This window comes from Megalops cyprinoides, chromosome 23 (genome assembly GCF_013368585.1).
Source record: "Megalops cyprinoides isolate fMegCyp1 chromosome 23, fMegCyp1.pri, whole genome shotgun sequence".
NCBI lineage: Eukaryota > Metazoa > Chordata > Actinopteri > Elopiformes > Megalopidae > Megalops > Megalops cyprinoides.
Window position 1 is genome coordinate 19,121,826 of NC_050605.1, and position 288,358 is coordinate 19,410,183.

The 288,358-nt window shown below is 44.9% G+C and overlaps 8 protein-coding genes and 1 non-coding gene across 14 annotated transcripts in view; 3 read left to right on the plus strand and 6 right to left on the minus strand.

Annotated features, from left to right (window-relative positions):
- Positions 1-8,624: 8,624 nt before the first annotated feature.
- Positions 8,625-27,663, minus strand: LOC118770733 (caprin-2-like). Its single transcript, XM_036518498.1, has 13 exons — positions 27,557-27,663; positions 26,155-26,438; positions 19,307-19,369; positions 18,547-18,633; positions 16,926-17,370; positions 14,619-14,689; positions 13,560-13,673; positions 11,968-12,084; positions 11,191-11,344; positions 10,726-10,899; positions 9,793-9,890; positions 9,632-9,698; positions 8,625-9,315 (listed from the first exon to the last, which is right to left on the minus strand). Exons 2-13 carry the CDS (start codon positions 26,404-26,406, stop codon positions 8,747-8,749), a joined length of 2,211 nt encoding a protein of 736 aa, XP_036374391.1. The 5' UTR covers positions 26,407-26,438; positions 27,557-27,663; the 3' UTR covers positions 8,625-8,746.
- Positions 27,664-31,334: 3,671 nt separating this feature from the next.
- On the minus strand, positions 31,335-38,217 carry LOC118770499 (SIN3-HDAC complex-associated factor-like). The gene is made up of 6 exons (XM_036518217.1): positions 38,115-38,217; positions 35,594-35,725; positions 33,354-33,453; positions 32,759-32,882; positions 32,140-32,290; positions 31,335-31,638 (listed from the first exon to the last, which is right to left on the minus strand). The coding sequence occupies exons 1-6, from the start codon at positions 38,120-38,122 to the stop codon at positions 31,392-31,394; spliced, it is 762 nt and encodes a 253-aa protein (XP_036374110.1). The 5' UTR covers positions 38,123-38,217; the 3' UTR covers positions 31,335-31,391.
- Positions 38,218-41,432: 3,215 nt separating this feature from the next.
- Positions 41,433-123,575, minus strand: LOC118770487 (DENN domain-containing protein 5B-like). Of its 4 annotated transcripts, none has more exons than XM_036518198.1 (22): positions 123,270-123,575; positions 76,331-76,440; positions 74,280-74,988; positions 66,731-66,918; positions 62,183-62,695; positions 60,116-60,347; positions 57,035-57,185; positions 56,126-56,216; positions 55,596-55,706; positions 54,245-54,376; positions 53,366-53,518; positions 53,022-53,100; positions 52,537-52,618; positions 50,348-50,476; positions 49,789-49,910; positions 48,349-48,494; positions 47,636-47,754; positions 46,770-46,957; positions 46,242-46,324; positions 45,078-45,204; positions 43,768-43,942; positions 41,433-42,274 (listed from the first exon to the last, which is right to left on the minus strand). In XM_036518198.1, exons 1-22 carry the CDS (start codon positions 123,376-123,378, stop codon positions 42,091-42,093), a joined length of 3,933 nt encoding a protein of 1,310 aa, XP_036374091.1. In that variant the 5' UTR covers positions 123,379-123,575; the 3' UTR covers positions 41,433-42,090. The 4 variants fall into 4 exon arrangements, with proteins under 4 accessions (XP_036374091.1, XP_036374090.1, XP_036374093.1 ...); XM_036518197.1 differs by having other exon boundaries at positions 56,126-56,219; XM_036518200.1 differs by lacking the exon at positions 55,596-55,706.
- A 3,775-nt stretch (positions 123,576-127,350) lies between these two features.
- On the minus strand, positions 127,351-138,249 carry LOC118770491 (patatin-like phospholipase domain-containing protein 2). The gene is made up of 9 exons (XM_036518207.1): positions 137,948-138,249; positions 135,815-136,047; positions 135,354-135,419; positions 131,774-131,983; positions 130,398-130,458; positions 129,729-129,959; positions 129,273-129,405; positions 128,341-128,448; positions 127,351-127,863 (listed from the first exon to the last, which is right to left on the minus strand). Exons 1-9 carry the CDS (start codon positions 138,132-138,134, stop codon positions 127,623-127,625), a joined length of 1,470 nt encoding a protein of 489 aa, XP_036374100.1. The 5' UTR covers positions 138,135-138,249; the 3' UTR covers positions 127,351-127,622.
- Positions 128,789-128,860, plus strand: trnaa-ugc. Its single transcript has one exon. It is a non-coding gene; the product is annotated as a tRNA-Ala (tRNA).
- Positions 138,250-139,126: 877 nt separating the features above from the next.
- On the plus strand, positions 139,127-152,444 carry LOC118770498 (sulfotransferase 4A1). Its single transcript, XM_036518216.1, has 7 exons — positions 139,127-139,494; positions 145,324-145,454; positions 146,082-146,162; positions 147,363-147,489; positions 148,126-148,220; positions 149,654-149,792; positions 151,451-152,444. The coding sequence occupies exons 1-7, from the start codon at positions 139,326-139,328 to the stop codon at positions 151,561-151,563; spliced, it is 855 nt and encodes a 284-aa protein (XP_036374109.1). The 5' UTR covers positions 139,127-139,325; the 3' UTR covers positions 151,564-152,444.
- A 220-nt stretch (positions 152,445-152,664) lies between these two features.
- On the plus strand, positions 152,665-185,253 carry efcab6 (EF-hand calcium binding domain 6). Its single transcript, XM_036518499.1, has 29 exons — positions 152,665-152,680; positions 155,345-155,565; positions 159,503-159,582; positions 160,164-160,230; positions 164,676-164,812; positions 165,853-165,974; positions 166,224-166,351; positions 167,280-167,420; positions 167,588-167,631; positions 167,827-167,947; positions 170,001-170,174; positions 171,090-171,250; positions 171,680-171,802; positions 172,334-172,508; positions 172,970-173,084; positions 173,839-173,972; positions 174,833-175,062; positions 176,678-176,765; positions 177,266-177,384; positions 177,651-177,836; positions 178,106-178,261; positions 178,665-178,851; positions 179,275-179,469; positions 179,855-180,082; positions 180,602-180,817; positions 181,304-181,493; positions 182,671-182,855; positions 184,419-184,568; positions 185,131-185,253. Exons 1-29 carry the CDS (start codon positions 152,665-152,667, stop codon positions 185,251-185,253), a joined length of 4,212 nt encoding a protein of 1,403 aa, XP_036374392.1.
- A 4,260-nt stretch (positions 185,254-189,513) lies between these two features.
- LOC118770496 (metallophosphoesterase domain-containing protein 1-like) lies at positions 189,514-226,614 on the minus strand. The gene is made up of 7 exons (XM_036518214.1): positions 226,464-226,614; positions 222,042-222,380; positions 220,429-220,610; positions 210,381-210,606; positions 193,357-193,472; positions 191,006-191,119; positions 189,514-190,121 (listed from the first exon to the last, which is right to left on the minus strand). The coding sequence occupies exons 2-7, from the start codon at positions 222,203-222,205 to the stop codon at positions 190,003-190,005; spliced, it is 921 nt and encodes a 306-aa protein (XP_036374107.1). The 5' UTR covers positions 222,206-222,380; positions 226,464-226,614; the 3' UTR covers positions 189,514-190,002.
- A 6,657-nt stretch (positions 226,615-233,271) lies between these two features.
- Positions 233,272-288,358, minus strand: part of LOC118770489 (signal peptide, CUB and EGF-like domain-containing protein 1) — a 92,283-nt gene continuing 37,196 nt past the window's right edge. The window contains exons 5-23 of one of the 3 annotated variants that reach the window (XM_036518204.1): positions 285,232-285,357; positions 283,673-283,789; positions 278,836-278,925; positions 269,539-269,655; positions 258,267-258,389; positions 247,168-247,284; positions 245,482-245,604; positions 244,596-244,715; positions 242,762-242,806; positions 239,949-240,068; positions 239,342-239,500; positions 238,911-239,114; positions 237,981-238,142; positions 236,507-236,674; positions 235,955-236,116; positions 235,073-235,270; positions 233,919-234,071; positions 233,688-233,767; positions 233,272-233,415 (exon numbers count right to left, since the gene is read on the minus strand). In XM_036518204.1, the coding sequence (XP_036374097.1) occupies positions 233,272-233,415; positions 233,688-233,767; positions 233,919-234,071; positions 235,073-235,270; positions 235,955-236,116; positions 236,507-236,674; positions 237,981-238,142; positions 238,911-239,114; positions 239,342-239,500; positions 239,949-240,068; positions 242,762-242,806; positions 244,596-244,715; positions 245,482-245,604; positions 247,168-247,284; positions 258,267-258,389; positions 269,539-269,655; positions 278,836-278,925; positions 283,673-283,789; positions 285,232-285,357 (2,528 nt within the window). Of the gene's footprint in view, positions 233,416-233,687; positions 233,768-233,918; positions 234,072-235,072; positions 235,271-235,954; positions 236,117-236,506; positions 236,675-237,980; positions 238,143-238,910; positions 239,115-239,341; positions 239,501-239,948; positions 240,069-242,707; positions 242,807-244,595; positions 244,716-245,481; positions 245,605-247,167; positions 247,285-258,266; positions 258,390-269,538; positions 269,656-278,835; positions 278,926-283,672; positions 283,790-285,231; positions 285,358-288,358 lie in introns of all 3 variants that reach the window. The other 2 variants (XM_036518203.1, XM_036518205.1) reach the window with 2 other exon arrangements.

The window sequence follows — 288,358 nt, forward strand, 5'->3', positions numbered from 1 at the left end:
TTCCTCTGAGTCAGTCCCAGGGCCTTCAAGTTTGTGCGTGAAGAATACGTAATAGTATAATGTTCGATTTAAATGACCCCTCAATCGACGTCACATGGCAGCCTTTTAAATTTCACTTTTTGTTTGTGTATTGCTGTTTTTAAATGACACCTATATTACATCAAAACTACTGTAAAATACATTCAAAAAGTGAAATGGTCTTTCATTATGATTTTTTTTGTTTGCATCAAGCATGCATTTGTTTTGTTTTGTGTAGTGCTTGCTAAATTCAAGGGAATGTCAGCACAAGTTGCGTGACATAGTGGTTGTGATCTTTGACACACTGAGGCAATTTGTATTTGTTCTCATGTTGCCTGTTTTATCCATTTCTTCATGTTGTCCTATCTTTTTTTTCTTGCAGTAAAGCAGATACAACCAGCGCTGCGACTCCAGTGCCACGAGCTTGCCCTCCCCGGCCACGAGCTTGCCCTCCGCCGCCACGAGCTTGCCCTCCGCCGCCACGAGCTTGCCCTCCGCCGCCACGAGCTTGCCCTCCCCGGCAACGAGCTTGCCCTCCCCGGCAACGAGCTTGCCCTCCCCGGCAACGAGCTTGCCCTCCGCCGCCACGAGCTTGCCCTCCCCGGCCACGAGCTTGCCCTCCCCGGCAACGAGCTTGCCCTCCCCGGCCACGAGCTTGCCCTCCCCGGCCACGAGCTTGCCCTCCGCCGCCACGAGCTTGCCCTCCGCCGCCACGAGCTTGCCCTCCGCCGCCACGAGCTTGCCCTCCCCGGCCACGAGCTTGCCCTCCCCGGCCACGAGCTTGCCCTCCCCCGCCACGAGCTTGCCCTCCCCGGCCACGAGCTTGCCCTCCCCCGCCACGAGCTTGCCCTCCCCGGCAACGAGCTTGCCCTCCGCCGCCACGAGCTTGCCCTCCGCCGCCACGAGCTTGCCCTCCGCCGCCACGAGCTTGCCCTCCCCCGCCACGAGCTTTCCCTCCGCCGCCACGAGCTTTCCCTCCGCCGCCACGAGCTTTCCCTCCGCCGCCACGAGCTTGCCCTCCCCCGCCACGAGCTTGCCCTCCCCGGCCACCAGCTTGCCCGGCGAGGAAGAACCTCTTGTCCAATATCATCGCGGAGTTGTTGAGGAAGAAGCTGAATGCGGACAGTGACGGATCTATGGCTGCTAGCATGGACTCTGCAGCATTTGTGCATGGAGCTAATGTAGTCCTCGGCACGTAAGTAGTCTACATGCATCTGAATTCACGTTTGAGCGTGAAAGAATGCATAATACTATAATGTTCGATTTAAATGACCCCTCAATCGCAGCCATTTAAATTTCACTTATTTTATTTGTGTAGTGCTGTTTTTAAATGACGCATATATTACATCAAAACTATTGTAAAATACATTCAAAAAGTGAAATGGTCTTTCATTATGATTGTTTTGTTTGCAAAAGCATGCATTTGTTTTGTTTTGTGTAGTGCTTGCTAAATTCAATCAAGGGAATGTCAGCACAAGTTGCATGACATGGCGGTTGTGATCTTTGACACACTGAGGCAATTTGTATTTGTTCTCATGTTGTCCTATCTTTGGATTGCAGTAAAGCCGATCCAACCAGCTCTGCGACTCCCCTGCCACCAGCTTCCGCTCCGCCGCCACCAGCTTCCGCTCCGCCGCCACCAGCTTCCTCTCCGCCGCCACCAGCTTCCCCTCCGCCGCCACCAGCTTCCGCTCCGCCGCCACCAGCTTCCGCTCCGCCGCCACCAGCTTCCTCTCCGCCGCCACCAGCTTCCTCTCCGCCGCCACCAGCTTCCCCTCTGCCGCCACTAGCTTCCCCTACCCCACACGGCATCTCCCTCACTTCCTCTGAGTCAGTCCCAGGGCCTTCAAGTGCTACCCTTCCCCCATCTGTGGACACCCTTCACACCTCTGCTGGAGGACAGTCTAGTGCCAGAGGCATATCAAGGCAAATTCCAGCAAAGAGAAGAGCACACACATCACCACAAAGGCGAAGTCGAGCAAAGAGAAGAGCACACACATCACCACAAAGGCGAAGTCGAGCAAAGAGAAGAGCACCCACACCACACACATCACCACCAAGGCGAACTCCAGCAAAGAGAAGAGCATCCACACCATCACCAAAGCGAACTCCAGCAAAGAGAAGAGCACCCACACCACACACATCACCACCAAGGCGAACTCCAGCAAAGAGAAGAGCATCCACACCATCACCAAAGCGAACTCCAGCAAAGAGAAGAGCACCCACACCACCCACACCATCACCAAGGCGAACTCCAGCAAAGAAAAGAGCACCCACACCATCACCAAGGCGAACTCCAGCAAAGAAAAGAGCACCCACACCACCCACACCACCCACACCATCACCAAGGCGAACTCCAGCAAAGAAAAGAGCACCCACACCACCACCTAGAAGCTCTTTGCACTTCTCACCTGGGCGGCACTCCAGTGCCAGAGGCAGCCCGCACAGAGCAAGGCCAGCTCCAGCGGAGATGAGCGCAGCAGAGCCACCTGCAGCACTGGAGGATAGATGGCGTAACCCCTCGGAGGAAGATGAGCAACCTCCTACATTTCAGTTTCGCCCCAAGAGGACCCCGGGAGTTCAGCTGGATTTTCAGGTGGAGTACAGCCCCGCTGAAATATTCAAGCTGTTCTTCAGTAAAGACGCGATCCGCACCCTGTGCTGCAACACCAACAAATATGCGGCACGGAGGGCTGCAGAGGGGCTGCAGAGGCAGTGGACAGATATAGATGCTGAGGAAATGTTCAGGTTTATCAGCATCGTTATCTACCTCGGCCTGGTGAAGTCTTCAGCTACCCGCGACATGTGGAGGAAGGATCGCCTGCACAACCACCCGTTTCCTGCTTCTGTGATGCCTGGGTACCGGTATGAGGCCATCAATGCCTACCTGCACATGAGTGACCCAGCGGCGGACGCCGTGAATGACCAGCTCCGAGGTCAGCCTGGGTATGATGGTCTCTTCCGCCTCAAGCCGCTCCAGGAGCAGATCCTGACTGCCTGCAGGGCCTACTACCACCCGCACCAGAACCTCTCGATAGATGAACGCATGGTAGCCAGCAAAGCGAGGATCGGGATGAAGCAGTACATGAAGGACAAGCCTACCAAATGGGGGTTCAAGCTCTTCGTCCTGGCCGACAGCACCAGTGGCTACACATGTGACTTCAATGTCTATGAGGGGAAGGCAAAGAGTCCATCAGGAAACGGCCTGGGCTTTGATGCGGTTGTCAATCTGCTCCATGTGCCCTCTCTGGGCACGGGATACACGGTGTATGTTGACAACTTTTACACCAGCTCGCAGCTTTTCCGTCACCTGCACAGAATTAGTTTTGGGGCCTGTGGAACCATCCGTGAGAACAGGATAGGAACAGACTTCCCAGTGGCGACCATCAATGCCCTGCCAAAAAAAGCAGACCGTGGGGACATGCGATGGATCAGAGATGGCCCATTGCTGTTTGTGAAGTGGAGGGACACAAGAGACGTCACGCTGTGCTCCACTGTCCACAAGGCCTATAGCGGGGACTCTGTGCAGCGTCGGATCAGAGATCCAGACGGCATCTGGGTTACCCGACAGTACCCTGTGCCAGATCCTGTGAGGGCGTACAACAAGTTCATGGGGGGAGTTGACTTGTCTGACGCCCTCATAAAGTACTTCTCCGTATCGAAGAAGAGCAGCCGGTGGTATTTTAAGCTGTTTCTCCACTTTATTGACATCGCGGTAGTGAACAGCTTCATCATCCACAAGGAGATGGCATTGGCAAGGCAGCAGAAGCCCCTCACGCAGAAGCGCTTCAGGGAGCTGCTGTGCATGGAGCTGGCACCCACATCTGGACAGGCCGCCAGCAAGGCACCCACATCTGGACAGGCCGCCAGTAAGGCACCCACATCTGGACAGGCCGCCAGCAAGGCACCCACATCTGGACAGGCCGCCAGCAAGGCACCCACATCTGGACAGGCCGCCAGCAAGGCACCCACATCTGGACAGGCCGCCAGTAAGGCACCCACATCTGGACAGGCCGCCAGCAAGGCACCCACATCTGGACAGGCCGCCAGCAAGGCACCCACATCTGGAGAGGCCGCCAGCAAGGCACCCACATCTGGAGAGGCCGCCAGCAAGGCACCCACATCTGGAGAGGCTGCCAGCAAGGCACCCACATCTGGACAGGCCGCCAGTAAGGCACCCTCCTCATCTCTGCCTCAGGGTCCGGAGCAGAGGCCAAAGAGATGCTTCCCTGTTCCAGTTTGTGAGGTGTCCACTGACCCTTGCATGAAAGCCAGTCAGGGGAGGAGGAAATGTGTACACTGCAAGATGAAGACAATGTACAAGTGCAGATCTTGCGATGTGGCACTCTGCATAGTTGTGGACCGGCTGTGCTTTACAGACTGGCATGATCTGCAGAGCGGATAGGCACACAGACTTCTATTTAAATACATTTCTATTTAATAAGCTACATTCATTATTTTAAAACAGTTTTTATTCTAATAAAGTTTAAAAAAATGTCTTGTGTTATTTGTTTTAATGAAAAATGGCAGAATATATTTTAAATATATTCATATTAAATAATATATTAAATATATTTTAGAATCATGGTTTTGCTGCCATTTTACCTGATCACAGTGAAGTTGTCTTAAAGGGGGACATCTGACATTTAAATAGCTCTGAGACTAAACTGTTTCATTTTTACTACATATTTTCAACATAGAATGATAGGGTAGACTGGACTTACAAGTTGTACATTAGGTGAATGGGTGTTTTGTTGGTGTTGTTATAGACAATTTTACAAAAAATTACATGACTTCCGTACATTTTGTAATTTAGCATACATTCTCATGAAAATGTGACCAAAAAAGTTGCATCCAAAAAAAGCTAGGTTAGTTCGGGAATGTTTGCAACCGATAGTAGGAGTCATTATACAGTATAAGCATTCTGTTAAGTGCCATAATGGGTGTAAGAGGGGGTTTGAGGATGTAATGCTTTAGCTTAGCAAATATACATGTGAATGATCCATATGCATAGTGTATATTCAAGAAAATTCTTTAAAAATGAAGGACTCCGACGACATGTCAGTGGAACTCTCAATCCTCTGACGTTTCTGAACCCAGAGAGTGTTGTAGTGGTGTGCAGTTCGCGAACGAGTCGTTCGTACCGGTTCACCAGTGAAACTCGTTCTTTTTTTCTGATTCAGCTGCTCCCAGTCAACTGTATTCAATCGGTCGGAAAACTTTGGTAGCACTACGAAGATGTGAAATTTCACTCGGAAGTGAAATTTCCCATTCATTTTAGTCATGGGCATTTTTTAAAACGCACTTTTAAAGTACTTCTAGTGATTTATGGCCATCGATTTCCGGATTATATATTGTGGTCCCAACTTGCGATTTATTTAGTTTCGAGATAAATTTTACGTATTTTTTTTTTTTTATCTTATATGCTAGTACAACCACGGGCTACACGTCCCATGAAACCACGGAGCTTTCTCATTCCCGCTCTCCGGCCTTGCTAGCTTGTGGCTAATCATCGCTATCAGCTGTTGCTATAGCAGCTAACTTGCAAGCAGTCATCGCTACCAGCAATAGCAAGCCCATCGTTAGCAGCAATGGTGTCGCTTAGCCATATTCTCCTTTTCTTTAAGGATAAGACCCGATGTTTTCACCATCATAAATCAGGGCATATGGAGGAATTGCACTGAGGGCCATATCACCGGTTTGGTCAAGGCGAGCATGAGGGACAAGACCTACAAGGTGTCGATGAGTGTAGGCCAGTGTAACATTAGGTAGCATAGCTAACCACCTAGCTAGCTAGCAAAGTCAGGTTACCACATCATCACCCATCGAGCTTGCTAAGTGGACTGATTGTTAGCCCACGATTTTGAATGATGAAAACGCCCGAAGCCTTTAAGTAATAGTCAGCAACACCTTGATGTTTAAGCAAAAAGACAATTCTGCTTACACGTGTAGATTTGGGCACACGACTTGAGTGAAAATGCACATTGTTAGGTACATCTGACAGACGTCTCTCTGATGGTGTGCTTACAAAGATAACCTTCACGGTTTCCATGAAGTAAAACTATGCCTTGGGGCATTTTGGAAACCTTAAAATTTGCAGTCGTTCACATATGTACGGTGGCTGCAGTCTGGGACAAAGCACTGAACCATTTTATAACGATTACGGTTGTTTGTTAGCTAACTATCTACTAACTCTCGTCGTCTTTGCTACTGTGTCTACCCCTAGCCAACCTAGCCGGGTTGAGAGCCAACGGTTTTCTAAACCGAAGATCCCAGAATTCCCGGATGAGATGGTGGTGTCTGATTTGTCAGGACGTTCCCCCCGCATTGCTCTTTTGGATATGTCGTTCGAAAAGTGGACTACAAAACGAACTACAAGTCTGAAATCTTAACATTTTCGGAAAATATCGAAACATTTGGCGAGTCCAAATATATCCTCACACCGAACGGGTTAATTCAGGAAATTCCCAGCTCCTGAAATTAATCCAAACTTGAGTAAAGATGGATAGTGTGCGAGGCCCATTGTAGTTTTCCATAGGGAAAATTTACTTCCGACACCAGCGAAGAACCAGTGATGATGTACCCACCTCGGTACTCTGTTAAGTCGGGTTACGCCCCCCCCCCCCCCCCCGCAAAGAACCGGTGGAGGAGCGACAGGCCTAGAGCCTAGCAGGAAGAACACCTACCTGGACGAATTTATTAAAACATTAACATGTTTTGGGTTTTATTGTCCCACCAGGTAAATAATTGTTTGGACTCATTAATAAGTGTTGCTATTTCAGCTACTTAAGTCAATGTTTATAACCATCGCATTGTTTCAAATCGCGATTTTGATTTGAAATCGATTAATCGTTCAGCCTGTCATCTTAAAATGTTAAGTTTGACAGTTTCAAAACTTTAACAATTACACAGTTAAAATGACTAGAATGTAGGGCTGAACGATTAATCGATTTCAAATCAAAATCGCGATTTGAAACAATGCGATTAGCAATCTCCGACACACTGACCATCTCCTGTCTGCCCTGCTTCCTGCTTCCTATGCAGGCTGGATCGGGCCGGAACCGGGCCTGGGCTGCGAGGTCTTCATCAGCCGGATCCCACAGGACATTTACAAGTACCGGCTCGTCCCGCTGTTCCAAAGTGCGGGCCTGCTCCGGGTGATGACGAACCTCAGTATCGAACAGTACAGCAGTATCAGTATAACGGTATCGAAACATGATTAACCTATGAATGGACAACATTTCAATATGAATTCACATCACACTAACACATACAGGCTACACAAACTGTTAGCCAGCTGGTGGACACTTAATTAGTTAATATTTAATCCGTTTAGTGAGCTAAGAGAGCTAGCTAGGCAACGTCACCCAGATGACTGTGAGGTGCGAGATCAAGGTAATGTTAGCAAGCTAGATAACAGTAGCAACACATGATTTACGTATGAATGGACAACATTTCACCAAGAATGACCATCAAACTAACACATACAGGGTACACAAACTGTGGGCAAGGTGTGCCCTTTTGCCTTTGGGCACAATCAGTAGGTTTTGTGTCCATCTTTCACATGCCATATGCAGCTATTGTCAAATTACCTTGAGGGGGGGGCCTGTTGTTTACCCAACCAAGCCTCGTTTTCATTTTCAATATGGCCACAAGGTGAAAAAGGCTAATAGGCTTTATGGCAGTCCTTTCTTAAGTACGAGTTGTCCGTAAGTCGGATGTCCTTAACCCAGGGACTTACTGTACACAAGACATACAAGACATGATTTTACACACCACCGATATTGTTTAACCCCTCCCCTTTGCACGATCCCATCCAATAAGGCGATTTGATTTTCAAGTGATGTTTGTCGTCTCACAAACTCTCTCTTTTATAAATGACCCTGATCGTCCAGCATCACTCATTTCTATAAGTGCAATTATCAGTTGGTGAAAAAACACAAAGGCAAAAAAGGTACTGCATTTTCTTTTTTATTGAGGCAAATGAGGCACCATTTAGTAGGTCCTCTGCATTTTGATCGTCTACATTTTGCAGCATGAGCAGCTAGACGGATACATGACTGTTAGTCACAGTGCAGCCTGCGCTCCCTTCCCTCACTTTCAGTTGATTGGCAAGGCAACACTGAGTGTAATCTAAAGTGCTTGCCTAAATTCAAGTAATTTCAGGTAACGTCCTCCTCACTCATTCGGCAATACTCTAGTAAAATGATCAGTCACTCCGAAATCAAGGCACCAATTCCATACACTCCAAGGCAGAGCCAAAGCTCCAGACCTAAAGCAGGACATCGCTCTAGTCAGTCAGCAGAATTTGGCATAAAGTCTACAGCAGTTACAGAGCCCATTCAGTCCACGAATTTTTTACAGAGTGTTATCAGCCATATGCAGTTAAGATCTTAGGGATCTTATGGATATGGGGGAGAAGAATCAATGACACTTGTGTGATGTTATGTGACTACTATGTCATACAGGATATAACCTCTGGCAGTAGTGGTCCCATGACCTCAAATTTAGAGAAAAGTAACTGATTCTCCTCCTTTCTATCCAAGCCCAGCTTTGACCACCCCCCCAAAAACTGAACCTGAGCACTGACATCAAGGATGGGGCGGGGCAGGCCAAGAACCGGAACCTGGGCCATGCAAGCTCACCACACGGAGCAGTAGTTTTTAAGTGCAGAGTGGCAGAGTCCTGATTTCTCCAGCTCCCTCCCTCACAGCGAGGATGCGGATCTTCAGTCCTGGTACAGGAGGTAGCCCGAGAAGGTGCTGTACTTCCAGCTGCTGCCATAGATGGCGCCGCGGTGCAGCCGGAGCCAGACGCGGTCGCCCTGGCGCAGCTGCAGCACGGCGTGGTTGCTGGCCGTCTCGTGGTCGGGCGCGCCATCGTTGGCGTAGGCCGACACCATCACCTCCTCGTTGCGCATCAGGTTGACGTAGAGGGGCACATTGACGGCCAGCTTGAGGATGTGGAAGATGAAGACATAGGTGCCATCGGCCGGGCAAGTGAAGCGGCCAAGGTGGGCATCGAACGCGTCGCCCAGGTTGCTGTGGAGCAGGTCGAAGGTGATGGTCTGGTCCAGGGCGCCGGGGGCGAAGTTGACGGTGCGGGCGGCGGAGAAGGCCACGCGCATCTGCTGGGCTAGCTGGAACACGTGCACGGGCGTGAGGGCGGAGCCCTGGGTGGCAGCGGGCGCGTCGATGGGGGTGATGCAGCGCGAGTCACCGTGTCCCGAATCCACGCTCGCGAAGGTTTCGCTGTCCGTCTCCGAGCTGCTCACCTGGGACATGTCATTCCAAGCAACTGGAAAAGCCAACAGAACCCAGAAACTAGTCCAGAGAGGAAAATTCCAGTGAATCTTCACATGAAAGTCTCAAAAGGTAAGGTTTGGTCCTGGTCCAAAATAAATCTGACAAACGTAAAACAGACCCTGTGCTCATCCAGAGCTTATCTGGAAACTAGTCCTGACTAATCCATATATACATATATGTATGTATGAGACAGTTTGAGATATATGGATATGTATATACATCTCTCACACACACCAGTTGCAGTACAGTTGGTACAATCCCCCCATTTATGGGAAGTGAGCAGCAGTTTCATATACATCCTTCCTTACCTCTCGAGCTGTTTCTCTGTCCACCAGTACCACTACCACGCTTGTAGCTGTGCTGGTAGCCAGTCTCCTTCCAATGGAAAAAGGGTTGCATTTAAAAACAGAAAATCCCAAAACCAAACGTCTGACCAAACAACTGGGACAATCCAGCAGTGCTCCCCTACCCGAAATCCATACAGGACTGGGGTGATCTCCCTTGAGGAGTGGGGGACGGAACTGCCCCCCAAAGACCGCAGGCCAGTCCTGTACCCCTCCAATCCCCCTGCAGATAAAGATGGAAAATGTGAGCTGGGGATTGGTGGTGGTTTAGGCAAATGACCTCTTTCATTCTAAAGTACTCTGGAGTACTTTGTGATGAAAAGTACAGTATAAACTAAATGTATAATAATTATTATGCACACTTTATTATTGTGTTATTTTGTCCTTGGTTGACCCACCTAATTAACCAAGATGGCAGATTGCAGGAAATTTTATTCAGATAGAGGGTTATGGCAACAGATCTAAAGAAAAAATGGTAGTCTGGGGAGAACTCAAGTTCTCTTAAGGAGCAACAGTGTAGCACAGTGGTACAGAGCAAGGCTCATAACCAAAACGTTCCTGGATTGATTCCCCACTGGGACATTGCTGCTGTGCCCTTGGGCAAGGGACTCAACCCAGAATTGCCTCAGTAAATATCCAGCTGTATATATGGACATGTTAAAACTGTAACTTGTTAAAGTCCCTCTGGATAAGAGCATCCGCTAAATGACAATAATGTAATATCATGTAAGTTTCCTTGCACTTTCCCATGAATAGTGGGGTATTTTTTGGTTTATGTATGACCTGTGAACAAGTGGGCACTTTTTGCAATAAACTCAATTGAGTGGCATTTTTTGCTGGCATGTGACTTTTTTTGTATTATATTTTGTTACAATTTCGTATCACGCTCATTGTCAATTTGATCATTTTTTTCACAAAGTAGTTTGAACTACATTTTCTAAGTAGCTTTAGTTAACCAAACTAGATTTCTCTCTAGGGTGGCAACCTCTTCAAGTGTGAAATAATTGGTAGCTTGCAAAGCTATGCTTTCAAAGTAGCTTCCCCAATACTGACAGTACCTTTGTAGCCGCCGGGCGAGCGGGACAGTCCCCTGCTGCCCCGCGCGGTACCCCTGATGGCACCGCGGCCGTAGTACGGCTGGCTGGAACGGAGATGCACGCCAGACGGCTGGCATGGGGAGAGGTACACCTGGTAGCTGTTACCGACTGGACACTCCGACTGGTAAGAGGTCACTGAGCGAGAGTAAGAGGAAAGCTGGGGTTATGTAAGGACTGCTGACTCAACCCACCCCCTGCCAGCCACCAGAGGGCAACGTACACTCATTACATGTTGATTGCACACACCTGTATCCAATCTGTTGCATTCCATATTAACTGTGCACACGTGTACCCAGCCTGTTGTCCTGATTGATTTTATACCATTTTACACCATTCCCACTATTATGTGACTCCTGTGCTAGCTACCCTACTCCCCACCCTGGTTTCCACAGCAACAGCACACCTGTCTCCATCTCTGAGCAGTACCTGGCTGTAGGTTGGCCTGGTCCAGCAGGCTGGCTTCGGGTGGGGTCTGCGTGCTGGCTGTGGAAACACTCAGACTGTAGGAGTCTGAAAGTGCGCTTGCGTCAGGTTTCTGGTCCAACTCACTTCTGGGCGGTAGAGGGGTATTGGCCAACACCTTTCAAAATAGGACACAAGGACAATTTGGTGTTCCAAACCTTCTAAAGGATTACGCTTAATCTCGCAAAACACCCCCCCCCCCCCCCAAAAAAAAAATATTGTATTACTTTATTAATTTGCTAAATAAATTTCCTTAGGCAATGCCTTGACATACATGGCTATTCCGGTAACTAACCCTTCCTTTATCATGACAACAGTGCCACCAAGATGAGTTATTCTGGATGCATCCTATACAGCAGTTCACAATGTCTCAACTGTTAAATATCAGTGTGGCACTGTGGTAAGGAGCAGGGCCCATAGGGTTTCTGCCCACTGCTGTTGAATAAATATCAGCTGTAAGTGGATAACATATGAAAACTGTCTTAGGAGACAATCATATGTGACTTATTTTACAATGTAAAATAAACCCAATTTTACAATCCATGTACTGTTAGCTCAGCACACATACATAAATTCATCACTACAGTCTTTACTGAGCATTCCCCAGACCACACAGTCTTGGGCAGGCAGAGAGGAAGTGAATGGCAGTCTGTCTGTGCAGAGGAGGGGGCCTCCCAGTGGAGCTGGAGGGAGACAGACCAAGACGCCGAATGGAATGGAATCACGGAGATGAAGACTCACGATGTGCGTGTCCTGCAAGGGCGTGGCAGCGGCCATGCTGGCGGTGGGGCTGATGGGAGCGGAGGAGACGGGCTGTGCTGGGAGAGGCGGGGCGGGGCCTGCGTCGTCAGGTGGTGGCTGAGAGACCAGGCCAGGGAAGGGGGGGATTGGGGAGGAAGTGGGGCGGAAGAGGGGCGGAAGAGGGGCAGAAGAGGGGAGGGCGGAGGGGGGGGGGGGGGGGACGTGATCATTGATCTCATCTGACCCATTCCCGGAGCCAGAGCCAGGCATGCACAGCTCATCAGCACTTTCCTGATAGACTGGAAGCCAGACAGTGCATAAGCACAGAATAGCTTCTGCTTACAGTCCCAAATATCACTGTGCACTCTCAGCAGCTGGGATGCACTGGCCAATGCTGTCCCCCACCCCCAATGGCCGGTCAGTGAACGACTGTGCTGGAAACACAACTATGCATTCACACCCACAAACAAAAAAGTTTTTTTTTTTTTTTTTGGGAGGGTTAAACATCTTTATCAGGTTTAAATGAACCAATAATTCACAGTTCACAAAAGTTCCACCTATTCCTCCCAAGTTTTTCATGAGCCCTCACTCACCCTTCACTATACATTACAGGTTATAGCACCACACCTACAAATGCATTAATTACGTCTACAGAAACCCATCCTATATTCCTCACTGCATTGCCTATAATTCTGAATTTCCTGGTTTAGGTTTCACCTCCATTCCAATGGTGGTCTCCATGGATACGGAAACCACAGGTGTGTTGCAGGTATGCAGACCCTCACCTGCTCTTGCTCTGGGGTTTGCTCTGCAGATGACATTGAAAGAATGGACTCCCCCTGATTCAGTGGAGGGGACCCAAAGCCCTCATCCCCTGACAGCTGAATATTACCCTGGAGAAACAGATGGACAAGTAAACACATTTACATTACATTACATTACATTACTGGCATTTAGCAGACACTCATATCCAGAGCAACTTACATCAATTACAGCTTTTTTTTACAATGTTATCCATTTATACAGCTGGATATTTACTGACGTGATTGTGGGTTAAGTACCTTGCCCAAGGGTACAGCAACAGTGCCCCAGCAGGGAATCGAACCGGCAACCTTTCAGAGTCCTGCTCCTTAACCGCTATGCTACACTAGCACCCTGTATGTAACATTACACTGTTCTCTTACACTGATTCCTCAAGGTGCACAGCAGCATATGTTTCTCACTGTAAAACATATAAATAACTCTTGCACAGAAAGTCACAAAAGTCTATCAAACAATTTATAAAACCGCAGTTTATTTAATTCAGCACCTGGGTACACAGTGCATCACTCTGGCATAACAGGCGTCTGCAGTGACTTTATCAAACATGGCAGGGGTTGCTGTGTGCAGTACCAGTGACCAAACTGGAGCAGACCAGCAGGCACTAGAAGGTTTGGGTTTGAATCTGAGGTGGGACACAGCCGTTGTACCTCTGAATGAGGCATTTCATTATACAGTCAAATTCAAAGTGCATGAATAGTTGACATGTGATAAATAAGCAGTGGAAGGGTATTGACCAAAAAAAATATCTACAGAGTTTAAAGATGCGTTACATCAGACACTTGGTCCACGGCGACACTCGGGTCAGGGTTGACCGGGGGCTGCCCCTCGTTGGTCACATTGGTTGTGCTGTCAGTGGAGAGGAGCCTGACTGGAAGAGGGGTAGACTGAAACAAGAGGCCAAGATCATCACCAGTTACCAAGATGTGTCACTGCTCCAGTGCATGGTCTTCTCATCAAGGAGGTATCTTAAGCGGAAAGGGAGTGCAGCTTACGTGCAAAACTTTGGGAAGGCAGTTTGCTTGGCTTGTCTTTGGTTCCCTTTGTTCTGTTGAGTGAAGCAAAAGATCGCATCGTTCAAATCTGCCCAGCAATTTGAGATGACCACTACATGGGCTGCTTTTAATGCCAGCTGAATCACCGAATCAATGAAACGATTTTGGCAATTTTGGGAATAAATTATCACATAGGTATTTGTATGTACTGGAATACAAAGCTTTTCAATTCATTTACCTGTGGGATTAGAGGATCCAGGTGTAGGCTGTGACAGCTCAGAGCATCCATTTGTTGGAGTGCCATCTCTGTCCAGAACAGAATCCTGGGGGGTGGGGGAGGACGTTGGTGAAAAATAAGGAGTATTCCTGACCGACACATCCAGAATCAGGGCACAAAGGAGAGTGTTTGTAGTTTCAGAATGACCCAAAATGGCAGCGACTAGAAAAACAGTCATCCTGCTGTATAGAGGTTGGGCAGTTAGAGGTTAGTACAGTTTTCATCAGAAAACAATAGGATTACTCAAGTATCTGTTGCACATGGGAACTAAAATATCCAGAGACCACTGAGCAGCATCCACGATGTCTAGTCTTTATTTCATCTACAATTTTGAAATGTGAATGCTCTAGCAGCAATCTGGCTGATACTGCAGTTTTACCTTGTTAAGACAGTTATTAAATATATGTAGAAATATTCACCACAATCTGTTGTTCATCACTTTAAGGCTGCTTCTGGTGATGCCAAGAGGAGACCTATACCCTCCGTCCACACCCTCCTGTCCAAACACCCCCCCAACCCCCCCTCACCTCCCCACCCCCGCCGGCAGCGGTGCACCGTACCTGCATGAAGCTGAAGGAGCCCTGAATCTGTTCCATCAAGTCCTGCAGCTGCTGTTTCCTCAGGGTGGGGTCTTCAGGTAAGGAGGAGGGGGGATGGGACATCTCGACAGGAGCTTCTCCTTTCAGAGTCTGTGTGAAATGAACGAAAAAAAAGAGCTATATATCTGGAATATGAGCTTGAGGATTGAAGTTGAAAAGCTCCACCCTGATGTAAGGAGGTCTGCTTGCAAGGGTCTACTCACTGACTTGGGGTCTTGCAGCACTCCAGACGTCTTCTCTCGTCTCTGAGGAAACAAACCAAACAAGTGAACGAGGGATCTCAGTGGCTGTGGGGGTTGAATGAAAAAAAAAAGGTGTCAAGGCCTGTGACGGAGCGGCCCTCATCTGTCTTTTCACGGTCACCTGTCCTTTAGGGAGAAACGTTGCTTCTCTCCAGTTTTGGGCATTTGGCTCAGGGCAAGCTAGCTTTTCGGTGAACTTCATATCCCATGATTCACAGGGTTCCTGCTGCTTAAGCTCCATCAGTTCTGATTTCCAGCTCCGATTCGAGGCCTGAATGTTTTGGGGCTGTCCCCGGCCACAGATGTCCATTTCAGGCATATAGCACCTATTAAGAAACTACATCATCCAAGAGTAAACAGCAAGTTCCAGGCCCATAGATTTCATCACAGTAGTATTTCTATGAGTGTACATTTTTTAGAAATAAAATGGGACGTGCCAAAACAAACCAAAAGTCTAGATGCATTACAATGATTCCTACCTCTATGGTTGGCACTTCATTGGTTGTGGTGATTTTGGATGGATCTGAAACATAAGAGCACCGTCCATTCAATTAAATCCGTTTTCTCATCTGTACTGATGAGCTGATACTTGAATGATGAACAGCGGCATGGCAGAATCACAGGTTTGTGCAGTTGCAGAGGTAACCTGGTTACCTGAAATGCCCATCGGTGGATTTCCTGGCCGCTCGCCTCTCCTGGTCTCCAGTACCTCGGCTTCCCCTAAGCTCTCACTGCGTGGAGCTGGCGCTTGATCAAAGTACCCACAATCCATCAGTCTTACCAGCTGCTCCTTCATGTGCTTGTCTGTGTTTAATTCAAATTCAAAGCAATGCCAGTCAGCTGCATGATGAGCAAAGACTTTCCTGTTTAGAGCTCTGTTACTCATTAGTGTATCAGATATTAGATTATAGTTACAGAGATCCCAAGTTTTTTCTCACATGGTGTCAATCATAATATTTTCAATCCACAAATTTATACATAAATTCCATTGATTTCCATTTCAGCGGCTTAGCTCTATTAGATTTCACGGTACTTGCTTCACATTTTTTACAGCAATCAGTCATTGTTTACTTATATAGCATGATGTGCCTGGTGGTACGTCCATGACAACATTCATCCCCTCCCTTCAAAGAACAGTAGAATTAAACCTCCATGCTTGTGGCTGAAGAGAAAAGATGACAGCTCTCTTGGACACACCACTCTGCACATCATGCTGATTAGACAGTGATGAATTGAACCCTAATGCAAGAATCAAATTGAACTAATTGCATGGCTGAAATTCCAAGCAATTGATCAACTGACCAATTTGTGAATTAAAAAAAAAACTTTTGTCTTGATCAGCACCGCATGAATGAAAGATAAAAACTCAACGGTGAAAAAGACATGATGACGCACAGTGATTGGCGGTGACACCAGCCTCACAACTCAGACACAGTACTCTCTGCATCCAAACTGGATTTTGGCAACACTAATTGAGAAATGGGCTTTGCACCCAAAACCAAATTCGAAAGAAACAATAACACAGGCTCCTAGTTCCAAGAACAGCTCCACTGAAATACTATAATTTGCCCTCACACTTCAGGCAACAAGGTTAGTCAGTGATGGTGGTGATTGTTCCTTTGCTGCCTTCACCTCTCCAACTTACAGGTGCTGCCTGCAATCGGTTTGTCTCTTCCATCTAGCAGGTCTCGGTAGATAAAGGATGCCTTCTCCATCTGATCCCCCAAACTAAGAAGACAAAAGCCAGGCTCATGTCAGGTGAAGAAGAGGCAAACCAGGCAAGCCTGCTCCTCACACACAAAGCCATTCACCCCCAATTACATCACAAAACTGTAATGTTTTCCTACAGCTGTTAATATGATTTTGTGACTGTAAAGAAGACAGAATGGATAGCTTCATACATACCAGAGAGCATGTTTTCCAATCTGCATGATTGATTAGATGTGATGATCAGTTCACCACACGTTCCACCTGAGAGGGTATTATTTGCACTGGTGGAGGATCTGGTGAGGCTGTTATGGCCCACATCCACCACAGGACCATAACTGCTCTGGTTTCAAGGGTGTCGCTTTGCAAGGAGCCAGTTTAAACACAGAATCACTGCTTATTTCATTAACCATTACATTAAGCCAGTTCTGACAGAGAATGAAACCCAGGACCATAACTGTCACTGCTGTGGGATACCCCCCCAAGGGACACTCCCCCCGAAACACAGGGCATGTGGCCTGGTACCTCATAGTCTCCTCTCTCTTGCAGCCCACCAGGGCGGCGAGGTCGAGCAGGTGCTCGATCTCGCCGGGCCCCAGGAAGGGGGCGTGGTCCTGGCCGCTGCGGAGGTCCCTCCTCACGTGCTCCTGCTGCAGGGTCAGCAGGACGTGGCGGACGTGCAGCACGCTGCCCAGACGCTTCTTCTCCGCCTCCGCCCTCACCGCCTGCTCCCTCCTCACCACCTTCCGCTGGGTCTTCAACAGCTGGAACGCAGCGCGACAGCACTGGGGTAGAGCGGTCGCAACCAGAGGATCGGGGGTTCGAAACCTGGACACGGATGCCTTACTGGGTTCTCACTTTACCCAGTCGGCAGCAGAAAATTATGACTGTACGCGTTCAAATATTTCATCCACGTTAATGTAAGTAAAAATTCAGTGTAGAATTTACCCTGCATAAGGGCTTCCGTTCAGCAAATATTGTAAGAGAGCAAAATGCTACTGCAGCATCCCAACAGGCAGAAAGGGTGTTCAATGCTGCCTACCTTCTATATCTTCTCTAACCACATTCTGGGCAGAAGCATAACATCATCCATAGAGTACACCATTGATTTACATGACTCAGCTCATTTCTCCGCCGCCGACAGCGGACGGGCCTGAAACCTTGGGCTGTTCAGCATGACATCAGCACATTCCCAGCCAAAAGCATTGTCACAATGCTGCTATAATGTCGTGGCAACGCGGCCCTGTTGCTACAGCAGAGAGGTTGTGAGAACTGAACCCGTTGCCCGAGTTGTCCCCCCTGCCTTACCCTCAACTCACACACACCCAGTAAACTCTGGGCCTACTTTTCACACAAAATGGGCGTTTGCAAAGTTGTTCACGCACAGAATCAGACTCACTGGGAACACAAGGCTTACTGTACACATCTCACACTGCATGACAGCAACACAGTGAGGAGAACATACTTTAAGAAGACTGCAGCAGGTAAATAGGTAAATACCCTCAGTATGCTACTCCAACATAACACTCGTTCAGCTGGATTTTTCAATGAACTATCCACACTTTGGCATGCTTAACTATTTCTGATGGAATGTATACCCTACATCTCAATATCAACACACTGTAATACAGTTGTAGTGTTCATGGGTGGGGTTCATGGGCATGGGTTCAATCCACCACAGTGCTCATCCTCACAGGAAGCAGAATGAAAAGCCCAGCAATTTTTCTAGGTTACCAAACTCCACAGGGTCCTGTTAGCTGGCACGCGCAACTCAACTTGGCTGGCATCAAATGCCACTTGTGTCTCTGACACCACTGTGGAGCAGAGCTTTTTTTCAGAGGAGTGACAGTTCTTCCCATCTGAACCCACATTTCAGCTGATCGCCCTGTCACATCTGAGCATCAGAACCCTGACAATCTTCCCACAACTGCTATGTGTACCTCCTGGCTGAGGGCACCCAGGGACTTCTGGAGGTCTTTGGCAAACATCAGGTTTTGGACGACTTCTTCATACTTGTCAACGGCATCCTTGTTTAGACATAGCACAAAAAAGGAAAAAAAAATGTAGTAAAAGACAGAAGAGCTTCCATGTTGTACACATTAAAGACCCGAGCCAATCATGTAACGAGTGTGGTCCGAGCAGGTATCTAACCTGCAACCTTTGCAGCCACACAGCTGGTATATTACATCACAGCTGCTTTGTGGATGCTCTTATCTAGAGTGCATTATGTCACTTCCGATTTTTACCCGTTATCCATTCATACAGATACCCCAAATTGCATCAGCAAGCATCTACGTATCTTGCCCAGGGGTACAATGCAGGTTACTCACCTGGGAATTGAACCAGCAGCCTTTGTGTTACAAGCCCTGTTCCATAACCACTATGTCACACTGCTGTCCCTAGATAAGACATATGATTGGCTCACAGAACAAAAAAACCCTATCCCCCTCAGATGGACCCAATAAAGGCAAATACTCAGACAGACAACACCGGTTTCTTCAGTAAAGTGTGGCAGATTAATAATAATTTGTAGATCCTAAATTGACACAACACAAGAATAGAAAAGAAGAAAAGATACCAGCATGTTCACTGGCAAAGTGTTGAAAATCCTGCAATAAAAATGTCACCAAGATACCAATGATAAGGCCTCATCTCACACAAAGCCTGACCATCTGCCAGTTACTGTACTACACAACGCACCATTTGGTCTCGATTGAGTTTTTCGCCATCCTTTAAACGCTTTCTGTAGTCATCAAGTTTCAGCTGTGGAAACAACAGAACAGAGGACACAAACAGGTGAACGAATTCCGTGGGAATGACGACAAAGAAAGAATACACTTTCCAAAATCGCCACCTTCTGAAATTCCACGGCTATCTGAATGTCCCTGGTGAAGAATAGTGGTGATTATTTAGTGCTCATTATATTGGTAGACTGATTAGTTTGGTAGAATTAGTATGCACAGTGTATAATGTGACTGTGTAGTTTTTAGGCCGCTCACGGAGTTGTGACCTGTGGCCTACTTTCCAAGAGATGCTGCTATGTTGAACTAATCATGCACACAAGGCACACTGAAAGTGTGTACGTGGCACAAGGCCGTCCCAACGGTGAGGCCTATGATTTCGAGCACTCATATAGCTGTAGAAATCACTCATGTAGCTGTAGTTCAGTATTAGGTTAGTCATGACATGTTTAACCATTTGGGATGATCAGCACAACCAAGGTACCTCAGTTCCTAGAAGCTTCTTTTATAATAAAGGTTTTGTTCTTAGGTGATATAGGGGTTCTCTACCCGGCTGAACTTTCTCCCACTCTGCCTCCCTTGTCAGTGTCTGTGACAAAGAGGAGTTGGGTCAGAGTGTACTCCTTATCAATCTAGAGATACCTTCAGAAGCAATGTTTTTCCAATTAGGCGCCAGACTCTAGGCGATGCAAGGACAGTTATAATTAACCACTCTGGACAGCTCAGGGATGGTATAAGATGTTCTTTGTTCTTTGTTTAGTACAGAAGCAACGCAACAACAGCGTGGCACGGACCAGAGTCGTGTACATATATCTAGGTGTGGGTGCGAGAATTACCTAGCCGCACTAGAGACAGACTGAGCGTGAGGACGAGTGTGCAAGGCTTAAGACTCTAAGTGAGACTTAGTGCGTGTAGTACCTGAAGCCGACCTTCATGTATGAAGTCTTGCTGTATTGAAGACCATCAATAAAACCTGTTTCTACCTCATCTTCGACCACGCTCCAGACTGAAGTTCTTTGTGTAACAGTTTATTAGTTAGCTTGCGAGAACATCAATTCACCAAGAGCCAACAACTTGGTGCCGTGACTCGGATCCACGAGGAAAAGGAGAGATCCTGCCAGAAAGTGAAGAGAAGACACTTGCGCGCTTTCAACATCTGTTGATCTTCTCTAACAATTGGTGAGCCCCTTTCCTTACCTTGCTGGGTTCCAGAAAGAACCGAGACATTTACAGAGTACATGTAACACTATAAGTAAAGGCTAACAGTTAGACAAAGAACTGTGAAGATACGTGCCTACAATGAGGGAGCTGTAATCATTGTATGTTTGATGTGTACACGAGGGTGAAAGAAAATTTGCAAACTGCAAAGTGTGTGGTGCACCTTGACTGCAGAGAAAAAGAGTCTGTAGTGACCGGTTAAATGCATAGCTCCTTTGGGAGAGCGCTATAGCGGATATCCTACGAGTAAGGGTACACTGGGGGAAAATTGGCATTTGTATGTGTACGCTTGAATTCGTGGATGCACGTGCCTTGTCACGGAAGATCGCGATATTCCTACAGTTTGAAATAGATCTGTAGAAGCCCGTCAGGGAACGGAAGAGCTGTCTAGACGTTGATGTGTTTTATTTGTTTTATGTGTTTTTGTACTGTCGACAGTGAGCGAGTGAGTGTGTGTGTATATATCTTGTGGTTTACGGTGTTTGGATAAAGAGCTCTATTCAAACAACCGACGGAGTGAAACTCTCCGGGAGGAGGAGAGTAGTGTGTAAAAGACATCTGAGTTTTCCTAGTGAGAGAACTAGCACTGGTGTGACAACAGCCTGAGATTAATGATAATGGCGGGTGCTCAGGGAAACTCTGAACCTGGTGCTGACAAAACGGAGCAGATTCCTACTACTGAGAAGGGTGGGAGAGCTGCGCCCGATGTTGATTTTGAGACAATGGTGGCAATGAGTACGGCGTATTTGCGGTCCACTTTTAAATTGGAACAAGTTGAAAAAGAGATTGAGCAAAAGTATGGGATTGAGCTTGAATCTGGTGGTGTGTGGCCAATTGATGATGTTAAGAAAGCTTGGGGAAAGTCGCAACGTGTGCCTGAAAAAGAAAGAGTGCCATTAACTTTGGTGGTGTTGGGTCAATTGCGGAAAAGATACGAAAAGCAAGTAATTTCGGAGTCTGAGAGGCAATTGAGTCACGAGAAAGAAAATGTCAGGGCGTTGGCTGAGGAGATAAGAGAAAAGAATGTGAAATGCAAGAGGCTAGAAGAGGAGCTGTCGGAGCTCAGAGGCAGACTGAGAGAAAATGGGAAGGAGCAGGAGCCCTACTGCAGGGGCGGAGCTACAGTTGAAAGGGGAGCTCACGCCTGCCCCACTGCTCCTCCCTACAGTGTCTACCCGTATGCGGAAATGGAGGAAGCAGTTCAGTTTGAAAGACGATATGCATTCAGAGCAATGGCAATGGGCGCCTCTAGTGATGATGACGAGGAAAGCACGGTTGTTGCAGATGATTCTGAGCCCAACAGTGAAAGGCGCTTAAGGCCCCTAGTGGTGAAAAGGCACGGGGATCAGATGATCTACGCTCACAAAGCATGCAAGCCAGAAGAAATTGATAAGTGGTCCAAAGGCCTGCAGCATCCACGCAAGGCAGGGATGGAGACTTGGACAACAATTGAGCGTTTGCGTCACATCTATCGCCTGCATCCCAGTGATGGCCTTCAGTTACTGTGTACAGTGCTTAACACTGCTGAAATCGCTAGAGTGACTCATGAAGTTGAAACAGCATTGGGAGATGATAGACAGAATTTGGGTAATGCCTGGGAAGCAATTCGTCTGTGGATCCAACGAGCTACAAGAGCAACAACAGATTGGGGAAAAATTGCTGCCTGCATCCAGAAAGCCGGAGAAGCAATTGATGACTACTCAGACCGGTTTTCCAAGCTGTTCCTGAGACATTCTGGAATAGAAGGCCTCAATGAACGGAACATCGGAGGGAATGCGAATGGCCCACTGAAGGCAACATTCATGCAAGGCCTGTTACCTGAAGTGCGGAAGGCGGTCAAGTTGAGCACGCCTGGATGGGAAGATAACCGCACAACATTTGAAGACCTGGTGACAGCAGCAAGAAGAGTGGAAACAGATCTTGAATGCAAGATCCGCAATGTGGCTGCACAGAAGCAGAAGAATCAGAAGGGCAAGACAGGAGCCTGCAGGAAGTGTGGGAAGTACGGACATTGGGCTAGAGAATGCCGCACGGGAAACCGAAAAGGCAACGGTCCACAACGTAAGGATGCTGAAGACAACTTGGTTCGGGAATTCAAGAACCTGAGTGAAGAGAAGCAGAGGGAACTCTTGGAGTTGTTTCTGGGACACGAGTAGTCCCCTCCATGCAACCCCTCGCAGCGGCAATTGAACAACGGAACGACGGACCTTACGTATGTGCGCCAATGAATTGACGAATTGGAATTGATTTCTTATTGCACTGAATTGACTGAAGCAGTTCGAACAGCTGCCCAGCAGGTGGTGGAGGCGTGGAAACAGCCACCTGACGGGGGACATTCTTTAGTACCTGGTCAATGGGTCATGGTTCACAAGCCCCAAAGGTTACCATTGGAAGCGAAATGGGAGGGACCCTATCAGGTGTTATTGGTGACAGACGCTGCAGTCAAGGTGCAGGGGAAGCAGAAATGGATTCATGCAAGTCATTGTAAATTAGCTGAGCCCCCAAAAGAATAGGGAGAGTACAACAGCAGCGCTATGGGAAGAGTCGGAGGGTAGAACTGGAGGCAGTATGTTCCAGGGGTTACCTAAAGACGAAGAAAACATGAAATGACATGTTTCATGCTGTTTCATGTTAATACTTCTCATTGTGTTACGACCCTGCTGGAGGGCCAGACGGGGGAAAGTAGTGGAATTACTGGAATTGACAGTTAGTTAGGACGCTTAAAATGTCATTACGGCTATGATGTGTTGGTCGTTTTCCTGTGTGTTTGTGTGTTTGTGTATCTTTCAGGGTTCTGAGTCCTGGGCAGTCAGAGGTTACAGGAGCTGGCCTGGATCAACCTGTGGATCGAGTGACCCTCCTCCTGAGCTGCGACATCGCCTCGTTTGTCATCGAGAGTGCCTGAGGGACGACGACAGAATCTTTGGGAACATCGTTCAAGATCATCTATGAACTGATATATTGACATTCTGTGTGATAACATCTATGATGAATATGTGGTTTGTTGTGGTGTTTGTGTTGTTTTTGAAAGTTCAAGCACATTATGACAGTCATCATGATACGCACAGGGATAACACATTTCTAGCCATGGCACACAGCTATGCTAGGGCAAAGGGACAAGATTCATGTTGGGTGTGTGGGTTATTGCCAACATCTTCTAACACATATCCATACGTATCAGTTCCATTCACATTAGCCGACGATGCTACAGCATATAATGACACACAAAGCCCCTTCTTTGAGGGAAACGTGACCTTCTATACACGACCAATTCCATCAAGCCCCCCAGAGCGAGTGAAATTGAGTTATGCGCCTGAGGGTATGTTATGTTGGGAAAACAATGGTACGGGTATGTTTTTGGGACGAAGTTCATGTAACTATAGTCTTTCTACTTTAAGACCATGGGAAGCGATGCATTGGCATGGACATTTTGCTGTAATATCCTTGTTCGTTTTAATGCCAAATTTAGGAGCTGAAGACAAAGCCGCTCCAAATGGGACAATGTATGTTTGTGGGAAGCATGCTTATTCATATTTGCCTGCTGAATGGTCAGGATCGTGCTATACGGCATATGTAGTACCAGCTATGCGTATGGTTAACATCAAGCATAGAGGTAAGAGGGACGTGTTCCACAGCACAGAAACTGTTGCTACCCCAACTCAACGTTTCTTTGCTTCATTAGTTCCAACTTATGGTATTACTGTCGCATTAGATGAGATTAGGCAGATGGCTTTTGCCTTAGACAAAATTGCTAATGATACAGCAGGAGCATTGACACTGATAAATCAGGAGCTACATTCAGTGCGTCAAATGACGTTGCAAAACCGCATAGCCTTAGACATTATTCTGGCAGATAAAGGCGGAACATGTGCAGTTTTGAAACAAGAATGTTGCACGTATGTACCAGATGCGTTTGTTAATGTCACCACATATGTACAAGACATTTACGAGCAAGTGGCCCACTTAAAAGCATCTCAGAAGTGGAGCTGGGAGACATGGTTAGGATCTTGGGCGGGAGAATTGTTACCCCAGATCATTCAGATTGTGACACCTTTTATTGTTTTGATTTTGGGCATATGTTTGTTTTTTAAGGGTGTAACCTGCTTGGTCAGCAGAGCTATGACACCTGCACGTGTGGCCCAGATGACAACGACGTTGAACTTGACTGAGACTTCGTTTTTCTATTAGCTTTCCTTTCCTTTTATTAATGCTAGAAACGCAAGATGCCTATGCTCTTGAGAGTATAAGATTCGCTTCGCTTATATATATATAATCACTTTATCTATCACATATAATCACTTTCCTTTTTTGTGATCATTGATGAGTTTGGGAATGATCAGACGGGGGACTGAAGAATAGTGGTGATTATTTAGTGCTCATTATATTGGTAGACTGATTAGTTTGGTAGAATTAGTATGCACAGTGTATAATGTGACTGTGTAGTTTTTAGGCCGCTCACGGAGTTGTGACCTGTGGCCTACTTTCCAAGAGATGCTGCTATGTTGAACTAATCATGCACACAAGGCACACTGAAAGTGTGTACGTGGCACAAGGCCGTCCCAACGGTGAGGCCTATGATTTCGAGCACTCATATAGCTGTAGAAATCACTCATGTAGCTGTAGTTCAGTATTAGGTTAGTCATGACATGTTTAACCATTTGGGATGATCAGCACAACCAAGGTACCTCAGTTCCTAGAAGCTTCTTTTATAATAAAGGTTTTGTTCTTAGGTGATATAGGGGTTCTCTACCCGGCTGAACTTTCTCCCACTCTGCCTCCCTTGTCAGTGTCTGTGACAAAGAGGAGTTGGGTCAGAGTGTACTCCTTATCAATCTAGAGATACCTTCAGAAGCAATGTTTTTCCAATTAGGCGCCAGACTCTAGGCGATGCAAGGACAGTTATAATTAACCACTCTGGACAGCTCAGGGATGGTATAAGATGTTCTTTGTTCTTTGTTTAGTACAGAAGCAACGCAACAACAGCGTGGCACGGACCAGAGTCGTGTACATATATCTAGGTGTGGGTGCGAGAATTACCTAGCCGCACTAGAGACAGACTGAGCGTGAGGACGAGTGTGCAAGGCTTAAGACTCTAAGTGAGACTTAGTGCGTGTAGTACCTGAAGCCGACCTTCATGTATGAAGTCTTGCTGTATTGAAGACCATCAATAAAACCTGTTTCTACCTCATCTTCGACCACGCTCCAGACTGAAGTTCTTTGTGTAACAGTTTATTAGTTAGCTTGCGAGAACATCAATTCACCAAGAGCCAACACTGGGCTGAGCAGAAACACAGCTATGGTGGGGAAACCCGGATTACATTACATGCATAACATTATTGTCATGTATCAGATGATTTTATATAGAGTGGCTCACATAGGTTACAGTTTTTACATGCTATCCATTTGGGTAGCAGATGGGTATTTACTGAGGCAATTGTGGGTTAAAGGGTACAGCAGCAGTGCCCCAGCAGGGAATCGAACCAGAAACCTTTCAGTTACGAGCCCTGCTCCTTACCACTATGCTACACTGCTGCCCATTGTTTGGGTTCAGCAGGTGTGAGCCGGCGCCATGGAGCCATTTTCCCTTACCCTCTTCTTCTCAATGTTGCGGATCTTGTGCTTGAGGAGCAGGAGGCCTTCCTCGAGGTAGCCCTCGCAGGGCTGGCTGGGGGTTGGGGAGGAGGAGGAGGAGGAGGAGGCGGCGGCAGCCAGACCTTGCTGCAGGGCACTGACAGTGCGGGGCGAGTCTGCTTGGGGGCGCCGCCGTTTCCCCTTCACCTCCTCCGGGCGCTCTGGGAGGGGTGACACGTCCAGCACGGGGGACAGAGACAGCCGCACCATCTCTCAGCAGCAACAGACCGGACCAGTCTCCACTGCAATTTCAGAACACCCCAGACGGACCTCAGTGCACCCCCAGTTGTATAGCATTTATTATGTGAAGATATGACTTTTTTGTGCCCCCGCCCCGTGTTTGGCAGCTGCACCCCTACGTATTTTCTCCTGGTGCCAGACCTGCTTACTTAACAGAGGGAAAAACGGCAATGATTTGAAAAGCAGCACGCTATAGTGGGTGGAGGCACAGGTTTTGAAATATATAGATAAAATAATTAAATCCCGAAACACATTTTTTTTCTAGGTTGTTTTTTTTTTCTCTGCTGAGAATATTGGTCAGCCACAATGAAAGTGCATTTGTGCTGTAGACGAGCTTGGAGAACACTGCTCTTTACATTACCTTTCAACGTTTTTCCAGAGCAAAGCAATGTACTCTCACCATGCGAACAGAGATATTGAAAGGTATAATTAATATGAATTAATTGGTTTGATCAAATGGTGATCAAAAGACAAACTCAAACAGCTGATTTAACTTGGTTTGTAAGCTGGTGAAAACTTTGTGCAAGAAGATACGCAGCAGTCTGGAGGAAGTCCGGGCGAAGTTAGCACAAACGACGACACCTAGCAATTCTACCGGCCACAAACCTTCAAGCATGGATTTTTTTTCTGTATTATTTTTAGAACGGACCATATCTGTTAAATCTCTTGCAACGAAGCCAGCTCAGGGAAGGTAAATCATTTTAAGGTAGAGTGATAGTGTCATTCGTGCTTACAGCAAACATTTGCGTATTGGTACTGGAAATCTGCCAGTAAATACTGCTGAATTTAGATGCAAGGAAAACGGGTTACGAGAAAAAAAATCCACGCTGACACTAAGAAGTGAAATGACTTAGCAGTTTTTAAATGTCGTCCCAGCATCCACCCAGACCGAGCATGGAGACCGTAAACGATGCCAGCGTCTGTTTCTCCCAAACAAATTTGTAGGACATAAACACTGGTTAAAAACCCTGACCTGGTTTAAAAAAAGACAACCAGACAATCTGTCCTGACTATCGACTATCAAATCTCATACGCTATTGCTGACAATCGACACATAGCATAACTTTGTATTTATATGTATATGAAGTGTTGCAGAACACAGACCTCAATAGGCACCAACCTTGCTCCTCTAAATGAACGAGAGACACGATAAAGGGATGCTGACGCTGAAGCGATTGCAACTGTCTTGACAAGCAGTTCGCCCTCGGCAGCCTCTTCCGTAAACGCGTGGACCGTTTTCAGCAGGGACAGCGGTCCTCTTCCTGACATCTCTTTATACACTGACATGACGTCACCGTGATGCAGAGCACACACACGCATATACACAGACACGAGCATCTCCAGCTCGCCATTAAAATTGTACCACTGTACATCACTAATTGTATATGGGTATAAACTAAAACGAGTTCAAGTCGTCACACTGGATTGGCTTACCAACTAAGAAATTGCTCATATCCTAAATTCATACATTTTTATCAAGGCAGAAGTGCCAGGTGAACTTGTCATACAGTATCTGAACCAAATACCACACTTACCTTAGAAGGGGTTTAAACCCCCAAACTTTATACATCTGAACACTACTAGTACTCGCATGGTTGCTCCTCTCCTAGGTTAGGAACAAATGCTTTTGTTTCTCCACACTGAAGTGGTCCTACATTCTAAACTCAAATTTAAACTGAGTGCATTGCATCTTGAGTGAAAACATTACATTTAGGTAATTTGGCAGATGCTTTTATCCAAAGTGACTTACAAGTGAGGAAGCACAGCAAGCAAGCTTCGGTAGTGTAGGAGACCTTGTAAGTAAGCTTTAAGTGCAACCTAAACAACTAAACTCAGCTAAGTAAGTCAAGAAAAGTAGAAAACAAAGGTAAACAAGGTGAAAACACAAGGATAGACAGGCAGAGGAGACGAACAAGTAGTGACAGGAGAAAGAAGTGCGAGGCAGAAAGTGCGCGGAGATGGAATTGTGTTAAGAGTTGTTAGAAGTTGTTAGGAGAGGAGGTGCTCTCGGAAGAGCTGGGTCTTCAGGAGGTTCTTGAAGATAGAGAGGGACGCCCCTGCTCTGATAGCATAAGGTAGCTCGTTACACCAGCGGGGAACTACATGTGAGATTAGTCTGGACCAAGATTGCCTTGTGTGTCGGGACGGCAATGCTAGACGACGTTCCTGGGAGGAACGTAACAGCTGAGAAGGAGAGTAAGCCTGTATGATTGAGCTCAGGTATGTCGGAGCAGACCCAGAGGGCACTGTGTAGGCAAACATGAGAGACTTGAATTTGATACGGGCAGCCACGAGTAGCCAATGGAGCTCAATGAGCAATGGGGTGACATGGGCCCTCTTGGGCTGATCGAAAACCAGACGCGCCGCCGCGTTCTGAACCATTTGTAGTGGTTTCACCACACATGCTGTGAGGCCAGCTAGGAGAGCATTGCAATAGTCGAGGCGGGAGATAACCATGGCCTGTACCAGAAGCTGGGTAGCATATCGAGTCAGGTAGGGCCGGATTTTGCAGATATTGTAAAGTGCAAAGAGGCACGACCGAGACACTGAGGCAACGTCAGTAACATGTCAGAAAACGTCAGTAAATATCAGAAAACTATGACCTATAAATACACACACAGGAAACCTGAAACTACGTTTATTGAACTAGTAAAAAAGTACAGTATGTATAAAAATACAAAACTTGCATCATATTTCTCTAACTTGAAAATAAGACAAAGAGGTGCAGAACTACCATGCATGCATGTAGGACTGTAGCTAGTCCATACATCAAGTGGGAGGAGAGTAACGCCATGTGGCACTTGACTGATTTTGCTGAAAAGACCTTAAAAAAAACTAAACAGAAACACCCAAAAGACCCAGTTGGTATGTCATTTAACTATCCATGAAAATGGTGGGTATCACAATGAAACATTCCACCGCTACAATTTACGGTTGAGTGTAGTAGCACCCAACATCAATATAATTGATCTATAGCACACACAGATTTTGTGAGTTTTTTCCCCCCTTTCTCAACTCCCACGCGACTTCAAAAAATATTCACATTAAATGTTGAAGGTTCAGTTGGCAGAGGAAAAAAAGTGACAAAAATAAATACAAATAAATAAGATGAAGAAAGGTCCAGTTTGAACTATCAAATGTGTACATACAACCCTTCCATAAATGAGGGAAAAACACAAATGGTACCACTGTAGTGTACAAAGGCAGTGCTCCTTCATACAAACAATAAACATAAATGATAAATGGGCTGAACTGTCTTACAATATAGCTGGAATATTCCTTAATAAAATGCATACAATATTCACTGAAAATATTCAAAAACAGCTGCCAACATTGAAATGAATAGTCTTAAACTAGGATTGCACCATATGTTATTGGCAAAACAACCAGCTGTGACACTTATTAAAGACAGGGCCACACTTAATGGTAACAGTTCAGAAGGGTGTGAAAATTTGGTACAAACTTGCATATTGACAAACACTGAACCCAGTCAGTTAATGCAACACACAGCTTCAACAACCAGGAGACATATGCTTCCTGTCATATTGAGTCTAACAGAAAACCACCGCAAAATGCCTGCCTGCCGTTACAGTCACGGCGTGCTAAACGTCCAACATAACCACGCTAAGCTTCATTGTTTAAACAACAACGCTTTCACATACTAACCACAGGGCAAGGTCTCTTTAGATGAACAGTTGATTTTACTACAAGAGTAAAGTCACATCTTCACATGTCCCTCTGATACTCAAACTGTTATTGGAAGAACAGCAACAGAAGAGAGTGCAGCGCCACCCTCTGGTCAGATATGACACAGTCCCATGCTGCTCTGGGTAAATATACAGATTATACAGAGCACGGGAAACAAGAATCAGTGACAGTGTACATTACATACCTAAACTAAACCCAGCATGTTTAGTTAAACACGATGACGGGTACACCATTAGTGCAACAGGAACACAAAAAGGTGTGACACAAACCTCTCGCCCCAACGGAAAGTATGATATTTAAGAACTCTTAAGTGCTGAAAATAAGGTCATAAGAAGTTCAATACAGAGAAATGCAGAGAGAACTGCGTGTAACAGCTGTTACTGTGGCTGTTTTTAATACCATGTATTCTCCCTTTTTAAAGAGCTGCACACAAAATCTCAGTTTTGTTTAGCGTTTTCCCCCTTTCAAAGGCCATGCAATATCCTAAACTCATGCAAATGCTACATTATCGGGAGAAAACCCTACTTTGCCTTCATGCAGAATTTAGTCAAGGCCCTTTTCATTATAAAGTCTTTTCAAGGCCTTAGTAATACAGTAGTACTGGGGTTTTATTTGTTGACTCCTTTAATACTTCTATTCTTAAGAGAAAAACCCCCAAAGTAGTATGCTGGTGTGTTTTCAATGTATCCCATATGTCCTGACAGAATGCTACATACTGGGATGTAGGAAAGGCAAACTTCAGTGAGAGGCTTATAGCTGTGTCCTGGAGATCAGAAGCTGTGTCTCAGTGTGTCTGTTCTGCTATTTCTACATGACCACACAAAGCACTGATAGCTAGCAGCTCAGTCCCGAGTTCCAGAGTTTCATATTTCAAAGAAATTAAAAAAAAAAAAAAAAAAAAAAAAGTCTTGTGGACCCCAACATGGAGCTGTAAAGAACACAATATACAACATATTCTATATATTATATAAAACATAGTAGGAAACAGGCTCAGTTCAAGGAAGCGAGTAGGAGCCATTAGGCAAATACAAACTATAGACAAAACACAAAAGGTACAGGGACCGAAAAAAAGAGGTCCAGCTGCTCCTAAAAAGAAGGCAATCTCTTCTGTGTTAAGTGCTTCACTAAAATAAAGAAAAGCCTCCATATCTCCATGACTCCCACAGAATTCTGGGTAAGTTCTTTGTGTGTGTGTGCGCGCTTGTATGCATTTGTGTGTACCTGTGTACACATGCAAGAATGTGAGGTCACAACTCAACTTCCACCTCTTCTTCTTTCTGGTCCTCTTTGGCATGAGGGGGTGACTGTGTGCCCTGAGACTGAAGACCCCTGCTGCTCTCCTGGCCTTCCTCCTCCTCCTCTTCCTCAGTCTCCACTTCCTCCTGCTGCTGCTGCTGCTGCTGCTGCTTCTGAGAGCAGGGCTTGAAGAGGTGGAGGTCAATGAGGACCTCGCCGAAGCGGCCCAGGTAGATGATCCCACAGCACACCTTTTGCCTGGAAACAGCAGGAAATGTGTATGAACATTACACTGCATTCCATTACTTCATTTAGCAGATGCTCTTACCCAGAGTGACTTCCAAATAAGTGCATCACAATGCTAAGAGTATCAAAGTATTACAACCGCGAAGTATTACAAGCATATGTCAATCCTAAACAAAATCCAAGAGGATAATGACAAAATCAGTCCCATGTCACATGCAATGACTCAGTTATGTCCTTCCTGCTACATACTACATTATATTAGTGTCATTTACCAGATGCTCTTATCCACAGCAACTTACATAGGTTACAATTTTATCCATTTACACAGCTGAATATTTAGGCAATTGTGGTTTAAGTACCTCTCCGAAGGGTACAACAGCAGTGTCCCTGCGGGGAATTAATGCAGCAACCGTTTGGTTAGTATCCCTGCTCCTTACCACTACATCACACTGTTGCCCAATAAGAAAATAAGGTTCTTTGATATTACAAACAGGGGAGTGTGTTTGGATCTACCTCTTCCAGTAGGTAAGGTCCAGGAAGGAGAAGACGGGCAGTTGGCTAGAGCCCGAGGTATGCTCGCTGTCAGAGCCCTCATCTGATTGGTTACTGTAGCTGGAAGACTGGGAAGGGGAGGTGCTGGGTGTGATGCTGTCAGTATCCAAGTCTGGTGAAAGATCCGAGCGGATTAGCGCCTCATTGTCAAAGCTTTCTGTTAAAGCAGGTGCTTCAGGATTACGTCAGAACAACCCAGAACAAATGAACAATGTCCTGCAAGGCGGCCATCGCCTAACCCACTACATTACGTTATGACATTACCATCACTAAGCAGACGCTCCTATCCGGACAAACTTACACAGGTTACAGTTTTTACATGTAATCCATTTATACAGCTGGGTATTTACTGAGGCAATTATGGGTTAAGTACCTGCCCAAGGATACACCAGCAGTGCTGTGGGGGGGGGGGGGGGGGGGGGGCATCGAACCTGTGATCTTGTGGTTAAAAGCTCTGCTCCTTACCACTATGCTACACTGCCACCCCTTTAGAATTAACACCAGAGAGCGACACACAACTGAACTCGTGTTATGAATTCACGCTCACTTTTCCACACGCGTAAATAAGCGAACGTCATACCTTCTATCCTGAGCTCCGTCGACTTTCGACGGATCTGGTTTGGCGTCACCCTTCTGGACAGTGACGTCATCTTCTTCAGCCCTACTGCAATCTTTTGGTTTGTGCCAACCTTTGCATCCACCCTCTGTATCCAGAGAGAGTCCGTTTCAAAGTCAGTTTCCCTAATGTAATATATTGCACAAACATGCCAACGAGTACAAAAGGCAGCTTGAAAGATACCATTACCATTACTTACCATTAATGCACACAGTACTGCATCAAACAAAAATTAACATAGCTCAGCTCAACTGCCAACAAAAATCAATTTAAAAGTCTGGACAACCATCTGGATAACTCTGACTGACATTCTTTCCTCTACTGACCTCATGTGGCATCCATATCCCTATCCCGACAGCTTGTTTTATCATGAAAATCATATATAATGCAGCAGTCTATTAGCTAAAGATACCACGGTGAGTGGTGGCCGTTTTGCTGCATTTATGAGAGCACACTGCTTGGCACCTTAAAGCACACACTGCTTTTTTGGAAGCTCGATATCCAACCACTCCGCGTTTGGTCGTTCCAGCGGGGGGGTAAGTACTGGGATAGCCCTTACATGACTCCAATTCTTCTTGGACCCCACCGGGAGTTTTTTCCATCGCTTCACCGAAAGGACGCAGGCGTTGCAGATGTCCTCCGATCGAGTTTCACACAACCTGCAGGAAGCCGTAACACCTTTAGCCTGATAAACTGAAGGAACACTCCCTAAGAAACACATTCATTCTTAAAAAAAAAAAATTCTGTCCTGTACTTCAGAGGTGCTTTATTACATGTTAAGGCACAGAGTTTTGCCCTTGTGGAATTGTCCCATCATTAGAAACATTACAAATGTCGGCGTCTTTAAGACAGAATTTGATTCACTGGTTTCTTGCACTTAATCGTTTAAATTAAAGTTGATTTTCTTTTGTAATTTAACTGTTTTGAAAGATATACTCAAACTATGGGGCGGAGAACAGTAGAAATGATGTGCTGGGTGCAGTGCATTTCACAAAATCTAAATTTAAACATCACCTCATGCAGAACGCTAGAATGACTCCATTCCTTTTTCTGGAATGTCGGCATCACAGAGCTTGCCCAACATTGACATTACCCACAGTGAGGAAAACAAGGCACTGGCATCACGGCCCACTAAGAATAGTACAGGGCACAAGGCTCAACGTTAATGTTTGCCCAAGGAAACTAAATAACACAGATAAGACAGAGGTTCTCACTACCATTTTGTGTTGCCAGATTTCCCATTTTGTTGAGGAAAAAAAAAAAAAATTCACATTTGCAAGTCACTGTGGACTGGAATTCATGAATTCATTCTGTTGTGACAGAATTAGCACCTGCCCGTATGAGGCGCTGTCGTTATTTCAATAGATGAAATGCACTTTAGGGTATATAAGACTAAATATTAAAATATAAATTTAAACCGTGACTCTAAGCATACTCTAGCACCAAAACATGTTGGCTAATTACACACAATATTAAAACATCGGTTTACTGAAATTAATTGAACACCTTCAAATAAAAAGCCACCGATGTCAAAACATGAATGTCAAAATTCACCCAATGTCCCAAATCAGCTTTCAATCAAGCAGTGAATGAATACCCCCCCCCAAGGTGGTCCTGTGGCTGGTGGACTTTCTCCTGTTCTGCTGCTCCACCAGCACCTCCTCTTCGGTCAGCCCCTGGGTCACCGTGGGGGCAGCTTGTTCTGGCTGTGGCCACAACTGCAAGTAACCCCTGTCTTACAACACCAGGGAGAGACTCTCTGGCATAATGCCCCCGGAGGCCACAAGGGGGAGCGCCAATGAAGCAGTGTGGTGTGGCAGGCTGGCTGGCACTGAGGGTCGCCTCCCGCTGCTCGGCTAAGCGGTTCTCTGAGGCTTCTGGGATACGTGAAGCAGACCCACTGCCTGAGTGGCATCGGCCGCAGGCCATGAGAAAACACGTCCAGTGCCAGGCTTTCTCAAACACCACTGGAGTGTTGTTGGTAGGCTAGCTGGACCAGCTGCTGCACTAATTTGCAAATGTGCTTAAAGTCTCCCCAAGAGAGATGGTGGCAGAAAATCAGTTCAATTAGTGTTTAGGTCTGCACAGTGAGAAAGTCAACTCACGCCTGCTAACCTGGTTTAATGTCTAGCTGGCTGTCTACTTGGTTGAGGCATCATTAAGATTTCATAAACCTGTATATATTTATGAGAATCAAATGACATCTCAGACAGGGAAAGTACTACACACAATTATTCTGCGTTTAGAGCAATTGCCATCTTGTGTGGCCTTAATTTCTAATGTAAAGAAGAGACAGGAACTTGAGAGAAATCTATAAGCTTCCCATCTTCTTTCCCCAAAAAGTCTCATGATGACAGGATGCAATCATTTTCATATTAGCTTCTAAAGTGTTAGTAGCCCGAAGACAACCCAAACTTTGGATGTACTTAATACTGTAATAAAAATGGACAATAAAAAGTGAACCTGACTGTCTCGCTGAAACAAATTCAGGTGATCTTTCTCTTGTCAAAGATTTACCACAGGGGTTACAATGTACAGTGCTGAAACACAAACCCCACATTGTCCATGAAGGCAACCAAAAACCGATGACACATTTCAAAATATGTGACCAGCCCTGTGATGGTTTTAGAGTGACTTCACACAAATCACTGACACCCTTTAACATATTTATATATCTTACATGAAAAATGTATGCCTATGTGCTAAAACAAAACAAAACAAACAAAACACAGCATTAAGCACAGGAAGGGGATCGCTTTCTTGGTGACCCGCGGCAGACGCTGAGCGGACCTCGCTTACCCGAAGCAGCTCTGGAAGGCCGTCTCGTAGCGCCTGCTGTCCACGAAACGCGAGCTGGAGGACTTCGCACGGCAGATGCAGCAGCCATCTAAACTCCGGAACTTCTTCGGCTTCAGGAAACCAAACATTTTTCTTCGAGAGAAAAAAAAAACAACAACAGTACATAAACCTAATCGATGCTTTCAAATAAAAATCATTAAAAAGCAGGCGCGTTACAAGCTGTGTCAGACAGATATAAGGTCAGAACATGGCGACGCGTCAGTTAATTAATGCCGAAAGGCTCACCTCTAGCGAGAGCCCATGCCGTGCAATACTCCGAAACACGTGCAATGCGCAAACCTCGAACCTTTCCCAATCAGAGACTGATGTTAGCAGTTAACCTTAAATATGACCAGAGTGCGTAAGATCAAATGACCCAAGAGCTCCGCTTGTTGTAGATATCGCAATTATAGGATGTTTGTATCCTATATGTTTATACATTTATTTTCGAATGTTAAATAGCGAATGTTCGAATTTCTAATGTTGTAGTAGTACACGCAATAATTTTATAAACACTGGCTGAAATTACACGATTCTTTGCACGTGGTGAGGACCTCCAGACATGACAAACCATTACGTCGCAGACGTAAGAGAGCATTTTGCCTGCCCCGACGCACATGTAAACAAGTAGGTCAGCAGTCGTAGCGTCAGACGGATATCAAGGCTGAAGGGCTTAGATTTCCATAACACATACAGTGATTAATATAAATATATTATGTAACTGTATTATTTCGAAAGTTGACATAGACCCCGTACACAGCAACTTTTCATCTTTTTACCTTCCAAAAAAAAAACATTAAAGGAACCTGTTACAGCAACGAAATGTTGCGTAAATCCTTGAAATGCACTATCAATAAAAGGTTTATCGCGATTCATACGTCAAATCTGCAGTGTACGGACAAATTCCCATACAATCATCATTGCAGGAAATTACAAAAGGCATGGTCCTAAAAATAATCTGGAAGAGTCTCGTCTATGCAAGACTACATGTCTCTTGACGGTGGCAAAACTGCCTTTATAATTCAGATCCTGACGTAATTCAAACATGGCAACACTTCAAAGGGAAAGGGGCGGATTAGCTGTCCTGTTAAGACATGTATTTGCGGAAACATCAGAAAATAAACCGACTTCGTTTGAAAGTCGAATCTAATAAACGCTTAGTTGGTTGAGTCTGATTCGTTAATATTGGGGAGCAGATGTGGACATTTCAAACGATAATTCTGAATGCGCCAACGGCTTCCCACGTGAAAAGAAGGTAAACTGATATGACCCCGCCCACTACTTTCCCGAGGAAGCATGGCTCACGGACTGCACCATGCGCACCCATTTTACAGCCGAGTCGACCTTCCTGCATTTTCAACTTTCTTCTCGCTATCCAAGTCTGTATATCGACAAAAATAGTATTGACCAAACAAGTGGAAATATGACAATGAACCAAGATACAACTAACCTGTACAATAACGTACGTTAACATGAGCATGCCTGAACCACGACGATTCAGTGTGTGCGCAGTACCTTCAGGTTCGAAGTGCAAACATGCGCGCACAAACTCAAGCTCCATGGTGGAAATTCTCATACGAGTACAGCTAGCTTTCGATAACAATCATACACTGAGGTTTTTTAAACGAGAGTCATGTTTTGCAAAGCACCGCAAAATGAGACGTGACAATTAAATACGCAGATCCTAGCATCCTCAAATGTAGAGACGCATCCGATGTACGTTAGCCCAAGGGTTGTACTGTACTTAGTACTAGTCTTATTTCGTATAGGAACGTCTCTGGTATGTCGATTTTTTAAACGTAGAAGTAAGAATAACAGGATCTCCCTTCATAATTGAATGCATCCCACTGAAAACAGCGTGCAACAGCACGGCGAACTTCTGCACGGAGCCCTTGCACCCAGAGAAGACGATCATTCACGTATTAGATGATACAGTAATTGTTTGAAATGTCCAGTAACATATGGGCAGATGGCAGCAACGACAAGAATCAATTCGCACAGGAAGCATGCAAAACAACGTAGCGATTATACAATACGTTACATATTCACTGGTTAAGTGGCACACACTTAAACGACTGTATGGTATACCATTGGTGTATACTGCAATCACGTTTTTATACAGTGCTGCACTTGACGTCGGCGGACAATTTAAAATGGCTCGTATCACAACATTCGCCGAACATTTTCACTTATCTGCCTAAAAACGTGCGCGTCCCATACGGGCAGACATTCTATTTGTCAACATCTACAACGTACCTACTTTGAGAGTCTCATTCACAGACGCTCTACTACACCAACCGTTGTTCTACAGCAGATGAACACACATGTTCTACAAGAAATGTTATCAGAACGATAATGCCTTAAAATAACTTCTTTTAAATTACACTGTCTAGCTCGACTAACCAGCACAACCTGCCGTGCTGGATGCAATTTTAAAACCATCGCAAGCCGGCCAACTGGCTGTCATATTGTATTTTCTTACCTTCGCATAATGCAGAAGCGGAAAACACAATTGCAAAATACCCGTCAACAGAGTTGTAACTCATTTACGAGTCAGCCGGGGCAACCCGAGCACTTCACGCTTGTTGACGTCTCCACTCTTATCTGAGAAATAGTACTGTAAATCGGTTCGCTCCGCGCATGCGCTTTGCCCACGCACCGTTTCCCGATTTTCCCCGATCAGATGAATTTCGCTGCGCTCCTGACGTTTATCTGCGCCTGCATTCTGTTGGCCGCACGGGGAGGACGGGAATGCTGCGCGGGAAAAGAGGGCCGATCCTGTTGCCATGGTGCACCCATCTGCGTTGAACGTAAGCAAAAAGGCGGAGCCGAACGCACTACTACGGATACGTTGACGGTTAGTTTCAAGGCGAAGTGCAGTTTGTTGTAACAAGCACGTTACTTGAGATTGGCAATCGCGTCTTCACAGCAGCACGCTTTTAAGCGTAGCTACAGTAAACATGCACTTGAAACGCGGAAGTCTGTATTTACAGTTGCGTGGCAGCGGTTACAGTGCAGCAGTGTGCGAGCAGACTCAGAACTCAGAGGTCGCTGGTGAGGTGTGCTGGTGTGGCACTGCCGCTCTATACCTGGGCAAGCCCACACAGCCTCAGTAAATATTTAGATGTTTAAATGGGCAATATGCAAAAACTATTAAGCTATGAAAGTTGCTGGGTCCCTATTGAGTAAAATGCAATGCTAAATCTAATTTTATGGTGGTAGCCAAGATGTTATAGCACTGAAGAGAACTCATCACTAGTCCCATTGCCTGTGAAGAGGAAAAATGTATATGTACTACACTGGTGCACCACAGCAGTGTAGCATAATGCTAAGGAGCAGGGCTTTTAACTGAGAGGTTGCTGGTTCAGTTCCCAACACATTCACAACATTCACACATACGTACATGCACATACGTCAAAGGTCATGTTTTAGTATAAAGTACATCTTTTCAATAAGTTACAAGTTTTTGGTGTGAATGTTTCACATTGTCTGATGTTGTCTTAATATGTATTGGTTCTCCATTTTACATATTAATAGAATAGGAAAGTTTCTTCTCAGTGAGATAGGTGTTTTGATATGTGATGTCAGTGTGGAAGGCTATTAAACTGACCATTAAAAGAGGCAACTGTCTCACGAACAGTTCAATAATTACAATTCTGTTTTTGAAATCAATCAACATGGCCTTTCTATCAACAACTAAAAAATATCCAAGTTTTTCTGAACAACTGAGAGGACCAAACACTGAAACTGAAATGGATGTACAGGACATTTTTAATGACAGATTTCATCAGTGTAACAGAACAAGGATATGTATGGATTATTTACCCTTGCAGACATAAGAATCCATTCACTTTAAATAAAGATCTTTGAATCCATTTTTGCTGAGTCAGAGAAATGTACTGGGGAGAAATATGAGCTTAGCACAGAGGCTTCACCACACGCTTTCAGAGATTGCATTTTCCCCAAACATCATGAACATGTCTGAAAAATAAAGATAAAACTAACTTAAACAGATATTACTAAGCAGTGCAGTGGAACCTGGGAAATTATTAGGACCCTGTTTACAATTCATTAAGTGTATCAGACTTCCTTTAATCTGAAGCAAGACACAATAAATATTTCAATTCCAACAAACAAATGACAGAAAACATCCACATTCCAGTGGTTAAAGGATAAAGCTATGTGAAAACCCGGGATTTGATAATACACTTAGACAACAATGACTTCACAAATAACATTTTCAAGTTATCATAAGGGATACAAGTAAGCATCTGTCAGTGTTTAAGAAGCACACATTTTATTCTTTAATTGTCCACACCCTTATAATGCACAGCAATGCTCAAAAAGGCATGTTGACTGAGTATGTACTCTGTGGACACTACACAAGAGACAATTAATACTGCCAGGACCTCTGCCAAATTGTAGGAGATTTCAAAGGCCTCTTACCAAACATCCTGTTACCATATTCTGCAGATACAAGAGTATTAGAAAATACCAAAATAAAAACAGCAAGAAATATGTAACCAATGCCTTATGTGACGAAACAACATAAAAGGAGCCGTCTCTTAAAACCGGTGGTGGTGCACTTGCATTTTGAGAGGTGCATTCCACTGTAAATGTTCACCAGTAAACATAACACCTAACACAACAGATGTAACACTGGAAAAGGGAGGATCATGCACAACATAGAGCTTTATCTGGTTCTGGTTTCCAGGAAAAAGTGGCGGTTTTCCTAGAAATATTTTCAAAGCGTCTCTAAAGCACAATGAGAAAGGAGCACTACTAATACCATCGCCATCTGTCTGTCAAAGAGAGCAACAAGCACACAGTTTAGTTATATCTAGCCGATGTAACTGCACATTTACTGCAACCTTCTCCACGAAATGTGTCCAGTATTTTGACAGTAGTGCTTGGCACAGAATCTACTGAAACATGAGCCAGCAAATGGGTCCTGAACAAATGTGTTCACCGTTACTTTTTCCCATTTAAAAATAATGTTTAATCATCCACATGTTGGTTAACTATATTGGGGTTTGAATGAACCTAGAATGTCTTGCAGTCTTGAACAAAATGCATTAAAGGACAAAAAAAACAGCACAAGACAATACCTAATAAGGAGGTTGTTATTGCTGTCAATGCGTAATCCAGTATACTTCACATTTGACTTCCCAGGTTAAGGACGTTAACAGTTTCAAAACCGTAAGATTATATTTGAAATTACTGAGAAAACACACAATAACATCCTGGAGATATCTTTAGGAGATTAATGGGAATTCATAAGACACAAATATACAATATATACAAGAAAATCCACCTGTAACGAACATGAACCGGGTGACACATTTGAGAGGAACAGTCCAGGACTATGATGGCATCACGTGCACATGACAACAATGGTGTATTGACCTCACGACTGTTTCCAGCTTCAGGTATGAAAATAACCAGGTGAGCACAGGCAAATCCACAGTGGGGGGAGGGGAAAGAGAGGGGAAGGGGAACGTGGACATTCCCATGGTGCCGTTCAGCTAGAACGTCCATGCTGCCCGAGGTTAGGTTCCGTCACTCCCCCTTCAAGCACAGGAATGGCCTTAAACTCTTCAGCCCTGGCAGCATGTCCTCTCTAGGCCAGTACAGGGGTGGCAGCGTAGCTTAGTGGTTAAGGAGCTGGACTCGTAATCAAAAGGTTGCCGGTTCGATTCCCTGCTGGGGCACTTGCTACTGTACCCTTGGACAAGGTACTTAACCCACGATTGCTTCAGTAAGTATCCAGCTGTATAAATGGATAACATTGTAAAAACACTGTAACGGATGTAAGTTGCTCTGGATAAGAGTGTCTGCTAAATGACTGTAATGTAATGTACAGAGCAGTGATGCCCATCATCATTAGGAGGGGAAGGGGAGTGGATGACACAAAACACAGTGATCCTGGGCAGAGATTAGAGAGACAAGGAGGTGTCCAACCAGGATTACAGTTCATTACAACACAACACAAACACGTCCTTCTTCTTTTGGGTCTATTACGGACCCAAAGCACCCCAGTACTAACTCGAGACGGTAGGGATTTATCTGCATTTCACTATATCGGTAAAATGACGCAGCACAAGCACAAGGTTTTTCCGGAGGTACCAGGAGACTAAATAATCTCAGCATAACAATTTTACACTACAGGGATCAGGGTAAAGATGCTCACACACATCCACATCCACCACAAGGAAAATATCCTATTTTGTAAATTTAACCTCGAGCTCTAAATAAAAAGCTTTATAATACTGCCCCCCATCCTTGCATAGAGCTCTCAGATTTTGTACTTATGCAATATCTTCCACGCTTGGGACTGATCTAGTCTTGAATCGCTCTTGCCATCTCCTTTAGCTGTCCCGTCATCCCTGTGCTGGCCCTCCACCAGCATTGTGTATGAGTCTTATGGTGTCGGTGTGGTTTCCCAGAATCCCTAGCGGCTATAGGTCAATGCCCTTGATGAGGGAGGACTCGAGGGTGATGTCGAAGTCGTGGAGTGTCTGCAGGACGTTGATGAGGGAGTTGACGGTTGTGCGGTCCCGCAGCATGGCATTCTCGTCGTACATGCGTGTGATCAGCGGACACTCCACCAGCAGGGGGATCCACTCAGGCAACAAGCGGTCTCTGCAAAGACCCAAAGGGGGGTGAAAGGTCACTCATCCATTCCGTAATACTGTATCACACATAAGACCGCTGTAAAGTAACCCTCTGTCAATGCATCGGACAAATGTAAAAAAGTCGGTTAATTCCTTCACCAATCTCTAAGAATCGCATTCAACAAATGTGATATCACGTGTTTGTTTTCTTTAGGGGATTTTCTTTCCAGTTTGTAGCGGTCTGATCCGAAGATTTCGTTTATGAGCCGTTGATTCTTTTATGACATGAATGTGGATGCCCCATTCTGCATTTCATTTTCTGGTATTAAAAAATTGTGTAGTTTTTCAGAAAATAAAAAGATCAGCAAATTTAGTGAGGGAGGACTGACCACTGCCAACACCAGTAATGAGGACTGTTGTTATATTCCAGGGCTGTAAATAGCTTAGCTTTTTTTTTTTTTTGAGCTCTGCATACCACTGCAGTGACGCAGACTGCTATACAGACACAGTTTGAACGAGGACAATACGGCAGCCCTGTCTGTCTGATTACTTTCCACTGCCTCGCAGAGACTCACGTGTGTCCGGGGTGCGATCAGTACACAAGCACAGCCAACCGCATAACAGCAAGTCCCAGTGCTGCTGTAACGTCAGGCAAGGTAGTGACACTGCTGTGGCATCACAGGAAGACGGGGATGGGGAGGGAGGGGGGGCCCTTACAGAGTCGCGGTGAGTCATTAGCACTGCAGTTTATTGGCTTCACATTATCATTCATAAACGCATATATTAGCACCAAGCTGCCAAAGGCACCGATCTGTTTCAGCAGCACAGAGCAGGCAATGAGCTAGAACTCGTGATGTGTACATTTTTTACCTGAAAACATTCGTGATCGTCAGGCAAAATTCATGGCAGCCAAAAAAGGAAATAAAAGACATGTGCCTTGGATCTGTGGGTCCAATTACAGAAATAAATGAGGATTTGAAGAATCTTGTTTCATATGTATATGCTGCCCTGTTCTGTTATTATTTTTCATAGCCAGGAAATGCAGTATGCATCCTTTGCTGTACTGCATAAGAAAAATTTTACGTTATGATGTGGGCAGCAGTGTGGTGTAGTGGTAAGGAGCAAGGCTTGAAACCAAAATGTTTCTGGGTCAGTATTCCCTGCTGGGGCACTGCTGTTGTACCCTTGGGCAAAGTACTTAACCCACAATTGCCTCCGTAAATATCCAACTGTATAAATGGATAACATGTAAGAAGTATAACCCATGTAAATCGCTCCGGATAAGAGCGTCTGCTAAATGAAAATAATGTAAAGTAATGATAATAATGGCAAAATTTTTGAAAAATGTACCTGTACATCTGGGCTTACAGCTCATTTAGATGCCCCATAATCTCCCTGAATAATCCGTGAGAGCCAACGGTTTGATCACATTTGTGTTCCTGATGAGCGTGCTGTAGCTGTGTGGGGAACGGGCGGGGCGGGTGTGGGACAGGCGTGGAACGGCTGGTGTGGGCATCTCACCTGGCGCCCAGGCACACCAGCAGCTGGAACTTTCCGTCCTTCCCGATGCTCCGCGGCGTGCAGTTGATGGCGTTGACGTAGCGGCAGAAGGTCTCGCAGGTCAGGCCGAGCGGCTCGGGAGCCTCCTGCAGATCGCCCATCTGGTCAGCCGTGTCCAGGTAGGCCATGGCCTTCTCTATGAGGACAACAGCGGCAGTCTGTCACCGTGGCAACCCCGCATGAGCCGCACCAGTGTGGAGTTTTTTTCAGATGGGGCGCTGCTGCTGTGCCCATGAGTCTGGTAATTTATGTAACCTCAGCCTGGCAAAAAACCCTTACGTACACATGACTTGCAGAGCAGGTAGCTGTGTTTCATGTACTTGACCGTTTTTGTGCCACGATGACGTTTCATTTAATGATTGTGTAGTCTGTCTGCGCTTTCATCAAAGACAGCTGTGGATCGATGTAAGTACCACAATAAGGCTTTAAAACACTTTGGGAATGAATTTAAATTCCACAGTAAAACTGCATATTGCTTATCAGCAGTGTAAGATACCATGCCTTGTGGTCTTCTGAGTTACACACATGATCAAAATCAAGGTAAAAATGGCAAAGGGTCTTTCAAAGAAAGAGGAGGGTAACTGATGGTAACAGTGAACTCAATTATATCCACATTAGATACACAGGTGGACCCCTCATTTCCACAGGCAATATTAAACGTTAAGTCCCATAACTGACACTTCACGTAGACTCAATCCCATAATGCATTTCAGTGAATGCAAATCAATTTCATGCAATCACATAAAATTGAACTCCAGGGATCCGCCTGCTGTTGGTTTTTAATTATTGACAGCTGGGCAGAGCATTATGAATTTCAAATTTTTTGATCATATACACAAAAATTCATCAAGGAAAAAAACGATCAATACAGTGGGCGGGAGTATAAACAGGCTTATTCATGAAATTGCATTTTGCTGCAGCATGCACATCTGGCAAGATGAACAGTGGTTCACAGAATATTGTGTGTTATATATATGCCCTCCACTAGAGGGAGCCAATTCAAATAAAATGGATCAATGACGAACTGAAATGCAATTTTGATGCTGTTACAGAGAAATTACAGAACACTGAATACACAGGAATGACAACAAACAGTTTACTAACTAACAAGAACATTATATTTCCCCAAACCAAACAAGCATCCATGAAAGGATTACTTTGGTAACTAGTCTGAGCAAAGAGGTGAGGATCACACCTGTGCTAATCCCAGAACCCCCCCACCCCCCCACGCCGAAACTCAGCCCAGTCCCTGGTGCTGAAAGAGCCCTTACCCACGAAGTCCCACACAAAGATGTTCTTCTGGAACAGGCGCGTAGACTTGAAGCCGTGGTGGAAGAACTGCTCCAGGGCACAGACCAAACCGTTCTCACCGCATAGGAGGATGGTCAGATTCCCTCTCTGCAAGGGCAAGGGGTGCGGGAAGGAACAGGAAGGGGCGAGGGACACAGGGGTGGAGGCACAGGAGGGGACACACCGGGATGGAGGTGCAGGAGAGGAGACGCAGGGGTGGAGGTGCAGGAGAGGAGACGCAGGGGTGGAGGTGCAGGACAGGAGACACCGCAATAGAGGTACAGGAGTGAAGAGTGACACAGGAGGGGAGGGAAGGGAGGAGAAGACAGAGAAGAGGAGGGAGAGGTACAGGAAAGGAGTTACAGAAGAGGAGGAGGAGGTGCAGCGAGGGGCGAGGGGTGGCAGCGGAGAGGACAGGAGCAGAGACACCAGCGTAAGGGCACACAACACCCTCTGTGCAGCTGTGAAAGGTCATCAGCGCTACATTACTCAGTGTGCGTAGCAGGTGCTGAGGTTACACAGACCAATGCAGGCCACGTGTCAGGGAAAGCACAGAGTGTTCATTTCCATCAGAGCCTGTCTCAAGGGCGGTTAAAAATCCTCTCCATTCGCATTTCACCTTCTGGGAGTGGCTGTTTCAAACACACTAAACCAAATTCAATCAACTCTAATCCCCCCGGTTAACCTGACTCATTTTTCCCCACAAACATCAATGCAACTTCATTACTAAATGCCCTCCAGCTTTGTCGCTGAACCTTTTCGGGTGAAGCACTAATGTAGACCGAGGTTTCAGGTGCATTTTTCCCCCTCTGTTAATGTTGACAGCTGGCTCTCGAGGACCGCTTGTTTCATCCTATCGATTTTCAGATTAAGTTAATCTGTTGTGTCCTGTGCAATCGATATGAATGCCATTAAGGGGTTCATGAGACCATAAAATAAAATTAAACAGTCTTCTATAAGGCAGCAGTATCTTCACCACCCAACACCAGAGCATTAAGAGAAACACTACAATAACCTAACTAGCCGTGCAACACTGTAGTGAAGGGCGAGAGCAGTCACCCCACCTGGCCTTGAACCCGGGTCTACGGGGGTACCAAACTGCAGCTTTGACCGCGATGCCAAAGAGCCAGGCTGGAGACACAAACCTCTTTCTCTGACTTGTGGAAGTGTTTCACAATGTTGTTCACTGCCTCCCCAATGGCCTCCTGGATCTGACCCCCGTTGGGCTCTGAGAGGAACACAAGCAGGAGGAAGCTGTTTAACTGAAGGACAGGTCATCTCCAGCACTAAACTTGTGGGCAATACATGAGGTTTTCTTTAGAATATACATATACGTTTATGGGTGACAGTGTAGTACAGTGGTAAGGGGCAGGGCTTATATCAAATAGGTTGCTGGTTTGATTCCCCACTCTTGCCCTGGTACATGGCTGTTAAATGGATAAAAGTGAACATAAAACATAAGTGTCTCCATTCAAGTTAAAACACTGGGCTTATAGTCTTATGTGGTGAGGGTAAAACAAGTATAAATGTGAATGTGTTAGTTCAGCCTATTAAAACTGATATCTCTGACTTGGCTGGATATAGAATCCCCAGGACTGGGAGCTGGAGGTGGAAGGGAAAGGTAGGCCCCGGCTGCATCCTGGAGCTCTAGTGGGAGGTGCGGCTTCACTCACTGCTGCTCCGGCTGGTCAGGGAGGTGATGCTGATGCGCCTGATCTGGGAGGGTGAGCGCTGAAGGGGCGGAGTCCGGCACTGCTTCGCCGCGTCCTCCTCTCCGCTCGGGACGACCAGTTCACCAATCAGGATCCTCTCCAGACTGCCGTCATCCACGCCCTTTCCCAGCCAACGACCGCAAGGGAACCTGGGAAGTAGGAGACAGAGAGGGACACAGAACTCAGCAAAGAGACAGCTACAGATGTTCCATATATGGACTATATATTCTGCTGTTCCCTGTTCTTCTTATTTAAAGTTCTGTCACTGCCATAGTTCAGCCTGTAAGTGTTCTGATTTTCTGGCTTGATATGAGTATTCTTGAAGGAATGCAGTCTAAATCTGAACATCCATAGCTAGCATAGGAACCCCCTCATCACCAGAACTTCCTGTCCCCTAATGGAACCTCCTGGATAAGAAATTAAAGGGGACAGAAGGCGCACAGGAGCTGAATATCTGGTCATTGTATAGAATATCTGTGGCTAGCGCACCTGAAGACTCTGAGCGCTGAGAGAAGAAGTGCATGCTGGGTAAGAGAACACTGAGGGACACTGCATTACATTATAACAGCATTTATGGTGGAAAAGTTTGGGGTGTGCATGAGTGCATTGTGCTAATGCTAGTTAGCTAGCCAGTTAGTTTTTACCATATAAAGCAAAGGTACCTTACATGCCATACAAAAAGAAGTGGCTTTGAAAATTTTTTTTAACAAATTTAAAAATGTTCTTCCCTCTCAAAATAGTTAAAAAAAGAAGACATACTGTACCACAATGAAACAACCGACTAAACGGCATATTCAGAGAGCTGGGCACTGGGAGAGGGCTCTTACTTGTAGGTGTGTCCGGTAATCTCATTGCGCACCACGACGCAGTCCACCAGCCACTTGGCCAGCAGCCCGGAGTTGTCGTGACCCAGCTGCACGGTGGTGAGCTTGCCCAGGTTCTGACACTGAAACGCATAGAGATCACACTGAGCTGAGAGGGGAGGGGAGAGGATATGTGTGTGTGTGTGTGTGTGTGTGCGTGTGTGTGCGTGTGTGTGTGTGTGTCAGGGAGGCAATCACATCACTCTGTAGCTTCTTTTCCATTACATTACATTACATTTCAGGCGTTTTAGCAGATTTTCTTATCCACAGCAACTTACATCAGTTACAGTGTTTTTACAATGTTATCCATTTACAGCTGGATATTTACTGAGGCAGCTGTGGGTTAAGTACCTTGTTCAAGGAATCAAACCAGCAACCTTCCTGTTACAAGTCCTACTCCTTAACCACTAAGCTACACTGCTACCCCCTGCAACTGCATGCAAGAATGTAGAAATGATCTTCATAAAGCGTCATCTACTTGTCTTTAATTTGTTCTACAAGCAACTATTAACCCTTTTGTACATGACTTATTTTATGCTATGTAGCGCAGAGCTATCTATATCTAATATTATATGATGTCTTGAGAACATTCCTCTGATGTTATAGCCACATTAAACCATTGCTAAAGTAGCACAGAAGCCGTACGCGAGATGGGCTGTAGCCACTGAGACACTTACATCGAAAGTCATCTCCAGGACATTCTTGGGAATCTGCATGACGCCCAAGTCACCCAGCTCGCCCGAGACGCACACCCAGGGGTTGGAGGTGGTCATGGCGTTGCTCAGGTTTTTGATGGGAATGATGACAACGTGGTAGGGAATCACTGCAGGGACAAAACAGTGAGGTCATCACAAACAAGATCCCCGCAATGTTACTGTTGCAGATGCTGTTGCTGTAGCTGGAACTGGCATTTGAGAGAAGATTAAGTTTCCATATTCTCTCATTTTGCCAGTTGGTAGTGCCTAATGCAAGACACTGGAAGACACCCAAAGCTTGCTCCTCAATGAGGAGTGCAAATGGGTGATGGCATTCCAAAGATCACACTCTGTCCAATAGCACCATACCTTAGACTTGGGCAACATGTGTTTTTGTTCAGGAACCCCGTATAACTGTTTTCCGCAGAGACATGGTGGTTTTTGGAATCCAGCCAGGCATCAGTGTTAAGAGATCAAAACAGCCCGCGAACTCCAGGGTGGCCGAACTGGTCCAGCTGGACCTTCTAAAACACTAAGGTGGCAGGAGCCGCTCTACCGCGCCGCCTCGTCCTCCGCCGCTCTGAAACCCCACCTTCCTGGGGAGGCGGCCTACTTCCTGTTTCCTTCACCACAGGCGTCATCCCGTGTGGGGGATCACAATGAAACAGATTGGAGAGAGTTTTGGAATAGACGATGCAGAGTCCTCTCCCTGAACTGAATTAATTTGCGCTGGTAATAGGCAAGTAAGCAAGTTTTCTGGCACCACTTCAATGCAACTGCATGCTTAATAATTTAGCCCTCTCTTCGATAAATCAAAGGCTGGGCCCTGCTTTATTAATAAACAAGCCTCCTCTGTGACTGGATATATTGCTTAATCTATGTTAACTTGCATCACAGACAAAAATATCAAACCAATAACCTCTTAATGCCTCACTAACATCCAGACAGAATATTTTACAAAGTAGGAAAAGTGGTCCTCACTTCTGCTCAACTCAAGATTCTTAGTCCCTTCTGTTGCAATGTTTCATGATTTATCACGGAAGTATAATCAAAAATATAAGTAAAATCTAATAAATGTATGTCAGAATCCCTATACATTGGATTTCAATGGTGGATTCTCATGGTTGTTCTGTGTGGGGGGCACTGGACCTATGGATCTTAATTGGACAGAATCATGCACAAAGTGTTGCACAAGTGTTGCATGAAGATTTGTGTCCTAAATAAAAGATGGGACATGGCTCTCACAGCTTTCACAGCTATCATTTTTGACCCTTCAGAACGCATAATGAAGCCTCTCTAGAGTCAGGTGTCAGGTAATATTGTAGGGGTGATTGTAATGCCGGTGTGTGTAAGACAGGTGTGGTCTTTCATAGTGGGTGTGGTGCGTGTGAGTTTTCAGAACAGGTGTGGCTGCAGACTCACTGATGGTGGTGAAGACACTGGTGAAGCAGAAGTAGTCCACAGCGTTGAGAGAAAGGAGGTGGTACAGGAACTGTTCCTTCTCTTCCTCACAGCGTAGGAATGCATACCGCTTGTACAGTTTCCTGCAAGAGCAAACACACACACACGCGCGCGCGCGCGCGCACACACACACACACACACGCACACACACACACACACACACACACACACACACACACACATACACACACACACACACACACACACACACAGATACAGACACCACAGACACACACAAAACAGGTCACATACATCTCTGGGGTACACTCTCAACCTTCTGTGAGCAGTCTCTGAGAAAATTGTTTCATTTGTTTTCAAACCCATGGGCTGTGATTTATGTTGTAAAAACTTCACAATGGTTCTGCTGAGGAACCAGAGGAAGTCTTTAAGCTTTTGGAGGTATAAGACCACAACTGAAGTCCATGTCCATGTGTTGTTTTTTTAAACTGTATGTGTTACAGGGCCTTTGTGTGTGTGTGTGTGTGTGTGTGTGTGTGTGTATGTATGTGCTGTCACTTACTTGGTTAAGGCCTGGTTGCACAGCAGCTGTTTGAGATGTTGAGAGAGCAGTTTCTTCTCCAAGGACAGACGGATCCAGGCCCGAGCTCGGCCCACTTCTGTCTTTATCTCACTCATGTTCTGAATGTGCCTGAGAGGAAGAGAGGAGAGGAGAGGAGGGGGAGAAGGAGAAGCGAGAACACAGGAGAGAAGAGGAAAGGAGGAGGGGAGAAGGAGAAGCGAGAACACAGGAGAGAAGAGGAAAGGAGGAGGGGAGAAGGACAACAGAGGAGGAGAGCGAAGAGGAGAGAAAAGAGGAAAGGAAAGAAGATGAGAGGAGAAGACAAGAGAGAAAGAGGGAATAGAAGAAAGGAGAGGAGGGAGAGAGAGAGAGAATTAATCACCACAGAAAAACACATCTGTGGGTGTGCTGGCTCACGATGGATAACCTCTGTTTTCTCCATCCATTATAGAAGCCGAGGCTTGTCAGAAGCACAGAGTGGTGTAATCTCCCTCAACCAGAGCGTGTGAATTGATGATGGACACCAACTGTGCAGGAATCACAGCGAAAACAAATCAGCCACAGAGGCAAAGCCATTTTTCCTCAGAAGAAGAGCGAGCGGCGCAGCCCCACGCTGGGATCAGAATGAATTCTGGACCTGCCCTCTGTCAGAGCTGACAGAGAGTCCCGGAGAAGAGGATCAGTGTGGGGGAGACACTGTGGTCCATCCCTGCCTCTGCCTGGCTCCACAACACACACACATTGCGTTATTATACCACATTACTGCCATGTAGCACACGCTGTTCTGCAGAGTGACTTACATGTTACCATTTTTACATGTTATTCATTCATACAGCTGGATAATTGTGTAATTGTGGGTTAAGTGCCTTTCCCAGGGGTACAGCAGCAGTGCCCCAGAGGGGAATAGAACCAGCGACCTTTCGGTTACAAGACCTGCTCCTTACCACTATGCTACGCTGCCACCCCACTACCACACACACTGACCAACATCAGTCAACCTGGGAAAGAAGCTGCTTGCTATCTCACTCAGGTACATGGTTCTGTATGCTCCTGTGTGACTGACCCCCATCACCTCTCTTAGAGGTGAGAGCCCTCACAGAATACCAACACCTGCATTTAGGCAGCCTGCGAGACCTACTCCAGCTACAATTTGTCACTGTCGTTTGGGAAGTGATAAACGTCTCTGTGTCCGAGGACAACTTTTACACCAAGGTGATCTGAGTGAATAATGCTTCCCCCAGCTAAGCTTCCTTACTGAGAGTCGCTAAAGCAACAAGGACAGGGAGAGGGCTACGCTCTGAGGATGTGAGAACAGAGAGGTTTAGCTTTCAGGAGCTACAGAGCCGGCCCCGGTGTAAAGCGCTAATGAGGTGTGTGTGGCGGGGAAAGTTACGTAAGACTGAGTGCGAACTTGGCTCCGTCTTCCAGAGGAAATCCTCAGAGATGCCATTAATTATGGGAGCGATCCATCACACCACGCAGCAGCGTAGCCTCCCTCGCAGTAGAGGGAGACCTTAACGTGCTGTTTAACAGGGGAGAGTGCAAATTAGGGACCCCTGGAGGGCAGGCCTTGTGCCAGCCCACCCTGGGCACGGGCCTGCTCCTCCATCCGGGCCTACAGAGTGCCCCTGCCCTTGGGGTGCAGCCAGACCCTCAGGGCCCCTGGGAACCTCAATGGGGTCACATGAAATAAATGTAACGTAATACCACCTAAAGCAATTTCTTGTGTCCTAAACTTTGTTGCCCTTATAAAATAAAAAAAATTCAGATTTAATGGCTTAATGCACTCGTATCTCTACCAGCTAGCTTGTACCTTGTTACATTACATTGGCATTTAGCAGATGCTCTTCTCCAGAGTGAGTTACAAACATTACAGGTTTTTACAATGTTATCTATTTATACAGCTAGATATTGTGGGTTAAGGACCTTACCCAAGGATACAGCAGCAGAATCCCCATAGGGAATTGAACCAGCAACCTCTTGGTTATGAGGCCTGCTCCTTAACCACTATGCTACACTGCTGCCCTGTTAACTGACCAACTACTGAAACTTGTTCATGCAGCACTTCTAATATTGTTGACTCCTTATATGGCTTTTTCCTGTGTTGTACTCTGCCTCACTTTGCATAAAAGTGTCTGCCAAATGGATTAATGTAAATGTAAACACAAGGAGAAGGGGTGAGTGCAAACCTCATGTCCTGTATGAGAGACACCTGCAGGAGCGGTAGGCCCATCCCCGTCTCCGACTTCCGCCTCTCCAGTCCGTTAGAAACTGCCGGAAAGAACAGCAGAACGGGGACACGTGAGCACAGTCTCAGACACATACTCAGCCCAAGATGACCTCTAAACACCAGCACACTCAAAGGTAATACGTTTCACATCAGACTCAAATACCCAAGAGATGGTGTTACTGGTAAAAAAAAAATATATATATGTATATTACTGCTGAATAGTAATCGCTGTGTAAATGGTGTAATCAATATAAAAAAGCTGACTCCTGTATTGAAATATTCAGGTGTATAATACCGCATGTCATTATCAGTGAATGATTAGCTAGCAATAGCAATAGTAGATGAGGAGCAGGGGTCTATGTAGAAATGAATGGATTTGTGCAGTGGTCTGGGTGGGGGTATGGTAGGGTCTGTGTTTCTCTATGTCCTGTAAAAGTCTCTCACCAGGGGATTCAGCCTGTTGCTCTGGTTTATCCTCCTGGGCTTGGTACTGCAAGAGGTGAGACCACAGGGCCGACTTCCCCTGTACAAAAGGAAAATGGATAAAACTGTGACAGAAATTTGGACATGCAAGAAGAACACAGACACAGGAGGCAAGAAGAAACCCAGATGACCCAGGCTGTACGGATTCACTGATCTTTACGTCATCTGCACGGCTCACTCCGCTCACTGTGCCCGCCACGCCAGCCTATCCACGCGCTATAAAGATCAGCGAATCCCTGAAGTTGGCAGAGTTCACAGTGTTCCTCCTGCAGGGAGCCGGCAGCAGGCTGCAGGTATGCGTTTACCTGTTTGACCTGCAGGCCGTGGCTCCAGATCCTCTCCAGCAGGTCGCAGAGGCTGGCGATGAGGGTGTTCTCCTCCAGGCCCGTGATGTTGGCCTCGCCGTGGCCCAGCTCCACCGCCTCCCGGCCCATCTTCTCCACCAGCATGCGCTTGGTCTGCAACAGGGGGGGACACAGCGCCAACTGTCACCCTGTCCCAAACGCCTCCACTGCTGGGATCACCCTGTCCCACAATGCTGATCTCACTGCTGGGATCACCCTGTCCCAAACGCCTCCACTGCTGGATTCACCCTGTCCCAAACGCCTCCACTGCTGGGATCACCCTGTCCCACAATGCTGATCTCACTGCTGGGATCACCCTGTCCCAAACGCCTCCACTGCTGGGATCACCCTGTCCCAAACGCCTCCACTGCTGGGATCACCCTGTCCCACAATGCTGATCTCACTGCTGGGATCAACATATCCCACAATGCTGATCTCACTGCTGGGATCACCATATCCCACAATGCTGACCTCACTGCTGGTATCACCATATCCCACAATGCTGATCTCACTGCTGGGATCATCATAGCCCACAATGCTAATCTTACTGCTGGGATCATCACCACACCCACGATGCTGATCTCACTGCTGGGATCATCATAACCCACACTGCTTATCTCACTGCTGGGATCATCACCACCCATGATGCTGATCTCACTGCTGGGATCATCATAACCCACACTGCTTATCTCACTGCTGGGATCATCACCACTCATGATGCTGATCTCACTGCTGGGATCACCACACTCCATGCTGCTGATCTCATAGGGAGATTCATCGTAGTCCATTAAGCATAGTCCATTTGGAGGGGGGGGGGGTGTGTTAAATGGGACACCTCACCTTCATGCGACACTCCTTGAGTAGACCCTCCACAAACTTCCAGTTGGTCTGGGCGATGACGGCGGGGGAGAGGTCAGACAGTTTCGGCTGCCGCAGGTTCTTCCCCAGACTGCGTGCCTCCTGCATGTACTTCTATTGGAGGAGCCCAGAGATGGACAGATGTTAACCCCACCCACTGTAGCAGGCCACACCCATCCCGCACAGGCTTAAGGCAAGTGATTCAGAATAAATCTCACCCTCACACTCCTGAAACAAGGATTAGTAACACCACTGAAAACATGTGGGAGGTGTGCTCCCGCATCAGGTATGAGTAAAGGAGAAAAACTAACGGAAGAAACCTAATGCCACATACCAGGGATAGCAGTTATTGTGCTAAAAATAGCTATGTGATATATCGTGACGGCTATATTGCCCAGCCCTATATTTGTGTTATAATTCCTATGTAATGTATACTGTATATTGTAGATGTCTGTATAAATGAGTGTAAGATGAGAAATGTGACAGGGAATATGGGCTGGCCTGGATACAGTACAAATCCTTAACTTCTTTTTTCCATATAGGGAAGAAAAACCTGATTAAGTCTTGAATTACAATCCTCATCAGACTAAGCACAAATTGATGCTTTTTGGACATCAGTCTTGAATTTTGAGAATTCAAGTTATTGTCTTAAAAGATATGCATCAATTTATGTTTCAGTATCTTGAGACAAAAACTAATCTCCACCAATCATGGGCACCTTATTCCTTTTCAATGCATTTCACTGAATTACCACCACTGTCCTCCACGCTTTCAATATCTGGTAGTCTAGCAATCTATTCTAAATCATATATTCTCAGCAACAAAGGCTGGTCAAATCAAATGGACACAGAACACAGATGCCCCCCAAATCAATTTCTGTGTCAGTATCTCAGGCAATCTTGGCCATGCCAGACTACATTAATCTGTGCATGAGGCTGGAGCCGATTCCCTCATTCCCTGCTTGACCTCTGCCAGCCTTTATCGGCCATGATTGTCTCGTATATTTTTGCAGGTCTGCATTCCCTTCAGAAAGCCATTCCTCAAGTTGAATATAGCTGTCCATACTGTGTAGCTGAAAATATTTGTCTGAGGAGTTTTATCAAGATTTTGTTGGTTACATCAGAGTGGAGATAATGAGAATTCCCTGCCTTGAATAAAGCATTAACATCATTTGTTGCTTTATATTACCACATCTTATAGAATTTTTTTTTTCTGTGGTTTATTGTGATAGTGGCTTGTTCATGTCTGCAGCAGTGTGAGGTGGGGGGGGGGGTGTAATTTTGAGGGAAGGGGTAGTGTGGGTGTTTGTGTTTTATCACACTCTTTCACATACCAGGCAGCATGCTGAGAGGGACTTTTTGGGAGGTTTAACAGGTAGGGGTGATGCCCTGTCCCACTCCCAGAAAGGCACGGAGCTCTGTTGGACCAGACACCCCTTTACCTGCTGCACGGTGGGCCGAACCCCCACCATGCCCGACACAGAAACGAGACACAAACAGGAAGAGAAGAAAAGAAAAAAAGAAAACAGTAACATGCAGCATGCAGATGAATGCACAGAAACGTTCAAAGGAGTCAAAGAAACGCAAAGAAGTCAAAGAAGGGCAGAGGACAGAACAAACAAGCATTGAGCACACAGGCACACAGGCACACAGGCACAGTCCAATGGTGAAAACACAGTTTAACACAAATCAGAATGGGGCAGGTGGCTAAAGGTGTGTGCGTGGGTGTTTGTGTTTGTGTTGGGTGGGGGGGGGGTAGAGGTATTTTTGGGAAGGAGAGGAGTAAGATTTCCACCTCAGAGGTAGGAGGGAGGGAGAGCGGGAGGGAGATGAGTAGCAGGAGAAGACGGAGGTGTGACCGTACCTCTTTCAAGTCATTATCCAGCCCCAGGTGCTCAGAGTGCTGTCTGTGGCGGTCCCTCCTGCGCTGAGCTGTGGCTGTGCGGTTACACCACCTGCTGAGGAACATGACACATTACAACCCCCCACTGTGTCACCCACACACTACTGCGCACACACACGCATGCACACACGCACGCACGCGCACACATGCACACACACACATGCATGCACACACGCATGCACGCGCACACATGCACACATGCACACACACACACACACGCATGCACACATGCACGCACGCGCACACACACACACACGCGCGCACGAGCACACACACGCACGCACCATTTAAAGGACATAAACAGGAATAACCTGGCTAACCCAGAAACCCTTTTTCAATCTGAACTACAGGCAGTGAACACAGACATTTTCACTCTTTTCACATTTTGCTTTTCTCTCAACAGAAAAATACAAACTGTCAACACACACACACACACACAAACACGCACACATATGTGCACACACACACACACACGCCCCACAGTTACACTGTGTAATGAGGCATCTCTGTGTGACGCAGGATCAATCAGCCATGGGCTTTACAGTTCTCTGTTAGGGTGGGCTGCCTGGTGTCAGTGTGATTTGTGGGAGTTCACCTGGCAGTGCAGTCACACACTGATCTCTGAGCGGGCTACAGAACAGCATGTAATCACTCTGTTATGGGGCAAAGGGGCTCTCTTCCAGCAGTGATGCACCACTGCCCAGGTAATCACTTGTTATTGGTGGCTGACTGGGGGGAGTGACCAAAACTTCAGGTACTCACTACTCATTGGTCATCATCTGAGAGGCGTGAATGACAGCCCAGGTACTCACTTCTTAATGGTCATTGTTGGGAGGGGGGGGGGGGGGGGGGGGCTGTGCAGGTACTCACTTGTTATTGGTTGGCCCCGTGGCCAGCACATCCGCCTGCAGCTTGGGGAAGAAGCCCTGCTCGTATTTGCCCTGCCCGATCTTCATGTCCAGCAGATGGGGGTGGATGGCTGTGTGATCGATCTTCATCAGCCTCTGCTCGATGGCCTGGGCTGGAGGGTGTGAGGAAGATGAGGAGAAAAATCCAGGAGGAATGTGTGAGGAAGAAGAGTCAAATTCAGGAGGAAGGTGTGATCGAGGCTGAGTTGCAGTCACCTGGACACAAGCAGTTCCTCTGTAACGTCTCTGTAGGCATTAGTCCTGGTAGGACTAATGCAAACAGCAGAGATGATGCCCTGTCTATGTTCAAATAGGGAAGACTTTGCTGTTCTGCCATCTTCCTATATGTATTAATATAGAAAGAACCTGCACTATTCTGCTATAGACAGGCCATGTGATGTTCTGCAGTTGTCCTGACACAGTATTGCAACCATCATATTGTAATACACACAACAGCAGGCCGGAGGAATGTGTTCAGAGATCAAAGGGATTAATGTAACCAATTGTCTCTCTGTCCCACAGTCTATCTCCCACAATGCACCAGCAGCAAAGGGATCAGACAGCCTGATTCACACCAGCGAAGCTCGTGTATGGCTGCGTTCAGAATGATGTCACAGTGGACCAGCGATGGGCTGTAGTGGTTAGAATATTGAAGGTCACGCATTCGAGTACAAGGTTATACCTTACAGTCAGCGCCCTCAGGCAAAGTACATAATCTCAATGGACCCTGCGAAAATCCACCATTACAAATGAATAATGCCTTTCACAAAGGAACAATAACAACACGCTGTTTAATATGACCTTTACACACCCTATTAATCATACATACATGGGGCTGCGAGTTCGTCCTCCCGCAGGGAACTCATTCTGAATTATCAGAGAGGAATTTACTTTACAGCGAGATGTTAAACAGTGAGGTTTAGCACACCTTGTTCTCAAGACGCAGCTCTGTGCTGAGGAAGAAAAGGACTGTTCTTTTTTATGACGACAGACAAAGAAAAAAAAAAAAAAAAAGACAACACGAGGCAGAGTGCTACCATGGCAATGCAGGGCTCTCCAGTGGAAGGACTGGAAGGACTTCAAAGCCCTGCCACTGTACAGTTCATTAATGCTGTTTAAGAGCGCACTCCAGCGTTCTTTCATGCCTCTCTCAGTCTCTCTCTCGCTCTCTCACACACACTCACAGACCAATCATGAGAGCTGAGGAGACAGTAAAACTCACAACGAACCACAGCGAGGGGAACGTAATATTCAAACTGGAAACAGTGAAAACTTCCCCATGCCCGTGTATCAGGATCTCATGGAGGGCTGGTCTCTGCCTCTCTCTGCACCACAGCATCCGCGAAAAGAAAGAAACAAGCTGAACAGGGTTTAACGGTTTTCCCTGAGCGACGGGAATAACCCGACACCTCTGCTCTGCTGCGTGAATGTCCCTCTCCTCCCACAGTCAGCCCACGCCTCGCTTCCTTCTGCAGCCTCAGCAGCAACGAGAGAGAGAGAGAGAGAGAGACAGAGAGAGAGAGAGAGAGAGAGAGAGAGAGAGAGAGAGAGAGAGAGAGAGAGGCAATGAAAGAGAAGCAAACGTGCTGTAATTAAAGAGCGACTCTGAGACGCGCCCTGTGAAGCACAGCCAGGCGCAGCGGGAGCAGAGAGGACACGTCCACAGCCAGCCAGGCCGTGCTAAGATGAAGCACTGGAGTCGGGTCCACACTGGCCTCTGTGTAGCGTAGTGGTAAGGAGCAGGGCTTGTTACCAAAAGGTTGCTCTTTTGATTCCCTGCTGAGACACTGCTGCTGTACCCTTGGGCATGGTGTTTAAAACACAACTGCGTCAGTTAATATCCAGCTGTATAAAGGGGTAATGCAAAAAATTGTAACATGTAAGTCGCTCTGGATAAGAGCGTCCGCTAAATGGCAATAATGTAATATAATGTGTAAGGAAGCACTCAGCAATCCCGAGAGCATCGTGAGCGAGCTGTGTGTTTCACAGCACTAAAGCTTGTTCCGTCCACAACATCCAGGCCCATTCTGACCCCCTTGGTCGTTCAAAGCCTGGCCAGCAGCTCCTATATCGACAGTCTCTTGGTGCTGACCGGTGGCAGCCCGTAACTCAGTGTCCTGCTGGGGCGAGACGCTGCGTCTCTCCTCGGCTGGAGGATAAGGTCACCCTGCCCTGAGTCTGCGTCTGCGTCGCTCAGTGAGTCATCCGAGGCGAGGACCCGGAGCGACTGCGTGAGCGGCTGCCGTTGTCACTCTCAGCAGGACGCTCCCTTTGCAGACGGCCTCATTCTAATTCAGGACGGCGCACGCTCTGTATCTCCCACACACATCCGCTTAGCTACAGCACAACCGGTCCTGCTCCGGGAACAGAGAGGGGCATCTTATCCCGGGTATGAGCCTACAACCCTCTGAGTTAGGAGTGCCGGGGTCAGTGCCCGTCCCTCGTGCTGTTTACGGCTGTTCTGTCTGAACCAATCAAAACTCACAGCTCTCCATAGAGTTCATCCATTGGTTAGAAACAGTTTGTCATGGATGAAGTAATAAGCTCGGTTTGGTGCCTCACTAGTTTCTGCTTTGACCATTCAATGGGTCTGCTGGTTCTCAGACTTAATGTGTTTGTGATCATTTGTGACAACATGTCACAAACATGTCACCCTCCTGCCGGTAGGCACAGGGTAAAATGGTGTATCTGTTTCTGGGGTGGCAATGTAACATAGTGGTAAACAGCACGTAAGGAGCAGGGCTCGTAACCGAAAGGTTGTTGGTTCGATTCCCCAGTGGGACACTGCTGCTGTACCCTTTGGCAAGGTACTTAACCCACAACTGCCTCAGTAAATATCCAGCTGTATAAAAGGATAATATATAAAATCTGTAACCTATGTAAGCTGCCCTGGATAAGACCATCCACTAAATGCCAGTAAAGTAATGAACATGTAAGCATGTAATGCTTGTCATTCTCGCAGTAGAGAGCAGGCTCTACATTCCCACTGACGAGCCGACATAAGTCACCCCAGGCTGGTTTAGCTCCGCCCCTGCTCACCCACCTGCCTCCTTCAGATTGGTGCACCTCTGGTAGTGGGAGGAGCGTAGGGCGGGGGCGCGCACGCTGTAGAGGCGGGCCCTCTCGACGCGGGCGTCGAACACGCGCAGCAGCGGCTCCTTCTCCTCCCACTGCGACATGATCTTGTTGTCGATGAAGGTGGCGAACATCTGCGTCTCGATGAAGTGCGACAGGAAGGGCAGGTAGGGCTCGGGCTGGTCCGACAGGAAGGAGGCCTGGGGAGAGCGAGAGTATAATCCGAGAATTACATTACATTACATCATTTAGCAGATGCTCCTACCCACAGTGACTTCCAAATAAGTGCACTATGCTAAGAGTAGTTATCGAAAAGTACTACAGGAGGTCAGTAAAATACTGAGTTAAGTGCTAAGCTAGTGTAGAGTGCTTTTTTAATAGAAAATAGGGATAGATAAGATAGAGATGAAGGTAGACCAGAGATAAAGCTTGAGAATAAAGACATTTTTGTCCACTTTACCCAATCTGCAGACCAGCTAGCTGCTCTTCAGTTATAAAAGAAATTACTGCCTGCCTTGTCTGAAAAGCATACAATAAAGTCCATTTTTACTGTGCGAGGCTGACATCTACAACAATCATTTCAATACGGAGCCATTTTGTACCTGTGGGCAAAAAAAAAACCTTTACAGAGAGAGAGCTCACGGTAAGTGACTGGAGAATGTTTGCAGTTCACCATGTTTGACTGCTCAGTGAGGTTCCTGGCTAGGCATCTCTCTCTCTGTCTCTCTCTGTCTCTCTCTCTCTCTGTCTCTCTCTCTCTGTCTCTCTCTCTCTCCCTCTCTCTCTCTCCCTCTCTCTCTCTCTCTCTCTCTCTCTCTCTCTCCCTTTCTGTCTGTGTAATCTTTGTTTTAACTGAGGCATGAAATGGCTTGCCGATGCATCAAACCGATGTGCATTTCACCCAGCACGTCCGCATAAAGAGAGCACTAAATTACCCAAACCCCACAGTCGACACTACACCACGCACTGACCCCCAGCTGACGCTTTGGCCGCTAGCTGACAGAAGACAAACGCAACTCTGTGATGCATGAGCTGACACAACAGGCAATCCCTCTGCTCAGAATTCTGACTGGGCATATTCGGTTCACAGACACTGTTCTACCAACCAAAAAAAAAAAAAAAAACATCATAGAAAAAAGAAGAATTTCACTTTCACAGATCAGGTAGCGCATTTCACAAAATCCATGACTAGACTCCATGAATATCACAACTATGTCAGACAAATATAATCTCAAACAGAGGTCTTCAGCAGTATACTCTCTACCAATAGGGACGTTATGGATTGATTCCTGCCTATAATACATTTGTTCCTTTTCCCTAACGTGGTAAAAAAAAACACACTTAACATTTTGTAGTTGACAGATTGCCTCAGACCCTTCTGTCTTACCCTAGACATGCTATGTTAGGTTCCTTGGAGATTTTTTTTATGATTTAACAAGAAATCACAGATGGACATTTCTGCCTGCACTTATCTAACGGAGCCTTCAAATAAAGTATCAAATTGTCTCCCTTTGACTTAAAATCAACATTAATCTGATCCAACTGGGTGATTTGGTGTGAGAGAGTGTGAGTGTGTGTACATCTGTGTGTGCATATGTGTATGCATACGTGCACGTGTGTATGAGTGTGTGTGTGTGTGACATGTGTGTACGTGTATATGTATGTGCCTATGTGTAAATGTGTGTGCGTGTGCATTTGTGCGTGCGTGCGTGTCTAAGAATGTATGAGTGTGTGTGCATTTGTGTGTGTATATATGTGTGCATGTGTGTGTATGTGCATGTGTGTGCATGTGTGTATTTGTGTGTATGAGCATGTGTGTGTGTGTGTGAGTATATGTGCATGTGTGTATCTGTGTGTATTTCCATATGCGTGTGTATGTGCATGTGTGTATTTCTGTGTGTGTGTGTGTGTGTGTATCCATATGTGTGTGTATGTGCATGTGTGTATTTGTGTGTATGAGCGTGTGTGTGTGAGTATATGTGCGTGTGTGTATGTGTGTGCATGCCTGTATGTGTGCACACGGCTGCGTTCTCACCTTGTCGAAGTTGTGCATCTGCTCGCGGTTGTTGAGCCAGGACTCCAGGTCCTGGGCTCCCTGGATGACAAAGGCCTCGTAGTCGGCAAACATGGCAGTGAAGCGGCTGGCGAACACCTCCCTCAGCTGCACGTTGAGCTTGGCGTCCCTCAGCTCCTCCTCCTCGTCGGGGGTCCGCCCCGGGGCATCGCCCGCCTGGCCCCCCCGCCCCAGCATCTCCACCCCCTCCACCGCCACGCCCGTGCGCTTGGCCAGCGCCTGCAGCCGCTCCAGCACGGCCAGCGCCTCGCCCCCCAGGTTCCCGTTGCGCCGGTCGTCCACCAGCTCGTGCAGTGCCAGGCTCTTCAGGTGGGCGGGGCTGGGGCTGACAGGCGTGCCGCCCTGTGGGGCCACGCCGAAGCGCTGCAGCACCTCCGTCAGCTCCGCCACGAACTCCGCCTTGTTGGGGAACTGCGGGAAGTCTTCCGGCAGCTCGATGCAGTGGTTATCAATGTCCACAAAGCACAGGTTAGCCTGCAGAGAAGCAAGCCAAAATGAGAAGTGCATTATCCCTGCTTTTATACTGTTACTTATTCACCTGACATTACTGCCATTTAGCAGACACTCCTATCCGGAGAGATTTACACAGGCTATAGTTTTCACGTTATCCATTTATACAGCTGGATATTTGCTGAGGCATTATGGGTTAAGTACCTCGCCCAAGGGTATAACAGCCGAGGGTGTAAGGGTATAAGGCCCAAACCACATCCTCGAACTCCTCTTCCTACCCCTTCCCACACTGCCCCAAAATATGCGGCTCCAGGATCGGCCTCTACACCCACCTGAAGACCCATAAGGACCCAGAAGGAGGACAGTCTCACTCGACTTTGAGTGACCGCCGATAATGATGATGAACAGCAGTGCCCCAGTGGGGAATCAAACCTGCAACCTTTCGGTTATGAGCCCTTGCTTCTTACCACTACACTACACCAAATGGGGGTGACAGTGTAAAGAGGGAGGCAGGGTAAATTGTTGAACTATGGGCAATGCCACTGTCTCACAATAAACACAACTGATCAGGGCAGGAGAAGGCATAAAACACAGCGTGTAACTTTGTGACCATTACTCTAACCTCCTCTGCTTGCGAGAGATAGCATAAGGTCAATGTAAACATGAGGACACTGAAACTATTAAACCCAGTTTTCACTGTGGTTGTGAATAAGTACTACATGCTCAGGCACTTTACTTAAGTGGAGGAAACTGAAGTGTGAAAAGCTTCTTATAAACCTCTTGTGTGCATCTAATGTGAGCAGGTAATCACTGTTTGGGGTCCAGCGGTCTTTAATGGTGTTTTATGTATAAGTATCCTCAGGGCCTCTGTAACTTGATGAGAATGGTGCTGAAAGAGGAAGAAATCTTGAGTAATAAAAACATCATATTTTTTAAAATTGCCCAGGGGCACCTGAGATGAACAGTGTCTGTCCATCTCGGTCCTCTCAGGACACCGTATCCCATCTACACTCTCCTCATCTCTGACATCGAAGGGCTGATGGCACTTGTAGTGCTGTGGGATTTTTACAGGAACAAGGGATGAAATGAGGGCTTAATTAAATCGCAAGTGTAGACTGGGAAAGATTAATCCGTATAAAATGGAGTGTGAATCCTGCTGAAGGGGGTAGTGGGGAGCAGTGAAGATAAATCCAGTCCAGGAGGCGACTGACAGGAGATAAACAATGGAGATAACATCAGTGCAACCCACTGCATTACATTACATTCCATTCGTTTAGCAGACGCTCTTATCCACAGTGACTTCCAGCACAAGAGACCATAAGCGTATCCACTCACTGTGAGACCAGTGAGAGTGAGCATCACAAGTTACCTTGAGCAGCTTGACTAGACAAGGGAGCTGTGAAGTGAACCCAGATATGGTCTAATGGATTCATGATGACATTCCCATAAGGATTCATTGAGATGGACTGATCTGAGCCATGCTGACCTGGATTACAAGGATGTAACCACTACTAGTGGGCATGGCTGAAGGTCACAAAGGGACCTGCACATCCTGTAGTGTATATCACTGATTTATCATTTGTCATTGCCGAAGCCACCTTAAAAGCACAAAACACTGGACGATGGAAATATCTGCCATGTAATGGCTGCAAATGATATGGGCATTGAACTGATAGCTGTGGGTGGCTGAACAAATTTCATTCAGTGGTTTCCACATCAGATAATGTGCTGTTGATCAATGCTAAAAAGCACAGCTTTTAATCTAACTTCTTGGGATTCCTGAGTGTGTTTTCTTTTCTATGTGATATAAAATGGATCAAGCCTTACGAGAAAATGCTTGTAATGGTTTCTGTGTGGTTCTGTGGGATTTAAAAATCTGATACATGCGATTGTCTTGCCAGTTGATGTAAAACTTAAAAAGTCTTTAAATGGTTGACATTACCTGAAAATTCAATCCACATACTTGCAGAGCATAAAAATTTTAGCATGCCTGCTGTCCAGAGGTTATGCCTTTGCCTCTCTCCTATTAAAGCAACAGGCCCACTGAAGTAAATATTCACAAATTAGCCAAATACCTGTCACTCAACAACCCGACAGTCTGTCAGAAACTACCACTCGGGGGCTAGTGGAGTGTGGGACATGTGTGTGAATGTGTGTGTGTAGGGGGATGCACTGCATGTATATGTGTGTGTGTGTGTCTGCACTCCATCTCTCTTTCGCTCCCTCTCTTTGTCTTGGTATTATATTTGCTGCTTCAGCTTCACTCATGCAGCAGCAATTTACGGAAGTGTAAATTCACTGGTTGTCAGACTACAGGCCTGACTGGTCGTGTGATGGCTCAGGGCAGGGGACTCTGGCTAGCTCAGGCCCAGGGGGAAGAGGACCAAGACAGGACTCAAAACACTCATGGTGCAGGTTCCCAAGAACAGGCCTGAGCAATTACAGTCAAAAACAACTTCTGATCTGATGAGGTTCTCATGAACGAATCATCCTCCGCTCCTTAGATAGATCCCTAAACAAACTGCCTATCACCCCAGGTAGACCTATGATAGTAAATGTCCCAATTACCAAAACGTGTTTTGTTCCGATAAAGAAGCAGATCCGATGTTCGCAACAAAGTCAGGAACACCTACATTATATTACTTCAGAAACAGAATAAAAGAGAGATGTTTTTTGTGTGTCCTTTCAGCTTTTGCCTGTTTGTACCAAATGCAAACTGCCACAAAAGCACAAGTTGTGAGAGAATGTCATGTGACAGAATATTGTAAATAAATTAACCCAGATACACATAAACAGGACACAAGAATCTGAAGTTCCACCCAAACTCAAAGCCCTCACAATTCATGTAATGTATTTCCCTCATTTAACATTTTTTTTTTTTTTTTGCTTTGTTAATCTGATGCTCTTTCTGCAACCTTGTTCTGCCAACAGCTAATTCTCTAATCATTTCCTTTCTTGGGCAATGATACTTCAAAGAATTACTGGAGAAACGATAATTCAGCGTGCATCTTTTGGGGGAAACGAAAAAAGCAGGCCGGAAAATTGGATTTGGTGAAGAGGGGGGAAGCTCTTGGGAGGCTGCAGGAAACCGGACAGATAATTAAAATTCATGTGGAATTGGGAGAGATTAACACACCCCAGGGAGAGTGCTCTGCCGGCTCGTTAGAATTCTGAAGCTCGTTAGAATCTTATCTCCTCCACACACGAGCGAGGCGCTCGCCAGCCAGAGATGGAAACGTTAGTGATGAAAGTCTGTTTTATTTTGCCTTTTTCTCAGAGAGCAGCGGGCTATTAAGCGCACAGAGATTGTGTGAGACAGGACAAGCTCAGAGCCTACATATTATCATTTCAATTAACACCACAGAGCAGCTCACACCTGAAATAGTTCGTTTCTTTCTTCACCCTCTCTCCGAGAGACGTTCAGTGGCACCGGCCAAGCGGCTGTACTCACACACAATGGGAAACCCTCTGAGTTCAGATGTGATGTTTCCGAGCTCGAATCGAGACGGCACTAAGCAAATGGCTCTGAGCAACGCAGAGCCTCGCTGGTGAGAGACAGGCGATGCCACTTCCTGTGGTCCCAGCCCCTGCTAAAGCACGGTGCCTTTCAGCGCACTCTTGAGATGCTGCCTCAATAACACTACGATGAAATACCGCGATCCGCGTTGACAACGCTGCCGGGGAGCTAGGAAACCTTGAGAGCAGCTCCTTACCCCGTCCTTCCAAGTGGCAGAGCATTCAAGCCACAGGTGTTGTGATACATAGTGGTGGGCAGTGTAGCACAGTGGTAAGGAATAGGGCTTGTGACCGAAAGGTCGCTAGTCCGATTCCCCGCTGGAGCATTGCTGCTGTACCCGTGGGAAAGGCACTCAACCCAGAATTAGCTCAGTAAATATCCAGCTGTACAAATGGATAGCATAAAACTGTAACCCATAAGATTGTAAGTTGCTCTGGATAGGAGTGTCTGCTAAATTAACAATAATGTAATGTAACGTAATAGTGTGTGCAAGTGAGTAGGGACACGAAACACCGAGCCGAGCCCAGGTTCTGGTGCCGTACCTCCTGGGGCAGCTCCAGCTTGGAGCGGTCTGTCCCCTCCTTGGACTGTAGGCCCATCAGGTAGGGCACGGGGGCGTCCAGGAAGTGGCGCAGGGAGGCGGGCAGGATGGGCACGTAGACATGCTGCCACTGGAAGGGGAAGAGCAGAGTGGTGATCCCCTCGGCAACCGTCACCAAGCGCTGGTAATCTGCAGGGGGAGAGGGAGAGAAGGGTGAGAGGGTGAGAGAGCGGTATATCATATCATAGCATCCATTGTCTCATTCACTCATTCAAACTGCATGGAAATGAAACACAGCAACGTGAAGTCACATGTATTCATATATTTCGCACATGCGCGGGAGGGGGAGTCAGATTACAGATTTCCAAACCCACCGAGCAGATTCAATGTCACGCCCTCAGTTCGCTGCTCGTGTGAAATACGATGGCGAGGCCGGGGTGACCATCAGCAGAAATAACGCAACGCTACACCGACTTTCAGTCTCCATCTCAAGCGCCTGCGCTTCAACTTGGACTCCACTGTCAATATCAGGGCTGGATCCCATTCAGCTACAGATGAAACTAAGAAGAATACAGCACGGGCAGGGGCAGGGATAACCTCGGGTAAACCTCAACAGGCAGGAACGGCGCTCAGGGCGTGTTTTAATGGGGGCCGGGCTTTGCGGTTGGGGTTGGGATTACCTGCTCATTACAATAATGAAGGGCACGTGAACATTATTCCAGGCTGTAAATCAGGATTTCTCTGCCTTAGGCCTCTGTGTTTAATCTCTCCGTGTTTGCCAATCCTGTACGACACGAATGTCAGCAGGATTTCGACTGACCAGAGAACGTGACAGACTGAGGGTTGCTGAAATGTCAGACAGTGGCCCCCGAAGCTCTGAGGCCCATTGCCTTTTGCAGCTGGCTGGGCCTGTGTCTCTGTGACATTAAAACCCAGTCACGCAGCAGAATCTGCCCGAGCCCCTGTCTCAGCCACACCACTGTCACCCAACAGGAAACAAGGGCATTTGCATCACGTTTAGGGTGGACACAGGGGAGAGATGTTCGCAGATGTATTTTCTTCTAAAGCTACATATCTCTGGATGGAGTCTACAGCCATGTTGAAAGACCTAAATTTGTGCCACCATTCCCTGCCCCCCTGACCCTCCCCTCAGATACTCTTACTTTCATGACATCACCCCTGTGTCCAGGACAATGCATCCCAGAAGCCCCTGTTTCAGTCACTTTGACTGAGAACCAGCAAATAGTAATGAGGAGCTTTAAAATGGTTGCTGCAGTGACAGGGAGCTGTGCCAGTCATATGGCAACAGGGCAAAATGACAGTGGAGTTTAACCAGCAGCCTCCTCAGAGTAATGAGCATCCTCCACTTATTACTAATAATTGGACTGATTTTTAATGATGCACAGATCTCCATCCTACAATATGAGGGTGAGAGTGGAAAGTATACAGCTCCACCCCCCCCAACACACACACACACACACACACACTCTAAAAAAAGACTCTTGGGCAGAGAGACCCCATCCCCCCACTTCCCCACTTCCCTGCAGAGCCATCTCTCTCCCTCTCTCTCCGACTGTAGAATAAAAGCACTTGAGATGAGCGCTCTCTGCTTCCCGCATCACTGAGTATGTCAGCCCTTCCTGCAGCCATGTGCCCAGCCACCTCTGTCATCGCACCCCCCATCACCCATCACTTCCACATGCCTTTCCATTTGCCCCCTCCCCCCACTCACCACTGCCACCCCCACAACCCCCATCAGCCTTCCAGACGTCACAAGAGGCAACTGGAAGACATTACGGTGGACACACACACACGCACACAGATGCACACGTACGTATGTACACACAAACACGCGCCCAGACACACATGCACAGATCCACATGCGCACAGACACACAGACACACACATGCACGCACGCGCATGCACACACACGCACACACACACACACACACGCACACACACACACACACACACACACACACACACACACACACACACGCACGCACGCACACACACACACACACACAGAAGCTACTGTATCAGTACGTTCAGAAAGCCTTTTTCACTGAGCAGCGTGGTACTGTGCTCACAGTGTTTAGCAGAGACACTCCATCACAGATAACTGTGCGGCACACAGAGAAACGGGTTACACGTAATTCATCAACACACTGACAGTGCAGCAGCACAGCGCCAGGGTAATCCTATTAACGCCAATCACAGCTGCGCGGCAGCGACTACAGCCAGGCCCGGCACTATGGGGGTGCTGAGGGGTGTACCCCCAGTTGTCACCTTATATCCCGATGTCTACCCTGCCCTATTTTCTCCTGCCACCGAGCCTAACTATAGCTGTACCTGGCTCTGCTCCCACAGAAAGCCTCTCACCGGAGCACAGCGTCCAGAGCTGCACACACCGCTGTTGTGCAATCCTACAAACAATTAACCAAATGGACGGCAGGCAATCATGCCATCACAGGGCGAGTAAGCACTCCTGTACGCGGGCTGACGGGGCCGAACAAACGGCGCTAATCCCTTTCAAATCTCACAGACAAAACAACAACACTGCCGCGAACCGAACACAACATGCTGGGTCGATCCATAGCCATTAGCATGTAATCAGGCTCGCTCTGCGGAATGTTATATTGAACGCCTCGGCCGTTAGCTGCCAGAGCGGTCCCCATCAAGACGGCATCCTGAGCCGTTTTTCATGCCTCCATTTCAAGGCCTTATTCTGAACACCTTATTGGCTTGCCAGTTTCATGAACGGAGATTTATAGACACAATGTGTCTCATACAAGAATGGGTGGGAGTTAATTCAATCACATTCCTTGCAGGCACTCATTGTGTTCATTATAAAAGGGCAATAATGTAGTGTAGCGGTTAAGGACCTTGGCTTGCAACCAGAAGGTTTGCAGATTAATGCCCGCTATGGACAGATGTTGCTCAGTCAGTCAATCAATATGTCAATCAATCAATCACAGGTTTACTTAATATATCACTACTGTATAATGACACACGACAACAAATGACAATATTTATTCAGAGACCAATATAATATGAAACTGAGGGGGAAAAATAAGGCCAATTACACACTGCCAAATAAGAATAGAGAGACTGTGATGGTGTTAATTTAAGAGATATTTCAGTTATACTGGTTTGTTATACTTCAGCAAACATATATGAACATTCCCAGGATAGCTGAGTCTGATTTGTGGAGCACTGACAGAAGGCTGCAATTAAGCCAATTGCCAACCAGCTCTGTGGAACTTTAGGACTTTCCCCTATGTCCTACAGGGGGCAGTATGGAGGATGGAGGGGTTTCCTTCAGTCCCACAGCATGTCCTTGGATGTAACTGTGGTGTGGTCAGCTCGTTGTGGCATGAGCTTAGTTAAAACCCTTTACCAATCTATACGCCTCTGGCTCAGTTTGCAGTACCAGGGGAGAGAGTTTCTTGGTGCACTGATGACCTGAAGAAAACCTCACACCATCCATTCAGAAACACAAGGCCGAGGTACGAGTTCATTTTAGACCAGGTCCCACATTTTAGACCAGGTCCCACATTTTAGACCAGGTCCCAAATCCTAAAAAAGCTTCCGACAACACTTCTGGCCTCTCACAGTCAGAGAGAAGGCTTCACAACTCCCGAGGGTCCTCATGAAACTTCACTTCTTGTCAAAACCAAACGCGACCTTTCCAGCCCTGGAGTTGGCTGAGAGAAAATTCTTTTCCTACTAATTCCCATTGAGTCACTCAATTCTGCTTGGTCTCATGCAAAATGCTGAAGTGGGGAGAGAGGCAATTTGCTTAATTAAGGAAGGAAAAATTAATTGGGGCTTTGGCAATCACTAGTCTTGTTTGCGCCTGTACAGTGTGAACATGAGAGAGAGAGAGAGAGAGGCAGAGAGTGAGAGAGACAGAAGAGACAAGGGGAGACAGAGAAGCTCAGGGAAATGTCTGAACATGTAATTTTGCAGTTAATTAGACTGAAGGGGAAACGTCCGCAGGGTTTGTCTCAGCAGGCAGAGGCGAGGATGAATGAGTCTGTGAGCGGGTTTCTGGCTTGCCTGGCCTTCGTCCAGCACAGCAAACCCACAATACCGAGGGTGAAAAGCCCTGGAGATACGGACGAGGGATTACTCTGGCCCCTGGCTGGACTCAGGCCTCAGGTTGCTCTCCGTGGAGCCTCATCCTCAGAGGGGTGGAACCATTACTGCTGTTCCTTTAGATTAATGATCGATTAATCGATTAATGATAGATTAATGATCAGCACACAGCTGGAATGACTGGTTATGCAGGAGCTCTTGGGAGTGGAACAGTCCCAGCTACCTGGGCAAATAAACTCCCCACACCTACACAAACCCACTCCTTTTAACCCTTTTGTTGTCATTTAGCAGTCAGTCTTATCCACAGCAAGATACATGCATACAGCAGGTTTTAACTGCTTATAATTTTATCCATTTATACAGCTGGACATTTAAGTGAAGAATTTATGGGTTGAATACTGTGCCCAAGGGTACAGCAGCAGTGGCCCAGCGGGGAATTGAACCAGCAACCTTTCGGTTACAAACCTTGTTTCTTCATTCTGAGAAGATACGGACGAGGGATTCGTTTTTCAATGATACACATTGCATTGTTTTTTATGTTAGGTCGTAGCACTGTGCCATCTCGAAATGTGTGGTTCAAATGAGGACTAACGTAAATGTTTTAGAAAAATAAATCTCAGACAATGGTTCAAGCAGCGCTTTTTCCCCCCCTCGCTCCCTTCTTCGGCTCCCTCCCTCTGATCTGGTTTCATGAACTAAGCAGAGATAAGCTGGAAGGAAGCCAGCCTACTGAATTCACTGCAGCACCCTAGATTTCACAGATAAACTGTGGCCATCATTCAACAGCGCTCTCTCATAACAGTGAGGCAATTAACTTTCTTTGATTCTTGTGATTGATTTAAGCTATTTTCCCCCCAGATTTGTTCCATCAAAGTCATTGCAAAAGATCACAGGTAATGAAAAAATAGATAAGGGGGCCATTTTATCACTGAGGTAATTCTTAATAATCTACAGAATGCTGACTAGAACATTGCTGATAGGGCATTCATATATTCAGGACACAAATCTCTGAAAATAAATTGAATCTCAATGGCAAATTCTTGGTAGCATATATGGACAATTGTAAATCCTGTTCACACTGACCCGTAAGGTAAAACATAATGTGGAAATGCAAGGAAATTGAAAGAACATCTCTTCATAGCTAACATAAACTGATCATATTCGTGGCTTCAACCATAACAAACAGTGAATGGTGCCAACTGGGTAACTGTGGCAATGGAGAGGGCAGACAGCAGCCCTGAACCACTGAAAGAACAGAGAATTCATGATCCAGTGGGTTGCGGGCAGATTTCACTGTGAATACTCAATCTGCTCGTTGAGTGCCTCTCGATATGGGACAGGCTGTTACAGACAGTACACACAGACACAGGAGGTCTCCAGTGGTCAGCACTGAAGAACCAGCCTGCCAGCTCAGCTGGGCCTCACCCTGTCCTCAGTGTCACAGCTTATTTTTCTCCCTTCTGCTAACACTGGATACAATATGCAGCTTTAGGCGCAGAACTGGGTCAGAGGAGGGAGCAGGCCCAGTGGCCGCATCTGTGGCAGAAGCAATCAGTACGGTGTAATCACTGCCAGCGGTGAGGGTGCCCGACTAGAACTGGGGTGCCGAGCCAGAGAGGATTAGGGACCTGGACTTCACAGTGCAGATGCCTCCTCTGACTCCTCTGAGGGGAGAGAGGCTGTTTGTTCGTGACCTTTAATTAGTCTGTTTGAGCCTCCACATCCATCTCCACTGGTCACAAGCTCCTGTTGGTCTTTTTTGATCTTCCTCCCTTATATCTCTCTCGCTGGAGCTGGAATAACAGATCAGAACAGCTGGCACTCTGGGCACACACACTGCCCTGGGACAGGAAGGGCAACAGGTATTTCCTCCTGTACGACTGCTTTCCACATCTCTCTCAACTGGCAAAAGCCAGCATCTCAGCAAAAGCCAGCATCTCAGCGGATCACTTATTGTGACATCGTGATGACGTCACAATAAGGTGTCTTGCTGTGTATCCACCGCACCAATGAGAGAGGACCACTGCTTCGAAACCATCAGGCTCAGCTGCTGACATAAAATAAAGCATGAGCTGCCTGCTCAAATACCAAGTTCCAGAGAGCCTCTCTCACCACCGTCTTCCTGGTAACCACTCCTGGAGCTCAACCAGCCAATCCAAGCATCCGCTTGACATACAGTGTGGCAGTGTGGCACAGCCCGGATGTGACCAGCCAACCCCCAGTCTGAACACAAGCGCCCATTCAGACGGCTGGGCTGGAGGAAGCCCCCACTCTCCAGCCACATATCCCAGCACCACAGATGGGCAATGTGTTCCCTGTTTTTTCATTAGTGGCAGATTGATGCAGAGACAAGACCATACGAGCCCTGTGACACGCGTACTTCACAGGAAGTACAGCACGGAAGAGATACTCTGCAGCTGAGTGGACAGGCTAAACGAAACAATCAAATCAGGATACATTTTACAGCTGAAGTCATGAAATAATAATTTTTTAAAATTATCACTAATAACAACGACAATAACGACGACAACAACACTAACAACAATGACAATGATAATAATACCAGTGACGAGCCAGAAAGAAAAACAACCTGTACATTTCACAATCTGTACAATCTGAATTATTCCATTTCATGAGTGTTTCAGTTGCTAGTTAATAATGCATGGGCCTCATTTTTAGCAAAAGCACAAACCACATTAATAATAATCATGAGACTGACTGATAGGAGAAGACTAGATTGGTGTCATTTGTTTTTCCAGGCATAGAAATTGGGCTTTTCGCTCAGCATAACAAGGGCATCCAGCGTTGAATCCGTTTGATGTATTACAGCTAATGAAAATCTATTCCTGGAAAAGAAATTTTAATATCTGGACAGATGCCTTATGACCTAAAATAGAGAATGGAAGTTCAATCACCCTTTATCAAGGACAATATAAGCTGGAAAACAAATAAAATCTATATAACTGCCTTTGTACCAAAGATATTTCACCTTTTTCTGTTTAAGAGGAAAAGTTTAATATAAAATAACTACTGGGGCTGCAAAAGGGCTACTGGCCAGAGGAGGACTGTTCCCATTTGCTGAGGCAGTAGGTTAAAGGACGAGCGGATCATGAATAAAGGAAGCTTACAGTGACTGTTAAAGCCAGAAGAACAGCCAGGTCCACAGCCTATTCAGCAACACAGAGTTACTGTGTTAAACTAAAGTGCACCTGTGGAGTTTTTATTCAAAAGAATAAAAAGTGACTACATTCAAGGTAATTCTTCTCTTTTTTGGGGTTGTACATTAGCAAAATAAATTGAGCAACTGAAAAAATAACATAGCGACATAGACCTAGTGAGCGTTCTCAACAAATTCCTTAGTTTAAAAACACTTCCTGCCCCAAACAGCACCAGAGTGGAATCTAAGCGCTGGCAGCGTGCACATCACCACGGTAACAGCAGTCCCCTACCTTGCGAGTAGAGCAGGATCTGCATCTCCAGCAGGGCACAGGTGAACACCTGCACCAGGTTCTCCACGCCCAGCAGCTGGAAGGCGTCGCCAAGGGGGAAGTCGGCCAATGGGAGCTCCGCGGGGCCAGGCCGCTGGCAGACGATTGGCTCGTAGACGCCGTGGAACTTGAGGGAGCGCCCCGGCGGCGGGAGGGGCACCTCGTACAGCAGGTTGTGGACGTAGCTCTCCAGCGGCAGCGGCGGGGGGCGGGGCCCGGCCACGGCACGGTGCAGCTGCGCCAGGAAGCGCCGGCAGGCGTGCATGAAGGGCATGGGCGTGATCAGGCACAGCGCCTTGGAGGCGTAGAGCGTGTCGCGCGCGGCGTCGTACGCCCCGCAGCAGCAGCCCCGCCCCCCACAGGCCGGCGGCGGGGGGGCGTCGGCCTCGTCCAGGCTGCTGGCCAGCGAGTCCATGCTGGAGGAGGAGGAGGAGGAGGAAGAGGAGGAGGAGGAGGAGGCGCAGGCGCTGCCGGAGGTGTGCTCGGCGTGGTGCATCTGGTAGAGCGTCTGCATGGCGGCGCGGATCTGCGCACTGCGCACCTCCTCGTAGAAGGTGTGCACGAAGCCGTAGGTGCGTGTGCCGTCCTCCCGCGTGATCAGGAAGGAGTAGAAGCGCGGCTCCCGCTCATCCGCCTGCGTCCGGAACGACAGGCCTTTGGGCATGCAGAGCTGCGGAGGGGGGGGGGGGGGGGTGGGGAAGGGAGGGAGGGGGGGAGAAAGGGGGGTCTTTAACACCCTGCCCTTTCATCTCTCACACACACGGCACCCCCCGGGTCACGGGTCCGCGTGGGCGTTTATCTGGGGTGAACACGGACAAAAAAGCCGAACGAAAGCTTTCCCACCTCTCCTGCGCGGTAGACGGAGAACTGCAGCCTCATCGCACACGTGAGCACAATTTTAAAACTACAGCCGCCCTTGAGATGCCGCGCTTAATGAAGGCGTAAAACACGGAGGCCTCGCTCCCCCAAATTGGAGCAGGCGCTGCTGTTGTGCAGAATGACTCAGAGCGCAGAAAACGTAATTACTCCTCCGTCTCTGCATCTCGCATCCTCATCTCTCTGCCTTCTCTATGTTCATTAATTAAAAGTAATCAATTCACATCAAGCAACCGATTACTCTTTCACATTTCAACAGTGTTGCGGGAGCAGAATCTGACAAACAAAGTGGAATAACAATGATTTAGGTAAGTGCAATTAATCCTTAATTGTGCCCTGATTTTTCCGATATATTAATAATCATAACTTCACATGCCGACAGACTGCGTACATATGCAAGAACGCATCCCTCAAATTTTAATTAATTTCTGACATATTTCAGTTACGGAGCTGACACCAGCGTTACAGACTGTGCACTGTAGAGACAGAACAGCTCTACACTGTGTTTCCCCTGAGTTGAGAAATCTTACTGCAGCTGCAGTCTGTCCTGCCTTGATGTGTCCATTGGGCTCATAATGCAGGTCACTATTTGGCAGAGAACTACCCACAGGAGAACATGTACAATGGCCATTCCCATGCAGGCAAAATCAAAGTACAGGCGCTCAATAATTTATCAGTGCTGAGCCAGGCGTCGAGAGACAGTTGAGCCTGCAACGGAACCTATGACCTTGTATGGTCATGGGAAGGTGATGCAATGGATCACTTTCCATTTCATTCTCTTGGAGCAGTAACAGAAGCCTCTCCTGCCTTTCTAGTGGACAGCAAGGCAAATGGCTGCTTAACTAGGGATACGTTGTGGGACACTGGCTTGACTGGGTGACAGTAGGGGTCAAAACATAAGGCACAAGCCAGTCCATGTTTCCTAAACCCCATTTACCCTCCCCAAAACCCCCGTTACTGTGTCCTAAACCCCTTTTACTCTCCCAAAAACAGCGCTTACTGTGTCCTGAACAACCTTTACTGTCCCATACATTTCCTTCACTGTTCCCTGAGCTGCACTGCCTGTCTCCCAAATCAATTTTGTACTCCCTAAACCCCGCTTCTTGTCCCTCATCGCACACACTCCTTTTACTCACCATATTGACTGCATCCTGGTCGAAGGGGTTCCACTCGACATTCTCCGGGAAGTGAGCGAGGACTTTGGACTTGAAGGTCCTCTTGAGGGGGCTCTGCTCAAAGTTTTCGCCTGGAAGAAACGGAGGAGGAGAAATTACACCTCCGTCACTGATTCCTCCATAATGCTGTGGTCGTCCTGTTCTATTAGGGCACAGATGATGCATGTCCAACAGGTGCAGTGGGACAGACAGCTAGCTGAGAATAAGGCTGCACATATGACTAAAAATGCCACAAACATATACATACAGGACATAAGATAAAATAACTACGACTGAGGAATACTGAAGGTAGGCTGAAGAAACCCATTATTCCCATTCATGTTATTATAAAGACTGAACATTTCAAATATCAGAATTCAATTTTCAAACAATCCATAATTCCACGTTAAACATATAGGAAGAAAACAATCAATAAATTGCTTTTAGAAACACGCAAAGAATGCAGGGGTCTTGGGTGGATGAGGATAAGTCACATTTGAAGCAGGTAAAAGGGAGACGGGGACAGATATTTCTTTTGTAATGTGTGTCCTTCATCGGTGACTGAGGCAGCAATCTGACAAGGGCGAAAAGCCTGCTGAGAACGTTTCAGCCTTGAGCCAAAACAAACACAGTCTTGGGAATTCTCTTCAGACAAGCAGCCTATATGGAGTAAATGAAGCTCAAATTCAGCTGTGATAAAGTGCAGAGAGAAACAGAAAACAGAAAGAGAGAGAGAGAGGGAAGAGGGGAGAGAGAGACAGAGAGAGACACAAAGACAGAGAAAGAGAGAAAAAGAGAGAAAGAGAAAGTAATCAGAAGGAAATGAGGGGGGTGGGGGGAAGTACAGATCTGAGAATTGGAAAGGAATGAGGGTGTCAGCCCTTGGCTGTGGAGAAAAATGGCCTGTTGATGCCACTGCTGCCTCTGCAAGGCTTTGATTTAGCCCACCACCACACTCATCGCTCCAGTCTGCACTACCTGCACACATTCAAGCGTGAAGCACCGGACACAGCACTTACAACACTCACAGGGGACGGGGACCACAAATCAGACACACTGATTTACAGAGGAGGGGAGGCAGAAGGAAGCCCAGAGGAGGATCACTTTGCACAGCGCTGTGGTGACGACAGGAAAATGATGCATTGTGGGTACTGTAGTCTTTGTCGCACCTAGGGCATAACTGTGGGAGCACATTGTTGCAGATGGAAGGGGGGGTTCGCTCATACTGAACGCCGAGGTACAGACACGCGCAGTCAGGCCCCATGCTGAACCCAAACGCACACGGCCCGTTCGCCGCCCTCTGACACCCGGCGATGCGGAAAACAGAGCGGCAGCAGAACGGGTTTTATTTCTCTCTTCATTAACCGGCGATGCGACGGGAAGCGATAATTAAAAGCGCAGCAGTTCTGGGAGGATCCGACGGGTCTGAGTCATAACACAGATGGGGGGCTCTGAGGTCACGAGCAGGCGCTGAGCAGCTGACGACCGTGGAATGGCGAGTCTAGCCGAACAGCTGAGGGGGGCGAATAGTGTGCAGTCTGTTGAGCATTGCAGAGGGGGAGGCTGTTTCACAGCAAGGACACAGGCAGACAACGCTGCATTCAGGAAAATGAGGACGGAGTGATATATTCTATAAACACCCCAAATTCAAGGAGTTGAAGCAAAATAAGCTCAAATGACACTCACTGTAATGCAAGTTACATACCTAATTTAATAAATATACCATAAAAATTGCACATGTTACATTCAGCTAGTTCTGGTCTTTGAAATATATCACCATTTCGATCGACGACCTTCTGAATGTTCGATTTGGTCCTTGATTTGGTTAATCAGTGCCCTGGAGGTACCTCCACAGGGAGCAGAGAACTTGTGTACACAGCGTTAATGAGTGCAAGAGGTCTTACTTCCCACAGCTCGGAGTGAGTCTCTCTGTGCTGTGTCCCGAGAGAAAGATGGGACAAACTGTCATTTATGTCTGATAATAGGACTGAATGCATGGGGTCACAAGTGATTATCCATCACCTTTCTGTTCCTGTGCCGCCAATGCTCCTGGGAGGGGGGGGGGGGGCATGAGGGGGGGGGGGGGGGGGGCATGAGGTGGGGGTGGTGGGCTCGATGGAGAGGAGGGTGTTCGTTCTCCACCTCAGAGATCATTTACTGAGTTCAATAATGGCAGTTATTTATCTGAACAGAGTGAAAGCACAACATGATCCTACAGCATTTCATGTGACACTGTGGGGGTTAAAACATTTATGACTGTAATGCTTTAATGTTGTTAAGGAGATTTCCAAAAAAAAAACACTAGCTCTACATAATTCAAGGTGAATCCTTGTCTGATGGTAGGAATTCAGTACTAACAAATGAGCGTGGACATATTTATTTATATTTAGTTTATATTTGGGTATATCAACATAATTAACATTATGATCATTATTCAAATTTATAAATATCCTGCTTGTATACCTCATTCATATCCAGCTGTAAAAGCATAAAAATATCACGGTAGTGACACTATGCCTCAGGTTCTGTTCTGAGTGTCATCTTAAGGACGTTTCCAAAAAATGGAACAGCATTACTCTTCACTTGAATGTTACCAAACAGTTGTACGCACATGGATGCGCACGCGCACACACACGCACACACACGCACACACGCGCACGCACGCACACGCACGCACACGCGGACACACGCGCGGACACACATATACGCACATACACACATACACGCACATGCACACACATACACGCACATGCACACACATACACGCACATGCACGCACATGCACGCACGCACACGCACACTAACACACACATGCACAAACACATGCACACACATATACACACACACAGAACTGAGCAGTGTTGACTCAAGCACTGGAAATGGCCACAGATGAGAGAGCATGACCTTTGGGGAAGCGGGGAACGTGCCCGCAGATAACACTCTAATTCAGCCTAATGCTTCAGGCGAGCTGAATGACAAACACTGCCTCCCACAATCCCCTCCACCGATCCAATCTATAAAACCTATTCACAGAGCATGCAATGTTAATCACAGAAATAACTACATCAAAATTCATAATCCATTGGCGGTCTGCACATTTAATAAAAAAGCCCTTACAGTAATAAAGACTTGGTAATGTTAATTGGATTTAGAATTTACTTTATTTAATTATTAATGCCCCTAAATCCCTGAGGCAAATAAACTTAATCAAACACTGAGCACTAGCCCATGGCAAACATAATGAGGACAGATAAACTGATATTTATGTGGGCTGGTCTGCACAGTAAATGCCAATGGCTCAAGACCCATGTGCTTCAGACACATAAACTAAAAATGTTCATTTTAGCGACAGATACACATTCCCAGATTAAAGTACAGGTTGTATTGTACAACTCCTGCGGGTCACGAGAATGATTCCTGGATACGACATTGATGTTGTACTCTTGCACAAGGTGTTTCACCTGAAAATCTCCAAGGAAAGTCATTGCATATGAATGTGTACAACACACCATTATAAGTACTGATGATCACACGTGAATGAGGTCACTAACCAAGACAATATCAGATAAATGCTGCTGGTTTTACAGAAACTCACCTCTCTGTCTCAGACTGTGAAGCTAATTAATAAAGATTCCTATTAACTTAATATACAGCTCAATATAAGATACATATTATACAACATAACACAAAACCTAGGAGGTAAAATAATGTGAATTCAAGGTGAGCCTATTCAAACAGAGAGCTTTGTTTAAGATTTTAGTTTTCACTGTCTAAATGATCCCACATGTCTCCAGACCAATCCAATGCTGAGGAATAATCTGTAGGGCCTAATCTCTAAACTGATTGGTCGAAAGTTGGTAAAGGGGTGTGGTCTTTCAGATCAATCATTCTGAAGCATGTAAGCAAGCTGTGTGGAGACCCCGATGAGCCTGAGAAAGGCCAAAATGACCAGCTAAATGAGCTGATAGCACACTTTGCACATGCGTAAATAAAAACTGGACAGCTTTAACATGGCATGTGTGTATTATCGCTTTTGAAAATTACCATTACCTTTAGATGCATCAATTAATGGCCCGTGATCACCTACATCAACAGAAATGAGCCATTTTCTCCTCTATTTCCTGTATAAACACAGTAAGCTGGCGGCGCAGGGAAGTGCTCTGCCTAGAGCCACAGCGCCGAATGAAGGAGGGGGCGATTTCGAGCGCTGTCCGACATGATAAACATGCCCCCCGGCAGACGATTAGGAGGACACCAACCCCTCAATCCCAGAGGACACCATCTCCACGGCAATGTCACTTCGCTTCCACTTGTAGCAGCGTTATCATCAATACCCGCCGTCTCTGTTTAGTATGCTCTCCGCCTTTCGCATCTGAGCGAGAGGAGTCGCTGTCTGGACGATGGAGTGAGGATCTCTCTATTCCCCCGTCGCCCCAAAGCGTGCCAGACCCAGTCTTTTAAACCGGGCCCTTCCTGGTGCAGCTGTGCCCCCCGCTCCCACCCCAAGAGTGTGAGGGTCCACCAAACCGGTCCCGCACAAAGAGGCTATGGAGAGCCGAACAGTGGCTTACTGTTAAACAGATTCTGAATGCTGTGATTCTGTACACAGCACACTAAAGCACAGTACAAAACACTCATCCTCATCAGCCCCTTTTGGGAAATTCAATGGTGGAAGCTGGAACTGAAGTCAATGTGGAGCAGAAAAAGAGAAAAATACTTGGGGCTATGTGTCTGGATTAGGAAATCAACTAGAAGCCTTACAGAAGGCATCATTTAAATTATTTATACTGCCTGTTTAATACTCCGGCAATGTGTTGTGTCAGCAGTTACTATACGCCATATAATTATTCCTGTCAAATTAAGAAGAAACAATTTTTTAACTTGGATGAAAAATATTCATCAATGTCATTTATAATGCACTATTACTGACATGATATCAATAAAAATTGAAGAGTGTTAATAGATTAGTCCGTAAAACAGCAAAATAACTCTGGTGCTATGTGCTGGTAAAAGGTACACAGTAATTAAAAGATTCAGAGAGAAACATGTGCACTGTGTCCACGGGTAGGTTTGGACCCTGCCATTACAAAGCACAGTTAGAACCACAGTGACTGTCTGAGAACAGAAGGTTGAGGGCTGACATGAACAGACACAACCCCAGCGGTCTCCTCACTTCCTACCTGTGAAAACAACACCTCCACAATCACCTGCGACACACACCTGAGAGTGTGAAAGAGGGAGGTGCAGTGGCACATCTGACAGCAAGAGCGAGCCTGCACACCACACACACACACACACACACACACAGGCAAACTCATACACACACCTGAGTGGGCGAAGGACAACAATGCACATCATTGCATTGACAGAACACCAGAGGGTTCAAAGGAACCAAAGGAAAGTGACAATATGGGAATGTAAGGGTAGTAGACAAGAAGAACCTAAGGCTGAATGTTGGCAACTAAACCCAAAGAGAGAAGGCTAGATCTACCAATCACTGCCCAGGGGAGTGGCCTTCTCACCTGAGGACCAATCAGAATATGAAGAGTGGGGAGGAAAGGACATGGAGGCAGAGCTGGCCTGTACTGAAGATCCTATAGTAAGATACTCTGCCACACAGAAGCCTTTGTTATAGCTTTCATCAAGAGGTGGAGGGAGGCAGTGGGCACTTGGAGGCGGAGGGAGATTAAGAGTCGGATAAAGAGGCAATCAGGATGTATTTCCTCCAGCAGGTCTGCATGACTATGTGAGCAGATTCACGCCTCACTCCGAGGGACAGCTCTCTGTCCTTATTCGGGAGCTGTCTCCGCTCATTACAGACTCCATCACTCTGCCGGCACTGCGGGGGCCTCCCTCCTGAAGCCCGGCCCCTTCCTCAGTCTCCGCCCGATGGGCCCTGACAGCTGCCGTGGGCTTGGGGAATTGATTACAAGCCTCGGCTTTCACAGGAAAGCGTGGGAGAGACAAGGGGGTTGCCTGTGTTTATTGGTGGCACGGATGAAAAATGCAGATGGTTTCTGAGACGCGTTTGCTGGTTGTCATAAGGAGCGGAGCAGGAGGGAAACCTGTAAACATCTCGGCCGCAGCAGAGCACCACACTGTGTGAGACTGCATGTGTGTGTGTGCTCAGATGTGCGTGTATATGTGTGTGTATGTGTGTGCGTGTGTGTGGGTCTGTTAATGACAGAAAATGAATCCCAAATGCATGCTTTCATCCACTTGCCGTCTGTTCTTTGGGGGTTATGTTCCACGTTACTGTTATGATTTCAGGAAACGTTTGACACTGATGCCCTTAAATGAGGCCCTTAACCTTCAAACAAAGGCTGTGCAGTACAGCAATCTCAGTGAGGGTCTTCAGCGTGCGTTCTCTGGGGCAGCTCTCTTTGCTTTGAAAATGCCTAGAGAGGGCAGTTGGCTTGTCCTCAGCTGCCTGCTGTTAGCTGTAAGCTTCCTAGGGCTTTGCTTTTAATATTCAGCTGTTGTTCATATTAAGGTCACAAATACCGCAGACTGAAGCGCTTTCGGTGCAGGTCTCTGGGGTGTGATCTTCTGCACAGCTGCGCTCTGTGTTTACCCAAGGAGCGCCTGGTAAACCTTTTATCTCACGGAAGCGCGATCTCTCCAGCGCTGGTGTTGACTCCCGTTCCTGGGGGCCAATCGTAGCGAGCTGGCACACGGCAGGCTCCAAACGGAGGCCAGTCCTTCGGCTTTGGCAAGGACCGGACAGTCCAGCGGGGAGCACGGAGGCTGGACCTGAAACCCCTCCGGCAAAATGACTCATTTCTATGTGGCTCGCGAGATAAACGCTTGGAAGGAAAAAAAAAAACGACAAAAAAGAACAACAGAGGGAGAAAAACAAAGGACAAAAACAGGAAAAAAAAGACAAAGGGGGCGGACCGAAATCCTTTCATTATGCGTCGGGGAAGGCGGGTAAAAATAGCTCCTGTTGGGGAGGAACTGATCTGGAATAACAAGCGCAGCGGAACCTGACCCACATTCACCACCACAGATCTGGAGAGGGGGAAGAGCGGAAGAGAGGAGGGGAGGAGCGGAGGGGTGAGGACGGGAGGCTGGCGGCGAGGGCTCCGGGGGCGGCAGCCTTAGCGCCTGCCCGCAGCCTCCGTTGGTTTCGTTACCTGCGTTCGCAGCCTCGGGGCTCCTGCCCTGGCGGTCTGCCTCTAGCCATCGGTACAAAGCTACGGTCACACGAGCGGAAAACAGACAGACAGACAGACAGACAAAAAAAAGAGCGCGTGTGAAACCAAGCAGAAATGAAATGATGCATGAGCCAAGCATGAAAATGCACACGGATTTTACAGAAACAAACGCTGTGCTGACATGTACGAGCGCGATCATGGAGCGGCACACATGCAAAACAAATTACAGCTTAATTACCAGCCAGCATAACTCCAGCGGCAGCGTTAGTGCATGGTTGTAGTAAAACACGATGCTTCCAGAGAATCAGTAAACTGTATATCGTGTGATCAGACTATTCTCTTTGTGTAGTCTCTCATGTACAGAAAAAGGTGTCTGAAATCCCCCAGCAACACAGGTTTAAGCCATTTCCCACACGTGAAAGCTCAGCAAGAACAACAACAACAACAAAAAAAAAAAGATCAGCGTACATAGCTGATCTCCAGAACCACACACTGGATTCAGGAGTTCATAATCTGTGCATCCCTGGCTCAGATTATAAAGTCTATAATATACTCAGAGGATGGGGTGAGGCAAATCTGTCCATCTTTCCTGCCTAATCTCACCAGCTCCCGTGAACAGATGCAGCACAGTGACAGAGTCAAGTCAAGAGAGTCAAGAGAGATTTTATTGTCAGCCCATCCATATACAGTATACAGTAGGGCTGAAATAATGTGTCCCTGGGACCCATGGTGCTACATTCAATCAACTGAATAAATACACAAGACAATAAATAGACAATAACACGACAATAAATAGACAAAATAACAAGACATCAAATTGTAAAAGTGGCAGACAGAGGAGTGCAAGTAAATATGTAAACAGATTACACCTTTTAAAGTGGCTGTGTGCATTTTAAATTTGGGGTGGGGCATGCTGTGCTCCGGGGGTGTGGCCCATCTGTGGATCCCCGAAGTGACATTAGGACTTGAGACACACGGGCCTTTGGACTGGATTGTGACAGCTGTGTAGCCCGATTCCATGGTCACAGCACAGGACTCTGGGGAGCAGAGAGGGCTCCCATGGCCCTTAGACTCTCAGCCCAATTTTAACAGTGTCCCTGCCAACTCTCATACACCAAAATAATCAGGAAAATCAGACACACCATCAGATACTGTACTATTCGCTCTGTAGATACGGTACTTCAGAGACAGATGCCCCAGCTGAGAGGAATTGACTGTCAGCTGTGATCATGTCCTTTTCCCATGATATGCAATGGCTGATTTTTCTCCGAACACATTTCATTCCTATGGTGTCTCATTAGGCTTGCCCATTTCAGGAAACTAGGTTAAAGATTACTTTTATGAATGAAATTAGCTGTAAGCGCGAGCATGCCAGTCTCAGATTTGATCATGCTGCTGAAGGCGCTGTTGATGAGTGAACCGTCAGCCGATTTCTGTGGGTTTATCAAATTACCCACAATCCATGTGCTCTCCAAAATGAGCATGATTGACATGTCGTGACTTGATCACCACTGTTCCTCATACTCCCCATGAAATGCTTTTACACACACACACACACACACACACACACACACACACACAGCATACAGCCCAGTTTCCCCCATTTCAGACCCAGCCATTGGTCTGGATATAGAGAGACAAGAATAAAAATCTTTAGCTATTAAATCCCATCCAGACGCTTGTCAAAGCCAGAGTGTGATATCCACGCTCAAAAGAGGCCAGGCGTCTGCAGCACTGTTCTAAGTGTTACAGTTTGTCCTCACTGTGATGTGACAGTTAACCCTGCTCTCATTATCACAGTCTGTTTGAAGCTCACTGTCACAGTTAACCCGGAACTCATCAACACAGTCTGTCTGGTCTGCAGTCACAGTTAAAGCAGAACTCAACAGAATTTCATCTGTAGAATCTGTCCTGATCATATACAACGTATCAATTACATTAGCGTATTCACATTTAATTACAGGGCTAAGACAGGTCTTTGCCTACAGCAGGCAAAGCTTATGTGTAACCCCTTCAAAACATTTTAATTTCAGGCCTCCTCAGGAAGAACACAAATATTCTTTAAAAAAATAAATAAATAAATCAAATAAACCCAAATTCCTCCTGCCTGGTTAGCGTAAAATGTCAGGTGTCAAACAAGCATATGCAGGTAACACAACACTGTATGGAGAGGAGACAACTGCACCACCGTTAAGGGGCAGCAGCAAGCGTACTCTGATGGCAGGCAGTGTTAGCCACCATCACACTGAATAAAGCTCTTGCTTTTGATCGCTCGCCATTGGGCGAGCCGCAGCTGGCTTTGTCACTTGAAAGCACACGGTGTTCCCCTGAGAAAAGCGCGAGCCTGTGGCTCGTTCAAAACTCCATGCGTCTGAGGAACGCTCACTAAACAGGAGAGGAGAGAGGAGGGGAAAGGGACAGGCGGAGGAGAAGAATAAGAAGGAAAAAAAAAGGAGAGAGAGGGGAGAAAAACGTCACATTAACTCTGACGTTACTCCAGATAAGCCCCAAGTCAGGATTCAGCGAAACAGACATCGGTGTAGCCTCAGTCAGCTCTGCAATTCAGTGTTACAATGCCCTATTGACCACAGCAATGCGCTGGTGTTCCTATCAACAGGCGAATCAGAGAGCAGCCATTGTATTGGGATGTTAAAGAGGGATCCTTTTAAAACAGAAAAGCACACACACACAGTATGGATTTCGTGGATACAGGTTCCCAGTCACAGGACGATTAAACAAGTCGAGCTGAGTTTAGGGAGCGAGAAGGGCCGCGTCTACTGAATGGGGAACTAATTAACAGACAGAGTGAACAGGAGGATGTGGAGCCGAGTGACTCGATTGTGACTCTGTATTTATAGCACAGTCGCTCCATAGGGTTAAGTCAATACAAACCGCATACCATAGGGATTATTGTTGCTGGGGAGCTATGTCAGCTTCTGTTCTTGTCAAACGAGTAAAGGGCAAACCAAGCTCTTTAATTAAATGTGATTTACAGAGCTATGACATCAGTTTGTGAAGCAAACAGAGTGAACTCTTTACATATCATATACTCAGTTGACAGTTGCTAACTGCTTTCAAGTAATAGGGACTTGATGGATGAAACTTCACATAAAGCAAGACAGCATTAAGGAGCGTTTCTTTAGATGTTTTACATTTTTTATTTTAGTTATTAATTGATTTTACTATTATATGTACACCACATTTTAGTTGTTTTTAGCAATGTTATACTTCTAAGAATTTTGTATTTGTTTATGTATACTACTGTAAAGGCCCAAATCACTCGAATGCAGCCGAACTCCTTTCAAAAATGGACATGTGTCAGAGCGGGTCATGTGACCAATCCATCTGTGATCATCATTAGCAGAGGCGGAGACAGCAGACTCATGCATGCAGCTCGAACCTTCCTGCTGGATTCAGCCACAGCATCCCTCAGCCAATCACACATCCTCAGAGCCCAATCCACCCATGTTTCACAGCAGACGTACCGGTCAGCAGTACCGTTTCACACTATACTACCAGCGGCTGATAGCATCCACGGCCTCAAACTATCCTGCTTTCCTGGCATCCTTACAGGCCAGAAAATTCCACGGTCGCTCTTGGGGCAGGGCTTGGAGATAGGGGATTTGTAGTGTACAGGAAGGTCAGAGCAATGATAAAGTGTTGCTCCCTATGGGGGGGGTGGGTAGAGAGAGGCAGCCTGGCTTTAGTGCAAGGTCTTGTGTACGGAACCCTGCACTGAGAGAGGTTGACACCACTGTTGATTAATGCTGAGAGTGTTCAAAGTCTACCTTGCAAACCTCAGCGCTGTACAAACTGTGTTCACTTCATTAGTCAAGGAAGAAAAAAAAAAATGCAACCGCTGTGCCGTGACTCTTGTTAACGGGACACAAGGGGGGACACTGCGGTCGTTGTGCTACCATACAGCAGGCCTGAGAAACTGAGAAACTCCTGCCAGCTCCTCACTTATGTAACCCAATTCATCTGCCACTCACCAGAACCAAAAGGGGAAAATGCTGCATAGCCAAAAAAAAAAAAAACCCTGGGATTGCAGCCATCAGAGCAGCTTTGACACCTCAATACCTGAATACCTCAATCCCCCAACACAGGGATAAAAAACCCAAACATATAAAATGGCATTTTAATTTCTATTAAACTTTCACATCACTTGGACGATTTACATTACATTTGATTTCCAGCGTTCGTCATTTCAGGCTATAGGTTTAGGTGGGTACCTTTGGTATACAGATCTGTGTTGGAAATCCAGCTTGATTAACCAACAGCGCACTGTGCTTGAAGGGTTAAATTATTGTAAATATTATGGAAATATCATGGATTATGGGACTGCTGGTTGCCCGGAAGCTGAATGTGGAGCATAACTGCGGACCAGATGGCTTCTTCAACATGCCTCTATATTAAAACTACCGTGCTGGCCACTTACTCTCCCCTGTCCCAGATAATTTAGCAAACAGGAAGATAAAAGTGTGGGGTGAGAAAGCAGACACAAGACTAGATCTAAAGAGTGGTACTCCAGGGCAGGTTTAACATAGACATTAATTTGTAAAATCCCAACTGTTTTAAATTCTTAACTGCATGTGTTGTAACTAATGTAAAAATGCATGTAATGCAATGTAAACAGAAGGATATGTCACTGCTACAGCTATACTAGATTTCCCTCACCCTGGCCAGATGGTAAAATTATACTGAGCAGGGGGTCTAGCACAGGCATCCCCTTCAAAGCCTCATGGGTAATGAATTAAATATCACCCATTCATGAAACCACAAGGAGGATAAAAGAATGAACACCACGAGAGAGGGGAAAAAAAAAACCTCTGGAGTCCTGACTGGTGTCGTCCCCAGTTCAAAAGCATTATAAACCTGACCTGTCATCCAATCAAAGGAGACAGGGGCACTGTGGAACACTCTCATTTCACCCACCCAGAGGAGTGATAGGCTGAAATATTAATGAGACCCGCCCTGCCCAGACCGCAGCTTGGGTAGTACTGGAGAATGAGAATGAGGCCCTAACAGGCAGCCACAACAGAGGCTGTGGGTAGAGGGAGACAAACTGATCTGGGTACACCACCTCAGGTGATGCCGCCGGACATTCAGGCGCTGCGGAGAAATACCCTAACTTTTAACACCTTCTACACGCTGGTCTCCACAGGCACACAAATACATTGTGGAGAGGCTCATCCACTCAATCACTGACACTGAGATGAATTAGTAATGTCTGCTGTGTCTTCACTAACAGGAGGCATTGCAAACACCCACAGAGTGCCTGAAGATTGGCACCAGAACTGTGTGGCCAAGGACAGTCCAGTCAGAATCTGTGGCACTGCAGTATCACATAATACAAGATTTCAGCAATGAAGTATAGCAAAGGATACCTAAACAAAGCCCCATGACCCTATGCATTTTGTACTGAAGATCACGCCTCCTCAAGTGGTCTCCTCACAACCGCAACCCAGACCAATTTAACCTCGCCCGTGTCACCAAAAACCCCTTCCGGGTGACAACATCACCGCATCAAAGCAGAGCCCCAAAGAGAAGAGCTCGCCCCCCCCCCCGACAAGCACCAAATCTACCTAACATCATTCTGTCCCTCCACATGGTATAGTCTTATCAACAGAGGATTCTCAGGGTTTTGTAGCACAAAGTCTTTTTTGATCAATACAGTGGATTGTCTGTGGCTCCTTTAAGCAGAATGTAGGCTATCTGTGGTCCTCATAAGCAGCCTGTAAGTTATCTGTGGTCCTCATCAACAGACCGAGCTAGATTGTGATTCTGCTTCAGTGTCACTTTGGAAAACACCCCTGCTCTATGCTCTGAGCTGCCTGTGGTGCTGAGTCAGCCCAGCTCTGCTTAGTCACGCAGGATCCCGCACCTGAAGGTCAAAGGGTCAAATCCCTGACGATGCTGCAATGGTACCCTTGAGAAGGGCTCTACACCACTATTCACCATCACTTTAGCAAAACTCCAGCTGTATATAACCTTATCCAGGACACTTTACAGGTATTTTAGTGTTTATTTATTTATTTATTTATTGATTTCTTACATGAGAGCATCGTAAAGTTAACTGAATAAGGATATCTGCTCTGCTAATCAAGGGTTGCCAAAATAAAGTATTAGTAAGTCATTAATGAGTGAAGCACAACTCGGCCTCAGAAATTAAGGTGAAAGAGAAAGATAAGAATGGAGAGTTTGCGAATTCAGCAACCTGTGTTTCGCAGACATCCTCTTCACAAACCAGATCCTGCAGGACTCAAGTGGGCAGCTTCACAGAACTGTTGCGTCAGGGTAGCATAGGGCAGTGTAGCATGGGACTTGCAGCCGAAAGGCTGCTGGTTCAATTCCCACAAGGTACTTAACCCACAAGTGCCTCAGTAAATATCCAGCTGTGTAAATGGATAACGTGTAAAAAAAAAAAAAAAAAACTGTAACCTGTTCAAATCTCTCCGGATAAGAATATCTGCTAAATGCCAATAAAGTAAAGTAAAGAGAGACAGCACACATGCCAGTAGAGAAAGCAGGGCTCATTTTTCGCCGGCTATAATCCCACCCCAAAGGCATCTGAATGTCGGACGCCCCGCAGACCTCGGGCAGCCCTCCCCACAAACGAAAATTACAGCTCAGACACTCGAGCCTCAGACTGATTTCAGAGGAGTGGCGGGAGAGGAGAAGAGCCGCTGTGATAAAGTCAGTCACGGCGGGGGATTGCTCGCTGCCTGTGGATTTCTGTTTTAGGATGACGGAGGGCTGGGCGAACTTGCTCAGGAGAACTCATTTCAGACAAACGATTTCACACGGCATTTCAAAAGACAAACACAGGACAATTTATGAGGTTCATCTTCACAATTATATGGACTTGTAATAATCACTTTTGCCTTTGTAATAAGATTGCGGCGGTCACCGAAATTCAGGGCAATGGACAAAAGCGTTCCAATTTAAAACTCTTAGCGATGAACACTGTCATTATGTGCAACAGAAGGGCTTCGGAGGTTGAACAAGGCTCAGAGACGGATAAAGACGGAGGCTGCTTCTTGGAACGATCTCTGAGGCTGACAAAAGCGTTGCGTGCACCATGGCCAACAGCCGTGAGATCTACAAAGAGCATGCAATCATTACATCAGCCTTATTTAAAAACTCTGTCTTTGTAAGGTTGCCCTCGCAGAATCACATATTTTAAAAGTTTCTGTCATGCTTTCACAGGCTCTCTCTACCACACACACACACACACGCGCGCTCATGCGTACAAACAAGCACAAGCACACACACACACGCTCGCCCACACACACACACACAGACACAGACACACACACACACACACACGCACACACACACACGCTTGCCCACACACGCTCGCCCCCACACACACACACACACACACACACACATACACACACACAGGAGGTAACACGGCATTGTGGCGCTCTGATCCTCACACTAGGAGAGAACCCTGGGAGAATGCCAGAACCCAGCAGCATCCAGGTCCTCCCCTGAGTGCAGCTAACAAACGAACCTTTTTGTTTGTGTGAAGAGATGAGCATGAATGCCCTTTGTTCTGTTTATGTAGCAGGACAGCCAGAGCCTCTCTCCCGCTCCCGCCAGAGAAGGTCATCTCTCTGAGGGACACTCACTGGTCCAACGGTAAATACCACTGTAATGTGTCTATGAGTCCTGAATGTAGGAGGTGAAGCATCCTGGAACCAGGATGAGCCTGTGAAAGACAGCAGCCTCTAAGATGCTTTAAATCTGTCAACAACCCCCAATCTGTGGAAAGCCTACAAGTCCCAAGAGAAGTCCCTAAACATATTGGAGTACTGGAATCAGATCCCAGTCTTACCGCGCAAATACACACACACACACACACACACACACACACACACACACACACACACACACCCCTCATCTGAGTTAGTGACAGCATCACAGCCTGACAGGTGTGAAACCAGTCTTCTCTCATTCTTCTCTCTCTTCTTCGTCCATGGCCACGGTCTCCATCACTGCTGGTACGAACACATCTGCTCGTAGCACGTACACAGCCATATGCCCATCTCACTGTGCACACAGCAGCTCATCTCATCAGAGACACAGGCAAAGGCCTCCTTCAGAAACAATGCAAAACAAAAACAAAACCCGCAAAGAGGAGAGAGAGAGAGAGAAAGAGAGAGAGAGGGAGAGAGAGAGAAAGAGAGAAGGAAAATGATTCATTATTCATAGCAAGGCTTTGTTACAGTAACTGCTAACCCAGATCTAGCCACACAAAGGGATGGTTTCCAACACAAGAGATGCTTTTGTAGTTCTGTGGGGAACAGTTTAGCTTAGTCTAAGCATCCAGTCAACAAACATGCAGGCCTCTGTTTGATTAGATCACTGCTGTCAGTCAGCCATGTGGGGATGGAGTTTGGGGGAGGGGCCATACCCCGTCCAATCAAAGAGTTGCTGGACGAATCTCAGCCGTGAGATGATGTGGCAGAGAAGAGAGAAGAAGCTCTCAGCAGCAGTCTCTCTGAGAGCACAGATCACGAGAGTCCATGCCTGGGGCATGAGGGTGGAGTCAGAACGCAGACCTAAGCTCACATCCCGTCACAGAAAGCTGTCTGATTGCAGCACAGGCTTGTAAGTGATAGAGGAGCGCATTCTGCTTCATTCAGAAGCGATTTCCCTTACTGTCACTACAGAACCCTGTAACTTACAGATTCTAGCAGCATCTCCTCTACAATGGGAGCCTGCTCTCCTACTTCCTCCGAGGGCAGAAGGGGAAGATGGTTGGTTGGTAATGCTGTTAATTGGCACAAGAAGAGGTGCTGGATGTCAGCTGGGACTTTTTTTTTTTTTTTTTTACACAGCAGCGGCTGTGCAAACGGTTTTCTTTCTCTTAAGAGTTTCTGTCTCCGTCAATGACCCTCCTCAGGGTTTGAACGTGTGGCGACTTCATCTCGCGGACGGCGGCATTTCAAGAGCGCGTTACATGTTTGTAAATCATTCACAGCACACCATCACTTAGGGGAGGACGTGTGTATATTCACGTCGCCATCGCATTTCCGAAGGCGGAAAAAGCTTCGGCTTCAATTTGAGCTCGTTATTTCCCCCCGCTCCCTCTAATTGAACTCATGTTTCCATGTTTATGCAGCACATCTCGCAGACCAATTTTCTACTGGGGCCGAAAAATGGTTCCAGTTCATTCAGCATCGCTCCTGATAAATTGGATTATTCACCAAAGCGCCACAAAGCAATCCTTCTCTGACAGAGCAATTCTCCGCTGCCTTTGTCTCATCGTGCTGTTTATGCAGAGAGGTTTCAACTCAATTCTGTCTTAGACAAATACTTTACACCAGGAAAAAAAAATCTCACTATCATGAATAATAATGATGCCTGCCATTGTTGTAACTCTCTCCAATCTGAGACATAAATCTCTCCTCGAACATCTGTACACGTCTAACAGCGACTGCCATTCTCTTATAAAGAAATTCAATTTGATACAATATAAGGACTTTTCACTTTCCACAATGAAAAGGCAGAAAATTGGGTATTGCTAGAAAGGCCCTGCAATTCAACAGGAATCATACTGGACTTCAGAAATCAACATTTTGATCCTAAGTTCCAGAATACTAGAATGGAGAGTGAAGAACATTCCCTATAGGCTCATAATGACCTCTGACCTCTAGGGCGCCTCCTGTCTCTGGGTTCCAATTTCTCCCTTGCACTGTAAATACATGTAGACAGGGAGCAGCAGTATTCAGACCTCTACAAAACCCTGTCTCTTCCTGTTTCTCTTTATTCACCTTGAGAGGCCCTACTGCAGCAGGCTCTGAATCTGTGGAGGTAGGAAGCTAAGGACACAGAACTTTCCAGTCACCTGGAGTCTGTATGTTTCTACATCATCTGTCCTCACTGGAGAGGTCAGACTGGTGTTCAAGTACTGGCAGAGAGAGAGAGAGAGAGAGAGAGAGAGAGAGAAAGGGGTGAGTGAGAGAGAGAGAGACAGAGAGAGAGAGACTCGCTAACGAGGGGAAGATGTCACTTTGAGTCACTGCATAAATCCTATTTTTAAAAAAGTGTCACGTTCAATAGCCTGTGGGTGACTGTCTCCCTCATACTGTGTCAAACAACTCCTGAGGAGAGAAAGAGAACATTTAATCCCGCTGTGTTCTCTCAAAGCACCAGTGCACACTCCTAACCAAGCCTTCTTAACACACAACAGTACACACTCCTAACCAAGGCTTCTTAACAGACTACAGTGCACACTCCTAACCAAGCCTTCTTAACACACTACAGTGCACACTCCTAACCAAGCCTTCTTAACACACTACAGTGGACACTCCTAACCACACCCTTTGAACACAGTACAGTGCACACTCCTAACCAAGCCTTCTTAACACACTACAGAGCACACTCCTAACCAAGCTAACACACTACAGTGCACACTCCTAACCAAACACTCTCAACGCACTACAGTGCACAGTGTTAACCAAATCCTCTCAAAACACTACATAGTACACTCACCACTGCACTCTCAAGACACAGACAGACAGAAAGGCCTGCTTTCTTTAATCTTTAATTTAAAAACATATATATTTTTGCTCTTTTTGGAAGAATCTTAAAAATAAGACAGTTTTGATTCGTTTAGAAGACATCAGAATATAAGGAGACAACTGGGGGGTGCACTGGGGCCCGTCTGGGGGTGTAACGCACCCTTAAGCCCCCCCATAGTGCCGGGCCTGGCTCAGTTTCTGCACCCGGCTGCCTCCTATTCACAGCGTCTCTGATTGCCCTCGCTGGGGCTGCGCTGACTGATGTAACCCAAGACCCGTGAGGGGAATCGCTGAGCGGCCTCACAGTCAGCAGATCGATGGGGCCGAAACCTTGGGCTCGGGGGGTGGGGGTGGGGGGCTGGACCGGAGACGACCTGTCGATTGAGTCCTCAGCGGACCGCGCCCATGGGCGGAGCGGGACGTGTGTATCCATCACCATTGCCCGTGGAGATGACCCCTGCTGACCTTGGAGATTTCCATGTGGACAGATCGGAGCCACAGTGAACCGAGAGGGATGGATGTCCGTTCATTTCATCAGTGGAGGTTTCTATATGAGCCACTGAAAACACATACCACAGCCAATGCTTAATGTTTTTTTTTTCTTTTAGCACTTCGCTGGAACTTGCTGGTGTTGCAGTTTTTCTTGACCGTGTAATAACTGCCTGTAATCTAAGATCAATCACCGCACCAGGATCAATAACTGCAACACCTCAATCATTCATGTGCAAAGATGACAGCTTTGAAATATTGCATGAAGTGCAATGCTGCTAATAATGAAACCGGTCCCCCACACAAAATATCATCCAGAGTGGGTGAGCTCGCCACAAAAGTTGAGCATTTAATTAAAAGATTCCCTTGGACTGTCAGTGATCGAGCTGAGCATTTTTTTTACAAAGGACATGAAAAATAACATCAGGCAAGGGAGGTTTTTCAGAAAGGCTGCTCTAAAAAAAAAAAAATGAAAGAGAAGTAGACCAGAGGGATGCAGTCACTGTCAGCACAGAGAAGTCCCCTTCTGCTCCATTTTCACAGGACTGTGCTTTCACTCAGCCAACCTGAGCTGTCCCGCTTAAACGGGCCTACATCTTCACTCTGCCAAAATGCACGCTGCTCCACGCACACCCAGACAGGGGTCAGGGGGGTGAGATCACCCCCTCATTAGAGCGGGGGAGACCTTGGGCTCTCCTTCCTGGCAGATGGAGCATGGAGAGACACTCACAAGCAAGCTCTCTCACACTCACTCATACCCTCACACACACAGCGACATACACTCACACACAGTCTCTCTCACACTCATACTCACACACAGACACACTCACACTGATTCACACACATGCACACACACACATGCGCGCACACACACACGCACACACACACGCGTGCGTGCACACACGCACACGCAAGCTCGCATGCAAGCACACGCAAGCACACACACAGAACTAAGCAGTGTTGACTGAAAATGGCTCCAAATGAGAAGAGAAGAGAAAATGAGCACATACCACACAGAAGCGTGTGTGACACCAACTCTTCCTGAGAGCTGGGAGACATTCAACTGCCTCTCGTGTTGGAGAAAATTTCCATGTGAACGGGGAATATTAACAATGCCTTAAATATTACTATGACCGACCATTTCTGCATACCTTCATTAAGTGTTCCTCAAGGAGAGAGTCCTCACATGCATTCTAATGAGGACATTCACTTTTCTCAGGCCCCGTTCCCATATTGTCCCTTCAGTAGAGCTTATAAGCAGTGGGCTCACTGCTTCTGAGTATAAGTTGGGTTCTCCTTAAAACAAACTGAGGCCTTTAAAAAAAAAGACATCTTGACTAAAGATCAAGCACGATCGACACCTCCACACTCTGCCCACACGTTCCAACAGACCTCACTGTGAGAAGCAAATGTACGTTCTGAAACTGCCAGAAAGCGCTCAGTTAGCACGTTGCATATCTCATTATCTGTTGGCTGCACTCAGAGCACCGTGGTTGCAAAACCAACATGCCCACGGGATATCAGCAGCAGGTGGAGTGGGGGGGGGGGGGGGGGGTCGCACTGTCACTAGGGCTGCTTTCAATGCACAGGTGTGGCTAGCTGGTGACAGCATAGGCAGGTGTCGACAGGCACACAATAGGCGGTATTCTAAAACGACAGGGACCTCTGGGAGAGCGGGGGAAGATGTGGTGGGGGGGGGTGAGCATGCGCATCCTGAAAGCACCCAGGGACAGCCCCAATCCACAGCGCATGAAGCAGAGGGTGCAGTTTCACTGACCCCGGATCAGCAGCGACGGCAAGCGACGGTCCGCATCACTGTGCATGTGTGCGGGGCTGCCGCACTGCACCGCGCTGCACCGGCTCCACCAGCCTGCCGAAATCTTGATGACCCCTGATAACACACCCAGGCTAACGCGCCTGCTGAGTCATTTCACCGATGAGTCCAGCGTCTTGAGAGTTGATAGCATCTGCGTAGCTCGCTGCACTGCGCAGCAAAAACTCTCCGCTTTTAGCTCCTGTTCTGTTCCAAGTCTGGAGGTGAACGCCGCTGTGGGGCCCGGCTGCTATCTTTCTGTCTGACCCAGAGCCTATAAATATGCTACTGACAGAGGAAGGGTGTTTGCTGTGAGCAGCTGGGTTTTGATTTAATCTGGCCATGAGAAAATTTTAAATTGTGCAGTTCACTGCAAATATCTACAGATGGAACACAGGAGACCTGACTGATCTGGGTGACCTCTGATGACTCCATGACTGTGGTATGACTTTGCCTTCAGTCAGAGGCCATGGCCTGGCGTTGGACCCTGGGTTGAGTAGGAAGATTAAGGACCGTAGTACAGGGAAACTGGGATATGTAGTACAGTACAGGGAGACTGGGATATGTAGTACAATACAGACAGACTGGGATGTTTAATACAGTGTAGGGAGAACTCATCCTGTTGTGAGGCCCAGTGGTTATAAGTATTCTTCATAGTGCTACACCTCAGCTGGTCTCTGATAAAGGTCTCTGTCTCTGCAGTAAAAAAGTGTGACACAGATTGCTGAACACTGTGCGATATGATCAGTGAGAGAATAATCAGAGGAGAGACAGAGAGCGTGAGGGCGAGGGAGAGAGCGAGGGAGAAGGCGAGCGAGAGCGAGAGAGACAGAGAGAGAGAGAGAGAGAGAGAGCCGTGGGAGCGCATCAGCGCGACTCGCCACGGAGCAGCAATAACAAACGATTCCATCGGCCCTCGCGTCCGCAGAAAATCTGCCCGGCTTTTCATTTTGCACAAGGTGCATCTCATGCGATCACTCGCCGATTCATTTCGATTGATATCATCTCGACTTTTCAGCTCCAGAGCGAAGAGGAGAGCACCGAGTCTACGCTCGCTGAGGGGATGCCTGGTTGCTATGCAAGCCCCAATTAAATCGCAGGGCTTGGAAAGAGCTCCATTATATGTGAAGCAGTCAGTCAGCACGTTAAATTGACTCCACATAATCCTCACACTCATTTGCCACCGAATCACAAGGACCCTGATCCTCAAGGCCCGTATTTTCTAAGACAAGACAAGGAAATAAGCCATGAAGCAATATTACGTTTCTGTGTGAAATCTCTGGAACATTCCCCTATGTGTAGGCATAGATGGAGAACCAAAGCAGGGAAAGAGAGAAAGAAAGACTCAAAAGGTAGAAGAGAGGAAAAAAAAACCCAAACCTTTTCTGCCTCTTTATCTGCACTATTCTACTGCCATTCGCCTGTGGTTTTCCTGTGGTTGCTGACTGCATACTTGAATGTCTTGCCCCAGTTTCTCATGTACAGTGTATTATGCTGGGCTGTGTCTCTGTACTGTTAAATACCGTTTCCTTCAGGCCACAATGGAAATTCCACTCTGGTTTCAGTGCGGTATACCAAGTGCACTACCTCAGCATAAAAACTTTACCATTCACCTAAGTAAGGACAACGTTTTGCAGAAAGTTTGAAAACGCCACACGGAGACGGCTTCCATACCTTCCGACTTGAACATTTGAACGCTTGCAGCGATTGATACATCTGCACAATACTGGATCTACTGCAGTTGTAGCTGTAACTGAATTTCACTGCTGGGCTCAAAGAATCAGATTAAAAAAAATGTGAAAAGGCGCAACTTTTATTAGCTCATAGTGGCTGTATGATGGTCTTAGTAGGCTTGCATTAAGATGTTGTTTACACCTCTTATTCATCAATAAATGTTATGCATAAAAATTAAATGACATCTATAATAAGATGGTGAAAATGGAATGGCTTTTGGCCTCCATGTCTCTCTCATTTTTTATAACGCTGTATAATCAGGTGGTAGGAAGTATGAGAAAGAAGGCTATACCAGACATTTTGCTAATAAACCAGACCCCACTTCCATGTTATGTGCAGGTGCCATAAAATGACAATTATTTCACCTATTATAGCTTCAGTCAAAATCCAATATTACTGCCTTTATAAATGCAATTACAAAAACGATCCATGTACTTTTGTCCACACGTCTGATAGCCCCCCAAGGTTAACAAATAGTCTGTGTTTCATGTACATTTTATAAAGTGTTGGAAATATAAATGAAAAAAAATTATGATTATAATAATAGCAATAAAAGCCAGAATAAAAGGTACAAGTGTTTATGTATTCTATAACATGTATTTGGCAAGCCAAAAATGCAAAGTTTAGACCCTATTGATGCTGAGGTTAATGAACGAGTTGCTGAGGTAGGGAGAAATCACTATCAATGCCTGATGTAAATTTAAATAGGTTGTTCTATGAGGCTTCCACACATAATCATAAACCCAAGGACATCACAATAGCACTGTCTTTTTGTTGGCTCTCTGGGTCTGGGACGGAATGACATTGTGTTATTTCACAGTATTTTTCACAGATAAGCCCACTAGCGGTAACAATTCATATGAAAATGACTGTCATACACTGATACAGTGGCCCACACACCGCTGTGGATAACAAGTGGTGCTTTCACAAGATGCATGCACACATTACACCATTTTACGAGACCCGCGCTCAATGCATCAGGGTACTCATCAAGACACACAATCCAAGGCTAAGGTAGCCATCAACTGCCTGATATTGGCAGAATATATCTTCTTAATGAAGGTCACTTGTGATGTAATTACAGGAGGCGGCTTAAGAAATAGCCAAATCCTCTGCTCTCTAAAGAGCAGCAGGTCACAGAGCATGAAGGAAATGCCTGATTCGGAGTACTGGGCAGTAACAGACTCCCAGTCAGCCTTGAGAAACTTTAAAAAAAAAAAAAAAACACCTCATCTTTGCGCTGTCTGCCGTGATGCAGTTCTACCCCCTGACAAATGGGCACCAGAATCTAAAGCAGGGCGAACAGAGAGATTAAGCACAGATATGGCCAGCAGTGTGACAGGAAAAGAGCAGATCTTCACAGAGATTTATACCGCATCTTACTCATCTCTGACCTCTGTCTCAAGATCGGTCTGTGAGAGCAAACAGAACTCAGGTGGATTCCTTGTGCTCAGGAACTGCCAAATTGGCAAAATTCTGTCCTACCCAAGAATCTATTCTTTCAAACCCGTTAATATTACCCTCTCATTTTACCAATGTCAGCATAAAGCTTGCTGTTGGTAGAGGGTTTTGAACAGGTGGGTTTTGATTGAATCTGGCCATTTAATCTCAGTAAGAGGAATACCGGAGACCTGACAGACCTCTTGGGTGGCTTCAGCAGACTGTATGAATGTGGAAATTCTCTGTCTCCAGTCAGAGGGAACAGGCTGGCCATGGGCCTGAGCCTGAGCAGGAAGATTAAGGAGGTGCAGTGCATGGATTTGGGGAAATGCATTGCAGAGATGCTGGAAGAGACACTGCGGTGCATGGATTCAGAGAGATGTAGTTCAGAAACACTGGGAGATGTAGTTCAGAGACACTGGGAGATGTAGTTCAGAGACACTGGGAGATGTAGTTCAGAAACGCTGGGAGATGGCGTTCAGACACACTGGGAGATGTAGTTCAGAGATACTGGGACATGTAGTGCGGGGACACTGACAAATAAAACACAGATTGTCTCCTTCTCACTCTGACGAATCCACAGGAAGTGGCAGGAGACGCATGCTGAGCCACAAGCTCGCCATGGAACACATGCCCAATCTTCAGCATGAAGGATCCCACATGTTCAGACATACTGGGTGCCTGTTAAACCCTACTCACCCCTCCCTACCACTCCCTTTCCAGCGCTCCTAGATTATGATCTGGGACTCGAACAGGTATATGTCCCCCTACCCACTTGACCTGGGTTCTAGCCACTCGTGTGGCCATTTTCCTGTGACTGACAGTGATTGTGTCAACACAGAACACCAGCCATAAGCAAACCTACACTGATCAACCGACTGTCACGAAATCGAGGAGTGAGAAGTCCCTCCAGCTTGCAGAACGAGCCAACCATGGCCCCAGTCCAGGAGCAGAAGACACAGTCGGACCTCAAGGAATTCATGCTAACAGGGCTGAGCTCGCTCCTGAGGACCTGCTGATGAAGGCTGACAGGCTAATTAGCTCCTGAGTCACATGGCTGACCTTTAACCTTCCTGAGACACAGAACTCCGAGAAAGCCACCGGGCTGCAGGCTAACGCTTCTCCAGTGACTCTGAATTCCCGCAAACACTGCAATAACATTGCAGCAACGTTCTCACACTTCAACAGAGATATTAAAATCTCTGTGTGACTGCAGTGGTTAAGATGAATTCAGATGTTCCATTCAACCTTGTATTCTACTTCTGTGACAAAGAGTCCCCTCCTGCCTTTTTTTCCATTGTACGACTAATGTTTTTCTCCAGCTGAATTTCCAGTAAGCTGTTTGTCCTTGACATTGTATTCGTTTGGCCTGCTAATTTTGTAAGACCCCCTTTTTAAAAAGCTGAGCGTGCCTCCTCTCTCTCCAGGCTGTCACAGTGACGATGAAGTTGATTTGGGCAAACACAAAAGCCAGACATTTTCTTGGGGAGGCAATTTCCTCACATTACTGGCACATCACCGATCCCCATCATGCTTTGAGGGCCTGTGGTGAGGATCCTAATGGTGTCCCCCATTTAAACACAGAGACACCGCCTCCACATCAGCACTAGGGGTGGGGTAAACATGCATAATTACGCCTTGAGGAGCCCCCCCCCCCCCCCCAAGGGAGAAGAGCTCCCCAGGAGGCCTCTTTTCATCCCCAAATGAGGAAAATCATGTGGCCTGTACGTGAGGAAGTATCTCATTAGGCAAAACACCCCCCCCCCTCACACACACACCCCAAACCCCCCCATCACAGAGCATAATCAGCTCCTATGATGCAGTCGGGGGCCAGACAGTCATGTATTATTCATGTTGTCCTCGCCGCACTGCCTGCTCCAAGTTCAGATGGCAGGCGCTCAAGGTAAAGACTGCATCCGCACCCAGGGGGGTGTGACCGACCGACCGACTGCACTGCACGACCACGCAGTGACCACATGGCTGAGCTGATCACCAATAATCATACCATCTGTTCAGAACTGGCTTCAATGCATGATTATTAGAAGAGCACATCGTGCTATATGTTTTTTTGGATTACGATGCTGTACCATCATCACAGCCTACGTGCCCCACCAGCCCTCAAGGAGTGTTATTTTTACCATTTTAACAAAAATCTCAATATCAGCATTTAGTGGAGGGTGAGGGGACAAAACTAAACCGGACCTACTGTGTAAAAAGTCAGTATTCTACCTACAATTTATATAAATACTCTTATCCTTATCCTACACAGTTCTCAATACACATATACAACAATGTATGTACAATGATTCAGCTCTCAATATAATGTCCGTATCAACCGTGAGAATAATGTGATATAATACCTAAACATGTCGGCCCTCCCCCTTCCGGCCCATTCACCAATCTAACCCACCCCACCCACCCCCCCAGGGCCCAGTCGCCGGCTGGCTTTGAGGCACATTCCATTACGTACAGGACCACAACAGGCACCTGCTCCAAATGGGCACGGGTCCCAGCCCGGAGCTCAAACAACACGGATGGGGGCTCGCAAACACCGACAGCCTTAATTACAGCACTGGACCCATCTGTCTCCCGGCAACAGCGCCAGCACGGGGATTTACCTCTCATAATCACTTAATTATGACGAATTGTCTTTACATGTGGGTCTTCACCCGTGTGTGGATACACGTTCAGCGTGTCTCGATACCAGCTTTCGCCGATCAAGATCTGCACGGTCGAAACGGGCCTGTCTAGCCCTGATTCAGGGTTAATCAGCCAAGGCCTGGAACCAGTCCTGCTGTGTGATGTCACCCCTACCATTGTCCTGGGCTGCACACACTTGATGCTCTGTCTCTAAGCTGTGAGGGAGAAGGAGACGGGGTGCTTTGATGATTTTAACTGTGACATACTCACCCCAGGCTACTGCATAAGTGCCTGCGAGTGTCACTCTCCCTGCATGTAAATGAATTCATAAAGGAACCACAAGCATGGCCTTCCCCTGGGGTTGCATCTGCTCCTCCTCAAGCACTCTCTGTTATTTAATGTTTAATGGGAATAAGCCCCCTGTTTTTGTATTGCTTGCTTCTCACAGTTTTTTTTAAATAAATTAATGCGCGTATGGCAAAATGAACTCATGCTAAAAAAGACACGTGACAATGACATCTGAGAGAACGATCCTGCATTCGCACTCCAAAGGGAATTAGTTAAAAAAAAAATATATTTATACCTTTACTTATCTGTTGACTAAATAAAAAATAGCTCAAAAGGAGTCTCATCAAGGGTTTGAACAGGATTGAACCGTTTGCCAGCTGCCACCTTATTGGTTCTGATTTTTTTTCCCCCAGATTCCTTTGCTGAATGAGTGGGAGGAGGAGCCTCATATAGCAATGTGTCATGTGGCTTCTTTCTGCTGGTATTCAGAGCCTCGCCCTTACAGGAGGTTATAAATGGCTCACTCTCACGGATTAGTAACCTCAGCACCTCTCCTTTAGGATTCCGCCCCTGGCAGCGTTTTTGGGAGAGGCAATAAAAACCTCCTGTGTGGGGAAAGTGGTACGTGGCTGTAGGGTGGAGGCTGACAGCTGAGCTCGGCTCATTCCGCTCCACCGTGATCCAAAAGCAGCGGGATGGTAATGATGAGACCTTACTTCATCTCAGCTGGTCAGTGGGATAATGGGCGAAATGTTAGGGTCTTTGGATCCTTCATTTTGGGCTCTTTTGCACTGAAGTACTGAAATCCAGCATTGACCACCAGATCTCCTGCCACCTCCAACCCCTATGGCTGAAATGCCCATACAGATGAGGAGCATCTTAAAAGATGTTACTATGCTGGACAAAGCTACCACTCAGAGCAGGCGGGGACAGTATACCCTAGCACAGGCAAGGACCGGCCTCACTTACTTTGCAATACGAAAGCTGCACATAGCCGAAGAGGCCAATACCCAGGAGAACCACAGTAGCCTGGGCCAACAGTGTGAAACACGTCTGCCTCAAAGAGAAATCAAAACACTATCATTCTGTAAGTTTTATAACAGAGATGACTTCAGAGGCGCCAACGGCTTCAGAGGCGTCAGCTGCTTCGTCTTGCTGCAGACCGCACATCTGCTCCATCTGAACTCTGAACAGCAAGAGCTGGAGTCTGGTACAGGCTCTGAAGGCCAGTGTATCTGTCAGACGAGTAGCAGGGAGAAGCTCTCCAGCTCGGGCTGCAGAATCACTCTAAACAGACAAGCGCAAGCAGTGACAATCCTCCCAGGCTTTGCTCCTTGACATCCTTTCAAAACCAAACTAACGACCCACAAACGGTCTGCGCTTTTCTTCTTTTTTTGGCTGCAGCACAAAGCTTCGCACGACATCCTCCGCATCCTCGCTCCTTTCGTTATTCTGCTGCATCAAACAAGGAAAAAAATCTTCTCTGTGGCTTTTTCGCCACCGAGCAAGATTTTAATCATGTTTAAAAAATATCTTTACATAAACCCACGGGAGGAAGGATGAGAATTCACAGTCCTTACAAAAGAACTTTTTTTTAGACCTTTATTTTTTTCCTGTGGTACACCCACTACATTAATACTTAATGCTGCTACAAGTGCAGTTCTTGCTGGTGAGCAGTATATCAAACAACAAAGAGATACTGGGCTCTGGTGTCAGAGAAAACCCTTTCGTAATTAGATATGAACATCTCAATCTGTCTCTGTCTCCTTTGTTATCTACAGCAAAGTCTTCAGGTCAAATTTATAAATGAACAGTAGGGGTCGGATTACCAAGCACAGTATTCTACTACAACACTGAAACCACTTCCCCCACACAATGCACATAAACACCTGTTTCATCACAATGCAAGATCCTTGTTTATGCCTTGTACACGTATTGGAATTTAAGGCCAGATTTAGCTCATAGGCTAGATTTAGCTTTTTTCCTACTACATAGTCTGCTATGACTCTTGCTGAAACTCAGTGTGTGCATCTTGATATTGCACCTCAGCTCCACACTTTAGATTATATAGCCTGTTAAGGGACAATCATTTTTTTTCCAGAGTGCTATAAAAAAGCTGTGAGTGGTTATCAAGCAGCACATGTTTATCAAGTGCTGTCCAGTGTCAGGTTTAATGAGTAGTGACAGGCTGCCAACAGCCAAAGAAAAAATAACCATTCAATTGTGTAATGTGCCAAAAACAGTACAGCTGTTTCCTGCAAACTGTTAGTGTGTCCTAAATCAGAAAGCAGCAACAGAGCCTTGGAGTGAATAAGACAGAATGAAAAGATGCAGCAAGCAAGCCAAAAAAAAAAAAAAAAATGTACTAAACAGAAGTGCTGTGTCTTGAGAATGAGATTTTACTTACTGTGTCTACAAACAGCTCCCACTGCAAACAATGGAAACATCACAAGTGGAACAAGGAACACCTGGACAGTTAAGTTTAGTTAAGGCTTCAGAGCCACCCATACAATACAATAATACAGTAAATATAATAAAATAAATAAAATAGTACATTGAGAATACAGTTTAGAGATTTTTTTTTAGCTCAATCAATATATTCAAAATATGAAAATTACTGCCCTTTTGGTATACTGCAATATGAAAATAATATATTTTTATTGTATTTGCTATACAGTCTCTGGATGAAAAACATATTTCGCACTATATTACAATATATTTCATTTTCGTATAGGCTTAAATAGGGCAGCATCAGTGACCAGTGGTGGGAAATGTCCCTGAAATAGCTTCTGAATCCTAAGATGGTGACATATAGAACAATTGCCCCCAGTACACTCAATTGCAGTTTTCAGGAGTCGTAATGTGTGTACGAGAAATCATAACAAATAAAAACACTGGCACAGCTCCCAGGCTAGACTGTTTACGAGACGCAGTAAAGCTTCAGCTCATATACAGAACAGACATTCTGAAACAGACCATGTTCTAACAGAGTGGGGAGGATGGCGTGGATCATTATCACTTCATTTTTGATGACTTCCTGTGTGAGTGTGTCTCTCACACACAGATGCATACACACACACACACACACACACACACACACACACACACACACAAACACACACACAAGCACACACACACACAAATACAAATAAACACACATACACAAATATACACATATGCACACATACAAACACACACACAGATACACACATACAAAGGCCTGCCATTTCAGTATTGTGGTCAGATCACTCAAATGAAAATCAATGCAGCTCCTGATAAGAGTGGCAATTAACATTAAAAGAAAACAAAGGTAGTTAACTGTACACACCAAGAGAGCAGACAACAAATTGGCTTCAGCCAAAACAGGACACTTAAATGAGAGCCGTTATCATAAAACATAAACAGTTTCATTCAGGAGAACAAACGATTTGCTTCGAACCAAAGCCATCTGTTGATATAGTTATTCTCATTGCTTTGTGATTTGTAGAGGAATAATGTGGTCTACTAATGGAGGTTAGAGCATGGTAAACAAACCCCTTGCTTAATTCCACTCTCTCCATGCAGTTTCTAGGAAGACAGAGACTTGGGTACTGCGTGCAGACCAAGACTAATGCAATGAACCCCTTTTGCAGCCATGGAAAAAACAATGGTGGAAAAAAAAAACATGGTGAACAAAAGATGGGGAGCTTAATTTTGCTGTGAAAACAGAAGACAGACAGAGGGAGAGACTCCTGCATAAAGAAGGATGACTGAGGCTATTGCATAAGGCACTTCGGTGTGAAAAAGCTTCTCATCCTTTCGAACAGCGAGGACTAAAAGCCCTGGTGAATACCCAGCGGCAGAAACAAAAATTTCCTTTCTGCAGCGGGTAGCACATGGAGATAGAAGAGCGCTCTGTGGAGGGAAAGCAAGGGAAGAGAGGGACGGAGAGAAGGAGAGGAAAGAAATGAGAGAAGAGGAGAGGAGAGAATGACGGGTGAACAGAACCAGGGGAGATGAAGATGAGGAAGAGAAAGAACACCAAGGTGACAGGGGGATATAATGAGGAGATTATTTGAGAGAGAAATATTGAAGGATGAATATTAGACTAGAGGGGAAATTTAGGGACGGGGGTACGTGACTATGGTCCATGTTTGACCAGTGCTGATGCATGAACTTCAACCAATTTGTCCAATTCAGTATCAGCGAGGGCCAGCTTGACAGCGCCAACAATACTTCTACAGGCAAATTGCTCTAACTTTGTGCATCAACATTGGACTGAATTTCATCTGAATTATTCTGATGACAATCCACTGATCTGGTATGGATGACTTTCCCTACAACACTGAATGAAGGTGTTTGTTCTGAGGTCGGCTTACATTCAACTTGAAGTATATGCCCCCCCCCCCCTCCCAATCAGCTGTTCTTTTTGAATTGTTTCTTGTCGCGCCTTTACCCTGACACTCATTGTGCTGTTTGAAGTTGTTGAAGTTTGCTGTTTGAAGGTGTATTGTATTAGTTGCCCTATACGCTGTAGTTGTACAAATCTGATAGTACTGTGTCCTCAAACAGACCTTGCTCTCAGCTGAGAACTACTGTCTCATTGTGGAACTGTACACATCCTGTCCCCGTACTGTCGCTATACTTACTGTATGCACTTTTGTACGTCGCTTTGGATAAAAGCGTCTGCTAAATAAATAAACGTAAATGTAAATGTAAGTTTAGTCTTACTGAGGGATTTTTTGTATGACACTGATATATATATAACTGGTGGCCAACTGAACAGTGATCACTCAATCTATTCTCGAGAATATCATTATCAGCATTAGTCTAGAAAAGCCCTAAACAAGCCAACGGTTGTTTTCAGCACAGAGTAGAGAGCCAAAAAAGGCTAGTGATTCCTCTAGACGAGGCGTGGGTAAACAGGCATATAGGAGATTCTAAGGACAGAGCTGTGCTGCATAAAAGCCTCTCTGTATGAGTGAAGTCTACAGGGGACAGACAGACACGTCCATCACGTGCAGCCTCCCACCTCTCACCCTGGCAGAGTTACCCATGCAGACCCCCGATATCCCCTATCAGAGAGCCCTCGGATGTTTCATCAGCCCTACGGTTGGCCGCTGTTCCGGGCTGCTGGCTGTCAGCTCATCCATCTCCATTTCAACCCCTGACGTCACTGTGGTGTGGGAGCAGTACAGCTTGTTCCATTTCTTTCTCTCTCCTCTTTCCCTCTCCTTCTCTCTGTATCCCTCTCCCTGTTTCTCTCTCTGTGTCACTCTCTCTCTCTCTCTCTCTCTCCCTCTCTCTCCCTCTCTCTCCATCTCACTCTCTCTGTCTCCCTTTCCCTCTGTTTCTGTCTCCCACTCTCTCCATCTCCCTCTCAATGTCCCCCACCCCTCTCTGTCTCCCCACTGCCCCCCTCTCTCGCTCCCTCCCTCTCTCTTTCACACAAACACTGTTCACCCACTTAAGACAACCAGCGCAGTCAACACCTGTGTGGGTACCATGGTAACATGGCTAATCAATGGGCCAGCAATGCAGATATCAATCCTATGTACTTGTTCAATTCAGTCAAACTTGGCTGGTCAACCCTCCATTAGGAAAAGGAAATCCATATATGGCTTTACTTAGACCACAGGCTTTGAAGGTTCTCAGACAGGTAGGAAAATAGAAAAGATCGTTGAATAAGACCTTCAGCCACAGAAGTATTTCTCAGTCTCATTATCAGTTGCAATTCACAGCTCCGAGAGTAGGAGAATAACCCTTACCAAGACTTACCATGCTTACATAAGAGCTAAGATGTTTAAACAAGGTCTATGAATCACAAAACACAGCCTCACAAACACTGAAGATACAATAACAGTGATTCACACAACAGATGGCTGTGAAATTAGAATTTCATAACAGGTGCAACAGTGTACGTGCCTTTGGTAACATTCAGCTGAGTCAAAACAGAGGGACATAAATCCTGTCCAAAGAACCTGTTCCACAAGCGGCTTTACAATGTTATTAAACAGACTGTCTAATACTCCCTTCAGAGTAACCAAGCTGCTCTCTCCAAAGCCCCTTCACCCAAAAAGCGTGGACATTTCAACCAAAGTGCATGTTGAGTGAGGAGCCACAAACAGTGTATAAAATCCAGTGGCAACCTCTGCCTTGTTCATATTAGTACTGCACTTCCATTTGCTACCCTGGGTTTCAATGAATACTTTATGGACTGCAGACAGACTAACTAGAACATCCTATGTCCTGTTAAACCCTGTTAATTTAGGATCCCTGACGACAGCAGCTGTAACGTTTGTATTCGGAAGCGTCTGCAAACTTTTAAGCTGTTCCATTTTATCCTCGCTCTGGTGCTGAGCCGTGATGTCCCGACCTCCTTTTATGATTCATAAGCATTCCAAAATGCAATGCAATTACACCACGGGGCGTGAAACTAAAGGGTAGTGAAGACAGTGCATGCAGTAGCAGACAGCTGAGAATAGAATGAATGGATGTAAAAAGTTTCCTTGGTGCTGGTTGGAGTCCTACCTCACAGTTTCACCTTGCTGGAAAAACACTGCTGGTAATGATGATGATGATGATGATGATGATGACGACGATGATGATGGTAAGTATTTTCCATCCGATAGTAAGTCAAGAGTTAGATATAAAGTTGGACATAACATTAACCACAAGGACTGAGAGGAGGAACCACACTGACAATACTGTGCCATCAAACAAATATCAAAAGCGCAGAACTCCAATGCCAATGGCCACTGCTGTACTTACCATGGATTTAACTTCCATTTTCCTAATAGTTTACATAAGAGCAATCTGAACCATATGGCAGTAGTTACAGTGTATGTGTCATTTATGTGGAAGGAAAGAACTCATTATGGGACTTTCGTTGAATTTCCCAAACAACTAAATCCCTTCTTTATCAAAATCAAAGTGAAAAATAGGTTCAAGTTCATTGGTCATCTTCTCTGAGAAACCCGCTGAAACACAGCTTACATAAGACACAACTGTTTTGAGAACTCAAGCAGGGCTTATTTATTTTGAGCCATCTGCAAAATATAAACCATATGTTGGGTGTGTTAATTTAAGCTTTATCAAATGGGGGTATTTTAGCGCCTATCTGCCAGGCTGCTATGACACCGTCCCTGAACACCAGTTAGAGAAATCTGACTGCACTTGTCTCTTTGGATCCTTCAGAAACACATAACATTTTCCCCTCATCTCTTCCTCAGCAAGTCAATGGAGGCCAGGACAAGGTGGGGGAAAGTGATGGTGTTATGAGGCATAACCGATTTGGGAGAGCGATTTCCTTCCTTTGTATTATGACCCTTTTCTCGAAAAGGGCCAACAGGGTGCGTGGGCGCGAGGGTCACACAGAACCCAAGTATATAGAGGAATGTGTGTGCGTGTGTGTGTTTGTGTGTGTATGTGTGTGTGTGTAAATAGATCGGCTCTGACCAACTCAACTGTCTTGCGTTTCTCCCTGAAAACACAGGCTGAATTCTCTGGGAAATTAATTCGCCACTACATGGTAATGTGCTATATGGTAATAACACTTCAGTATTGGAAGAAGCTGAGTGAAAAAAAAACACACTGCCAGTGTATTGCCTCTGCATGCAAACTAAGAGGCAGTTATAGCAAACAAAATCTGCAACACTAGCCACCTACACCGAATAAGAGCACTGCCCCAAGGCCCATTTGCCCTCCTCCTGCATCTCCACCGCTGCAATGAGCCTCATAAAAGCAACTGCATCCTGCTCCACAATCACATCAAAGGCTTCAGCCGGCAGCGCAGGAGAAACGCGGCAGCCCAAACATTTCCGGGAAGCAGGGCTGTCTCAGCCAATCTCTCAGCCAATCAGCTCCTCTGGGTTCGGGCAGCTCAGCCCCAGCCCCGTACACCCCTGATGTGTTCTTCTTAAATCAAGCTCTCAGAGTCCAACAAGACCTTTATACGCCCAGAGGCAGACATCTCCTGCTGATAAAGTGTTTTAAAGCACTGCAGATGAATGCAGATCTGACCCTAACCCTGGGTGAAATTGAGGGGTTACATTTAGGTATTAGTCTACCTATGCAATGTCGATAGTCAATCTACATTGGTTGTTAAAATTTCATTACCCATTTAAACTGTAAGACCTTTAATGGAGCAATGAGGCGCTGAAGTCTCTTGCTAAAGGGAACGCTAGAAGTCAATTAGAATACCCAACCATTACCTACTAATGATCGTATTCTACGCATTATAGCAGTGCTGTCCTGTTATTGCCACATGGGTCATGTGGCCATGCGTCAAGGCAAAGCAAATGTCAGGTCAGGACTGTCCCTGCAGTATATTAGCTGGTCAATGGATGCTGTGCATGACCCCACTTTGAGTTAATTAAGACGCTGTGTTACCAGATTAAACCGATCCTGCCCGACACCCTGGGGACCGCCTCCTTACTAATTACCAACGTACGGAGCGTGTCTTTATTTACGAAACCTCTGCCTGACTAATTCCAGCAGGGAGTGGAGGAAGGTGGGAGGAGGAGCCTAACGCCGCTAAGCCTTCTGGGAAGGCCGAGTCATTCCTCCATCAATGAGATACGCCGCTACACAAATTAACCGCATTCCCACTGGATAAGAAGGCGAGGGGAAAGATGCTACCATGAGATGTTGCAGAGGAGAAGGACTTTCATGATGGGGCTATATCGGATGTACAGAGGTCTGGATGGACAGCGGTACAGATGGAACCCCTGGCTACAGAATCACACACTGCTCTGAACATCAAACCCTTCCAGTGAGGAACATCTCTGTGGCAGCTGACAGAGGGGCACTCCATAGATCATTCTGGAAGAAATTACAACCACCATCATGGGCCCAGGTCTCACGGGGCTGGTGCCAGACCAGGGGGCCAGGCCCATGGTTGATCAAAAAACACACTCCAGGGGTTTTTCCTCCACACCCTGTGACAGGGTAGGCATAACAACCCTTTATATCCTCTTTCTGACCTGAGAGAGGGGCTACTGGCATGAGTGTACTCTATTACACAACCAACTACACTCATATGCTGAACAGGACTAAACCAAATTCATATTCAGGCCACGAGTCTAGAAATCATCACATTATTCATAAACACTGTGCATCACCATACATAATATCTTAACCAGACTTGTGGACACTACCGCAGTATATAACATTCTAAATGCATTTTTCTCCAGCTGGAGATAAAGTACGGCAGCAGACACAGACACTCCGTATGCTGCACGGCAGTCCATCCATCTCTATAACGCTGCTTCAAATATTCATGGATCATCTCTCCCTGATGTGTGAAAAATAAGCGCTGTGACTGGATTTAGTCACCCAGGTGTCCTCAGGCCTTACCTATGCTATTACTCATAGTCACTGCTCATGTCTTCACCAGCTGCTGTGCACTTTATGCTCATAAGGTCTATACTTAACCGACAATTGCCTCAGTAAATATCCAGCTGTATAAATGGATAACATTGTAAAGAACTGTAACCTATGTAAGTCGCTTTGGATAAAAGCGTCTGCCAAATGAATAAATGTAAATGTAAATGTATATAATTGAAGGCTACCTTGACGACACTCTCCACGGTCATCAGAATTTAACGAGCTCTAAGCAGTCCAGTCGCTTTAGGCCCTCGTTCTAAACCACAACTTTCGAAACACTTTTCAGCTCCTGAGCAGAGGACAGCAAAGCAGTGTTGAATTTGACGAATCCTCTCCGCTGAGCAGTGTGTGTCTGTACCAGTTCCTGTGGTGTGAGTCTGTGCTCATCAGCAGCTGGCAGGGTTTTTGAACGAGACCTGACATAAGCGACCCACTCCTGTCACCCCACATTACCGGTCGATGCGCCAGCGGTGCCACTTTGACCCTCTGATTCCAGCAAAGGGAGAGTCTGGAGTCCCTGTCAGGACATCTTACCCACAATCCTTAGCAGACTCAAGACTGCTGTCATGCATACTGTACTGACAAGAAACATTATAAATAACTCTGAAATAATTCAGTGTCTTGACCTTTTTGTAGTGCTGCTGAAATGCATCCTTTTGTCATTTTACAGCTTTTTGCAAGTAATGAACAAATCAATTGATCCTTCAAAACCAACAAACAGCTTGGTTACTCTAAAGGGAATATTAGACAGTCTGTTTAATAACATTGTACAATATAATAATATGTGGCAAAATCCTGATATATGGAAAAACGTTTACACACACCACAGAACCAGAAAAGCAACAAATGGGCATACAATAACCCTATAATAAATGATAAAAATCTACAAAAGTAAACATCAAATGTGTGAGAAGTAGTGAATACTCATTGATATACACACTGATTAGATAAGACATATTTGCATTTCCATTCGGGAAATACCGCAAACCCTGTGAAAAAAATTCTTTTTACGGACTGGTCTCAATCACACACATGCAAACGGAATTAAACATGCCGTAAACAGCTCAATGTTTATTTTTTACCGCCTATTACGAGTTATGAGTTACATAATATAATCCCCCCCCCCGCCCCCCCCCCCCCCCCACACACACACAACCCCCACCCCCGCCCTGAAACAGACCGACACACGTAGAGGCCATATTTCTCCAACAGCCATAATCTCTGAAATGAGGGCTCTGCCAATCCACACTGCTGTAAAGATGGAAATCTGCTCTTATGTAATGAGATTTATAGCACAGTGACAGAACATCTGAACTAAAAGTCATTATAACCATTCCCCTCTGTACCAACTCTATGCTGACATCGTCGTGACGACCAGCTGGGCCCTTACAGTGCTGTTATGAGCAAGCAGTAAAAATGGATCGCAAATTCGCACGTACAACCACTTATCTTCTTATTCATCTACATGTTTATCGCCCAAACACACAGAATCACACACAAAATGGTCAGGGATATCGCTCAGGCAGGGGATCCCTTTGGCGTTAATGGGAAAGGGTTACAGCTGCTTCAGTGCCGTTGTCAATCTAAAGCTTCACAATGCCAGTCGCCAGTGCTTCCTCATGTGAAATTGCACAGCGCTGTGGCACTCGGTCTTTGCCTTTATCTTCTATCTTCTATCTATCTATTTTATCTTCTAGGACGGGTCCTTGTACTTTCAAACAGCTCCGTCCTGGGCCATAAGAGCTTTCACAAAGCAGATCCTTCCAAAACGCTGTGAGAATATTGGCACTGTGTTCGCCCTTCGTTCAACCGTAACTGCTTTGCTTTTGTTTTAAAAAAAAAAACAAAAAAAAAAAAACTGGATTTTGACCCTCCCACCATCGATTCATTGTAAATCATGGATGCCATTTTCACAAGCATCATAGATGTGTTATTTTAGTTATATAGTTATTTTCTGTCACAGTTTTGTGGTGTTGTGCCTGTCAAAGCCAATTTTATTCTGCAGTGACAACACTTAACCTATGAATTAAAATTCATAACGTGAAGTCAAATATTATGACATATATGGCTGATATACAATACTTAATCAACGTATATATTAAACCCAGTGGTGCCTTATACAAGCACTCCGTTAAGTAATCAAAACAGAAGAATGGTTTTACGGGAGTCCTTTTTGGAGGAAAATGATTCACATAAATTGCCTTTGTGGTTTGTTTAACAATGGCAGTATTTCAGGGAGGCGGTTGAAATACTGGCACTCTGACATTTTTATTCATGAAAAGCCAGAAGGGAAGAATTAATTAAAAATAAAAGAAAAATCCCTCTGGTCCGCTTGAAAAGAGCTCCAATCCATCAAAGTCCACGCTTATGTCTGAGTTGTTTTTTTTTTGTTTGTTTGTTTTGTCTTGTTACTCCATCCAGTCACTGCCTTTAAGCAGGAATAGGAGAGGCTGTCCTACCCATTTCCCCCAACAGAAGCTTCACAATCCTCCAAGGGCCACCGAAAACAAAAATGCCAATCTGTGACATTTCCATACAGATGGAAGATTCCTGTCAACCTACACAAAGCACATGCCATTCTAAACCCTTGCCATGGCATTTTACTGCAAGATCTGAGCAGCAACGCTCAGAAGTGTCTACTGACCTAAGGCTATGTAAAAGACTGCCTGATTTGTTCAGCAGTGCTTCACATCACAGCAGTATTCTAATTCCTCCCAGCTGTGCAAAAGAACTCCAGCTCAGAAAAAAAATTATACTGTACATCTACTGTTAATTGACAGTGCATAAAAATTAACTTGGGACAGGAGATGCACTGCCAAACATTTTCCACTTGGTCATCAAAAAGGTACCGATACTTCATGGACTTGATAATGTGAAACTGTGACTGTGACTGTGAACCTCATTCATTTTTTTCAGAATGTGTCACACACTAGATTCTCTAGTGCTGCAGAGCCCACAGACTGCAGCTGCAGTAACTCCACTTGTTTGTTTGTACAGCGCTTTAAAACGTGTAATCACTTTCTTTTCCCTTCCAGGCTTCAATCCACTCGCTGCACTGGGCCGCTGTTTGCTTTTCCTGCCGTGGGTGCAGTAATGAAAGGATACAGCAGAAATAAACCGGATAAGGTATCACTAAAGAGCCACAGATTGTGGCTGAACAAAGACCGCAGGAGAGAGAGAGAGAGTGTGGCGTGGGATGCTGGGATGCCTGCTCGCACAGCACACCAGTTGTTGTCGCTGGAAACAGGAGGGGGATGCCGAATGTAAAAAATGAAATCCACAAATCATGAAACTGCAGCTACTAAGGCTACAGAAAGCTCTGTGACCCTCTGCAGTGGTCCCTGTCCCTCACACAATGTGATCACCACTCCTTCCGCAGTCACGCCATTACTGCCGTTTATCCCCATCCCATCAACTGAAGCAGGAGAACATAGTGCTCCGAGGTCAGAGGTCACACAGGCAATCAACGGGGCTTCTGAGCGCCAACAGCCGCGGCCGTTGGCTGCTCACTTCCACGGCGACTGCGGGGGCGTTGATGGGTAACTCGGGGTCACTGGGACTGCTGATGCCTCGCTGTAAATATGCACCACCTCGCTGCCTCGCTGCCTCTGAATCAAGACTCCGGAAAGAATGATGACCTCCACCAATACGTGTTAAAATCCTGACTCTTGACCCCCTGACAGGAGGGGTTTCATGTCCAAACTAGCGATGCAGGCAGAATAGGAGTGCTGATTGTACGTTAATGTGTGTTCACAGTTGGCCACAACGGAAATTGTTTAACATTGAGGAACGCTCCGAATCAGTTAGGGTGTGCAGGTTTTTACGGCTCTGTGAGTCAACAAATCTTACGCAAGGAAGCTTTACAAAGGTGCGAGAGGAGGAAATGAGAAATCACCACAGGAAAGCTGCTGTGGAGTTCGGTCACGGAGCAGCAGGAAAGATCCAATCTGCAGCCGTTTAGAGCGATTCAGAGAGGCCCCTCAGAGGCAGGCGGCGGCAGCACGGCCGAGGGCGGTGGCAGGACCCGGGGACACAGAGGCCCTGCAGCGTTTGCACCGTCCCGGCTCCCGGGCCGGGGCTCAGAGACAGATGGCCAGGCTGTAAACGCTGCAGACCCCTTTGCGGGTTCTGTGTCCCTGACGGGTTACTGTGCCCTGACGGGACACCTCGCGGAGGCTGTGATGGGAGGAGGGAAAGAGAGAGACAGCCCAAGAGAGATGCGCAGTGACGGAGGGGTATGGGAGGTGGAGGATACCGAGATAACCCCGCTGTAGGTGGAAATTTGAGCCAGCCTAGCCCAGGAAAGAGAGACTCTGTGGGGGTCTGTGATACTGTGAAAACAATACCAGTAGTTCCACAGGATAACCTTTTATAGGTGATCTGCAGGCGAATATCTAGATGTTAGGATCCTGAGTTGGAATGGGTGTGTTTATATACCTTCATGTGCGTGTGTGTGCGTGCACGTGTGTATATGTGCATACATGTGTGTGCTTTTGTGTGCATCTACACATGCATGCTTATGAGTACGTATGTGTTTGTACATGCATCACATTGTCTGTGTGCATGCATGTATGCATGTATGTGTGCATGTGTGCACATGAGTGTGCATGTTTGAATGCATTAGAGCCTGAGTGAAAAAGCCAAAAGGCCACAGGGTGACGCCAGTCCCCCGGGGACATCAGTAATGAGCCGGCCCTTTAAGCCCTTCCCCTCGCAGGGCAGCCACAGCGGGCCCGGAAAAAACACTGACCTAGTATCGCCTTCCCCCAGCTGGCGTTTCCACCCCGCCTCCCAAAATAGATTCTCCCACTCTCACCTTACAGCAGTGCGCTGGCACTGCAGGGGAACGCTCCCTTTCTTAAAGTCCACTGCGCTCTCAGGCAAGACGAATTTTACCCCCACGTTCTGCGGCGAGGGTGACCAGATGCCCGTGGATTCCACAGAGCCAAACTCAAACCAAACGCAATCGAGGCAGCACCCGCCACTGAGAAACGGGGACTGTGACACCCCGAGGGGTGCCCTCCCAGCCCCGAGTCCTGACGGTTGCACTGATCCACAGCCAACCCTGTCAACACAAACTGGGGGTCCAGGATCAAGCCGCCACTTCAGGAACCCCAGTGCCTCTCCGGTCCCCCCAACACGAGGAGGAACAGGGTTCTGAGCAGAATAATGGATCAAAACCACAACCTCCCCCCAGCGCTGGGAATCCTGCATCATAGAGCCTGCGGTACAGTGGGCCTAGCAGTTGGTGCAGTTACTCACAGTTACTCAGCGAACAAGAGAAGGCACTGATCCTGGAAGCCTTCCCATCTGCAACAGCTGCCATTCAAGAGATGTTTCGCATTCTGTGTATCTGCAGGAACTCTTCTGCATACAGCATTGAAACCTAGAGCTGCTGATTACTCTGTCCGCTACCAGACAGCCCAGGAACTCCAGGGCAAGGTCATCTGCCACTCAGCTGATACACTCATACCAGCAAATTTACTCAAAACTGCATTGATACTCCATTGATAAGCAGTGTGGCCAGCGGTACTAAATTTCGCAACTCCATATTATTATATAACTCAAATATTTACATTTACATTTATTTATTTAGCAGACGCTTTTATCCAAAGCGACGTACAAAAGTGCATACAGCAAGTATAGCGACAATACGGAGACAGGATGTGTACAGTTCCACAATGAGACAGTTCTCAGCTGAGAGCAAGGTCTGTTTGAGGAAATACATTAAAGCAGTGCTAATCTGCAAATATGAAAAGTGATTTAAATATTATGTTACCTGCCTTTATTACGACCAAGTCAGCACAAACACACAAGAAGAAAAAAAAATCAATTCCCTTTGCTTCACCCAAAGTTCAGAGTCTGGTCCATATACAAACTTTTCTTTTTCCATATACAAATTCTTTTCGATGCCTTAACCACACACAGGGGAGAGGTAAAAATGGGGACAGGAATGGAACTACAGTTGTGAGGCTCCTGTATGGCATCACCTAAATCACATTTGCATTTAGCTGCTCTGTGCTGGCCCAGGAGACACTGTTGTGGGACGCGTGAGGGTTGCCATCGACAACACCCCACGGCAGGCAGGTCGGCACGGAGTCTGCCTCCTCCCAACAGAGAGCCTGGGGAAGAGAGGGCGGAGTCAAATCACCAGAGGGAGACTCATCTGAGGCAAGCCCAACAACAACACAAGGTCATAACGGAGCCAAACACCAATGTGGGTCAGAGTCACTCCATCCAAGGCACTGCGAGCCCTGAGGGGGTGAGAGCGTTTTTAAACTGAGAGTAAAACAACGGCTACCATGTCTGTTGCGTACTTACAGTTCCAGTCAAAAGTTTGGACACCCCTTATTAAGATAATGGTAAACATGCATTCAAAGACATTTAGATCTGAACACTTAGGTTTGAATGCTTGAAATTTGTTTCTTAGACAAATATAAACAAGTACTATAGACAAGTATAAATTTCTTTACAAAAAAATAATTTTTGAAGAATCAGAATTATAAGACAGTTTTGATTTGTTTAACACTTTTTTGGTTATAACACAATTCCATTTGTGTTATTTCACAGTTTAGACACCTTTACTATTATTCTAAAATGTTGAAAATAGTAAAAATAAAGAAAAACCTGTTTTATGAGTAGGCGTGTCCAAACTTTTGACTGGCACTGTATATACGGAGGAGTCTTGTTGCTGTTCTCACCAGTTATGCCTTCCAAAAAAATGTCACCTGTCTGCCCACAGCAACATAATCCCACTCAACCAAGTAAAGGTCACAGACTTACTTGCTGCTTCTACTGATGTCAAAGCAATACCATATTAATACCATGACATTAAAACAATGAACCTGTTGGGAATTGCAAAATAATTTTGCAATGGTACTCAGTTTAGTAGTTTTGATTTTTGGCCATAAACAAACAGTATGTCTTATGATTACAGAACACATTGAGGGAATTCATAATGTCAACAGGCACCTTCCTGGGCTCCTCATTGGCTCAGACAGTGAAGGTGCTGAATTCAATGGCCAGGAACAAGTAAGCTTTATTCAGCCAGGGAAATTGTGGGCATGTCGGTGAGGGGTCCTTCACTGCACTCTTGAGTTACTTCAGACCATCAAATGGTATCACCTTCCTAGAGCGCTGTCATGGTGTGTGTGCAGCCCTGTACTCCTGTGAGAGTATAGGGGGTCGTTATGATGAGACACACCTAATGTACAGTTGCCAACTGCACAGTTGGGTGAAAAAGGGAAAAATATTAGTTAACATGTATTGCTGAAGGTGTCAAAATAGATTATCTTTACTGAATCAGAAAAACAGAATACACTACAATACATAATAAAGAATGAGAAAAGGAAAGAAGAAGCCACGTTCCTGGAGACTGTGTCACTGATGTTTGAATGCAAGCTTTAAGTACAGTGATTCCCAAATATTTGATTGGGACCCACAAGACTCAGCAAGTCTGTGCTCCGTCACAGGATCCTAAATTCTCACTATCAGTGAGCAACACAGACTAGCCACAGTCCTGGACAGAGGCACTCCTTGTGGCCAGTTTCTCCAACTGCATGGATGGCCACAGCTGCCATCTTGGCTGGGTTCATTAATTTAGAGACCTCACCAATTAACAAAAACCAGACAGATCACGTGACTTCTTAAGTAAGAAAGGAATCACATTAACTGCTGCACGCACCTGACTCAAACCATGCAATATAACAGGGATAGAAATTCATTTTTAGATCTCAGCTGGCGAGGCAGCAGGTACGCATATGCAGTGGTTTCTGTTGGTGTCATACGGGATGGAAACAAAAAGGAGGAGATAAAAAGGGCATCTGGTTCCGCCACAGCTGGAACAGTGAGTCAGCCTCCTTCACCGGCGTCTTCACAGCACAAGTGATGTCAGATCTCAATGGACTGATGACGCGCGGGCAGATGCTTACGGAGAGACTTAATCTCACCTGCATACAGTCACAGACGCGGAGTGACTCACTTACTTCGTCTGTACTTTTTATATCCAGATGTGGGGGGGGGGTTACAAGTATTTAAAATATGAATTCTGCATAGAGAAAATCCATACTTCCGAGCCATCTCCATTAGTTACGGATTCTGTGTTTAACGGTTGATTCAGGCCCTGTGGGGCAATCTCCACCTCCACTGCGGCAACTCATCTGTGATTGGCTGGCCAAAACCTCCACCCACACGTGCCATCATCTTCATCATCATCATCATCATCACTGCAAATTCAGGCAGTTGGCTAAAAGTCCCCGATCACTTACAGCCACCCTAGACAGAGATCATGATGCTGATACATACAGTACCAATGAACTGGGCAGCATATGTACTGTAGTGACACACAGACAGGGTTTGCGGATATTGTAAAGAAAGTCAACAACTGAGTAACTGATGCTAAGGTTTCAGTAAAGGACAGACTGTTATCCAGAGCTACACCAAGACTCTTGGCAGTCTTGGGTGCAGACACCATTGCGTTATCAAGATTAATGGAGAGATCTTTGAGGGGGAAGGATGAGGCCATTACAATATTTCTCTTTTGGCAACGTTGAGTTTTGAGGCATTCACTGTCCAGCCAATTTCACTGACATCACTTTCTAGAACTAGTCACAATGGCATTACATGGAGTGAGGGAAGCAATGCTGAAAGCATTCAGGCTGTGGAAGAGCCATGGTTTATGTAAACTGGCCCCTGCTTTAAATAAACACACTGCCCATTACTCAGCGAGTGAATTTAAAGCACTCTCAGTGTCGAGGACCCTGTCTGAAAATGTCCAGCTCTCCCCCCTTCACATCAGCCAGCAGCTCCCTGTGCTCCCTATGAATCTTTAAGAGAGAACTGCATAGCTCCGTGGAATATACATGACAAGAGAGCTGGGTACCGGATGCGGTTGCTGTGGGAGATGACCCCCCTGGTGTCTCTGTCATAATCAGCTGCATGGCAGAGGATGCAATTAAGAGTGAACAAGGGCACAGAGAAATACAAGAGCCCGGGCCACCCAAGGACACTGGTGGGTCACCTCCTTTGACCCAGCCCCTGGCTCCAGAAACATGACCAGGCACAGTGTGTCAGTCATTGAAATATGAACACGTGATGTATGGCAGCAGCTTGTCTGGTGACAGGCACATCGTAGACTGGGCATGTGGCACAGCCCAACGCTTGCAAGTCAAGACCAACAAGCAAGCCTGCAAAAGCCAGTATTCACTGACATGTGGACCTCATGCATCTCTTGTTTGTGACATCACCCCACAAACTGATCTCTAGGGCAGGGGATTACAACATAAAAGTAAATGGCTCTCTGTGATTCTCATACGATCAACCCAAAACCTGCTAGGGTAGAACTTTGACAAAACACCACAAACACACACATGCACACACACACACACACACACACACACACACACACACACACACACACACACACACACACATATATATGCTGTAAACTGTAATAGCTAAGTGAAAGAGCTAAAGATGCAGTCAGGTTCAGTTACCCAACCTCCCAGAGACTGCTGGGATCATGCTAACATAAATGGCTGCATACCTTGCTGTGCGCATCACTCTTCCCCTTATGCTAAGCAGAAGTATGAGCACTATGTCAGCCTATGCCCCGATTCAGCAATCAACAAGCTGCCTCCATATATGAAAACAAAGAAAATGAACAGCACCGCACACCTAAGCTTGTAGCAGGGAATTCGTCACCCATACCACAATGGAGCCCAGGGATCAATGGCCAACTGTTTGCAAAGTAAACATCATTTATAAGCAAAGCTAATTAAGAATGACAGGTTCTCCACAATCAATGGAAATGGGTCTAGCAGTGGTTTTACTGTACATCTGCCCCACAGATGGATGAGAGCATCCAACCACAATTCACTGGTAGCCACCACTCATCAGTAATGACAACCAAACCGCACTGTCAACACAAATCTGTCTACCATCAGAATGGGCACAGTCAGTCAAACTGTTTGGCAAGAGATGTAAAAAAAAAGAGTGGATGATTAAGGGAGAGGGGGTTTTCACTATGTAAGAAAAGGCGAAACAACAGCAAAACTCTGGTTCTCGCTCCTCTTAAATGATAAAGTCATAAAGACCCATGTATCAGTGAAAGGAAGGAAATGCACAGTCATCAGGTCCCCCCCTGCCATTGAATCTGTCTCCATTAAGCATACACATCTGCCGAGCACAAAGCTGCTAATTACAGAATTAGGCTGAAAAAGAACAATATAATTAACATATCTGCACAGCGTAATAATAATATCTGCACATTTTATTTCCATCAATAAAAAACAAACAACTACAACAAAATTGCTTTGGAAACATGTTTGGTAGAAGTTCAGTTATTGGAATCCAGAGGGAAACCCGAGGTGGTTCATTTCTGTTCAGCGCGTTGCCTCTTCTGCTAGCTTTCATTGCTTATAAAGGTGCTACTTTCGGGCTTTCTCGTCTGGCAGCATCACCGCCGGTGTTCTATGTGCAGATCCCAAGTGTGTCATTGCGGGATTTTGGGAAGACTTTACGGAGCTGTGGGGCACCATCTATCGGATTTCACCGTGTTGAATAGAAGTGTTTAGAACTACGGCAAGCACATGAAATTCTCTCGTAACAGATTCAAAGAATATAACAATAGGCCGTAAGTGAACAGCCATCCCGCGAGACCTAAATGAAAATGTGGCTGCTCATTTTTGGGTCGCAGATATTTCTAAGTGTGGTATTATTACAGGCCATTAATAGAGGCAAAGGTCCAGCACACACTAAAAGATTTTCAGAGCTCAAGTACAAGAACGTATATCTTCGTCGTTCCTAGTCTACTTCTTAACATCCAATTTAAAATACCATTGACATACGAACCAATTTATCTTGCGCGTACAGAAAGGTGATAAAACAATGTATGGAACATTTCAATACTATACATAAATCGTAAACACGTAGAGACGAAACACGTAGAGAAAGAGCACCCGGACAGTCACGCTCTTGCAGACCAGTATGACTGCCTCACAAAGTGAGTTCGCGGACGAATGCCATCACCGTCTCCGTGTTGTGTTCAATCCTCCACAACAACACGATCGCGGACACCGCAGTTCGTAAATATAAACATCGGTTTATTAAGAACTTGTTTAAATGACACACTGTGCACAATGCGACTGGCGTATTCACTCGAAATAAATGCAGCAGACCCCTCGGATCGCCGTCGAACAGATGTAATCGCAATGTCTTCATTCCGTTTGTCAGCGCTAGCCACACAAACAAAAGCGCTTGACAGTTGAAATATATTTATAAAAACAATGCGCATTTGGGACTGGGGAAAAATGTATTGTCAATGCTTTACCATATTTGAGCCACTGTCTGTAGCGTAGCCCAATAATCTCTTACTGGTGACTATTTAAGTTTTCAAATATTGTTTCACTATTGTCACGCCAAAGAACGCTGAATGAGAAGTTAAAAAAAAACAATCTTACCGGCTAATTCATCCGGTTCCAGACCAGTTTCGCTATCTATGCCGCATATCACGAAGTAGTGAGCGAACCGGCACGGAGCCGCTCCTGAACCCGGGGTGCCCACACTCATCCTGGATCAAAACTGAAGCCTTGTGTCCCCTCTAGTCTCCCGATCGTAAAATCTCCATGGCGAAAGGTCTAATGATTTGCAAAAAAATATATATATTAAGATTTAGATTAAGAGAAACTGAAACGTCCCTATTAAACGAAAAAGCAATTTTCCAAAAGTAAATTGTTCCGAGTGAATCTCTGCGAACAGCCTCTCCGTCGCGCTGTCTTCCATCAACTGATCGATCCGCAGCTCCCGAGCGCGGTGTTTCTCCTGCCTCGCTTTCAGCGCTGCTGGGCGTGCCCTTCGAGAACCGCGTGTTAAAGCGGCCCATTCAAAATTAACAAGGCAATCTGTTTTAATCTACCTCTCAATCCTCTGGAGTTTTACAGGCCGGAAGTAAGAGGGTTTGTCAGTTATGTGCACCATGAATTTATTAGAAAATGTATATAACAGTAAACAGTAGGCTAATGATTTGAGAGACACGAAAAAACTGAATAAACATATAAAAAGACGCAGGAGGATAACCGATGACCTAACTAGGATAACCGATGACCTAACTAATTAAGCCTTGTTTAAAGATTTTGATAGGTCATTGCTAACTACAAAATATGATAAAATACATTATTGTACAAGGTACGGGAGTGTTGGGCTACTGGAGCACCTAAAAGCGCAGCAATTGAAAATGCATTCGCATCATGTATGTAGCTGGTGATTGAAGAGTGTGTGATTGCGGCACTTAGCGCCATTAACCACAGAACTGGTTAAGAAGCCAACTCAAGTCACTTCGTAATGACTATTTTCAAAACGCCTCCGAGCGTCTGAATGTCATTAGATTTGAACGTATCCAGTGGAGGTGAGATTGTGCATGCTTTACTTTTTGCGTTTTCACCGCAGGAAAAATATCGGTGCAATAAAATATGTTTCAGACTGTGAACAATGAAAATAAGACGCTTGTTTATAGGCTTGGACACGGACCTCGTTATAAATGGGGTTTGACACATTCAGGTCGCTTTGTATCCCTTTCCATCTTGAATTTCGAAGCAAGAAGACTATACTGTATATTCCTATGACTTTACATATTTCATCACTGAACCACGATGTGATCTACTGCGCAAATCAGCACTCTGGACAGCTCAGTTTAGGACCGCGCGTGGAAAGGCAGTCAGTCCAACAACATCGTGCTATATCAAAAATCGAAAATATGGAGAAAACAGTGTTCGATTTTGTTTTAAACGTAATTACACTCATTGGTATATTATTATATCCACAAATCAAAACGATTAGAGGTAAAGAATTTTTAAAACATTGCTCCTTTGGCCAATCCTTTGTCACGTAGAGTCATTTTTGTTACAGAATAACCTAAAACAAATTACCACTAAGGGATGAATTAATTAAAGTTAGGTGGGTGTTTTTGTTAACGTACAATAAACACTGAAGATTTGGGTTTAAGAAGCAAATATACGTCAATGTCGATCGATGGTACTTTGCTTCCATCTGCCGTTGGAAATGTAAATAGGAAAGGATTTCTGAAGCTGCGAGAACAGTCGTTTGTGCGTAATCGTGACAATAAAACAATTTCCGTGATGGTGTAAGGTCATGAATCACCATCAGAGATGGTGGAGATGTGAACCCCTGTTGAGCAGAACAAAGTACTTCAAAGTGTTACTGATCTACGAATCATCATTCGCTTGCTGTCTAAAACACCCATACACCTGCCACTATTTATCATATTCATAGAATAACTATTATCAAAGTTGCATGCCAGGTAAATGCTTGTACTTACACATATGGAACACATCTCAAATTTGTGCGTTCAAGAAATTCGTATGCGCATAAATATATTCCTATGTCTGGGTGCAAGTCGTCAATAGTGTGGCTGTATGCTCAAGCGTTTCATATGTGTCTGTTTGAGCAAAGAGATATGCATCACGCAGTGCGTCATACCATGGGCAACTATAAAAACATCTTGACTCAGTAACCTGAAATAGTCTGAGTGGGAGTCTACCACTTTAATGGGATGTGACAACTCTTTCCTGCTGTTCATTTTGTCGCCCCCTTCTGGTATAACTGCTAATCTGCAGCCCACTCTCAGCCATCACCATGACCTGCTTAGAAGTGGATGTACTGTATTGTATGGTATTGTATTCTTGAATAACATACTCCAATAATTGCTGTAATGTTTTTAGTTTAGGACTCTTTAGTATGCACAAAATGGGTCAACAATATCATTCTTATGCCAGGTCCAAATCAATCAGCCTGTTTGGGCACTCCTTAACCTTTATAAATAAAGGTAAATAAATAAAATAAAGCTGCTAACAGTGAACTTGTTGGGCAGTTGTAGGCTACATAATATTCAAATATTCATATATAAATATTCATAACACTTATCTTTAAAATTTTGCAGTTACATTCCATTTTAGCACCAACGTACAACAGAGGTATAAATCCAAAAATAACAGAAATATAAAGAAGATATGTTAAAAACTCAGTTATTTTCAGACTCTTTTTCTATATTGAAATGTCCATTAAAATTTCTTCTTGTCAATTAAATATGGACATTTTGCTGACCCCAGATATCCTCTTCGGGTAAATGACGTGGACAGACATTTCCAGGCATTTCAACAGCTTACTTAAATTTAACACTTTGTCCTCATCGTCAGTCCACAGTGAGCAATGGCATGGTAAATATCACTGTATATTTTTATTAACCTATTAATACTTTAAAAACATCCACATATCATTAGCAAATACATTTGTTTAATTCCAGTACAACATTTCATAATTCCTCACAATCTTAACAATTACACATTGGCATTGGGAGAATGAATCTAAAACAGAATGAAGTTGATCAGCACAAGTGGGCTGACTTAACCCCTTTCCTGGTGTATTTGTCATTATATATGTCATTATAAATATATATATATATTTAATTACAAAACATTTTTTTTACAATCATTTACAATTTAAATTCACTTTAAGAAAAAATTTACATAGTTCTTAAATTTGGAAAAATACATAAACTGAAGATGTTAAAATTATTGCTCAAAGAAATCTCAAACCAAATAACACAATGTTTTCACAAGCACTGAAGCAGTGATATCTGTAGCACTGAAACAGTGATATCACTTTGATATAATGTTACAGACACATGATTAGTTAACTGGAAATGAACATTTCTTTCTTGCTGGCTCTGCCCAAAACACAAATGACACTTCTGGGCTTTGGCGGCAATAAAAAAAAATTGCTGCAGGTCGATACAGGTTTTCCTTATGATGTTTAAAACAGAACAAAATCTCAGGTATTATGTCGCGGCCACTCACCCACCATTACAGCCTTAATACTGAACAGGGACAGAATTTTAAACTCTCAGCAACACAGTATTTTCTCAGAATTGGTGTGACACAACAGATTAGAGCGGAGAGCGACACAGGGGTGAACCAGAGGTGGACCACTGTTATTTTACATTTCAGCAAGGTAACATTACTTTACAGAAAGAAGAATGTTAAAAAAGATATAATATTTGAGGCATAATAATTTAGCCAAGAGAAGTGTATCTCCAGAACAAATAATGAAGTGTTAGGAGATAACACTTACAAAAAGGCTGCAAGAACATTGTGTGTCTGCTTGCAGTTGTGAGCTGCACCTCCCTTGCATATGCAGTAGAGGCTTGGCATGGTGCCGTTTAGTGTGCAAAGAGAGCTACAGGCTGTCTGTTCACACAGTAAGACTGTCTCTTAAGGAGAAGGGGGTCACTTTGCATGGGTCTTAGGAATGGGATGGAGCACACTACCACCTGACCTAACTTTAGAAGCCCAACTGCAAGTGTCCAAAATAAGTTATTGCTTTCGTGTGCAAAGAGAATGAGTTCATAATGAAGTGACAATCTAGGTAATTGAAACAGTTTAAACCAAAGTAATCCTGCTAAAAAAATATTAGAGGTATTAGAGGCACCTTTGTTTTATAATGTGTGACTGGTAGGGCGATGCACAGCATAAATTCAGTTCATCGTATGTCTGACCATCATATCTTGTTCTAATACTGCTGTGAGGATTCCTAAACCAACGTTACAGTGCAGTCCCATAAACCCCTCTTTTATGGTCCCTGAAAAAACACAGGAAGTGGTAGCAAAGACAGAGGTCAGAGTCATCCACACAGCTGTAGGCCTGTAGATGGCAAGATGACAGAAAACTGATAAGAGACAATATCATCCAACCAGGAACAAAACTTAAGAACAACACTACTTTTCTCTGCTGGAAAAGACATTAAGTCCCTGCGTTAGTCGGGTAAAGTTCCTCTTGCGAGCCAACAAAGAAACAAATCTGCTTGGGCGTGGGACTGGGAGTCCCAGGCGAGCCAGGGGTGGGGGGCAGGGGTGGGGCAGTGGGGATGTCCCAGTAGCGGCTGGGGAGGTCCACAGAGGAGAGGTGTCCATCCCTTTCCACACGTGGCCCCCGCAGGCCTGGGGCTGGAGGCCCAGTCACGCACTTCCTCAGCGGAGTCTCCCTGCAAAACCAGCCCGTTCAAACCACCACGAATCAATGTGCTAATACTGCAAAACCGATACAATCAATCCATCAATGGATCAGTGTGTTAATACTGCAAAAGCATTCAAATCAAGTGATCAGTTAATAAAAATAATCATCAGTCAATCTTTTACACTAGGTCAACTGTCCACTGCAATGGCTAGGCTGGTGTTCTCAACAGGCCTTATCATGTAACAGACAACCAGAGAGGAGCTGGTTTCCGAAATCGGCCCATTTAACTCACTCTCACAAGTCAAAAAACAGACCTACCCCACATACCCTTTTCACGCTCACCTTCACTCGGCAACTGAATATTACACAACTCATTTCAAACGCCCTTTTCCATGTTGCCTTTGTTTGTAGACATTGGCAAGTGATATGTGTGACAGAGCAGAGTAGTGCATACATTCATATGCCCAGGAGAAGCACCCTGATACATCCAGTCGCAGCGTCTCACCTGGCAGCATCTGGAACTGCTCCTCTCCACGCCTGCCTGTACACTGCTCCAGCCATCCCAAACAGCCACCTCACGTCCTCAGACACATCCGGCATCCACTCCACCAGCCTGTGAGGTAACCAGCATAATCACTGTTACAGCACTCACTCACACACACACACATTACAGTTACTGCACTGACACACACACACACACACATTACAGTTACAGCACTGATACACGCACACAGTACGGTCACAGTACTGACATGTTCACATTACTGTTACAGAACTGGTATTATCAGGCACCTCCAATGTTTAATTCAGTTGCCTGATGCAGCCATGCAAAACATTATTGTTACAGTGTATACATTTATTTTAAGTCCAGTATCCAATCCAGTAGCCTTACAACACATCCACAGCAACTACATGTAACACTAAAGTACATGAAACGTACTAAAGCGCGGAAAGGGGATATAGCTCAGTGGTAAAGTACATGCTTTGCATGTATGAGGCCCTGGGTTCAATCCCCGGCATCTCCAAGAGTTCTTTTGGGGCAGCAGTGTAGCTTAGTGGTTAAGGAGCAGGACTTGTAACCAAAAGGTTGCAGGTTTGATTCCCTGCTGGGACACTGCTGCTGCACTCTTGGACAAGGTACTTAACCTGCAGTTGCCTCAGTAAATATCCAGCTGTATAAATGAAGAACATTGTTACAAAAGTGTGTAATACAATGTAATGTAACATGATATACCAGGAAAATGCTCCACAGAATTTGTGGTCCTAAATGACTTATTTACAGCACTAGCCACTAGGTGGCATAAGTGTGTACACTTTAACTACACTGTGTGTAGCTGGGCAGAAGAGAAGGCATTAGGGCTGATCTCAGATCTGTCAGGGTATGCGTGTGTGTGTATACAAAGTTCCCGTGAGGTAAAGCAGCAATAAGACACTCACCTCTGAGTGAAAGAGTAGGCCGACTCCACAGGCAGTGTGTAGGGCAGCAGCATGTAGGAGGCCATACGCACCGGGAGAAGGCCTGTCACCTGGGCGTACAGGCCCTGTGTCTCCCTGCAGGCCTCGCAGAACACTGTCAATGCCGGAATACAGCAATGTCAACACACAGACACGATGTCACCACAAAGGCACGACGTCAACACACAGATACAACAACATCAACACAGAGGTACAGCACAATCGGCACGCAACCTCATCAGTCGACACGCAAACACCGTCAGTACACCCCGACACTAGACGCTTAACAGTCCGGCACTGTAAAACCAACCGCAACGCTGGCAGTGTAAGAGAAGAGCGAGCTCAGTGATGTAGGTGACCGACAACACAGACGGACAACAGGAAGTAAATGGCACAGGAAGCACAGGGCAGCACAGGGTGCCAGAAAGGGCGTCTTGCCTTTTCTGAGAGGGGGCGGCAGGTTTTCGATGATCTGTTCGTCCAGCCACCAGTGCCGCTTTCTCAGGAGGCGGAGTCTCCGCAGCAGCCACTCCCTGGTGGTCTCCGTGACGACAGGCTTCCCGGGCGCTGATTGGCCATTCTTCACCCCAGAGCAGCAGCAGGTGGGCGACGGGTGTTTCGCCTCCTTCACAAAGAGCCCGGCAGAGGGGTACTCCAGCTTTATAAGGTCTGAAACAAACCAACAATCAGTTTAATAGGCATAAAGGATCAATGTCGTTGTAAAGATGGATGTATGACATTATACCATGACTTTTAAAAACCGTGTTATATTACTGATGATGAGTGTAAAAGTATCTAGCAGATTTTATCCAACAGGTCATCAATTGTTATCAGCTAAGCAACACATAAATAATCAGTAGTTTATAATTAACAACACATCATCATCAGCATCATCAACATCATCATTGATGGTGTTGACTTTGGCCATCTTAATCCCCCTTTTAATAATTAACAAGAAACAACACAGACAAAACACAATTGCTTGAAAATTCTTTGTCATTAAAGAGCAAACCTCCTAATTAACCAAACCTTCTACCGAGCAACTATCAATATTGAGTTGGCAAATGCAACTCTTATTCACTCTAGGAAAAGTAGGAATATACTCACTGTTCTCTTTGAGGAACCGAAGTGCATCCTTGTATCCACTCTGACACATCTCAGCCATTATCTGTCAAGAGAAAATGACATCAGATCTACATCAGAGAGGAGAGTTCACTCTGTCTCCTGCTAGTACGTGATCCCCTGATTCTCTACACCAGCGCTCCTGTGAGGGTCACCACAGCTCGCAGGTCACCCTGGCTTTGACCCTCAAAAGTAACCAAATCAGACTCAGGTGACCGTGACAAGAAAACACATGCACAAACACACACACGCGTGCGCGCGCATGCACACACACACACACGCACAGACATGCACACACACACAGACATGCACACACACACAGACAGACAGACACAGACATGCACATGCACACAGACACACAGAGGGATAAACAGACACACAGATACACAGACACACACACATACGCACACAAACATGCACACACACACACACACACACACGCACACAGACACAGACACGCACACACACAGACACAGACACAGACATGCGCACACACACACACGCACACGCACACACACACACGCACACACACACACGCACACACACGCACACACACGCACACGCACACACACACACGCACACACACACAGACACACAGACACACAGACGCACACACACAGACACACACACGCACACACACACACACACACACACGCGCACACACATACGCACACACATACGCACACACATACGCACACACAGGCTTTCTGCTGGCATCCTCCTGAATTCTGTGAATTCTGACGTCATATGTAAACAGCCTGTGCCTTGCACAGAAATCCACAGAGGAACTCTGTGTATCATTAATGCGGTCAAAGGCTGACTTTGTGTACGGGTCTACCCTCCTATTTCCCCCTGCACGCACACGCATACACACACACACGCTCACACAATCGCGGGGGCCTCCTAAAAACAGTTCTGTGCTGGATTATGCAACAGAAACTTCGGAGAACGCTGCATTCCTGGAGTACTGGGGTCCTGTGGTGCAATGATGGAGCATTCATAGGAACATAATGAAAACTTTGCTTTGAGGAAGGGTTCCCTTTTCTGAGCAAGAGGGTAATGGGTCAAAGGACACATCCATGCCCCATGTCCCAAAATCCCTGTTTACGAGGAGTCAGACCCTTCCACACACTGACTGACCTGAGGTCAACTGTAGAGGACTGGTACCGACATTCAGCAATATAAATGGATAGTATTTATGCGAGTTGCTCTGGATAAGAGCGTCTGCTAAATGACAATAATGTAATGTAACAAAGTACTGATGGCTCTGAGAATCAGGTGGAGTGGGTGGGGGGGATTGGGGTGTAGGAGAGTGAGGGGGTATGTTATTCTGGGTAAGGGGGCGGAAGAGAGGCGCTTACCTTGGGCTCAGGTGGGAACAGCGCCCTGGTTAGCCGGTACATGTTCCCCAGATTCACCTGGATGCTGGTGTTGGTGAAGCGCACCTCGTGGAGGTTGAAGGAGTTGTCCCGGGGACAGATGTCGCTCTCTCCGGAGAAGGGGGAGATGGTGATGGTGTTCTTCAGCTCGTACTGTGGGAGGTTGTCGCTGATGCCTCCGTCAACGTACCGCTTTCAAAAAGAGACAGACAGAGCAGAACCCGCTGCGTTATCCTGAGAAATAAAATAGTCGCAGCCGTGACACTTTGATCAGAGGAAAGAGGAAAGCTTCGTATGACTGGAAGCAAACAACATGTTTTAAAAAGGCCAGAAATTTCACAATGCGAGTCGCAAACTTCACAATTCACCACAAGCGAATGGAATAACAGCAGAGCCCGATACCCACTGCACAATACAGTGACACGTTGTGTCACTCACTGATAGATTGGTTGTGCAATAAGCTGTGAAGCTAATGAGTGCACGTACATTCCCATGTGGACCGGGAAACACAAAGGCTGGAATCTTCACTGGAATGTGTGTGGCAACCCTCCATAACCTATGATGGGAGATTAACTGGATCTGAACTGACCTTTTCAGCGTGGGGGGGGGGGGGTTGGGGTGCAGTGCATGCTGGGAGCTGTGATTCAGACACAGTGGGATATGGGCAGGGCTGTACCTGTTGTTTTTGGGTTGTAAAACCTTTGCCACTCTGCGCTCCGAGATCACCCCACATAGTCACGCGACAAGCTGAGCGAATACAGCCCGAATAAAGCCCTACAGCCAATCAAATTTCGACTCTTTCCACTGCGGCACAGCACAGAGAAAAACACTGGAAATTGAGTGCGCGAGTGCTGACCTGACTGACCTGTGCCATACATCCAACAAGTGTGGCACATTAATTCCTCAAGGCACACAGACCTAAAGCATCCTTTAGAGGGCAGATTAATGCACAAAGAGATCAACAGCAATCCTGGCCTTTATTTATATACAACTCTATTTTCAATATATAACGTGTTACAGCCCTGCATAGGAGGACTATATGGACTAACAGGACACAAGTATGACATACAGGACAGCATTTATATGGACATTGACATATGGAGTGATAAGATATGTAGGCTAAGTGGGCTGTCACTGTTGAGGAGAGAGAACAGGTCTATATGGCCTGTGTTCCCATGGCATCCAATAGAGGCATGTTTGAAACAACGTCTTACACAGCCTATCACCAGAAGCCACAGGCAGTAAAAACTTGGCTTGGCGCACGCATTACCCCTGAAGCTGGGCAGCGCTGAACAGCCTGACAGCACAGTGGAGACGATGATGTTTCAGGTCAAAGCTGACCTGCTGGAATTATGGCTTATGTAACAATCAGCATCAACGACTCCCCACCGATTTATTCAAAGGAATAAAACTAACTGGACAAAAGAAGAACTGGAAGCACCAAATATTTTCGAAGAGACCAAGGCTAAAAGAACATCGTTACAAACTGTCACATTAGCTTGCACCTCCATATTTCATTAAAAAAAATATGAACATCTTGAAATACAATGAGAACACAGGGAAATCCTGTTTAGATTTTGTAAATTAATATACAAAACCATAAAAAGTAACACAAATACAAATACAAATGTATGTTGTTGGTGAACTTACATCAGGTCAAATCAGAATCTTACATTCTTCAGAATCAGAACCTGTTTAAAATTTTGTAAAATCTGGTATGTGTTTACACACTGTAAGCTGCTGAAATGATCTTGTCCCTTACATGCCTGTAAAGGTATGTCTATATTTATGGATTTTACCTTCAGACAAAAAAAAAAAAACTATGAGAACAGAATGAGCCAAAATGAATCAAAAGTTTCATTGAGCGTACAGATTTACTCAGCCGCTTTCCTTTGCCAGCCGGCACAAAGCTGAAATAATCTCATCATCACGATTGCATAATTAAATGATTGTACTCTCTCAAAGTCAATTTCAATTAACAAACCAAACAATATTTTGTCAATACAACAAAATTAACATTTTAAACAAAACAGTTAACCTTATTCTGCTTGGCAGCAGCCAACATGATTAGAAGTGTGTGATCATGGCTGCTGTTAAGATACAGAGCATATTTTCCATACTGTTGGATATTATGAGCCATGACAAACCAAACCTAGAGACTAGCTGGCAGATAACGGCCAGGTCCTCTCTGGAGTAGTATTGACCATGTAAACTGATATCTAACTTTAACAAACATTTTTACGTAGCAACCCTCCACTCTTTTATCACTCTTTATCTGTCTACATGTGTACTGTGGCAATGCTATCAAAATCTCACAGGACATGCATACGTTTTAAGTTCGTTTATGACAATAAAATAAATAGTAACTCTTCCTGCACCTTTCAAGTTTCATACATAAAACATCATAATGTTATAGCACTACAGTATTTCCATCTTTGATTGACTGGCATTGGTATGTCGATAGCTTTGTATTTTTGAAAACTGAAGTCTGTGTCCTTTATACATACTGTTCGACCATTCCTGGTGGAACACCAAGCCAATCCACTGTTGCTGGACACCTTATCATCCAAGGAGTGACACAGCAGGTGCTTTGCCCTCTGAAGTTAACTGAAATATATCCTACTTACTAAACTTCCATAATAAAACAAGAAGGTGTTGCTTTTACTAACTTTCACAATCACACGTTTGAGCTATGCATTGCCTTACTAGCTAATGTGGTTACATCCTGCATTGCCAAAAAATACCATTTTTCTACTTTAGTTGCCACTGTGCAGCAGTGAGGTGTAACAAAGGCAAATTTAGCTGGGGAAAAAGCTTGGTGTTGAAAACCTTGTGGCAATACAAGCTTGGCAGCTGAAAAATGGTGATAATTGTATTTGGAAGTATGCCTTATGACAAGACTTATTGTGGCTTATATTATTCCTCTAATGGTGCTATAATACAAGAACAGCGTAAGACTAATTAAAATGAATTGCACAACCTTTGGTCTGGGCACGCACAGATAACATCTTGCATTTTTAACTTCCTTATGTTTTATCACCAGTGTAAATGACATGCAGCCTGGAGAGGGCAGAGGTGTTTAGCTTAATAATGGCACTGCCACTACCTGGTCTGCACTCAGGGCAGGGGCTGCTATATCAAACCACAGGGGGTAGCTACTCTAACTGTACAAGGGAGAACCAAACTGTACTGTCACTGTGCTGAACATTTTGCTATATTTGTGCATGTTCCCACAGCCAGTTGTGAATTAAAACTCCTTTCTTCCCTTGTGAACATCGAGTCCCTCTCCTCTCAAACACAGAAATCTTTATATTACATTGGATTTGGTGTTTATCCACAACACTACGGCACTGATGATATGGAATCAATATGGTTACTTGCCTAACCCTAGTGAACACGCTTTTTGTAAGTCGCTCTGGATAAGGGCGTCTGCCAAACGGACAAATGTAAATGTACACTTTTTCTTCCTGTGGAAGAACACCCCCAAAACCCACCCACTGCTGTTCCCCTGTTGCTACCCGCAGTTGTGAGTTTGAGCTGCAGGTGTGCTTGTAACACTTACCACTCCTTTGAAAGAGGGAGGGATCAGACCACAGTAGACTGGGATGAAGCAGCTACACACCAAAGCCTACGGAGAAACCAAAGAGATCTCTTCAGACCAAACATACAGACCTAGAACATACAAACACACATCAACAATTTAATAGGGCTGGCAGTGTAGCATACTTGTAGGGAGCAGGCCTTGTAGCCGAAAGGTTGCTGGTTTGATTCCCCACAGGGTCACTGCTGCTGTACCCTTGGGCAAGGTACTTAGAGAAGAATGCCAGCACAAGTGATGCTTGCTTATCATATACCTGGGTGTCTTTTCTCGGGTACATTTAATACCCAATATCACTGCTGCCGTAGGGGTGGAGTAAAACGTTGACATGAAGATGCTAGTTACTGGAAGTGTAGAAGAGTTACTCAGTAGTTAGTCTCACAGGGTGAAGCCAGCAGTGCCCCCTGGTGGCCAGGTACGCTCACCTGGATGAGCTCCTCCTTGGAGCTGAACTCGGACACCAGCACGTTCTCCCCGTCGGACACCCGCGTGAGGGAGACGCAGAGGCGCCCGGAGGCCAGCACGTGGGCGTTGTCCGGAAGGTCACGGTTCAGCCCCGTCCGGAGTACCTTCACCAGGTTAAAGCTGGGGTGCAAGGGACCCAGGCTCCGTTTTCGGGCCTCCTTGGCCACCTCTATCACATCTTCACAACACTTTGCTGCAAGGGACAGCAAAATCACAACAGAAAATGCTAAACCTCTAATTCTTCACCAAAGAAGTAGCTTTCTAATTATCTAGCTGGCAATTTTTATATATAGCTGTGAGCACATCAGTAAACAGTGACTGGCTGGGTAACATTACATAACATCCTGTTATGAAAACCCTTCCCTTCACCAAAAAACAGAACTAAAGAAGTGCTGAAGCAACTGGTGAGGGAAGTCAGAGAGCAATATAGAGCCTCTGAGGAAGTTTCCCTTCACAGATGATGCAAGGCCAGTCGTGCCCTTCTGGAGGCCAAGAGGTAACCTGTACCAGATGTCCTGACAGAAGAGAGCAGGAACAGCCAGATGCTACTTACTTTTGCTCCCCACCTATGCCGGTTTACTGCCTCATAGCACAACATTCAATGCACAAGAGTGAAAGGGCTATCTATGCCATATTTAGCAGAAAGTACCAATTTCACTTGCTAAGAATACAAGAACCAGAGCTCAGAACAATTCAAATCAAAGTGTGTGAATTTCTGGTCTAGAAAGAGGATTTGTGCCCTAAAGGTCGCCTGGCTGAATCCCGGTTGAAACACTTCAGTGAGACACTTAACCTGAGGAGTTAGGGAAGTGTACAGCTGAATAAATCTGTTTAAAAATGTAAGTCAGTTGCCTCAAGGTAGATGTGTTTATCTACAGACCAAATGAAAACCAATTTGCTGACAGCTATATTCACTTGTAAAGTGACACATGTTACTAAGAAAGCCTTATCTTAGGATAATGGTATAAAACAACGTTGTTAGATCAGATTGAACTTTGCCACTAACCCACAATGAACTGCTGAACCGCACAGATCCCTCAATCTAAGTAAAGGCCTCAGTATTTCTCACTTTATACTTAGTTGGCCAATTATACCCAAAAGAGCAGTGTATTACATGAGGGCAACCTCTAACACAATCAGTCAGTCCAGAGCACTGTTTCTACATATCACTCAAAAACATACCAATACAGTGAAAGAGTACAACAGGCTAATGGTAAGAGATTGTAGAGGCAGCAATATCTAGGTTAGGTAGGCAATAAACACATACTTCAGCAATATGCTGTGGGGCTCAGTACTAAGATAACATTTGTGTAAAGACGTCAGAGATTTGGATTACCTGAAGAGAAACCTAAATTGAATTAAAAGTAACTTCCAGGCTTCTAAATAATGTTATGCCTGTTGGGTTGCTAAATGTATTGTTGTTTAACCAAAGTACAACTTAATGTTGTTGTTCCCCCCTAAATGGTCCTTTGTTGATCACCTGATTAATTTCAATGCGCCAGCAACTCTTGTGCAAGATTACCAATGCCACGCAGATGCTTTTCACGGGACAGAAGAGTTTTCTCTGATGGACGCGTTACTTTACATTTTATTAAATTTACCTCTACATCACATAACATTGTCGATTCAGAAAACAGTAACATGCATGAATTGAATCAGCTCTTGAAATTAAACTACACATTCACACTAAAGTCGGTACAGTCGCAGAGTCGCAGTCAGAGGTGCAGTCGGGTTGCGTGCGGGATAGTTATACCAGCAGCGCTCGCCGCCAGCCCTCGAGAGGTGACAGACAGCTGAATCACGAGCAAGCCGGTAACAGACAGCACGATATGAAACCAATATTCATCACGCAGAACAAGCGTTACACAGACTTTCTGCTGCGTTCTGCTTCTCAGAAAAAATATCCAAAAAAGCTTGCGATCAGGAAATGGCAGAGACAGCTGTTGAGACGATTACTTTAGCCACGTACGGAAGACATACTACAAACTCCGAAACTGTGTCGTGTAGCTGATACTCAACAGTGCCTACATCATGAAACTTGTAAAACATGAATGTGGATACGCAGCCGTCCAGCTATCCACGCAGTAGCTTACCTATGGAAGCGCCGCTGGCCAGCACCGAGGCAGTAAGCGCACCGGCGGAAGCCCCGTAGATCTTCGTGGCGCCCTTAACAAGGTAGGGGGCTCGCTCCAGCAAACAGCTGGCCACCCCCATGTGATAGATACCCAAAAATCCGCAACCGGCGAAAGAAATGTTCCATCCTCCTTTTAGCTCAAACATCCCTCTCGAAGAACAGCTGAAAGAAACAACTCCGTTTCTTTTCTCAAAACTTTTCACTGAAAGATCCTATACGAAAAACGCTTACTTTCAAACGTACAAACTCCTCTCATGTTTAAATAATCCTTTCAATTTGATTTTTGTGCAACAATCTAAGCCGCAGCTGCGTTAAAGAAAACCAACGCCCGCCGTATCCCGGAGTTTGGGAGGCTATTTTGTTTCCTTATCTTAACCACGTGTTTGCTGCAGCCAATAGCGAGCGGCAGCCTGCATCCGTCCCCTCAGCGGCTGAGCTGGATGGTAAAGCGACAGCTCCGCACATTCCATTCACTCAGCTGTGCGGTAATCATCACGGCCAGCCGCATGGGTGTAGCTTCAGTCCCCTGCGTCACGCGTGCCCTGTGGCTACCGCATTTTCCATATGAGCAGATTACAAACCATTTGGCAGCCTTTGCATTGCGAAACCTTGACCGCTCCCCGACGCTCAACGGTGTAATCGAAACAGCACCCGATTATTCAGATAAAATATATGCAGGCCCGGCGCTATGGGTGTGCTTAGGGGTGCAGTGCACCCCCCAGTTGTCCCCTTATATCCCGATGTCTACATAGTATTTATTTCCTTTTTTAAAGATATTTCTTTTTGTGCCACCTTGATTTTGATTTTTTTAAAGGATCTCAAAATGTCTGTAACTGTTCATGTGTTGTTTTAGATCCGAGTTCCCCCTCAGTACTCGTCACCTGTAAAAACAGATCAAAGGCCTCAAATGACACATTGGAGAAAGCGATATAAACTTCATTGAAACCGTGCGTTAAAGCACAAGAACATAAAATGCAGCGAGGTGTGTTTACAGTATAACTGTAATTTAATCAACCGCGTGCGCGCCATGCAAGGAGCATCTTCCGGTTACGAAGAAGGCAGAAGTGAGCAGGCGCCCTGAGAGTCGGGGGAAAACACTGGTACTGCCTGTGGTACAGCACTGGTGCTGAAGCGAGGCGGCAGCCGCAGCATCATCCCGAGCATCAGCGAGCGAATCCCATTACATCACTTTGTCCTGATCCGATTGGCTGAAGGTCAAAGACTTATAATTCTGCAAGTCTCCGCTATACATTTTTTGCCGTGTTAAAAATCTTGCACCGTTTTTTACCAATAACAACACCAGTAATATTTCCGTGGCTGAATTACAGAGCTTCGCAATGGCAGAGAGCGAGGCAGAAACGCCGAGCACCCCGATAGAGTTTGAGAGCAAATACTTCGAATACAATGGAGTGCGGCTACCTCCCTTCTGCAGGGGAAAGATGGAGGAAATTGCCAACTTCTCGCTGAGGAGTAGTGACATATGGATAGTCACCTATCCGAAATCAGGTAAACACGTTTATGTGACTCAGATATAGACTTGCAACATGTTCACTTGTGACGTGGTGTCAAGTGTGGACAGAAAAAACTGCAAAGGACGGTAAAAATGGACGAGTACCGGATGCGAAAAGAGTAACTAATATTCATTGGTATGTAGGGATATTTCAGAAAAATATCTGTGGTTCCTGGGTAATTCAAATGGTAAAAGCGTGTATTGTAACTTTATGCACACGAGTGTATACGAGTTTTCCCATTTTTCAAAATAAGCACTGATACTTCATTTAACTTAAATCGCAGGTGCTGCATGTGTGAATTATGCTTCATTTTGTTGTTTGTCCCAAAGTTCAGAAGAAATCAAAATTAATTGGGAATGCTGCAGTGGTGTAGTTCACAGAATCTCAGAGATGCAGAAACTGTTTAACATAACGCAGATTTACGTAACCAGATAAATATAAACATAGATATTTGACTAAAAATAAATTGCAATGTTTTGAGTTCGCAGTTATATTTCCGTTACTGCTTATTGTGTAACAAAGAATCCATCAATCCGTTGGCAATCTTTAGCAGAAAACCGAGAACGATCCACGGTATGTGCACGTATTATTGTGTTTATGGATAATTACGAACCCTCAGAACACTGAAACAAACACTATGATCACTTTTAAAGAACACCATACGACGTTACATTCCTTTGCATGTCTTTTATCGGATGATGGAACAGGATGCAAAGACCTGTCGTTTAAGGTGACATCAATATTTAGTTTCACTGCAGTCTATAAACAATTATTAGACTCGACCAAGTCTGGCACACGATAATGATCATGAAGATCGAAAATGAAGCGGGGGGGGGGGGGGGGGGGGGGGGGGGGACCCAAAAAAACTGGCGTTCCCTCCTCGTCCACTGCTGCGTAATTTGCCTTCTACACAGTGAGCACATTGCAACCTCCGAGTACTCAATCAACATGACAGCTCGGCACGTCGAATAGACTGCTTGATAGAATGTTTTAATCAAACCCGCCTCCCAGGACCTGCTGGGATGCTGCACCGCTGCGGCAGAATGCTACCGTGTAGCCGTTGCGTGACCTGGGAAGGGGGTGAACGACGGGGTGTGTCCCGTTACTGAGGAGACCAGCCGAGCTGGGGTACACTTTGGAGACCGGTCTTGAACGCTTATTCAGTTTAAGGCTTAAATAAGTGATTGTAGCTAAACAAAGCTAAACAATATTGATATTTGCGGCGTGTCAATAAAATCATTTTTTCTTACCTTAATTACACAATCTCTGTCATACAATAACATGTCTACCTACCCATTAGACCTCCTATTCTGTGTATGGACAGGAGGAATCGCTAGATAACAATATGAGTGTTGCCTCTAACGCAGTGCTCATAAACACGTTGTGAAGGTTTGTAGAATCATCCTAATTGTCTGTCCCCTGTTGGTCGGGAGACGACGCCGTTGTGTGGGAGCGTTACTTCCTGTGTTCTGGGATTCACGTGAATGGGATGCACTCGTATTGTAATGCGATATTCTCTGGAGACAGTGGGAATATGCTTCTCTCTTCCTCCATTCATAATGCTCAGCACTGTGATGCTTTGCAAAGGGGGCTGTGGAGAAGAGCAGAGAGAGCTTTTATTTTGTAGCATCCTTGCATTTCAGGGAAGCATTGATCCAAGAGACAGAGCAACTAATGCCTAATGCACTGTCTATTTTTACGGCATTTTTGCAGTCTATAGTCTGACAACCGGATTATTTTAGCTCAACCATGTCTGGAGGGTAACAGTGCAAACAAGGTGAAGACAAGCTCCATGCAGAATGAGCTCAGCTAACAGCTGAGATAAATTTAAAACTTATAGCAGTACTTAGGACATTTCCCATGATACTGTGTGCATCTTACATTTACATTTACATTTATTCATTTGGCAGCCGCTTTTATCCAAAGCGACTTACACAGGTTCTTCTACATTATTGATGTTAGATGGTACCATCCACATGTTGGTATCCAAACATTCAGTAACTCTGATGTTTTTTTTGTAATTTTAATTCTGTATCCTTTGGAATTATTTTTTATTAGTGTTCATGGTGCAGAAAACCTGTCCATTTTGAGAAAAACAGAAATTCTCTGCATGAAACCCCACAGTCAAAATAGCTGTTACCAGTGAGTGGTGGTGGTAGGAAATGATCTGTAGAGGTAGCAGAGAGGGAACATTTAAAAATAAGCATCATCTAGCTTTTCCAGGACATTTCTCTTGTATTAATGGTGGCCAGAGTGCTAACACATATAATGCAAAGAGCAATGTACATTATATACAAAATACTACTCTAGTAAAACAAAGGAATAAGACAAATGTACTGTTGAAATGTGTGGAATTAATAACATTGCTCCTTATTATAGCATTGCCCACACTCACTGCTACATGGAGGGTTCAGTGATTCTCTCTCAGAGAAACTATCCAACTCCTTTCTGTACTGTACTGTGTATCCATAATAGGATTATGGGCTGAAGGCGACATTTAGTGCATGTTTTAAAGTGAACAGACAAAGCAGAAATGGTTTCCTCTTGCCACTGTGAGGTTATGCAAGTCTCACTATCACTGGGGTAATTACAGTATTACTTACAACACAGCTGATACTGTAAACACTGTATGTACCAAAACAGAGCCGTGTTGAATGCTTTTAGTAAAAATGGTGCTCTCTCAAAAAGGGTGTATTCCTAAACTTTGACATCCTACCCAGATATGATGCTTCAGGGAGCTGTGCATTCAGAGTCAGAGTTTGCTCAGATACTTCTGACCTCTATGTAATCTCTGCAGTGGCACTGCAGTAGTTCAGTAAGAACTGAAGGACACAGCAGCAGAGCAGTCATTTTTACAAAATTCTGACAGTAACTAATAATATTAGTGGTTTTTAGCAGAAGCCCTTATCCAAAGCAACTTACATTGGTTATAGCTTTCTTTACAATGTTATGCATTTATTCTGCTGTTGTGAATATGCTCCCGCCTACCTCTAAAACATCTCTACAAAGTTTCTGTTTTGTACCATATTTTAGCAATGAAAAAACGTACATTGCACCACACTACAGATACTGCCATAAGGTGTTTCAGGCTTAATACTGCATTCCAAACTGCCTCATCATTTCCAGCACCCGTAGCAACACTGCAAGTTCACCTCATCAAGTGAGAACTTTGCATGATGTTCTGAATTCTGATCTCTGACCAGTGTTGTTATGTGGATTAGGGAGTGATGGAGTTTTTTTTGTAAGGAAAGCAACATGTCCCATATCCCCTTCTCCACTTTACAGTTCCTGTTATATGAGTATTGTAGAGAGAGAGAGAGAGAGAGAGTGAGAGTGTATGTGTGTGTGTGTGTGTGTGAGAGAGAGAGAGAGAGAAGCACATGGCAGGCCACATGTCTGAGCTAGCAGTAATATGACTGGTTCACAGCTTCACACAGTTGCTACCACCACTACCAAAATTGAACAAACACACACTTAAAGAAATTGCTTGAACGAAGATCCTCACAGTTTTCCTGATACAACAGCATTTTCTGAAAATTTTCACAACACAAAAATTGAAACCGGGCTGTTTTCAATTTTTCAGCTTTTCCTTAGCCTTCATGACTCAGTGTTACTGTTTGCCTTCTGACACCACTGCTGTCCTGCCTAAACTCGGTTTATATGTGGGAGGAGGTCTTATGACTGCTGAGAATATCTATATGTGAGTCACACATGTAGAAAAAAAATCACTTCTGTGACTTGAATCCACACTATATGTTAGCAAGGCTGTGTGACTACCAGCGTTTACTCACATCACTAGCTCATATGGTGTCAGTGCTGTATATGAAGGTGGTGTGTCCTTCACTAATTGGTTTCAGCTGTCAAAGTAACAATGAGGTAACAAAAGATGATCAATTCATTGGTGTGTAGATGGTGGGTATATTTTAAGTCATGAACATGCTGCAGTGTGGATAATGATGAGGTGTACTGATTGTGCTGCCTCTTCCATCCAGGAAAAAATGTTTTTAGCCTGTTTCTTCATTCTTATTCATGAAAGCACAGCAAATATTTCAAATTGCTATTGGAAAACTGGCAGTGTAGCACAGTGGTAGGGAGCAGGGTGCATAGCTGAAAAGGTTTGCGGGTTCAATTCCCTGCTGGGGCACTGCTGCTATACCCTTTGAGAAAGTACTTAAATGTGAATTTGCCGCAGTAAATATCCAGCTGTATAAATGGATAACATGTATAACTGTAACCTATGTAAGCTTCTCTGGCAAAGATTTTCTGCTAAATGACAATAATGTGATGTAATGTAACCCAGTGGGCACAGATGATTTGCTGGCAATTGATTTCATCGAGGATTTGATTCTGGTTATGTTATGACGCAAACATCCCAGAGCTTGGTCAATCACAAGACAAACAAGGAAAAGTACAAATTACTGTAAACAAAGAAGGGTAGCCAAAAACGAGCAAGGTTTGCTTCTTGTGAAGCTTCTTGTACTTCTTGTGATTAAAGCACACAGTGCATTTCCACATTGGGGTAAATTACCTACGTAAGCATAACAGGCAAATTAGACCCCAGGCTCCATTCCAGTTGGAACAGATATTAGGATTAGATGACAGAGAGGAGGGGCTTTTCCTACTGAGGAGTCAATTAATAGTCACTTAGACAGGACATTAAGTGCTCCAGAATGCCAGGGTGTCTCCCAGTCCATCAACTCTATCTACTCAGGTCTGTTGGCCTGTTAATTTAAAAGAGATGGGTTGCTCCTGCTACATCACCAAAAATCAGGACACTGGACTGCTGACCCAAGCTCTGGTTACTCATCCAAAAATAGTTTTGCTTTAGGTTTACGGCCCTGTGGATCCTGTATTTCATTAGAAAAACTCCTTTTCTACAACTGCATTTAAGTATTAGGTTGCATTAATTGTCAGTGACACTGTTTTTGCATACTGCCAGTTATAAGCTTCTCTGTATCTAGCAGGATTTTGGCATTGCTGTGACTACACGGTGTGGGAGATGCACTCAGTAGATCTCTGCCTCTTTGAGCGTTGCTATGCTGCATGTGTTGTATAGAGGTGGATGTCTGTCACGTCAAATCTCTATATTTTTCCACATTAACACAGTTACCCAACATCTAGACATGAAGTCATTCAAGTTTAATTGAACAGCTAAGGTCAAAAGTGCAGGCATCATCTGTCTAGTCACTGTCAGCCTGGAATGGGAGGATCTCTCATCAGATTAAATTGGTTCAGTCATTCTCTTCCCGATACCATCTAATCTGGCTCCGGGGCTAAATAAAGAAAGACTTTTGGAGGGTATGTGTTTAATCAGACATTCCACCACTAGTCAGCAATCTCCATGCGGACTTCCAGCCCATTATAAAAAAAAGATTATCTGCAAAAAAACACATGTGAAAGATGGTTTCTATAACTGTGATGAACAGTGAAGACAGACACAGTAGCATTACCAAAATGCTGCATGTGCTGATGTTGTAGGAAGCGTGGAAACACTCTGAGAATGGAATTTTAATAAACAGTCCTCTCCTGCTTGACTTTCTTATTCTTCAGTGATATTTAGAGGTTGTTGTGGCAAAAGCCTTGCTGAGCAAGTGACCCTGTGTCAGTATTGTATTGATTTGGAATTGAATGACACCCATACCTCAAAGTAGTTGTTACTTCTGTCAGCGGGGGGGGGGGGGGGCATTGCCACTGCTGTCCCCATTTCAATTTGCTCTTTTTTTCATCATTCTCTACCTCTGCTCAGTAGGTCAGTGTACCTACACTGTGAGCTCTTTCCTCTCATTGCCCTCTCTCCCTCTCTCTCTCTCTCTTTCTCTTTCAGGGACGAGTCTGCTCCAGGAGGTAGTGTACCTGGTGAGTCAGGGGGCTGACCCCGACGAGATCGGGCTGATGAATATCGACGAGCAGTTGCCGGTTCTGGAGTACCCCCAACCGGGCCTGGACATCATTCAGGTACCAACCTGAACTTTCACTGCACTCTCATTGGCCGCTGCTGCTAACGCCCATCAGGGACCTCCTCATATCCCAGCGCCCAATCAGAGCCATCTTGCTGCACTGTCTCAAGATCCTGGATGCATCCCAAACCTTCCCCCTCTCCTTAATCCCTGACCAATACCAAGGTCAAATGAAAGGCTCACTTACCTTGCACTGGTTAGAGGTCTGAGTTGGTAAGGACATGGAGTGAGTGTTTTTCGGATGCAGCACCACTGTCTTAACTTTACCTTTCTTGTTCTCTATTCTGAAAATGAGCCAGAGCACGTATGAAATATGAATCTAACTGTCAAACTAGTCTGTATAGTAATGAAAGCAGAATCCTGCCCCTTGTCTCAGATCCTTTTTTACAGAGGATCTGAGGGGAAATGAAGTTTAAATGTCCTCTACATCTCTTAGCTGTGAGCTTCCCTTCCCATCAGCCCTAAAACACACCAGATAACCCCTGCAGGGACGTCTCAGACGTCTGACAGACTCCAGTGGATCGACAAGTGTCTCATTTGATTAGAAGACATGGAGGAGGGAAATCACTCTGTGATGTGGTGAAAGACACTGCACTGAGGCTCTGTCTGCGCATTGCCTCCGCAGGAGCTCACGTCTCCCCGCCTGATCAAGAGCCACCTCCCCTACCGCTTCCTCCCCACGGCCATGCACAACGGAGAGTCCAAGGTAAGCCGGCGCGCGACGGGTTAACGGACCCGGCTGACCCCAATACGTTCAACGTTCAACCTCAATGTCGCCGCAACGCCACAGCAACATTTTGAGGATGATGATCTGTGCTCGGTGCTAGGTGGGCAGATACTGTATATAACTGATTATTTTGGAAAATTAACTAATTTTTAATTAATTAATTAATTAATTAATTAGAGGATGAAGTAAAACGTGGGAACGACTGGATTATTAAGTACCATACCATTGCTATGATCACTGTTATAATTCCTAGTTAGTGGTTTGTGCAATACAAAATTAATACAAGGTTTTGTCTTGTTTGTATAACATGTGGTGAGTTTTGATTTACTCGTGGTTACGCCCTGTGCTTCAGAAAAGCAGATGCTGTGCCACTGAAGCACCATTCTGTGCTGGAGGACTGAGATCACTGCAATGAGGCTGAAATGAACAGCAGAGTCTTTTTGGCCAACAATGCTGTACCACATCTCTTCTCCGCTCACTGGAGCAACTCTGTTTAGAAAGACCTTACTGTTATTGATGTACAGCAGGTCACTGTTGAAGGGCAACAAGGGCTGTTATCTAAAAAAAAAATACCCTCGAGATGTATTTGGTTGGATACGGTAGAATTCACTATTCGACCTTGTGAAAGCATTTTTTGCTTGGTGAAGGTTTAATTTTGAAATGCATTCACTTTTTGCAAAGGCCTAATTATTATGGACCTTTATTTCTATGTATGTACACTCTCAAACACTAATGTCACGTTGCATTATTTACTTAGTTTGGAAGCGTCCATGTCCGTTGCAACTCACACATCGCACATGACCCAGTTCTTACACAGCCTTTTATTCGCTGAAGTCATTCAGGTATGTTGTCTTAGTCGTGGACACAGCAGCAGTGCCCTACATGTGATTCATTCCCCCAGGTCCTGCTCTCTAGCCATTGCTCAGCGGCCCTGTGGACACAGCAGCAGTGCCCTACATGTGTTTAATCCCCTGAGGTCCTGCTCTCTAGCCATTGCTCAGCGGCCCTGTGGACACAGCAGCAGTGCCCTACATGTGTTTAATCCCCTGAGGTCCTGCTCTCTAGCCATTACTCAGCGGCCCTGTGGACACAGCAGCAGTGCCCTACATGTGTTTAATCCCCTGAGGTCCTGCTCTCTAGCCATTACTCAGCGGCCCTGTCGGTCTCTGTGCTGCACAGGTGATCTACATGGCCAGGAATCCCAAAGACCTGGTGGTGTCGTATTACCAGTTCCACCGATCCCTCAGGACCATGAGCTACAGAGGCACCTTCCAGGAGTTCTGCCGGAGGTTCATGAACGACAAGCGTGAGTGGTCTACCTCACCTGTCCTGAGCCTACCTGCCCGCTCTCATCCGGGCAGCAATAGCACCGTCTTCATACACTGCAGATAGTCATGTTACAGCTCCCACACGGGGTAAATCTGCCCTCCTTCCAGTTAATACAGCTCCCTTTATGTGGGAGAGTGCACTGACATGGAAAAAAATCCATAGCAGAGAAAGGCAGCCAAACATGAGGAAATTCCCATGCTTGTCCCTTTTAGCCCAGTGGTGCAGGACAGACAGTTTCACACGCACGCACACACACACACACACGTCATGCCTTGTTTTGGTTGGTACAGGACAGAATACTGATAGTTCACGAGGAGACAGACTGAAGGAACAGTGTTGTGATTTCAGGTACAGTAGGCAGTAAACAGCATTCTTTGGGAGTTCAGCAGCAATGTGTGGAGCATGACGTTCCCTTTGCATTCTTACCCCTCGTACAAACTTTTGCAAACAATTATTAAAACATGTACAAGGCATCACAGAGGAAAACAATTACAGGGAAAACAGACAGATGTAGGGACTGTCAGTGCAGAAAGAAGCAGTAGTGCAAAAGGACAGAATACCGCAGATGGACTTTGCCTGTCAAAACTCACTGAACTCTGACTTTGCCTGACAGTGGGATACGGCTCCTGGTTCGAGCACGTGCAGGAATTCTGGGAGCATCGCATGGACTCCAACGTCCTCTTCCTGAAATATGAAGACATGTATAAGGTACATAAATTCACACCATAAATCTGTTTCACGGACCATTGCTTTAACTGATGTTTTAGCTACTGTCTGTGACTGTCCTGGGGTTGGCAGTTTTGAATGGCTCTCCACAATGCCCAGGACAGGTACAGTCCTGAATGTCCCCCATCTTTTCACCACTACAGCACGCAAACATATTTTCTGCCCCTAAACACTGCCCTGCCCCATTTTCACCTACAAACCCTGCCTAGTAAAGATAAAAAGGATGTTCTTCCGAACATTCTCTTTCCCTATGCAGTTTTGTCTGGCATTCCTGTACGTGGCCTGGTGGGCGTTTCATGTGTGAATGCCACGGCATTAATTTTTTTTAAGTTTGAAGATGAATTGGAGAAAAAAAAGATATTTCAGCCTTTGCTGTAATGGTGTCAGCAAAGGCTGAAAGTGGGTTATGTCCTGGTTTGAAGGTCAGAGCAATAACAGCCCCTTTCACTTTTCCAAAGTGCACAGCTGAATCATCCTACCTGAATGCATAACAATATTAGGTCACCCAAGATAAAGCTGTCTGCCTGTTAAGCAAATACTTCACCTCGTAATGAGTGTTACATCTATCTGCTTACCTAAAACAGGGAAATATGCAAATGTGCCATTTGCAAGAGGGTGTGGTGTATATGTTATTTGGAAAGAGGCAGGTAAAATTTTCCCAAACTGCTAAACAAATAAAGTACATAAATGGGGAGTGACACCTCTGCTCACAGAAGGAGAAAGAGGACCTTTGACCAACTTCCACTGTATATGCCAGGATAGACTTTGAGACTGTCTGACACAGATACTGTCCTGCCACCATTACATACACTGCACCAACAACCCTGACACACATCTGTCACAATATATCACCTGTTCAAATAACCACTTTATTTTAGTTTCCTTTTTCCAGCAGCTCCATTATTGCCCCACATAGACATACAGTGTCAAAAACGGTCAACACAACAAACAGTGGTGGATTCTCAGGCACCTTTTTGATTGGTCTAAAAAGCATTGCTAGCTAATTTCAGCTAAACTTCAAGCTGGGGCTTGAAATTTGGGCTTGAGATGAAAGATAAAGATAAAGTTTTACTGATGTCAAATGTACAGTCATCATATGCAACTCATCTCCTCACACCAGAGCTTGTGTTAGCACTTTCAGCCATTGCCTCTGAAACACCCACAACTAACTGGTGCTGTGGGTGTTGTGCTGTAAATAATATCCACCACTTCTCACTGACACTTCTCATACAACTTGCATCTTTTACATTGGGTACCGTCAGCGTTGGTATCTGGAGCGCTCCCCTGACCCATAAGAGTCTTGCAGCTGCAACCGTGGAGGGAAAGGGTGCCGTTAAGTGAGGCGCTTTGGTCTCCAATCTCCTCTGCCGGGGTGGAAGTGACAGAAAGAGGCCTCTCTCCCTGCCTCTCCGCAGGACCTGGGCACCCTGGTGGAGCAGCTGGCTCGGTTCCTGGGCGTCTCCTGCGACAAGGCCCAGCTGGAGGCCATGACGGAGAGCTGCCACCAGCTCATCGAACAGTGCTGCACCTCCGAGGCCCTCTCTATCTGCAGGGGTACGAATGGGAAAGGAAGGGGGGGGGGGGGGGCTGAGCTGGACTGGGGCATCTTCTGCAGGGGTAAGAATGTGGAGGCCAGGCGCTGTGGTCTGCTGGTTCAGGTGGTGTGGGAAAGATACAGAAGTGGGGTGGAAGCCAGAGAGCAGTGGAGAGGGAGAGTGTGGCATAGTGGTAAGGAGCAGGGCTGGTAACAAAAAAGTTTCAGATTTGATTCCCTGCTGGGGCACTGCTGCTGTACCCTTGGGAAAGGTACTCAACCCAGAATTGCCTCAGTAAACATCCAGCTGTGTAAATGGGTAACGAATTGTAAAAACTGTGACCTATGTAAATCGCTCTGGATAAGAGTTTCTGCCAAATGCCAATAATGTAATGGAATGAGAGAGAGAGATTTAGTGGGACAGGGTGCTGAGAGAGAGGCGTAGAGTTAGGGATGGAATGGCAAACAGGAGGGTGGGGTAATGGCTCTGGAGAGGAATGAGAGCGAGTTTGGGGAGGTGTGGGAGGAGGTGGAGGAGGCATGGTGAGCTGAGGTCAGGGAACTCCCTCATACTGAAATGTGACACAGTTTGTTTTCACTAATCACAAACCAGCCTGGACTCATTAGAGCAGGGTTATATAAGTGGCAGCTGCTGGGAGGATGAGTGGTAATGCCCTCATTTTCAAAGTCCAGATCTCTCCCTTGGATTACACCTGTAATGTCAGGTAATGAATCAGACTCTTAAGATCTTTTACCATACTCGACTTTCATAAAAAAAAAAAGAGTGAGAGGGAAAAAATGAGGAACTGATAAAATAGGTATTTAAAATAATAAAAGTATGATCTCTTACAGAGTTTGTACACACAGGTGTATTTTGTATTCGTATCTGGAAGATGATACGCAGTGAGGTATTTGCTGTGTCTGGTTCCATCTGCTATGCTATATATGCTAAAGCTGACATATATGCTATTTATATGTCATATAAATTATATCAAGAGAAGAGTCAAATTTTAACAGCCTCACATTCCTTGAAAACCTCTGTGCAGGCTGAGAATAAACCTTTCTGGTAGTATATCGCCACCTTGAGGTGAATATGTATACACACAACATGCAAGGAGAATTTTAATTAAAGTAAAAGAAACAAAAAAGGTGAAAAGTTGTTCCATTCTTTTTGTTTTGTTTATCTTGTTATTTTATCTTGTTATGTTTTGTAAAAACATATTGTTGAATTAATTTTTTTCTTTTATGATCTCAAAAGAATCACGTCTGTGCTGGTTAAGTTGATTCTTTATATTTTCCCTATATTATATTATGATTTTTGTTAGATTTCTTTTTCCCCGTTTGTTTCTTTTAGTGCATGGATTCATGACTACATTGACGCTGGACTAATGCAGTGAATTAGGGGCTTTAATGTAGACACTCTCTAGAAAACAATGGGAGAAGGTGAGTGAAACAACGCTGGATTTTAGGAACAGTGTCAAAGAAAGCTGAGACACCTGTATCATGGAGAAAAAAAATCTGTCATAGAGGATGTAACTGTCTCATTTAGGCCATTTCCTTTGTTTTGATCTAGGGGATCACATCTCAGCCGAATTAAACTGAATTGAATTTTGAATCCCTTTAATGGAAAATAAATAAATCTAAACCTTGCTCCCCTTTTTTTCTCCCCGAACATCAGGGCGTGTGGGGCTGTGGAAGGACATCTTCACTGTGTCCATGAACGACAAGTTTGACGCGGTGTACAGGCAGAAAATGGGGAAGTCAGACCTCACCTTCGACTTCAGCCTTTAAAAGGAGCGTCGGCGCTGCATGTCTCACCGAGAGCCACAAGACCCCACTCCACATCTCCAGTCCACCCCAACCCTTCTCTCAGTCCTGGAGGATCTCCTCACTGCTCTACTCAATACAAAACAACCGCACCCGCAACTGCAACCACACCTATATGGACCTCTGTGGATCCTATGCTGCTCTCACTGAGTAATCAATCGCCAATCCTATTTACAGTTACTCTTCTTTATTATATGTATGAATATGCATCACTGCATCCTATATAAAGTGACCCCTCGACTCTCAGCACGACTCCTTAGCGTGTGATGTCACATGTCAGGTCTAGCACACGCAATCAGACATTTGCCAGCACGTGAGCGCTCACGTGATAACGTTGTCACAATGCAAGAAAAACCTTGTGAGAATGTTATGTGCTGGCTGGGGGGCAGAATCTCTCAGGGTTTTATCAGTTCTGTGCAGAAACACCTGGGCTGGTGTTCCTTGCCCTGACTCTGTTGTGAATTTCAAACTGCAGACCTGCTGTGGCAATTTAAAGACACTGCTACTGATGGGTAATGTTCAGGTGGCTTGCGTTTAAATCACTCCTGTTTTACCTGCTCTCAAATGTGCTGAACTGAAGGCTTATCTTCAGCAGGCCTGCTGGAGTTTTTAAAGCATCCTCACATGGCTTTCTCAATACTTAAATCAGGCTACTGTGTCAATCCGTCCTGGTTATGTGAATGGGATATCTCCATGAGTGTTTCTTGGAATTATGTTATTATTTCTTGGACATGCAATATCGATCATTGCCACATATCACACTTGTCTTTTGATTTGTTATCTGCTGTCACTCTGAGTCTGGTGAAGGACACTTCCACAGTCATCTCTAATCACCAGGACTGATCCTACAAAGTATGTAAAGTTAAGGAAAAGGGTTTTCCTTTTTTAGTTTTGTACCTATCTTTACAGCTGGACGTGTCTGTGCTTTAATGAGCATCATGTAGGCAACGTCCTGATACAGCAGGGGAGCGTGAACACCAGTGAAGTTAACTCAAATGGCTACATCTGGCATCTTGCGATGACCTCCCCTTCCCATTGTTAGGGATGAGTGAGGGTGACTTAGGGATGACTGTGGGTCACGGTGGGTGATTGTGGATTGGAATTGCCCCTTCCCCCGACTCCTCTACATTATTCCCCCTATATATACACACCCAGTTTCCCATTCAACCCTGTGCTGAAACCCAAACAGCCTGACCAGGCAGTCCTGCAATCATCACTTTTATATCTCTATTGTGTAGCTGTACAAAGCTGACATAGGTATATTACAAGTGGCATTTCTAACGGCATGGATAGATTTTAATCAGGGCACTTACTTTGCTGTTGTAGTCTCTTCTGCAAGTGCACTACAGTTTTAAGTTCTATTTTTATATTGTGTTGGATATTGAACGAGTTGCTTCGCAATGCGCTTTCCATGCCTGCTAGCTGGTTTACGAATAAAGACGCACCCTTAACACTTGTGCCGGAGATTCTTTGTACAGTCGGCGGAAAAGTGTGAACGAAGTGTTATGCAGTTGTCTCGGTTCTGAATATCAATCATTTTTAAGGGACATCCTTGAAGAATTTCAAATAACAGCCACTCATTGTTATTATTATTAGTTTGGCACCATTTACAATTAATGTGATAAAAAAAGTTATAACGATAATTTAAATATGGCTAGACATTAGATATATTGATCAAAACAAACATAAATGTGTATGTGAGAGTTTCAAATATGGGATACCGATTACCCATTTGTCAAATATTAATTACAGCAAAACCCGTTATATTTTGTACAGTCTTTGCATGGTTTTACATACAAAATGACATTGGTAAGAAAGAAAGATTAGCACACAGAAAGACTGCGGGCACGACAGCCATAATTGATTGTAGCAAGTTTTGTCCAATCACAAACAACAGCAGGCGGAGCCAACAGTGGTCCAATGCTGCCAGTCCGTTTCTATAGCAACCACGGAGCGTCCCCTCGTAGTTACGACTGAGGAGCAGGCGCGCGGCAATCAGAAGCAGGGCTTCGGAGCAGAGACGAGAAATTATTAAATCAAAATTGTGCTGATAAAAAAGGAAAAGCGGTAAGTCGTATAATAATTTTTCTTTCTTTCGCTACGTAAATTTCTTTCCTGAAGGGTATTCGAGAATTTTCGAAACGTCGCCGCTTTTGAATGAGCAGGAATCACAGCCGCCTAAGCCAGAAAGCCCTTGTTAATAAAAAAAAAAAATCATTGTATTTACAACTCAGCACTAAAGATGTATTTAGTTACTTAGGGCTTGCTAGTAAGCCATCTTTGTTTCATTTAATCTCAAGAAAATGCGAAACTGAAGAAAAAGTGAAGTTTAAATTCACAGAAGATTAGTTTCACATGAAGTTTACAGAAAAGCAAAAAATGCTATTGAACACATCTTATTATGGCAAGCCTTTAGATCTAGATTTAACATTAAATAACTGCCACAGATTTTTTTTTGTGATTACAACTAAGCAACATTAAAATCATATTTAAATACATATATGGTCTTTTGATAGTCTCAGAAAAATAGAATATCCTGTTTTAAGTCTTACCTTTGTGCAACATCAGCGTGACTTTTAATCAATAAACGTCCATCTGAAATAAAATACATTGCCGTTTATTGCAGCTCTGTGGTCCTCCGGATCATTTTTTGTTTTCATGTTGCCAAGTTAATGACTGGAATGCAGCTCTTACCTTGCAATCAATCCACAGTTCAGAGTTAAGCCCTTAATGACGGGTCACGACGGCAGCCTACTCTGGTGTTACACTTTATTGGTCTGCAAGAGAAAATGTAAAAATCTGCAATTTAACAAAGCTATCTACATTTTTAATCAAATAACTAAATTGCATGTATAAATTGTTCGGCTGAGTAAATAGATGTACTTTATTTTGAACAGATATTTAATTGGTCGATTCATTAAAATGTAATTATAGCAACCAGTTTCCAAAATGGCTTGCCAGAATTGGCTGTGCTACTGAGACTCAAAGTATGAAACACGCAGTCTTTTTTTCTGAATAATGTTGAATAGCTTATTGATGTTATTGTCCATGTAGCTCAGGTGATCTTGGTCATGCAGGTAGTGGACTGAAGACAACTGTTGTCTGGTTTCAGGTGAGCAGGACACTCTTTCATTTGCACTTACTGCTCCCTGTCAGTGATGAGCACTGTTGCCCCTCCAAGTCGGGGATCGGGAGACCTGACACCCCAGTGTCGAGGGCTGGCGATAACCCCGAGACCTAGGAGCAGAGCTCACACCCCCACAAACTGGGCCTCAGCCAGAAACTTAGGGCGGACCACCAGCCAATCAAACTCCAGTAAGTGTACATATACCAGGAAATAAAGCCAGTGTACATGACCTGTATCCCTTACATGCTGCAGACCACACCTTAATGCAATTCAATGCACTCTATTAAAGGGCTCCATAGGACAAAAGACCAGGTAAGTAAGGAGCTTCCATTGTGTCCCAGAGCATATCATTGGTCAAGAAAAATCTCTGGAGGTAGAACTGGCTGTCAGTATCACAGTGGAAATTTGCTTTTGCTGTACAGTTTTGAAAGCCACCAGCCAAGAGTCATATGGGGTCATATGAATGCAGACAGATGTAGGCTTTGAGAAGTTGCAGTCACTCGAGATTCATTAAAAATAGAGAAAATAAATATCTCTGTTCGACTATGTTCAAAGCGCAGCTCCAGTCCGGCCCTCTCTTGAAGTAACAGGGAATAAAACATCTCTGCTTCCTCCTAGCTGCTTCAGTTCGGTCGGTCCCGGATGAGACCCTCTCTGGGGCAGAGGTTGAATGCATGCTCGCTCAAAGGATACCGGCGAGGCAGAGCGACCTGAGGGCAGCATTTCAAACGCTGGACACAGAGGGGAACTTCACCGTCACTACAGGGGAGTTCAGGCGTGTCATTGAGGGCTTTCTCCTCCCTCTCTCTCAGCCTCAGTTTGACGCCCTGCTGACTAAGGTGAGTGACCACATCCAGATGAATGCTCAGATGGAAGGTATGACAGAGTAACAACATTATTACACTACATTACATTATTGGCAGTTAACAGACCATCTTGTCCAGAGCTGCTTACAGAGGTCACAGTTTTTTTCACGTGACCCATTTATACAGCTGGATTTTTACTGAGGCATTTCTGGGTTAAGTACCTTGCCCAAGGGTACAACAGCAGTGCTCCAGCAGGGAATCGAACTGGCAACCTTTTGGTTATAAGTCCTACTCCTTACCACTGTGCTACATTGCCACTCCTACAATCAAGTATAGACTGATTAGATAAGACAGGGCACCTGTGCCAACGCTAAATTCTCACCCTGTAATGTAACTCAGCCTTTAAAGCAAGTGGTTTGGTCCTTGTCAGCTAATAATCAGCTATAATCTTCATCTGAGTGTGGTGACAATGATTCCTGGTGTATATATTAATCATTTCCTTTTCCCATTCTGGATCGTCTATTGAGTAACTGCAGTTAAACTGTTGCCCAATTTGTACCTTTAGTCATTATTTTGTGTTCAAAAATCTATGACTAGCTGATTGAAATACTATTTAGTTTACTATGTAGAGTATCTTTTTAAAATTTTGTAGCAGCAATGGGATATATGCTTATTAAGTATTACATGTATATGAAGTAAGAATGACTACATTTTAAAGTAGTAATGAATCCTTTCTAATTAAATACTAAAACAGAAGCTGAGAAATTGCATACAATTTTCCTTATGTTTCTGCTGCACTATTAATATGAAAAAACAACATTTAGAGCATTGTGTAGCCACTTGGGGAGAAAGGATTTGCTGCAATATGAAAAGGACCCGGCTGAATTATAGACTCAACATCAGTTGTCATGTTCGGTATCAACCAGAAGATGTCAGCAAAGAATAACTTCATGAATGAAAATTAGGCGCTTAAATAATTGCAAATAACACTAACTAAACTCACCGGATTTTAATAATGTAGTTCAAACACTGAAAGACAGCCCAGTTCAAAAGCTTGAGGAATTCCATTAGTGAGCCATTGTCAAGGTTGGCGCAGTTGCCCTCATTACTTATGGTCTGAATGTGAAATGGCGCAATTGCAGACATCCTACAAAACTATGAGAGAAAAAAGCCACAACAGCTAAACATCTGCACCATGAAACTATTTTCTGTTGAAGTGAACAATGTTACAATTGAGAATTTAAGTACCATGACTCGCACCACGTTACTAATGGCTAGTTATCTTTATGCAACAGACCTGTATCTCTGTGAGAACACAATATGATAGCTCCTTAAACCGCTGTTTTTCCTGACTATCTTTGCAACTCTATAGGCACAGTCTCCTCTCATATTCTTAACAAAACAGGATCCCTCTCCAAAACGCTCTCCAGACCCTGTCCCTGTGGAGTCTGCCAATCCCAACAGTGTCTGAAAGAACCCGCATAATCACAGTCCTATTCTATTTAGAATAATCACTGCCTGACATTCTCTGTAATGTCTCCTAATGTGCTGCCGCTCTTCTCTATTCAAAATGTGTCTTAGGGCGATACAAGCACTTCCTGATGTCTCTGTCCTTCTGCACCTCTTTGTTATTTTTTTTTTGCCACAGCAATTTCCCTCTGACATCTATCTTTGTTTCAGATTAGCAGTCATTTGTACGGTTTAAGACATTTATAAGGCCTGGTAACCTGGGGGCTATGCATGAAAAGAGAGTTTAAAAAAGATTATTTCATGCCAGGTGTGCAGATGGATCTTCTGTGAGGTGAGCCCCTAGAACATTCTGTAAAAAAGGAATGGAGATCAAAAGAGACGAGAAAAGAAAATATGTCAGCCAAAATCCAGTTTCCGCCCGGTTAAATAACCTAGATAGGAGCAGTACTCCTGTCAATACCACTGCTACAGTCAATACTACTAGTAAAGCTACTACTACGACTGCTACGACCATGGCATTTGGAAATGGCAAGTAGTAGAACTCATCATCATTAGAATAATGAGGAACAGAGGGGTAGCTCTCGATCTGCGCTTTGTGTATACATCAGGACAGTATTTTGTTGCCACACCATTGTCGCCGTTGCCGCACGGCTGTAATTGTCTCAAGCGCTTCTTTTTGTTCCATCTCGCTGCACACGTCTGACAGCTTGACTGCTCGCCTGTCTTTCCCCGCACTCATTTCCACACACAATACATCAAGGCTCTGTGCCATTAAAAAGCCTTCCCCGAGTTGTTGAAAGTTTTACTGTGCTTTTTTTTTTTTTTAAAGATGCCTTTTGGAGTAGCAGCTGTTATTCTTGTGACATTTGATGTGCGAGCCGCTCGGTGCCGAGCAGCAGAATGCCAAACACGTCTCCGTTCTTCAGTCCTCTCTTCTTCTCAAAGCTCTGAGGACCAGGAGATGCAGAACAGGAGAGGAGGAGTTTTTTTTTATTTTCTGATCAATTATTAAGGAGGCGAGCGGTTACTTTACATGTGAAAGGATATTTAAGAACTCAAATAATTGCAGAGAGAGAGTCCTTAAGCAGACAGACCTTACCTGCAGTTTGCAGCATTTGATACAAACATTTCAAGAAAAGTCCAGAGGGAAATCTGATTGCTGTAATTTTGGGGGGGTTAGGGACCATTGGACATACAGAGAATCTGGCAAATGGTTGAGATATAAGGACATTATGGGATGCATATTTACAACAAAGTACACAACTGAGACTTTCACAGTCTAAAGCACTAGACTGTGAAAGCACAAAACTAAAGCCCACGCATTGAATGGTAAGGAAATATGCATGCAATGGAACCATGGAGGAGGAATTATTAGAATAAGTATACTCCTTAGAAGCAAATGTTGAATGTACACAGAAACTGGGGAGGCCATATTGGATAGGACTGAATGCAGATCCTTTCCTGAAATTGAAATGTAAGTCATTATTAATCCACTATTGGCTCCTTTGATTCGAGAGCTGCAGGTAGCTACACTATGTCCTTGAGTCAGTTCATGACCCCATATTGGATCTCTTTCCATAAATGTAACATAATTTTGATAAATTGATGGTCAAACTATTCTATATCTACAGGTAACATATTAATTTTATTGTATCCAAAGGTACAATAATTCTCTACATTCCTCTCTTTTCATTCCATTAATTGCGTCTCAGCCCCTACATTAATGGTAAAGCATGTGATGTTATAAAATAACACAATATTAAAAGGCAGACTCCTGAGACCAGTGAACTGAATGTGGGCCACTGCGTGAGAGACACTGCTTTGATTATGAAATACCAAAATAGGCGTGTGATGCTGCATTAGTTACTTACAGGTACACACCTAAGGGTCGCGACTTTCCCGTTCCCTGGGAGGGATCTGGTGCCAGCAAAATTATTTCCTGATTAATCCTCTGAGGCTTTAGAGTTTAGGCATTTAGAGTAGACTGGGTACCTGCTCATTACAAAAAATTATCAGCCTAATCCACGTGTTGGCTTTACCTGAGATGTACTGTGGTATTTGGACACCGTTTTTGAATGTTTGAATTGTGTGGCCTGGTTGGGTTTTGTGGAAGGAGTGATTGATCTCTTAGTGTGCTAGACAGTTTTGCCCTTTATTTTTTCATTATTTGATTCACAATAATAAATTCATGAGCAAGCTGATAATACAATACCATGCAGTCATAGACATTTACATTTTTGGCATTTAGCAGATGCTCTTATCCAGAGTGACTTACAATGTTATCCATTTATACAGCTGGATATTTTACTGAGGCAACTGTGGGTTAAGTACCTTGCCCAAGGGTACAGCAGCAGTGCCCCAGTGGGGAATCCAACCAGCGACCTTTCGGTCACAAGTCCTGCACCACTATGCTACACTGCCACCGACTATGCTACACTCCCGCCTAGATGTTAGGGAGGAGGCGGAGGCCATCATTAACATTATCCTGGCTATGTTTTAGGTTCCAAAGAGAGGAAATGGGAGCGTAGCCTATATGGAGTTCCTGAGGAAATACTGTAGAGCTTCGACTGCAGTCAGCAGGTATGATGAATCTGGCTTGGAACCTTCCTCTCAACGATCTGACGTGTGATCTGTACAGGTAAAAGGAGCACAAAGTAGGAAGACCAGGTGTATCGCTCCTGATACTACCCCACATAATATTAACAAATTCCAAGGCAACTGGCGTTGCTCACATCTTGGAACTGTCAAGATGCACATTCTGTAACTCCAACACGCGTCCAGGGCTTTGCTGAAGACAACTGTTCTCCAGCTGTTTAAGGGAACAGCAGTGCCCCATCTTGGGCCTGCAACCCACAGCGTTCACACGGCGAGTGCAGCTAACACCACTCCACACTGTGGCCTATGTTTTTGCTTCATACTGCATTGTGTCTCCAACCATACAAACACCTCACAGTCCCACCCCATGGTCCCGTACACACACGTCGCGGTCCTACCTCACGGCTCTTGAGTTGAATTCTTGAGCTGAAATGCTGAAAATCTCTCAGTGGGCAGAGTAGTTGTAGCTCACTGTAACTCATCAGTATTTGGGCACACAGAGAGCATGATGCTGACTGGACCCAGAATCCTAACGCTGACACCAACTCTGCCCTGTTGTTTCCAAGGTGCTGTACCAGGAGCAGACAGCGGCCCATGATGCTGGGGGAAATGCAGTGCTGCCTCAAAGACAAGGTTTGGCTTTTTTGTTTCTAAATGCCACCTTGATGGCGGGTGGTCTATGATGGGATAATCACATTATAAACCAATGCCGAGTTTACAAACACGTCTGCAGTCGTTTGGTGTCTTTCCGCCCACGCTCAGAAAAAAAAATGCTCTGTGAATACAAGTCTGCATTTTTGGGAGCAAATGTGTTAATTTGTATCGAAGGGAATTAGGACTTTGTAGGAGGTATGAAATAATTTATTCCGATCTATATGCTGTGCACATGTTCCAGATATTAGGTTTGGTGTTTGTGTAATGAAATTGAGAAATTTACTAAATTAAATCAGTGTGCAAATGAATACCTTGGAGGGATTCTCTTTGAGATGTTTTTTTTTTATTTATTCCAGTCTTGTTTGCGTAATTTATTCCTCAGCCACTCTGGCTCAGTGAGCATGGTGGTACGATTCTACTCCATAACGTGCAGACAGGTCTCTAATGTAGCACATTGCGCTGCTTTGCCACATGGCGGCTGAACGCTCAACTGTCTGTAAGAGGTCAGTGTCTGCTGTGAGGACCATAGATATTATGAAAAAGAAATGCATTTTGTATCTATGGTACGGACAGTGCAACAGGTGAGCTTCTATCACAGGGTCTAGTGCCAGAATCCTCCGCTGCCCGCCTCTCCAGGGCTGAAAAACTGAGAAAGGTGTGGCTCAAAGTGAGAAAACTCAAACTGGCGTCTGAGGTAACAAGCTGCTGTTGTTTTATAAAATGGATTGCACTGTCTTAAAAAAAGGAAGCTGGATGAAAATGTGCCAATCACTCCAGGAGCAATCCTGAGTCTGTCTGTCAGCACCATGATGAGGGCACTGGTGAAGAGGGCACGCTTCATGCTTATGAATTATTCATCAAGACACCTGGTTGCTCCCCTCCCTTGTTTTACGGCGTTTAAATACACATTTTGGAAAACATTAAATATTATATTAATTCGCTGAATAGATTTCAGGGGGAACATTTAATTGTGTTCGCCAGTCAGTTCCTGACAAATGGGTGACACTGTTTGTCTCTGAAGATGTATGGAGCCGTGAACAGCTGTGCCTGCTAATGAGTGATGTACCCAGACATTTGATTAAATATCCCTCGCAGATGTTTACCCCTCATGCATTTGTCACGTATCAATATTTAATTAAAACAGAGGACTTTTACCCAGAGACACGATGAGGTCCAACTGGGATATGTGCTAGTGTCAGAGTAGCAATCTTCAGTCCATCTCAGGAACATAATAAGAAAGTGTTGCAGTCACTGTTTTTTGAAGTTGTTTATTTCTGTAATGCAAAGAATTGCTTTTCCAGTGAATACCACTTTTGCATCTTCATACGTCATTATATCCCACATAACCATGTTTGTATTAATAGAGGACACAAGCGCTGAATTCATTTGCCTACTCAAGGATAAGGGTGTGACTGCTTTCTGCAGAAGTGGGGAGCAGTCTGTGGGCGATTTCTGCTCAGTTGGCATAAATATACAGCTGCTTTTTCGCAATGAAACTCGGTTCTAATGAGGGTAAAAAAGGACTGAGGCGAAAACTTCACAGACTAACTCTATATTAGTACTACAGGCTCAGTTAGTGTTGCTCTGGAGTACAGGATAACTAAGATCTGCACTACAGAAAAGATTTCATAAACATTTTTAGAAGTGTAAGTTGTTTGGTCAGAGGGCACATTAGTCAGGATTGCCCAAACTATGTCAGGAAAATGGGTCAAAAACTACTGTTTTGACATCTCGTTAAGCCTGGCCCTTTAAGGGTGTTAGTTCGCAATGAAATTCCTCTGTATTTTGTCTTTATGCAATGTAATGATGATTAACAGGGATCGTGTGTCCAATTGAGCTTAAATAATGGAATTTCCTACATCCTTCAAAAAAACACTTGTCGTTCAAAGGTGGTAATGCCATTCATTTATTTAAAAAACGTCATGTTGAAATCCCATGGCTTCAATTTTTTTAAATCCCTGAAACTACTGTCGCATGAATCATAAGGCATGTGAACCAACAGCACTCTAACACCAGATCTCTCTCTTCATTCACCTTTTATAAAGAGCCCCACATCTTTAAACTTATCTACTTCCATAAAGCAAAGACCAAACGCTACAAAAAAAAAATCAGGAACAAAGGTACTGAATGAAAGCTGATTTTTAAAATGTCACTTGTCACCGCATGATCCTGCTTTAATTTAGGCTAAGCATATTTGCCAAGCTTAGCTATTTTTTCCATCTTCCTCACAGGTCTCAAAGCTCAACACAACTCCAGGCCATACACAATCACCTACAGTTTCTACCAGACAGCCTAGCTGTTGCTGTTCCTTTATGTAGCTTCTGTTGTTGTGGTTGCAAAGTCTCTGTGGGTGGATCAAAAAAAAAACAACACTTGTGCTTTTGCCACAAGCTCAGTAAGATCCTCAGTATCTGTCCAATGTGCATTCACACCTAGGTGCTCATGTCTTATTGCCACTGGGTCCTCCCTTTCCAATGGAGCTGTTGCTGCCTCTTAGGGAACATTAAGTTACTCAATGGTGATTTGAACATTGGTTGTTTGCAGCGTTTCTCCTAAGCTCCTGAAACCCAGCACTTCTGGCGTAAACCCGCTGACCTGCCAGAACTGCACTCACAGGTGCTCCCAAGAGTAACGTGTAACGAGTGAGTCTTAGAGGATCTACACTGCTAAGGCTGGAGTACGACTCCAGCCAGCTGGCCCTGCATTTAAACAGAGCTCCTAGCAAACTCCAAGCGCCATTCATTAGTGCTGAATTGGGGATAAAATCGTTCGGCGTGCTCGGGGTTAATTCATCCCGACAGGAAAGGTTAACCTGCTCAGCAGCACACGTATTCCACAGATGGACGGAAAAGCAGCGAACGATTTTTCAGAGCCTTCTTTCCAGACCGTTTACGAGATGCTTTTAAAGCCACTCAGTGCAGAACGGCGTGCTCATCATAGCTTGATAGCTTCATAAATAATATCAGGAATTTGAGGGGAGTGAAGAAAGGAAAGTCCTTGAGGAAGGAAAGGGACCGTCGCGGGGCTTGAGTGCCGGTTAGCGGCGGTAACAGCAGAGGCACTGTCGCTATGGAGGAAAATTAGCGCACTGAACAAAAGCAAGCGAAACCGGCAAACGATTCTGCCCTGAAGTGCGCGTCTCTTCCCGCTCCGCTCCTCTCCGCGGCTCACGGTTTGTGACGGTGCTGTTCACCGCTCGCCTTACCTCAGACCTCGCCGGTTGCTGGCCGAGAGGACCGAGTGCCGTATTAATTTCGTCATATTTAACATCACAGAAACATCTGCGATAAAGGTATAACACAATGGCAAACAATACGGGGCTTATTATTAATAATCCCCGTCTGGAAGGGCAGGAGAACGGAAGTGAAAGCAGTTCTCAAGAAGGCATGGTGCCAGGCCTGAAGTCATGCCAAGCGGCGCACAGCTGCTTAATGGTAAACTGGCATCATGGAGTGCGGGCAAAAACCTGCGAGAGGAGAAAGGAGAGAGAGAGAGAGAGCGAACATAAGATAAAGAAAGGATTAGATTACATCTTTCTGTTTCACCCTGTTAAGTGTTTAAGATATACTGGTTTTCCTTTGTGATTTAGCATGTTTTAATTAGCTGACGAATCCTAAAGTTTGGGGGTGATGATTATTTATGTATCCTTTTTTTTTTTTTTTTTTTAAATCACTTTTATTTGATCTTTTTATAACTGTGCTGTGGTATACATATTTCTTTCCTCTGATTAAAGCATTTCGGCATAATGAAAGCAGGTTTATGCATTTGTAATTGCTATGCTTGTCAGAGTCATTCCTACAATTTGTTTAAATATTCCATATAAAGGAAATTTCCTGCTGTTCTGCACAGCTACCCGGAGAATCGATTGGTAAGCCTGAAGCCACACTCTCAGACAAACACAGATTTTTTAGAACAGCGCATCTGGTTTAACATTTGCATCTGACAATAGCAATACATTCTTTATCTGGTCTGAAGCAGATTAACTACAGTGTTCTCATTGCCAGAGGATGTAATTGTTTTTAATCATTTTACCTGATTGCTTTCCTGCTTGATTGTTTTAAGTTTTGGTCTGAACGTTAACCCTACGCAAGGTACAAACCCCACCCTGTCTACCCATAGCACAAAGCCCAGGTCCTCCCCCCTTCATCTGTTATTTACCAGCAGCTCTCAGACAGAACCCCACCATCTCTGTCTGCCCGTCACCACATCCCTTTCTGCACCGCACTTTATTTCTCACTGTTGACTACACCACCACTCCGTTTCACATAGCGCGGGGACAGCATTCAGCAGATAGATAAAGAGAGATAGATAAATGCGTGCTGAGACGAAAGAACAACTGTTCTTCAATGACAGGTTCACAAGTTCAGCTTCTTTCCTTAGGCGGTTGTTTGTTTCTCTGATTTTTTTCCCCCCAAACTTCAAAGATCGCGAACAACTTAAAGAACATCACCAGGGCCTTTCGTCTGTTCGACCACAATCAGGACGGGAGGATACAGAGGCACGAGCTACGGAGGATTCTAGACTGCTACTGCGTCCCGCTCAGCGACCAGGAGTTTCACAGGTCTGACCGCAAGATGCCCAACACATCCCAGAATGTTTCAGAAAGAGAGGGGGGGGGCTTGACCACACGGTCAGCAACAGTGTTCGCTACAGAGAAAGACTTTGAGCACACGGTCAGCCACAGTGTTCCAGACAGTGAGAGAGACGCTGACCACACGGTTAGCCATACTTTTACAGTAAGGAGGAGCTTGACCACAGTCAGTGCTCATGTTCCAAACAGAACTACAAAACGCCTTGACCACAAGGTCAATATTTAAGTTCCAAGTAGGAACAGCCAGCATTAAGAGTTTTTGTCCATGGTCTACAATTAGACTCATACTTATTCTGGAAAAGCTAGGAATGTTTGATTTATGAGGTGTGTGTCTCAGACACAATATAGACACAGGCAGAGGAAGTACTGTTTATACATTTCCCTGGAACATGGTTTAATGGAAAAAAGCACTTTAGAGAACATTCTGAAATTGACCAATAAAGGCTTTACTGTGTAGGAACATTACAAGATGGATTTTATAGGTTTCAGGGAATTACTTCATTGGTGTATTTTGGAATACACAGAACTTCACAGAACTGTAATATTATTGAAAATATCTTGAATGTTACCACTATTTCATGTCTGTGTCAGTGAAATGTCAGCATGTACCAGCAATGCTGTCCATGTGGTTTTTAACATGGAACACGAAGAACTAGATTTCTCCTTTGGTGAAAGTGGGAAATTAAACTTCATTGCATTTGACTGTGGTATGGAATTTCAAGACACAAATTCATCTCTAAGAAGTAAATTAAATTTTGGTAGATGAAAAACAAAGTAATAATAAAATAACGTTAAACAAATGTGTTTCAGAAGAGATTGAGATTATTTTTGCCAGTGAGATAAGGTCAGACACATTGTATGTTTTTCACAGTGTATGTATTTTAGTCTGTTTGATATTGATATTTATGACAGGACAAAGAACTTCTCTAATGAAGCGTTTCTGGATGGATCTATTTAAAGTAATACAGCAGATGGTTGCGACTATAATGTCAACTTTTCACTTCCTTCAGACTTTGGTCACATTACAGCCCTAACAAAGCAGGAACAATATCGTACAGAGTGTTTCTGGAGAAACTTGGTGTCGACTGTGAAAACTACAGGAAGCTGGGATGTCAGGAGTCTGTGAAGTCAGGTACTCAGAGCACAGTAATGCAGTTACAGTCTTGTCTGTGAGATAGAAATGCATGGATTAATTACTAAATGGCAAACATGGAGTCTTGCAGAAGCCAGCCACTACGGTATGGTGTGCTGAATCTGTCAGCCATCAGGAGATACCCGGAATAACTCTGTCTACCTGAGAGTTTGAAACGTTTGTGCACTCTCGCACCTTTTAACACCTTTTTTTACACAATGTTGTCATTAAAAAATATCCGGGTTGCAGTTTTGAACTGGGAGGCTGTCAATCAAGATAACAAGAGGCGGCAGGAGGAAGCCTGGACACCTGCAGACAGAGCCCTCCCTTCCCGAGAGCTGACATTAGACCAAATCCAGATCGCGTTCCTGAAAAAGGTGAGGCAGCCATCCCTCTCCCTCTTTCTCTCTCCCTCTCCCTCTCTCTCTCTTTGTGTTCCTGTGTCTTTACCCAGTCCCCCCCTGTGCCTGGAAAAAAAGCCCTCACAGCGAAAACCAAGCAATAAAAGAATGATGCAACATTCTGTCGCTTAGCATTAGTTCAGAGCTAAAACGCCACATTCTGTCCTTCTGAGAACGTTCTGGAACGCCTCCAGGATCTGTTAGAGGACGCGGGCTCAGTAAATTGGCACTAACTGGCAAAATATCATTCACACGACAGAGAGCACAATTTTTTTTAATTAAAACGTTTGCCCAGAACATAATCTCCAGAGTAGCCTTGTTAATTACGACTAATTTCGGTGAAGGTACCGAACAGAGTGGCTCTCAAACATGTGCGCTGGGTTTTCTCCATAGCAACTACAGAGCCTAACAGATCTGTCACATGGCCCTCTGAGGCCCCCCCCCCCTTCCCGGTGGAAGCAGTGTGGAGCCCTGATCCTCTCTTCTGGAGTAAACTAGTTTGTTTGGCCACCCATGGTTTTCACCCTGTACTTCACGGAGTCTCCCCTCATTATCTTTACACTGGCATTTCAAAGGGAGAGCCAGGCAGAAACTAATCCCGCTTTAACTTCTCGCAGCAGGAAAATAACAGGCTTTGACGTGGGTCGCATGGACGTGGCATTTTGATGCTCTTTTTGAGGTCGCATTGAAAACAAACGACATCAAATGGATCAAGAGAACTCTACAGTATTTTCAGATTTGAATCCTAATAATCACAGCTGGAGATGTGTGGGTCAGTCTTCCGGCACTCTCTCTCCCCCACGATAACCGCTTACTGCACACAAACGCTGAGAGGAGTGTGTTCCTTTGACGGCCTGTGTGCAAGTGCGGTACGTGTGAGCGAGAACGTTTTGTCCTCCGACAGATGCGCATGCACTACGGAGACGTCTGGCGAGGCCTGCAGGCCTTTGACGTCACACGCAGCGGATTTGTGTCCCAGGAGGACCTGAAGTCTGTTCTCAGCAACTTCCTGTTTCCCATGAGTGACACTACCTTCCAGGGCTTGGTGAGCCGGTAAGTAGGGCGAAGAGAGTCTGAAATGGGAGAAAACGGACAGGACATCTGCCACGGCGCTCTGACCTGGTTCGGCATGAGGCACATTTATTCCTGTTCTCACCCAGGTTTGGGGCAAACGCAATGGAACCGGTACCGTGGACCCAATTTCTGGCTCAGTTTCGGGACTTGGCTCAGAAGGATGAGCAGATGCCGAAAGCCAGGTGAGATCAGTAATGAGATCGGCGCGTCTGTCTGCATCCTGGATGCTTCTGCCCAGACGACTTCACATTCTCTCCATTTTAGATATGTAATAATCTATGTTATTTAAAAAAAAAACAGACCAATTATGAACAGTAATGACTGCATCGTAGAGGTAAGGTCTTGCCTCAGCTTCCCTCCTTCTCCCTGTCCCACAGGGGGGACCCCGTCCAGGGTTCGTCTTCTGAGCAGCCGGGCAGTGGAATGGTCCAACAGAAGCAGCCGGATGTAGACGAAGTCTTCCCTCTGCTGAAGAGGGCTTTTCTGATGCTCGATGCGGTACGGAGCACTAAAAAACCCAACTTACTGCGAAAGCTACGCTCAGCCGATAGACTCCTTGTTTTCACTCCGCACAGACACACACCTTTTTTTTTCACCAGCTTCCCAGCCAATTTTCCCCTATACAATGATATCATTTCCATATTTATCTTCCTACCTGCTGCAATCTTCCCACCCAGCTTTTTCCATATAATCATATCATTTCCATATTTTTGTCCACACCTGCTGTAACGTTTAAAAAATAATTACAAAGAATTACAGAAATAAAAACACTGGCGACTTTCAAGGTTTGGCTCTTGAAGGGAAGACGGGTCCAATTGTAGACAGAATTAGGAAGACAGATCGGGTTAATGGTCTGTCCATTCCAGCCAAGGACGGGCATCCTCAATATGTTCAGTCAAGGCTCTCTCCAGCTTATAAAAATGGAAATCACTAAAATTATATCCTACCTGCATTTCATCTTGTAGCTACATTTTTAGATTTGTAAATCACTCAGTGTATGACTCAATAATCATACTTTTTTGGGGGCATTCATTATCACTTTCATTAATGCATAACTTTTGGAAATCATTCTATACATAATTATTCAGGGTTTGATGTTGTTACCACATATAAATCTTGTTCCAAGTTTTAAACTGTATGAAGTATATCCCAGAAATGAATCACACAACTCTGGGAGATATTCCCTTTTTTAAATGCCATAAAAAAATCACCTACTGTCTTAATAATCAACTGTGTGAGTAACAGATCAAACGAGGGACTCAGAACAGCAGCCAGTAATGAGGTTTTCAGCAGGTTTGGAGCCAGTTCTTTATCAGAGCTCTGGGGAGAACAACTGAAGCTCTGAGAACGTGCTCAGACTCACAATGTCTGTTTGTGTGTTTCCCAGCTCAGCCAACACCAAAGTATAACTCTTTAAAAAATACAATCCTGCAGTCGGAGAGGAAAAAAATCATCCTGATATTAACATTTGCTTTCCTCTTTGATATGACCTGTCATGTGTCCAGGGGCAAGTCTGACGGTAGTGTCTGCTGGCGGGCGACTGAGAGGATTGACCAATCAGGGTGTGTGGTTTCTCATGACAGCGTGACACAGCCAGCCCTACTCCCCATTGGCCACAGGCTTTAGTGAGGGTTTTGACTTCCTGTCCAATCACTGACTTGTGTTGAAGTCAAAGGGGGATTGAAAACCAGAATCCCCTGAGGATCTGCAGAACCAAGGTCACCGCTGCCGTGCCAGGGTAGCCTTACACCACTCCCTCCTTCTGACCTGGGCCTGGCACTGCCCAGCAGTAGGGACCAGCAGCAAGGATATGAATGAGGTTTTTACATTTTTTTTTTTAAAGGTGTTCATAAAGTGCACCACAGAAGCCATTTCATGCTGAGTTCTGCTAGCAGGACAAGATTACAAAGGTGCAAGTCCCTTAAAGGTCAATGTCATAGTGACACCGGCAAGTATTTCTTTTTCACGCCAGAGTTATTAATGCCTTATCAGGAATATGACAGAAACAGAGGTCCTTAGAGTGTTCAAGATGGGGGTTGACACAGTCCTACATATATGTACGCTAGAGACTACAGGCAAAATGGCAAGTCTAGATAGGCTGAATGGCCTAAGGTCTTCATTAAACTTCCTGTGTTGTAGTTACATTACAGTATTGGCATTTAGCAGATCCTTTTATCCAGAGCGACTTACATAAGTTACAGTTTTTTTTTTAAACAATGTTATCCATTTAAACAGGTGGATATGTACTGAGGCAATTGTGGGTTAAGCACCTTGCCCAAGGGTACAGCAACAGTGCCCCAGCAGGGAATCGAACCAGGAACCTTTTGGTTACGAGTCCTGCTCCTTGACCACTATGTGTGTGGCACTGAAGCAGTCCGGCTGTCTGAGGGAATTACTGATGAGCACATCATCATTATCAGAATGTCTGACTCGTGATTCAGATGAGAGAGGACTGTAAATTGGGGCGTGCCAGACTGGTGTCTGCTGGGCCTTTCCACAGGCCCCTCTCATGCATGATGTCAGAGTGGGCATGTCTGTGTGCCCCTTGCAGGGCGAGGACGGGAAGGTCACGCGGGCTGAGTTTCGGAGGGTGATGGAGGGTCCGGCGTTCCGTTTGACCGATCGCCAGCTTAAGGAGCTGATGATCCTGCTGGACCCAGAGCACGCTGGGATCATCCAATGCCAGCGTATCCTCGAGATACTGCAGCCGCAGGAGGGGACCCCGGTACGGCCGGCACCTTTTACCGCCAGTATGCCCAAGTAGCAACTGCCAGTGACAGACTTCTCTAGTGTGTAGATGGGCAGAGTCTGAATAATTAATGGTCTTCTACAGTACCAGTCAAAAGTTTGGACACACCTATTAATAGAAAGGTTTTCCTTTATCGTTACTATTTTCCACATTTTAGAATACTAGTAAAGGCATTTAAACTATGAAATAAAACAAATTGAATTATGCAGTGACAAAAAAGGTATTAAACGAATCAAAATTATCCTATATTTTGGATTCTTCAAAGTAGTCTTTAAAAAAAAAGGCAGAGGGGTGAACATGAGGAGCTCACTTGTGTGTGTGTGTGTGTGTGTGTGGACCTGTTTCATCAGGTGGATACCAAGAAACGGAGCACAACACAGGAGACATCAAAGACTGAAGCACCCGCTGAGACTCACGCCTGGTCCACAGTGAGTAAACCAATAGCACACACCCACGGAGGCTGAAGTGGCCAATCACAGCTCACCCTGGGACACCACTCTTCATCTTAGAGCTACCTTCTTCAGGATGCACAATTCTGTCAGATGACAATTTGGTCCCCATGCCCTATCAAGAGGAAGTGTATATTCTTTTTTTTTTGGGAGTATGTGAAAAAGCCCAAATGTGGGTTTGTGTTAGCATTTGTGAAAGAAGGTGTTAAATAGTGACGTGTGTTTGTAGTTCAGAAGAAGATGCTCTGTAGGTGTGTGTTTTCAGTTCAGATGAAGGTGTTCAGTAGGAGTGTGCTTGTAGTTAAGAGGAAGGTGTTCAGAAGGGGTGTGTTTATAGTTCAGAAGAAGGTGTAGAGAAGAGAGATGCGGAAGGGACACATCCACATCTCAGAAGGTAGGCATGGAGATAGCAGGATCATTGGCTGATTGCACCTTTGCGCAGGTGGAGGGGCTACTCCGGGACAAGCTCTGTGAGCACCTCACCCTGGTCATGGAGGAACTCGCATGCTATGACCACGGTCAGAACGGGACCGTTCATCAGGAAGAGCTTAGGAAGGTCATCCAGAGCTATGGACTGCCTCTGTCAGACAGCCACTTCCACAGGTGAGCTCCTCTCTGGAGGGCACATAAAAATACACTCAAACCCTAGATATTCAACAGGGCCAGCCAAAGAAGATTGTAACCGTTATTAATTAAGCAAGCAGAATGCCACTTACACCTGCTCCAGCTCCTCTAGAGTGCTTCATAACATTTGGCGTGTCCCTTCATAAACAAGCGTGCGTTACTGGCACACATTGCTGATCCGCGATGCCAGTCGTCTCAAGAGGTAATGAACATTTATTAGGTTATTTTAGGGAACGGAGAATGTGGCTCTGTCCTGTCTCCGTTCAGCAACAGAACGTTTTGAGAACACTGACGAACCGGAGATCATATTCAGGCTAGCTTTGCTACTTACACAGTAATTGCAGTCGCTCATATTCCTTTTGACATGCCACTGACACCTGTGCTGCCATCCCTGCTTGCTTCCTGCAGACTCTGCGAGCCTTGCATGGACTCTGGCAGAGTCGTATACAGCCAGTTTCTGAAGAGGCTGGGAGTGTCCAGGGGCAGCAATGAGGCAGAGAACACAGGGAAGGCACCAGGCCTTGCTGAAAGGTAATACAGAAATGGGGGGCAGGGGGCTGAACTGTGCCTTTTCCTGTGTGTCATGCTCTGGGACCATCTGTCTTGTTCATAAAGCAGCACTACGCCTTTGGCTGCAACTTATCTGGTGACAAGCTGCAAAACCCAGACCTGAAACCAAAGATACCAACAGCCAGTGGCAATACGGTTTCATATGTAAAGAATTGGAAACCAAATGAAATATAAAGCGCTGAGATTTTGATCGGTAAGGTGTCTGGAAAATTCTGATAGATATATTTGGCTTTCATTTCCAAGACATACTGCAAGCTTTATTCAAATTTGCTTAGTCCCTGATAGGCTTTTCACGACATGCACACTTCATAAGAATCTCCCCTGGCCAATTCGGCTGAGTTCAATTGAATTTCAGAGCACGTTTCCGGGATATCTTGCACTTCCATTTACATATAAGAAAAAAAAATATATTTTCTTTAATGCAACTAAATTCTCTCGTTCCACCTGGATATCTGCTGTACGGGAGTCTGGTAATGCATCTGTGTCTGATAGGAGCAGGTCTTCTCATCCCTCCCATGTGGAGAGCATTAGGAGTCGGGCGGTGCAGGACACTGTCCTAAAGAAACTCAGAGACAGCCTCTCCCTGCAGAACACCTCCCTCCAAGACTTGCTCCTGAAAACGGGAAGGGACTCTGGTGGAATGCTCTCTTTGAAACATTTTAAGAGGGTGAGGCTGTAAATTTGATAATTCATTTTTGCTTTTTTGCTTGTGTTGTACTGTACCTCACTTGTAAGTCGCTTTGGATAAAAGCGTCTGTCAAATGAAAAAATGTGATGTAAATGTAATTATGTTACTAGCAGCAAACCAGCAAGCATAGTTTTAGAGTTTATCATTAAATATTGACCACCAGCACTCTGGCCAGAACTAGGAATGCTGTGCTCTAATGGGTGTATCTGATAATGGGCAATACATGTCGGAATATAATTTCCTTCTTAAGAGGTACACCACAATACCTCTCATTTAACTCAGCAGAGGGTGTATGCCACTGACTTCAGACAGTCTCTGTTTGAGATTTCAACAGGAGAGGTTTGCTGTGTGAATGAGGTTGGAGGTGACGTGTGCCAGTTTGGAACAGCAGTGGGCGTAGAGTAACCATGGGTCACCTGGTGAAACCTGTCTCCTTGTAGATTCTGGAAGACAGAGGAATCATTCTAGATCCGCAGGAGTTCCACATTCTCGCCAAAGCTCTCGGGTTTAAAGATGGCAGCCTTTCCCACTCTGACCTCCTGGGTAAATACGAAGGTGAGTGCCACTGGCCGACACATGTGACGCAAAAGACAAATGGTGACGCCCGCAGGAATGCATTCAACAGGTTCTCAGGTCACACACAGGGAGCAGGTTTAAGCGGGCACAGTTCTGCCAAAGTGTATGTATGTGGGAGCGAGAAGACTCCAACAAGGCACCATTCTCTCTTAATTAGCACCCCTTCCTGCTTCCGTCCCCCTGGCCCACACAAATAAAAGACTAACACTGTGCATATCATCATTTTTACTACAGGAGTCAGGGGACAGATATATCTAAATATAGATTCAGTTCTGTTTTTCATTAGTAGTGAGAAAAAGAATAATTTCTATTTTTTTCTTTTTTTTTAATACTTCACCTAATTATGTGTTTTCTTAAGAAGCTGTGCCGTAAGAGGAATGTCTCTAATTTGTACCTTCTGAAATCCCAATTAAAAGAACAGTCTCACAGTGTTAAAAATCTGTGCAAAATGCGAAGTTCTGTCACAGTTTTCGAACCTCTGGACAGCCATTAATATGCAGAATGTCGTGGGCTGTTGTTAAACTTGTGAATCACGATTGAGGAACAAATTGGTGATGGTTGGTTAATCCTGCCTCGTAAACATTACTTTTTTCCAGCAAAACAACTGTATTGTTTTCAGTAAATTGCACACAAATAGAGACCCATTAAATTCAAGAGTTCCCTTCCAGCCTCGCTTACCGGTGAGTCTGGCACAGTGTCTCTGTGGTTAGTAACGCTGCTTACCGCTGCACAGAGAATGTGAGGGGGCAGAGGAGTGCGTATCGTCAGCGCAGTGGGAGTGACCGCTCCAATGGAGGAGGCCTCGGTCTGATGACCGCGGAAGACTGCCTCTCTCAGCTGAAGGGAAGGATCAAGGAACGCCATGGGGTGAGAGGAATGTTATCTGAACGACTGTCGGTTACGTCACGTTACGTGCATTTAGCAGATGCTCTTAGCCAGAGTGGCTTCCAGCACGATAGAGTGAAAGCGTGTATTCAAGTTGAATGAGGAACAGTGTTGGACGAGGCGAAAAACACTCGTAGACCAGCGAGTGTGAGCATAACACTATTCAAGCCCTACCACAAGTTTACGTGTGCGACCTGACTAGACAAGGGAAGCCAAGTATGCTACCATACATCAGTCACTAGATCACAGAATCCAAAACACATCGCAATGCTACACTTAAAAAAAAGAGAAGTAAGATAAACCTTATCTGAATGACTGTTGGTTCAGTACCTCGCAGAATACAGCTGACAGAATTACAACTCTGCTATTAAAAAATAACAGTGCATAAAATAGTATTTATGAGGTTAGAATGATGATGATGTGGAATGAGCACGGCCTTCCAGAGGCATCATTTCCATTGTCTTTCACTGGATGAAGGGACAATGGGTTTGAAATTAAATAACATTTTTGAGAACACATGTTTTAGAAAAAACATTTCAGAAAAACACTTCAGAACACTTCCAAAAATAAAATAAAGCCAGCAGTGTTCTCTCCTTAGAGGGTTTCTTATTTTCTCCTCTGGTCCAAGCAGAAAGAGTTCCTTTAACAGAGAAATGCAAGATCCAACTGGCTGATTGGCAGACTGGCCCTCCAATCACAAGATGGCAAATCTGGCATACAGTGGCTGAAATGTGCTTGTGTCTCATGCCAGTTCCCCGCAGAATCACATGGGGATGTTTGAGATGGCCTAGGCTCTCACACAAACCACCAGCAACCCCTGAAAAGAGTTTATTACTTTCCAGGACATCCTCTCTGCATTCCTCGTGATGGACAAGAACCACGATGGGCTGGTCAGCAGGAATGACTTCAGAGGCCTGTACAACAGCCTGCTGTTCGTCGCCAAGGAGACGGAATACCAGCGTCTCCTGGAGCTGCTTGGACTCAAACCCGGGGCCACACTAAACTACTCAGACTTCTTTAACATGATCCAGTCCATCAACAAGATAGGGGCACAGCCTCATCCTGCCAACAGGTAAGCCCTCAGAGAAGTGAGACACTCACCATTAAAGAGGCAGCAATGAACAACATAGCTTACCCTTACTTACAACACCACCGAAACATTTTTATAGATTACAGAAGTCCGTTCATGAAAAAACATGTTGCATGTTTTGATCGGTGGAAAAAATACCCCCCCCCCCCCCTTTTTTCCAGGTTTGCAGACATTACACATTCATTAAACACCACTTTAACTAAGTACCGTTTTAATGTATTCCTTTTTATGCCAGCTCGGTGTGCCCCCATGGTCCTCTGCTCTGAATGTCAGCTGCATGTTTTGTACAGGCTCCTCTTCTGGCCTCGTGCCATGGGGGTACGGGTCATTAGGCGTGCGGATCACTGATCCAGTGGCTCATTACCTGCTGTTGGTCAGGAGGGTTCACTGGTCCCTCCGCCAGGGAACCTTCCCTCCCTGAAAGGGTCGGGAAGGTTCATTAGTTCTACGCTTCGTTAGTCATCCTGCCTGCGGTTATTGCTGTATCCTGCGTGCATGTATCATTACTTTTAAATTATAAGAAAGCTTTAAATGTTACAAGAATTAATTAAATAAATCCTAAAAATAAGTAAATATTTAAGGTGAAATAGGTACATAAGTTGAGCATTTTGTGTGTGCACCTTTCGATGCGAAATATCCTACTATTTTAAGCGGCTATGTTTCTTGGAAACCCTTTGCTGAGGGTAGGACCAGTGAAGCTAAGGCGGCATTAGCAGGACAGTCAATCCAGGGGCTAAAGGACCAGTGGAACCACAGATTCATTGGTCATTAGTATGATGCCTTTGCTTTGCTCTGTACCATATCTGAGATTACAAATGTAGCCCAGACTAACAGCAGGATCAATGAGCTGACGAATTAATTATAAATAGGTCCAGACCCCTGACCAGTGCCGTGGTGCATAATAGCTTGAATAATTTCAGCCTGACGCTCTGCATTGCTGATATGTAATGTAAGGGGATCTTAGGGTGATTCTCTCTCTTTGTCTCTGGTTTATTTTCATCATACAGCACACATTATGCAGTACAGGGGCACTGCACTGTAAGACCTGTCTCATTTACTGACCCCAGAAACTCCTATAGAGGGAGAGTTAATGTCTCAGGAAACCATAAGGTTTCCCCTTCACACCAAGCAAATTCTGAACACATGGTAGCTCACATGTAAACCATATCTGGAATTCAAGTATGCTGAAGTCTCCACTCATGTAAACATGGACTATTTTTTTTACACAAAGCTCAAACCACTGTGTCTGTGGACTTCCAGCAGCTCTTACTGAAATATCAGAGGTCTCAGATATAATGACACTTGCTTGGTCTGCAGTCTCTTTTCCTTTGTAGAGATTTCATTATAAATTAGCTACAACTGTGAATGAGCTGACTTCTTTATACAACAATTGTCGCCATTTTTGTCACAATAATCCTGTTAATATCGTAACCTTGGTAATAGCTACAACTCTTGTCTGTACAGAAACAGGGGCCTTTAATGAGGGCTCTTCTGTAGCTGCATGCAAGCATGGGTTTTATTCTATACATCACTCATTGTGTGAAGAGAGGATATGGTGTGTAACTAAGCAAATGCTGGCCTTGCTTTTTTCATACAGAACAATGCAGTCAGTCAGTCAAGCCAGCGACCAGGTCCACGGCCACCTGGTCACCCGTGCTCGCAGCGGATGGTCAGAGATGGCGAAGGTCAGGTGTCTTCAGCTTAAAAGTGTGACCAAAGAGCTGATCCAGGATCAGAAGTAAACAGTGCTTTTTGGGTTTATGGATGCGTGATTCTGTGATGCGCTGATACAGATGGTAATGATGTCCCCAGGGACGACGCAAGCCACTGCTCCTCTGCAAATTGAATTGTTTAACATTTTTAATCACTTGGTTCAAAGACAAGGGAGTTTTAATTTTTTTTTTCATTTGGACTTTTAGTTTTACTGATTTTGTTTATATGCCCCCCCCCCAGTCTTGTTTATAAATGCACCACAGTCTTGTTCATAAATGTGCCTTGTACCAAATGTAAAAAAGATGCTCTGCAAATAAAATTATTATTATTAGTAGTAATAATAGTATTAGTCATATAAAATGCTGACAAATCTTATGTAAAGTACTATTCCAGGACTGTTCCAGGATGACCAAATGCATACTACGATATTAATAAACAGCGTGTAACATTTGCGCTCTCTCTCTCTGTTTAGACATTTAGTCAGATTGATGAGGATGGTCAAGGCCTGGTCTATAAGAAGGATCTGAGACAGCTTCTGTACACATACGCTTTGCCCATCACACCTAATGAATTTGAAAAGCTGTGGTCGAGGTGAGAGACTTTTTCAGGCACTAGTCTGGACCACTGCGTCATGCTGTCAAGTACTAAACCGTCTCTCTTGTCTCAAGTATTAAAGTACTTCCTATACGTCCTAGCATGAGGAAACAGCATTGTTGTCTTAACTGCTTTCTTTTATCTGTTATTTCAAATCAGAAGGATTCTATGTGAGCTTAGTTAGACTTTTCCTCACTCAAACACAGCATTTTATCTATCAGTGTGACCTTTGACCCACTCTGACCCGATAACTGTGTGGACAGGTACGATGTGGAGGGAAAAGGCTACCTCACCCACTCCGAGTTCCTGCGCAAGTTGGGTGTGGATCCTGAGGGCGAGAGGCGTGGCTTGAGTCACGTGATTGAGGAGGAGCAGTCGGAGTTGCAGAGACAAGCAGACACTGTTGGCATGGAGACGCCCCACACCAGGGCCATGCTGCGAGACGTAGGGTGAGAGAAAACGGGGGGTCACCCCAAAAACCATGGATGAGCTACTGTTACCCCAACACTGAGGCACTGTTCTGCTACTGCATCAGTACTGTTCAGGCATCATCGAGTAATACTTTCAGCCCATTAACTAGTGGATACTGAGCTATGAACGGCTTATATTTGACCCTTCTTTAAGCTATCGCTGCAGTCACGGGCATAATTTAGTCAAACATAAAAGAGCAGTAAGAGTAATAATGTGTAAACTTGTGATGCGTTTTGCGGCTTTCCAGGGAGGTGATCAGAGGGAACTACCAGGACTTCAGCGTGACACTGACCAGGCTGGATGAGAAGAGGGACGGCCGTGTGACTGTGAAAGACCTGCAGGCTCTGTTACAGAAACACTCCTGCCTCTTAGAGGAGGGCCACCTCATTCAGCTCCTCAACAAGTAACTGCTGCTGCCTCACTGTCATTACAACTGCGTCTTTACTGAGTAACCTGAAGACATCTCCATTTTGTATTTAGTGAGAAGCAATTGAAAGACACAGATTGACACATAATAGGAAAGGGGGGCTTAGAATGATGTAGTTTTATTCGGTACTATACTAAAAATATAGATTTGTTTGAATATAAAAGTTAGCAAAGGCAGTCTACTGTAAAATATTTCATAAAGACTACCATTGATACTGTTGACCACTAGTACATATTCACCTCTGCGGGAGTGTGTATGCATTTCCAGAATTCATACATAACAACACAGGAGACATATAAATCCTTTCCAGCTCAGGTGGCCTCTCACAGGCTAGTGGAAACACACCTGTATCTCACCCTTCTATCACACTCTTTCACAGTCTCAACATCACTGTCGAAAACGGGAAGCTGCCTTACCTGGACTTTCTGCGGGCATTCGACAAACAAGCAGTACCAGCCACACCTGACCCCCCCGTCCAGCAGGAGAGCGTGGAGGGGTTGAGTACGGAGAGGGCCCTGCTCCGAATTCGGGAGGTCGTTGCACTCTCCTTCAACACCCTGCACAAGGCAAGGCAGAATAACAACACAGTGAGATAGAGAGACAGGGGGCAAGGACATGCAGAACATTAAACTTAACTATAATGGAATTCTAATGGAATTCTATTCAGCATTCTATTCTACAGTATTCCATTCAATGTTCTAGTCTAGCCCTCTGTACTCGTTGTTCTTGTTGTCTGAATTCAGTACCTTCATATAATTCCTGTTTGGACATATGTGGACATATTGCATAAAGATCAAGCAACAGAGACCTATACAATGTATCAACCTGAAGTAACCTGAAGTATTCACTTTAGAGATATGCTTTGTTGAACCTCATTCAAGGTAATAGGCAGTGTAACAAAGAATATGTGTTTACATCTTTTTTTTTTTACTCTCACATGAAGTGGTGAGGCTGTATTGCTGGATCTGCTTCTCCTCTTGTATCTTCAGGCCTTCTCGGCATTTGATAAGAGTGGGAAAGGCACTGTCCCAGCCTTGGAGTTTCGGCGGGTCCTGGATCATTTCTGCGTCCGGCTGTCAGACCGGCAGCTCAGACACTTGCTGGCCAAACTGCGGGTGAACGAGGAGGACCACACCATCCCCTGGAGGGAATTCCTGCTCCGCTTCCACCCTGACAACCAGGAGGTCAGCCTACACCTGAACCCCCAAAATCGCCTCCCCCATCCCGGCCTTATGAAAAGAGCTCCCCAATAAATATAACTCACTTCCAATGTTGTTATGATAAAATCCCGTTTTGATAATTGTACTGAAATGTGTGCCGGACATAACAGTGAAAGTGTGTTTTTAGGTGACATTGTGTGTGTTTCTATATGTCTGTGTTAATAGTTATAATACTGTCTGTGTATGAGTGCAAGTGTTTGTAGAGCTCTGGTAAGTGAATCCGGCTGTATGTAGAATAAAATGGCAAGAGTGAATGCTGATGAATGCTTTTATACTTGAGAAGAATGTAGTGAAAGTAGTGAAAAGCACGTCTGTGCTCATGTGAACACGTGAACCCGGCATGCTGCAGACAACAGAGGAATGGCTGGAGAAAGTGAGGAGAGCGGGCCAGCCTGCCAAATCTCGCCCCCTGCCGATTGAGGACGTCCTAGGGCGCATCCAGGAGGTGGTCTCTGCCAAGCTCTACACCATCACCAAGGAGATGGCTGACCTGGACTACGCCCACATCAACGTCATCTCCAAGGAGGACTTCAGGAGCATCTGTGACCACCATTTTATGAGGCTCACTCTTGAACAGGTATGAGCTTTTTTTCCCCCTCTCTCATGGAAAGACTCTTCGTTATTTATCAAATAAATGCATTGCCTATAAGCATTACTTGTTTCAACCCAATTCACTGTGTGGGCTCAGCCTTTTTGTGCTAAAATGAAAAAAAATATGGCATTTTGAAATACTGCTCGGAGGGTATAAATCATTATGCAGTCAATTAGCCTCTGATTTATCAGTGTTACTCCTGCAACCTCTGCGGTCACTTCAATAGATTTGTTTCCAGACACTGCTGAGAATTTGTTATGGGAATCGTCAACTATATGTACATCAGTCTTTCATGTGGAAATGACTGTGTGCTGTAGTTGGCAGGTTCTCTGAATAAATTAGTACTTATAGCAATAAAATGAAATTCTTGGGTGCATTTGGCCTAACACCAATAAACACTGAGTTTGTTTTAACTTTTTTTTTCTCTTAATTAAGAAGCACTTCCATAATCATTTGGCTGTTTTTTTTTTAAAGAAGCTGCACCCATTTTCTCTCTTCCCCTAGTTTGAGAACTTGTGGAACCAGCTGCCAGTCAATGCATTTGGTAACCTGGAGTACCGGGAGTTTCTGAAGAGATTCAGTGGAGTGACTGGGGAGAAACCGCCGAGTCCCGAGAGAGGTTGCCCCTCCAAAGGGTCTCCGTCCCCGTCTCGGTCAGAGGTGGCCCCATCAGTCCTCCGGCGACCCAAAACTGCCCCATGCACCATCGGCCACTCACAGGTACAGTGTTTCAGAGGTGGCCTGATAATACAAACACTCATACACACACACACACGCACATTATATATAATATATATTATATTATATTACAACGGTAATAATGTTCACTCTAATACTATACAATACTGTACACAGATAAGTATAGTATTTAGGTCTGCCCTAGCACGAGATGTCCCTATTACTGAGGGACCAATTTGAATGAAAATACAAGCTTATCCGAGCAAAGTCGAGAGCATTACTCTTGGTTCTACATTTGTGGCCAGTGGCCCTCACAGTTGGGCCCTATTACACAGTGTTAATAATGTCTACTCCAGCGCTGAACATGGACATCTAAATCTAAATCTGCCCTAGCACAGGAAGTCACTGCTAATGCAGGTCCAATCTGAATGCAAATATGAGGTTAGCCAATCGCTGTTGAGAGAGTACTTCCTGGTTATATTTGTAGCCAGTAGCCGTCACTGTTGTGCCCTGTCTGCCCTCCTCCAGTCGGCGGAGCAGAAGGAGCAGACGGGCCGCCCCTCCACTGCGGGGGGGAGGGCCACACCCCTGCAGAACGGGGAGGTGGCGGAGAGGAGGCTGAGGAGCCAGATGCAGAGCTGCTGGAGGGTGGTCCAGAGACGCTGCCGGGACCAGGACACAGAGGGCGCCGGGCACATCAGTGTGGACAGCTTCCTGGGTAGCGTGGTGTCAGCGGTGGGATTGATCACAATCACCCGTGATCAATGTGTATTTTGTTGACAAGCTTGACTTGAATAGGAAAAAGCCTTCAGTGGCTTATAAGCAGAAGTGCACCTCTTTCTTGAAGCCAGCTTGCCTTAATTGCAGCACTGCAGTTTTCTGTTATCCGACAGAGCCCTGATACACAGGTCACCGGTTTTTGCTTATTTAGATTAGCGCGCTGGCCTCTCTGGAGGGAAACTGTGTGCTCCCAGTGTAATGAGTCTGATGAAACATCGTCGGCGATCAGCCATCCTGAACCCTCGGTGCGCCCAAACATCTGCTAACGAGCCCCCCTACCCAGCTTCCGCCCACAGCCCCCCCCCCCACCCCCCTTCCCATCTCATGCCTGGATCTCCCCTCCCCATCTGATGCCTTCCCACCCCCCCACCCCCCTTCCATCTCACGCCTGGCTGCGCGCACACATGAGCGCTTCTCCGCAGAGCCTGTCCTTCTTTCTCTCCTAGTACCACCCCAGTACCACTGTGCCAGGTATCGGGGTGCTCTCCCCCGGTTTCCCAGCTGTGCTGTATGCAAGGGGAGAAGCCTGTTCATCAACCAAGCCTTCTCAGACTGCCCCACCATCTCACTCTGTCTGCTCCCAGTACTTGGAGGCACCGACAACAGAACAAAATAAGGGGAGCAAAATGGCCTAGCGTCACGCCATAATGAACCAATTTTAGTTCACAGCAGCGCCTCTCACACTGAAGAAGAAATGATCTGCATTGTTCATAGAGAAATTTCTCACAGGGTTATGAATGAAAGATAGATCACAGCTCCGTCTCAACCGAGACGATCCTACATATTCTGAGGAGGAGTCATTTTGTTCTTAAGCATCACGTCCAGAGAAATCTGATCTATACATTGCAGGACAACAAGAAGCAACAGGTGGTTGATGAATTCCTTTTTGTTGCCCTACTGCTACCGTCCATTGTTGGTGGATGACTGTGACTGTCCTATTGTTGGTGGATGACTGTGACTGTCCTATTGTTAGTGGATGACAATGACTGTCCTATTGTTAGTGGATGACAATGACTGTCCTATTTTTAGTGGATGACTATGACTGCCCTATTGTTAGTGGATGACTGTGACTGTCCTATTATTGATGAATAACTGTGACTGTGTTTCTGTCCCAGCCATAATGGGGGACCTGCATGTGAAGATGACCCAGCCGGAGCTGGAGCAGCTGGCGGCGAAGCACGACATTAAGATCAACGGCACGCTCTCCTACCCGGACTTCCTGCGCCAGTTTGTTCTCTCTCTGAAGCCCCAGGCCACGCCCGCCTTCCACCGGCCCAAAGTGCCCCTGCCCAGGAGACCGGTACGACAAACAGCTCCAACGGAAGCGTTCAATCCGTGTACAGTATATACCAAACTACAGAAGGAAAAAACGGTTTCAGAGAGGATTAAGAGTCCCTAACAAACCCCAGAGGTGTGAGTAAAAGGCACTCGTATAAGCATTGTGACTACCCAATGTTTGTTTAGAGCTGTTAGTCAACAGTATGGTCTTATACAGGTACTATGTAGAGAATACACAGAGAAATCACACTCACAGCCGATAATTAGCACAGGTGCTGGGGAACAAAATAATTATTGCAAGCAGAAGAACAAGGAATACACCTGCACACTGCTTAAATACTCCTAAAATATTTGTTAGAAAAGCACAATATTTTGACCAATGTGGCCTTGGTCAGGTTATGCATTCCACAGCATCAAGCCAGACCTGTTTAAACTGACATGTCAGCAAATTAGGTGGATGAGCCCCCCAGACTAGCCAGTTGTCATATTTACAAAGATGAATTATGTATTATAAAATACATAAACATGCATAATAAGAAAAGAAGAAGCATACAAAAAACAAACACACACAATACCTGTCCATAATGAAGGCAATTACTCTAAAATTCACATGCATTACAACCATCAACTTCAAGAAATACAGACAAGAACCTGCTTTTAACTGACAATTATCAGGTTAAAACAAGGGCTAAATGAAGAAATTAAGTTCCATTCCAACTACTCCTCCTGAACTAGACATCTTGGTCCTTGGAACCAGCCAGGATTTCTTTAGTTTTCACACTAGCAGGTTCCGTTCTCTGTTCTCATTTACACAGTCTGCTAATAGTTTACTGCTGGGAGGACGTCATATACGAAAGGTGGGTGCAGACTCAGTAAAATACAATGGGGGCTGCACCCCCACCCCCACCCGCACCCCCTCCAGCCCTGTTTTGACACTTCCTCGACGACAGAGTTTGTCAGCTTGTGAAATTTTCGGCAAGGGAGGAACGGCATGAAGCCGCGCCGAACAAAGGGAGCGCGTGGGCTGGTGCCGGAAGATTCCCCCCTGAGTGAACTGCAGGCCCCCGAGCTATAGCACGCCGCAGCGGGGAAAGCGAGCGTGTGCCAGGCAACCAGCGATCCCACCCCCTCCCTGGCCTTTTAATACAGAGCCTGCCGCTCTCGATAATCTCCACTGTCTTCCACCCGAGATACAACGCAATAGCAAGCACACAGCCCTCAGGCCCCGGATTGCATCGGTGGTGTGAATTCAGTTTGTGCTCAGACTCCAAAAATGTGGAAATATGAAGAAACATGAGAAAGCATACTGTGGGTAAAGCACAGCCTGCTAATTGACAGTACAGTAAAAAGCATACAATCAAGCAATCAGTTTGCTTCAAGATGTTTCTGACCTTGCCATAGATGGTTCTTTCATAATACCATGCCCAACGATCACCGTTTCAGCACAGTCTTTGTTTGCATTAAGATCGCTGCTACCTGTTCTATGAGGCCAGCAGTGCCCAGTATCGTGGTGCTGATGGTGGATGTGCTTTTCTCAGCAGGCTCTGACGGTTCGATTCAGTTCTCTCTCTCTCTCTCTGTCCAGATGAGTGCCGGGGTGCTGAGTGGGCAGTGCCTGGCTGCCATGCTCAGGATACACGGCCTGGTCCAGCGGTTCTGGAGGCCCATGAGGCAGAGCTTCATCACCTTCGACCGAACCCGGAGCGGCCACATTTCCCTCGGGGACTTCAGACAGGTACGTTCACCTTGCCCGTGGCGACTGCCGGCAATTCAGTGGGAGGTACTTACTCATTTCATTTACTTAAACCATACACAGATGGTCTACATCCAGCACTGCCCCTTAATACTACTCTTATTTAATACTATTAGGTTCAGGCTTGTACAAAAAAAGATTAACACATACATTTACAATTAGGAAGGGATCAAAGGCTTTGCTTATTGACCAGGGATGTTTTTTTTTTTTTTTTGCACAGCAGCCAAAACTAAAGCACTGGAGGTGAATGACACAGAAAACAACATCTCCGTTTCAGCTCAGTGTGTAACTGTCACAGTTCCCCTGTCACAGTGTGTAGAGCTTCGAGCTTTGAGGAGCTGCATGTTTTTGTATGCCAGTTCAACAGCTGCTGTTTGCCACCTCAACCTTTGGACCATCCTCCAGCCTTAGCTGCTGGGCTTAGCTGCTGACTGATACAAAAACATTGCAGAGTAACTGGTTGGGCTTCAGCTGTGTGCAGTGGAAAAGGTGTATCAGTTTTAAATGCTGTGCTAACACAGTGTTTTGTTCTGTTCTACTGCAGGTGCTCGGGCAGTATAGCATCAACCTTTCAGAGGATGAAGTCTTCCATCTCAGTTCCTACTTTGACAAAAACCTTTCTGGGAAGATCTCCTACAATGACTTTCTCCATACCTTTTTAACCTGAGATAAACCCTTCAAGCTGTCTGTCCTTCTACAACACTGGTGTGTGTATCAGCTAACACTACAGCAGAGTTAATGTTTGGAGTGTACAAAAATGGAGAAAATTTAACCGATCGAAGCATACAGATATTTGCATAAAATTTACATATGGACAAATTTACATTTTTAAATACAAATTCCAGTCTGGGTTTTTTTTTTTTTATTATCACCAAAAATCTCTGCGGTGTTTGTTATGATAAATGTCAAACGAAATGTTGCCATTTTTTAAATCACTAAAATAAAAAATGTTATACATTACACCACTGTAGATATTCTTTCTTCATTTGCGCCTTCTATAAAGAATGAGCTAGTGACAGGAACATTAAACAGACATTTGTCACATATGGAACTACCAGTACAGCTGATGGAGAGAAGAGAATGACAATAGAGCACATACTCTGCATACCTGAACAAAAAAGGGAAAAAAATTCTGAAGGCTTTTCTACAGAGACATCATTTAAAGCAAACTGAAAGCTATCTGTAAGTAGCATATCGTAGAATAAATTACTCTCTATCCCCCAGGATTACTGATGTAATTATTTGACTGAAGCTTCTTGTGTGCAGAGGTGTGGAAGACAGAATTTGCAATATGGAACAAAGTCTGATTTTTGCAGATCAATTTGAAATAGGTTTCGTAAGAGTTTAGATAATTCTAAGGAAATAAAGATCCTTTGATTTTTTTACAAAACAGTAATCCTTGCACTAATTTTACAAGCACGATTCAGACAGAGAGGAAAAAGACAAAAAGGGCACACAACCCAGCGCTCAACACAAGTGTTCATTTCATTTGCGCAATTGATCTTTCCCAGAACCAGCCAGACTGAATTACAGTGTATGCATGATGCAGCACAGTGTAGGTCAATATTTAAAGGTTACTTCGATAAAAATTTGATGCTGTTCCTCACCTTACAGGTAAAGTAATATATTTACAAGCAAGGAACAGTAGAACACTAAATTCTTTATGCTTTCTCCCTTTAATCAACCTCTTAATTGCACATTAGGCTTCTCTCATTGTGACAACCGCTGCAATTGTACAGGAGAACTGACGTAAAATGAATGTCATCCACTGAACCACTTGCCCACAGCCCACAGAAATAGGATTTTTTTCCCACACTGCAAGTCTTAAAGTGAACCACAGTGACGTGGGCACCAGCTGGAACATTGGTTGAATTTCAGGGTGCCCAAACGTTGTGAGAGGAGGAGACCCTGTTGATAAACTTGTTAGGCCGCTGTGGGCTCCTGATCAGTGTTGGGTGATGACATAGCTGGGACCAGACCTGAGCCATACAGCTCAGCCTGGACATGGGGCCTTCTCATCTGAGCCACTCAGGCTGGGGTTAGAAAACGCACAAGTCATTTTAAAAAATAATGTATAGCTGATAATTCATCAATGCATTGGTACTAGCAAGGGATACTGCTAGCAGCTGCTCGTTTTAGGTGAAGCAGAAAATTACCTAAGGGTAATTCAGTGCTGTAGTAGGCTTGTATAGTGCTGTCCTCTTAACACTCTTCTCAAAGAATAGGAAATGATGGATCATCATCTAATTGTGGTCACCTAGATTTGCACTCTGGTCAAAGTAAGAGCTGCGGATTCATTCTGAAATCATCAGTTAGGGACAGACAGTTGACATGGCTTTATACCGGTACATGGGCCTTATATTTCTCACAGCCATGAACAACACACTTCACAGAAAACACAGGATTAAAGAATGAATAACGCCAATCTGATTTATAAGTGTAGACTGATACTGAAATAGAGTTACCATATGGGGGGTGAAGGCCAAAAAGTCCACCTGTCACCTTTACCCCAAAGGGCTGGGATGGAGCTAAAATCCAGAGAGAATAAGGGACGGAGCAGTGCATTGTGGGATTTATATGAGAGTTAGATAGCCCCGAAGTTGGTTTGATTGGAAACCAAATCAGTATAAATATCTACAATCATAAAATGAAAGGAACAGAATATTACATTTTAAATGGAAAGTGATTAATCACTTTAGATGGTTTTTGGTCCTCTACTGTGGGAGCTAATAAAATACATAATTAAATGAAACCATTTTATTTATACATTCCCAATAAAATGCACAACACAAGAAATGAAACAGAAAAAAACGTTTTGAACTTCTTTCATAATTTAAATATAGAATTTCAGCATGCCCAAAGGAAAAAAGAAAGCGCCAAAACCTTAGACGACACTGTTAAAAAAAGCAGGAATTACACACAGCTTGTGAGGCAAGTGCATTAAAAAAATCCATATACAGTATTATACATTTCAACACAGTAATATAATTTTTACAAAAACAAATGTTAAAACCAGACAAACTGATGACCACCCTGTTTAAAGGAACAACAACAAAAAAAAAAAAACACAAAATAAAACGCTTGGATTTAAATCCACGTTAGTTTTCCTGTAAATCTTTTATTCCCAGTCACACACATTTGTCTTGTCACAGTTGTGTCTTCTGCCTCTTCCTCTACATCACCAGGTGAGACCCACCCCCTCTTTCTGTGGGTTCCCTCTACCCTTCCAGTGTTTCTCCATCACTAGCTCATCCACGAACCCGTAGTTCCTCCTCCCTGACACTCCCTCCAAAGTTGTGGCAATATGTAACACAGTACTTAACGACAATTTCAGAACTCACAGTAAGACGACACGAACACTACTCTAAATATGCCCTTTGTGATGCAATCAGGGTCACCAAGAATCAGCGCAAAACGCACCTGTGATGCGTCATGTGACAGTATCACAACACCGCTGGAAGAGCTGCCAATGGGAGCCAGCAATGGAGTGACCATAACTGGCTCGTGTGCCCGCCGCTGTACCGATTCGCTTAAATGCAGCATTGGGTCTTGCCAAATGATTGAAAGCGCCTTGTAATTATCATTCATTTGTACTGTACTTGTTGAGTAATTGGACTCCATTCATCTTCAGACAAATGACATCTGCATTCCCACCACCAGGACTACATGAAACATTAATATCAAATGCAGTGATTGCTAATAAAGAAAATAAATTTGAAACTCACAGGGGTAAATTGTAGCCAGGAGGCTATAAATGAGAGCCTTAAATCAAATTAAAGCAAAGAACACCGAGATCAAAGTTCCATTGTTCTCTTGGTATGCCACACACACACACACACACACACACACACACACAGAGCCATGGTATAGGAGCTTTGATTTTGAAGTCTCATTATTTTAAAAGAGCACTATTTACAGTCTTTGACCTGAATAAAACAAGAGAACACTGTATTCCAACAAGCATGAGTAGCTATTAAAACGTGTTGGCAACAAATACAATCACATTTCACTATTCATTAAACATATTCTCATCCTCAAACCTGCTTCCAACAGGAGATATTAATGCTGCCGCACTTACCTTACACCTACAGAAATATGACATGATTCATATGATTTCTTTCCAAGAAATGAAAAAAAAAACTATTTTCATTAACTGCCTACACAACAATTAACATATGAAACTCTAACATTTTCTTACCAATAAGTGAAAATATTACACCCCTCAGCCCAACTAAAGCGTACTGCGTGGAATGGCATCATTTGCATTCTGGAACCTTGTTTCAGAATGCTGGAAAATAATATTAACATTCCAGGGAGAGTCACCTTTTCTATTCACAAGGGGCAACAGGACAGAATTAATAAACACAGAATGTTCTGAGTCCACAGTACACAGCATACCCGCAAGATGATTATACGAAAAAGATAAAACTGCTGGTGACCCCAAAATAAACTTGTTGGCAATACGACACGAGCAGATGATGAGAGGTTGAGCTTATTAGGCACAGAGACATTACTCAGAGAGCAAAGGGAGAGCCCACGAACACATTTTCAAATCTATAAGAAGCTTACAGAAAGTTTTAATGAGTCCCAGGGGAGCGGGTGTCAATGCGCTTGACATTCAGTTTTCACACGGACCCGTGGCAGGCGGCTTCCCGCTCGCTCCCGCCGCTTTGATCTGCACATCCCCGGGCCCGTGTCTGCGCGGCGATCAGCGGCGGCCGGGGGGCCTTGATGTGAGGGAGAGCGGCGTGTGGCAGCGGGATGGAGAGGCAGCGGAAGCTTCCGCTGTGTGCTTATCCCCCGCTTGGCGCGGGGAGACACGGGCAGCTGCACTCAGAGTGGCAGCGCGTTCCGGAACTCCGGGTTCCGGCGTCTCTGAAGTTCCACGGTTCTACTGTTCTGCTGGGGGGGGGGGGGGGGGGGGGGGGTTCACACGGCGGCCGGCTCGGGGGAGACAGCGCTTGTGGCTCCTCCATGAAATAAAGAATACATAAGCAGAATAAATACCGAAGAGGAAAGCCAGCCCCCGCGTTACAGAGCCACCCTTTTTAAAAGCCCGGATCCGGGGGGGAAGGGTTGGGAGAGAACCTCCTCTCTCTTACGAGAGACTGTCAGCCGATTGAAGTGCAACGGAAGAGTGAAATCACAGATCCACATCACCTCAGAGTCCGCAAGGGAGGCGACTGTTGTGCAATTGTTTATGTCGAAATAAAAAGAAAGAAATGCACGCAACACAACCTGCACACGCACATTCTACAAGAAGCAGGGCCCCAGGGGCTGCTGGGAAACGCAGTCCTTCAGAACGCAGCATATTTACAGCCCGCTCCCCCACCGCGCCCACCCGGCCTACCTACTGTCCCACAGGGCCCTGCGAGCAGGGGGGAGGGCGCCGGCACGGGGGGCCCCCCCCTCTCTCTCATGTGCTCCTGGACGTGGGCAGGTCCACCACTATGGGGGCGTTCATCGGCTGGAAGTTGACCGTGCAGGCGGAGGCGTTGACGAAGGTGGTGGCGCCGTCCGTCATCATTCCGTAGCCTATCAGAGGGGGGAACAAGGAAGAGGCGTGTCTCCGCTGTGGCTCTCTTTAAACGCTAACGTGGCTGTGGCTCCGGCACCACCTGCTCTGCCTTTTTAAAGTCTGATCTAGTTTCTAATCTGGAGGGCCCTCTGGGAACAGCAGCGATCTGGGGAGTGGCTGACCTGCTAACCTGGAAAAGAGGCTCGAGCCCTCTGAGTCTGCCTCCCTGGTGACACACCGGGATGATCAGATCTGCCGAAAAAAGAGTTTCTTTCCCGCTACTTCACAAGACTTCAACTTTGAACACGAAATGTGAACATCAGGCCCAGCTACTGCACGCAAGCTATGTGATTCACACATTTATTCACACTGATTCACAATGACATCAAGAAAACTTTGAGCCATTCAGGATGGGAAATGGCTGCCACTGCAATGTCGACAGCGTAACAGAAACAGAGACCCCATTGCCCCATGCGTTTCACGGTTATGGTAAGGCTTTAAGTATTTATCTATTCTCAGAAATTCATATGTGCATACTGAGGACCTGATATGAACATAAATGGGGAGCGGTATAGCATAGTGGAAAGATCAGGGCTCAAAACCAAAAGACTGCTGGTTTGATTCCCCACTGGGGCTCTGCTGCTATACCCTTGGGTAAGGTACTTAACCCAGAATTGCCTCAGTAAATACCCAGCTGTATTAATGCTCTGGATAAGAGTTCCTGCTAAATGAAAATAATGTAATGTGATAAAATAAACTGCATGGTATCTATTAGAGCCATGGGCAGGGAAGGCATATACTGTACATATGTTAATTGTTTACCCAGGATCTGAATGTGTAGGTAATGGGAGGTAAAATCCAACCGAACGCATCAGAGACAGGGAAGGGAAAAGCGGCTTGCCTTCGTGGATGTGTCCGAACACATGCAGTTTGGGCTGTACCCGTCTCTGCACCGTGTTGAGCAGCTCGACGCACCCGACCCGCTGCATCTTCCTCGGGACCCAGTCCAGGAACCCTGCAGAGAGGGGGAGAGGAGGCGGACACGGTCAGCCTGCTCCGCTCCGCCCCGCATTGCCCTGCTCCGCTTGGCCCGGATTACTCGAAAAAACTACATCTGACATACTACACATTTACCCAGCAGGACGTTTACAATCAGGCAGCCCTGTGGCACAGTGAGAGGGCGTAACGCTTGCACTACAAAGGTTGATGGGTCAATTCCCTGGTCAAGTACCTTGCCAACTACCGCTGTACACTTGGGTAATGTACTTAACCTGAATTGCTGCAGTAACCCAGCTGCATAAATGGTTAACGTGACAATATTGTAAGCTATGCAAGTCACTCTGGATAAGAGCATCTCCTAAACAAATGTAATGTAATGTACAAGTGAATCAAACTGGGTACTTCACACTCTCTCAAGTGGGGTTTTGACTTTGTGGTTGAAAGCCCAGTATGCTAACAGTTGTGGCACCTGTAACCTAACAGTGCTATGAGAAAAAGGGAGAGAGACTGGAGCCACTGAGAGGCCATGGTGAATTCACAACACAAGCATACATTGATTAAGAAAAGAAAGGGTGGACTCACTCTATACAATGGCATTATTCTTTAAACTAGGCCATAATATTTTATTCAAAACCACTACTCTATTATAAATCAAACATTACAGATATTATCCAGCACATACAAGGAAATAATATATGTTATTATGTGGAATTATACCATAACCAGGTTTAATCCTGTGAACATCTGAATCTGTAACATATTCCCTTTAATTTTCTCTGAAATCGTAACACAGATCAAGGCAAATTACACACATTTGAGATCTGTGTATTTGTTCATTCCATCAGCAAAGCAATTTATATTTCATCAGATGACTTCCCTCAACATCAGGAGTATTATAGCAACAAAACTAAAATTCACGCCTTACTTGCAATATACAACAATATAACTTAACAACATAAGATGACTCGGAATGGTCGCTGAAACCCTTATTTAAACATCTATCACACATTTTAAACGCTGTTGCCCGACTGCCTTCGCTCCAGCTTCAGAGTTGTTAGATTTACAACCCGCCTTGCCTCGGTGTTCTGCGGCTTCCGTCAGAAGTAGTTACAGTCTCTGCGTTTTCTCCGGGTTTTTATGCAGGTTGCGAAATACTCTGGTTACAAGCAGCTGTGCCAGGAGCTTCTCAGAGCTGCACGCTTTAGCAGTCTGCCGAAGCTCCTCCATATGTCCAGGGCTTATGAAGAGATCGCTCTAAACGTTCAGCTAAACAGAGTACAGAGCAGCTCGTTGTGCTTTGTAGAGACACGGGGATAGCTGGGGATAATGATAGCTAGGAGACTGCACAGATCCACGACGACGTCTAGCTGCTTTTTGCCTATCCAAAAATGACACAGTACATCCTTCACTAAAACAAGAATACACAAACTTGCTTTCTTTGTGTGTGTTTATTGGTTCGTTTCACTGTTTAAACTGAACGGGAGCGAAGTCATTTCGTTTTCTGTTCTCATGCTGAAAGTGAATTCCTCCCCCTGCATTCTATACATATTCATGTTGCCATATGAGCTGGTATTAACTGTGTTCCTGACACAGAGTGAATTTTGTTTCCACTTAAAAAAAAAATATGGGTTCCATACCATATACCTTCATGTTCCATACCGTATATACCTCTGCAGAGAGCAAGTGGACTAGATCGATCTATTGATGGTACATGTTTAATTTCAAAGACGAATCAGTTGCATGAAACATAATCTTCTAAAGTACTAAACTGAAGGCTACAGAGGGGGAGTGACAAGGAGGTGGGGTGGAAGAAAGAAAGAACTGAACACCATTTAGCCCCCTGCTTCTATCCTGTTCCACAGAGTAAGCCATGTCAATGCATCTTCCACCCTCATACACGGGTCCTTGAATGCCAAATCCTCATCTTACCTTGTTCAGTCATGTTATATACTTCATTAAAAGTAACTAGGTCTACCCAAAAAAAAAAACAGAGGTGTAAAATTCATTAGCTATAATTTGTCATCTTTCTGAATCTGATCGTCTGAAATGCTGCATCATTATATAATTCAATATTCAGACGAAGCGTGGTATATCCTTGCAGAATATTAATCAGTCATCTGAAATTCATTATGCTTCCTTATCCTAATGATAGAAACGTCTTGACTGTACTTCAGTGCTGAAGGCACCTGCATGCTGTAGTTTAGTGAGAGTTTTTGGAGGGGCAGAGGGATATGGCCGTTATGTCGCACTCACCCAGCGGGGGGCAGTGTGTGATCAGGATGTCAGTGCTGTCTGGGATCTGGTTCCACTTGTCCAGCAGGGCCTGGCCCCGCGGGAGATTGAAGCCCCAGCCGTAGTACCAGGGCTGCCTGCATCAGAGAGAGGAGAGGGAATGGCATTATCACCCCTCCCGGACGCACAGCGACACACACACACACACACACACACACACACACACACACACACACACGTACATGCAGCACATGCACAGGCACAGACACATGCCTATGCAAACTTGGTTCAGCATGAGAAACTGGCAAATGCATTTCTAAACCACATAGATTGCAAGAAAGTACTTGCAACCACAATGGATTCTCTATTAGAACTTTACAGGCAACTGTAACCACAGTCAAATTAGATCATGGTCAGTGTACATGATGCATCTTCTGTTCCTTACACATCATTTATGTCAAACAGTAGGCAAGAACTTCTGCAACTTCCAGCAAGAGTCAAAAGGTAGAACAGGAAGAAAATACCAAAGAAAGAGCTGAGTGACCACTTCAATACCATTTTGTTTATTTATCGCTTGAGAAAATGCATTACATAGCCCAGAATGATGTACTGAAAGCTGAGGTGTATTTGTATATTTTTCTGCTCTTAATAATGTAAAGAAACTCACTGAAATGGAACTGTCATTTCCTCCTATGACACATACAGAGAGCTCATCATAGCTCAGTTAATCAGGGGAATGTGGGCCCTCATCGCGCTGTACAGATGGTATGCACGGCAACACAGCAGCAATGGAAATGTAGGCCCTTTTGCGAAGGACGATGCCCTTCCACATCAAAGCAAATGGTGGTTGCTTTCCCACACATTCTGCAGAGTCTGAAGAAAAAAGAGCAATGGAACTTCCCTGGAAGCAATTGTTTATGTGACCACGGCTTTGGAGACTGTGATGGACAGTGGCAATGCTTTCGGCCTCTTCTTGCAGTGACATCCACAGATGCCAGCGCTCATAATTAAAACTGCAACTTTTGGCACTTTTACCAATCCGCATCCACCTATCCTTCCAAGCTGTAAATTACAGCACCAGTCAAAAGTTTGGACACACCTGATTAAGATAATGGGGAACATGCATTCAAAGAAATTTTCATCTAAAGACTTACACTTAAATGCTTGAAATTTGCTTCTGAGACAAATATAAACAGTGACGTTCATGCCTATGTATGAATTACTTTCCAAGAGGAAATACTTTGATGAATCTAAAATAAAAGATAGCTTTTATTTGTTTAACAATTTTTAGTCACTGCGTAATTCAACTTGTCTTATTTCACAGTTTTGACTATTATTCTAAAATGTGGAAAATGGTAAAAATAAATAAAGAAAGATGAGTCCAAACTTTTGACTGGTAATGTAACTACCATCAGAAAGAAGTTCACCAGGGCCAACTAAATAACAATGGTTATTAGAGGTTTGAACTTAACTGGTGATTGGAAATGTAGGACTACTAAAGGCTCCACCAGAGCATGGAAATCAAACACTAGAAGCTTTCAGTCTCTGGTATAACCAGTCATCAGATGCTATGAAAGTAAACACTCTACATTAAGCTTACCATTTCCTGTGATGCTAACTTTAAAAAAACCTCAGTGAGCACGGAAGCAGAAGGCCACCTCTCAGCCAGACGTTTCTTTAATCTGATAGTTCATAACAGGCTGCTTCAAAACAAAGAAAAAAAAAAAGAGAAGGAGGAAGGAATCGGGCCTCTCCAGCGTGGCTCGTGTCCCATCACTTTGATTGCAGATGCAACAAGCTTGACTGACAGTGTAGAAATTAACATGTCACTAACAATCTCTGCTCAGATCCATCTTCCACGCCCATGTACGGCTCTACGCCGTGCGCGCACGCTGTCGGCGGTTAGCTCTCGTACCACCGCCTTTTGTTTTAATTTGCGGGGCGCAGTCACTTGAAACGCCAACTTTTATTGCGACGCATTTACTGCGGCAGTGTTCCATACCACTTCAGCTGGCTTTTTCATTTCCTCCCTGTCTGTCTGTCTGTCTGTCTGTCTGTCTGTCCGTCTGTCTGTTTGTCACAGTGCTCGGCGGAAGCTGGCCCGTGTGCAAAGTGGAATAGTGAGAGACGAGAGAAATCTACACCCAGGTTCTTGCAGTGTGGTGAAATATAGAGCAGGTTCAGTTTGGGGTGAGGGATGGGTATGATATAACACTGACAGGAGACCATGAAAAGCTAATGGGGTTACTGACATGCTGTAAGTGGAACCAGAGCGAGAGGCATCTATCACAGGAAATGTCCTATTTTAAGTTTTAGTTTGCTTTTTATGGGGCCAATTAGTACTCAAACATTTCTTGAAGTACAGACTCAATATGTTTTGATGAAGCATCGTAAATTCTGTGAATATGACGAGATTGGCTGAAACATTTAAACCTTTCGTAATATATTAATAACCACACTGAAATATTCATGCTCCTCGTTAAAACAGATGTCACAATTAAAACGGGCAGAAAGTAGTCTTTCCATTTACTTTCCACATTTTCCTTAATATTTAAAATGGAAGAAGCAACGATGGAGAGCATCTCTGTTCTGTCTAATATAGGATTTTAATGGCTACCTAGCTGTTTTGTCAGAGAACTTAAGCGTATAGATACAATTCATCTGGAAAAAAATAAAGCTAGAGAAACTGTAAAACTGCATGTACCTAGCACTTTAAATCTTTTCTCTGCTCAGCGTGAACCCACATGCCCAATGATCACACAGCAGCATTAAGGATTAATCATTCATCAGAGAAACTCCCTTACTGACCACTTAATATCCTGCTTCCACACAATAGGTAAAGAACAGCTAACATAAAAAACAGGCTGCATTACATTATTGTCATTTAGCAGATGCTCTTATCCAGAGTGACTTACAATTGTATCCATTTATACAGGTGGATATTTACCTTAGGCGACTGTGGGTTAGGTAGCTTGCCCAAGGACACAGCAGCAGTGCCCCAGTATGGAATAGAACCAGCAACCTTTTGGTTACAATCCCTGCTTCTTACCACTATACCACACTGCTGTTGTCATAAGACAGTTAAAATACAGGTGTCATAAGCTGTTGCAGAGAACATTTTTCCTGAATGAAAAAATGCCCGCCCCTTCATCTGAGCTTTCATATGACTAACAACCAACATGGTCTCCACTGATGGAACTGGGGGGGGATTTCAGCATTGCCACCACAGAGGGGTTGAACCCAAAGGCATGACCACTGAATGCCGGCCGTGTACCAGCAGCAGACTGAACTACAGAGCCTGGAGATTATCTGTGCACTTCCTGATCATTCCATACAGGGCCCCAACAGATCATTTATAATGGCAACTAGACACAATACAAATATAACACATATAACACAAATGCAAATTTATTTTATTAGAGATAAAGGAATATTTGGTTTATGAGAATTGAATGCATTTTGTCAATGTTATGCCTGACAATAATGTATAACACGACATCAATCTTTACATTTTTATGGGATATATACGGAGCTGATGTACCAGGAGCTAAGCATTCACCAAAGAGATTGGAACAGTTTGGTTTTGAAGACGTTAGCAATGACATTAGCAGACGTCACCACTGGGGGCACTACTGAGCTTGGTAAGATTGCGATAAGTGGCCTTTAGTGGGAGTACAGTGTCCAGGGGACCAGAGGTGGCAAAGCACAGAGCACTTACTGGTCTGCAGAAACGGATGATGGATTTGTAGACAGGGATTAGCTGTACTGAGTACAGTTGCACCAAGGCCCTGAATTTGAAACAAGCTCTGATAGTCAGCTAGTGGAGGGAGACAAGGACATACGAGACCTGGGTATATTTGGGAAATGTGAAAATGAAAAAAGAGCTGTGGAGTGGAGGGATATTACTGTATTTATGCAGCATGTGGGAAACATGCACAAGAATTAGGATATAAAGCTTGTCTATACTCTCTTACGTTATGCTGATATGTGTGACTGCCTCATAAATAATTCAAAAATCATTTTCTGCAATACCTAAAGGCACAATACGTCATTATTTAATCTCATCGTTTAACTTCACGCTTGTTAATAAAATAATATGAGAAAGTCTTTTAAAAGAGGGCATTAATGTTTAAAGAGAATTTGAAATTTAAATGAACTCCCAGCTTTATGGCGTCAGAGTGGGAAGACTGGTTTGTGCTGAACACAGACATGGGAAATGTGAAGGCTATAAAGGATACACTTGGCTGATGAAACCTGGATGCTCTTTGGGAAAGTTCACTTTTAAGACACATTTTATTCAGATGCAATGCTGCAAGCAACAACAGAACTCTACAGATGCAGCAGTGACTACTTCCAAATCAGTGTGGCTGGTTGTAGTTGTCATATTGGTACACGTGGGTGTCCTGACACAGCAGTGGTGTCTGTGTGTGCATATATGTGTGTGTATTTGTGCATGTGTGTGTGTGTGTGTGTGTGTATTTAAGCATATATGCACATACACATGTATGTATATGTGTGTATGCATGCATGCATGTGCATGTCTGGACCATGTGCTAATCGACATTACTAATGTATCTGCGTTCCTGTGCAAGCGGAAGAGAGCTAAAGCTTTAAAAGCAGAAGAGGTGTCTGAAGGGAAAGGTAGCTGGTGGAATGACAGCACTTCACCATTATCACGCCTCGTTAATTTAATTAAGAAACGAGTAACACCATGACCCTAATTACAGATTAAGCAGGGTAGGTGCAGGTCAAGAGTGGGGGACAAAGGAGCGGAGCCCTGTGAACTTATAATTAGAACACAAGAATAACCCCCCCCCCCACAGTCCCACACTGTCCAGCTCCAGAAGAGAGGAAGAGACTGTCATTCTGCTGTTATTAAAGTTCCTGGTATTACCTGATACACCAGAGATACCCCCCCACTGATAACCTTGTTAAGAAACCATTTCAATTAAAACTGCATAGGGTCAAAGCAATCTCCTGCGATTTGCTAGTACAGATAGAGGTCAATAGCAGTCTTTAAATATCTTGACATTGCTTAACAGAAATAATAAGATGGGAAAAAAAAAAAAAAAAAACGTTCTCAGTTGAGTGAAGTTTATTCATGGTAACTCATTCAGTCATTTTGATAACGCGTAACTGTCCACACATGGGTGACACATTAATGAAACCATTTATGAATACGTTTATGTGCAACACAATATACAGGATATCTACACAGCACATTGTATCATGTTGTGCCATAAATAAGACTAAAACCAGCAGTACAGAATACAGGCAAGCAGTTGGCCAGCTAACTTAAGGCAGATATTGTTCTCATAAAGTCCTCTGCGGTTTTCTTTGTTCTTCCTTTGTGTTGAGTGCAGTGTATTACTACCTGAACTGTATCAGAGCAAGCAAGAAAAAATTATGATTTTTTTTCTTCCATTTTACTTGGTAGTGGAAACAAGCCTGTCCTTTTGATTAACCAACTGATTAGAGAAATGCAAAAACTCAACTTTTGTTTTGAAAATAAAATGCTGTTCTGATCTCCCGTTTTTCAGGAATTCTTTCCTTTGCTTTAACAAACATTACAGACGGATTCCTGTCTGTCCAAACGGTGCTACTCCTAGGATGGCTAGTGCAGCTTGGAGTGGAATAATTGGTGGTCCAGTATCTCAAGGAAAACTCAGCTTGAGGAAAAATAACTTTGGTTTGGGTTATACAGCTTGGTGAAATATAAGACCCTGATAAGTCTCCAAACTCTCAGGTTAAAAAAAAAAAAACATTCAGACTAGCTTTTTCCAGCTTAGAAAAGTAAACTTGAGAAACTGAAAAAACTAGAGCAAAATGAAGATGCAGAAGAGCTTGGCTGAATAAATCGGCGTAATGCAGGGTTGTACTCTCTGGCGGCTCATACAGTATTCTTTTCAGAGTAAAATAATTCCAGAATTCTGCTGCAAGAATTCTGACTTAAAAAAAAAAAAAAAAAAAAAAAAAAAAACACGATCACCAAGCCCCAACTCAGAAACCTTGCAGTAAATGCAAGACTTCTTTGCTTTTTACCCATAAAACACTACATTTCCTTGCATCATCACAGCTGAATGAGTTCAATGCACCTGACCCTGTTGGACTCTTATGGTCTCAGGCAGCTGGCTACCTGCTCATTCCTAAAAGGTAAAAACTTCAAACAAGTGCCACTGTTTCTCCACAGGGCCCACATAATTGTGAAATGCTTTAGTGTACCTCAGCATAGACAGGAATGAGATTCTTTAAAAGCATCTCTTATGGTTAAAAATAAAAAAACTCTAGTACCCATTGTGTGTGAGGCTACACTATGCTGGCACAGTTTAGCTGAAGCTGAAGTTCACCGAACTCAGTCTCCCATTTTTTTTCTTTGGTTACAGCTCTATAATTAAGGGACAGAGGGGAAATATTCCACTTTGCTCCTGATTAATCTGAGGATTTTTGTTTCTTTTTTTTTTAATTGTTTTTCATCCTCTCAAAAAACAAATCTCTCTGTTCCACTGGGACATCTGTCCATCACAGATCAAGCATAGTTTGATCACATCTCATTGATTCGGCTACTGGCACATGAGACGGTTTCTTTTGTTGCCAAAGCATCAACGCCGTTTCCAAACGATATCTGCTGCAGATGACATCGTTTCCACAAAACGCCCTCCATAACATTACCTTTGATGTGCTACACCATGTAAATCTGATTAATCCTATTAATTGACTGATTAAATGAAAACAAGTTTTTGGGTGTCTGGCATGGATAACCTTTCTCAGCCTGCTACTGCCCACTTTTGCTGAAATCTGAAATGATAAAATGAGGGACCCTTTGTAGTGACTGTCTCATAATGTGTGCAAAATAATACTTGTTGCAAGATGTCATCATTTGTGTTCCCATTATCTCTTGCACAATGGAATTCTTTCACAAGGATTCATTATACAACATAGCTTTGACATGTAAGTCGTTATTAGAGAATCACTGGGGTCATGGCTATAGCAGCTAGACAGCTACACACATTCTCATGTGTGTTCATTCATTTAGGACATTTTTCTCCTGGTAAATTCCTCGTAACGTCCACGTATATCCCCCAGATCTTGCAAAGAGACCATAATCTGACATAATTTTGTTATAAGAAGAAAATTATGCCTATTGACATGTTGCAGGGACCATATTACACATGGTGAAACAATATTTATGCTCCTGGAAGGAAATTTCTTTTTGTCAGTAATGTTGCATTTTCATTTCATAGCCTACAAGAGTGTTAACAACCTCATGTTAAATAAAAGAAATCAAAACGCTTATATTTTAGAATTTAAAAATTACATTTTTTTAATTAACATTTTTGGAAAGAAATTCATACATAGGCATCAACTTCACTACTTATCTTTGTCTAAGAAACAAATTTCAAGCATTTAAGCACAAGTCTTTAGATGGAAATGGCTTTGAATGCATGTTTCCCATTATCTTAATCAGGTGCGTCCAGACTTTTGCCTGGTACTGTATGTATTTTGGTATTTAATCATGGTGTCAAATACATCCAGTTCTGCGGTTCATTCAACAGATCAAGGGTACATAGCAAGACTCTACTGAGGCGAAGCTCTTCCTTGTGAAGAGCCACAAAATACAAGGTGGAACAAAAGAAAAACCCCTGAAAGGCAAAGAATATCACTTTCTGACTGCATCACTATCTGACTGTTCCCAGGGATTATGACTCTGGCGCAGCCTGAACTAAAATAGAGCTGCAGAAACAATAGCGGGCTTGGATCTGACCCAGTCAGCATCTCCTGTACCTTCTTTATCCAGGTGGGAACATGGGCCCTCTTTCTGCGGGTGTCTCAGAGCTGTGAGTTACGGCAGGGCCTGGAGTTGACTTCTCTCTGTCGGTCAACACCAACAGGGCTAGTATTCAGGGCCGATTCAGGAAATGTGTATCAGAGTGCGGAGGTGATGCAACCCCCCCCGATGAAGTCATTTCAGAGAGAGCAGTTCAACTGTATTTCAGGCTACAGCACAACATACTGCAGACAGCACTCACCTACTCCATACCCGTGCACGCACCTCCAGTACATAAATCATAAGAAGAAAACTTTTTGAATGTGACAAAAATAAATAAAGCCTGATACAATCCACGTTCTGCCTTCAGAAGGAGCAGCAGAGCCAGCGGATGGCGATGAGTAACGATAACATGGAGAAAAAAGAAAAAAAAAAAACAGCTTTCACAACTCTGCACTTTGCATTTCAAAAGTGAGTAAGAGTGTGCTTTTCTGTAGGCGAAATCACATTCAAATTATATCCCTCAGCTTGGCTTTATCTGAAATGATCATTTTTAGTTCAGCTGAGGCGGGGACCACACCACACGGACCCATGGAACTACATTAGAAACACTAAATTCTGAAGAAGCAAGTGCTCCCATTCAGATAGTTCTGCTCCCAGCTAGCTTTAATTGCGCAACTGAAGCCAAAACGCAGACAGCAGGAAGACTAAATGCTTGAGTAGGTGTGGGATTAAATTTCAAGCAAAAAGGTCCACATCATAAACTAATGCCCGCCTTTGTGTCTGTTTTTAGGTGATTTTTTCACTATTAAGATTAAATATTAATATCTAAAATACATAGATATTAAACAGCTGCTACATTTTTCCTCCATTCTTGGGTGTTGGGACAGATGCACTACATAACTCATGGCACAAATGAAGAGTCCTTTACCGTACTGTGCCGACAAAGAAAGACAAGCCCGCATTGAAAAACCATCTGTAGCATGGTGGCGCGTCTGCACGCGCTCAGAGCTTCGTTACAGAAGAAACATGGCTTCTTCCTTCTTACAAGAGGGGGGAAAAAAAATCAATTTGAGCACAGCTGTTCAAACTCAGGCTGATCTACAGGAACATTTGCCTCTCTGATTAACAGCTTTTTGCTATACAGTGTCTCTAGTCTGGAGGAGTTTAACCCTTACCAGCATTTCGCAGTGGAAGAGGTTTCTTTCATCTTTGGCATTTCCTGTTCACAGTGTATTAATAGCCATTATGCCAATGGAATAAATTATTTTTTTAACAACCATTTAAAATGTCAAGTGACATGTTCTGGATATTTATTATCCTGGTCATGTGAATTCATAGCAGACCCCCCCCCCCAAAAAAAAAAAAATAAATAAATAAATAATGAAAAGGCGAGTGATTCATTCCGCTAGTAAAATATCTAAGGGCATCATGAATGGCAGCCAATGCTAATTCTACCTCTGAAAGTGCATCGCATTCCATCAAATGCTACATTCATTTTGAAAATCAAGCCTGTTTCACACATGCTGACAGAGAGGCTGTCAGAGAGACACATCTGCTACCGGCACCCCCCCCCCCTTCCCCCCCATTCCGCCCCATTCCGCCCCTCCCATGGGGGGGGGGGCTCCAGGGTCTTTTGCTCTCCCCTCCTTTCTGCTCAGATTATTTGCATTTTGTTAAACGTCACACGGCCCTTCCACTTCCTGACAGGCCTCTCTCCCTGGTCTCCGCACCTAGGGGTTGTATCTAATAAACAGGCAGGTCTGTCGCCCCCCCCCCCCCCTTCCCACCCCAGTGTCAGAATGTTCTGGGATATGGAGACAGAGGTATCGGGATGAGTGGGCAGTGACACATGAATAAATACCTCATCCGCTGTTCTGAACACTCTACTGTCAGGACTCCCTGTTTCCTGACAAGCTATAATGAAGTTTGATACCAGAAGAGGAACTCAGCTCTGCCCTCTCCTTCCCTTCACTATCTCTCTCTCTCTCTCTCGTTTCTTCTCTGTCTCTCTCCCTCTCTCTTAGTCTCCCCCTCTCTCTCTGTCTCTCTCAGTCTCTCTTTCCCTCTCAGTTTCTGTCTCTTGGTTTTACTTCAGGGTTAGTGAAGAACTCAGCGATCTGTATATACAACACAAACTCCACTCCAATGCACCTGTGTGTCTGAGTTTTCATATTTCATTCTACTGTCACATGTTTTTGACAAACCAATTCTCTGGTTGATGAGATTTATATTGAACATATACTCTTTTCTTTTAAACCCTGGGTTGTGATGTATCAAACGTTCAAAAATGCCAGATGGAATAAGGTTTAATAAAGAAAACAGACTTGCGATGACACCAGCAATCCGAAAAGCTGCAACAGTGTGAATGACAAAGACGTATCAGAGATTTAGAATGAAGACCAATTTCTGTGGGGGACGTATAATTCCGGATATTGGGCCATAACAGGCAACTTCATATGGAACCATAATGAGCTCCCACCGGAGAGAACATTCCAAGCTGTGAGAACGCTGAAAACACGTTGCTAATACGTTAGAGACGCGTGGTTGGGGGCATTGTCACAGCGCTTCACAAACCACAACCACGTTCTGTTAGGAACGGGATGCTCCTGGGACACAAAGAGGAACGAGGGAGTGTGCGTGTGTGAGTGTGTGAGTGTGTGAGTGTGAGAGAGAGAGAGAGAGAGAGAGAGAGAGAGAGAGAGAGAGAGAGAGAGAGAGAAGAAGAACAGAGTGGGAGAGAGAGAAAGAGAGAGAAGAAAGCAGTTGGAAAGAGAGCAAGAGAGACAGAGAGAAGAAAAGAGTGGTAGAGAGAGAAAAGGAGAGTGACTGAACCCTCTGCCAGGCTCCTGTGCCCATAGTCTCCACGGGCCCACACGCTCCTGTGCCATCCTCCCCCATGCAGGGGGCGGTGGGGGGTGAAGAGCTGGTGCCAGGGCCCTCTGACAAATCTGGCATTTGCGAGCAGGTGCGGGAAGCCTGCACCAGGGCTCTGTCATATGGCACTGCCTGAAGCGGTGTGAGGGCTGCCGGGGAGTGGGAGGTGTGAGCCAGCCCAGACAGAGCTCCGGAGGGGGGCAGCGAGTAGGGCCCAGAGCAGGCCGGGGGAGACCGGCACCGAGGGGGGCAGAGGAGGACAGGGAGGAGAGCATACCACAGAGAGCAGGGGACAGTGAGGAGGAGACAGAGAACAGAGGAGAGATAAAGGAACAGAGTACAGGGTATAGCACATAGAGAAGGGGACAGAGTATAGCACATAGAGAAGCGGACAGAAGAAAGAGTATAGCACATAGAGAAGGGGACAGAGAGGGACAGAAGAGCCTGTACCACAGAGATGAGGGGAAAGAGGAAAAGAGCATAGAAACAAGGGGACAGAGACGAGAGTATGGCAGAGAGGAAGGGACAGAGAAGAAAAGAGCGCAACATAGAGATGCAGGGACGGAGAGAAGGAGACAGAGAACACAGTATAAGACAAAGATAAAGGGACGGAGAAGAGAAAACGGCACAGAGATAAGGTGGCCGAGAGGATAGCGCAGTGAGGACACACAGGCGACAGAGAGGGACAGAAGAGCGTATGGCACAGAGGTAAGGGGACAAAGAAGACAGGACAGTACATGGAGGAGACACAGACAAAGGCACACAAAGACCAGAGCAGAGAAAGAAAGGGGCGCAGAGGAAGAGACAGAGAAGAGAGTACAGAGGCAGGAGCACACGGCTGAGGAGGTAGCAGACCGCAGGGGGGGACTGAGGAAACGCACACGGTGCTCCTGTATTTATAAAACTTCTAATAACCACCAAAACTGCAAGGCTAACACTACCAGCAGCCCCGCTTTCTGAGCCAGCTGAACACCTCTTTAAATGTCATTTATAAAATACTAATACAGCACATCTGTCCCAATCAAACCCCTTTCTATTACAAATAATTGTCAATTACCATAAAGAATGAAACCCTGTGTAAAAGGATGGGGGAGGTTTTGATGTTTCTGCTGAGAGCCATTTTCAGCATATTTTTGTGCTTCTAATTGGTGGCTGATCTGAGCGCAGTGTTCCTGGTTTTATTTCAGGCTGTATACTTATATTGTTGATGCTGCACTTCTGTAAGGGGGAGGAGGGATGGAGATTCTACACCACCATTAGCGTCTCCGTACTGTTTGTCTGGCAAAAATAATGTGAGTTACATCTCTTAAATTCTGTCTAATTCTGTCTATAAAGCTCCTGAACCCCCCCCCCCCCCCCCCCTTCATCAGAGTGATAGTTGCCTTGGCAACCGTGGCAAATCTTCCCATTCTCAAACAGATGTCCCATTTAGTGGGAAATTAGAATGTGTAAAAACCCAGGAGACACAAATTATTTTAAAGTTCTCTGAAAAACCCCAATGCTGTGCTGTGCCTCCAACTTCTCACTTAACCTGTGCGACACCACGATTAGATTTCACTCCAGTTATTTTCACCCTGTCAATCCTAGCAAGATGAACAGGACATCATTAGCGTTGGACTTTAGATTTGGGATCAAATCTGCCCTAATGACCAAACTGACTCTGACTGGGATATTTGCAACAGTCCCTCTAGCTCTGTCAGTCACTGTAACCAAAAGCATTAAAGCCACCAACCACGCAGTTCACTGCTACAGAGTTCGACAGATATCCATGACCTGATTGGCTTGCCATGACCTGATGTGACAGGCCAGTATCAAACACCTCCCTGGTGTGAGGTCACCATGTAGGTCAGCAAGCCCACTGCCAGCTCTTTGAGCTGTGGGCGCTTTCTAACATCAGATTGCCAAGACAATGCTGGCTTAAGGCTCATCAGCACTGCCGATCGACACTTTTCTCTGGGCCACATGGCATGGCCATCGCACCAGAGGCTGTTGCACGGAAACCTTCAACAGAACTCCACTTCCTGTGGCCTCCACTCCTCTCCGTTATATTAGAGATCGCAACAGCCAATGAGAGCTCAGAACAGAGCTCCTTTTTGCTGGCTGTGCTGCCATCCTGCAACCACAAGCCTGAGAGCGTGAAACAAAGAGAAACGCCCGCCTGTTCTGCCTCAGGGAGCACCATTACGGCCCGTGCTGTGCCCAGTGCCACACGCAACAGAGGGGAAGAGCATGCGCAACTGTAAGTGAAAAAGAATGCCCTGGGGCAGACAGCCTCCGTCCCCACGCGTGAACGAGAGAGAGAGAGAGAGAGAGAGAGAGAGACAGAGAGAGAGAGAGAGACAGAGAGAAACACAGCGGCCCCTGGGGGCCGTTTTACAGGTAATTTAAAGAGCCGCCCCTGAGGAAACGGCACACAAAGCGCCTTCTCCCGCTCCCGTTTCTCCCACCTACACGCGCATTTCCATCACAACGCGCTCCGCTCTCTGCCGGGGCTTAGTAATTGGCAGCACTTAAGAAAAAGAGAGGGAAACGGGCGCAGCAGATGCAGAAAGGAAAAATGAGGAGAAGAAATGCGAAAAGTATGGCAAACCCATTAGGACACTTTTTCTGGTGGCATTCAGGTATTTAAATTATGCACGCTAACAGTATATCTCCATATTCTCTCCATTATACGGCTTCATTGTGAAGATGACGGGTTGGGGGGGTGGAGGGGGCTGGGGAGCCCCAGCGCACTTCAAATGTTAATTTAGTGAGTCCTCGTGAGGCGTGCCCCAGAAAAAGCAAACAGGGCTGTCTGATCCCCAAAGAACCAAAAGGCAGACTGTTTTCCTAGCTGGATCGGCTTTACCAGGGCACGCGGTGCAGGTAGAGCTCTGCCACTAAAACTCCCTTCAGTGTCCCATAAACCACAGGGGACTCACAGGTCACAGATCAAGTCACCGGACTACAATTCCCAGTAGGCAACAGTGACTCCGGGGGGGAGCAAAGACTGCACTTGGACTACAGAATACTGGGTTTGATGCGCCAAAGTCAAACAGCTATAAACAGCAAATCCACAACATTAGCTCTCCAGTCTGGATAAAGCATTACAGATTATTATTTAACATTATCTCAGCATGGATGAGAGGTGAACTATTGGCTCTGTCTGTACTTGCTTCACTAATGGAAATATTACTGCTATCTGTTAGGTACTCTTCTCTCCCTGCCTCCTGTTCTTATTTCAACTCCAACCTCAACACTTCTTTCGAGACAACGAAATGCCCTTCCCCCAGTCACAGTGGATGGGGACAGAAACAGGTATTTCGTTTCATTTAGGAAACCGGGGAAAGTACAGAGGAAAAGACAAGACAGTTTCTTTTTTGATGGTCTATTTTAATTAGGCCACAACAGAAGAGGAGCAAATCCTCAATAATTAAAAAAAATATAATTAAGAAGTCTTTTGCATCCCTCTCGTTAATGATTCCACATGGAGTCAGTGTGCAGCATTTCCCCTGTTTGAATTTTTAAAAGCTGCCTCCTCCCCACCCCCACCCCCCCTCTTTCTCCTCATCTTAAAGAGAATAAAGTCTGAGATGGTGATTTAACACATCTGTCTGTCTTAAGAGAGGTTCATTATCAACATTTAGAGAACTTTATACCATGAATTATAAAGCAGGTCAGATCTTTGGTCTGTAAAAGCTAAGATGGTTGAAGTAATTTGTCCTACACTTACACAAAGAGTACAAGCTGCACTGTCTCAGCAAAACTTAGTTATCTAATGGTCCACAAATTCAATGAAAAAGCAGAGGGAAAATAGGAAATATAGATTTATATGGAAATAAATTCAACTAGAGCACAGCATAAAACTGTGATAATGTGTGAACTCTGTCAGTCAGACTACAGATTAGTGTGAATGGTCCATCTGTAAATGCACCAAAATGCACCTCAGCAATCATATTGAGTACGCCACAGGATATCCCGAATTTTGAGCTGATATGACTATATTCTGTTGAAGCTCATCTACGTACAGTTAAGAGAAACAACTGCCACAAAGTTCACAGAAATTAAGGCTGATACTGTGGAAATCAGCACAGCAAACAGTTCTACGGGTTCACATATGCACAGAATCATGTCATATTAAGATGTCCTCCCCATTAATGGGAAACCTGGATTACATTAAAAAAAACAAAACAGCCGTGGAATAACAGCAATAAGCTGTACATTTTACACATATTATCTATATTAGCTACAGAGTCAGAGTCAGAGCTGAACATGAGCTCAGCACTCGACTCACTGCACTTATGGCGCTAGAGGACAGGGTAACATGGCCTCAATACTTCTATAGCCTTCTAATCCCATTAATCGCGCCTTCCATATTAAGAGGAGTTAAAGACCGAGCGGACAGGGCGTAGATGAGTTCCTCGCATTCGACTGCGCGCGGGTAATTCCCGCATTTCCACAGACGAGCGGGTGCACCGCACATTAGCCGGTGCGTGTGGCATTCTCTCTCGCTCTCTCTGTCTCTCTGTGCAAAGGAGACGCGCATGCAGAATCTCACTGAGGCAGACAACGGGGAGCGTTCTCCTGCCCCGACCCACACCACCACGTGTGTGAAAAACCCAGGCCACAGAAAAAAAAAAAAAAAAAAAAAAAAGGCCTGTGGTTTAACACAGCTGTGCCAAACGTTTCATCAGTCTAATCGCCTCTGTCGTCCGCTTCCCCGCGCTTTCGGCTCCTTGCGTTACGCCTTGTTTGCACTTTGAGGTTCTGAAGGACAGCTATTGTTCATTCCATTGCCACCTACATGAGAATTAGCTTTTCTGTCGCGCGCTCTCTCTCTCTCCCTCTCTCTCCCTCTCTCTCTGTCTCTCCCTCTCCCCTCCTTTTAGTATCGCAACGCGGTGAAGCTGTGATACGCGGATGACAAATTACTTGTAAACTTGCATTACCATCAGCAGCGGGGGGGGAATAAAACACAGTCCTCACACAGTCCTCCTCCCTCGCAGTCCTTTTCATTCTCCATTTCGGAAAATGACAAATCTTTTTGGATTTGGGGGGGAAACACAGCTTACATCTTAGGTGGGCAAAGTAAGGTGTGGGTGTGTGTGTGTGTGTGTGTGTGTGTGTGTGTTTGTTTGTGTGTTTCAGGGTGGGGGGGGATCGAGTGAAATCTGGTCAAGGCTGATGAGTGTGGTGCACCACGAGGGAAGGAGAGAAAAGTGTCATGGCGAGCCCATGCTAATCGCGCTCGTCTGCGGAGACCTGGAGGAAGGGAGGTGGTGGGGGGGGGCGTCTCGCTCCTCGCTTCCAGCTGATACAGGCGAGACGCACTTCAAAACCCAACGCCCCGAGGCGGAGCGGGCTGCAGTCCATAAATCCAGCTCGTTTGCGAAAAAGAAATCACCATGGAGACCAGATTTTTAGCAGCTCTGTCCCACTGTTCCTGATGGAGATTAGAGAGCGGGCTGCCACCAGCGATCTCGCTCCCGAGCCAACGACATGTGGAGGGGATGGACGCAGACGGACAGAGAGACGGACAGGCAGACAGAGAGCCGCAGAGAGACGAAGCAACACTTCCAGCTGGAGTCCTCTTTCAGAATGATAAAACCCTCCAGGCAGAAATGCCATTGCTGGCCTGGCGCATAACAAATGTTTTCTTAGGTCTGTGTAATGAACTACCGTACAGCAGCCTCCTTTCAGGCACGACTTCAACTCTGTTCTCAGTTCTATTCAGCTCTGGACAAATTTAGACACTTTACTCAGACTTGACACGTGACAAATGTAGGTCTTTGCCAATCCAAGAAAGTGACTAAAAACGGGACAGAAAATTACAGAAAGCGACTAAATGACCTAAGGCCACTGATCACCCAAATGAGACAGTAAAACAATCTTTCTTTTCAGAGCCAGAGGCATTGTGAAGGTCTGGAAGTGTGTATGACACTTTTTAATACCGTGGAGGTTCTGAAAAACCGAGGAGACTGGATTTCTGTAAAGATTCCGGCACAGTGTGAAAAGTTCCAGAATGTTACCTAGACACAGTTCTGGAATGCTGTGGAAGAAGCAATGGTGAAGGTGTCAAAGTTCCGGAATGTTACCTAGACACAGTTCTGGAATGCTGTGGAAGAAGCAATGGTGAAGGTGTCATGCTTTCATGGTGGCTCTGTCCGGTTTTTGCAGCTGAGGCCCAACCTCAGAACAGAGCATACCACAGGACAGAAAACTCAACGAACGATGACAATGAGTAATCATCCATATGAGGACCGAGTAGCTCTCACTGACACCATAGTTACAGCCTCCATTTAAATGTGTCAAACCCACTCAAACCAGCAAGGTTCACTTTAAAACTGAGAGGCACAGAACCCAAAAACAGGGCATAAGAGTCCTGGACACCCAGGCCCAATGTGGCCAGCTGGCCCAAACTTACCACGGGGTGCCGTAGATTCGGAGGCCCCTGACTGTCACCTCCGAGTCCTGCAGGTAGATGCAGTTGGTCAGCAGGGACTGGACATTCTCATAGTTCTCTGGCTTCAGCTTGGATGCCGAGGGAAAGTAGTAGAAGTCCTGCTTGATCAAGTCCGCCATGAACTCCTGGTCAAAGGTTAGTTCGTGGTTCCCAGCGATTACGATCTTGATCTCATAGGGCAGGGTACCTGGTGAGGAAAAAGTGGGGACATAGAGAGCAGGTGAATGTGTATACAAGTGGCACACATTCCCTTAAACCTCATCAAGAAGAGCAGGTATAACAAGAGCAGCAAAACTTTTAGAAGTAAATACTGAAAGAAATGATCACCTCTGGAATATGGCAGTGAGATGATTCTCATACCACCCCTGTAACTGATCACACTTTTTTCTGATGAACCCAACTTCTACCTGTCTCAACTTCATTCCAGAACTACTGCATATCCTCCTCTCAGTTATCTTGCAGGAATATGATCATAACATTTTAATTGATTCAAGTTCTTTAATTTTTAAAAGGGAAATAAAGTGGTCTCCAGAAACTATTTTTAAAATTAGTTCTGTCAGCAGAACAAGAGAACATAGATAGTTATTAGGTAAAGGGAAATTTCACACTGATAATAGGAAGTATTTTTTCCTCTCAGAGTTTTAAATGCATGGAATAGCTTAACAGGCTTCACAGGGGAGGCAGAAACATTTAGAGTATTCAAGAGCAGGCTTGACACAGTCCTACAGTAGATACACTCCAGGCTACAGACAAAATGATGAGTCTAGGTGGGCTAAATTGCCTGTTCTCATTATTGGACTTCTTATGTTTTAAGGAAGGCAAGTGTTTCTAGAGACGCCTTCACCAACATTTATACCATTTTGGGTGGCATCAAAGAAAGAAAGGAGATGGGTTTTGCGGCTCCCTTCCACAATAAAATGACACGGGGGACATCTTCAGTATACATTCAGTTTGAAATAAACCTGACAAATATTTTAATGTCAGCGAGGACCGGAGAAAGGACGCATCAAATTTTTATGAAACATGCCTGTTCAGCAGCCAGCGCCACAAACGCAGATGACAAGAGTCCGGCCGCTTGCGGGGGATGGGGGGGGGGGTGGGCTTGACAATTACTCCCGGATAAAAAAGAAACAGAAAAAAAAAAGTTGCTGAAAAGCAGCAATTAAATCCAGCCGGGAAGAAGTGGGGACTGCTGAGCTGGACAGAAAGGAGATGACACGTTGAGAGTGGCGCATTAAAACACGGGGACTGTAAACAAAAAGGCATTTCCATTCTGCGTGGGAGGAGCGCTGTAACCCGGCCCTGGAACGGGAAACGGCGTGAGCCTCAGAACCGGGGGGACAGGAGCAGAACGCCACAGACCAGATTCTGAGCCCGTTAGCGCCGGAGTCCACTGCAAAGCAGCCACCGTGCGCCATCAGTGCCGGGTTTGGAGGAGATGTCGGCGGGGATGGAGAGCAGCTGTGCTGGCAGTGGCACCAACAGCCTGTCTTCCCGGGGGGGGGGGGGGGGGGGAGGTTGAGGAGAAAGATGAGATTATACTGTAAGAGCCAAAGTGAGACAGAGGAAGAGTGAAAAAAGGAGGGAGAGAGAAAAAAAAACAAAGAGGGAAAGGGAGAGAGAGAGAGAGAGAGAGAGAGAGAGAGAGAGAGAGAGAGAGAGAGAGAGAGGGAGAGGGAAAGAGAGAGAGAAGAGAGAGAGGGAGAAGGAGAGAGAGAGGGAGAGAGAGAGAGAAAGAGAGCGAGAGAGAGAGGGAGAGAGAGGGAGAGAGAGAGAAGGAGATCAATAGGCAAACGACAGAAACAGAAAGGGAGGAGGAGACACAAAAGGAGGGGGATACAGAAGACAGGGGTTGACAGAGGAGAGGACACTATGGCCCTGTGACATCACATACACATCATGTATGCCACGATCACGTAAGGTCCCACATAGACACCCTCCAACTCTTTCTGTGTCCTAACTCCTCCCCTGCCTTCAGACTGGCTCGCAGGGTGAGACTGAGGACCACATCAACGCTGCAGGACAATCACCTCTCCGAGTGGCGAACTTCGCCCCCCCCACCCCCATCTCCGACACCAGCGCAGAGCAAATAAAAGCTTCGAAAGTTCAGCTGAGATCTGCAAGCCGGGCAATTTCCTGCCCAGCACTTTCACACAGTCCAGGCACCGCAGCACGGGATCTATAAAGGAGCTTCTCAAAGCTCAGAGGCACGCCGTAGATTTAGTGCCACAGTCAAGAAGGAAATCTACGAGCTCTTAACAACAGTACAGGAGGTGTTGAGTATGCAAGACCGCACAGGGAAAACTATTACTCACTCTCCCCCCCCTCCCTGACTCTTCAGGTCAGATTCCCCCCAAACGGACTGAGTGCTCCAGGCCTTTATGGCCTCCCTAACCTGAGGGGGCCACATGCGCCCCCTAGAGGTGATACACAGTATAAGAACCATCACCTGATCACTGTACAGACACACGTTAGATTAGTTTATATTAGATTAGATTCAACTTTATTGTCAATGTGCAGAGTACAGGTACGGAGCCAATGAAATGCAGTTAGCATCTAACCAGAAGTGCAACAGCATATATAAATAGCAAGCATATATGAATAGCAAATGGCATATAAAACTGGTATATACAAAGTGCAAGAGCTGAGGCATAGGAAGTGATATGAGGTATAGGAGGTATCAAAACCACCATTTTATTTGAAATCCACGCCTGTGTAGAATAGTTTCTTTTTTAAAAAACAGAAACCAACGTGGCTCAAAGGATCACAGAATCACGGAGCGAGACAGGATTTCACAATTAACGCCTTCTTTCAAAAACACAAAGCACAAAGAAAAAAAAAAAAAGAAATTTCTCCAAAGAGATGGGAGAACGAGGGAAGCTGATGAAAACACAGCTTCAGAGCGCGAGAAAAGCGGGCGATTCAGACTCACACGGACATGAATGTGACTGCACATTGCCAGTCGTTATTAGCTCCCATCTCTTTCCAGCTTTTGTCTTTCGTTTAAAAAAGATGCTTTCATGTGCCCGATAACTCCAGGTTCATTCCACACAACCCCACAGAGCTTGTGCCTTTTCCTTTTTTTTTCCCCCCAGCTCAAAGGAAAGTAATTAAATAAAACTGTGAATCTAAGCAGTCAAATAGCAGAACAGTCAATACTTCAGATACTTCAGACTCCTCTCTGGGAAGGATGAGAGGGTGAGAAGGACAAACGCAGTTGTGTGTGCTCTCCTCACCGATTCCTCGGCTCCAGTCAGGATGCCCCCTGTCAATACACCCCCATAGCTCCATTACTCAATGCAAATTCAAATGCTGGTGCTTTAGCATGACAAAAAAATGTGCGTTTAACATATTCACTGCAGATCCATCAAGTGTCATCAGTATCTTCAGAACCTTCCTGGATGAACAACATGTCTATGCACATCAAGCCATGACGATATGAACACATCTTTCCTGGATGTACCCTACTGTAAACTCCTATTCAAATCACAGCAGCAACAAAAATGGCATCTCACGACTTCATTACACAAAAATGAACACAAGAAACAAAACCCTGATTCACTGCAATTTGAAAATCAATGACTCAGGTTGAAATGTATTTTTATTTTAAATAAACTGAGCTGTCAGACCGTGAATGGCTGTTCATCGTGTCTGACCATGAAAATTCTGGAATGATCCCCCTTAACAGTACATACACACACACACACACACATTGCACAGAGAGAGGGGCTCCTTACAGAGAGAGGGACTGACTGCACACAGATAAAGGGGTTTCCTGATAGCAGAGAAAGGGGTTTCTTACTCTCAATTTTTTTTAAATTTCCTGTAAACACAATATAAATTACATAAAATGGAGAAATACAAAAATTAACAAAACTTGACAGTCTTCTATGATGTTTTAAAAAGCTCAACGTCTCAATGTCCAAAAACCCAGAATCTTCTGTGATATCACTTAAGGGCTATAATCAGTAAGTGTTGTATGGTGTGCTAGGGATATTTCTGTAACTGTAACTTCACAGATAAGTTCACAGATTGTGTGGCAAGCACACTTTCTATTTTTTCATATTGAGGGAATTAATGATTGCCCTAAAAACATATGCAACAAAAATTACATTTTTACAAGGGATGTGTTTAACAACCTGTTTGTTAATGCCAGTTCATAAATGGAGCTCCCAATAGGTCTCTGAGGAGTGGTTCTGTTACATCTTCATTTGGATATTTCCAGTAAACATTTTTCCCCCAGTACCAGTTATATTAAATATATCCTCTTACAAGATGATATTAGCAGCACGTTTGGTGAGACTTTATTGCAGGGGAGTCCACAGGAAGCATCCGGGTCTCCCCACACTGTTTCATTTCTATGTGCCCCTGCTGCCACCGGGGGGGGGGGGGGGGATTACTGCACCAAGAGGGGAATTCCTCTGTACAGCGGGACTGCCAGACTGGAGCTCACTGTCACAGAGGCCTCCTGTGGAGATCCAGGGCCTCACTGGACACTCTCCATTGATACCGGGAGACATAGAAACAGAGGTGTGCTGGAGCCAACCTTCACTACATATACATTTGCATTTACATTACTGCCATTTCGCAGACACTCTTACCCAGAGCGACTTACGTATGGTTACAGTTTTATCCATTTATACAGTTGGATTTTTACTGAGGCAATTCTAGGTTAAGTACCTTGCCCAAGGGTACACAGCAGCAGTGTGATGGCAGGGAATCGAACTGGAAGCCTTTCGGTTACGAGTCCTGCTCCTTACCACTATGTTACACTGCTACCCAATATCTGAGGGAAGCAGAGAGGAGAGTGAGTGGTGGTGTTAACTCCTTCTGGAAATTTTACAGTGTTGTTTCCTAAAGATATACGTTTCATCTCTGGCAAAACTCACAACATAAAATGTGCTATGTGGAAAAACTCTGAATGCTGTGAATCAACGAGGATGAAAGGAGTCATGTAGGCAAAATCATTTGATAAATAATTTAGCTACTTAAAAGCAAGAAGTTGTGAAATGTTGCAAAATATGTGTAAGAAACAAACAGACATGGTTAAAAATGGCAAATTACTGTCTGCAGTCAAGTCACTAACAGACATGTCTTCAGTGCAGAGCTAGCCAGAACACTGAAGGGGACCAAAGCATAAATGGGGTTTATGGTGAAAACCTTGGAGGTGGATTCTCCATCCCTTGTCTGTGCCTTTGAGTTTGAGCTGGAGTGAACGTACACCGTTGCCACGGCAGCCTCTTCTCTCCTCCACCACTCTCACAAGCATGGAGCAGTCAGATAAAAAAAGGAAGCCGTGGCTAGGATGGCTCTACTCATGACAGCACTGGCAACATGCAATTCAGAACACTGGGTCAAATCAGAATCTTTATGAAGTGATTCTTCAAATTCTACCACAGAAAAATCTTAGAATTAATTCGAATATAGGGAAGTTTTCCCATCCACCTGGGATCCCATTTCAGATTTGGCACTTTTACAAAAAATTAATTTTCAACCATTCTAGCAATTCATCTGTCATGCTCTATCCATGATGGATTGTTCTTTTCAAACCCAGAGAGGCATTTAAACTGTTACTTTCCTTTCATTCAGAAAAATACATGAAAAAAAATGTACAGCCCCACTGACAACATTAGCACTCAAAACATTACACATGCAGCACTGAGATATTAAACACCTTGAGAAATCCACGATAAACGTTAATATTTTATGAATGCAAGCCAGCGTGCTGGTCCACACAACTGAGCCAAAAACGTATTTTTATTTATTTATTTATTTTTTTTTATATCTAAAACAGAACCAAAGTGATAATAATGTGGGTAGTGACCGTAAGGAGATGACTTCATCTGATTGGTCACGGGCCACCGTGTCCACCGTGCCCAGAAACGCCTGCTGATTTTCGCGAGGGATGCCACATGTGGTGCGCCACATGGGATTGTGGGAAAAAAAGTACACTACAACACTACAAAAGTGAGTGGGAGAAACAGGCAGTGCAGAAACGGGGGTTAAATTACATACACAATGGCAGCAAGTTTAGAAAAAGGCAGTCCATGGACTGTTGTTTGAACTTCGCCTAATAACTGAAGTGAAACAAATAGCCCTGAAAGATACCTAGATGTTAGATTCCTTGGCATTGATAAGCAGAGGCTAGAGATTTCCCCTCCGGGTAAAATGGAAACAGTTATTATATTGTATTGATTGTATTAATGTGTTAAATACCAACTCAAAAAAGGTTAAAGCAGAAACCTATATTTTGACAAAAATACACTAGAGAACAGAGTACGGCAGAAAACAGATACAAAAAAAACAAATGATGCATTCTCAAGGCTGCTGTCTCTCAAAATCCTTTTTGTTTTTAATGTTAAAAGCGTGTCAGGCTCTCTCATTAACACCCGGCAGCGAATTCCTCTGTTGAGTAAACACAACAGAACAACAAAATAACGGTAAGAGCACACAGGCACTTCAGGGGAGACGGTGAGAAGAAAAACTCTCATTAAACTTTCATTCCCATTGTGCACTGTGAGGCAAGTGAGGAAACACCGAGGCCCATTTCTCCCGTTTCAGAGAATGCTGGGATAGAGGCTGGGGCCATGGGGCGCGGTAGTCTAGTGGGCGGCACTGTAGCATAGTGGTTAAGGAGAAGGACTCGTAACTGAAAGGTTGCCGGTTCAATTCCTTGCTGAGAAACTGCTGCTGTACCCTTGGGCAAGGCACTTACCCCACAACTGCTTCAGTAAATATCCAGCTGTGTAAATGGATAACGTTGTGAAAAAACTGTAACTGATGTAAGTTGCTCTGGATAAGAGCATCTGCTAAATGCCAATAATGTAATATTTCATGTAATGAGCAGGTACATGACAGGTGTGACCCTTAGGTGAAGATGAGGGGGGATACTACAGAACAGCTATAGCAGAGGTACTATCCTCTCCATCACCACACACTTCATATCCATCTTCAGCAGTATCAAATCTATTATTCACAGTTGAAGGGGGGGGTGTGGCTGGATGGGACAGAAGAAGTCCTAAATTAAGTCCTGTTCTAGAAAGAGGGATCCTGTGAACTCTGACCCCCTTGAGGATTCTTTGAGACGAGAGTGGTTCCTGAACAGAGGAGAGCGCACGAAGAGTGAAGAGTTTTCTGTTATAATCCTGCTCCCAGTACAGGGAGATACACATCCAACAAGCCAGCCTGCTGCTCACCAGTTCCAGTCCCCGCTTCAACTCCGCGGAGAAACACTAACTCACTGAAGTCATCGTTCTGATCTCAAGCAGAGCTCTGCAGAGCACAAGTCCTGCTAGCACAGTATTTCTCATCGGGTGTCAGGTTTGAACCTGCGCAACGCAGTCTACTAGGTGTTAGGTTTGGTACCCGTCCAAAGGGCAGTGAATGGATCTTCACAGAGAGAGGAAATATCAGATTTCGATCCCCCCAGATGTGCGCTGGGTTATGAATACTTTAGTGAACGATGAAGCCGGTTTTGCATACGCTGCTCAGACTACGAGCAGAGATCCTTCGTTGTGATACGACTCTCTCCTACACCTCCTCAAGATCAAAAAAAATATGCTGCATCTCCCACTCCTCCAGCTCCCTCACAACCTCCAAAGGAGCTTCATCTCCAGCTTTCTCAGCCCTTCCAAAGGAGCTTCATCTCCAGCTTTCCTCGTCAGCTCTCTCACATCTTCCAAAGAGCCCGAGTCGCAAAGACACGTCTTCCAAAGAGCTTCCCTTTCAGCCTCACCATCCCATCTCAAAGCTTCTTCTGCTGTGGTACGGCAGTAACAGAGAAAGTGTGTGCGGAAAGGACTGCTGAGCTTTAAAATGCTAATGTGCTGCACACACCACAATTCGCAGCGGAACAGATTTATTTGGGGTAGAATACAAATACTGTAACCTTAAGTACTGAGTCACTGAGTAGTCTTCTCAACTTGCTTTAAAAAAAACGACCATAACGCTGTAGACTGCAGCTCAGAAAAAAATTCTTGTAAGAGCGTGTCCCTGCACACGTGTGCCTCATTCCTTGTGAAAGGGGACAAACTCTGAATGAACCTTATTTAAATGGTTTGAAATATGATATTTTAACAGGAACCACTTTTTTCCCCATGTCTGAATTTCTACACATAAACATAACTTCATATAACGTCAACTTAACAGAAAACCTGAGAGGGTCATGCCAAAGGTTGTTCTATTTCTCATAGACTGGCCCATTGATATATGTGCAAAGTACTATCACACCTGGGTGAGGCCCTGTGATTTTGTGCGATAACAGACTGTAAGATCAACATCAGCACAGGGGAAGAGAGGGAGGGACAGAGAGAAACAAAGACAGAGAGATATGGGGACCTAGCGCGATTCTGATCTCGAATTATGAGATGAGAAAAACGCCAAGAGCTCAGCTAACAGCTCCATGATGCAAATCATCCACAACCAAACAATGGAATGGGTCACTGACCTGGGAACAGCAGCACCAAACTTGGCATGGGACCAAACCATCTCACACACACACACACACACGCACACGCACACGCACACGCACACGCACACGCACACGCACACCGCTTCCACCAAAACCCATCACACAGCCCAGTACACACCATGACCACCACAAGCAACACCATCACACAGAGCAATTTTTACTGGTTACAGTTTTTACATGTAATCCATTTATACAGCTGGATATAGGCAATTGCGGATCAGGTACCTTTCCCAAAGTTACGGCAGCATTGCCCCAGCAGGGAATCGAACAAGTAACCCTTTGGTTACGAGCCCTGCTTCTTACCACTATGCCACACTGCTGCCACACCCTGGAGCTCAGGCTGCCATACCCAGGGCATACTCCCCCCTTCGGCGGAGCAGTGCCGTGCCGGCCTCCCCCCTCCACCACGTCTGCAGTCAGCACCAGCGCAGAGAAAAAGCTTTGAGCTGCTGCCACGAGCCACCAGGCCTTTCTGCTAAAAATAAGTGTTAAAAAGACAGAAGAGAAAGAGAGAACTGCGACAGCACCGAGCAGAGGTGTGAGATAATTCCTGAGAAAGTTCATCTGCTGTGCTTTCCGCACGCACGGAGACGTAGGTGTCGGAACACCAAAATAAATCAGATCTTTTTTACGATTTAAAAAAAAAAAAAACCAAATAAATATATAAAACGCAGGCTGTATTATTCATCCAAAAGAAAGCCACAAAGAGATCCAACATCCAACAGGAACTGAATCCAGCTTTATAAATATTTATACAGGGACGTGTGTATGCGTGTGAGGCAGAGTTACAGAAGGATGAGGTGCTGCGAGCGTGAGAGAATTTCCTCTCAAACGGGTCCTCGGTCTCCCCCCCCCCTTCATCAAGGGGGAAGAGGGCTGCGCTGCGCCCTTATCAGCTGTATCTCGCCCCCAAACAGGATTTCGGCTCCTGCACCCTGCTGGGTCACCCCGGGGAGGCTGAGCTACGGAGTCATACCCCACCCCCACCCCGCTCCCCAAAGCATTTCATCTGCTCATTTCCTGCTCCAACACATGCACAGTCAGAGGAAGTGGAAAAAAAAAACAGGGCAAGGAGGGGACCGATAACATCTCTGCACAGTGTGGTTATTAGCCTCACCACCCTGGGGCCAGAGGGGCACACGTTTGGTGGATTATGTGGGTTTGTAGCAGGACATGCTGTATAATGTGTTGGAATTAAGGTGCCTGTTCTGTAGCCACCGGGACAATTCTGATGAACAGGGGAACAGAAGACTGCTGTTGGAGCGGTTGGGGCTTTGGATTTACAGCCAGAGAGTTATGTATCAATGTTGTGAGCATCACTCTGCAATTATAGTTGATAGCAAGGTTATTCGCTTGAATGTAACCATTACAGTCTCAGGATGAAGCACAGTGTCCTCACACAAGCGCTGTACTCTCTCAGTGAAACATAATCCTTGCACTGTCTGAATGGACCTTGTGTCTTGACTACGTGGCCGCAGCTGCTGCCCGGATTTGAGACGTATTCTGCACCGAACGCCAGCAGAAACCCTCAGTTCTTACCGAGCCAGTCGTTGAACTTCTTGACCTCGCTGGGCAGGCCGAGCTCGGTGAAGTCTCCGGCGTGGATGAAGACGTCTCCGAAGGGCATCTGGATGGCGTCCGTGCGGGAGTGGGTGTCCGAGATGCAGACGAAACGGGTGTACCCGGGTGGCTTCGGGGTGTCGTGGGGCAGGGGGTCCACCCTACGACACAGTGCGGCAGACATTTAACAGTGTGGGGAGAGGAACCTGTAAAAGGACAGACTGGTCTTTTTTCCCCCCAGTCAATCAGGGCAAATAACCACGAAAAACCCTTTCATGTGTATTATCACCACAGAGCCTGCTCAAATGTTGAGCTCCTCTTGTTATTAATAACCTCATTTCCTGTAAAGCAATCCTATCAACGATTTGTATTGTTGTAGAACAAAAAAAAAAAAAAAAAAAGTTCAAACTCTGCTAGAGCAAAGCCAAACCCATTTGTATCCAAGCACAAAAAGGCCTTGAGGGTTTCTTCAGAGCGTCCGAAGAACACATAGCTATTATCTGCTCACATCTACTTCAATGTTATAATCTGTGACTCACTGAGGACAACAAAGTGCAATATTATGCCACTCTTTTGGACCGTTTAAGTGAACAGAAGGCAGAAGAACACGCTTATTGTGCAGGGCTGTGCTTTCCCAGTGCTGCTCTCTCACCGAGAGAGAGTCGTCTGGTGGGAGTTTGCAGAGCTGGAGCCGATAAAGCCCCAGCGGGGGGTCCTGAGGGATCTGGCACTGCCCGCTTCTGATTCTGCCCGTTCAGCCCACATCACACAGGTATCCCCCCCCCGCCCCAGCAGCAGCAGCGGGGGGGGCGGGGGAACAGCCGGAACAGCAGCACAAAGACAGAGATACGCTGCCGGGCTTAACATACTGTACTGGCACCAGGAGACAGAGGACGGATGAGCGACACAGGACACAGAGAAGCAGAGAGGGGTCTTAAGAGTTTTACCGGATGAGACACAGAAACACAGGCATATGTCCACATGATGGGACTGGAACAGCAGCACAAAGACAGGGCTTAACATACTGTTCTGGCACCAGGACAGAGAGAAAGACTGAGTGACACAGAGAGACAGAGCGGATCACACAGGTATCCTCCCTGCACGCGGCAGGGGGGAGGGAGGGAGTACAACTGGAAGAGCATCACCAAGACAAGGCTTAACATACTGTTCTGACACAAGGAGAGAGAGAGAGACAGGCTGAGCAACATGGCACGCAGAGGTACAGAGGTACTTACAGTCTTACCAGACAAGATATAGAGAGACAGACATGTCCACATGAGGGGAAAGGAATGGAGTGAATGCCGGGGTAGGAGTCTTGCATTTGCGTGCATGTGTCAGTTTGGGTGGCATTGAGCAGTATTACTGCGTTTTTGTGGATTTGAGGTACTGGTCTACTGTACTCAGACTCCCTGGGCTGGGAGCGTTGTTTGCCTGGTCTGACACGTTTCCTCATTTAACTTTGATGGACACACTTTGGTTCTCTTGTGCCGGAAGTCAGTCAGGGTAAGAACATCTACTAAATGAATGTGACGTAATGCAATGTGATGTAATGTAATGCGTTCGTGTGGATTCGAGGGGAGAATGACTCTTACATGTGCACGTGTGGGGGCTGGAAGCGGCCCTGGTTGATGTTGTAGAAGGTGAAGGCCTGGGTGGGGTTGGCGCTGTACTCGTCCACCTCCACCGCCACTCTGGCCCCGCGCTGCTGCTGCTGCTGCCGGCGGGCGGCCATGATCTCCGACAGGGTGAAGGCCATCGCTCCGGGCAGAGCGGGTGGGGCGGAGCTGGGAGGGGGCGCGAGGCGGGAGGGGCGTGTCTCTGAGGACCACGGCGTCTTCACTGGCTGACTCCCCGCTCACCCTCCCTACGGACGCACACAGCGAGCGTCCCTCCCCTCCATCCCTCGCCTCTGCTGCTCCCCCGTCACACACCTGCAAGCACAGCGGAGACACGGAGCAGAACCAGCTGACAGCTAATCTCTTTGTGTTGGATTGGCTTTATTTAATATCACTTAGGAAGATTCCGCTGCACGCAGTTTGTGTGTGTGTGTGTGTGTGTGTGTGTGTGTGTGTTGGCGTGTTTGCAGGAAGGAGGTGGTACCCACACAGCTCAGGGAACTCATTAGACATCTTTCCACCCCAGTGACTTGATGAATATTCTGGAGTTTGATATAGGGGGGCGGGGTTGGGGGGGGGGGGGTGTATCACGGAACAATGCGATCCAGCAGGGGACCACGCAGCAAGGAAAATAATCATTTGGACAAATGATTACAATTGCCACCGGGGGGAGGGGGAACAGGCACATCTTGTGCTCCAGTTCTCAAGTTCACCTGCACCCCCTAATTAACGAAGACGTCTCCTGCAACGAGGCAAGCCTCACCTCAAGAACACCTGACATCCTGCCTCTGGAAAGCTTCACAGTGACAAAAGGAAACTCCAACTGTACGTGCTGCAGTGAGGCCCATCCGACAGCCGGGACCGTTACCCAGCAATTACTCACTGGCACTACCGTGGCTTTAAGTGTGCCTTAGACCTGAGACTCTCTGTAGTGTGGTTACATTTAAACAACACAAACTGATTTTAGGCATAAGCATTTACATAACATAAGCATGTCACTTATTTAAGGCGTGAAAGTTGAAATATCTGAACAATAAAAATGGTTTTAAACAATTATACATAATACACTACAACTGCACACTAGACTAAACATGGGAAATATTAATTTAGGCCTGCCTGTATGCATGTTACAATGAGAGAAAAAAAAAACAATGGGCTAACAAAACTTACAAATAGCCAAAAATAGCCTCCACAAAAGAAACAAATTAAGAACAGATTTTGCCTGAATTTTATAATTCAAAGACAAGGCAAGATCAGTGTAAGAAAAGAAATGAATTATACACAATTGTACGTGATTATATGAAATAAAACTCTGAAGGGGTTTATGCATTTCAAAGCTGAGGGAGCAGGCAGATACAGTGAATAGTTTTAGGATAAGAATAACTTTGTACAGACAGAAATGCCCTTTTCAAACTTCAGAACAAAGCAACTGAAAAGATAGCAGGTGCTGAGCCCTCTAAAATAGGACCATTGACCAAAAAAAAAGTAGGCTGGTATGTTGCAAAATACACTTATAAAACTGGCAAGTCTTGAGACAACAGTTATGATTATATAGCTGTAATTTTAGCTATGCTTGGTTGTATGAGCAGGAAGTAATTACACCTTCCATTGATTTGAAATTCTGCACTTCAGACTGGCACAATAATGTTAAACATGCACATCAAAGAAATAGCATGAGCAGAAAAACATACATCTTTCACAGCAGCAGAATAATGCAAATTTAAAAGAAAATGCCATCAGACTGACAACCTCGGTAGTTCTAGCGCTGACCACAGAAAAAATGGATTTCTGGGTCTCACAATACTTTATGCAGTTTGTACAGAACTTGAGTTGTCCTAATTTCAGTTGTATTAAACGCACTACATATGTAAACCCCGATTTAAACACTGTCAGGATTCCTTTGCCTAAGATTTGGCTTACTACACGGGAAACCTTAAAACAAGGAGATTCACCAACAAGGTTGCGGCCTTTGCTCTGATTGGTCAGAGACTTCCATTAGATAGGTAACTGCATTGCTTTGTTGCTTTGGGTGCCAGTCGGCGGCTGCATGTTCACCAAATTGGCATCACTAACCCCTCAGGATGGTGGATCTACAGGCAGCAAGTGTAGCATAGGGGTCAATGAGCAGGACTCGTAAACTGAAAGGTTGCTGGTTCAACTCCCCACTGGGGCACTGCTGCTGTACCGTTGGGCGAGGTACTTCACCCAGAATAGCCTATGTAAGTCGCTCTGGATCAGAGCATCTGCTAAATGCCAGTAATGCGATGTAATGTAACGACCAGGTGAGGACAGCAGAGCCCTTGGTGAATCTGAGATGAGCATGAGCCTTCATGTCTGATGGCTGTGTCATCTCCTGTGCTTAGTAGTCCTGGCAGAATCACAGCCAGATCACACATACAGGCTCTTTCTGTTCGGTGGCAGCGCCTTCTCTTTCTCTCTCTGTCTCATTAACTCCTCGCTGTCTTGCAGCATAAGCTGCTGCCTCTCTTTTGTCAATGGAGCCAAACCTTCGCGGGGAGGCATCTTAGGGGCGTTTAAAACTGATAACAAACATTTGTTTTTCAAACAGAATAATCCTCCACACAAAGGGCACGTATTGGGCATGGCAAAGACATTTAGACAGACATGAGAATTTTTTTTCCCCATAAAATATTATTCATTGACATTCTTACTTTAAAGGCGCTTTTTCCTGGGGGTGTTTCAAAAGCAGACAGTGCCAGCAGTGTTCAATTTCTCCCTGTCAATGACCGTCCGCTGATGATGTGATCTGAACTTACCTTTCTGTCTCATGTTGTTGAGTGTCTCTACAGACTTTTACAAAGAACAAGAGAGAGTGCAGGGGATAAAACTGCTGATAAAAGTTAAATTCTACACAACTTCAAGGAAAAGAAAAACAGCAGCATGAGAGGACAAGGCCAGCAGGTTAAAACCTCTACCATAGCCATTTCCCCGCTTAGGCGAAGTTCTGACTGTAAAAGCCCAGCGGACTGATAAAGAGCATTTGGTGAAAGAGTGTGCACAGACGGACAGATAAACAAATATCTCTCATAGAAACACACACTGTGACACACAGTCTCTCTTTCTGTTTTCCTCTCCCTCTCGCAAGCACAAACACACTCACACACGCAAACACACACACACATCTGTATGTTTAATCTGCGCGCTGATACAACCTGGTCAGTTTTCTAAGACTAAATGACAGACCAACCTGCCCCCCCACCATAAAAAATACCATAAAAGCCAAAAAACATACACCAACAGCAACCCCTTTTTCAATGTTCAACTGCATTCAAGTTATGATGCCCCTGGCATTCTGGAGTCTCTACATAGAGGAAGAACACACCATTCTGAAATGTAACTACACGGTCACGTCCCCATATACTGTCCAGGGCGCTAAGCAAATGTAAGTACTGCTTCTCTTTATCCGAGTCCCTCTGTATTACTGCAGTGCATAATTATTAACGTTATATTTATGTAACATCATACGTGCTATATACTGAAATAGAAAGATGTATTCTGCACAATCCCTTTAAGTCCAGTTAGACTACAGACTCCAATCGCTCCTGCAAATAGTAATTACTTGTATTTTTCTAACCTGTGTACCATTATTGGGCATACAGGGCTCTATAAATCAAATTTTAAAATTTTCAGAAAAGTAACATTATTATTCCTCACTATACAGATGCAACACATACATACAGCCTACATATAGACACGCGAACCGGTTAAGGTAGGTTTCAGATATATTTATATATTTAAATCTAAACATTTACTTTATTCCGTTATTAGGCACTTTGTGATTTTTACCGCAACAGTGACGTTACGTTGAGTATGAGTAGAGAAATGAGTATAGAAATTAGAGAGAGTAGTATAGAAATCTAAACATTTACTTTATTCCGTTATTAGGCACTTTGTGATTTTTTACCGCAACAGTGACGTTACGTTGAGTATGAGTAGAGAAATGAGTATAGAAATTTGTAAGAAACTGGTGCGGGAAAATATATTCACAAAAGTTAACACGTGTTATTACGTGCTGTGCGAGTACTGCGGTTTAAATGTGAGACAAGTTAGCAACTAGAAATATTGGCAATAAGTTTTAACTTGAATTCTTGGTTACACATAACGCACTCACGGACGCTTCTTCAAAAGTCTTCCGGCACCGGCTATCGCAATATTTCCTACGGTGCCCAAAATGAATTCGGGTGCTCGCTGCTTTAATTTGCCATACTTTTTGTTGATCCTAACTAAAAATTAAATATTGATTTTTCTAAACCATGCAATTCAGTGGCATGTCAAACCAACGCTGCAAAAAATATTAGGTATGTACAAACAGTCGACGGTTACAACGAATGGAAACAATACAGCAGGCACTCGGAGGCGGTCTAATCTTACACCAACCTGGCTCTTCGGAAGCTGTTGGAGAATCTCGGATCGAGCCTTCACAGAGGAGCACCTTGCACGCCTCTCCGTTAAGAGACAGCGCCGTTTGTGAATCGGTGCGGCTGAGTGCGCTCACGCTCGCAGACGTTCGGGAGTCTGAGACACTCCCCCTTCGTGCGCTCCCGTCTCTCGATCTTTCCGCCTCCTTTTATCTGCTCTTCCGGATTATTTGGACAGTTTAAACTCGTAACCTGTTGTGATTACCGAACTAATGTCTAACCAATGTGTGCTGTCCTGTGGTCTCCCAGGACCCACAGGATGATCTGAGTCGTTTTGCCCTATTCCATTGTTACGCATGGAGTGGAGTTGTTCCCCCATTTTTTGTTGATGGATTGCTTAAAGGATAAGAAATATTGGGCTGCAGGTGATAATATTACTTAACGATTACCATTAACAGTGTTTGCTGGTATTTCTCGAGTATGGTATGTTTATATTTCGGAATCTAATGTACTTTCACAGCTAAATGTTGATTTAGAGACCTTTACCCAGTAAATGCGACGCAATTCCTGCAAAGGTCAGGTTTACCTGTTTCCAGGTCTGAACACCTGGGCGCTGTGCTACTGGAGCCACCCAAATTAGCGTGTCCACACCTCCGTGAAGGAAGGACCGTTGCGTAAAGAAGCTGTAGAGTTGTCAAAAGTTTAAATAAAATACCCATGACATCCACGTAAGCTACCATATGAACAGTAAATAATGAGCTCCAGTTTCTTCAAATCATTAAAATTCTCCCTCAAAATATCCAAATACGATCCCCTTCACCACACTGCATAATACAATCAAGCAAATATAATTTCATTTTAATTATGCTTTACTTATTTGTACTGCAACAAAAACACCATGAACAGCACTGTGCCCTTATTTTATTGAACAGTTATTGTATATGTCCCAGATGCTAAATGCTGCATTAGCGCTGACAGAAAGCAGTTAAAAACTGTTTCAATTGTTTAAAGCACAGCACCTGGTACACCAGACGATATGTTTTTGGTGTGATTTTTTTAATTTGCATACCATTTCGTGTGCTTGCGCCACCTCCTGGGCATAAAGAAGCAGTACAGTTGATGCTGATCAAATAAAAAATCAGTTGAGAATCTAGTGCAATATACTCATAATGAACACACACACACACTTTGGTATATGACAGTGGCGTTTGTAATCAAAGTGTGATCAGTGTATGAGGCTGCAGATATAGCACTTCTCACATGTGTGTTATTAGAAAACTTTTTTACCCTCACTTGCACTGTTTGAATAACGGAATTTTGTGACTGTGGTTAAAACATGCAATGAAAGACTCAGTCATTTTTTAAGCGCAGTAGATTATATAGCGACCAAGTGTTATTGTCACTATATAAATATTGCCAACCATTTATGTGACTATATTCACCAGAATTGTATTAAAGTAAAGATAAATTAATGATTGTATTTACTCTGTGTACTGCAATAAGGAGACAGAAAGGTAGGTGTGTGTGTGTGTGTGTGTGTGCGCGCGCGCGTGCAGTCGGGGAGGGTCCTATCTATTAGAAGTTTAATCTGCAGGTCTGACATTTTCAGCCACCAGTAGATTATGCCAATCATATCCTATATCAAAAGGAATAAAAATCAGACTTAGCTGATTTTTTTTTTTTTCGTTCTGTTACAATTACATCACCAGGTAAAGTTAATTAAACTCTACAAAAGAGATCTGGAGCTTGCTACTTAGTAAAAACACAGTGTTTGCTCATGATATACACACAATGTAAAGTGAGTGGGAGCAGGATAAATCTATTTATTACTGCACGATCAAAACAAAAATCAGGGCAACGACACAAGATCCAGTTTTGAAAGATTTATTATTAAAGTGAGATCTTAACAATAGTTTCTTTTTTGACCTACTTTGCTGTTTAAGTTTTAATTTAAATATCCGGTGCTTCTCTTTTGAATAGAAAATGAACCAGTGGGTTCATGAAGAGACAGGCTTACATAAATTTGGTAAAGGAGTACTCACTTTTGTTTGTTTTTGAGAATAGCATGACAGTACCATTACAAGCATGTCATTTAATAATACAGGTCCTTTTCTTTCCCTGTCTAATCCTTCTAATAAGGTAAATATTAACTTAACAGTCAAACTGAAAAAATAGCTAACATTTGTACATCATTTACACATTGGTAATCATAAAGCTTACAAAGTCATCAGCAGCAAGCTACAATTTTATGTCTTGGTTTGAATCTCCGTTGCAGTGAAGAGAACAGGTTTGGGGTTGCAGGGGGTGGGTGGGGTGTGGGGAGGGGCCATGGCTCACCGCTTTGGGTATGAGGGCAGGGATTCTGAGGGGAAATACATTCTGGTTCCACTCACATGAAGAACACAGAGAGGGCCCTGTACCCTCAGTGAGTCTTAAATGTTATACCTTTTCTCTTAACATTAACATCTAGCACATGTTGGAAAAAAAGTGTCACAAGGTCTTTCAAGAAATACAAGTAACATCACTTAATATAACAACTTCATAAGCATTTATGACTATTCAAACCTACATATGACCCCTGACATAAATTTAGTATTGTTAGGGGTTTTTTTATTACAAGGTATGAATATTCATTTATCTCATGAGTAACATGTAGGCCGCTTAAGCCCCACAACAAATGAAACGACAGATTTTGTCAGGAATGCCAGTGAAGACTTTACGTAAAAGGAACCACAAAGAACATAAAAGCAAATTGAGATTACAAACATAACACTGATGGAGAGCCATTCAGCTGCAGTACAAAAGAGTCAGTGGGTCAATGCACAATACTTTATGTGGGAGACAATTTAGAAAATAAAAACACGGTGAAACAAGCTTCAGGCAGTCCGGTATTGTTAATCTGTGATTTGGGCACAGTGACCTTTAATTGAACCTTGAATTACTCTGGATCTGAATATGACATTTGAGGATTTATAGAATCTCTTCTGAAAAGCTGGAGATAAAATAATATAAAAGAATGAATAAAATAATAAGTGCTTGTGAAAACCAAATAAAATATGTTAGCTTCATTCCTTTTTGTATCTCCAGCCCAGAAATATTTGAACATTGTTTCTCAGCCTTTTCTCTGTTGTCACCGAACAATATTTATCTGTATCATTTACTGATGATGTGTCCTGATAGCCTAAGTTTCTCTTCAGAATGCACACTCAGTCCGTCCTTTATATTACACAAAACAGTTAGCATCATGCTATAGTATGCACAATGCATGCTATCTCCAGGATATCTCGCCACCCTCTGGGTATTTCTGACTTTTTCTTGAAATCAGCTGTAACACTGGATGATGGTGCAATTAATCATTTATCAAACCCTGACATATAAGAAAGGCATAAATTTGGGAGAGTGTGAAGACTCATGGTTGCTGAGGGTCCCCACTGCAGAATCTGTGTAAATGCCACTGCTTACCACTACACTGCTAACATGCTCCTGATAAACAGTCAGGGGCTATACCTAATGAAGAGAGGGCCAACAGCATTTTTCCAAACACATAGTACACCCTTAGTGAAATCAATATTAACTCCAACACCAAACGTCCTCACCTCACACAGAGGGAAGGTGTGGGACTGGAATTAAGTAAGTGGTGATACAAGGCACATGGGATGACCATATTATAACATTAACTCAATATCAGAACAGTAAAATGAAACTCATGGAAAACGTTATGACAAAATGCTCGTGGCCCCCGCTAGTCCTCTGCTTGACTCCCTTGTGTTTTCAGAGAATCAGTCACTTTGGGTATGAACTATGAACATTTTCATACGGGCTGAATACAGATCTTCATTCTTCTGTTGCTGTCTCCAACTGTATACATCTCAGTTACAGACACGCTTTGATGCAATTTTCCCCACACATAGACATGCCTCTAATCAGGGCCTAAATATGGTGGTACAGTACAGTGTGTGTGTAATGTTCATATGAAAAGCCTGCAGTTTAAAATGGCTTAGAGTGACTAGAGGTAAGGAGAGCCACAGATAACAAATACAAGATGTCCTTGACTGTAACGTGACCTCACTCTACAAAGCAAAGAGAAGAAGTGCCTCGCTATACAATGTAGGACAAGAAGGAATACATGCACACATGTAAACACACACACACACACACACACAAACTACAAACGCACACACGCTTACACTCTCTGAACCACTTTCTCTCAACAAATTGTCTCATAATTTGCACATCTCTACAGAAATACATTCTCGGGATATCTCCATCACGAATATTACTTCACTCTTGACTCAATGAAACATTTGTCTTGAAATCATTAGTCTTGAAGGGAGTTCAATATATACGAAGAACTACATTACACTGAACTACACTGAATTTAATAAAAATTTTGCTGATATAATAATTACACTACAATAATTACACTTTTCAAATTGTGCCTCTGCTCACTTTCCATTTAAGATGGCAAAGTGTTTTGTTGCAAAGGCAGTCCTTACTGTATCAGATAATATGTAATAGGGCCCAGCATGATGTAAGTACAATGCATTATATCCTGTGCTCAAAGTATACACTCTTGTTATAAACTTGTAATAGCACTGTAATATCAATGTAATGACGGTTTAATGGGTGATGCTGTTCAGGAGTGGCGAATGGGGCTAAGAAGGTCTTAGCTAAATGACTGCAAATACTCCCTTCCCTCTAAACTGTTGCTTTACCATCACATTCACTGAGAAGTCCTTTCGACAGCACCTCTGCCCTCTGACACACCAGTCATTCACTGATACAACAACTAGATAGCAAACTATAATATGTGTGTTTGTCATTAGAAATCAGCTGCATTCATATGTATGGACATGACTATACATGATGTAATAATAAATGTGATGATAATGAGAAACTTCACAAACACTTTCTTGGGCTTCATTCACTAAGATCTTAATTTTAACACTCTTTTTAAAAGAGAGAAATTTCAGACCTTTGCTAAATTTCCTGTAATTCTTTAATATTGTTTTCTTTAGTATTTGTGTGATTTTTTTTTTTTAAACTTTTTTTGGGGTTTTACTCTGACATTACTGTTTTATAAACAACTGTCAACTACTGGAACTACAGTAAAGATGAGAAAAATTTAACCCAAGTCTCAAGTCTCTAAGCTACACTTTTAGCCGATACTTACAAATATCGGCTAAAAGCAATTACATTGACTGTCACAAGTAATGCAGCGAAAGTATGCCTTGTACAACTACATAAAATACTATTTTGAACAAATGCTGTTTTTTCTCTGACAGGGTTTGGAACGGGTCTCCAGAAGGAGACCAACCAGAATCACCAAAGGGAAAAGGGACATCACTCATACACAGAATGACTGTAAAAATGGGGCTCGTCTCCCTGTCTGAGGGACCCAGATCTCCTCAATCTACCCTGAAGCACACAGCAACTTTCCCATTGCCTCACCCTAGCTGTGTAAGTGTGCCACTGTAATGCAACCCAGCATAGCGGTTTTCATTTCATAACTGATCGAGTCTGAACTACATTTCAAGTGCTGCTGATCTCCAGGACATCGTAAGAGTTCGACTTTTCTTGGTGCCAACTGTGCCTGCCAGTTTTTGGTTTGAGCACTGCATTATTTACCAGTGCTGTTGGTTGTTAATTTGTGCGTCTGCTCACTAAATTGTGGTGGAAGAAGAAGAAATGATTATTCCCTTTCTGGAGACACCACAACAGACCAATCACAGGTAGTGGAGCCGGCTGCATGTGGATCTGCCTTACAGCACGGGCTGTAAGTTTTTATTTTCTAGCATGAACTGATATTGATATGTAAACAAAATGTGATCTAGCCAGGAAAAAGGAACACATACTGGCGAAGGGTAAACACAATCACTTCAGCTTAACTTATCTAGATTAGGGGCCAACCTACTATAATATCTGTGTTTGGCTAACATGCTGTTAGCCCAAGTCAGTTTGTTGTGGAAATAGCTCTGGCTTGACCCTGACATAGCTGACTTACAGCTAAGGCGGCTTGGGGGATAAACGCTTCCCTGAAACCTGGCCATTTTCAGGGTGAAGGGAAAATGAAAGAGTAGAACATGTTTTTTTTTTTTCATTTCTGCAACTAAGGCGATAAACTTCTATACAATACAAACATAAGGAAAATGTATTCAGATTTTTTTTCTACAGTTTACAATATAAAATTCAAGTGCAATTAAAGTTCCAAATATTAGTTACATCACATACATGTATATCTATTGTAACATCTGTTACTTGCAGGTAGTTTTTAAATCATGTTTTATCTTTTACAATCTATGTAGACTTTTTGAGTGACCATGTATTTTCACCATTCTTCCAAAGAACAAACAGGAAGATGGGTGGACTGATTCCCAGGTTTTTGACAGATGGATTTTTCTTACATTTTCCCATATTCAAATGGGATGGATATATATATATATATATAATAAAAAAAATTCAGTGGATATTTTACAACCTCCATCTTGTGCATCTCTGGGGTCAAACAAATAATGTAAATTAAAACACACATACACACATATACGTGTGTGTGTGTGTGTGTGTGTATTAATGTACACATGCATACTGTGCTTATATACATTCACACACATACACATGACAAACGCCAGTAAGATGGACTTCTGCAAGTCGTAGCATTTAAATATTCCTTGGTAAAAAAAACAAACATATACAGGGAATGTTTAAAGTCAAAAGGTGAACTCTGAAGGACAGGCAGGAGAGACCTGTTCTTTTTTTGGGGGGGGGGTGCTTTGGGATAGCCAGTAAGCAGGAGCGCTGGGGAGTGGGGGGGGATGGGGGGGGCAGGACTATTTGTACGGCCGTAGAAATCTGGAGACTTTGGAGCGCAGCAGTTTGATGAAAGACCTGGGGAACATGTCCTTGGCCGTGTACTGGAAGTACTTCTGAGGGTGCGCCAACACATCGAAGAGTGCCTTGATCAGCTTCTTATCCTGTGGTGAGGAAATATGAAAAAAAGGAGTCACCTGGATCTGATTTAAGTCACCTGGATCTGAAAAAAAAAATCAGATGGATAGATGCATCCTGCTAAAGGATCCATCATTGTGAATCAGCATTTGCAATGAATAACATATTTTATATTAACTGAGTCCGCTGTGCTGGCTAATACCTTGAGAAATAGCAACCAATTCCCATATATCTGATTGTGAAGAGAAATGGAAAAGTTTTTTCTGGCATATGTATAAACAAACAGACAGACACTTACTTTTAATATTTCTTGGTGATTCTCTGAGGCATACAGCCTTCCATCTCGAACGATATCTTCTATCAACTGCTGGTAGTCCTCTGTGACAGAGAAACATTGCAAAGAACGGACTATTGAAATACATGGTTTTAATTCATTGCAAAACCTTTTTCAGGCAGTACTGTTGCAGGGTGGTTTCAAGTTGGAAAGGTGAAGGTAAAGGAGAGAGAGGGTGTGAGAGGAGCACCTTACCATCATAGGTGACGTAGGGCACCTGAAAGCCCTTTCCGCTGTTGCCCTCGTTGGACTTGAACTGGATCCACAGCTTGCGGGACCTGGAGGTGAAGGCGATGGGCCTCTCGTAGGTTTGACACGTTTCATAGGTGGTGATGGAGGTGGGTAGCGCTGCAAGGGGGGGGGGGGGGGGGGGGGGGGGTGGGGGGGGAGACCAACGTCTGAGAAACGAAGTATACGAGCTCCCTTTCCACATTGATCAGTTGGACCCTCAGAGGCCACAGGCTCCCTGTTATTTTCATGTAAGAATCTGAAGACATGCCTCTGCACGCTGCACCTTAGCTCTCCTAGCTAGCCAAGATGCTACAGTCTTCACATTACCTTTCATTATTGCCATTTAGCATAAGCTCTTATCTAAAGAGACTGACACTGGGTACAATTTTTACATGTTATGTCTATTTGTAGAAAATTGCACATGAGCTGAGGCGATTGCGGGTTAAGTACCTTCTCAAGGGCACAACAGCAATGCCCCAGTGAGGAATCGAACCGGCAACCTTTTGATTAGCCTTTCGGCCCTGTTCCTTACCGCTATGCTGCACTGGTGCCCGCATTTTCTAGTGGGTCACTGAGTATGATTACACAAGATGCAGATTTTTTTTTATCACAGCACTTGCTCTGTATTGCAGATGCCACTGACTGTTACAGCACTGTGAGACAAACCGATATGTGTCTGTCCCTTTCTGTACGCACAGCTGTCTGTTTGACCGTATCGTGTACACTTTCAGTACCTTTTTCTGGTACGTCACTCCGGGTAAGACTGTCTGCCAAGTGACTGCAAGTGAATGTAAACGAAGGCAACATTTTATGCCACTTCTGCACTTTCTCCCACAGCTTCAGTCGGTGCTTTAAGCTTTTACAGCATTCCCCACTGGGCGGCAGTGTTGAATAGGTTGCCGGTTCGATTCCCCGCTGAGCACTGCTGTTGTACCCTCATGCAAGGTACATAACTCAGAAATGTTTCAGTAAATATCCAGCTGTATAAATAGATAAGATGTAAAAATTGTAAGCTATGTAAGTCGCTCCGGGTAAGAGCGTCTCCTAAGTGACAAAACTGCCCCTGACACCCCTCCCAGCCCTCCCAGTGATTGACAGGCAGATCTCCTCCTCCTCACCGCTCTTCCTCATCACCAGCACGTCGCCACACTCATCCTCGATGGGCAGGAAGATCTCCGGGACGACGATGAGGATGCGCCTCTTGGGCGGCGGGTTGATGTTCCACACGCAGTCCACGTTGGACGGGTAGTCGCCCGGGTAGTTGGGCGATTCGATGTAGCCGGTGTACTCTCCCAGCTCACCCCCACACATCTGATCTGGGAGGGTGCAGTTTACATACAGTACATGCTCAACTTACATTACATTAAATTACATTCATTCAGCAGACCCTCCCATTCAGAGCAACTTCCAGCACAAAACAACAGAAGTGCATCATATAGCAGGCGCTTACATTCACACTTTGGAGAATGACACCGGGAAAATTTTTGCATCTCTCTTGAATTTTGTTGTATACACAGTTGATATGAGGGATACCAATACTACTCAGGGCATATGAGGATAGAGATTTTTTCTAGAACCTTGTACTAGCCCAATGCAGTAAAATTTAACAATAAACGACATGGGAAAAGTCACTGGAAATAATCTGAAACCTAGAAAGATGAACAGGGGTGTGAAATTAAATCCCAGGCTACTGTACTGTTAATTTAGCATTCTTCATATACCTGTGCTTCTGCTAGTGCAAAACACTAACAATTGAATGCTGTAAAGCTTGTAAAGCTGGTAAAGCACCAGTTGGTCTTCTGATCAAGGCCTCAGTTTGGTAATGTGAGATGTAAGCAGGATTCCTAATTGAGGACCTACTCTGACAGTGTTATCAGAATCGAAAATGGACTCTTACTTATAGCTGGACTCCTCAATAAAGACTCTAATTTTTACAGTGTAAGAGGTCAGTAATAAGGACTCTTACGCTGTGACGTGTCAGGAGGACTTGGGATGCTTACTTTTACAGTGTGAGACGTTGGTGGCTCCGTCGAAGTCCGTGGTGGTGTTCCCGGGGCAGGTGATGCAGTAGTTCTGGCTGAACTCGGACTGGTAGGTGCCGGCTGGGCAGCGGATGCAGCGGTGAGTGGTGGAGTTGTAGTGGTGTCCGGGAGCACAGTGCACTGCAACACACAAGCCCAAACAAATAACCCTAACACTTCTGAACAGATTAAACCACCTCACTACATCCCAGCCTTAGACTGTCCAGTTTGTATTATTACACTACATTATTGTCATTCAGCAGGCGCTCTTCCCCAGAGCAACCTACACAGGTTATAATTTTTACGTTATCCATTTGTTAAGTACCTTGCCCAAGGGTACAGCAGCAGTGCCTCAGCAGGGAATTGAATCAGCAGCCTTTCGGTTATGAGCCCTGCCACTTACCACTACGCTACACTGCCACCCAGACACGTGTGAGACTACAATTAAGCAGACATGCCACACCCAATTCATCACATGTGGGCTCACTGTCCAATCACAGCGCTGAAGTGTCGTGCACTCAGGGGCGTTACCTTTGGCTTCGCAGTCCTTGAAGGACACGGCCCCCTCGTATTTGGTCATGAGCCCCCCTCCGCAGGGGAAACAGAGCACCCGCCCGGCCTCCGGCTGGAACGTCCCGAGGGGGCATGGCTGGCAGGGGCGGAACCCATCTGAGGAGTACTGGCCCGGCGGACACTGACCTGGGATCAGCCAAGACACACAGGCATAATTCTGCTTTTACATTGACGGACCCAAGAGAAGCGACCAGTAACACACAAATGCTCAGCCAATAATTTAATATGAATACAGACGGGTATTTAACTATGAATTTGGCAAATATATTCTCAACCCATCACCTACCTCTACACTGTTCTCTGAAACTATCAATGAATGTATAAAACTAACAGCACATTTAACACAATTCACAAAATGTTCCCCGTCCTGAACGTGAAATACAATGTTAAGTCAGGGTCAAGGTCATGCACAATTTGTCCTTTGTCCACTAGGTGGTACCAAATATCTAATTAACACAGCAGCTGAGAATCATGGAGCAGATCAGACCTGGATTCATCTGTAATTTTACAGACTAGTATAACTCATTTTAAGTTCTTTAGATTCCTGTCGTTCTCTGGGTGCCTCAGTAGGGCTCCCACGCTCTGTGATAATTACTGTTTTCAGATTATGTGGGCTGTGATTACGGGCTTAATAAAGACAATCACACCGGATCTCCAGGTTTACAAGGTGTTTACTCTAGAATTACCTACACCTACTGCAATCAGAGTGCTGTGCAGGAGGTCTTTCTGAACACGCTGAGCAAAGCCAGAATATAATTAGCCACTGTATCAGACAGAGCTGACACCACTGTTTCTCATTAGCTGTGTCTTTACTGGGTCTGTCCCTTCATTACAGCTGCGCCCTCGCCCTGCATTCGCGCACACACACACACACACACACACACACACACACACGCGCGCGCGCGCACACACACACATGCACACACGCACACACACACACAAACTCACGGACAAACACACACACACGCGCGCACACACGCACACACACACGCGCACGCGCACACACACACAACACACACACGCACGCGCACACACACACACGTGCGCACACACACACGCGCACGCGCACGCGCACACACACACGTGCGCACACACACACACACACACACACAAACTCACGCACAAACATACACACACACGGGCGCACACACGCACACACACACACACACACACACACACACACACACACACACACACACACGCGCACACACATACGCGCGTACACACACACGCACACACACACACAAGCATGCATGTGCACACATACACACACACACACACACACACACACAAGCACACACATGCATGCATGTGCACAAACACACACACGCACACATGCACAACCAGGCACGCAAACAAACCATCACACACCCACGCACACACACACAGAGGTGGAGCCCCGGGGGGAGCGTTTGAGGACACGCGCACCCACCTCCGCACTCGGACACGTTCTTGGCGCCAGCGACGCCCTGGCCGTCGGTGCTGGGGCAGGGTTCGCAGGAGAGCTGCCCGGGCGTGTCCTGGTAGGTCCCGGGGGGGCACTGCACACACTGATCCTGCTCGCCGCTGTAGAAGGTTCCCACGTTGCAGCTGGCTGGGAGACACAGCAGGGACAGCACCGCAGACACTCTGTCAGATCACCTCTACAAACAGCACTGCCCCCAATAACCACACGATGCAGCATTCAGCAACAACAGACAGTACCATAGATACTCTGCTGGACCTCCTCCACAGAGAGTACTGCACCCAACACACTCTCGTATACTGCCTCAGCCTGGAGGACCATAGATACTCTACTAAACCTGCTCAACAGTAAGTACTGTACCCAACATGCCCTGTCATACAGCCACAGTAGAGGGCACTATAGATGCTCTGCTAGACCTGCTCCACAGACACTCTTGCTATACACAGACCTCAATAGAGAGTACTTCACTGACGCTATAGAGCACATCTGAACTGATAAATTCTGACCTCAATGTCTTACTCCCCATCAATTTCAGCTTTCTTCACATAATGTCTGGGAGATTATTAAGCACTGGGTAAGTACATTCTAGATCAGTTACTGTTGTCAAAATGTACCCAGAGCTGTATAGACAGCACCACAGATACTCTGCTATACTTCCAGTACTGAGGGCATCACAGATACTTCATTAGACCTCCTGCTCAGAGCGTACAGAAACACAAGCTCTCCATTAAGCCTCCTCTAAAGAGAGGACCACACAGTAGATGCTCTGTTACACTAGTGCCACAGATTCTCATTTATAAGACCATTAGTGTATAACATAAAGTGCTGTTTTATGAAGGAGCCCACCCCCCCCCCCCCTCCCTGTCTCTGCCCCCTGTGGGCGGAGCCTGTGCTCACCACACTTGCCATCCTGCAGGACCTGGCCCGTGCTGCAGATCTCCTGATTCTCGGGGAGTCGGGCCGGTTTCTGGGCCACCTCGTACTCTGTGCCCGAGAAGTGGATGTAGAACTGCTGCTTGTTAATGGACTTCCTGAGGGTCCGCATGGCCATCTGCAGCTTCTGCTTCACCCTCTCCCTCACGCAGTCCACGTTACACGAGTCTGCCATTAACACAGAGGCACCATGTTACAGTGCACGCCACAGGAGTCTGCTGTTAATACAGAAACTCCATGTTACAGACACAGAGACCCTGTTACGGGAATCTATCTATATCTATCCATATTACACACGTCTTTCACTGTGAGGACAGGCCAGACTAATTATTCTGGTTGATCCGATGGAATGGACGATGTGATAACCTTTGAATTTTAGCCCCGTAAGGACTGACCTGAGGCTTCTTCCTCCTTCATCTCCATCTCAAACTCTGCTGTGATGTGGGACACCTCCTTGGAGGGAGACTTCCGACCCCGCCGACGCTTCTTAGAGGAGTCACACTTGAGGTTGACGAACGTCACCTGGCACTCATCTGTGCAGGGGAACTGGCCCCCTTTCAGGAGGAGGGAAAAAAAAACACAAGAACCTTTTTTCAAGCTTCTTTTTCAGAGCACTGACAGCATCACTTATATATCATGCGGCATTATAGATCCATAAATATGAAGGGCAGCTGATAGGTTGAGGGTTGAGTCTGGTGGTTGTGAATCCTTGGGTCTCTGGACACATCTGTCCAGTACAGTGCTTCTCCAGTCAGAGAATTTGGAATCTGGAATCTCGAATCTTTGGCTTTGCTAAATGGAAACTTCACACAAAAGCTGAGCTTGTTGGAAGAGTGAGTAATTAGCAGTAAATGTTTTCTTGGTGTAAGAAATTTAACCTGACCATTAAAACACCACACACACCAAAAAAGAGCAGTCATTAAAATACTTTCTGATCTGGAACAGCACAGAGTTAAACAGTGGCTAGCTTGCTGGATTGGTCTGAAAAGGCATTGTATCTACCTTGCAGGGTTTGTCTGGAGGAATCTTTGTACTTCTCCTTGTTGCGGGGCCTAAGGTGGCACTTGGCGTCTTTGATCTTGAAACGAGCTTTCTGCTTTATGGGCGCTGCTACGGTATCTGTTGAAAAGAGACAATACTTTATGACAAAAGCAACAGCTCCATTTTTCACCAGCACAGGGGAATTTAAGTGCCTCGCTCAGAGGAACAACAGCGTGGTCTCGCTGTGAGGAAAACACATAATCCCTCATGCCCAGTCCAGCGGTCCAACAGCTGTGCCACACACCGCTGCCCTTCAACTGCAAAAAGAAATCAGCTGAAACGCAAGGCCAACCGCATATTTAATTTCTCTGCGGTCACGTTTGATGACATCTCAGGCAAACCACAAGGAAGGTGTGACCAGTATTTCTTTGAAAGCTGGTCTCAGTTTGACTTCTGTTCACCTCCGGGAGACAGAAGCAGAAACCTACTTGGCCCGCTTGGAATGTCTGTTAAATAAATGAATGCACTGTATAAAGAACTGAGACTACGTTCTCTGGTTTAAAAAAAAAAAAAAAGTGAGAGTAAAGTGTTCTCTGACAGTTCTGAATGCTAAGTGGAGCTGGTGAGAAAAACCCTTGAAAAGGGGGAATAGGACAGAATGAGATAGATAGATAGATGGATAGAGAGAGGAGGGAGGGAGAGAGAAAGATATATAGAGAGAAGGGGGAAATAGACAGATGTAGGGGGTAGAGAGGGAGAGTGGGGGAAGAGGGAGAGCGAGATAGAGAGAGAGAGAGAGAGAGAGAGAGAGAGAGAGAGACCACAGGCAGCGTACGTTGTCAGCTCACAGGGCACACAGAGGGCTATTGGAGCATGCTCCTCAGATCTCTGCGTGCGCCGCTGCCAGCGTCTGCTGCACAATGACCCTCAGAGTCCGAGTGGCTCCAGCGAGCTGGTGGAGCGGTGGTGAGGGCTCTTAGAAAACGAGGTGCCGGGGACTGGAGGGTCAGACGGAGTCAGCGGTCAGGAGGAGGGCCATCGGGCCACTGCGGGCTACACTGAGTCTGCTTGTTTGGATACAGCTCATTCCATTCGGGCCGCATTTACTGGGACATCTTTTTAAACATTTTTTCCCCTCTCCTGCTGGCCACACGAACACAATTTATTTTCAAGGCAGGACAGTATGGCATTCCCCACAGGGGTGATATACAGTCAGCTCTCAACGAAAAGCACTGCAACCACAGGGCTGCCTGGTCTGGCAATATGGAAATATTCTGATTTGTCATTATAAGCTGTGGTAGTGACTGCTGTAAGTCTATGGCATTTGAAAAATTTAAAATATGTGATTTTTAACTGGGGTAAAAACCCAGCTTGGCCACAGGTCATTGTAAATTAAATTAAGTATAAGGGCTTTATTTTATTCAGTGGCCCTTTTCTGGACTTGTGATTTTCAGTGAATGCTCCTCGTGCTTTTTCTGATAGTGACCTGTGATCATGTTCTATAAACGGTTTTTCACTCACATTGAATCTAAATGTAGATGTGAGTCTGATGTACTTGTATTGAAGGACTGAGTTGGCACTTGATCACCTGGGAGCTATGAGACTGAGAGCTGAGAGATCACCCTGGCCGACCTATCCACTTCTATTTCTGCCAGAGTGAAGCCTATTTATTCTGCTGTTGTGGGCCTCTGGTCATTATCAGCAGATGAGACAGGGAAGTGAAGCATCTTTGATGGGGCTCCGATAACAGATGTCACACTCCAGTGTGTCCACCTAAGCGGATCTGAGTGTAACTGGAACCCCGCTGCATTGTGGGATATCATAAAGATACAATATTTGTAGCTACCATGCGCTGACCTTCATCCACCTCTCCTAAATTTTGCTTAGATAAGCATCATTCTGAAGGCATGTTCAACAAGACCGTTTTGTTTTCCATAGCTCAGAGTAATCAGAGATTCAAGTGGGAGGAAGACAAGAAAATCAGAGTGGTTTACATTGTATGAAATATTGCCTCTGCCAAAGAACATTGTATCAAAGTAGCTCCTGAAGAACTTGACAGCTTCCACAGTGATGGGATGCTCTGAAGCAACAGAACCGGGAAGGAACAAAGAGAGCATGCTTCCCTGGTGATTAACAATCTCTCTGCTGATGCTGTATTTCATGTCACTCACCGGTGAAACATATAGCCTGCCTGGTTTTTATGCTCCGATTTTATTCATACTTTTGGTTTCACGTACATTATATCCCATCCAAGAAATACAGAGTGGCGAAAGGAAATATAGGGCTGACTATACCAAGAGCAATAAAAACAGGAATGCATCTCGTGTTTGAGGGAAAGGAGGAGGGATTTTGACGTTTTTGGACATGCCAAGGCTGTGTAGTGAGACCTTGAAGTGGAAAGCTGAGGAGAAGGAGACGAAGAAGGGGACGACTAGACAGAGGATGGCCAAAGACCCTGGAAGACATGTCACGGCCGTCAGATCCAGGATTAGGAATGTTGTCTAAGCAGCTTTAACAGGTCGTTCAAGGGAGCTCGGCACAGTTTTGACCTTTGACCTTGGAGATATTAACGAGATTACAGTTTCACCACATTCTCATAATTGCTCTAAAGTTTTTTTTTTTTTTTTTTTTCCCCTCAACCCTGTTTCTGTAGGCCTGTTCCACTTAACATCAGACTGGCCGCTTCCGCTGAGAAATCACAGATCACCTCTCAGATCAGAGAAGTGTCAGTCTTAGAAGCACTTAGTCCCAATGACTACAAATCCCATGGTGCAATGTACCTGCACAGCTAAGTAGGGTGGTGGTGGTGTTCCTCTTCTGGGGTGCCTTCCCAGGCTGCACTGGGATCCCACAGCTGAGGGTGTAGCTGTTCTCTGAATCTGAAGGAGAGATGCACACAGTAATCAGTGCTGCATAATGTCCTGGACCTACTATACATCAATGTCCAAAACACAATCCACACACACACATGGGCGGCAGTGTAGCATAGTGGTTAAGGTGCAGGACTCGTAACTGAAAGGTTGCCGGTTCGATCCCCACTGGGACACTGCTGCTGTACCCTTGGGCAAGGTACTTAACCCAGCGTTTCCCAACCCTGCTCCTGAAGGCACACCGTCCTGCATATCTTCTATCTATCCCTGCTCTACCTACCTGACTGAACTCATCAGTGGCACTTTTGATTAGCTGAGCACACCTGATTTAGTCAAGCAGGAAGGATACATAGAAGATATGCAGGACAGTGTGCCTCCAGGAGCAGGGTTGGGAAACACGGACTTAACCCACAATTGCCTTCAGTAAATACCCATCTGTATAAATGGATAACATTGTAAAGAACTGTAACCTATGTAAGTCGCTTTGGATAAAAGCGCCTGCCAAATGAATAAATGTAAATGTAAATATACAAGTACCCTGTTTCATGCCTACCAGGAAAAAAATAGGAGAGAGTCAACGTCACTTGTTTGAAAATGACGTGTTAAAATGCAACCTGGTTTTTTTCACAAAGGAATAGCAAATGTACATAACCACACACTACAACGTGTTCAGTTCCCCGTTGGAGGGCGAGGCCATCATGGTCATGCAGTGCAGAGGATGCTCCTGATGCTCATTCATGTTGAGCTCTTAATCACATCAATGCATTAATTTGTTAATGTTGCCTTGCACTGCATAAGCAGCAGACCGAACCCTCTGTTTTGATTTGAACAGCTGAACAGCTGAACAGCTGATCACGTTCAACTAATCAAGAGCTGGGACAGAGCGAAAACCAGAAACGGACCCAGTCTCACACACCCCAGGAGCCGGGTTGCCTGTACCCATCCTGGCAGATGCAGGAAGAGCGTCCATAGCGTCAGCTTTGCTCAGCAGCTTCCCCCCCGATAGCAGCTCCTGTTTCTCTTGGCCTGCGACTCGGAGGCCGCGGAGTTCAGGGGATTGAAGGAGGGCTTATATTGCCTTTCTATTCCCCGATTATTTAAGAGCCTGACGAGCCCCAGAGAGAGGAGGCTGCCATCTGACACGCAGTCAGGAAGGAAGACCGCTAAATGTCACAAAGAGGAGCGATTAAATCAAGCGCAAATCATTTTGCACGAGGGGAAAAATGACTCCCTGCCAAACTCCTGGGGGCTATCCTCTCCCCTTCTCTTCAAAAGTGACATTCTCCAAAAGATGTAAAAGCAAATATTTCAATTCATGTTTACGAGCAGCCTTTAGGTCTCAGGCCAACTCAAATAAAGCAAAAATCTATTTAAAACATTACAGATGCGTTCAGGGTATCTGGGAGGAAAATGTGGCTATATACTACATTTAATCATTTTTAAAATTTAGCCATTTTTAAAAATACGTCTCATAATTTATGTATAATTATCTATCTTTTTATCCACGTTTACCATGAACCCAAGCCTCATACTTCAAGTAATCATTACTGAAATTGATATGTTCTTGTCTACAAATTAAGCTGTGGTTCACAGATAACTAGCAGATCAAGTTCCTGACTTTATGCCCATCTGCTCAATGTTACTCAGCTTCAGCTGCTCAGATGAGGAGCAGAAGTGAGCTGTGTTGACAGGAGTTTGCCACTAGAGGCCGGCAGAGGGCAAAGAATAGGTTCCTTTTGGAACAACCTCAGAAAGCGGCCACCTCTCTGAGGCCCGTCCTACCTTACGTGAGACTGACCTGTGGTGAAGAGGGCGTTGGAAGGGCAGGACAGAGAGCAGGCCTCCACGCCGCCAGTTTTGGCGCAGCTCAGCTGGGCTCTGGGGACAGGCTTTCCATTCGGGAGGCACTTCACCGCCTCTGAGGAAGAGCCAGGATGACGTTACCACGATGACCGCTCAGAACCTCTGACCCTATGCCACAGGTGCCCGAGACCAGCGCAACCTCACTTCAGGAAAGTCTGACACACTCATACACACACTCAGCGGAATTTCACTCCTTCTTATGTAATCACAAAAACACACATTCACATTCAACCAATTTTAATCTACCTTCATTAAACATACATGCTAAACCAATCTATCATTCAAGATTTCTTAATAAAACTAACAGACACTACTTTACAAAACAAAAAAGTAGCCCATTATTCTGTCACATGTCCATATAACCAACAAATAAGAACAGAGAGGCCATATTATCAAGGCAAGGATATCACATGCTCTTCAACACCCAATGAGTGGCAGAGGGCAAGAGAGACAGCGTTCAGCATCTCTGTCACTGAGCATCAACTCAGTCTCTAAACATCAGTACCACTGTTAAATGTTGCATGTATACCAGTGTAGTTACACTGTAACTAATTCGGTAGCAAGACTGTCTCTACACATGATTGCACATTAACGACACTGCAATTGCCATTTAAAGGGTTAAACAAGTTACCTACAAACTGTAAACAGTTATGTAACAACATACATTTACACATACAATTACACATGTAGCTGTATAACTACATGCAGTTGCTACAGGCAGTATCTCAGTTTTAATCGTTACGTCCGAATCGTGGATGTGGGGCTTTCCAGGTGAGCAGGGATGAGGGAGGGATGGAGAGAGGAAGAAGTCGGCTGCTTACCAACACAGTCCTTCTTGTTCCAGTGCAGCTTCTGACCCAGTGGACACACACACTCGTAGCTGCCCAGTGTGTTCAGACAGCCATACTCACAGCTGCCGTTGTTGATGCTGCACTCGTCAACGTCTGAGACACAGAACGCAGAGTGTGGTCAAGGTGTGATCAGAGATCGGTCAGAGTGCGGTCAGACAGCACGTCACATGAGCACAAACATATGTATGTCTGACGAACACTTATACGGGGTGGCTTACAGTAACTATTACTCATTTTTTGGGACTATTACTCATTTTCTGTTTGCATGGCTGGATATCACCTCAGGAATATGAAAACGGTCAAAATTAAAACACGTCAGGGGAGTCAAAGAGATTTCAAACACATCAAAAACCTAAAGAGAAACTAACTGACATGATGACAGACACAGACAGAATCAGACTGTGTGGGGAAAAATGAAAACAGAGCCATAAAGCAGTTGTCATGACGACGGCCATGACCTTTTGTACAGCGCTGCTCTGTACAGTGGCTGTGTGCGTTGTGGCTGCATCGTGCAGTTGCTGCGCTCAGAAGTTGGTTTGTATAGCAGCTAATTGGACATCCTTTAGCCTTGGCATGTTTAGTCTGTAGCCACTCTTAGGAGTCAATCAAGAGTGTGATGTGCATTGACGTTCAGTTGGGCGTGGAGGCGGCTGGTCGTCATGGATGCTTGTCAGACCTGCTGCTCGGCCTCTCCAGGTGTCTGACAGGCAAATGCTGGGCAGAGCAGCGGAGAAAGGGGCTGGGGCATTCAGGAGAAATGGGGTGTGATGGGTAAAGTGCTACAGCCTGAACATACTCACTCAACCCTTCCCGCCAGATACAGACACGGCATCTCCTGACAACGGGGCCTATCTCTCTTTCTCTCCCTCCATGCTCCTTCGTCCTCTCCCTCTTCTCTTCTCTTCTCTCTCCTCCTCCGTTCGCTCTCTTTTTCTGTCCTCTTCCTATCCCCTTCCTTCCATCTCTTTTCCTGTCCTCTTTACAGTCCTTCTCGTTTGTTTCCTACCCTTTCTGTCTCTCTCCTCCTCCTCTTCCCCCTGTTTTCCCGTCTTCTCCCTGTCAATCTCCTTTCTTCCCTCTTTTCCTGCGCTTTTGCTGTCCATCTCCTCCTCTCTTCCCTCTCTTTCATCTTCTCCCCTCTGTCCGTCTTTCCTCCCCATGGCAACATTACATTACATCACAGCTGTGCAGCAGAAGCTCCTATCCACAGCGACTTACACAGCTTGCAGTTTTACATCTGATCCATTTGTACAGCTGGTTTTTTACTGCAACCCTCAGCTCTATTGGGTCTGCCCTGCCTGGGGACACTGCTGCTGTACGAGGGACTTCACTTCAGCTGCTCCACAAACACTGTGTCCACATGTCTGGCTTGCTGTGATGTTACAACACAAGCACTGCCACCCAGGGCTGGGGACACAATATGAACCAATACATCGTACGAAAGGACTGTGTAAACACGTGGTCGCACAAGAAATTCAGTCACAAGCTACTGTACCTTTCTTATAAATGCAATGCAGTTGATTCACAATCGGATATACGACTTTCTGTGTTAAGATTTTCTTGGACATGACGCATTTTAAGCTGCGACACGTCCCGGCCTGTTGCAGACTGGTGGATGTGTGTGTGTGTGTGCGCGCTGGGTCTCAGAGCACCTACCCCCACAGTGCGTCACTCCGTACAGCGTGTAGCCTCTCTCGCACACGCACTCGAAGCTGCCCGGGTAGTTGATACAGATGTGGTCGCATGTCCTTTCGAAAGAGCACTCGTCGATGTCTGCCAGGAAACAAGGAAACACAAACACAATGACAAGCTAAATGACATGTATCTGCATACTCAAATGCAGATGCTTAAAGGGAACTTCGCTCTCTGATCCACCAAAAGGTTAGGCAGAATTTCAAAGTCTACCTGCTATTGCAACTAGATGGCAGATGAGGAAATTTCCATTTTCAATCATCCTCATAAATTCATTTACCATTTTCACGCTCTCAGAGTAAAGTGTTACATCAGAAAGATATAAATAAGTATAATTAAGTTAGGAGTTATATGTAAGTCTCTGTGCTTTCAACATTTATTTTTTCAGATTGGGAAAAACTTATGCTTAGTTTCAAAGATTTGACCAGAGTTTATAAACCTTTTTTCCTGGACTATTTTTGAGAAGGCGTTGCAGTAAAATATTATCACTTATTGTTATTCAAACAAACAAAAATGATGCAAATTTGCATGGCATCATTCCTCTTCATACACACAGCAGTATATAGACACAATAGACGCTGTGTAAAAACAAGCACAGCACTCAACCATGACTGAAAAATACATTTCATGAAACATCTCAGTCCCTAACCAGCCTCAAATAGCCAGTGAAGAGCTCTTTAGTGTAATTTTAATTTTAAAAATAACCATGATAATAAAAACAACAGCATAAAAAGCATTCACTTAACTGAAAAGTGAGTTAATTGACATTACATGCTGGAAATCAAAGAGCTGTTTTTTACAAAGGCTGTTATCTCTTGATGTTGGCAGCCTGAGATTAGAGTGTCAGAGTGTAAGTTGCAGGTTCCCCTTGGCTGAGATCTGTCTGTGTACAGTCCGCGTCTATTATAGACAGTCTGACCCGAGAGCCCCCCCACATACAGACTTGCCTCTAATCAAGCTTCATTAAGAGCGTGGGGTCGTAATTACAGTGATACACTGCCTATGTGCCTATGTGATGTGCATATGAAGGCCCTGTGGTTTAACCAATAGCCACCAACCCCCAGGATGTCCAAAACGTGACCACACCCTGCAAAGCCAGGAGATGAAGGCTTTCCTGAAACAGTTTATAATGAGGCAGACAGACAGAGAAATACACACAGACACACAAGAGACAAATCCACTGCTGGGTTGCTGTCTAATTAAACTGCTGCCACTCACTATCCTCATTTCCTCCTTGGACATTGGCCTTGTAAGGTTATACCTCCCAAATTATGCAGACATATTACCTTCCATTGCATGCCAGTGTTGTTTGTGACTGGCAAACAGACTGAGTTTGCCAGTCACTAAGTACCATGCTGAGCCTACCATAATGATCTGAGCTAATTCTGCTTCATTAATTAATAGACTGAGTTCAGCCATCCAGAGCATTTAACTGTGGAAGGCAAGGTTCTTTATTTGGTTTGAATCCACTGAAAATTAATTAAGTAATTCACTGGAGTTTACTGCTTTGATTTACAGTTTACCAGCCTGATGATCACAACAGTTCACACACTCACGGTTCACTCACTGATAAACCGTATATACACCTTTGTTACCTTATAAACAGTTCAGCAGTCCAGTACTGGCCCATACTTAAATCTCTATTAAACTTAAACCAGAATCCAAAGAAGCCAAAACTTAATAACACTGCTACATAAAAGATAGCACAGATATGGGAGACAGTCATTAGACTCTCTAAAGAGCTTTCATATTGAGACAGAGGTCATGACTTGCCTTAAAATAAACTACTTCGTTACTCAGAAGTGCTCACAATAAACAAACCTGTGAGTCAAAAACAAACCCTCCTTGGTGCCCTGAAGTGATGGATTCTCTGGGGTCTACAGATTTCGATAGGAGACTGTCCACACAAATTATAAACTCTGTCTTTAACAGCATGCAGTGAAATTTGATTGCATTTCCAACAAGAATGTTTACCGTAATATTATTTCTTTGCCTCTACACTAAGTAAGTGGGATATTGACTACACTATCCTTTAAAAAGAATTAAAATGTAATATTCCCATAATGTTTCTTCAATGCTGTGGCATATCATTAAAATATATCGCCACATCCCTGGGAACGTATTATGGTGGGCACTGTCATTATGGGTATTGCCTTCATAAGAAACACTTTCAAAGAGATTAGTTGGTGGGTATCAGTTTTGCCAGTCACTTAATCTGAAAATTCACTGTATGTACCCAGCTTTCAGTGACATGAGAACCAATTACACCTCTTTAAGAACTGTGCCTGAAATGCTGACAAAGACATTCTCTTGCTCTCATTGCCTTGCTTTGTGCATCTCTGAAATCTGCACTGAGCACGTGAAGGACAGGTATTCTGGGATACTGGGAGTGTGAGAGTCACAGTTGCCTCTGCCCGTGGACACGAAGGACGTGCGTATCAGGCATTCAGGATCACTTTGACTCCCCTAAATCTCTCATGCCCCGGAAGACCCGTCAGCTCCCTCTGATTTATTGTGGCTCCACGTCATTAAACCCCAGGCTTTTGTTTCTCCAGAAACGAAGTGCTTTTTAACGAGCTGCGAGCCGCTGCCCGCCTCCGTAAAGCCCAGCGCTGTCTCCCCGGGAGATGCTGATGAGGCCAGAGGCCAGAGGCCAGCGTTTGCGAGGCCCGGGAGAGAGGGAGGGCAGGAGCGGAGTGCGGCCATCCTTGGCCGCCAAGGGAGCATCCGGGATGAGGAGCAGCTGAATAAGCCAGCCCGACTCTCCTCTCGGAAATTTCACAGAGATAACGAGGGCTAAGCAGAAGAACGGGGGGGGGGGGGGGCGGGCAGGGGTGGGGGGTTGGGGTTTCTAGAACATGAAACAAAAACTTACCAACTGACATTCTGAAACCAAAGACTGAAGTGCTCAGTGTAACAAGTCCGGGTATCGGGTATCCATCAAGGAAAAAGGAGCCCGTTGGCCATTGTCAGGCTCTGCACGGAAAAGCCGTAATTCATTTCCATTAAAGAGACGCGAACAGGAGGAAACAGGAGGTGGACTTGAACATGCAGGAGCTGTCAAAGGGAATGAGGGAAGCGATCTTGATGTGCGCGGCGCTGTGCAGGGGAAACAGACAGCGCAGATCTCTCTGTCTGGATGTCGTTACAGAACCAGGTGGTGGTTAATCAACTCTGATGAACCATTAAAAAAGAAACAAACCACTTTCTCTGAGCCACTTCTTTCAGACAAATAGGTGATCTGGGAGGAATGATCTCATGAATCCTCAGAGGTTTGACACTAGCACCCAGGGCATTGTGCATTGTGGGAATGAAATGAGCTTCACTTTGCACTTCCACTGGGATTAAAAGCTGAGTCAGCAGAAGGAAACACTGAGGATTTTCTGTGTTTAGTTATCAATAATATGTGATAGTGGTTTGTCTCCGCTGTACTACAAAATATTGTCTCTAATAATTGTATGAAACTGTTCTAAGGCAGCGCTTGACTGGATTGTAATTACAAGCACTGAACTGGCCATTAGGTGCTGCGATTGAAAAATCGGACAAGAGATTAAACTATTCCAGCCCTCCCTCAGAGTGAAAACCAAACACTGATGCATTCAGGAGAAGAGGAGGGTTCTCCTTTAATTTGGCCGGTCTGTTTGCTTTTCCCCGGCCTGCAGCGTCTCTAATGAACAGATCCCTGCTCTGTCTGATTCGCGTGTGCGGTGTGGCCCCGGACTCGTAGCCGGGATGCAGCAGGGTAAACATTCCCCGCACCCCTCTGTAATTTGTAGTGAATCAGCCGTTACAGGCGCTGGTGATGGCCAGTCCCGAAGTAATGACAGGCTGGTCTGAGACAGAGACGGTCAGCCCAGATCCTTTTCTCCAGTCTGCAGTCACAGTGGCCTCTGCACCGCCCCTATCTGTAGAGTCCCTGTACAGTGTCCACTCGTTCCACTTACTGGCTGAGCAGATGGCCTTGTCCATAGATATGTATCTTTTTCCCATATTGCAGCTGCATTTCTATTGTTCTGGATTACAGTAGTGTCCCATCTTACTGTCTGTGTTTGTGTGTGTGTGTGTGTGTGTGTGTGTGTGTGTGTGTGTGTGTGTGTGGGTGCATTCTTGTGTGCATGTGAGTGTGTAAGTGTACATTACATTACATTGTCATTTAGCAGATGCTCTTATCCAATGGGACTTGCATACAATTTTGACACACAATTTTTACATGTTATCCATTCATACAGCTGCATATTTACTGACGCAGTTCTGGTTTAAGTGGCTTGCCCAAGGGTACAGCAGCAGTGTCCTAGCGGGGAATTGAACCCGCAACCTTTCATTTACGAACCCTGCTCCTTACCACTACGCTACACTGCTGCCCCTACGTGTGAGTATGTGCGTGCGTGTATAAGCACTGAGTGGAACATGACCGCTGTACTGAGACATTACACAGACATTACACACTTCACTTTACACAGTCCCCGGACTGACATGGTCCCCATCAAACGGCAGCCGCATGGAGAGCAGCTCAGTGCTGAAATTATCCTCTGGGTGATTTTCAGGGTAGCCAGGCACCAGAGCGCTCATCGTGACAAACACCCCACCCACTCGGATTCTTAAGTCTGAATGAGAGCCAGCGCTTACTCCTATCATAAGCAGACCACCCTGGACCACACAAATGAAGAATAAACTAAAAACTGAAGTTTAACTAGTAGGAAGAGTGAAACTATTTCATTGCACTATAGGCACTTAGCAGATGCTATTATCCAGAGCGCAAATTACATAGGTTATAATTTTTACATGTTATCCATTTATGCAGCTGGATAATTACTGAGGCAATTCTAGGTTAAGTACTTTGCCCAAGTAGGGGACTGAACTGGCAACCTTTCAGTGATGAGTACTGCTGCTTTCCACTATGTTACACTGTCGCCTAGTGCTTACACAACTAATTGCACTATACATACAGACTGATTGATTATGCAAAACTGTACTGTATTGAAAGTACTTAAATCATAAAGTTCACCAGACACTCATGATGTTGAAGTAAATGTTTGTGGCTAAGAAATAGCAGCCTTCACTCAAGGTTTTACTACTATGCTACTACTACAGTATATTACAATTATTACCTGCTACCACAACTACAACCTACTGCTGTAGTCAGAAGTGAATGATTTTTTCAGCACATCCAAGGGAATAGATGCTGAGGCTTATTCTTTCTTTATTTTCTTTCTGTTCTATTTCTTTCCATTTGATTCAAATTTCTCTCTCGCTCTCTCTCTTTCTCTCTGTGCTGCTGGTCTCTCTCTCTCTCTCTCTCTCACTGTCTCTCTCTCTCTGGAGGAGGATGCACCAAGGCTTTGTGATGGTTTGTGGTATTTCTATGGTGGCACAGATGTGGCGCGAGGGGGGACCTCAACTTCTGGCAGGGAGGGGTGTTGTGCTGCAGCTGGAAATGGGTTACAGGACAAAAGCTGGGACAGACGGGGAAAAAGAGATGCAGGGATCTGCATGTGGGACAGAGGAGGAGGACGGGAGAAAGAAACAAAACAACGAAGAAAGGAAGGAGAAGATGAAAAAAGGAGGTGAGAAATGAGGAAACGGAGAATAAAAGAGAGGGGGCGCTGTTCTCCTCGGACTGGAGAAGCAATCCTCTGACATCTTTACTCACATTGCAGTCCTCAGCGTGGGACATAATGACACCAAGGCAAGACATCGCCCACATCCTGAAACGCCGCCTGGAGCAGGGGGCTGTGAAGCCAGGGGTGGCGATTTCCCCGACAGACACATCAATCACAGACTGGCGCAAAACTAACGCTAATCTCTGACTCCTGGGGCCAACAGAGACCACCCTCAAGACCCAAATCAGCTCACAGAGCGTCCTCTGGGGACAGACACCCAGAGGCCAACCCTGAGCAAATGTGAGAGAGTCACGAGAGATCCAGTTACTATGGATACTCCAGATGTTACTGTGGAGAGATGCAACAATGAATAGAATGTACAGACACATCCACCAGCCCACCAGAATCTCCGCTAACCATCGGAGCTCGTTTTGCAGGGCGAGCTCTCGGGTTTCTGCCTGGCCGGTTCATTTCCTGATTACCACAGGACAAACCACGTTCCATCAGTGTGAAAGGGTGCTGTACCGTACGCAGTGTTCTAACCCAAGGAAGATCTTTGATTGCAGTTATATACAGCAAAAACATTTACATTTACATTTACAATTGAAGTGAAGGGTGAATCCTTGCTTCAATCACACAGTAGCCCCTTCTTGGCTGTATAGTGACAGTGTACTAAGTCTTTTCCCAAAGCTCTAGATGTGATCATTTGTTAAAGGTCTTATGGAGGTGTGTGACACAAGTTGCCTGCAATCTGAACTGCATTTCTTGCATTTTTCTCTATTCTCCATACACCAGCTCTCACTCAGTGTGTACACACTCGGTACAACACAAGTGAAACACTAGATCCACATCATTTCACTACAACACTACCAAAATATACTGATTTATTTGCACTACTGCATGTCCCAGACTACGTTATTGCATAATTCACATTACTCCCGACTGCAGGCAAGTCTGTATTCATAAGTCAGACGTCTGCTCCACACTGCAGGTCCTCTCCTCTTTGATATCAGCTGTTGTTCTTGTCTTTGTGACGCGTTGCAGAAAGATCAGATCAGTCAGCAGTGAAAGCTAACGCGATTAAAACGCCTCCAGGTTGCAAAATTCTTGCTGCCACCTGACATGTGAAAACCAAATGCCACTTCGAGCTTTGCGTTGGCAGGTAGCATGCAGTCAATGAGGTGGGTGATCAAATGTCTGGGCCCACTAACCTCACCTACATTTACCTGTAATATTCAGGGACATCGGGAAGGGGCTGGTGTCATGCCTTCCATTTGGTGATAAAGACCTGATAGAGGCTATTCCTTATTAAGCTGGGAGGTGAGGGGAGGGCAGGGGCTGGCGTATGAATATGTTCAGGTCTCAGCTACTCATAAACCAGGAATAACTCCTCACAGAATACTGCAGACAGCAAGGGGGTTTCTGTTTCTGACTGAGACTGGGAGACAGAGAGGAGGGCTCCGAATGACTGCCTCACTTTGAGTGAATTTCCACAGGCCCAACCAGACCTGGACTTCAGTCAAAACAAACAGAGACAGGCCACAGGCCCAAAAAATCAATGGTGCTCCCAAACAATACTGACCTCCCCTCTTCCCACGACACTGCAGAGGGAGTGTACCCGCTGAGCCACACAGTAGAGGCTACAGAAAATCTCTAATATTTAATTTTACAGTGTATGAATTCATCTCATTGATCCACAGCAGGGTTATAGTTAGGTTCTGAGCACCAAGAACAGCCTGTCCATGAAGCACAGACAGAGGGCGGGTCCTGTCTTTCACAGCCCTTTATGACATCACAGTCTCTCTGTTAGCCTCTGTTCTTCCCTCTTCTTCAAGTATTCTACCATCTTGCCGTTATTCAGCAGGAATCCAGCACTGCTTGATTTGCCTCCCTGATGGTGTCGGGGTCTGTTTGTGACATAATGAGACCCTGAAGCACAATAGCTCTTTAAATCAGTCTCTGCAAAGCCATGCTATGTCATGCAATTTCATTTTTTTTCATAGGGTTTGGGGTCATCTGAAAATATTCACAGATAACAGAGAAACTTGGGGGAAAAGAGCGTTTGGTAAATTTTAGTTGAAAGGAACAGCTGTTACCCGTAAGCTATTTGTCTCCTGGAGGAAACCGTTCTTCTAAGAAGTGTCCTGAGAATTCTGCAGCAACTGTTTCTCCAAAGCAAGCACCGATCCTACACTCTTGTTGGTATTTCAGGGAAATTTAAAAATTGTCTTAACGGAATCAAGACATATTCCTGTCTTGAAAGAATGAACTTTTAAATAAAACACATGACAATGACATAATGACACAAATGACATATGACACAAAAAATATGACTATTGTAACCGCTTTGACCTACAAGCAGACCACAGACGTTTGGCTCTCTCCCACAGATCACACAGAACACACACAGATCCCCCTGGAGTTACCTCACTGACACACATTTTCTCATTGTTCCCCTACAAGCCCGTCCCGTCGGAATAGGACTGCTGCCGTAACAGACAGTGAATCGGAGCACATTGCCTCTCGAATCCCATAACATACCAGTTTAATGGGATAATTAGCATGACAGTATTACTGACTTGGCAGCCGTCTCTCTTGAATTTATGTCACTGGTGCAAGTTAAACTTTGAAACCATTAATAAATTTTGTAGCATTCATTTACGATGCAAAATTACGATTCACAGACATTACGATTCGTTCATGTTGCATCCACATTTAGATGTCTGGACTGAGGCCCTAGCCCCTTAAACAGAGAAGCATCTGGTAAACACCATGTAAATACAAAGCAAGCCTATACCCAGTTCACACGCAACATTACCGCAATGTTTCTGAGGCTTTGGACCAGAACTTGTGAATATGTGTGCCGGCTAATAAGCTTAATCCTTAAAGCACACAGTCCTGTCACAATGTCGCAGTGTCTTATGTGTTGTATAATGCCAGTTTTCAGACAGCAAAGCTTTAATCAGAGCACAACGAGGGCCAGTTTTCCAAAGCGAAAGCCCGAGCAGCAAGATATGACTCAAGTCACGCAGGCATGGCAGTGTGACGTAGTGGTAAGGAGCAGGGCTTGTAACCAAAAGGTTGCGGGTTTGATTCCCCCCTGTGGCACTGCTGGTGTAACCTTGGGCAAGGTACTTAACCCAGGATTACTTCAGTAAATATCCAGCTGTAAAAATGGAAAACAGAAAAATGTAACCTATGTAAGCTGCTCTGGAGAAGAGTGCCTGCTAAATGACTGTAGTGTAATATAATGTCATTGGAGTGAAAGGATCACGGTGAAAAGCCTTGCGCTAAGCCTCGTACAGTTTAAACAAGGTGCTTCTCAGCAGAGGAGCGCAAACTGCATGTTGCAGCACCAGCAGCAGTTTGGCCCGCTGCGTCTCTCCCGTGTCTCACCCCAGGCCTGGTATTTAGGATTTATTACAAACACGGCAGAGAGCCATTCATTCCGCTAACGAGGTACGGCTCATCATTTTGAGGTCTGGCACGGACGGGAGGGCAGGGCGCGGGTATTATCTCTGAAACCCATTGTAAACAGGCATGGAGCCAGATTAATTAGCCCTCCCGCTGCAAGGATCCTGGCACTGCACCTCAGAGTCTTCTGTCCAGGAGCTGTTTTCCCTGGAAGAGCTCACCAACATGGGAAAAAAATGCCAATGGCACTACATGGAATAAATATTTTTTTAGAAGAAACTGGTGAAAGGTTTCATAAATGAAACAAGGAGAGGAAATAATAAGGTGATGCAGACAGGTGCCATCAAAACTGAGAATATAATACAATAAGCAGGCTTTACAAGGGTGCCCCCATTCCATGGAGTAATGATGTCATATCATAATCATAATAGTCTCTTCATGCTTAACACTTCTATGATTACTTAAAAACACATATGCAAAGGCATTTGTTTATGTCAGGTACAATGAATTGAGTGACCCATTTGCGCTTTCTTCTTAACACAGTTAACGCATATCAGTCCTGCTCAGATTCACACGAATGCCATTACCGGTTGATAGCTAGCCAATCACACGCCAGCATAAACCTTCTCCCGCAACTGTGCAGCTTGGACTTGCAGGCGGGGGAGAAACGGTTGATGCCAGGGTAGCTTGCCCATGTCTTGAGCATTTCAGCAAACAATCTTTTCTGGCACACATCTCTCAAAGCAAACGAAAACATGCCACATGGTAAAATGAGCACAAACCTGTAACGACCTGATCAAGTACGTTTGGAGCTAAAGCATTTAACTGTGAAATCAAACCCAATAAAGTATTTAATGCTGGCTGGCATCGCCTCCCATGCAAGTTGCCACCCAGAATGCCACAGAGTAAGGGCATGGAAAATGGAGATGCTCTGTTAGGTATTATACATATACATACATACATATATATATACACATATATATATATATATATATATATTTATATATATATATATATATATATATATATATATATATATATATACACAACCAATTCATCATCATACAATGCACAGAAATGACAATAATAAACCTCTTTTGCAAAAGACATTGAATTCACAGAATCACTATTGAATTCACAAGTCACTAACTAAAGAAGGAACTTGCTTCAAAGCTTCCTTCTTCCAGTCATTGTTTGACTTGTGATGGATTTACTTTGATGCACGCACATGTTACACAAGACATGTTTACCATTTATCAACATGGCAAAGACAATGGCTAGATTCCTCAGTGGCCTGCTTCAGGAAAAAGCCAAGCCTTGATCACTCTACCTAAAAGGTCTGTACAGCTGCCATGAAGTCAAACTTTACACAACCTTACATTTGCTGAACATGCTCTCTGACAAAAGCATTCCAGGGCACAGTCATTAATAAAATAATTTGTGCTTTGTACGCTCTTGCCTCTTTGTGCTTCCTGTTGTGACTTGAAATCTGGAATCCTCACATGGCCCAGATAAATAAACCCGGATTCCTTCTCTGAGGATCGTATGGATCCAATAGAAGTAACGCCGAGGCAAGTCCACAGCGCCATATGTGCACAAGCCCACGACACACATATTGTACTGACATTAATGCCTGATGTTAAAAGAGTTAGAACTTTGAGCATTCGAGAAGACATGATGACGTTTCAGCCATCCTTCTCAGTGATCACTTCCTCCACTACAAGAGTACTTTCCTTACTGTTTTCATTAAGACAATTTCTTCAGTGTACACCCTCAAATTGTGTTCATGTTCATTCCTACTGCATTCATTATATTATTGTAAAACCCCAGTTAATTGTGAAACTGAGGAAAATAAGTGAACTGTTGGCCAATCGGTAATTTGCAAGAAGTTTCTTAGTACAATTCCTTTTAACAACCTTCACATAAAACACAAACCTTGGCTTGCCCGTTTTGGCACAGAGTTGCCTGTGAAACATATTTGAGCCCACTTCTACGATGGGGGAAAAAAAGAAAACTCAGTGAGGTGATGGGCAGGCCTCATTCACTCACCCTGGCAGGTACGCTCGTCGGTCAGCAGCTTGTGGCCTTTCTGACAGCTGCACTCAAAGCTGCCCACCGTGTTCCTGCAGAAGTGGTCGCAGCCGCCGTTGTTCTCCTGGCACTCGTCAATGTCTGCAGAGAGAGGGAGACAGAGAAACGGAACGCAGAGAGAGAGAGAGAGAGAGAGAGAGAGAGAGAGAGAGAGGCACAGAGAGAGGGAAGAAGACAGAGGAAGAAAAGGAAGAATCTCATCTGTTATGATTCTATTGATATCAGGACTGCTAAAAACACTAGAGAGCTGTTACATCTTCAAGCATTCAACCTGAGTTATTCCAGTGAAAATGACTGCAGTTGGCAGCTGGAAGACATGCTATCTAAGCCACTTAAAATGGCGGCTCTCAGGAGTGGACACCAAACACAGGCCATCTGAGCTCAGCCTCAACAGCAAAGAAAGGTTATGAGCAGCTGTGTCAGGTGACATGAGGATCACATCTTCAGCTGCAGCTGGTTTCATATAGAGGTTTTGTCTCAGGAGTAAGAACCATAACAGGTTAAACAATTCCATTCAACAGGACCCAGACATCTTCCACCTTCATGGACAAAGGCTGAAAACCTTGTGTAAGGATCACATGAGGAATACCTCCGCCACTTGCTAAATCCCAGTGGATCTCCCTGCTTTTCATATTGGCCCAGGTTGTTTTAGGACAGTAGGTTCAAAAGTAAGTGTGGAACGTTTTGAGAGAAACTATAATGTGGGAGATACTAGAGATGGGGTTCAATCCAGTCAGTTTTATGGCGTCAAAACTCTCCTGATTTTAAATGCTGCTCCAATTTATTGCTCCCTATTTATCATTAATTTAAAGTGTTTTGGTGAAGTCGCTCAGTAGAAAGTTACACAACTGATCTCATTATAATTAGATCATTAAATCCATAATCCAATATCATTGGATTATGAAAGGTAATTTCAACTCTGCTCCAATGTTCATTAGGGACTGGGGACTCTAATGCCATTATTTCTGTATAGACAGCAAATACCAGATGGCAGAGATAAATAATAGCATTGCTGAAATGCAACTGCAAAGTAACTTACACAAGTAACTTACACAAACTCACTACCATTTTCTGTCCTTTTTTCCCCCACATGCAGCGGTCAGAGCCCATTAGGTGAGAGAAGCGGCCATATTTTTCAGTGGGGCAGAATGTGTTTCTCTGACACAGGTGAGGAGGAGAGTTAGAGAGCTTCTCAAAATTCAGAACATCAGCCCAGGGAAGGGGGGGGGGTGTTTTGGGTATAATATTCTCCTATGAGGGGTGGCGATGCTAGATTAGGCCTGGCTGGTGGAACTGACAGGAGAGCCGGCGGAGGACAATGGAAAGGCAGATTACATGCTATAAGCCCATTTTGATTGGTGTTCAAGCGATGAAAACTGCCGGAGATTAGCGCTAAAGCCTTTGAGCCGGGAGGAAGTCAAGCAGAAAACAGTATGGGAAAAGTGCCAGGAGAGGCACTCTCTGCGCCCGGGGCCGAGGAAGCAGGCAGGTTCAGCAAAGAAAGGGGCCGACGTGGAACAAAACGTCTCGGCTCCTCTGTGTGCTCAGGCAGCCCCCATTCCTAGGCTTCTGCCACTTATTACCATTCCTATCAAACTGACCGCGGGGCCTCTGGAGAGGAGGTGATCCCGGATAAAATGAAACGTGACAAATTCAATGCGTTCAGATGGACTGAGAATTTACGATACAATATCTCCATTAATTTTGTCCGTTTTGACATCTTTAATTTACTGCCATATTGGGTTGTAATAAAACCTTCTTGTATACTTGTGCTGAAGTGCAATGTAAATGAAATCATGAAATGTGACTATGCAGAAATACAATGAACCACTTAAATTACATTACATTAATTACATTCAGCAGACGCTCTTATCCAGAGTGACTTCCAGCACAAAAGAACAGAAGTGTATCCATTCAAGTTGAATGAGCAACAGTGTCAAACCAGGCTAACAACACTCCTAGACCAGTCAGTGTGAGCACAACACCATTCAAGCCCTACCACAAGTTAACCTGCGCAACCTGATTAGACATGGGAAGTTGAGTATACTACCATACAGGAAATCACTTCCAGAATAATAATGAACTACATGACTGCAGGTTTTACCTCCAGCTCCTTACCTGTCAACGTTACCTCCTTACAACCTATATAACACAGTGATAAGGACTTTCAGCCAAAGAACTAAATGAACTGAACCCGATGTGAAGCACACAAGCACTTACCAGACTACAGCCCCATGACTGTTTTCCCATGACCCCATTTCTCCACAGTCTGTATTTCATTCACCACTAAACCCGGAGACTACCGTCTACTGGAAACAGTGTACCAGTGCACATTTTCAAACCATGATGACAGCATGTAAGCAAGCATGCTCATGCACATGCACTGGGCCCAGCCCTGAAGCACTGAATGACCTTAGCCTTTTACAGTCTCCTCATGCCTATGCCACCTCATGGCCCAATGACCCGTAACCCCATCAGTGACCTGTCCCATCTGCAGGGAGAGTGTGTCTATCACATGGTTTACACACAGGTCAAAGGTCACCTGTTCTGACCTTTCCCCTTGGTCTCATGCTGCTCCTAAAAGAAGAGTTTAAAAGGCTGATAGCTGCTTTTTACCACACCATCCACTTCACTTCCATATTTTACATTTACAAAAGGACAAGCTGCTGATTGATCAGACTAACAGAGAAATGGACATGTCAATGAACTGTTATCTACTATCCTCACATCTGACATATTGACCATGACCCATGACCTTTGACCCACGACCTCAGGCTACTGCTCAGCTGACTAATGCTCCTCCCCTACTGCACCCTACTGTACCTGTTACTGTACTGCAACACCTTGGTAAATTAATAAATATGATCAATTTATTTTAATTATCAGGGCTTTCATTTTAAGCCAGTGAGAAATTAACAATTAACACCAACTGAGCTGAGAGGCATGAACCAGAATTAAGAAGAATTAAGAACTACAGAATTCAAGATTCTTACCAATCCACCCTCATGCATTACAAGTGTAATTAAAATGTACCATGATGTACTTTTTAAGTTGATTTATGGATGGCGAGAATTCATCCAATTTCTCTCCATATCTGGAGGGAAGGATGCTTTCCCAATTTTTCAAAATACACAGTCTCTTACTGACACTCCAAAATCATATCCAACCCGCCTCTACTTCAACAGATGCATGTGAAACGCTCAACAAAAACGTATCGTTGTCAAACAGCTAAAAATGCTGACAGTACTATGGTGGACTGCGGTGGATTTCATCTGACCCGGAAATTCACTTGACCTGGAAATCCACCAGGTTAGTTACTTCGGCTGGAATAAAACTGTCAGTAACAGCAAAGCGCACCGGAGCAGAAGAGAAAAGCCGAGGAGTTTCCAGAGGAAGACGCACAGCCGTCTGGCAACACACTGTGCTCTATGCTCGGCGCTCTGGTCCCGCCCACAGCCGCTGCAATCTGTAGACTCCCCTCACACAGTGCTGTCCACACAGCGGCCATGAACGCAGCCTGCTGTCATCGCGCCACTTCAGTTACCTACCCCCCCCGATTCAGTGGTCTGAACAAACACGGCGGTCACACAGCGCTTATGAAGCACTAGGTCTCTGATGTCATGGAGCACTGTGGCCCTGAGTGGGTTTCTGATACAGCTGTCACAGGAGCGGCTGTGAACGGACGCTTCTGATGCCTGACCGCTTGTCAGCACTTCCTGGCGCGTAATTTATTTGATTGCTCGCATCTGTGGTGCCAGGAGCGGAGTGATTACGCCGAACCTGGCACAAGCATTTTTAATGAGGCTGTTCTCATTAAAGCCTCAGACATATGTGCCATAACGAACACCCCTCCACAAGAGGAGCAAGAGAAGAGACAAATGAATGGTGACAGAGAACATGGCGTCTTTGTAAATCGGCAAACAGGAAAACAAGACGAAGTTATGTACAAACACAGTCCACAGTCACACAGCACCAATCAAAAGTTTGGACACACCCGATTAAGATAATGGAAAACATATTCAAAGGCATTTTGATCTAAAGACTTATGCTTAAATGCTTGAAATTAGTTTCTTAGACAAATATAAATAGTGAAGTTGATGTCTACGCACAAATTTCTTTCCAAATAAATCTTTAAAATATATATATATATTTATATATATATATTTATATTTATATATATATATATATATATATATATATATATATATATATATATATATATTTGGAGAATCTTAAATATAAGATACTTTTGATTTGTTTGTAATATTTTTTTCCACTGCATAATTCCATTTGTTTTATTTCATAGTAAAACAAAGTTTGTCCAAACTGTTGACTGCCTCTGTACAACTTAGCAGCTGAAGAAGAAAGGGACTACGTTTTTCACATTAACTCCTCTAGGTCTACTCCCTCTTCCACTCTGGTAATGGGGCTGGCTGCATGGCCGCCACATAAAAGAGAGGCTACACCACAACGTGATGCAAACTCTCCTTATCTCCCTGTTTATAACATGAGGGCGAGTCTCTGATGTGGTGCTTAAGATGTCTGTCAGGCCCACAAACCCACACAGACACCAACTATTACCGTCTTGGGTTTCTGGGATTTCAGCCAGGAGGAAGGCTGGGGCAAGGAGTCATGTGGAATAGGACTGGCGTGCTACATGTTGTACTACAGTGATCTGAGGTTAGCTCCTATTGAAAGCACAATGCTGATTTTATTACTGCACATGAATGTGGCTCTGAGCTACTTCCCCTGAGGCAAGTCAACCAAAATGATGATTATGTCTCAATACAACAAAAATGACCATCCATTATGTGAGTATGTCAATCAATTCAACCTGCCCACCTCGGAATTCCAGGAATGGAGAAAACCAGACAAGAATGTTAACATCCATCACCGCCAAAGGCAGTATGTCCTACAATGCACTGCAGTGGGATTTCTGTCTTTTCTTAAAGTCATGGAGTCACAGCAAAAACCCAAGTTGAATCAATCAAAATAAATAGGTTGTTAGATACAACTTAACCTCAACACAGGAGGCTCAGTCCTGGAACAACAGTTATTAAATACCACATGACTTATTATTATTATTAAATAAAACCTGGGTTGAAACATCACTAATCTGCTGAGGCAGTAATGACACCTAAGCCCTCCTGTTCACTTATAGTGAACAGTTCCTCTTCCTATCTAATGTCAGCTTTTGTTTGAATACAGTGGCATGGACAGACATGCAGATAAACAGAGAGAGAAAGAGACAGCAGAGACAGCTATCACAGACAAAGACTGCAGAGAGGCAGCTAACACAGACAAAGACTGCAGAGAAACAGCAGAGAGACTGCAGAGAGACAGCTATCACAGACAAAGACTGCAAAGAGACAGCAGAGACAGCTAACACAGACAAAGACTGCAGAGAGACAGCTATCACAGACAAAGACTGCAGAGAAACTGCAGAGAGACTGCAGAGAGACAGCTATCACAGACAAAGACTGCAGAGAGACAGCTATCACAGACAAAGACTGCAGAGAGACAGTGCTCTAGCCCTCTTACAGGCCAATCAGTACTGCCACCTCAGGCTCGCAATTCAGCACAAAGAATGTGAAATAAGTTGAGGTGGCTTGTCTCAGTTCTTCTGATTGCATAGAAAATTCAAAAAAAAATATTTACATATAAAGGTAATAAAAAGTAATACGTATGTGGAAACCAGAAACTCTACAAATAATTTCAAATGGAGAATAGAATAGTGTTTTCATAAAATGCAAGGTTTTTGTAGATTTTTCTCATATGCAGGCCTCAAGATGCTAATCTCTAAGAAATGTCAGACTCAAGACTTCAGAATATTTTCTTAAAGATTTGGATTGCCTGTTTTATTAGCTTTATGAGTAAAGTGCTTTGCTGTGTAATAACTGTGGCTATATTTGGTATTGTAGGATAAGAGGGACTTCACTTTTGTAAAACAATAAAACAAACAGCTCAAAGAATTAGTCATGTAGTGCGGTGTGTCATCTGAGGTGATCACTATTGGATGTTACTGTGTGGGATTATTGATAAACCTGATAAATATTATCACACTGGACTCCTGGAAACAGACCCTAAGCTTACTGCTACAGAGAAAGAGAGAAGCTTTATGCCATTTAATAGGGTTTAGGGAGGCATAAACCATGTTTAAACCAGGGGTCTTGGGTAATTATCCAAATACCTTTGTGTCCTGAACAGTTAAATAATGAGAGAGATGTATGTTTCCATGGTATTTTCAACCACAGTGCATCTACATGATGCAGTGAATATTGTTCACTTGATTTGCAGTTGTCTTTGGCTTTGCATTGCAACTCAGTTTCAGGAGGAGGTTAGATCTCTTTTCTACTAATGTGCCATACTATGACGTTCTGAAAAAAGAAGAAAAATCAAAGAAATCTGTGGCATCATATCTGGTACCATTTCATAAGGGCTCACACCATGTATGGAGACAGGCACACCCTGTACTTTAAGACTGTATGACTTAATGACATCTTACAAAATGCATATTGTATTGTTACAAATTTAGGCCCGTTAAAAAGATATAATTACATACAGGAAATTCTACATTTCTTAAACAAAAAATGTATCTGCGTCCATGCCACGATGCAAAAACATTCTCTCCACTTTCCTTCCTGCAACACAATCACTGATGAGCTTTACAGTGGCAATCCCAGAAAAATGCTTTCAACCAACCTACGTGTATGTCACTCTGGACAGCATGTTGCCGGTTATCTGGTGATGCATGGTAGGCAGTTTCTGTGTAGTTACTCCACTTAGTACTAGCTCCTTCCTTGTTCCCAGGTCCTGCTTCCACGGTAGACACACATGTGGTGCTCAACATGATTTTTGGAGTTCCTGCTCACCTTCGAATTGTTTGGGTTTGTAGAGGCAATGTAATGGATAAGGGGGGGGGGGGGGGCACTTCCTGAAAAACACAGCCGCAGTGTCTCGCTGGGGATGTGAACCGGCAACCTCCACGTCTGGCGCGCTGCGCTGTAAACAGCGCTCCACATGCTGCCTATTAGGAGCTCCCACGCCGGAGTCGGGAACAGTGTAATGACTTTCAGGCGTGCGGCCATGTTGTGGGAAGAATGCAGGCCGGCGTTAACCTGCCTCAGGTGCCAGTACGCGTTATCCACCTGAGCGAATTGGGAGCTCGTGCTGAGGAGACACGGGGGTGGGGGGGTGGGGGGGCATAACTCATCTCCAGCCCACGCCGCCGCAGATGTTCCTTATGATCACACATCTGGAAACCTTTCAGAATCAGTCTTTTCCCACTCCCCACGCCCCCCAACCTCCACCCCCTATCAGTCGGCATACGAACCCCGCAATAAAACAACTCCTCCATTAAAGTGTCTGTCATCAAGAGGCACATACATGTCTCAAATAACATTTATCAACATGTTGTGAGTTAAAAGTTTCCTAAATAGTGCACGCTGAAAGAATAATGGTACATGCGCACGACCGCACAAGCCAGAGAAGGGTCACAGTGCCCAATAAACAAAGAATTTCTCTCACCACAGTGCCAGCCACTATCACAAACATCAGCTTTACAGGTGCTTATTTCCACTTCCTCCATGTCATTAAACAAACAGGTCCTTCCGAAAACCATCATCCATTTCAGCTGCAGTATTGGTAGATTAAAATGGTAATGGAGTGTAATGATAGAGACTTTTTCTTATTGCTATTCTGGTTTGTGTAAAGGTTTGATTCTCCACTTCCTAAAGTCACATTCCTCAAAGCCGAGCTGAGGGAAAAGTCGCATATCTGAGATATCCTACAGAGTCCTGTAATAAATCGAGTGTAATTTCGCCGATTGGCGAGCTCTCTAGTACGTGAGCGCACACGGGAGCAGAGGATGGGATGCCCAGATGAGAAAAGCCAGTTCAGATCACCTCCTCGCATGCTTCTTGATTAGCATCAGAGTGGGCAAAATGAGGTTCCATTCACAGCAGCTTTCCAAAGACTTTGTGAAAAAATTCTCCTGCAGCCCCCCCCCCCCAACTGATCCCTGAAGTTCTCCCACAAGATCAACAAAATGGCTGACACAGCACTGGCGCACCATCATTCCCGAGATAACACTGTCCGCCCTATAGACTTGTGTTCACTGTTACCACAGCGACAGGCCCTGGTCAGGAGAGATATGGTCAGTTTGACTGCTCTCAACTGGGAAAAGAAATAAAACAAACCAGGGAGTTAACTGCTGACCTCCTTCCAGCATTTCCGAGATGTCATGGACATCAAGCAGCAACCAGATATAGCAAAACATCCCAAATAAGACGATATTTTACAACGAATGAATCCCAGGTCAGTCTTTTAATAACAAACGGGTATCATGAGAATGAGTTGGATTTTGTTGTTGCCACTGTGGTATATATTCTGGAAAATCAGAACGCTATCTCTGATGAAATGTAGGCTTAGAGATGCTGCAAGCAGGCAGTGCTCTGTATTCAAATGAACCACCGCACTAAATCAAGTGGCTTTTTATTGCCTTTTTTTTTTTGAGGAAAACCAGAAGGTTGGAAGAAACCCACTGTGAGGACATCCACTGTTTTGCAAAGTGTAAGGCGAAAGCGGGGCAGACTGTCAAAAATCCTTGGATCATCGTGAATCTCAGCTCTGTTGGGACAGTCAACTGAGCTGAATCGAAACCCCAGGAGGCAATTACCTAGACTGGAAGAGGTAGCAAAAACATGTTGGTTAAATCTAAGGCTAATGTTGAATTGCGTTGGTGTTATCTTCTTGTTATGGTTATTAGTGTCATGATTACTAAGTATACCTGTTGCTTATTTAACTGGAAGGGATACACTTCTGTTCTCCTGTGCTGGTAGTTGCTCTGGATAAGAGTGTCTGCTAAATGAATGTAATGTAATATCAGTATCTGACAACTGAGAACATTTTTCTCTCCACTTCAGGTACTGCGTGGTAGGCTTCCTGACACAGAATAGCTTCCATGCCTCTCACATGACACAAATTAAATTATTGAATTTTGCACATTAACCAATGAGGTTTCACACTCCTTAAGATAACACTAAGTGTATGTGCGTGTGAGATGCATGTCTGGATTAGGTGATGAGGACAGGTAGGATTTTTCCTATTTTTTCTGTAATGATTAATGGCTTGTCACCTCCCAGAGAAGGCTAACATCACACAATTTATTAAGCCCTGAGGTAAGGGGAGTGAAATTATCTGGGCGGGACTCAGCTGGACTGCCTGACACAGGCTCCACATCTATCCATCTCTACCCCCCCCCCCCCCCCCCCCCTTGGTCCCCAAAAATTGATAAGGACAACTTTTTTCCTTTGTGTCAAACATAAATGCAGCCTTGTCTAAGATACAGATCACAGTGAGCAGGAACGAAATTGCTGTTTGGTGGAACTTGACATTGAAATAACATGGGATAGACACTGGAATAGACAGGAAACACAAAGTAATTGTTTCACATTTTTTTCCTCAGAATGTCGAGCAGGGACAATCTGAACAGAGCCTCTAAACATTAAATGCTGTATCATATGGTACGTATAAGAAGCTCTATGTACCCAGAGGACATTATTTGGGTGCTTTGTAAATTGATATGAATGTGTCTGAAACAGCAAAGACATTTGCTAAAGCAATGGGAAACAGAGAGCTCTGTCACTGGATGACATCACAGTAAACAAAGGTTCCGAGCAAATTCAGCTGCATGGTTTGTGATGTTAATTATGATGTCAGAAAGATGGTGATGTGATGTCATGTGAAGGGATGATTAGCAGAATTCTTGACATCCAAAGCAATGGGAAATGTACATCACTGCCATCAATTGGTGTATAAGGAAGTGTAAAATTAATTAATCAAATAAATCTTTAAATTAAAATCATAGTTGCTGGTTTTCCCTTTAAATTTCAGAGCATTTCCTTTGGTAATTCTTTTATAAACAGATATAGGCAGGTATGAATAACCACGGAGAGTGTGGAAAAGCAGAGCACTTCACAAAGCCACAGCTAGGTGGCGTCCTCTTTATGTTGGAAGTGAGAGGGCCCAGGCCTGAGGGCCTCACTGTTCAAACAGCCCCAAGTTTGCCGAAGTGTCTCGCTGCGGACCTGAGATGGCTCATCCCAAGAATTTCCACATGTATGTGCAACATTCTCCCCCACCTGAAAACCCTTGGTGCCCAGACACAGGAAGAGGTGGCCGGTCACATGACAGAACTGCATAGCCATAGTAACCCTGCTATGACAGTCAGACATGTTTGCCTGCACATCTTTAATACATGTGGAGTAAGCCAAGCCTCACAGCTTCTCAGCACCCACGCTTACCCACCAGATTCAAAAAAGCATGCGTGCGCACACACACACACACACACACACACACACACACACACACACACACACACACACAAACACACACACACACAAACTAAGCCCTTAAAGCCACCCTGCCATATCTACTGCCATCCTCCTAGTATAAGACACAACCCACGTAATGGCTGTCTGCAAGAGGTAGAAGAGCAGTGCTTCATGTTGACCAGAGGGACATGTGCACTACTTGAGATGAGCCGTTGCAAAGTGAAAAAGTAAACCTGTCCCTGAGGCGATTAAATCAGAATTGTCTGAATGCTAAATGTCTAACACACACACACAGGCACTTGACCCCATTTACTACCAAAGGGCGCACTGCACTTTCCTTTAGGACTGCCTGACTCCACAGTCTGTTCCTGTCAGCAGGCCATGGCATATTTACAAGGCTGCCTCTGAGCACATACCACTGCATATAAATTGTTTTATTTTCCACTCAGTGACCCAGAGGTCAAACCGTTTAGCTCAGTATTTATTTACAGAAACCCTCTGCTATTTTGTGCTAACCGATCCGAGTTAACTGATAGACAGCTGATCCAGAGTTTAAGTTGACTGTGAATCAAGGTAAGAGAGAGAAAAAAAAATGTTATCAAGGTCACTGAAGAAATTCGTAAGTAGCAGAATGCTTTACGGGGGGGAAAAAAAAAACACAACTACAACAATGTATTAGTGCATTCCACGGCAGGACAGTCAACAGGCCAGGTTGGTTTTGCCCCCAGATCACTCAGATAACCTTCAGGTATCATTAAGAACAGGAGCCGACTGCAGTGAAGATGTTGTGTACATGTAGGAATTACAGGACCCAATCTGCGCCAGAGCATTCGAGAGTACACTTTAAGACAAACACACACGCCTGAACGCACGCATGCACACAACTGCGCACTGACCTTTGCAGGTTTTCCCATCCGGCTGCAGGGTAAATCCCACAGGGCAGCTACAGCGCACCCCGGTGGCCGTGTCCTTACATGTCCTGTCACATCCACCATTGTTCACTGCACAGGTTTCTGTGTAAAAACAGTATAAAGACAAGGGGAGGGAAAGAGAACAATCATCAGATATTAAACAGAATTTAAAATCCATGTAAAATCCATATTTGCACATATTTTATGTATACCAGTGGCTGTTTTTTCTTTCTTGCATTCTTATTTCTGCTGTTGCTGTCTCCTCCACTGAATCCTATTGCATATCATGGCAAAGTTCTCCACCAGTACAATGATCACACATATATAAAAATTTCCCCCCAAAAAATAGCCTTACAAGCAGCATTGTGCTGACAGAGGGAAGGGCTCCTTTCTATAGTCAAGTAGTCAGGTGACCCAAGTCTCTCGGAATTTTAAAACATACACAACATCATCAGTGAATGTACAATTAAAGGAAAATACTACATATTTAAAAGATGAAGGAAAAATACTGTACATACAGATATACTTAAAAAATAAACATCACTATTCACACATGCATGGCTTTAGAAAATAATGTACATGGATTATGGGTATTCGTTAATTGTTTTTGCTGTGAGTTTGAATGATTATCCATGACTGGCTGTAATACAGTGTGTTCGGGTGACTTTGCTGGAAGCACAATCAACATCAACTCATTAGATGTAGTTAGGCACAGCTGATGAGTTGATGTGACTTGTTAAATGTCATTTCTGGTAAAACAAAAAAAAAAAAAAAATCAATTAAGGAAAGCACAGAGTGGGAGCATGTACAATTTGCCTTGTTCATCAAGAGAACATCAGTTTCGACACAATGGAGGTTTCACGTCATGTCAGTACACAGCTGCTAATGTTTGCGCTATTAAAAAATATTTAATCACTATCCAAAATCCATGTCTTACATTTCTAGAAACTCAGAAATTGAGTCATTGTAGTTAAGTAACTTGGCTTAAAACCAGATTGATGCAGGTTCTACTCCAGAGCCCGGCAATCATGGCATCTGTCACCCAACACTGTCATTGAACTGCACACTCACAGACATTTGTCCAAAGTTCAGTTCACATTCTCTGTTCATTGCAGACCTCCCTGCATTTCGCCCTCTTTCAGACCTACAGCTCTTCACATTCTATTTGCCAACTGATGGCTGACTTGTCTTTTCATTCCCAAACAAAACACCACTTGCACCCTCAAGAGTTCATGAAATTAACACAGTGATTAATTGAACTGAATTGACCACATACCCAGCTGTATATGTGATTTTCCCTCCTTTCTAAATTGTAAAGAAGAATGTATTTAACAAATACTTGCACTGCGTCTATCACAAACTCATCGACAATTCTATAAAAGCTCCAGCTAGTTAAGGGACACAGAGCACCTAAACTAGCTCCCCTCACTTTTTACCCCTCTCCCTGTTCTGTTGATTTTGTATAAGAGTGATTTTCCTCCCACTCTCACTGGTTTACTCTGGGGTTAATGTTTCGCCAAAGGCTATGATATCTTTTGCATGAGCCACCAGTTCCCTTTCGTGCCGTTTGCCTTAGCTTTGCTCAGTAATTTAATGCATTTTATACACAAACACAGAGAGGATAAAGAGTCTGAATCAAGCTTGACACCAAAAATTCATCACAGCAGGTTTTACAGGTTTTTCCTAACGGTGTACAAGTTGGTCTAACTTGCATAAAATTCTTGCACATGTCAGTGTAATTGATTAAACAAAGTCATTTTTTACATCAACATTATTACATAAAAAATCATAAAACTAGATACTGAGTGAGTTCTAGCTCCCCTCTGAGTTCCTGAGGTCAGTTGATAAAATTGCACCCCTCATGTATATACCATTGAATACACAGCTTTCATATCAGACAACAGATAACACATGTATTGTTTCATGTTGATGATTCTTGCCAGCATGATTTAAAAGGATGTTGGTTGATCAGAATCCAGTCTTTTTAATATTAATGATGACATGGTGTGTATGGTGACACACTGAATCTTATAATATTTCTAGCTTAGTATATGTGACTACAACTGAACAAGTACATCATTTTTGTTCAATACAATCACTACTGGAATTTTTTGGAAAAAAAAAACTTCTACATTGTGATGCTACCACTGTTTATTGACTTATGTAAATGAAAACAATCATAAATGGTGGAATGCAGCCCTACAGAAAGATCATCTTGGTTTAGCCAGCAATCCAGTTTGTTCTTGAACATCTTGCAGAAGATTCTGATCACCTGGATGAAAGAGTGAACTGACACTCACTTGTGGTTAAAAACACTGCCAAACCTTTCAGAGAATAAACTGCTGAAACTGGTAGAGTTTTTTACTATTTATTTGGGATCCTAACAATGTATTCATTTAAGGTATCAGCTTTAATTCTTTGGGGAGACCCTAATACTCCATGTGAAACGCTCTTCTTTGGAGTCCGCAACTAACAAGATCCAACTTCAAAACAGCGCAATGAGTGCCAGAGTAAAGGCGGTAACGAGAAAACAAGAACACAAAAAGAACACAGCAATTTTTAACAGCACTGATCCAGGTGGGGAGCTGAAAGATGACAGCATTTCCTTTGAGAAATAAGTATAAAATTGTTACATCCTCTGAGACATGCTAAATGCAGTACATTTATGATTACGGACCTGTGTTTTTTCTATGCCAGTGTTTCAGAGCTGTTGTTCTGGTCTCGCGTTCCCAACAGGATATGTCAGTAACTTTGTAGTTAATCTGTAGTTAATTATTCTGACTGTCTGACTGTGCAGGCCTAGTCTAGTGAATGAAGTATCTGTATCTGTGCAGACTGAATCCAGAGGCCTGGAGATGGCGGCTCACAGATGCTCTCCATCCAACCTGACAGAGCTCCAGAGGATCAGCCAGGAAGGATGGGAGAAACCCAAACCCAAATCCCAAATCCAGGAGTGCAAAGCTTGTACAGACTTACCCAAGAAGGCTCGACGCTGAGATTGTTGACAAAGGTGCTTCTACAAAGTGCTGAATGAAGGGTCCAAATACTTGTGTAAATCAGATATTTCAGTTTTTGATTTTTAATAAATGTGTAAAAATTTGTTAAAGTTTTACTTTGTTATTATGGGTTACTGTGTGTAGACTGACAACCAAAAGAATAGATTTAATTCATTTTAGGGTTTTGAATACCTTCAGAAGCCACTGTACACACAGACTGTGACTGTAAAGAAATACTGGAACTATAAACTGCTACTTAGCAGAGGCTGTCCTTCTGAGAAGCCCACCAATGAGCAGAAGCTGTCATGCTACATGCCTGCACTTCCTCCACAGTATCTCTAAAGCCCTCATGGGAATATTTCTCAAGGAGCATCATTTCAAGTGGTTAGACCCGAGACTGAAGTGGAAGGACACCTAAACCGCTGTAAGGGCAACGAATAGGGAATGGAGGTGGGGGCCACAATTAGAATGATTTATTTGCAGTTCCAGCCTGTAAATTCAGGTTAAATAAATCAGGTTCACAGAATTTTACATGCAACAGTCAGTACGGTATGTGAAGCTGTGGTGTAGGGGTCTAGATGGGGTGTAGAAGTGAAAAGATTATCCATAATAGCCACTCAGATTCCCGCTGAAGGGGATGGCAGCCTCACCCAAAGTAACTGGCCTCGTCATTTTTAGGATTCTATTATGCAAGATGATTTACAATGAACACGAAAGACGCCATCATTAGGATGCAGTGAACACGTTCTCCCTGTACACTCCCTCACCAGCTGGCCCTGCCCCCCAAGGCAACGCTGTACACAGGAATAGCACATCCTTTTATACACTGGGTGTTTCTCCCCCTCCTCAAGCACTGTATCACCTCTCTCAAACAGACTGTGCAATGTGTATTTCTGTTCCTCATATTTTCCACACCAATGAGGATGACTATACTGCTTTAAGCAGTCCTGCTTCACTGACATTTCTCTACATGTAGTGAATCCCCATCCATCTCTACAGCCACATGGACAGTACAGCTCTGTTCACCAGCATCTCCACACACACACAGTCTTTACAATACAAATTGGATTTGCCATATATTTTTCCATATATGTAAAGACTATGCAGTACAAATCTCTGTACATGTCTATGCCCGTGCAACACTTCCCCATTGACCTTCTCTCAGTCTTACAGAGACTACATCCCTCTCTATGTCCTCTGCCTCAGCTGTGGCTTCTTATACTGCCCTCTTCAATGTTTCCTTCTCACTGGCAATGTTCCCCACAGCACCGTCTATACAACCTAACATGTAAGGATGCTGTTAGTAATTACACTTTTTAGATTAACATTCTCTTTTGTAGGGTACTACGGGAAACTATGCCAGTACTGGCCACACCCAAAAGAGCATGCGAACAACAAGGGCCACCATGACACCATAACTTCTGGCAGCAGTGTGGCACAGCGCTAAGAAGCAGGGCTTGTAACTGAAAGGTTGCTGGTTCAGTTCCCCAATGGGGCACTGCTGCTGTACCCTTGGGACAGGTGCAAAATGATAAAAATGTACTGTATTTCTTTGCAATGTGGACAGAACCACCTTTGACAATGCTGTAGACAATCCCTCACACAAGATCTGGAGCGAAACTGGTGTGGGTTCAATGGGTTCAGTTAGTGGCTGATGTGTGAACTATGAGAGCAAAGTATTTTAAGCATGAAACACCTGCAAAGTGACTTATCAAGGTCAGAATTATGATGGATCTTAAACAGGATGAAACACTCTTTAGCTTCCCTCCATTTAGAGAAGGTACATTATGCAATACGGCTCTAATGTATTTTCAAAAGAACTGAGATGGAGCAAAGGGCAGCTGGAAACGGAAGGTATTCACACAAATCAGAGACCAAACCAAACTAAAACTTTCGGAATTCCTCTGCAGTTCAGAAGCCAGTGCTCTCACTGTAAAGAAACTGACAAAATCTCTCAAATTCGCTATCAAGTACACTATCGTTGCAAAACACGTACGTTACAGGAAGTATACGCTGAAACAGGAAAAAAAAACATGGCCTAATTAGGGCATATGCCAAGTTCCTGCAGCTTTCGTGTGGCTTCAGTCATGTCTATAGAGATTTTCATCCATTGCACAACAAATTATGCGTCATTCAATATTTTGTTCCTAAACAAACTGTCAGCGAGGGCTGGTGTAGCTCACAGCATCCACAGTGAGACACCGCTTAGATACATCTGTGCCAAGATGAATGGTTTATTTGGACTTTTTGGGGAAGGTCAATATATCACAATTGGTTTTCACACCACCATCACATGTGTTCAGAACGCGGAGGTTTATTTTACTAAATTCCTTAAATTCCCAAATTGTTAAATGACCATCGCCTTGAAACGCTTCTTTGTGAGCCCCTTCTCACTGAGTAATGTATCTCCTTGAAATCTCCTCAAAGTGTTGAAATGAAAACAAATCTCTTCTCCTGAATTGCTTCGAAACATTAAACCTGGGGACAGCGATCAGAGGACCTATTCAGAATCAGCAGACTGAAGTGACAAAGGAAGAGGCCTTTCAGTGATTGAAATTAGTCAAACAGCCTGGTTCAGTCAGTGGCTTTTGACCTCTCGAATTGATTAGCACTTTGCTCATCAACCCATGAAACATGTCCCTGAGAAACATGACCTAAATAAGACTGAGGGCAGAGACTCCAGTTACACATTTTCAGGTGTGCCTTTATGCTGCGCTGGTACTACAACACTGACCTCAGATCAGTTGTGATGATAAGTACAGCTGGAACACACCTGACCAAATGGTACCAACAGAAAGCTGAATGGTCTTGCTAAGAACTGCCTCCAAATATTTTCCTGGTTTATGCCGTATTCATACATGCCTATTATGGTGTAACTTTGATTCATCCACAAGTCCAAACTGGTACTTTTTGCTCAAAGTGCATGACTGAATAAAGTGATCCGTTTATATAATGAGAAGCAAAGATATTCCTACAATATTAATTGCTAGTAAAACCACCCCATGCCAGTTCTCTGAAAGCAAAAAACAGGAGAGGTTTTCACATGAAAAGGGTCTGTAAAATCTAACATGGTTCTGCTGGCCAGATGAGATCTGAGAAAGGACCCTCTCTGTTCCAGACAAACTGCACACACTAATGTATAACTGCAACAGCACTACTCAGATGCAGCAAACACGCTTTGGGAAAAGTACCACAAAATGCTACTACGCTTTTATGAGTAGATGGGACAGATGGCTAATGCAAAAACAAGCAACAGTTAAATGGCTTTTTAATCAGGTCAAGGGTTTCCGTCTACAGGAAGACAATTTCAAAAGCAAGTCAACTAGCATCACAGTGTGACGAGAATGTACGAGAATGAGCCATAATTCTTCTTGATAAACAACCAAGACAAGGACAACATTTGAAAACTGTGCATCTCTGTTCAGGGGTGGTAGTGTCAAGTGGGAGCTTGACAGGTGTGGTGTGGTGAGGTGACGGGACAGTTTGTCAAGAGTTGTGTAGATGGGAAGGTCTTTGTCAGAAACTGTGTAGTAAAGGAGCTTTTTCAGGTCAGAGAGCTGAAACAAGTAAGCGGTCAAGTAGTGCAGGGTTTCCCCAGTTACATCCTTAAGCAACTACCCTCTCACTACTTCACCACCCCCCCCCACCCCACCCACCCCCCTCGCCCCATCCCAACTGATAGGTAGCAGGACCTCCTGAAATAAGATCTGGAGCTGAAAAGACAAAACCTGTTAAGACACACACACAGACACTTCAATACATTAAAAATGGACAGACAAACAGCGTATTCCAGACTTGGGTCTCCACTGTGGGAGCAGTGCGGTACAATATATACTGCAGGCGATGGCATGACACCATTACCAGGCCTTTTTTTGAAAAAATTAAAATAAATAAAAAAGATAGATATAACCTGAGAAACAGATGACCAAAAGAAATGCTGCTCAAAGGCTCCAAGATCACAAAGGATGCAGTTTAGTGGAGTTTAGAGAGAGCCAGTGGTTTAGTAATTAGTAATGATTAGTAGTTTAGTCATGTTTCTTCAGAAGAGAAAAGCCCTGATCACATCAGGCTAGTGTGTAAAAAAAAAAAAAGTACTGAGCCCAGAAATGCAAGGATATGGCTCTCTCACTAAGGCTTAGCACCTTGCTCTATGAAAGATGGAAAACATGGAACTAAATTTTACTTATTTCAATGTTTATGTATATGCATAGTGAAACACAGAAAACACATAATCTTTGATGACTTTGTTTTCAAGTTTCTCCTTACGTTCCCATTTCTCATGCTTTCATCAGAAACAGTGGATGCTACACTGCAAGAGCTCTTTTTGAATGAGGGTATTTATCAAATACCTTTCTAAAGTGAGTCAGGAGGGCATTATTCACTCATGTGTTCACCCATCTCGTAGGTATCTGGAGACCAGCACTCATACAGAGCATATAGGGAGCTGATGTGTGTGTGTGTGTGTGTGTGTGTATGTGTGTGTGCGCATGCTTGCAATAGTTTGTTGACTTCATATTTGGACAGCGGAAATTTCACTTACATTATTCTATTTTAATATACTATATAAAATATAAATATATATTATACTAATATATCGTAATATCTGTAATCAGCACTGTACCAAATAAAAGTTGATTAATTGACTGACTATTTCACTAGAATAGAAACTCAGTGTCACAAACACTGTGAGAATGAGCAGAGGTTGATGAAAGTCATAAAATGGTTGTGACTCACAGAAATAAGCTTAATAGCAATAATGTACATTACATAAAACACATTGACGATAAATTACTGTTTAAAGAGTACTATAATGCTTTGTTTCTCTTTCGGTGCTATTGGGCAATTATCCACATATTTATTATTTCCCTTGCAGCAGCAGAACTTGCCAGCCTTTCATACATATGTGGTGTTTAGTTGCCAATTCAATTCCTTGCTCCGGTGTTTGGAGCTGGCATTCTTCTGTGTGTGTGTCCATAGAAAATGAAAGTTACACCAGTTGTTCTCCATGACTCCATGGCCACGATGCTGCAGCATATTTTGGTTACACTCATTGGATTCATGAAGGGAGATGGCCTACAGAGACAGGCAGTAAGTGCTGTGCTCCTAATATTGTTAACTCTGTATGGTTTTTTTGCTTGTGTTGTATTGTACCTCACTTGTAAGTCGCTTTGGATAAAAGCGTCTGCCAAATGAATAAATGTAAATGTAAATATAAACGCATCTCCCTGATGCACTCTAGCACTGTTTGCTAGGGGGATCTGAAAGTTAAAAGTGTGAATGAATGGGATCACAACAGGGGGCTGATTTGATGTTAAATTGTGATCCGTGTGTGATTTCATTGGCCCAATCTCAGCTCGTCTCCCGTGACACAGCAAACCCCAACACATTTCACCTGTTTTTTTTGTCACAAGTGTTCACAGGCGCAAATACAGAGATGATCATTTGCTGCAGCGGAAATAATCTGTTTTTTGATATTACCCCCAGAACCTGTGGGAAGCTGCTGCTACCTCCTAAGATAAAAATCAATGCTTTAATCATTGTATTTAACAAACAAACATGCCAAGAAGCCACTATTAGATGACAAGTGGCGGTCCCGGGCAATGAAAGTCCTAAAGCAACCTCTCTGAAAAAGACTTTCAGTGCACTGTGAGTGGCTCCAGATATCCATCTGTGCTTTCAGGACACCGAGATGCATGACTGATGAGGTGTGAGGTCACAGGAGGTCAGAGGGTTACGAGGGATAAAGTAAACTACAGTTAAATGCCGAGTTGTCTATTGTAAATTTAAAAAAAGGCCAAACTGTACAACAATGATCTGCCTCCCTGACTGACTGGAGACAACTGTGTAGCCAAAGAGATTATTGACAAGATGTTTCACTCCGCTCAGCTTTCATCCTGCTGGTGTATTGATAATTGCAGGAGACAGTGATAGAAGATGATCAGCTCACACTGAAGAACTTAAGTCAGGAATCTTGTCAACAGTGTCTTTGGCACAGGTACGCAGAAGTTGGTAACACTAAACTAGGCTTATGAAACCCACCTCTCTACATCAGAAAGAGAGGGAATGCTTGCAGTAGGGTTTAGAGCCACAAAAAAACTTATTATAAAAACCTGTATTATAACTTGTTCAATGAAACAATGCCATTAATATGTGACCCTAAGGGGAAAACAGGAAAGATATTAAGATCCCTTTTTTAAATAAAAAGAATAAAAATAGAACAACAACAGGAGGAGGAAACCAGCATAAGCGCCATAGCAACACACAGGAAGAGGAAGAAGAGAGTTACCCATGAGTAGCCGCCGTTTCACCCGCTTGTCCACATCAGCTACTGACGTGGCATTGAACTCAGAGCTCTCAATTGCAGCCTCATCTCTCTCTAAAACACAAGTGACAAGGGGACAAATATGGAGCAGTAGGTTAATGAGAAGCCCGATCCTCCGCCGCCCGCACAAGACAGTCTCTCTTGGCGTTTGTGCAAACCAAAGCCAAGAAGCAGGAAGCCGCCAAGAAGCAAAACAAAACAAAAAATAAAAACCCCGTTAGAGTGTTAATCCCAATGGTAACAATCCCAGAACAGATCAATCTTTTTTTAATTATTTACAGAAAAAAGGGAGAAGGGAGTATACTTTTTTTTTTAAAAAGTACAACCAAAAAAAAAAAAAAAAAAAGAGAAAAGATCATGATTTGGGGATATGTTTGTCGTTGGCCACATTTCAACAATGATTCCCTCTCATCAGAAGAGGAGGATGGAAGGACAGACGCAGGACAGCCCAAGACAAACGGCGAGAGTGTGGGAGTGGAGGGAGGAAGCAGGTGGATGATAAGAGGAGGAAGGAGAGGAGGAGAGAGTGACGGGGCGGGATGGGGTCAGCCCAAAGTGGTGTGTACAGAGGGTATGAGTCATAGGGACGAGACAGACACTCATTGACTCAATGATGACATGAAAAAGAGGAGCAGAAAAAGGGAGTTGTAGCAGGGCCACAAACAGTGGGGGTAGGGTGTGGGATTGGGGGGGGGGGGGGGGGGGGTCAAAGGAAAAATAAAACTAGGAAAAACTGGGGGAGGGAAACTAACGAGAACAGAAAATCCATGCAAACAGGAAGGGGTAGTCTGGGGGCAGTGCTGGTTGCCTGTTTGTCTGTGGAACACATCGCAACTGGCTTCAAAGGTCAACACTGGAAACAAGGTTCCAAAACGGGCAGGGCCCCGGTTACCACGACATGCAGATGTGCAGCTTAGCAGCGATGTTAGAATGGTGATGAACCACGGTGGGTGCCTGTGAACGGGGTTGGGGGGAGTACAGGGGACCTCAAAGTGCCTGATCGCTGCAGTCTGAACATGTACCTCACGCGCTGCGGTTGAGGAGGCTATAATCGTAATTTGAATGCTTTCTGTTCAGATGGGTTTTTAATCACAGTGGCTGGACAGGCCTTTGATGTGCAAAGCCCCTGTGGAGCAAGAGACAGGCAGGACTCAGCAAAGGAAAATGAGACACTCAAGGCCTCTTCAAAGCTAGAGTTTTGTAGCCCGTCATTAGGCCCCTCTTAAAGGGTTTGGTAGAGAAGGTGTAGGAGGTCAGAACTTCCTGCAGAAGATTGAATGGAGAATTCTTTTTAACTAATAGCTAGAAGTGTGTGGGGGCTGAGGTCTCAGTTTAGAGAGGTGTGAGGGCGTGAGGAGGGTGGGACAGGAGGGGGGGGGGTGTGAGGAGGGGAGTCCAAGACTCTTCAAAAGCAAACTAAAGGAATCAGCCAAAAAGCCCTCTGCATGGAGCCCAGCAGGGGAGGAATTTAGTGAGCAAAAAAAAAAAACATACATTACATAGGAAATAATTGTCTTGGAAGGGAAATTGAAATGAATCGCTAACAATAACTGCATAATAATTATAGCTGCAGTAACAGCCGCGCTCAATTAAAACAGGGAGACAAGGGCATTGCTATGAGTAAAAGGGAATAAAAATATAAGGGATGAAACTGTAAATAAGAAAATGAGAACGCAGGAGAGCTTGCCCCCATGCAGGCGAGTAAGGGCAGAGAGTTAGTGGAGGTGACAGTGGCTAGAGCACAGACAGGTGGAGGACAGAGGATGGCATGACGGACAGGTTAGAGAGAGGCATGCTCCCAGGACTGCAGGCGGGGGGGAGGAGGGAGGGGCGTGTGCAGTAACGGGCGGGGCACTTTCGTTTTGTCTCTGTGTGTCGCACCAGTGTGCTCGGGAGACATACAATGTACAGTTGCTTTTTACGTTGCTACACAAAGAAGTCAAAAGAGGGGCTGATTGGCTCACTTTTGTTGCGTTTTTGTCTTTTCGGGGGGGGTTGGAGGCATCTTTGTGAATTTGTTTCAGTCTGGAGCTCTAGGTTCGATCAGGCTGCAATTGAGATGTTTGCTCTAATAAAGTAATTTCATAAATGCCTTTTAAGCTTGCTTTTTTTTTTTTTGCTTTCTTTATTTGTCATTTTCCGATAAATTTTTTTTCTTGCTTTGTTTTCATTCTAACATCAATGCTCAGACAAGACAGGCAATCAGGAACTATCACCAGAAAGCAAAAGAGAGGAGCAGGGAGCCTACAGACGGTGCTACAGAGAGTGGGAAAGCCACAGAGCAGAGATGGCACTCCCATCACACACACATGCATGCACACACACACACACGCACACGCACACGCGCACGCAGACACGCACGCACACACACACACACACACACACACACACACGCACACGCACACGCACGCGCACACGCGCGCACACGCGCACACACACACACACACAAGCACACGCACACGCACACAGGGCCTCTCATCTGATGAAAAGGTTGAGGAGAGGCCCATTTCATCTCCTCGCCTCCCATAAATGCCGTTTTCTTCTCTGCAAAGCTGAAAAGGGGGGGGGGGGAAACGAGACAAAAAAACATTTTTCCAAAAATCATTTTCTCAATGATGGGAGGGCCATGATGTTAAATGCTTGTGTGCCATTTTTGTCAAAAGGCAACAGTCATTCAAACAGGAAAAGGTGTTTCTTCTTCCATTATTCTGGTGAGGCAGGAATGACATGACATCACAAAGAACATTGTTTATTATTTCAAGAATACCATCCAACAGACTTTATTGATTTTAATGATATTAATGATTGCTCACTGCATTTTTCTATAAACAGTAAACTGTGAACTCCACAGCATAATCAGTAAACACTAAACTACAAAAACTAAAGCCTAAATACTACTGCAAACACTAACCTCTACACAGTAAACTAGCTAAGACAAATAATCAGCCTGTTGATTTCATTTTGTATGCAGTTCATCACATTTATATTGCATCTTACCAATCTACCAGTAAAGGCTTTCAACAGCTCTCAGTTTTGGATAATGGGTGTAAAACTTGCAAGAAAAAGAGAAGCAACATCAAAAAAAAAAAAAAAACGCCTTGGAGTTGCCAACCCATTTTCAGTGGATTTTGATTTTGCAACTCGGCGTAATAAACTTCATTTAGGAGCTGTTTCAGGGAGACACTAAATCTCTGTGTCTCTTTACTAAAAGACACTCAGACACATTTGGCAAATTCTGTGTGCGCCCAGAAACACTTCAGCAAAAAGAGGAAAAACAAAGACCCATATCCAAGCCAAATACTGTACTGGAGCTGAACACTAAGGAGAAAAAAAACCATCAGAAAAAACGACTTACCTGGAACTGCTAATTTGTCTTCTGCAACTCAAACTCATTTCCTCCCTCTTTGGAGCTACTGCCCGGATGTGGCCATATTGACGACCATGTACAAATTATGCCCTTTTTGCAAACAATGGTAATAATTCACGTCGGGTCTGTGGGTGTAGCGCTGGCTGTGCCGATTTTCCATAGTAATGAAGTTGATTAATGTGTTTTTCAAAGTTGGAGACATTTCTATTATTAATTTTCCACAGCACATCTGATGTTCTCACAGTAACACTTGTTATTTGATGGCTTCCAGGATTGTGCCAGCTAATGGAGTTTACTGTAATCCCTAGTGTGTGTGTGTGTGTGTGTGTGTGTGTGTGTGTGTGTATGTGCGTGTGTGTGTGCGTGTGTGTATATGTGTTTGTGCATGTATATAATAGCGTGTTTGTGTGTGGTTTTTGTGTGTGTATGTCCGTGTGTGCGTGTGTATTTGTGTGTGCACATATGTATGAGTGTGTGCGTGTGTATGTGTGTTTGTGTGTGTGTGTGTGTGTGTGTGTGCGTGTGCGTGTGTGAGTATGTGTGTGTGGAGAGGGACTGATGTGGAATGCACATTTTTACATGTGCTATGCATTACCATAGGCTTGAATTCTGTCCATCTGATTAAATGTTGGGGCAATGGTCACGGGCAGTACAGACCATCTGTAAGTCAGTGGGGATGTTACTGTTGGGCATTGTTAATATGACTCACTGTTCAACACTCTCACAGTTCTGCATCTCCCGCAGCAAGCCAACATCCACGGCTCTCTCCTCCTGGTCTGTGCCCAATACCTTTAGACATGGAGCTGAGCTACGGTTGTGACTTAAGAGTTGGAAAAAGGAGGGTGCTTAACTTTTAAACTACATCTCTGTGTGATGCCTGTCGCTGTTCCAAATGCTTCTTTCTTTGTGTAATAAACAACTGAATTCTGTGAGCCAGAAGTGATAAAACCGGGCTCACTATGTCTTTAAGGTGCCTTGAGAAGTGAGTTTTTAGTAGTACTTTCTCCCTCTCCCTCTCCCTCTCCCTCTCTCTCCCTCGCTCTCTCTCTTTTGTTGAAACTGTTTAAATAAGAGGAGGCCTGGGCTGGGGAATGGGGCCTTAAGGTTCAGAGGAATACCTCACTCTCATCCACGCTCACACGTTCAGCTATGAGGGCCGTCTGTGTTGTCCTCGGTTCTCCTTTACGAGTCAATGTTTTAATCATGTGGCCCCATAATACAGTAGCTACATTTATCATCTCTCTCATATCTGATATCACAATGTGCACCTGAGGAAAATAATATACTTCTATCTGCCAATGGCCTTTGCTTAGGCAGAATGTTCTCTGTGCAATATATCTTCATATAGGCTTTAGGCTTCAGGCTTCAGGCTTTCAGGTTTTCTGAAGGGGAGTACTCCAGGTGGCAGAGGAATGACCTGTAATTCTCACTCACCAATACAGGTCCTGCTGTCAGAGGCCAGGGCGTACTTTTGATGGCAGCCGCACACAGGCCCAGAGTCCGTGTCATCGCAGGTGTGCTGGCAGCCCCCGTTTCCATAGTTACACGTCACTGGTGACACACAAGGGCCATGCGATAAGCACGGGGGACTCAAAACACAGGTACCGCTACTCAGTGTTAGCCATTCAAAACAACTAGGAATGTATAACGCTTGCAAAGAACTGACTCCAAAAAGAAACAAAACAAGGCTGATTGCTTCAGATTGCTTCAGGGGTGGCAGTGTGGCACAGTGGTAAGGAGCCGGACTCGTAACTTAAAGGTTGCCGGTTTGATTATCTGCTGAGGTACCTGCTACGGAATGCTCGGGCAAGGTCACTCAACCCACAGTTGTCTCGGTAAAGATCTAGACGTATAAATGGATAACTTTGTGACCTTTGTCATTTAGCTCGTATCCGGAGTGACTTACAATGTTATGTGATGTAAATACTCAGTAGATTACGTAAGCTCCTCCACAGTCTGATACCTCCCGATTCCCTTTGAGGACGTGCTTTACTTCCATGCCTGTCTCTTCCCGTGAACAGACTTTTGGAGGTCTCGTCACTCTTGGTGTGGGGTAATAAATTGGCGGTATCTTGAATGAATGAGGTTCAAGCCACACCCCTGACATGGTACCGATCTATTCACCAGACGTCCGCTACAGACACAGCACCGCAAGCTCTTTAATTCACTTACGCTGTGCAGGAGCCCCTCTGACATAATCAGATACACTTACTCATGCTTTTCACATGTCCTGCTCCAAACTTTATGCAAGTGCCTTTACACAAGTCGGAGCATTTGGAAGAAAGGATGTCAATTCTGGAGGGACTGAGCCTGTCCCGTTTAAACATCAGTCGAAGTTCATACGGTCACCACCTCCATGCATGATAAAACTCCTATCGCACAGATACCACTGCCCTTTGAGGATACGCATTTTTCCAGGCAAAGAGAAATATTATACCATACTTGTATCAAACTCTTTTTTTTTCCCCTGCATAAAGGGAGACAATAAACAAATTGAGGATTTCACAATATTGCACACTCATTTTTCAGAGCACACTGTGTTGCCAAACAAAGTGTAACTAATAAAAAACGCGTTTCGCCTCCAAAAAAGACACTGAGATTCCATTGCTTAACACAACTAAGAGCTGACGTGCAATTTTTGGTACCAATTTTGTGTCAATGTCAATAAATGCCGTAATTATGCAAATAGACTAAAAGCATGCAACCGCATTTTGCTGCCCCCAAAAAACACTGTATGGGTAAGAATGGGTAAATGTTTAATTGCATTCACCCGCGGTTAAATCCTGAATACACCTTACTCGTAGAACAGCATGCATTGTTCAGTCAAACCAGAATCAATGAAGTGAGGTATTTCTGTGGTCACCCATTGCACTCCAAGGTTTTAATCTGAGTGGTATTTGAGCTTCGAGAGCAAATCAAAAAGAATTTTTAACCAGTTCTCTTTTTTTTTTTTTAATTATTTCTGTCTGTCCTGTTCCCGCAACATTACATACATGTGCAGTCTCTTTGGTTTTTGGCCAGCTCGAACCCAGGTCTGCACTCGCAGGCTACGCCCCCCTTGGGCGTCTCTCGGCAGATATGTGCGCAGCCGTGGTCCTTGTTCATGCAGTTCATCCCATCTGTGAAGCACCGGAGAGAAAGAGAGGGAGGGTGTGAGGACAAAAAACAGTGTGTTTAGAACACTGGCCATGAGGACAATGCTGAAACGGACAATTCTCTTATCTAATGTACCCCTATCATGGATCTTGTGAAAATTATGAGAAGTTAAACACAAATATAAACTGCAAATGAATAAAAACCTATATGACTCGTTCTGATAGATTTTGTCAACCAGCTGCCAGCTTTTTGAAAATGTGTAAAGCGTTTGTTTTTATCAGAATGAACACCTTGCATCAGTAAATGTTTGAATTCATTTACTGAATGCTTTGGACTGCAAGACTTTTGTTTTCATCAAAAGAGGTCTTGATAGCAGATGACACACATATCATCAGGTTGATATTTCAGAACTGGGCACTGTATGATTATAATTGAGAATTTAACACCGCAATAAAAAAATCTCAGTGCTACTACTGGTACAATAATAAGATTGTAGTATATTTAAAATGTTTGTCCTGATGTCTTAGAGATGACATTTTCTGTGTATATTTTCATGACTTATTGAGTTGCACAATCTCTTACATCTTGCCTTTGAAAGCTACTGAAAATAGCCAAGCTGAAATCATAGGCTCACACACTGCATGTTAAGCTGCTAAATAGACATCTTTGTCCCGTCCCACTTGCATACAGTAACATATTTTGATACAGTTGGTTTTAGATTTTACACCTTCCTAAAGGGCACAAACAGCTGTAGGTCATTCGAACCCACAAGCTTCAGGTTTCAAGTTCAGTCCCATAACCACCATGCCAGTGTCACCATAGTCCAGCTCCAAGCATCACAAGGGGGTCTCATCTAAGAAAACGAATAACGTGTCCATGAAATGTCTATGAACGTGTGACTATCAGACCTCTATCAGTAGAATGGAGTAAACCCTCATGGGAGGCCAGTTGGACCAGCATGGCGTGGGACGAGGGGAATGCCAAGGTCTTAAAGCCTCCTAATTTACAGCAGAAAGAGGGGTGAGCTCTCTGGGTCCCCCATTACAAATACACACAAGACTGTGTCCATGGGAGTAATGTGGAGATTTTATGAGCACGTAAATTAGTTTAACATTCCTGCCACAGTTTTTCCCCCACACACAGGGGACGGGACATCGGGGTCCGGGCCTGGCCTGCGAAGGACAAAGCAGTCCAACTATGTGTGAAATTCAAACAGCACAGAGGAGACAGCGCTTCCAACAGATCAGCACTTTTCTTACTCTCACTTTAAATAAAACTATCAGGGTGAGATGAGACCTCAAAAAAGCTGGACCAAATTAAATAAAAGGTACCTCCTCTTTGTGGGAGTAGACACCCTGGTCATGCCCTCAGTGACTTAATTTGATGGTTGGGCGCACCTGATTTAATTGCATAGAATACTTAATTAACCTCTGTGCTTATGTCTTTACTCTCTGCTGCATTAGTTACTGAGTGAACACCACAAGAATACAAACACAACAGTTCAGTTTTTGGCATTCACAAAGCTCTCACTAATGATAGAGCAACATCATCTGAAATCAATGATGTCCATTTGCTGCACATTCAAGAAAATCCTTTGCATCTCTCAGCATATGTACAGCATTGCTGATGCACTTAAAAGTAGACAAACATAACACACACCAATGATTTACTATTTCTCCAGGCCCAGACTAATGTGACATTACATGAAAATTGTAAATTGATACAACTCATACAGGCAGGCTGCCTAAAATGTGGCCCAAACTACTTCTTTTCCAACATGAACAAGTCAAACAATTAAAATTCAAAACCACAGCATTACTGCAGCATTGGGTCAATCAATTAAAACAAGAAAACCTATTGTCCTAAATTATAATTATGCTTCTCCTGTTGCATTAGGTACAGAAGGAGGTGAAGGTGTGTGTCAGAACTGAGCCAGAGCTGAAGGGGTTAATGAGTGAGCGGGGACACAGTTTACACTGACCCGTGTTTCCATCACAGTAAAACCCAGTCAGCTATCACTGACATCCACATCCCTCAGCCTTAACACAGAACGACAGAAAACCATTACAAAAACGCAGCTCTGTCACCCTCGTGTTTTCGTTTCTTAATTGCGCAAAGCAGGCTTCAGGCGATCTCACATCCTGCTGGAGTGCAGAAAAGGTCAGAGCATAAGAAAAAAAAAAAGTGTAGTAAAAGGCACTAACGCAGCGCATAGGCAAAAGGCCCCTGCCAGCCCCAATCAGCTGCGGTGTTAATTTATGCCCTGGCACTGAGCTCAGCCTCGGCACCGCGCTTAGCACCGACGCGCCCAGGCGAGAGCTGCTGATCCAGGGCACATTTTCTGTAGACACCGTGTCCTTTTTCTCCGCCCCCTCCTTCTGATGTGGGTCCGCAGCCAGTAACATGATTTATCTAAGGACGTACATGTGCTAATAACTTTAATATGTCTGCTTTTAAATCTTCATCAGAGGAAAAAGAGCCCCCGCCAGGCCTGAAGTGGAGGGTGCGTAACTCAATCGGCTGCGCCGAGTTCTTTTCCCCGGTGCAGAACGGGACCACGCGGCATGGCCAAGGATAATGATATCGGCCTGGCTTTTGGAAGGGAAGGCTTGGAAAGTTAGATGAACTTTTAAGTGTTATTCCCAATCAGCAAGGGATCCGCAGAAATGCGTTATGTGTCATCGAGAAAAATAAATACTCAGACACCTGGCCAAAACATGACCCCGGTGGAGCAGAGTACAGGACCATTAGGTGGGGAGGAGGACGTCGCTAGCATGTTGAAAGTTAGGTTTGTTTATTTATTTTGGCAGAGGAAATTTGAGATTGCAAATAATAAAATTAGTAAGCTTTCTAAATCCAAAACAGTCATGAGCAATGGGACTCACCAAAGCTTGAACTTTTCCTACTATGAATGAAAGAAGACTAATCTGCTGGCTAATTTGCAAAGGAACTGTAATTATAATGCACTCCTTAGGTAGAGTACTCGTGGACAGTGGGTTGGATAGAGGGAAGTCCAGCATCTAT

Bases quoted from the DNA above. Each gene is read 5' to 3' on its own strand.
- LOC118770491 (XM_036518207.1), bottom strand. From the start codon at position 138,134: ATGTTTGAGCTAAAAGGAGGATGGAACATTTCTTTCGCCGGTTGCGGA. The intron at 129,406-129,728 runs GCAAGACGCCCT...CGGCATTGACAG, and splicing joins GCCGCCCCCTCTCAGAAAAG to TGTTCTGCGAGGCCTGCAGG. The intron at 127,864-128,340 runs GTGAGACGCTGC...CTGGTTTTGCAG, and splicing joins GCAGTTCCAGATGCTGCCAG to GGAGACTCCGCTGAGGAAGT.
- efcab6 (XM_036518499.1), top strand. The intron at 167,632-167,826 runs GTGAGATCAGTA...CCTGTCCCACAG, and splicing joins GAGCAGATGCCGAAAGCCAG to GGGGGACCCCGTCCAGGGTT. The intron at 175,063-176,677 runs GTAAGCCCTCAG...TTTTTCATACAG, and splicing joins CAGCCTCATCCTGCCAACAG to AACAATGCAGTCAGTCAGTC.
- LOC118770733 (XM_036518498.1), bottom strand. From the start codon at position 26,406: ATGGTGCGGCTGTCTCTGTCCCCCGTGCTGGACGTGTCACCCCTCCCA. The intron at 14,690-16,925 runs GTGGGCCATAAC...CCTTACCTGAAG, and splicing joins GTTATGGTCCTGTGGTGGAT to ACCCCACCCTGAGGAAACAG. The intron at 10,900-11,190 runs GTACTGCTCAGA...ACTCTCGCTCAG, and splicing joins CCAGGCCAACCTACAGCCAG to TGACCTCTTACCAGTCGGAG.
- LOC118770499 (XM_036518217.1), bottom strand. The intron at 32,883-33,353 runs GTAAGGGCTATC...CTCTGGATACAG, and splicing joins CCAAGAAGAATTGGAGTCAT to AGGGTGGATGCAAAGGTTGG. The intron at 31,639-32,139 runs GTAGATCCAAAC...TGCTGTTTCCAG, and splicing joins GACCTTACCTACTGGAAGAG to GCAAAAGGTGTGCTGTGGGA.
- LOC118770487 (XM_036518197.1), bottom strand. From the start codon at position 123,378: ATGAGTGTGGGCACCCCGGGTTCAGGAGCGGCTCCGTGCCGGTTCGCT. The intron at 62,696-66,730 runs GTACGGCACCAG...GCTTCTCTGCAG, and splicing joins AGCTGGAGCTGCCCCAGGAG to GCTAACCTGTGCTTTGTGGA. The intron at 46,325-46,769 runs GTGAGTGAAGCC...TGTTCCTCTCAG, and splicing joins CCTGACCAGCCGGAGCAGCA to AGCCCAACGGGGGTCAGATC.
- LOC118770496 (XM_036518214.1), bottom strand. From the start codon at position 222,205: ATGGCCTTCACCCTGTCGGAGATCATGGCCGCCCGCCGGCAGCAGCAG. The intron at 210,607-220,428 runs GTAAGAACTGAG...TTTCCTCACCAG, and splicing joins GAAGTTCAACGACTGGCTCG to GTACCCTGCCCTATGAGATC. The intron at 193,473-210,380 runs GTAAGTTTGGGC...TCTCTGATGCAG, and splicing joins CGAATCTACGGCACCCCGTG to GCAGCCCTGGTACTACGGCT.
- LOC118770498 (XM_036518216.1), top strand. From the start codon at position 139,326: ATGGCAGAGAGCGAGGCAGAAACGCCGAGCACCCCGATAGAGTTTGAG. The intron at 145,455-146,081 runs GTACCAACCTGA...TTGCCTCCGCAG, and splicing joins CGGGCCTGGACATCATTCAG to GAGCTCACGTCTCCCCGCCT. The intron at 147,490-148,125 runs GTGAGTGGTCTA...TTTGCCTGACAG, and splicing joins GAGGTTCATGAACGACAAGC to TGGGATACGGCTCCTGGTTC.